General features: G+C 41.4%; 1 protein-coding gene and 1 pseudogene across 13 annotated transcripts; both read left to right on the top strand.

Annotated features, from left to right (window-relative positions):
* The first annotated feature begins 9,648 nt into the window (after positions 1-9,648).
* On the top strand, positions 9,649-10,398 carry LOC111164037 (ferritin heavy chain pseudogene; annotated as a pseudogene).
* Positions 10,399-20,482: 10,084 nt separating this feature from the next.
* TGFBR3 (transforming growth factor beta receptor 3) lies at positions 20,483-228,251 on the top strand. 13 transcript variants are annotated; one of them, XM_089919743.1, is made up of 19 exons: positions 40,485-41,986; positions 42,943-43,140; positions 52,578-52,757; positions 113,862-114,046; positions 152,478-152,615; positions 176,232-176,415; positions 180,826-180,994; positions 183,255-183,402; positions 189,052-189,241; positions 191,186-191,523; positions 191,951-192,103; positions 194,826-194,966; positions 195,141-195,299; positions 199,643-199,942; positions 200,475-200,531; positions 202,818-202,938; positions 211,744-211,785; positions 214,373-214,480; positions 224,833-228,251. In XM_089919743.1, exons 3-19 carry the CDS (start codon positions 52,697-52,699, stop codon positions 224,949-224,951), a joined length of 2,613 nt encoding a protein of 870 aa, XP_089775869.1. In that variant the 5' UTR covers positions 40,485-41,986; positions 42,943-43,140; positions 52,578-52,696; the 3' UTR covers positions 224,952-228,251. The 13 variants fall into 13 exon arrangements, with proteins under 13 accessions (XP_089775919.1, XP_089775857.1, XP_089775883.1 ...); XM_089919731.1 differs by lacking the exons at positions 40,485-41,986; positions 42,943-43,140 and adding an exon at positions 20,484-20,881; XM_089919757.1 differs by lacking the exons at positions 40,485-41,986; positions 42,943-43,140 and adding an exon at positions 20,484-20,881 and having other exon boundaries at positions 211,750-211,785.
* Positions 228,252-288,358: the final 60,107 nt, after the last annotated feature.

Here is a 288,358-nt window from a genome sequence, read left to right on the forward strand (position 1 = left end):
ACATTTAACCATATATTTTCTTAATCCAATAATCAATCACATGTTATTAAAATATCCCTAGATTTCATCATGGATTAAGTTCAAGAACACCTATGAGATAAATATTATACTACAATATATTACTTTTCTTGTTTTAAAAAAATATGAAATTCATCCTGTTAGCTCACTTAAAGTTTGCCGTATAAGTGGTAACTTTCTTTATGATTGAGTTTGTCTACATCTTAGAAAATTATGCTTTTCTCTGTATTTTACAAAGGAAAACCAAAATGTTTGTTACCTAACTAGTTAGTGGCAGAGCTGGTAATATATTTTGATGTTTTATCTGATACCCTTTGATCTTATTAGTCACTTTACTTTAAATTTAGAACCTTGTTAGAGTGATCTGTTCTGAACTGGAGAGTGGGAACTGACATTTATTTAGTATCTACTATGAGCCAGGTACTTGACATATGTAGAGAAGCAGGTATGATCAGACATAATTCATAATTCCTCATAAGGAGGAGACCTCTCTGAATACAAATTGTTAATAGGTAGCAAGGCTGAAGTCTGGACCTTGGCCTTTAGCTTTCTACTGTGCCAAGCTAGGGCTAAATGAAAACCGTACATCTGTTTAAATTTGAATCCAAAATAGGAATAATAATCAACTTTTAAATTAATGTCTAACAACAGATTCTAATGATAACTAACATTTAATAAGTGCTGTGCTAGGTGCTTTAAATGAAATGCAATGTATCATTTAATCTTCACAGCAACAATTATTATCCCACTTTTATGGATGAGGAAAGTGAGGTTTAGAGAAGTTAAGTGACCTTTGGTCACACAGTTAGTAGAGTCAGGATTCAAACTTGAGATTGTTGCGCGCTAGAGGCCAGACTTCAACTGATTTCTTCAGTAAATGTCACCCAAAGGAAATGGAAAGACGGGCCAACTGAGGGAGCACTGCTACTTCTGGGACAACATCACACATGCTGGGACAACCTCTTCCCTAGTAGGAAAATCCCCAGTAGGATGCACAGTGAGGTGGGCTGTCCCCTTCTTTCCAACCCTTAAATTCGTTGATCTGACTCAAGGAGACTTAAAGAAAGGAAACTGCAGCTGGAGACTGGCTGTAGTAGATTGGGTGGGTGAAGTGAGGATCTATAATGAGTATACCTGGAAGGTAACAGAAAGGAGTAGTTCTCTGCGTGAGTCATGAGCATTTCCTAAATGCTCCAGTGAAAGAACAAAAAATGGTTTCCTCACATTTGCACAGCAAAATGGGAGTTGGCAGCAGTGTAAATGCTGGCTGAAAATATGTGTTGGGGACAGTATCTCCTTTTGGTAACTTTTCAGAGCTTCTACTCATTCATTTAAGTCAAACTTTCTGAACACCTTGTGCATAAGTGGCTGTGTGCTAGGTAAAGTGGGGGACACGTCATACTTTGCAAGAGATTGGAAGTGAAAAAAGGCAGATTGGATCTTAAGCCAAATCTAAATGGATTCAACAATCTAAATAAAAAATGAAAGAGGGAGTTTACAATGAAATTAGAATGTTTAGAGAAGAAACTTGATAATTCAAACAGAGATCTAACATAGAATTATCCAGAATAGAATAAATATCTATCTTAATTATATTGACTGAATAGATTGCACAGTCAACTTTTCACATTTGGTTGTATGAATATCATCACTGAAGGATATTACACTTATACCCTATTTAGGTAAATTAGGATGGCACAGGTGAGTTCCTGAAACTCTCATGATAGAACTTAGTAAATATTTTAAGAATATTAGAGGAAAAATTAGATTTTAATAAAGTGATTCTAGTTAACTACCATGTATAATATGGCATACCATGTCCATTCTCCTTCAAAAGGGCTTTGGATATAAACCAAAAAAGTCTTGACGATATTTCATTTCTCGGATGCCAGTTTATTACATATTAATTAATTAGTTAATGTTTGAATTTGATGCCTTCCAGATGAGATTTTGTTGTGGTTGTTAAGGCAAAATACAAACACAGACTTATTAAATCCTGCTCAATTCCCCAGTGAAGATCCCTCATTACAGAACAGTTTTCTACACAACTTCAAGTTAAGAGATTGGCATCAGATGAGATTTTTTTTTTTTGGTAGCAAAGTTTTATTGTAAAATAAGAAATCAATATAAAAATGGATCAGATGAGATTTTTTTATGCAATATTCTGGTGATTTAGGAAGATACTCTAATGTTATCAGTAATAAGGTTTCAAATTTTGGGTGTGTCACTCTTGGGAAGATATCTTCAGATGGCTCATCTCATTCTTTTTTGTGTTTCCATTGCAGAGGATGACTTTGCTTTTTTCTATCTCTTTCCCCATATTTTGTGACTATTCCCTGTTTGGGTTGTGTACCCCCATATGTGAAGTTCAGAGAGTTTATATATATATATATATATATATATATATATATGTATATATAGAGAGAGGATTTCTTTTGGGCTTAAAAAAAAAAGTTGTATTATGGAGCTTATGTAAATATTTTCCTTTTTCTCCTCCCTGATCATAAACTTGCCCTCACTCCTGGATTTGGAACATAACCAAGCTAAAAGATGACATCATGTTTGCAGTGCACACTGAGGTCTCAGCAAGAATCTTCTAATTTGAGAGGCATCAGTATTTTATGCATTCATGTGCTGAAATGCTGAAGAATGAAATCAGGAGTTTAAAAGTTATTTTCAACATCAGGACTAAACAAAGGAGATAGGGCTTTCCTTTTTTGTATTTTTTAATATTCAAAATAACATTTTCTGTTGCAAATGTATTTCTGTTTCACTTAGAAAAATTTAGTCAATAGTCATTTGCTAATGCAAGTAATGCTAATGTCTTCCTTTTACTTTATTTTTTAGTATTATGTAAATTGCTTAGAGAATGTTAACTCTTTTGTTCTTATTTTGAAACAGGCAAAATTTTAGACTATTTTTTATCAATTGTCTGATTTGCTTTTTCATCCGGAGAAATTTTTTCCTTTCTTTTTCATGTAATTGTACATTATTATTTATTACTGCTCTTACTTGCTTTTTCAATATGGGAAGATAGATTTCCCCCCTTTTCATGTAATTACACATACTATACTGCTTAGGATGTAGAACATATGAGGATAACTGTTCTTTTTTTTTTTTTTTTTGCAGATGTTTACCACATGTGGAGCTTAGCATGAAGAATAAGCATGAATCAAGAATGTCCCACCCCAATGCCCTTTTGAAACATTTTTATGTGGTTCCATGAAATAGTGCGTATTTTAATAGTTGCCATGATGGCCATGCTGAGGTCTTTGGTCTCAGACAATCCAACTCTTACTCTCTGCTCTGGGCATCTAACGTTTTTACTTGCTCATTCTACCATCTTCATTCGTCAGGAATCAGGTCTTGATTTTCTTTTGGGAATCACCTCTCCCTAGGCCATGTGGTCCTAGTGGAATGACTACAGTGTCCCACCTACTCTGAAACAAGAAGAATCTTCTCTAAGATTTGTTTCTGTAAGATTTATAGCTTCTAGGAGAGAGAGGAGTTCCTTTTCTCTGGGTTCTCAAGCTGAAAGAACCGTATTTGCCTGAAGCTTATGGTCCTAGCCTCAGGTTTCATGGAAGAAGCTCTCTGCAGAATGATGCCAACACACGGAGAGAACTAGAGCTTTGTCAGCATTTAGCACCATGTGAAGCTAGATCAACCCTTAAAGTCCTCAGTTACTGGAGGCAATACATTCCCTTTTACTTAAGCTAATTTGAGTTGTATTTCTATTATTTTCAGCCAAAAGATCTTTGGATATTGTTTTTCATCTAGAGGTGAGAACGATCAACTTGGTACAAGCAAAAGTAACTTGCCAAAAGATCTGAGTAATAGAAAATACTATCAAAATCTCTTTTGGATAAGTAGTAAGTGTTTGTTGGTTTGGGATTCTAAATTTAGAAAGCTCAAATAACTAACATTTTCTTGTACCCTAGAGACGTGTTGAATAAACTAACTGATCCCAAGGATTATTCAAAGATGTAATTTCAGGGTATGTCAGAGTGTCATTATAGATTCAACTTAATCACCTACATTTTCAACATTAATAGGATTGTTCTACAGGAATTGATGCCAAGAGAAATGATCCCAAGGCTCAGTGCTAATAACGGCTACAACATATTGGCACATTCTATGTGCCAGGAAGTGTGCAAAGCCTGTCATTATTTTACATTTAATTCTCAGAAATCCTAAAAGGTGGGTGTTACTGTTCTCCTTTTACAGATAAGAAATCTTAGTGAAGTTCAGCAATGTTCTCAAGCCCAGGTATGTCTAACTTTAAAGTCCAGGGTTTTAACCACTGTTTTCTCTTTAAGTTTCCAAAGTTCATAAGAATTCGCTCAATTACTGATTTTTTCAACACATTTTGGAGATACACCTGGCTCATGGTAGGTATATCTATATCTATATAGATATAATAGATAATATGTAGTAGATATCTATAAGTTTATATATATATATATATATATATATAATCTACAAGGAGCCAGTTATAAGAATCTTTAATTCACGTGGCTTATTCCAAAACTCTTATGGATAAACCATAATTTGCCATCAACAATTCAATATCTGAATTTTTAATTCTTTCTCTTACAAGAGAAAGAGGCCCAGGCAGCCATTTAAAAAAAAAAAAAGTGAGGCAACCAATCCAGCAGACTGCTAGCAGAACGTAGTGTTGCAGCTTCTTCCAAAATTGCACAAACCTTTGGTGGTTTTGGAAGACTTGGAGGGCCTCTCTGCTGATCTAATGAGATCCAAGGGCGATCTGAGGCATAGCAGGCAGGAAGGAGGGAGTGGAGAGCCTGGCCCTGGCCCTGTCCACAGCCTTCTGTCATAAGCCAAGTCCCGTGTGTGGATGTGTGCTCCTGACCTGCGTCTGGATGTGTGACAACGCCTTGTTTTCATGTTGACTTTTCACAGCTGGGAGCTGCACTGGCACCGAAAGTTTGTTTTAACTTCCCACACAGAGTCCAAAATGTAATTAATTGAGCCCTTATTTGAAGAAAAGATGTGTTTGGTGTATTTAGAGACCCCCAAAAGAGGTAAAAATAATATTTGCAAAACTGAACTAATTCAAATAGAACTATGTTTTCTAATGGAGGAGTGAAAAGAAGTAGGGATTTGGAGAGAGAACACCTAGCTTTGAGTTTCAGTTAACCACTTATTAAATATACGTCTTTGGGCAGATTGTTGTATCTCAGTTTTTCAGCCCATAAAGATGCTGGGAAGATTAAGTTAATGTTGATAGGAAAACTTCCTAGAAATCCCTTGAGTCTCAGGGAACACACACCATTCATTCATTTTGATATGCTTATTTCCATAGAATTTCACGAACAGTTAAAAAAGTCAGTTTAAAATTTAATATCTTTAAACACATTACAATGCAGAATACAATACTGTTTGCAATGTTCAATGCTATTATTTAAACAAATAGCTAAATAAAAACAGATTTAAATCCTTGTCATCTTAATCGTATGAAAGATCAAGCAATTGCAAAAAATGATTAACTTGTTTTGTTCTGATTTTTGGGCGTAGTTTCCCTTAATTACATATTTGTAGATACTGGTTCTTACTGTGCTTTCCTTTCATGCTGGAGAAAAGACTTATTTCTCTTTAGACACCACTTGTATGTGTTCCAGGTAATTAAATATTTAGATTAATGAAGAACTATTAGATATTTTTCTCAGAATTAGAACCAATAAAAATACACCTAATGAAACTATATATGACTATCAGAAAAACAGAAAATAAGTGTTGTGATCATGTGGAGAAATTGGAAACCTTGTGCACTGTTGGTGGAAATGTAAAATGGTGCAGCTGCTGTGGAAAACAGTATAGAGGTTTCTCAAAAAATAAAAAAAATAGGATTACCATATGATCCAACAATTCCACTTCTGGGTATATATCCAAAAGAATTGAAAGCAGGATCTCAAAGAAATAGTTGCACACTCATGTTCATTGCAGTATTATTCACAATAGCCAAAAGGTGGAAACAACTCAAATGTACATGAATGAATGAATGAATAAAAAAATGTAGTACATACAATGGAATATTATTTAGTCTTAAAACAGAAGGAAATCCTGTCACATACTGCACCATGTATGGACCAGAGGACATTATACTAAGTGAAATAAGCTAGTCACAAAAAGACAAATATTGTACGATTCCATTTTTATGAAGAATATAGAGTAGTCAGATTCATAGAAACAGAAAGTAAGATGGTGATTGTCAGAGTCTGGGGGAGAGGGAGAACTGGGGAATTGTTATTCAGTGGGTAGAGAATTTCAGTTTTGCAAGATGAAAAAGGTCTGGAGAGCTGTCACACAATAATGTGAATGTACTTAACACTATTGAACTGTAAACTTAAGCATGGTTAAGATGGTACATTTTATGCTGTTTTTTACCGCGATAAAAAAACTATATACAAATGCAGTTTAATTTGGGGGATGATTCAGAATACCTCTTTATTATCTTTTCAGGCCTGATGATAATTCATCTTCACATGGGGCCTCAGGATAAGCAGCTCAGATATTTGCTTCAGATTACAAGGCACAGAGGTGCAGGCGTCCTCAAACCCAGTGTTTGATTCAAGGGGATGGTGATAGTGCCGCAGGGCAGAGAGTTTCTTATCAGTTTGTAAGGACTAAATCCAAGGCCATTTGTAGGGGTGGGGAACTGAATTTTGGTCCAGAACTCTTTCTCTGAAGCATGTGAGCTGGGGAAAGCATTCCAGAACCTCATGTTAGTAGATATCAGTCATCGATAAAGGAAATATTTGTTGATGAAATACACCAATGAAATGCACTGTTTAAATCAAATAAATCATGTTTGTTATTGCATATCAGAGTTTCCCTAACTGTGTTCCGTAAAACATTAGCTCTGTGGGTATTACATTTAAAAAAAGGGTTTTGGGGTCAAAAAGTTTGGAAGATATAGGGATAAAAAGAGTTAAAAATGTGATTTTTTACTCCATAACTTCTCAAAGGCTTTACTATGTTAACATTAATGTTACCATACCAATATTAACTATTAGATGTTAATATTTAACATTTGATAGGTTGACATTTATGTTAATGTATTCATTAATATCCATGTTAATATATTAACATGTTTTTCCATATCTCATATAACCAAGGAAGCAGTCCTCAGCACACCAGTGTGAGAATGCTGCCCTATATCATAAAAGTCATGATATTCTTGTCACCTGCTTTCCTTTAAGATAGTAGCTTTCTTTCATTTCTCCTGGGTTTGCTGTGAAGCCCATCTCCTTCACCATGAGCACCACTGGGGAAATATCCAGAGAGTAGGGTAGTTTCAGTTTTAGTATTCGTTGTTATGAGATACTGTAAAGCTATATGATGGATGCAGCTTTTTTGTAACTCCAGCTATTTTCCAAACAGAGCATTAATATTGGACAAACTTGCAAGGGTGTCAATAGAAAAGAGTGAGTCAAGACGAATACATATTGCAAGGTGAAAATGGTCAAAGTGTGTAGTTTCTTCAGTGGGATAACTTTTTTGTTTTATAAGAAAAAGCTAGCTACTGCATTAGGAAATTATAGTTGCCTTATTTTGAATTCTCATTCCAGAGATTTTAAATGTTACTGTTACTAAAATGATGATAGCTCAGAAATGGCCCATTTAACAACTAACTGATTAGTTAAAATTAAGCTTGATATGAATGGAGTAATCTCTAGAGGGAGTATATTTTAGAATATTAAAGAAAGAAACAACTACTACAAGTATCTGCCCACAAAATCCAAATCAACTGAGCAAGAAGAGAGTCAAAGCAGTTTCTTGATATTTTGAGAGTCCTTATATGTGTTACTTTTTCAGCTGAAAACTCAGGGGTGCTACAACTACACTCAATTAATATTCTTTGTTTTATTTGTAGTCAAAGCCAGGACACACCATCAGAGGGTGGGCAGGGAAGACTTGTGTGTAGAACTTTGATGGTGAGTCCCTGATACGTCATCTAGGTTAAGTCATTAGCATTAGAAGCATTTGATTTTGAACCTGAAAAGTGGAACCATGAATCTAAGTCATTACAAGAGACAGTGTGATTAGCAGAAAGAAGTATTGGTTGTGTATTTATTTATTTTTTTTTAGTGTATAGTTTTATCTTTACCAGAGCACTTGTTCTGAAATGCTCCTTCTGAAATTACCTTTTGCCCTACTCCTTTTATTTTTTAATTTAGCAGGTATTTATTGAGCACCTACTATCTGCCAAACATTGGGTGGTGCACCGAAGATATTTGTTTTGCTACCATATTTATGAAGTATATTTTTAAAAAATTAATTTGTTTTATTTATTATTTTTACTTTTTGGTTGCATTGGGTCTTTGTTGCTGTGCGTGAGCTTTGTCTAGTTGCAACGAGCAGGAGCTACTCTTCGTTGCGGTGTGCGGGCTTCTCATTGTCGTGGCTTCTCTTGTTGTGGAGCATGGGCTCTAGGAGCGCGGACTTCAGCAGTTGTGGCACTCGGGCTCACTAGTTGTAGCTCACGGGCTCTACAGTGCAGGCTCAGTAGTTGTGACACACGGGCTTAGTTGCTCCGTGGCATGTGGGATCTTCCCGGACCAGGGCTCAAACCCGTGTCCCCTGCATTGGCAGGCGGGATCTTAACCACTGTGCCACCAGGGAAGCCCTAAGAAGCATATTTTTATTTGCACTAAGAAAAATTAAGACAGGTTAGTCCCTATGATGCACAAAAATGAAAACAAATACATTAAGATACCAGTTTAAACATTAACAACCTATATATCAAAATTTTGGTATGATTGCTTTTTGAGAAAGTGGTTTTCAAATTCCTTTTAAGATTTGCTTTGTCTAGGAAATGAACATATATCACAGCGGAGGAAAACTGGGTGGTTAAACATATGAAACCATGTTCAATTTTACCAGAAGTCAGAGCGAAACAAATCACTCTTCAGATTAAAAAAATTGGAAAGTATCAACCATTGGCAAAGATGTGGACAAGTAGCATGGCTCATTCCCTCAGTGGAAATCTAAATTAATATACTCCCTATGTAGTACACATTGATAATACCTATAAAATTTTAATTGTTTATACCCTTCAACCCAGCAATTACACTTCTAGTTATACATTATAGAGAATTTGTCTCATGCGTGAAGTGGGAGACAGGTATAAGAATCTCTTGTTTGTTGAAACATTGTAATAATAAAAAGTAGAAACATTTTCAATGACCATCCTCAAGGAAACTTGAAACTTAAATTTAAAATGGTATAGTGGGGGTGCCCTAGTGGCACAATGGTTGAGAGTCCGCCTCCGATGCAGGGGATGTGGGTTCGTGCCCCGGTCCGGGAAGATCCCACATGCCGCGGAGCGGCTGGGCCCGTGAGCCATGGCCGCTGAGCCTGCGCGTCCAGAGCCTGTCTGCGCTCCGCAACGGGAGAGGCCACAACAGTGAGAGACCCGCGTATCGAAAAAAGAAAAAATAAATAAATAAAATGGTATAGTGTGACAGTCCTCGCGGAGAGTCGCCGCGGTTTCTTGCTTCAACAGTGCTTGGACGGAACCTGGCACTCGTCCCCTGCTCCGGCCGGCCGCTCAGAGCCAGCCCTCGCCACCGCCTCACGGCGCCCTCCGACCGCCCCAAGGTCCCCGCCGCCATTACAGCGCCGAGCAGCCACCGCCACCGTTTCACCTCAGCCGCCCGCCATGACGACCGCGTCCCCCTCGCAGGTGCGCCAGAACTACCACCAGGACTCGGAGGCCGCCATCAACCGCCAGATCAACCTGGAGCTCTACGCCTCTTTCGTCTACCTGTCCATGTCGTACTATTTCGAACGCGATGATGTGGCTTTGAAGAACTTTGCCAAATACTTTCTTCACCAATCTTGTGAGGAGAGGGAACATGCTGAGAAACTGATGAAGCTGCAGAACCAACGGGGTGGCCGAATCTTCCTTCAGGATATCAAGAAACCAGACCGTGATGACTGGGAGAATGGGCTGAATGCAATGGAATGTGCGCTACACTTGGAAAAAAGTGTGAATCAGTCACTCCTGGAACTGCACAAACTGGCCACTGAGAAAAATGACCCCCATTTGTGTGACTTCATTGAGACTCATTATCTGAATGAGCAGGTGAAATCCATTAAAGAATTGGGTGACCATGTAACCAACTTGTGCACGATGGGGCCCCCGAATCTGGCATGGCACAGTATCTTTTTGACAAGCACACCCTGGGAAATAGTGATAATGAGAGCTAAGCCTTAGGCTGGCTTCCCGTAGCCACAGGGGTGACTTCCCTGGTCACCAAGGCAGTGCATGCATATTTGGGTTACCTTACCTTTTCTGTAAGTTGTACCAAAATATCTACAAGCCCTTTCCTTAGTACCATTCCTTCAAATAAAGTAATTTGGTACCCCCCCCAAAAATGGTATAGTGATACTGTGGAATATTATCTATCAGCTAAGAGAAATACCACAAAGATGGATTTAAAAATCATAAAGTTGAATAAAAAGGGCAAGTTGTAGATTATGTTCTAGTTATGTAACATTTTTAAATGGACAAATACATTCATATTATAAAGAATTGATTTATTTCTATATGTATGCATATATATGTATATGAATATACAATACAAACACACATATGTATATGTAATAGTATAACAAAACACACTGGAAGGATACACCTAAATTCATAAAAGTGGTTTCCTCTGAAGACACTGGCAGGGTAGTCGGTTTGGACTGGAGTTGAGGGGAATGGTCAAGGGGACTTGAATTTTATCTGTAATGTTTTACTTCTTGTATAGAAAGACAAAGAATTTGCCAAAATGTTAACAATGTTCAGTTCTGGGTGTTGACACATGGGTGTTTATGAAATTCTTTTTGTTTTTCTATATTTTGAAATTTTCTTATAAACAAGACCTTTCTTTTCCTGGAAATCAATCTTCTACTTTGTGCCTAGGTTTGATAAGTTGTGCACATTTCACACAATAGTAATGAAGGGGTCTTGGAACAAAGCGTGTGTAATTCTCTGCATAGCTGCCTGGCACATTTTCACCAAGCCAGCCTAAAAATATCTGAAAAGTGAAAGTATGATTGGGTAGAGGGCCCCTCAGCTGACCTTCAGGACTTTTGGTTTGTCCGTCAGTTAATCTTGTCACGATCACATAATTATGAGGTTGGTTTGAGCTTGATGAACCAATATATACAAGGAAAATACGCTGTAACCCGAACTGTGCCACGTCAAAGCCCTTGGGACACGAAGATTTTCTGGTGTTTCTACGTGAGGTTTTCCTCAAGGTAACAAGGCCTTTAAAAATAACTTGCCTTTCAGGCATATCACCCTTTCCAAAGAATATGCCTCTTCTGCAAGCCGAGTTGTATATTCCCCAAAATATGCTGATGCTGCATGTCCATCACATAAATACCCAAATGTCACACCATACCCCAGCAGGTTACAGTTGGGCAGTACAATACCTTTAAAAGCAGTGGGGCTGCAGAATTCTATAGAAAAGACCATTATATCCTCCTCTGAAAGAGAATCTCATAAGCTGAAATACCAGTTAATAAAAAATACAGGACAGAGAAAACTAACAAGGCAAGGATACAAGTGCACTCAAGTGATACTCAAAATTCCAGCTGAGTTGAACTTAGAGTTATTTAAGAAAAGTCAAATATCTGAAGAACTAGTTTGGGAGCCTCAGTGTGTCTTTTTTTTTTTTTTTTTTAAGGTACATACCACTTAGCTCTCTGGGAAAAAAAAGTTGAAAGGGGCTTCTAACCAACAGAATGAAATCTGAGACTGAAATCTCAGGTCACATGCAAAGTTAAAACTCAACATTCCCAGTAAAGGTTTCTTCCTTCTAAACTTTGTATTTTGAAAAATTTCAGGCCTTGAGAAAAGTTGAAAGAATACTTAGTGAAATTCTGAAGGTATTTGGCACAATGAAAGACTGGAAAATAATTTACATGAGGAAAAAAATCTATAAAATTTACTAATTCCTATGTTTATTTTTACAAATGTGCACAAACTCTACAAATGTATATGCTTTGCTTATGCATTTAAATTTAGTAAAATTACATTTAAGGAAAAGCAGGAGGAAATTTGGCAAAAAGAGAAGAAACAAGAGTAAGGAACAAAAAGCCATATAGAACGCACAAAACCCTGTGATGCTTCGGATTTTTAAACAGGGCCTGAACAATTGGTTTGCTTGATTTTTAAAACAGAGTTGAAGTTGTTTTAATATTCTATAGAGAAAACTGAAGGGGATCCTAGTGGGACTGTGTAGTGTCAGAGACCAGAGGCAAAGAAGGAAGTACGTTGTCCTTTCTCAAAGGGAAAAGTGAGTGGGAAGGGAGGAGGCTGTTTAAGTTAATGAATGCTTCCTTCCTTTCTCTCTCACTTCGGGAGTAGCCAGAGACAAAAGACCTGCTTCCTTCTCCTTTAGTATCTGTGCCTTTAGCATTTAAAGATGGCCAGCATTTTCCAGCAATGTTAATAGTAGTGTGGATATGATTTTTTCTATCAACATAGTATAAAATAAGAGTGATATGCAAAGGCATTACATTACACATTATTTCTACTCTTAGTGGCTCCTGGCTCTTTCTCTCCTTTCTCTCAAGCTAACTTGAGTCAGCAGCCTTATTTGCTCCAGCCCAGGGACTTGGTTTATCTACTCTTTGTTAACGGGTCTGGCTGAGATCAGGAAGCCCCTTTCTCATGCTAAACCTGTGGCTTCCAGGTCAAGCTTCATTCACGCTGTTTATACCACATAGTTGCTTCCTGCCTGGGCAAATTGGTTCCAGTTCTTCCAGGTCAGATGTATTCTGCTGTCTCCTGAGTCTTGGCTTGCGTTAACACCCAAAGCCCTTGTGTCAGTGTCTTGTTGAGCCTCTAGAGGGGCATCTATCACAATGGTTGTTGCAAAACTTCACTATTCTCTAACTGTGGGTATCTATCTGTGGAATGAAGCCGTCCATAAATTCAATAATTTTTATTGGATACTTGTTAGAGGCAAGGAGCATTGTACTCTGCTGGGAGCTGGGAATACAATGTTGGTTAAGATAGCCATGGTTTCTGCTCTCATGGTTCTTATCGTCTAATGTGAACTTACACAGATGGCCTGCTCCAAGGAGGGGCCAGCTTTTTATTCACTAACATGAACTGTACACAGAAAATACTGAATAAGTACATGTGTGTATGTTAGTGGGTGGGAAGCAAGATTAGAAGTAGGGAGGCTAGAGCTATCACAATTGTACAGGTGAAAAAATTGTATAGGTTAGATAGTATTTTGACTGCAATGGAAATAGTGAGAAGTGATAATTTGAAGGTAGAGCAAACAGGCCTGGGTTTGTTATGGGGTGTGAGAGACATAGAGGCAGCAGTGAAGACCCATTTGTTTTTGACCTGAGTCACTGAATGAATGGTTGAGCTATTTACTGAGATGAGGAGATGGAAGATGTGTTCATGGGCATCAGGAGTTTAGTTTTTGTCATGTAACATTTGATTTTCCTACTGAACACATTGAGTAAAGATGTTGAGATGTCAACTAAATACACGAGTTTGGAATTCATGGGAGAGGTCCAGTCTGGAGATAAAATTTTGAGAATTATCAATGTGTGGATACACTTAAAGAGATGGGTCTGGATAATAACACCTTGAGAGAGAGAGTCTTAATAGAGAAGAGGATCAAATGTACTGCCCTGGGACAGTCCAACATTTAGATCCTGGGAGAAGGAAGAAGAGCCAGCATCGGTAACTTAGAAGGTCCAGCCAGGAGGTAGGAGAGAAACCACTAGTGCTCTGTATCCCTGTAGGCAAAGGAAATGTCTCAAGGAGGAGAGAGTGAGTACCTGGGTCATAAGCTATTGAGTGGTTAAGTAAGATGAAAACTGAGAATTGGCTACTGGTTTGGCCACAAGGTGACCTTGACAAGTGTGGTCTGATTGGATCTGGTCGAGGAGAAAACGATGGGTGAAGAATCATGGGCACCAAATGTAAATATCCCTTTTGGAGTTTTATTACAAAGGGAGTAGAGAACTGGGAGTGAGATGGGTATGCGGGGGTCAAGTAAAATTTTCTAAAATGGGAAACATTACAGTATGTTTGTAAGTTGATGGGAATGATTAGAGAGAGAGAGAGAGAGAGAGAGAGAGAGAGGTCTGAGGATGCAGGCGAAAAAGGAATTACTACGGTATGAAAGTCCTTGAGTAGCTGAAGAAATGGAATCCAGTGCACAGGTGGAGGGAGAAGGGCCAACAAGAGAGAAACCAGAGCAGAGAAGAATAGACACAGATAAATTTGCAGATGTGGTGGTGGGAAGATGAGGATATTTCTTCAGAGGGCTTTGATATTCTTAGTATCAATAAAACAAGAAATAAGAAGCAGGGTCAGCAGTTGAATTCAGGTAAAGGGTCGAAGGTATTGAAGATTTGAGGAAAGAGGAGGAGAAGTAACATAAACCTCTTGGAGAATAAGAGAGTGAGCTGATAAGGAAAATATAGTAGGATTGCTGAGCAGTGCTAAGAACCCATTGAGGCTTGTGGTCATAAATTTAAGTGAGACCAATCGTGGTTGCAGATGGTAAAAAAAGTAGTAGGGACAATGGATTAGAGGTCCTGGTGGGGTCAAATCATTGTTGGAATCAAGATACTGGAGGCAATGAGTTGGAACAATAGAGATTGATGGTCAGAGAGGGATGCTTGAAATTGAGATCTGGGAGGCGGAGCATTTATTTCTGATGAAAACGACCTGGACATGATCATGTTTCTAGGCGACTGAAGTGCGATGGAAGAACAGGTTGCTGGAGGGGAGAAAGCCAAGGAACTGAGAGGCCAGAGCTTTCCAGAGGTGGAATATACAAGGGATCTTATTGGTAATTTGTCATAAGTTCTAGAGGGCAACTGGAAGGGTTTGGAAGGTTGAGAAAGGGAGAAGGATTGAACAGGTTAGGGAACATTCAGAGCCATATGGTGATAAGAATCCAGGTGATGAGCAATGACTAAGAAGGCTTGGATTTCTTATGGAGACTGAAGGAAACAGGATTGAGAGGTCCTCATAGTCTCGTCAGGGAAGATGAATAGGCTGTTCTCATTCTATTATTCTAGCTTCTTTCTTGGGACCAGTCTCTCAGGTGCTCCTTGCATTATAGCCTTTGCCATTGTTCAGAATGTTCTTTCCATCTTCTGCATCTGCTGAATCCTCAGCTCCCTTCTTATCCTGCTCCGATCATCCCAGACCAAGGATCATCTCAGTTCTTCTAGCACTTACAGTCACATTTGATACTTAACATATAATACTATTCTGTTCCTCCTGGAAAAGTGGTACAGATGAAACGGTTTGCAGGGCAGAAATAGAGACACAGATGTAGAGAACAAACGTATGGACACCAACGGGGGAAAGTGGTGGGGGGGTATGGTGGTGTGATGAATTGGGAGATTGGGATTGACATGTATACACTAATATGTATAAAATGGATAACTAATAACAACCTGCTGTATAAAAAAGTAAATAAAATAAAATTCAAAAAAAATAATACTTTTCTGTTCCTTAGTTATCTTTTATCATGTTTCCTGTCATCTCTATATGTATCTTTCACCTCTTAATATGGCTTAGCAAATGTCAATGAATATTGGTTGATTTTTCATGAAAGAGGCTAACATCTTCCAGAAATTATATGGGTAAGCTGGGGACATGGTAAAGGAAATTTTAATTTAAATTTTTGCAGCAAAGTTTTCAAATGTTAACAATGTAAGGACACTTTAAAAGAAAAAAAAATTCTGAAGCATCTCTGGCAATGAATTTCCCACTTCGAAAAACATCAACTTAAGAAAAAAGTCTTTTATTATGGGAAAGTCTATTGGTTTTTTTTTCTTTTTTAATTTATTTATTTATGTTGGCTGCATTGGATCTTCGTTGCTGCACGCGGGCTTTCTCTAGTTTCAGTGAGCAGGGGCTACTCTTTGTTGCAGAGCACGGGCTCTAGGCAGGGGCAGGGTTCAGTAGTTGTGGCTCATTGGCTCTAGAGTGCAGGCTCAGTAGTTGTGGTACACGGGCTTAGTTTCTCCACAGCATGTGGGATCTTCCCGGACCAGGGCTTGAACCCATGTCCCCTGCATTGGCAGGTGGATTCTTAACCACTGCGCCACCAGGGAAGTCCAGTCGATTGGTTTTTAATTATCCCTGTCCTCCTCCCCCCCAAAAGAGGGTAAATGCTGCTTTTTAATATTACCATTAAAACAAAAATACAAAATGAAAACAAATTTCTTATTGAAATTATTACCAAATTCTAAAGACTATGTCTGCGGGACCCAGTTGAGGCACTCTCCTCCTTAGATTACATGGTAAAAAACATTGGGTGAGTAACCTAAAGAAATGTTATAGCAGGTAATTTTAACAATTACATGGAACTATCCATTTGCAAAATATGTTAGGAAATAAATTTTATAGGGCCAAACTTATAACAAGGGCTTGCCCAGAGAAAGTGCTCAATAAAAGGTAATAATAATAACAGTAATAACAGAAGATCAATAACAATAATAATTTTTAAATTTTGGTGTTTTTACAAGTGGAGTTTCAGCATTTCTTATATTTGTTAAATGAAGGTAATAAGATTTGTAACATTCACAGATGCTAATATATGTCCTGGGTCCTCCTGGTCTTTTTTTGGTCCCCCTGTCACAAAACAACGTTTTCCATTTTTTTCTCTTCTCCAGGCCAAAACAAAAGTTCTCTGCGGGGCAGCTATGGAGGTGGGGGCCAGGACGAAGCCTTCCCTCTGGAACCCCTGCTCCTGAGGCAGGGAGAGCAGAGGCTCTGCCACATCCCCTACGGAGCTAAGACCACAGGGATCTCAGGGGAGGTTGCTGTTCCTTTGAAATGGTGTGAGGTTTCCTGCATTGTCAGTAGACCTGCTGAGGGGGAAATTAAAGGGGCATTGTGGAAACTGCTATTGGAGGCTCTGCACAGGCACAGGAAATGACAAGTGTACAGGAACTCGGGCTTACTGTAAGGGAAATTGCTTTGGATTTTTATTTCCAAATTCTCTGAGGAATCCACCAGCCTGAATCAGGTGTCTGTTTTGGGCTCTGCTCTGCAAACGGGTTCACCTGACAGTATCTTTTCCTCATTAATTTGAAATTTTTGGCTGCAAATATTATCAGTGAAAACCATATTCTAATCTTGGATGTAGGTATAGAAAATGTGGCTTTAGATTATGGCCTTAGGTTATGGTGATATATAAAACACCTACAGGTATGAATTAGAATCTTTATGGGCAAATTTTAGAAATAAGGTACTAAATCTGTCTGTAATAATAGGTCAACTGAGCAGAAAATAGGAGCACAGGCTGTAGTTTGTAGACCAGTATCCTGTCACAACAATTTTGGAACATTTGGTTCTTGTTCTGTCACACATTCTTAAGAGTAGTTATGCAACTGCCTCCAAGATGTTGGCTGTTTCAGACAAACTTTGAAGTTAGCCTCCCTTCGCCTCTCTTTCTTGGGTGAAAGGAATCGATTTTTATGTGGTGGTCGAGGGTCATATTTCTCCTCAACAGACTTTATCTTTTGAAACTTTTAAAGAATTGAGCTTTAAAAATATAAGACTCTTGCTCTGAGGGAAAGGGGGCTCATTTTCACCTGTGGAGCACAAAGCGGAGGTTCAGGGCGGACTCTGGAGTCACAGCTAAGTCACATCCTCATTCTAATCTGTAGAATGAGGATGATAGAGCTGTTACAGGGTTTAATGAGTTAGGATTTGTAAAGTGCAAAGCATATGCAGTACTATATGAGGACTTGTTAAAAAAGAAAAACAACCAGATGATTTTCTACTGATAAAGTCTTTTAGAACTTTGAGGTCTTTGCTTCTGTAAGGAACACAAACAGGTTATTATGGATTTGTTCAGCTGTCTGCTAATCAACAGAATCTGGGGACATGCCACTGTCATAAATAAGTGGGTCCACACCTATAGGAAGGGTGGTTCCTTGCGAGAAATACAGCCTCAGTAAATTTGACGCTCTGCTGTCAAACGTTTTTATGCAAGTGAGATAGAGTGCACCTCTATATCTCACCCCCCTGCTTGCAATTCTTTTTGAAAAAATTTGGAACGAATGACCATGATACCACCTTGAACCAAAGAAAGTTTGTATCTTATGGTAACAAATACTGTAACTTGAACAAAGTCCTAATTTGTAAGCGACCAATGAAAGGAGAGGATTCATTCCCCCTAGAAATCAGTTAATATTGCATTATTAAAATGTAGGGGAAACCCCTTTTCTAGAGTTTTGCTGGGGAACCAGAATTTTTAGTTTGTTTTAAACCTTTTCTCTATGCTTCAGGAGTCTGTATTTCTGCAAATAATATCACATTATTAGTGTAAATATTTAGAGAAAACACCTATGTAGACATTGTTGGTTTTGCAAATACTGATATAATTTCTTGTGTTTTTCCGTATCATCTACAGAAAATAATTAAATAGCCCAAAATTTTAAAGATGTTTTGAGAAAAAAAAAATCCCAGCCAACCAAACAAACCCCCCAAACCTTTCATTTTGCCAATAATGTAAAGCTTTTGATGACAGGTGGTATGTCCTGTTGGTTGAAGACTTGGGCTCAGAGCTAGATGGATGTGGGTTTGAATCCTGACTTCCCACTTATTAGCTGTACTACCTTAGCAAGTTGTAAGGCCTTCAGTATATAGGTAGGTTCCTACATAGGCCTCAGTTTGTATACAGCCTTATAGGGCTGTGAGAAGTAAATGTGTTCATATGTATAGAATGTTTAGAACTCTGCCTGGCACAGAGTAAGTGTTCACTGTTGAGTTACACATAACTGGTTACACTATTGAGAATCTGACTACTGTGAACAGTTACTTCATCACTCTTTAAAGACAAGACACTGTTAAGTTATCCAGGACTTGGTTTTTCTCTCTCTTCTATGCCATTTTTTTTTCTTTTTTTTTCTATGCCATTTTATTTAGAAATTAAAAAGCCTTAACGTGATTGATATGTTTGAATGTAGGATTAAATATCCAAACACAACTCATGTGTTCATGTCTGCTCTTGAAACTAAAACTTGACAATTTGAGGCACGAATACTATGTCATTTGAGTCTATGAGAAATCTAAGGCCTTGAATCTAGAGAGACTGTATCACAGCTGAGGCTAACTCTACCTAGACTGTTGCTCCAACAGGGCATTATGCCTATGGGTTTCTCCAAGGCCTCACTCAAGCCTCTCACACAGTAGGTGTTCAATAAATATTGGTAAGGAATGAATTGTTCATTTTAGAGATTTTTGCAGGAATCCAGTTGATCAATAATGATTTGACTTTTGTCAAACTATCTCCAATTGGGTGAGTTCTGTATGTATAGGTACAAGCGAAAAAGGAGGAGAAACACTTCCTCTTCTCTCCAAGTAGGGAAACCCAGTAACTTTCCAAATAATAATACTGCGTAAGTAATAATATCAGAAACCTCCCCATTCTACTTTCCAACGTTTTGAAGGCCTAGGACCATAACATTTTAGGACTGGAAGAGGTCTCCTAGGCCAAGCTCCTGATTTTACGGAGGAGAAAACAGACTTGGAGAGTTTAAGCCGATCGTCCAAGGTTCCACAGCTCGTCGAAGGGCAGAGTCAGGACTGGAAGTCTGGTCTCTGAAACCTGTCAGCCCAGAGTCATTTCACCAGCCTCTTGGTAAAACAGTGCCCTTTGATTTAAGCATATCTTTTAATAGACAAACCCGGTGTAAAAAAGGAGTATCAAAGTGGCATACTGATGACAGCATTCGTCAACTCTTGCAGCGACCAGTTCACCCGCGCATGTATGCAGGGAGTTGCACGCCGCCAACACCTTCGCTTATATCGCGCCCACCTTAGGGTAATGCCAGTAATGCTGACCTGACTCCTTTATTTGTATTCATTTATTTAGCGAGCGGGGGCAATGGCTGGGTAATGTACTCTCAGCTGTTAAAGATGAGGAGGCAAGACCCACCATCGGAGCGCATCTTGAGAGAGCAAACAGCATTGGAGGCGGGAAAACAACCAGGGGCAGAATGAATGTGTGCGTGGGGACTTTTGCTAGCGAGTGGGCAAGAGGGCGTGATCAGATTACTGGAGGTTTTAGAATTTTTAGATCAAGACGGAGGGAACCAAATAACCCAACTAACTCTTCCAGAGAGCCCTGAGAAGTTGGAAGGACCTAGTTTAAGGGAGGGAATCCCTGCAGCTCGCGCCCACGTTCCACCCCCCCGCACCCCCGCCCCAATCCGGCTCTTCCCCGACGACTGGGACCCCCCCACCCGACGCCCCAGCCTGGGCGCACAGCAGCACAGCAGTTCCCGGTACTCCTCTCCTCTCCCTCCCTCCGCGGTCCGAAGGGAAAGGCAAGCTGTGGCAGCGCTCAGGGTTCATCCGTCAGCCTGAGAGGAAAAGGAGGAGGAGAGAGAGAGAGGAGGCGGGCGGCGGGAGGAGGAGTTTCTCCGCGGCCCGGAGCTCCCGGGGGGACCGCGGAGGAGGAGCGCCCTTCCCCCCGCACGCTGATTGCTGTGGCGTCCTGCCCGTCCCCGCCCGCGTGTGTGAGGGGGAGCGAGTGCGCTGGGTCGGCCCGATGGGGGTAATCGAGGGTTTCGGGGACGCCGAGCGGCGCTTTCCTCTTCCCAGTGCGTGAGGGAGGGAAGTCGGCGGCTCTCGTGCCCGGCCACTTTCCCTGCGCGATTCCCTGAGCTCCCTGCAGGAGGAGAAAGTCCCCGGCGGGTCCGGATGGCGTAGTTGCGCCGCGGCGCAGCAGCTGCCGGAGCTCGCCGCCGCCGGGCGCGGGGCGGGGAAACTTCGTTCTGCTTTGCTCCAGCTTGTGGCGGGTGGATCTCCGCTTGACACATCGCATCCAAGGTACGCGCCGGCTCGGCCCCGCGGCACTGCCGCCGGCGCCGGGACGCCCTTGGCCGCACCGCTAGCCCAGCACCCGTTCCGGCCGAGGACTCTGCAGGCTGCGCGGTGCCTGTCGGCGTTGCGCGGTGGTCCGCGCCTGTTTCCCGGCCGGGGGTCGCTCCGGCCGCCCGGACCCCCGGGCTTGTGGGGGCGGTGTTGGTCTGTTAGTGTTTACACTCCTAGGTGCGTGGGCAGCGGCCGCCCCGGGGTGGGCAGCGCTCGGGGCGCTGCACTGTGCTGGCGAAGACATCTACTCCGCGCCTGCCCTCACTCTTCCTTTCCGCGGTTTCTTCTGACCTCCGCGGGGCGCGCTGGCCACTTCCCACTGCGCTCGTGACAGCGTCGGTGGGAGAGATTTGTTGTGGGTTTGCACGCAGTTGCCGTTGTGGAGGCTGCGGCCCCGGGACTCGAGCACCAACGTGAGCTACGCTCCCTGCGGGCCGCGCCCTCGGGGTGCTGTGCTGGAGGCGCCGAGCGCTGCAGCTCGGAGCCCCGCAGAGAATCCTCCTTCCCGCGTTAACTTACTAGCCACCTTAGCCAGCTTACTTGGTTAGAATACGCTGGAAAGTTGGACTGTTGCTAGGAGAATCTTCTTGCAGTCTTGTTCTTATTAGGGCGTTTGCCTCACTTTCCAGAATCATTTAGTGTAGGGAACCGGCTTGTCAAGCTTGAATTACTTTGACAGAGTAGAACTTAATGTGCCTACAAAAAGAGCTGAGAGAAATGGGAATTTCTCTTAGCTGTGAAATGGGAATAATAACAGTATTGGCCTCATAAGGTTACTGTGAGGATTGAATGACTTAAAATATATAAAGTACTAGAGCAGTGCCCGGCGCCAGGCAAGCGCTGCATGGCTATTAGCGGTGCTTGTCCTGAGCCCAGTGGGGACGAGAAGAGCAGGGAGGGTACGGGATGGTAGGAATGACAGACTGAGATAGGGAACCAGGCTTTTTCTGAACTCCGCATCCCTTCCAAGAGGAGTACGCGAGCGGTTTGGGAGGAGAAGAGTCTCTACAAGTAGCAAAGCACATGTCAAGACCTTTTAATTTTTCTGAAATGGTACTTTAGATTGCAAACAGGTACTTCAGTGTGAAATTAGCTATTAATTTCCGGTAATAATAATAGCTCACGTTTATTGGGCTCAAACTCTGTGCCAGACACTCTCCTAATACTTAGGGCACTTAATCGTTACACCAACCCTCTGGAAAAAACACTATTATAGCCCTATTTTACAGGTAAGACACTAGAGGTTAGATCCTTGCCCAAGCTATTACACAGCTGTTAGTTCTGTCTGACTGCAGGGCTAGCTTAGTCACTCAGCAGAGAGCAGCAAGTGCAGTCAGATTTGTGTGCAGTGAGTCCGGGCGTCTTCTCCCATCCTTCAGCTTCCCATTTGAGTTGAACACAAATCTCCTGAAACACAAATCAGGTATCTGTGATTAATTTAGGTGATCTGCCCAGGGGGGCGCCAAATTACAACTCCTCTGAAACTGACCCCAAGTAATTATACATAGAACTCTGATTTGTATTAATTAGTTCGGATCTTTAATCTTCATTTCTTTTATTCTCCGGACATCGTTGGTCAGTGTTACATGGCTTCCTTAGGAAACAGCTTGGGGTTGGCACAGAAGGCAGGGAAATAATTCTTACCCCCTTAAGGGCTATTAAAATGAAATTGATTTCATGCCATTGTGTCAGCTAAAGGATGTTGCTCTGTTTCTTGATGTTCCCTGCTTTTGGCTTTAATTCTGCATTGTTTAGTGTTTCAAGGCTTCAGCATGTTTTCAGCTCTTCAGTTTGTCTTTGTCAACTTTTAATTTTTCCTGTTTTGATGGAATCTGACCATTACATGGCAGCTTTGCTTAACAACTGTTGATCCAGCTCATGTTTTTACACATAAAAATCACCAACTTACTTTTGAACCCCAGCACTTCAAAGGCAACCCCTGGGGAATTCATTGTTATGTTGAATATTAACCAATAGGGGGAGCATAACACACTATGTACTGATGTCCGTTAGGCACCTAAACCAGTTTTTAGAGTATTAAACATACATTTCAGGAATGGACAATGTGTGGCTTTATCTAGCAAAGTAACCAAGTTGCCTTCCGAGTTGACTATGGAGAACTGGGTTTAATTTCAACTGATTACTGTTAAGAATGACTGACGACAGGGCCTACATGTTGGATATATGTCAAGGACTCTCTGGTGTCCAGACAGATATTAAGTACACACACAGTTTATTGCCATTTGTTTTCCTTAAGAGGCATATGTAAAATAATTTTGTGTACTTTGAATGATATTTCAGATTATCTAGGAGAACTGGGAGTCTGGAGAGATCCATTGTGAATCCTTTTGTAATGATGCTCATTTGTCCTTTGTAGAAAACTGGATATAGTGAATTTGTTCTCAGGGAGGTTGGTGTACTCACAGTCCTGTCATTATCATTTTTCATTAACATTTGAGTGCAAGACAATAAGGGATTGTTATGCTGAGTAACAGCATTTCTATTCCAGTGCATTTTTCAGAGGCTTGTATTTTAGTATGGCAGTAGTTCAGAAGTATCATATTTGTTGAGTATAGATACAGTGTGTCTATAGATAAATATATAAACCATATTTAGGAATTAACATGCTTGCAAAAACAGTTAAACTTTTAAAAAAGGTTTTCAATCTTTGTCTGAATTTTGTAGGCCAGCTTCCTTTCTTGTTTCTTGAGTATCAGGTAGTAGGGACTTAACTTTATTTACCAAGTTAGGGGTCAGGTGGATCCTACTTTATTTTTATTTATTTATTTTTTTGCGGTACACGGGCCTCTCACTGCTGTGGCCTCTCCCGTTGCGGAGCACAGGCTCTGGACGCGCAGGCTCAGCGGCCATGGCTCACGGGCCCAGCCGCTCCGTGGCATGTGGGATCTTCCCGGACCGGGGCACGAACCCGTGTACCCTGCATCGGCAGGCGGACTCTCAACCACTGCGCCACCAGGGAAGCCCTATTTTATTTTTTATAATTCGTTCCTATTTACTTATTTATCTATTTATCTATCTATCTATTTATCTATTTATTTATGGCTGTGTTGGGTCTTTGTTGCGGTGCGCGGGCTTCTCACTGCGGTGGCTACTCCTGTTGAGGAGCACGGGCTCTGGAGCGCAGCCTCAGTAGTTGTGGTGCACAGGCTTAGTTGCTCCGCAGCATGTGGGATCCTCCCAGACCAGGGCTCGAACCCATGTCCCCTGCATTGGCAGGAGGATTCCTAACCATTGCGCCACCAGGGAAGCACGTGGATCCTGTTTTAAAATACCTTTCAAATTTAGTTCTTTCTTTCTAAATCTCAGCATTGCAGTTACACTTCAGAGTAGCATTTTGTTTAGAGTCTAATTTAGTCTTCCAGGGTCTCATCTAGTTTACTTATTCAGCAAACATTTATCAGGCCCCAACTCCCTAATAGGCTTAAGGTTCCTGGTGTTGGAGTTTGGCAAATTAACTATCCTCTTTCAGTCCTCTGATAGCAGGAGGCCTTAAGGCTTCCTAGGGCTTAGGAAAGCTTATACACATTGACAAAATTTTTTGCTTAAAGAGAACTATTGTCCCATTCTTTTGAAGACTCAAAGGAATTAATCTTTCTTTTTTACATGCAAACTTGATTGTATCTTGTAAAAGTCAGGTGACTCTTGCTTTTCTGAGGGCCTGCTCTGGGCCTAAGTGCCTAGGGAACTCAAATGTCCTTTGAATACTAAGAAGGTGATCTCTGCTGACTTCTTTAGTACCTAAGTGATGACCAATTTCTTGGGATCGTAAATTTGTGGAAATTCCTGACTTTATATCTTAAGCTTAACAGACAGAACTGTTAAAATTTAGAGGATGACTGCTAACAGTTAACATTGCTGTAATATTTTTCCTGGATGAATTTGCTCTGTGGTCATTTAAAATTACCCCTGTTCTTGATAATCCATTTTGAAAATGTATTTTTTTTCTTCTTTCATTGCTATTGGACAAAAACTAATTATAATCGTCAGGTTCATTAGTTAATGAGGACAGTCTTCATTTTTTTCATTTTTTTTTTTTTTTTTTTACTCAACAGTTATTTTGAAAATGATTTTATCACTGTTTCAGTCTGTCCACTGGAGTGTTTTTCTTATGTTTTTCAACTTCTTTTGAAATTTTGAAACTTAAAAAATGTTAACTACTTTTGGAACTTTGCATGACTCAAGTTAGATAATGTTTTTAAGGGTCTTTAACTTAAAAGCAATCTTATATTGCCTTTAGGAACATGGATAATTTGGAATATAGAAGAGTGAATCTAAGGCATTTGTGGCTTTGGAAGAGAATTACTGCACCAAGATTCATGGCAGTAATTTCTCTGGTTCCACATCTTCAGAGTAACACTTGGAATGATAGCATTGTCTTTTTGTAGCATTTCATAAAACACAAGCTTTTGCTAATTTGTTTGGTTTCTAGTAAAGCAGAAATAAATCAACACAGCTTGGAAGTGCCTTACAAAAAAGGATTTGGGTCCATTTCCTGGGCTCTGTCCACTTCTAGATTTCTTTTATATCTTTTGAAATAGCACATTTGTTTGTTAACTGACATTGGGATTTATTTTCTCTGCAAAGTTTTAAGATTTAGCACAGATTTCTGAGCATTCTTCCTTCTCTTAGGGAGAAATTTTTTTTCTCAACCAAGATGTGTGCAGTATTTAATGTTTGAAGCAACATTCATAAAATTTCTGCGTTGAGGCCCCTCTTATTTGGACCTTATTTTACTTGTTTTATCCTTCAGTTTTCCAGGCCAAACAGCAAGACTTAATAGGCTGACAAGTAGGGGCATAAGGGATGGAGACCATATTTAAAATTGAGATTATCCCTGAAGGTCTGAAACGTGGGCTCCAGAAGCACACCCTTAGGCTATCCTGATATCTCCTGTTTAAGATAATTATAAGAAAAAAAAGATTAAAGTCTGTTGTTAGTGCTGGTAATTCCTTTAATGCTGAAAGCTTCAAGTCTGGGAAGAGGACTCAGAGTGATATAAAAGTTCATTTTTAGGATTTAATGTTAAATTGTTGCCACAGTAATAATTTAGAATCAAGTCTGAAGTGTTAGCTCTGTCTTCACTTTAAGGAAAAGGATGGTAATCCAGAAACATATACTTTCCCTACCTCTAGGACACTGGGCTCTGGGAGAAAAGGGACTTAAGAATTCGGTGCTGTTTGCAGAAGAAGGAAGAATTGGGTGCTGTTTGTTATGTCCTTCCAAGCACATAATTCATTTTTCTGGTACATGCTGAAGGTCAGGTTTTTGTTTGAATTTGCAGATGGACCATTTGTAAAAACACATTCAAGTTGATTTAGTCCCTGAAAAAAAATGATCTTTAGAAAATAGTCTTTACAGATCCTAGTCCTTGAGTTTTCCTGTGATCAGATTGCCCTGGGAGAAGCTCTGGAGTTTACAGGCATGATGACTAACCGCCAGTGATGGGTAAGAACACCAAGTGGACCAGGTGGAGGGTCTAGCAGAACTTTGGAGTTCTTTTTTAAAATTCTTATTATACTATTTTATTAATGGAAACTTGATGAATACTTAATTTCATTTGGTGTGTGAAAAGATTCCCTTTTGGGAGTATAATTCAGTTAGCATTTTTAGTAATTTATGTGTTTTGACATATGAAATTGGTCATTGGATGCAAAAATACACTGGTGGCTGTTTGCAAATTTCATTTCATAATTAACTGCATGATGATTGCTGGAGCAGAACGTTGCTTTTTTTTTTTTAATACTTGGAAGGTTATTTGGGGTGAAATACTTAGATTCCAGTCTCAAAACCCTGTGTTCATGTGGTGCCCTAAGTACTTTTGTGTGATACTCCCTGTGTTGTTTTATCTCTTTTCTGTTTTTTTTTCTTTAAAGCAAAACATACTCAAACACAAAACTCTCCTTCTAAGTGTCCATAAAGAAAAAACGTCTCATTTTGTTATATTCTACTTTGTGCAGTTGGCTGGCACATGAAATTCAACTTCGAGGGAAAGCACCATTGACTCATTACATACATTTTGCATCACTGCAGTGTAAGGTCTTCCCTATGTGTGTGGGAGAAGTTTCTGATCTTCTAAATGGGCATGTTTACTATTGCTGGTCTATCTCTTTTTGTCAGAGCCTTTCTGAGCAGACATTCCTCTTAGTTTTCTTATTTTTGTGTCTTTATAGAGATAGTTACTTGTTGTGTATTCATAATATACCATGTGAATCACGAAAAAATATGTAGCACCTGCCATTTTGTTTTGAGTCCATCATACTTATCCATTACAATACCGTGCAGCCATTGGATGCATCATGTTTTTGACACAGGAGCCAGGGGGAGGATGACCTACTTGATGCATTTCTTTTTTTTTTTTTTTTTTTTTGGTACTTATGCCTTTTTCAGTTCGAGGCATCTTTATTTCATTATTAGAGTGGCTGCTCTCTATGATATTCAAGGTTTTAATTTCATTCAGTGTGGGCAAACAGGGAGGTTTCATGTAGAGGCAGTTTTACTAAATAAAAACAAACAAACAAAAAAACCCAAAAAAAACCCCACTTCCAGAAAGTATCATATATAGATATGTTGTTGGGTAAGGCTTTGGTAATGTTCAAATGGGAGATAACTGAACACACAGCAGGGTCCCACTTAGCTTAACGGGGTAGGGAGGCTAGGAGAGAGAGGGGAGTGTCTAATTTATTAGGAGAAAATTCACTTTTGCATAATAATAAGCATTTAAATGTTTTCTTTGGAATTAATATATATTTCAAGTAGTTATACAGGTAAGAGATTTGCAAAAGAAATTTTGCTAAGGTTGAAGTTCTGTAGTTGGCAACTCTTTTAGCTCTGAAGATCCTGTTCTCTGAAGCCAGGAAAAAACAGCCTGTTTCCAATTATAAATCACAAAAATAGGGAAATTAGGCCAAGAAAAATGATCATTTGGGGGTTGGGTTGCTTTTTTTCAGAGGGTAAAGGAGAAAGGACCATAGATACACATTTAAAAAAAATCTGCTAGTTATTCTGTTGGTTTTCAAATGCTTTTCAGGCATTCTATATTGAAAATTAAGAATAATTTTAGGATTAAAGACTCTTCCTCCTTCAGCTCCTTTTTGTTTTTCAGAGAGCAAACAGAAGAGCAGTTAGGCAGCTTCTGGTGAGACTGAGGGGCTTGGTCTCAGTGTTTTGGGACCCATCTGGTATTACTGGTAAAGCCTTTTCCTGTCTGAATGGTGCCAGGTTATGGTTCCAGCATCATACCAGGTAGTTGATGCTATGGTTTTTTGTTATACTTTATACTGTGCTTTGAACGGAGATGTAGTCCCTGTGGATTAGCATTCCTCTGCTCTGGGAGAAAGACTAGCGATGCTAGTGTGAGAAGAATCAGAGGTGAGAAGCCTAACTGGGAGTTGGATGATGTGTGGGTGAAGATATTGTCCTCAGCACTTGTCGGAAGCAACTAGCCTTTCTTAAATAAAGCCTGCTGCTAGTTTCAGGATTAGTGGTCCCATGAGACGCAGGTGTTAACTAAGAAATCTCCTTTGTACCGCCAGAAGATCACCACCAAAACAGATCCTAGTTCCTGTTTCTCACACCTTACACCTCCAGAGTGCTGAATAAAACTTTCCTGATGGTACAGAATCTTTGATAACAACGTAGTCCGTCGGGGCCAGTGGTGTGCAGCTACTGGCTCTTTTCTTCTCACCTCGGGTTAACAACTCGGCCTGCGGCAGGCAGGCTCCCACGCCCACTGCACCGTGACCCATGATGTGCGGGCGCCAGAAAAGGTGCGAAGTGCAAAATTCCGTGCTTGTATTCAGTCAGCATCTTCATTGTCCTCTCTTTGGTGCCTCTGCTGTTTTTCTCCCCCACGTTTTATTACCTTGGTTTCCGGGAACTACTTGTCCTGGTTTTCCCCATTTCCTGCCCGATCTGTCTTCAGTTTTCCTTCTCAGTGCTCGCTCCGTGCGGGTCGGCGTTCTCCAGCTTGCATCTGCCCTTTCCCTCCTCTCCTCGGTTGTTCAGTGGTTTATGTTTCCATGCTTCAGTGGCCACGCCTATGCCAGTAACTCCCAGTTTTATACGCTATACCCTATCTCCAGCAGCTACCTGGCTATTCTGTAGGTTTTACTGTTAGAACTAAGTCCCAAACCCGACATACAATGTCTCTGTGGTCCCCAGTCTCAACTCCTTTATTTCCCATGTCTGTAAGTGGCACCAGTTATCAAGCTAGGAGCCTCAGGCATAACTCAGTTTCCTTTTGCTTACTTGCCCCAGCTGAATCCCACAAATCCCACGGTGTCTTACCTTTAGCAGATCTCAACTGGCATTTTCTTTTTTTCCCCGAGTTCCAGGAAACTTTATTTATGGACACAGAAATTAGAATTTCATATAATTTTCAACTTATCATGACATATTATTCCTTTGATTTTTCTCCATCATTTTAACATGTAAACACCAATCTTAGCTCTAGAGTAGGAATTGGCAAAATAGGCCTGTAGGTCAAACCCTGCAATTGACATTTTCTTCTCCATTTCCAAATCATCATCTCACCTGGACTATTGCAGACGTATTGCTGTTGGTTTTCCAGGCTTCATCATCTCTATCTCAAATTGTTCATCCATTATGATTGGTACCTTCTAAAATACAGATCTGTGTTTTCCTTTCTTACGTTTTAAAAGTGTCTGCTGTTCCATTATCCTTGGCATGGGATATCTGGTTATTTACAATGTAGCTCAGCCTACTTTTTCAGCCATCATTCCTTCACTTCTTCTGTGAACCTCACTGTGCTCATACCAGACTCCTTATGGTTTCCAGAGCATGCTCTGTGCTCTCATGCCCTGTTTCTTTAGTACTGGTCTCTTCTCTAGCATCCTCTCCTTTCCTTCCTTCCTTGTGGCTCCCTGCTTACTCATCCAGGCTATCTCCATGGTCAGCTTTTCTGGTGAAGCTTCACATGGCTCTTCCCTGGCAGGTGGTTGGTTGCTTCCTCCCTGTATTTCTCTTGCAGCATTTCTCCTGCTGCCTTGTGAGAACTTACTTTCTTCTTCTGCCAGATTGTAGACTTCTAGAGCAGGATTGAGTCTTACTATCTTTGTATCCTAGGTGTGTGGCATGGGCATGACATACATGTTGTCAAATTGAATTCTTCAACTTGGTTCCATTTCTGTTAAAGCTTGGGGGAAAGATCAAGTTTACAGCTGATATAAATTATAACTTTTTGTAGAAAAGACAAAGGAAATAATCAACTCAGAATGATAGAGTTTAGCATTAGATTGGGTCTTAGAAATAATTCTCTTCAGGTCCCTCTAAAGAGGAGGACAACCAGGTACAGAGAGGTTAGGTGGTCTGCCCAAGACTGCACAGCTGGGAGTACTGCTTCCCTCTGCCCCTCTGTAGTATTCTCCACCCAGTAGCCAGAATGGCCCTGATAAAACCTAAGTCAGATGCTGTTATTCCTCTGATTAAAACACTCTCTTGTTCCTGCCTTTCTCAGAGTAAAAACCCCAATCCTTATAATGATCCATAAAGCCCTATACAACCAGCCGGTGACTCCCTTGCCTGTTACCCCTTTGACCTCACTTCTCTGCTTTCTGGCTTGTTTACTCTGCTCCAGCTGCTTGACCTGCTTTACCTTCCTCATACTAGACACACTCTGTCTCAGGGCCTTTGCATGTGCTGTTTTCTTTGCTTGGAATGTTTTCCTCCCAAATATCTACAGAGCTCATTTAATTTTATTTATTTTTTTATACAGCAGGTTCTTATTAGTCATCCATTTTATACACATCATTGTATACATGTCAGTCCCAATCTCCCAATTCATCATACCACCACCACTCCCACCCCCCACCGCTTTCCCCCCTTGGTGTCCATACGTTTGTTCTCTACATCTGTGTCTCAATTTCTGTCCTGAAAACTAGTTCATCTGTACCATTTTTCTAGGTTCCACGTATGTGCATTAATATACAATATTTGTTTTTCTCTTTCTGACTTACTTCACTCTGTATGACAGTCTCTAGGTCTATCCACGTCTCTACATGTGACCCAATTTCATTCCTTTTTATGGCTGAGTAATATTCCATTGTATATATGTGCCACATCTTCTTTATCCATTCGTCTGTCGATGGGCATGTAGGTTGCTTCCGTGTCCTGGCTACTGTAAATAGAGCTGCAGTGAACATCGGGGTGCATGTGTCTTTTTGAATTATGGTTTTCTACAGAGCTCATTTCTTGTAGGTCCTTATTCAACACAAAATAAACAAAAAAACCCCAAAGACTCCCAAATACTTCCTTTCTCTCTTCTCTGCTTTATTTGTTTTCTTAGCATTTATCTCTACCTCACGTATAATTATATATCTTGTTTATAGTTGGTCTCCCCTGACTAGAATGTAAGCTCCACAAGGGCAGGAATTTTTATATGTTTTATTCCCTGTTGAATCCTCACACCTAGAAGAGTCCTGCACTGACTGAGCAGGCACTAGATAAATATTGTTGGATGAATAAATAAATGAGAAGAAGCAAGATTTGTGGATTTCTTATAAATCCAGTTAAATATACATTTATGGCATTAAAAAGGGAAAACCATCAGATATGTCTAGAAGGAGAATCTGATTTTTAAAAAGCCTCATTCTAGACCTGTCAGACTAGAACACTGACATCGTTAATTGTCTGACTTGATCTTTAATTGTCTGACTTGAAGCAGCAACCATGGGTTCTCCTCATCCTTAAAAGTGGTTTGGGAAGACTCCCATTTTACCTCTAAAAGGCTAGGGCTTGCTGTGGTTTCTCTCTGCCTGTGGTTTGCCCTTTAACCCATCGGACTGCAAAGATGAAAAGTAAACACAGCATTAAAGAAAAGAGCTGGGGGAGAGGGTATGGGGCAGAGGAGCAGAATTTCCTTGTGGCCCTGACATCTTCCCTTGGCTCTGGGCCCATCTACAGGGCTGCTCACTGGACCTTCTAGAGTTGCTTTGGGGCTGTGCTCTAAGGAACAGTCTGGAGACTGCCAGGCCAGACTCTTAAGTTTTGCTTTGATGTTCCTATTTCTTTGAAAAGAAATGTTTAGTTTAGACAAAAAGGACATTGGAGAAAGGATTTTTAAAAAATTAAATTACTGTCTTAATTTTGCAGAGAGGTTTTTAACCCTTTTCAAAACAGCAGTTGAAATTACCACTTGTGGACTTCCCTGGCGGTCCAGTGGCTAAGACCTCCGCGCTTCCACTGCAGGGGGCACGGGTTCCATCCCTGGTTGGGGAAGTTCCACATGCCGTGAGGTGCGGCCAAAAAGTAAAAAAAAAAAAAGAAACTACCACTTGCTTCTCTCAGTGGTGCTAGTGGGGATCTGGTCCTTTGAAACCAATGACTTAAATCCAAGGGGTGGTAAATTATACTTCTGAAGAAGCATCCAGTTCTTGCGGTGGGGGCTAGGTTGGGTGTAGAACTCATTTATGTTAGTGTAACAGTGATGGTAGAGGCATTTGCCCCCCTCTCTTTTTGTGCTAACATCAGTATGGTTCCTACAGAGCCCTCCTCATCAGGACAGGAAGCCCAGCCAAGGAAGTCAAAGGCTTAGTAGGATGTTATTGGCCATATTCAAAGCTGCAGCATAATTTAACCCTGGGATTCAAAACCATCAAATTGAAAGTAAATTGTCTTGAATGGAGCTGTTGTCAATGACCTAGTTAAAAATCAAAGCTACCATTTCCTGAACCCTAAGAACATAGGTATTAAGTGCTTTATATGTTATTAACTTACTTAATCCTCATAACAACCCCATTAGGGAAGTAGAATCATTATCTCTACTTTATAGACGAGGCATGGAGGTGTTTATTGAGTTGCCCACAGTTACGCCACTGGAAAGAGGCAGGGCAGAGATTTGAACCCAGGTAGGCTGGGTCCCCACCCTTTCCACTATATTATACTGTAGTCTGTTCCCAGAACACACCAAGCATGCTGTCAGTGCAGGACCTTTGCACGTGCTATCCCCACTGCCTTGCATGCTTTTCCTTCAGATATTCATAGCTCTGCCTCTCATCACTGTGCTCAAATGTCATCTCATCTGAGAGTCCTTCTAAAAAGGGTTCTGGTCACTGATCCCACTTTGGGGGAGTGTGTTCCCTCCACACCACCAAGCAATTCTCAGACACTGGCAGGGTGTCTAAGAATTCAGCTCAGCTCTGACCCTATCTATTGTCCACCCAGAGATAGCATCATCTTCCACAGGTTAAGGACTCAAAGACCACTGTCCACTTCATTCACCAGTCAAAAGCCCAGGTTATTACCTGGGATTTTGACTCACTGGCTGCAGATTGGAGGTTCCCAGGACCTCCTCCTTGGACTTCAGACACCAGTTCCAGTCGCAGGTCCACATTGTTACCTGTACTTCTGACCAGGCTGGCTATAAATCAGAGATTCCCATGACCCCACCTTGAATTTGATTAGTTTGCTAAGAGCAGCTCACAGAACTCAGAGAAACATTTTACTTATTAGATCACCACTTTATTATGAAAGGCTATAAGTCAGGAACAGCCAGATGAAAGAGAGGCATAGGGCAAAGTATGTGAGAAAGGGGAGCAGAGCTTCCATGCCCTCTCCAGGTGCCCCACTCTCCCAGCACCTCCATGTGTTCACCAACCAGAAGCTCTCTGGACCTTGTCCTTTTGGGTTCTTATGGAAGCTTCTTCACGTAGGCACAATTGATCAAATCATTGGCCACTGGTAATCTCCCGAGGATGGATAGGGGTAGGGGATGGGACTGAAATTTCCGATCCTCTAATCACGTGGTTAGCTCTCCTGACAGCCACCCCCCCCCCATCTTTAGGTGGGGTCTAAAACTGACCTCATTAACATAACAAAAGACACCTTTCTCTCTCTTGTCACTTAGGAAATTCCAAAGGTTTTAAGAGCTTTGTGCCAGAAACAGGATGAAGACCAATTACATATTTCTTATAAATCATAATATCACACGTTCCCTGACCACCCTATCTAAAATAACATTTCTCCTCTCATCATTCTTTCTCTTTAACCTGCTTTATTTTTCCTTCACAGGATTTACCACCATTTGACACATCATATATTGCCTGTCTCTCATTAGAAGGTAAACTCCATGAAAACAGTGTCATGTTTAGTTCACTGCTGTGTCCCCAGCTCTCTGAACAGTGCCTGGCACATGGTAGGTGCTAATAAATAATGAATGAATGAAGTAAAAGAAAACTGCTGATTGAGCCTTGCCTCCATGGCTTCAAAACAAAATAAATTATCCCGTATGTCAGATCTAATCAGACTGCCCCTATCAGAAAGTGAATGTCTCTGCAGGGCCTGGTTGGTGTCCATAGTGGAGGAGCTCCTATTTGTAGTGGTTAAGAGCATAGACTGTGGAATCAGACAGACCTGGGCTCAAATCCTGGTGCCAGGATTTATTAGGTGGTGACCTTGGGGGTGGTTTAGCATCTTAAGCCTCACTTTTCTCACTATAAAGTGGAGTTAAGGACATCTGTCTCCTTGGGTTTTTAGAGGTTGAAATGAGAAATTGTGAAAAACAGTGCAGGTGTTCAGTAGATGTTAACTGAGATGTTTTGTGACGTCAGAAGAAGAAAGCAGGGTGTTAGCCTCTAATTGGAAGGCAGGCTAATGTTGTAGAAACACGGGAATGACCACAGAATTACAAAGCGGCCTGTGGGTAAGTCTTGGCTGTGCTACTTACAAGTGGTGTATCAGTGGACCAGTCATCGAGCCTTTCTAATTCTTGGTTTGCTAATCTGCAAAATTAAAGGCTTGGAGTACATGTTATCTTTTTCTAACATTCTGACTCGGCTCTGAGGAGAAGATAACATGGAACAAATCATACACAAGATGTTAAGGAGACAGTGTTTACAGTGGGCTGGGATTGTTCAGAAGTGGCTTTTGGAATGAGGTGAGGGGAATGAATAGATTTCTTGGAGTTGGAGGAGTGGAATAAAAATGGCAGTTTTATTTTATTTTATTTTATTTTTTTACATCTTTATTGGAGTATAACTGCTTTACAATGGTGTGTTAGTTTCTGCTTTATAACAAAGTGAATCAGTTATACATATACATATGTTCCCAAATCTCTTCCCTCTTGCCTCTCGCTCCCTATCCCCCGCCTCCAGGCGGTCACAAAGCACCGAGCTGATCTCCCTGTGCTATGCGGCTGCTTCCCACTAGCTATCTGTTTTACATTTGGTAGTGTATATATGTCCATGCCACTCTCTCACTTTGTCACAGCTTACCCTTTCCCCTCCCCATATCCTCAAGTCCATTCTCTAGTAGGTCTGTGTCTTTATTCCTGTCTTACCCCTAGGTTCTTCATGACATTTTTTTTTCTTAAATTCCATATATATGTGTTAGCATACGGTATTTGTCTTTCTCTTTCTGACTTACTTCACTCTGTATGACAGACTCTAGGTCCATCCACCTCATTACAAATAGCTGAATTTCGTTTCTTTTTATGGCTGAGTAATATTCCATTGTATATATGTGCCACATCTTCTTTATCCATTCATCCGATGATGGACACTTAGGTTGTTTCCATCTCCTGGCTATTGTAAATAGAGCTGCAATAAACATTTTGGTACATGACTCTTTTTGAATTATGGTTTTCTCAGGGTATATGCCCAGTAGTGGGATTGCTGGGTCATATGGTAGTTCTATTTGTAGATTTTTAAGGAACCTCCATACTGTTCTCCATAGTGGCTGTACCAATTCACATTACCACCAGCAGTGCAAGAGTGTTCCCTTTTCTCCACACCCTCTCCAGCATTTATTGTTTCTAGATTTTTTGATGATGGCCATTCTGACTGGTGTGAGATTATATCTCATTGTAGTTTTGATTTGCATTTCTCTAATGATTAATGATGTTGAGCATTCTTTGATGTGTTTGTTGGCAGTCTGTATATCTTCTTTGGAGAAATGTCTATTTAGGCCTTCTGCTCATTTTTGGATTGGGTTGTTTGTTTTTTTGTTATTGAGCTGCATGAGCTGCTTGTAAATTTTGGAGACTAATCCTTTGTCAGTTGCTTCATTTGCAAATATTTTCTCCCATTCTGAGGGCTGTCTTTTTGTCTTGTTTATGGTTTCCTTTGCTGTGCAAAAGCATTGCAGTTTCATTAGGTCCTATTTGTTTATTTTTGTTTTTATTTCCATTTCTCTAGAAGGTGGGTCAAAAAGGATCTTGCTGTGATTTATGTCATAGAGTGTTCTGCCTATGTTTTCCTCTAAGAGTTTGATAGTTTCTGGTCTTACATTTAGGTCTTTAATCCATTTTGTGCTTATTTTTGTGTATGGTGTTAGGGAGTGATCTAATCTCATACTTTTACATGTACCTGTCCAGTTTTCCCAGAACCACTTATTGAAGAGGCTGTCCTTTCTCCATTATACATTCCTGCCTCCTTTATCAAAGATAAGGTGACCATATGTGTGTGGGTTTATCTCTGGGCTTTCTATCCTGTTCCGTTGATCTACCTTTCTGTTTTTGTGCCAGTACCATACTGTCTTGATTACTGTAGCTTTGTAGTATAGTCTGAAGTCAGGGAGCCTGATTTCTCCAGCTCCGTTTTTCATTCTCAAGATTGCTTTGGCTTTTTGGGGTCTTTTGTGTTTCCATACAAATTGTGAAATTTTTTGTTCTAGTTCTGTGAAAAATGCCAGTGGTAGTTTGATAGGGATTGCATTGAATCTGTAGATTGCTTTGGGTAGTATAGTCATTTTCACAATGTTGATTCTTCCAATCCAAGAACATGGTATGTCTCTCCATCTATTTGTATCATCTTTAATTTCTTTCATCAGTGTCTTATAATTTTCTGCATACAGGTCTTTTGTCTCCTTAGGTAGGTTTATTGCTAGATATTTTATTCTTTTTGTTGCAGTGGTAAATGGGAGTGTTTTCTTGATTTCACTTTAAGATTTTTCATCATTAGTGTATAGGAATGCCAGAGATTACTGTGCGTTAATTTTGTATCCTGCTACTTTACCAAATTCATTGATTAGCTCTAGTAGTTTTCTGGTAGCATCTTTAGGATTCTCTATGTATAGTATCATGTCATCTGCAAACAGTGACAGCTTTACTTCTTCTTTTCCGATTTGGATTCCTTTTATTTCCTTTTCTTCTCTGATTGCTGTGGCTAAAACTTCCAAAACTATGTTGAATAAGAGTGGTAAGAGTGGGCAACCTTGTCTTGTTCCTGATCTTAGTGGAAATGCTTTAAGTTTTTCACCATTGAGGATGATGTTGGCTGTGGGTTTGTGATAATGGCCTTTGTTATGTTGAGGAAAGTTCCCTCTGTGCCTACTTTCTGGAGGGTTTTTATCATAAATGGGTGTTGAATTTTGTGGAAAGCTTTCTCTGCATCTATTGAGATGACCAGATGGTTTTTCTTCTTCAGTTTGTTAATATGGTGTATCACATTGATTGATTTGCGTATATTGAAGAATCCTTTCATTCCTGGAATAAACCCCACTTGATCATGGTGTATGGTCCTTTTAATGTGCTGTTGGATTCTGTTTGCTAGTATTTTTTTTTTTTTTGTGACACGCAGGCCTCTCACTGTTGTGGCCTCTCCTGTTGCGGAGCACAGGCTCTGGACGCACAGGCTCAGCGGCCATGGCTCATGGGCCCAGCTGCTCCACAGCATGTGGGATCTTCCCGGACCCGGGCATGAACCCGTGTCCCCTGCATCAGCAGGCGGACTCTCAACCACTGCGCCACCAGGGAAGCCCCTGTTTGCTAGTATTTTGTTGAGGATTTTTGCATCTATGTTCATCACTGATATTGGCCTGTAGTTTTCTTTCTTTGTGACATGTCTAGTTTTGGTATCAGGGTGATGGTGGCCTCATAGAATGAGTTTGGGAGTGTTCCTCTCTCTGCTATATTTTGTAAGAGTTTGAGAAGGATAGGTGTTAGCTCTTTGCTAAATGTTTGATAGAATTCGCCTGTGAAACCGTCTGGTCCTGGGCTTTTATTTGTTGGAAGATTTTTAATCACCGTTTCAATTTCAGTGCTTGTGATTGGTCTGTTTATATTTTCTATTTCTTCCTGGGTCAGTCTCGGAAGGTTGTGCTTTTCTGAGAATTTGTCCATTTCTTCCAGGTTGTCCATTTTATTGGCATATAGTTGCTTGTAGTAATCTCTCATGATCTTTTGTATTTCTGCAGTGTCAGTTGTTACTTCTCCTTTTTCATTTCTAATTCTATTGATTTGAGTCTTCTCCCTTTTTTTCTTGATGAGTCTGGCTGATGGTTTACCAATTTTGTTTATCTTCGTAAAGAACCAGCTTTTAGTTTTATTGAGTTTTGCTATTGTTTCCTTCATTTCTTTTCCATTTATTTTTCATCTGATCTTTATGATTTCTTTCCTTCTGCTAACTCTGGGGTTTTTTTGTTCTTCTTTCTCTAATTGCTTTAGGTGTAAAGTTAGGTTGTTTATTTGAGATTTTCTTCTTTCTTGAGGTAGGATTGTATTGCTGTAACCTCCCTCTTTAGAACTGCTTTTGCTGCATCCCATAGGTTTTGGGTCGTCATGTTTTCATTGTCATTTGTCTCTAGGTATTTTTTGATTTCCTCTTTGATTTCTTCATTGATCTCTTCGTTATTTAGTAGCGTACTGTTTAGCCTCCATGTGTTTGTATTTTTTACAGTTTGTTTTCCTGTAATTGATATCTAGTATCACAGCATTGTGATCAGAAAAGATACTTGATATGATTTCAATTTTCTTAAATTTACGAAGGCTTGATTTGTGACCCAAGATATGATCTGTCTTGGAGAATGTACCATGAGCACTTGAGAAGAAAGTGTATTCTGTTGTTTTCAGATGGAATGTCCTTTAAATATCAAGTCCGTCTTGTTTAATGTATCATTTAAATCTTGTGTTTCCTTATTTATTTTCATTTTGGATGATCTGTCCATTGGTGAAAGTGGGGTTTTAAAGTCCCCTACTATGATTGTGTTACTGTCGATTTCCCCTTTTATGGCTGTTAGTATTTGCCTTATGTATTGAGGTGCTCCTATGTTGGGTGCATAAATATTTACAATTGTTATATCTTCTTCTTGGATCGATCCCTTGATCATTATGTAGTGTCCTTCTTTGTCTCTTCTAATAGTCTTTATTTTAAAGTCTATTTTGTCTGATATGAGAATTGCTACTCCAGCTTTCTTTTGGTTTCCATTTGCATGGAATATCTTTTTGCATCCCCTCACTTTCAGTCTGTATGTGTCTCTAGGTCTGAAGTGGGTCTCTTGTAGACAGCATATATATGGGTCTTAGTTTTTGTATCCATTCAGCCAGTCTGTGTCTTTTGGTGGGAGCATTTAATCCATTTACATTTAAGGTAATTATATGTATGTATGTTCCCATTCCCGTTTTCTTAATTGTTTTGGGTTTGTTATTATAGGTCTTTTCCTTCTATTGTGTTTCTGTCCTAGAGAAGATCCTTTAGCATTTGTTGTAAAGCTGGTTTGGTGGTGCTGAACTCTCTCAGCTTTTGCTTGTCTGTAAAGGTTTTAATTTCTCCATCAAATCTGAATGAGATACTTGCTGGGTAGAGTAATCTTGGTTGTAGGTTTTTCTCCTTCATCACTTTACATATGTCCTGCCAGTCCCTTCTGGATTGCAGAGTTTCTGCTGAAAGATCAGCTGTTAACGTTATGGTTATGGGGATTCCCTTGTGTGTTATTTGTTGTTTTTCCCTTGCTGCTTTTAATATGTTTTCTTTGTATTTAATTTTTGACAGTTTGATTAATATGTGTCTTGGCGTGTTTCTCCTTGGATTTATCCTGTATGGGACTCTCTGTGCTTCCTGGACTTGATTAACTATTTCCTTTCCCGTATTAGGGAAGTTTTCAACTATAATCTCTTCAAATATTTTCTCAGTCCCTTTCTTTTTCTCTTCTTCTTCTGGAACCCCTATAATTCGAATGTTGGTGCGTTTAATGTTGTCCCAGAGGCCTCTGAGACTGTCCTCAGTTCTTTTCATTCTTTTTTCTTTATTCTGCTCTGCAGTAGTTATTTCCACTATTTTATCTTCCAGGTCACTTATCCGTTCTTCTGCCTCAGTTATTCTGCTATTGATCCCTGCTAGAGTGTTTTTAATTTCATTTATTGTGTTTTTCATAGTTGCTTGTTTCATCTTTAGTTCTTCTAGATCCTTGTTAAATGTTTCTTGCATTGTCTCTATTCTATTTCCAAGATTTTGGATCATCTTTACTATCATTATTCTGAATTCTTTTTCAGGTAGACTGCCTATTTCCTCTTCATTTGATAGGTCTGGTGGGTTTTTATCTTGCTCCTTCATCTGCTGTGTGTTTTTCTGTCTTCTTGTTTTGCTTATCTTACTGTGTTTGGGATCTCCTTTTTGCAGCCTGCAGGTTCGTAGTTCCTGTTGTTTTTGGTGTCTGTCCCCAGTGGCTAAAGTTGGTTCAGTGGGTTGTGAAGGCTTCCTGGTGGAGGGGACTAGTGCCTGTGTTCTGATGGATGAGGCTGGATCTTGTCTTTCTGGTGGGTAGGTCCACATCTGGTGGTGTGTTTTGGGGTGTCTGTGGACTTATTATGATTTTAGGCAGCCTCTCTCCTATCGGGTGGGGTTGTGTTCCTGTCTTGCTCATTGTTTGGCATAGGGTGAGTGAAGCTGGGTGTTGGTGTTGAGATGGAGATCTCTGGGAGATTTTCGCTGTTTGATATTATGTGGAGCTGGGAGGTCTCTTGTGGACCAGTGTCCTGAAGTTGGCTCTCCCACCTCAGAGGCACAGCACTGACTCCTGGCTGCAGCACCAAGAGCCTTTCATCCACACGGCTCAGAATAAAAGGGAGAAAAAGTAGAAAGAAAGAAAGAAAGAGGATAAAAGAAAATAAAATTAAGGTAAAATAAAATAAAGTTATTAAAATAAAAAAATAATGATTAAGAAAAAAAATTTTTTTTAGAAGTAAAAAAACAAACGGACGGATAGAACCCTAGGACAAATGGTGAAAGCAAAGCTATACAGACAAAATCTCACACAGAAGCATACACATACACACTCACAAAAAGAGGAAAAGGGGAAAAAATAATAAATCTTGCTCTCAAAGTCCACCTCCTCAATTTGGGATGATTCGTTGTCTATTCAGGTATTCCACAGATGCAGTGTACATCAAGTTGATTGTAGAGATTTAATCCGCTGCTCCTGAGCCTGCTGGGAGAGATTCCCTTTCTCTTCTTTGTTCGCACAGCTCCTGGGACTCAGCTTTGGATTGGCCCCACCTCTGCGTGTAGGTCACTGGAGGGCGTCTGTTCTTAGCTCAGGCAGGACGGGGTTAAAGGAGCCCCTGCTTCGGGGGCTCCAGCTCACTCAGGCCGGGGGGAGGGAGGGGTATGGAGTGCGGGGCAAGCCTGCGGCGGCAGAGGCCAGTGTGACCTTGTACCAGCCTGAGGCGCGCCGTGCGTTCTCCCGGGGAAGTTGTCCTTGGATCCCGGGACCCTGGCAGTGGCGGGCTGCACAGACTCCCTGGAAGGGAGGTGTGGAGAGTGAACTGTGCTCGCACACAGGCTTCTTGGTGGCAGCAGCAGCAGCCTTAGCGTCTCATGCCCGTCTCTGGAGTCCACGCTTTTAGCCGCGGCTTGCGCCCGTCTCTGGAGCTCCTTTAAGCAGCGCGCTTAATCCCCTCTCCTCGTGCACCAGGAAACAAAGAGGGAAGAAAATGTCTCTTGCCTCTTCAGCAGCGCCAGGCTTTTTCCCGGACTCCCTCCTGGCTAGCTGTGGTGCACTAACCCCTTCAGGCTGTGTTCACGCTGCCTGTCCTCTCCCTGTGCTCTCACCGAAGCTCGAGCCTCAGCTCCCAGCCCCGCCCGCCCCGGCGGGTGAGCAGACAAGCCTCTCACTCGGTCTGGTGAGCGCCGGTCGGCACGGATCCTCTGTTTGGGAATCTCCCCGCTTTGCCCTCCGCACCCCTGTTGCTGTGCTCTCCTCCGCGGCCCCGAAGCTTTCCCCCTCCGCCACCCGCAGTCTCCGCCCGCGAAGGGGCTTCCTAGTGTGTGGAAACCTTTCCTCCTTCACAGCTCCCTCCCACTGGTACAGGTACCGTCCCTATTCTTTTGTCTCTGTTTATTTTTTCTTTTGCCCAACCCAGGTACGTGGGGAGTTTCTTGCCTTTTGGGAGGTCTGAGGTCTTCTGCCAGCGTTCAGTAGGTGTTCTGTAGGAGTTGTTCCACGTGTAGATGTATTTCTGATGTATCTGTGGGGAGGAAGGTGATCTCCGCGTCTTACTCTTCTGCCATCTTCCCCTAGATCTTCCCAAAAATGGCAGTTTTGATGAAATGGGCAGATCTGACAAAATTCAGGTTTTGTGGTTGCTTGCATTGCTTGTAATATAATTCATTAAAAATTTTTTTCTTTCTATATGTTGTGTTAAAAATAGCTAATGTAGTATTAGTATTTTATGTACACATACATTGTCAAGTTGAATGTTTTTCTGGGATAATACTTTCTAGTGTTGTTGTCATTCCTGCTAGCCATTACATGATCATGCATTTCAAATTTCCACAAGTGTGTTTGAAGTTTCATCTTATAGGAGAGATTCAGGATTAGTTGTTAGTCCTTATAACGGCAATCATAAGTAAGGTAGAGAATAAAAGATTTTCTTGTTGAATCTCTTCATATTAGAGATGAAGCAATTAAAGCCCCAAATGAAGTGACTTGTCTGAGCTTGTAACACATGTTGATGCCAGAATTCTTGCCTCTCTTGCCCCTTTCAGGCTGCTTACTGTGTAGGTTCTTTCTTATATACAACTCTTACTTGTTTGGCTTATCATTTATTATTGAGAAATGTTCTGATAATTCACCATCTTTTCATACTGTTTCTCATTGTAATGTACAGGGTAGTATTTTATACTTGCGATCCATATGGTACATTCATTGGATGCCTACTATATGCCAGGTGAGACAGGGAGACTGTCATCCTGCTTTCTGGAGTGAACAGATGAGTGCAAAAACCATACCCGGAAGGAAATAATTACATGGAGATTTACCAACAGGGCTGAATTGCACTACGTTCTACTTCGAGAGAATCAGAGGAGGCCTCCTTAAAGAAGTAATGCTTATACAAAGACCTGAGGCCTTGAAGATGTTTGAAATTGACCATATTAGGGGGACCATGGAGGGTCATTGAGTTGCAAAACGTGAACATCTCTTCTGGAAGCAAGGGGTTGGCCCTTTGGTAAAACTGAATTAAGGTGAGCATGGCTGGAGAAGATGCAGAAGATGAGGTGGGATTAAGTTGGCAACACCCAGCAACCATGCAAAGTGTTTTGGTCTTTATCCTGACCACAGTGGGCAACCATCTAAAGGTTTTAATTCTTAATGTTTCACAATGCCTGGGCTGCTGAGCCCTTTCCTTACCAAATAATATCAATTAAGTGATTGAAATGTATCTGTTGAGGGATTAGCCCCACCCAAGAGAAAGAATTTTATATTGGAAGTCAGTGAGAGGAATAAAAAAATGTGCTTAATTGTTCGTTTTTTAAAAAATTTTATTTATTTATTTATATTTGGCTGCGTTGGTCTTCATTGCTGCGAGTGGGCTTTCTCTAGTTGCAGCGAGCGGGGGCTACTCTTCCTTGTGGTGCGTGGACTTCTCATTGCAGTGGCTTCTCTTGTTGCAGAGCACAGGCTCTAGGTGCACAGGCTTCAGTAGTTGCAGCACACGCGGGCTAGGTAGTTGTGGCTTGCGGGCTCTAGAGCGCAGGCTCAGTAGTTTAGTTGTGGCACACGGGCTTAGTTGCTCCGTGGCATGTGGGATCTTCCCGGACCAGGGCTTGAACCCATGTCTCCTGCATTGGCAGGCAGATTTTTAACCACTGCACCACCAGGGAAGTCCCAAAATGTGCTTAATTGTGATTAGCAAAATAGTCTGTTGCTGGAGTGTTTATTCTAAATTCATATATTTGCAGAATCCCTGCAAATATAAATAAAGATGTGAATCAAATATTTTAGTAAATTAGTACATATTGTACAAAATAGTCTATTGGAGGTCTAGAAGGTGCAGCTTCCCCAAAGACTTTTTTTTTGTTTTATTTTATTTTTATTTTTAAATTTTTTTCCCCAAAGCTTTTTTTAATGGCTTGGTGCTTGCTAGGGCCTGAGAATATTCAGCTGTGCTGACTTTGCTGGAATAATTGCAGGCTTGTGATTTAATAAGCCCTTCTGGTGATAGCTGATTCCTTTCTCTAGGCAGCTGGGTTAGTTTGGTGGCAGTGCCAGGCTGAGCTCCGCAGCCCCCAGGCTAAACCCCTGAAGCTAATTTGGGAATCATAAGGTAGAATTGAGGAGGGCCATGCAGCCAGATCCCTGTAACTTAACACCAGAGCTGTTGAGGCAGCAGCTTTACTACCCTTTGGGAACAGCATTGCAATATTAGGACTATCTTTAGGACTAATATCTTATATTAGGTTTGGAATCATTATTTTTTGGTGATGAAGGGAATTTTTGAAATTCTAGATGACAAAGTCTAATCCTAAAATTAATACAAACTTTGATGTAAACTGTTATTTTTTTTTCGCGGTACGCGGGCCTCTCACTGCTGTGGCCTCTCCCGTTGCGGAGCACAGGCTCCAGACGCGCAGGCTCAGCGGCTGTGGCTCATGGGCCCAGCCGCTCCTCGGCATGTGGGATCTTCCCGGACCGGGGCACGAACCCGTGTCCCCTGCATCGGCAGGCAGACTCTCAACCACTGCGTCACCAGGGAAGCCCCTAAACTGTTATTTATATTATCTTGTTACTGGTAGTTTGCTTGGTTTTTTTCCAAAGACTAGATGTATTTTAATCATAATAACTGCAATGACTGTTATTTTTAATAAAAAAATATACTGTGTGGGCCAGGTGTTGTTTTAGGTATCATGCCCATATTCTGTCTCATATATTACCATCAAAATATCATTACTATTTTACAGATGAGGGGGTGATGGAGGCTAAATGACTTGTCCAGTGTAAGACATCTGGGTAAGCCAGGTTTGGAACCCCAAAAATAGTTCCCTATTAATTCTAGCTTAAAATTATAAGCAACAGAAATCTTTGGATGCAGAAATATTAAATGTGAAAGGTAGTTCCTGGAATACTGCACGGGTGGGTAAAAAAATCTGTCCTACTTCCCTGGTGGCACAGTGGTTAAGAATCCACCTGCCAATGCAGGGGACACGGGTTCGAGCCCTGGTACGGGAAGATCCCACAGGCCGCGGAGCAACTAAGCCCGTGGGCCACAACTACTGATCCGGCGCTCTAGAGCCCACAAGCTGCAACTACTGAGCCCGTGTGTTACAGCTACTGAAGCCCACACGCCTAGAGCCCATGCTCTGCAACAAGAGAAGCTACCGCAGTGAGAAGTCCGTGCACTGCAAAGAAGAGTAGCCCCCGCTCGCTGCAACTAGAGAAAGCCTGGGCGCAGCAGTGACGACCTAACTCACCCCAAAATAAATAAATAAATAAATAAATAAATAAATAAATAAATCTGTCCTAGTTTGTGAACTTGAACAAAACCTGGTCTTCACAACCTTGTGAGATGTGTACATGCCCACCCTCCCCTTTTTGCTGTATTTTCCTTGGGCAGTGAGGTCTGCTGTGCTTGGGATAGACAGTGGGCTTTTAAGGACTGACTGAAGGTCAGCCCCAAGAAAACTAAGGATGCTGGGGCCAGAGATGTGTTGGTTATACTCTGTGTAACCAACAGGAGGGAGGGTGGGCCAGGCCCTAGGGGGGCAGGGGAGAGCAGAGCCCAGCTTCTCTGCACATCTTGTACCCTCTGTGCTTCCTGCCTTCCTTTACTGGGTCTTCATGTGGAATTCCTATCCACAAGTATAGGTAGTTCAAGAGTAATCCTTTTTTTTTCCCCTTCCACTGGCAGCCATGGAATATTGGGACTTTCTTAGGCTTCAGGATAATTCTCTTTGGTAGAGACAGCCGGCTAATGATAAGTAATGATAGCTTTTATGCTGTTATGTGTACAATTTCATTTGATTCTTGTAACGGCCCTGTGATGTAGGTAAGGTTAGTTTATTTTCTTACAAATGAAGAAACTGAGGCTCCATTCTGATCCAAACCACCTTTCTTATCTGACGTGCTGTCAGAGTCTTAACTGAACATCCAAGCACTCTGGGCTCTCTTCAGTCTCTTCTCCACATGGTACCCAGGGAAATTGTTATTTATTTTTAATTAAAAATTTTTTCAGTTTTATTGAGATAAATTCACACATAACATTGCATAAAATACAACATGTATTTGTATGTATGTATGTATTGAAAAATGATCACCACAGTAAGTTTAGTTAACATCGATTACCTCACATAGTTAATTTTTTTTTTAACTCATGTTAACATTTTTTTTTTTTTTGGCTGCATCATGCGGCATGTGGGGTCTTAGTTCCCCAACCAGAGATTGAACCTGTGCCCACTGCAGTGGAAGTATGGAGTCCTAACCACTGGACCACCAGGGAATTCCCTACTTGTGTTAACTTTTAAGATTTATTCTCTTAGCGACTTTAAAATATACAATACAGTATTGTTAACTATAGTCGTCATGTTGTACGTTACGCCCCCAGAACTTATTTATCTTATAACTGGAAGTCTGTACCTTTTGACCACCTTCACCTATTACTCCCACCCCTCACCCCCACCTCTGGCAACACCAATCTGTTCTCTGTTTCTAAGAGTTCAGTTTTTTAGATTCTACATATGTGTCCTATAGTATTTGCCTTTCTCTGACTGACTTATTTCTCTTAGCATAATGCCCACAAGGTCCATCTATGTTGTCGCAAATGGCAGGATTTCCTTCTTTTTTATGGCTGAGTAATATTCCATTGTGTACATACCACATTTACTTTATCCATTCATTCATCAGTGGACATTTAGGTTGTTTCCATGTCTTGGCTATGGTAAACAATGCTGCAGTGAACATGGGTTTGCAGATATCTCTTTAGCACAGTGATTTAACTTCCTTTAGATATATACCCAGATGTGGAATTGCTGGATGATATGGTAGTTCTATTTTTAATTTTTTGAGGAACCTCCATACTGTTTTCCATAGTCCCTATACCAGGGAAACTTTAAAAACGTAATCGGATCATTCCACTTTCCTGCTTAAACTCTTTCTTGAACCTGTTCCTCTCTTTTCCCTTTGGCTTTGCAGCCATGCTCCCTTCAGCATCAGTGACCTGTAATGTGTCCTCTACTGTAATGTCATCCTTCACTAGAGCTTTTAAATCTCTACTTATCCTTCAGGTTGTGGATACCTTTTCTTTAGGGCCCTTATCATAGTGTATAATTACATATTTGTGTTTATCCCACCACACTTTAAGCCCATGAGGGTAAAAGAATATGTCTCTCTTCATGGCCATTATATTCCCATTGCCTGGCATGAGTAAGCAATAAATAAAGATTTACTGAAGGGAGAAATGAAGCTCAGGGAATTAAATATCTTGCCTAATGTACTAAATGGTGTTACTTTTACTAGAATATAAGCACCATGAGGGCAGGATTTTTGGCTCCTTTTTTTTTTACTGCTATATCCTTGGTATCTTCAACAGTGCCTGGCTCCTAGTATTAAATATTTATTGAATATTGATTGTACTTAGATGCAATTCCAAAGATTTCTTATCCAAATCCAGGATTTTTCTCCTCTTTGTGCCAAATCTGTCTGAAAATGGGGATTTGGAAGTAGCTAGTTTCGCTGTGTAGTAGAGAAATCTGAGAGTTGCGACTCAGTAAGGTGGCTTTGCTCTCTCTGTGTACAAGTCTTAAAGGGCATCCAAATGTCATCAGACAAACAACAGTATCTGTTCTACATGTTGCACACCCCTATTTACAGGCTGCCAAGCTAGATACTGATGTCCTCCACCCTGCCTCTTTTCTAAATCCCCTGAATAACATGTTGAATATCCATCAGAACAATTCTTCTACCAGCTTTTATTTAACCATTTGCAGACTTAACAGTATACCTTTCTCAAAAAAATTCATTTAAATGATCAGACTAGAAACAACTTAATGATCTGCTAGAAAACCTTTTCATATTGAAGGTACCAGAAAATCAGGTGTTATTTACTATTTGAGTTTAGGGAATGGCCATTTTTTATTCCACTCATTATATCTCTGTCTTTAAGATCTTCACATTTGTTGAATATTTTCCTTGTTGGGGGCTAAACAGTCTTAGTGTTAAGATATGATTGTGCAAAGATTTGTGCTTCATCTTCACAGAACTTGAGTCATACAACATCACCAAGGATTGTTTATTTATTATAGCCGCCACCCACAGTCCTGAAGTCAAGCCACAGTTTGTGATCAGTAATGATTTGTGCAGAGTACATATGTCAACATGGAAGTACCAATGTCTGGTGGCAGCCATGGCAGGCTTCCCCCTCTCTTCGAAAAAAAATTCTGTTTCCAGAGATTGAGTATGGAGGGAGAGAAAATGGTTCCTAGTTTGTGGCAACAGACCTGGAACTGCAAGGTAGGGTGCTGGTCATGGAAAGACCTGGTTTCTAGTCTTGACTCTGCCCTGTTATTTGGGGCAAGTGCTGGGCTTGGAGTTTGGGCTCCTCTTCATCCATGAATCCTGTTGACTTCTTCTAACTTTAAAAGCTGTTCATGTTATCTTTAGCATGCTAATTCTTTTAATTGAGAAATTGATTGGCTGGAAGCTAATTTAAGTTCTGATTTTGAATAATCTCATGTTCATAGCCACTGCGTTAGCCATCTAAGGGGAAGTTAGCAATTTTTCTTGCTGGCTTTTAGCCTATTGCCAGACATCATTTCACCACATTTTTCCACTAAGATAGAGCAAGATTTTCTCTTTAAAAGACATCCTGGTCAACTCAGGGAATACTGTTCCCAACCAATTCCTTTTGAACATTAGTTTAACCCGTGATGGTTTTTGGGACTTGTTTGGGTAGCGGTTTTCAGCTTATCCTGGTCTTTCCCTGTGAATTCTGTTGGATCACTAGAGAATGTGGAGCAGCACACAGTTTAATGGCCTTAGAAATAGATACAGGGGAAATTAGAAGAATTAGTATCACATTCCTTTTTTTAAAAAATCCGTTAAAGTCCCTCTCAGAATTGTATTCTGTTCATTTGCGGATACTGTAAGTTCTGGTACCCTTTGAATGGAATACATTACTTTGAAATGTGGGTGAAATGACTACTACACAGTAGCCCCCAAATTGTTCATTCAAGATTTCAGAGTACCCTATTTCTATTCAAAAGGAAGAGTTTAGTTCTTAAAGTCCAAAGAGATACAGTGAGGTCAGAAAACCAGAGTGGCGAGTCCCTGGTCTTTGCAGACTGAGTGTGATATAACATCAGAGAAGGAGAAGAGTTTGTATTTCCCTAGTTTTATTCAAGATCTGCGACTTTTCCAAAGCCTTTGATCATCCTGCATTCTTCTAATTGGGGAACTGATCCCTAAGTCGTGTGTTAAGGTGCTGATGTATGCAAGTCTTGGCCAAAACTGGAGTTCCACTGAATGGAACGACATGCTTCCTTTTTTGATTCTCCTCCGCCTTAGGATCCTGTCACCACATTGGGAAGATTAGACAAAAATTCTGTGCAGTTTATTTTCTTTTTGAACAAGTTACATTATGGAGGGACTTTTAAGCTGAAAGAAGAAAAGCTCCCTCTTTGTTTGAAGCAGCAGTATGTAAGTTTCAACTTGTCTTGGACTTCCTTGGAGATGTTTTAAGATCCGGTGTAAACTTGCTGTGGTTTGCCTTTGGGCATCAAACTGTTTAGCTTGGCTCTATTGTATCTGTAATTGCTGCATTTTAATAATTACCCAATATTCTTGTCAGCAATTTGCAGTCTATATTTTTAATAGAACCGTTTGCCTTTCTTTTCCACAGGTTCATTCAGACCTGGTTTAAGCCCCAGATTAACGTGCACAGCTCCACAGAGCCTCTGCAGCTGCGGGCAGGGGGTGACACAAGCTCATTAAATATTCCCACAAGCCTCGTGCTGGTTATATAGATTGTGTGCACCATAAAAATCCTCTGGGAAGTCATCTTCTTCTGAAATCTCCTTACAGGGTTTTGCTTTATAAAAGTTGCCCTTAGCATTTGTTGAAATAGCGTATTCTTTTAGAGTTTTTCTTACTGATCCATTCAGGAACTCTAATTTAAAAAACATTTTAATTTAATTAATTAATTTATTTTTGGCTGTGTTGGGTCTTCGTTGCTGTGTGCGGGCTTTCTCTAGTTGCGGTGAGCGGGGGCTACTCTTCGTTGCGGTGCGCGGGCTTCTCATTGTGGTGGCTTCTCTTGGTGCAGAGCATGGGCTCTAGGTGCGCAGGCTCAGTAGTTGTGGCGCACAGGCTTCGTTGCTCCGCGCATGTGGGATCTTCCCGGACCGGGGCTCGAAACCATGTCCCCTGCATTGGCAGGCGGATTCTTAACCACTGCGCCACCAGGGAAGCCCAGGAAATCTAATTCTTTGAAGGGAAAAAAAATAGGGACAAATTCTCTTTGCTGTCATTGACTTTTAGGTTAACAGAGGAGACTTCCATTACATCTGAGGTGATGTGGAATTATGGTGACAGAAATGTTGGACTTAAAGGGAAGATTGAAGTCAATTTTATGGTGTCCAAAATTGTGTCTATAATTTAGTCAGTTTTTGAGATAAGACCATTGTGCCACCAATGGATTGTGCCTCAATTTGACTGGCAATTCTTTTCCCGTAGTGATTCCACTCTTTAGCTTATCTCCTTTTTGTGTCCATTGTAGTGTTTATTTAGCAGCAAACAAAAGACTAAACTGGTTTTCCAGCAGCTAAGAATTATGTCAATAATCACACCCTACTTTTTCCACTTTCTTGGTAAAAATATACCTCAAAGGGAATGGACAAGCATGATAATAATAGCTAACATTTATTCATTGCCTATTATGTGCTAGGCACTGTTGTAAGCAATGTATATATATTAACTCCTTTAATCCTCACAGCAGTCCATAGGATAGTTTCATGCATGAAGAGTATTCTGGTCAACATCACCCATTTGGTAGGTGGCAGAGTGGATCCACACTTAGGCAGACCTTTAACTGCCATCATAATCTATATTTACTCACACTAGGCTTTTAAAGTCACTGTCATACCAAGATTGAACTGCAGTGCCTCCTGCATATGTAATAGTTTAGTTTTAAAGCATATCTAAAAATTATTTTTGAAATTAGGACTTTATTGTTATTTCTGGGTAGGTAATACTTGTAAAACCCAAATGGGAGTTCAGTGAAAAGGTTCCTGCCCCCTCCCACCACTGTCCCCCAATCACCCTGTTTCTCTCCTTCTCAGGGGCCATTAGTGTTACTACTGCAGGGAACCATTTTAAATATCTTTCTCTTAACAATCGATGCAGTGAACTAAGACCATTTGATTAGAAACTCATTTTTCCATTGTTTTTATATTTTTCTACTGTATCTACAAGTGCCCAAACTGGCTTTGTCTTTAAAGGTAGCAAACTGGTTCTGGGGATGCAATTTTCTGGATGAGAGTAACAAGGCTGCAATCTCTAGCTCTTTGAAGTGGGTCCTAGAAACTCTGTGACCTTGCCTTGCCCAGGGCTTAGATCAGGCAGGGTCTTTATACTTTTTTCCAGTTGTTGGATAATTTTTTTCCCTGTTAACAGGAATCATGTCCTCACACAATGCCTGGAACATAGTAGGTGCTCTGTAAACATTTGTTGAATTGCAACTTCTATGGGCTGTGTCAGGCTCAACGAGATAAGGCTGGAAATACTTTGGAGTGTCTAAATGAGGTGATCTTTAGGGCCATAGGAGGATATTCCAGTTCAGCAAACCTTCACAAAACTCACCATTCAAGGCTCTGGATAGGAAAAGTTTAGAAAAGACCTTCTGGATCCTCTGCTCATGCAACCAGATAGTCTCAGATGGGGTTGAGAGACAGGGAGAGACATTTTTGCTTATTAAAATGTTGGTAAACAGTTGAAATAAGAATCTTGTCTTTTAATGGTTCTTTATTTTTTTCAGGCTGACTCTAAATGTGTTTCAATTTGATCCCTGTGATAACTCTGTCACTATAACATTAGATTGAGTTCTTTTTTTTAAAAAAAATTTATTGAAATATAGCTGATTTACAATGTTGTATTAATTTCTGCTGTACAGCAAAGTGATTCAGTTATACACATATATATTCTTTTTCACATTCTTTTCCATCATGGTTTATCACAGGATATTGAATATAGCTCCTTGTGCTATACAGTAGGACCTTGTTGTTTATCCATCCTATATATGATAGTTTGCATCTTAGATTGAGTTCTAATCAGAGTTGTTTGTGTTTTTTTTGCTGGCACTAGGGAGTTCATGTATCAAGTGTCACTGATTATTTTATAACTGATGATGTTATATTATAGGTGTACCTTGATTTTCTTCTATATTCTTGAAAATTTTATATAAAACCAAAGATTTAAAATGTCAAAACAGCATGTATTTGCAGAAGTATTTGCTATAAAATTCTTTATTAGGTAATTACCTCCCCTGCACCCCCAACATTTGCTTGAGTGCTGTCTAGGCACACAAGATAAATTTATCTTATACTTTTTAGAAATTCTTCATTTCACTTTGATGTGTATTTATCAAAAGAAATACCTGCATTAAGTTTTCTTCTTAAAATGTTTATTTTTATAGGCAATTTGAAAATTGGCAAGAAAGATTTTAAGGCCACTTCCAATTTGCAAAGATTATTTATAATCTGAAGAACTGCAGGCTGAGGTGACTGAACGGGACACACTTTTGGAGAAATAAAAATGGCTTCTCGTTGTGTGATTGCCATGTTTGCCCTGATGAGTTCCTGTTTAGCAACTGCAGGTAAGTTGCATAATATAAATTGCATGTTCATTATATTCTTTTGGATATATTTTTCTTCAGTCTCTTCAGTCTAGAAACATTTAGGACATGGGATATTTATATAAAACTTGAGTATTTGTGTTCTTCAAGGAAATAAAATATTTGACTACTCTACAGATACATAGTATATTTGCCCATGTTATATTTTACTAGACAAGTGCTAGACATTCTAATGTCAGTAACACAGATACCTAACTAACCTTCAGTGTTGAGGTGGCTAGAGAACAAATATGCGGTTTAATACCACTTAATTTTGTTACATGCATTGATTACATTTACTTTCTTGTCGTAAATAAGAATTTCAAGAAAGGCTTTTTGTTCTTTATTACAAAATAAATAGATCTTTTACATAGAGGTGACACTCCTAGCATAGGCTACTTAGGAAATATTTAATTTTGCCTATTTCAGGTAATTTTTAAAAAAGTAATTTTTAAAAAAGTACAGAGGGAATTCTCTGGCGTTCAGTGGTTAGGACTCTGTACTTTCATTGCCGAGGGCCCGGGTTGGGGGACTGGGATCCCACAAGCCACGTGGTACGACCAAAAACAAAACAAAACAAAACAAAATTAAAAAATTAAAAATGTACAGAAATACACTGTGCTTCCTAGAGGCCATCAGGATGGGAGCTCAGAGATGAGAAGAAGCAAATGATTTGGTTGGAACATTGTTGCTTAAATAAGAGTGTCAGATCTCCTAGGCAAGGTCTTAGTGTGGCAATCAGGGTTACTTAACAAATTTGGAAACTTAATTTGCTCTATTTTGTTATAATTTGCTTTGTGTCTCTTCTGTAATGGGCTACATAGAACTAATTTGTTGGGCCAGTTCTGGAAACTGGCTGGCCTCAAGAAGAAACACATTGACTTAAAAAATGATTAGCCTCTTGGTTTTAGCTGTTGAATTGCACATACAGATTACATGAGAGTGATAATAATAACCATGTATTGAGTGTGCACTGCAGCCAGGTACTGTGCTAAACAATTATAGCCTCTAACAATGAGCAAGGATATTCTTAGTTCATGAGCTCACTTAGTCACAACTCTGCTCTTCACCTCTGCGTTATACTGAAGGAGCGGGACCACCATTAATGCTCCAGTTGACTCAGACCAGGAGTCATATGCAGGCACAGACTGAGTGGAAGCCAGTTTGCAGAAACTGGTTTATGAGATTGGAAAGCAGAATGTCCTCCTTGTTGCAAATATCTTGAGAGAAAGTTGCTAGTTTTTTTTTGAATGCTGGTGTGTGAATTTGAACTGCCCGTTCTCTCTGTCAGCAGTTTCATTTTGTCTCATGATTGAAAAGTTATTTGCCTTTTAGCCCGTGTATTAAAACTTATCTTAATTAAAATCTCACTGAAAAGTAGTAGAAAGAAAAAAGAGAGAGAAACGGCTTGATGGAAAAATGTGCTGTTTTGATAACAAGATGTATAATTATACCTGGTGGGTTTGAGGCAGAATTTTCTGCTTTCATTGATGAAAAAACATAACTTAAGAAGGTACTTCATGGGAATGTGGTGAGTTTGGTGGTTCTGTATAGCCTTGATGTATTTGATAGTGAATCAGTTTTGCTTGAGACCTTCTTTCCTCTTTCCAGCCACTGGTAAAAATTTTTTTTGAGTTGCGTACACACTGAAAGCTTTGCTGAAGTGCACAGTAAGATTGGAGGCACAGCAGAATTACAGATTTTATAACAAACTGAGACAACTGATCAGTAGTACAGAGGTAGAGATGCTTTTTTGAACAAGCTGATGGGCCAAATGAATGAAGAAGGAGGGAGAAATGTTTTATATATAATACTGACATCCAGTAGCTTTCTGTATAGGCTCAGCATACTTTGCAAAATACTTTTTTGGGGCATTCTGCATGAACTGGATTTCAAGAAGATAGTAGAAGATAATATAATAATGAATATTTATAATAATTAATTAATTACTGTGTATCAGGCCCTGTTCAAAGTGCTTTAAATGTATTATCTTATTCCATCCTCACAACTCCCCTAAGAAATGTAGGTTCTTTGTTTATTCTCAGTTTATAGATGGGGAAACTGAAGCATAGACAGGTTAAGTAACTTCCTCAAGGTCATACAACTACTAAGTGGCAGATTTAACCATAAACCTACTGAGTCTAGGTCTACAGATTGAGCCTTTAATCTCTACACTATGAGGGAGTCTTGATCAGAAAGCTGTTTTAAAAAAATGATAATGGGTTTGCTGTGTGTCATCTGTGCCCTTTTGAAGCGTCAAGTAAATCACTTATTCACTGAGTCTCCGCTGAGTGCAAAGCACAGTACTAGTCACTTAGGGATATAGAAAGAAATGTAAGATTCATCCTTCTTTTGAGTTGCTTATACTTTAGTTCGGCATATAAAATATAACCATATAACCAAATAATCAATGCATGGTGAGGAAAAGCCAGAAGACCTCAGGGGGGTCAGGAGGGTGGATTAGAGCAGCTGGGGAGGGCTTTGTGGAAGCCTAGGTGTTGAGCTCTGTTTTGAAGACCAGGCAGAATCTAGAAAGCGAAAGGCATTGGGGTGAGCAGAGGGGAGAACAGGGCTTAGCACAGAACAGGGCAGTTAGGTGCTTGATGTTGTTTTAAAGAACGGATGACCCAGAGAACTGGTTGGGAATGTAGAGGAGGTCTGTTTGGAAGGAAGGATGGGGGTAGATTGTGGAGGACCTCAAATGTGAGAACAAGGCTGTGGATTTCATTCTGAGGTTTGGATTGTCTCTTCTTCCATCCCCCTGTAGCCAAAAGCATGCACTGTTTAATCTTAGAATTCAAACTGCAGCCTCCCAAAGTTAGACTGAGAATATGGCCTTCTTGGCTACAAAGGCAACAGTGCCTGGCACATAGGCTGACATTCAGCTAGGGCTCGCTCTCTGCCAGCTAATTTATTTTGTTTTTGTAAGAAAACCCTGTGAGGTGGTATTAGTATTACCATCACCATCTGCATTTTACTCACAAGGAAACTGGGACTCGGTAACTAATAAGTGGGCCTCCTGCGGTGGTCCAGCAGTAAAGAATCCGTCTTACAATGCAGTGGGTGCGGGTTTGATCCCTGGTCAGGGAACTAAGATCCCACATGCCGTGGGGCAACTAGGCCTGCATGCCACAACTACTGAGCCCACACGCCCTGGAGCCTGCGCACCGCAACCAGACAAGAGAAAACCCGAACACCACAGCTAGAGAGAAGCCTGCACACTACAACGAAGAGGCTGCGCCCTGCAACGAAAGATCCCGCGTGCCTCAATGAAGATCCCGCGTGACCAACTAAGACCTGACACAGCCAATAATGAGTAAATAAATAAATAATAAATCTTAAAAAAAAATACATTTTATAAAAAAAAATATCTAATAAGTGTCAGAGCAGGGACTTGAACTCAGGCAATTTGGCTCTAGACTCCAGCCCATCCACCGCTCCACTAGAGTGGAGACACTCCGTGGGTAATGAATGAGCCTCTTCCCTTGATTGATTCAATACCAGATGAGTAGCCACCAGTGAGACATCCTGGAACCAGATGAAACCCCTTTGGCCTCAGAAGAGACGTATGTAAGTCATCAGAATGGAAAGACCCTCAAGTAATGGGCCTTCTTTATTCGCGTTCTTCTTTCACTGACGGGGCTGTGGAGCTCTACTGTAGAGTTCTTGGCAGCAGAAGGGGTGAAGGCCTCCTTTAGACATGCGGCCAGGGAGAAGAGCACAGCGCCTAAAATGAGCCTGAGCTGGAACAGTAGTTGCCTGCGTGTGGGCCTTCAGTGAAAGCCTTCCTTCCCTGCTTGTGGCTGAGGGTGAAGGAGGCGGAGGCAGAAGCCACAGCCCAGGGTTAGTGGTTGCTTTGACAAAACTCATACTTTTCCTTCCCTCCCTTGTTCCTTGGTTATTGTACAGCATGTGGGGAGAGAGGGCCATGCTCTTGGTGAACGAGAACTGTGTAAGGACCATAATGCCTTCTGATTAGAAATTACCTTAGCTTTTTGGTGCCTTATCTTAGGTCCTGTCATGTATCTAAGAAAAGTGGGAAGTTATAAAGGTAAATGCTTGCTCCTGTGGGCTTAAGGCTCACTAAGTTTTCACTTTAAAAACTGTTCTGCTACACATCTTTAAAAAGTATTAACGGCTGCCTCTGAGGCTTGCCAGAGTTAGGTAGGGCTGTGTTCCCAGGAGCCTTAATAATGAGAAAAAGAGGCACGTATGGAGAATTCAGGGAAAACAATTTGGTAGGAGGGGATGGACTTGTCTGTGCCCTACTGGTCCCTTGTGTCAGGCCAAAGGGGTGCTGCTGAGGGGAGCTCTGCAGAAATGCTGCTGGCCTCCGTGCTGGCCGGTGTTGATGGCTTGGCTGTCTCCCTCATTCCGTGGTTTCCATTTGGTGCCTAGGTGTATGCTTTTGGATGCTTGCCTATGACCCGCACACGCATTTATTTCTATTGAACAAACTCATTTCTTTTTATCTTTATTCCAGGATGTACCTGGAATTCCAGGTACAGTCCACAGGAAAACAGAGATGTTTTTAGTTGGAGCTATTTTCCTGCTAAGAAAGCTCTGAACTCTTCGGGTCCGTAGGACAGCAAGCAGAGACACTAGCTGGTTAATACGTGGTTTGGAATGGAACAAGCTGGCAGCCTTGAGGGGAGGCTAAACATAATAATATCATTTTCTTTTTATTGTTTCCAAAATGCTTTCATGTCTAGTGTTTCATTTGATTCTCCTAGCAGTCCCTGGGTGATTCTCCTAGCAGTCCCTGGGTGGGCAGGGTTGTTTTCTTCATTTATGGAATGGGAGTAAGGGGCTTTAGAGAAAGTAAGCAATTTAGAAAGCTGGTCTGCCTCTTGATCGAACCGAACCCAGCACACTTCTGCAGATGAACCGCACTGTTGAGTCTTAGTGCGCCCCTCAGCACCTCTTGAAACAATGCAGCCAGGTGCTCTGCTGGGTACTTTGCACGAATCAGTTCATTTAATCCTTACAGAAACCCAGTGAGGTAGGTATTCATCATTATCGCTGTTTTTGTAATTATTACTACTGCCACCACCCCTACCATTATTATTATACTAATTTTACAAATGATGAAACTGAGGCTTAGAGAAGAAAAATGTCATATATAGTGAGAGACAAATTTTTAAAAAAGTTAAAACGGTCCTTTAGGTAATAATAGTCATACGATGAGTAAGTGGCAGCATGGCAGCAGACCCAGAGTTCATGTTCTTTCCGTTGTGCTGCCCAAAGGGAGCTGGCACTCTCTCTCTCTTGGATTTGAGATCAATGGTCTGAGGACCGCAGAGGTGGTTCTGCCATAGTTTCCCTGCTCTGCCAACTGAGGGATCAGAGGCTGTAACTCATAATGGCAGAAAGGGAGGGAGGGTGCCGGTGGGAGCTGCCACCAGGGAATGTAAAGGGTAGAGGAGGAATAGACTTGAAGGCTCAAAGCAAATTCAAAAGGATCTTCTCTTGCTAACCCCTAAGTCTTTGGACACAACTAGTTGATTTGGTCTCTGATTATTATTGTTTATAGGTGGTTATTATAACCGCTTTTGTGTTTAATTCCACTTTTGGATACATAGGCAAAAGATATTGTCAGTTGTGATGCCAGCTATCACCAGGGTGCCAACTTTCTATTTATTTTAAAACAAAGTAATGTTATTAAAAGTCCCAGAGTGAATACCGTGGCCTGCATTTTAGGTAGTGATCTCTTTGGGGGGACCATGCACACCCTAGCACGATGAGGTCCCTGCCTCCCTTTCTTTAGTTTTGCAGAGAAACAACACACACACACAAACACACACACACACACGAGTTGGGGCCGTTAGCTGTAGTCAAGAAAAATATGAGTTCATTTCTCAAAGATTACCTTGCCCTGCATATTCCACCCACAGAAGTGGAATATGATATGATATCAAATAAAAGGCCTTTTCCTTTTTCATTTGCAAGGAGAATAGATAGTTGGGTAAGCAGATGTTCATATAGTATGAGAAAGATATTTACTAAGAGTGTGTGTAAGATTATACATAGATTTGATGTCAGACAGGTCCACAGAACCCAGGTTTCTCTCTCCTTTGCATCCTTATCCTAGACTGTATAATTGCCATCCAGCTTTCTGAATTGTTGATTTATTTGGGTTGTTTTAGGGTACCAATGATGGGGCATTTTTGTAAACACTGATCAACTTTTACATCAGGACAGAGCTATCTGTATGTGACCACATAGCTGTTTAATTGCTCAGGGCTTATACTCTCACACACTGTGGATTTGGGACATTAGACTTTCTTAGCTTGTTTGCTTTGATAACTAAACCTTCCTACTCTGGGACCACCTTGAATCATTGCTAGAGCTCTGAACTCCAAGTGCTGGTTTTGGAAGTGTTGTAGGAACAAGGCGGGTTCCAGGAAGTGTTTCACTGTGGTGCCTTCTCTCAGGACCGGCCCTGCACATGGGGGCCTCAAGGCATGGAACAGTTTGCCTGTCTTGGAAGATTGGCCTGGCCGGCACTGCATCCACGTGAACCGCTGACTTTCATTCTCTTTAAAACATTCTCTGCCAGAGTGGCCTAAAATAGATTTATCCTGAAGTCCCATATAATCATAGTTTTGTTCTCTGAGAGGACATTGTAAATCAGGCAGAATTCTAGAAGGCTTAAAAATGCACTTGCTCTCAGAATGTTCCTTCCAAGGACTAGGCAGCAGGTGCTCTGGGGACTGAGGCCCAGCTATTCTCCTGTCCTATCCTGCCAACTCTTAGAAATCTTAAGGAAAAAAAACAAACAAACAAAAACACTAGAGTAGAATGTGGAAAATCTTACTGCCTTCAGAGGAAAATATTGATTAAAAAAAAAAAAGTTATTCTCTCTGTGGGCAATGAAGGGAACCATATAGTGATAAGTGGTATAGTTATGGCAAAAGGAAAAAGTTCCAATAAGACTGCTCTGAGTTCTTTGTGTTGCTTCCCTTTGTCCTCACGTGCCTGAATAACTTAGTCCTGGTCTGGATGATAGATGAGCCATTAGTAGTAACACCTCCCTTCCTCCCTACCCTCCTGCCTCATCCGGAAAGATGCTCAGGTAGCAAAGGCCTCAGGAGAGAGCAGAGCACCTGCTTCTGGAGTCAGTTGCTTCTCTGTTGCTGCTCTGTTGCTTCCAGTGGTGCCAGAGCTGCTCCTGCGATGAGCTGTTCCAGCGGGACGCATCTGTGTGGCCCACTTTAGCATTTCGTTGCTGCTTGGTAAAACAAAATGCCACATAGCTCCCACCTGCCCCTTTCTTTTTTTAGACGAAGGAACCATTTATCATTTCACCGTTTCTTTCAGCTTTTAAATACTGCTATGTTTAGGTGGGAGGTTGTAGTCTGGTGAATTAGCTTTGGGTGCATACCAGGTCTCAGGTAGTTTGCTAGCTTCTGTGGCACAGAAAGGGGATACTTTGGAGTTAGTGCAAATAATGAGTTTTTTCCACCTTCTAACATGGTTGTTTCCTAAAGTGTTGATTGATTTATTCAGCAAGCATCTACTGAGCACTCTAGACACTCTTCCAGGTGTTGGAGATACAGCAGTGAACAAAACAGACAAAAATTCTTGTGCACCTGAAGCTTACATTCTAGTGAAGAGAGAGAGAGACCAGAAACAAAAAATTATGCATATTTTAGCAGGTTCAGTGGAGAAGAAGCAACAGGGCTAGGAATTACTCCTGGGGAAGTACAATATAAAGTAAGGTGATCAGGGAGGGCCTCACTGGGAAGATGACATTTGAATGAAGATTTGAAGGAGGTGAGCTAAGTGGATATCTGGGGAAATGAGGACACCAGGCAGAAGGAAAAGCACGTGCAAAGGTCCTGAGGTGGGAGCTTGTCTGAAGTGCCCAAGTCCTAGTAAACAGGCCAGGTGGCTGCTGGAGTGAAGAGTCAGAGGGTTACCTGGGGGACAGGTGTAGGGCTGCATATAGCCTTGTAGGCCATTGTTAAATTTTTACTCTGAGTGAGAAGAGCCATTGGAGAGTTTGAGCAGCAGAATGGTGTGATCTGAAGGATATTGTAACAAGATTACTCTGGCTGCAGTGTTGAGAATAGACTGTTGGGTTATGGTGCATTTAGGGATACTGGCTGGTGGCTATTGTAATAATTGAGGCAAGAGATGATGGTGGCCAGAATCAGATTTTAGAGGCAAGACCCTTGGGAATGAAATGCTTATGAAATTAAGAATGATTTTATGGTTTTCTTTCAATTTGCTCCTTTTGAGGAGGAGATTATAAAGACAGATATATCAGTGGAATACTATGCCATAACTTAATAGTAAAGATAATTACTTCTATGTAACAGTAAAAACTGTATCTTAAAACACAGAACAACCTCCCAAACTGTCTAAAGAAAATCTCTTTGCGCTGTGAATGACTGACCTTGAAAAATCACTGTCTTAAAAGCCTGGACCCTCTCTTCCTAATTTACCTACTGTCCTGATTTCCAAGTCTCATCCTTTTCATTCCCCATGTGGTCTGTTTTTCAGGATTATGGATTTTGAGGGTTTTACCACCTTTTGCAAAATTGCTTCTCATAGCAAAATTAGCGTTTCAGAGAAATACAGTTGCATCCAGCTTTACATAGTAAATAAGCATGTTGTGTGTAAACTCATTTTTATAAATTAAATTACATATTAGGTGTGAGCAAGGAGCTGAATACTTACAGTAAACTTTATTTTGTAGAGCAAGTAATTACTTTAAAATATGTTTTATAGTATGGGTATTCATATTGCTTTTGCCTGAGAGTGGTATACCCATTTTGCTTTTGGAGTTGGAAGTTAAAAACAGGCAGACATTAGACCAGTGCTTTCTAAACTTTAATGTGCGTACGAATCACCTGGGGGTCTTGTTAACATGCAGATTCAGTTTTCATGGGGTAACAAACTGCATATATTTTTTTACCATTGAATTATATGTGTTATTTTTTTAAATTAATTACTCAATTCATTTTTTTTTTTTTTTTGTGGTACACGGGCCTCTCACTGTTGTGGCCTCTCCCGTTGCAGAGTGCAGTCTCCAGACGCGCAGGCTCAGTGGCCATGGCTCATGGGCCCAGCCGCTCCGCAGCATGTGGGATCTTCCCAGATGGGGAGACGAACCTGCATCCCCTGCATCGGCAGGCAGACTCCCAACCACTGCGCCACCAGGGAAGCCCTCAATGCATATTTTTTTTTAACAGGCCCATATGATGTTGATGCTGCTGGTCTGAGGACCACATTTGACAGCATAGATCATCTGTTTTCTCTATGCACAAATTGTAACACAGAACCTGCAAACACCTTCTAGAAAAAGTCTTACTGTCATTAAGGGAGCTTGGTTTTAGCATGCCTTTGAAACAGCTACCTTGAAAACCTTTCAGTGAACTCATTTGGGTCAGAAGGATCCATGTGCTGGAAGGGAGATTGGTTTGAAGGAGTGAGGTCCACAGACACCTTTAGCTCTCCAACTGTAGGTGTGGTGCACCTGCAAATACCAGGTGCATCTTTATTGGCTGGGGCCACACCTTGAAATAATGGCTGTAGCTATAAGAAGAAGGAATTTTCCCTCAGTTCTTCCTTTCACGTGCCTCTTTTGCCTTTTCCCATTTCTTGCCTCGTGACTTAGTAGGTAATGGGGACACTGGTGCAGGCAGCTGTGGCTGAGGAGACTCTAGGTAATGCGGGATGGTACCAGCTGACTGGATAACAGGGGGAGTTGAGGTAGGTTAACAAGGGTGTTAAAAAAAAATCCGGAATGTTAAGTGGGGCACACCCCATTTCTGCTGGAGCCGTTCTAGTATTTTTTTTAAATTAATTAATTAATTAATTTATGGCTGTGTTGGGTCTTCGTTTCTGTGTGAGGGCTTTCTCTAGTTGTGGCAAGCGGGGGCCACTCTTCATCGCGGTGCGCGGGCCTCTCACTATTGCGGCCTCTCTTGTTGCGGAGCACAGGCTCCAGACGCGCAGGCTCAGTAATTGTGGCTCACGGGCCCAGTTGCTCTGCGGCATGTGGGATCCTCCCAGACCAGGGCTCGAACCCGTGTCTGCTGCATTGGCAGGCAGATTCTCAACCACTGCGCCACCAGGGAAGCCCCGCCGTTCTAGTTTTTAGCTCTGGCTTCCTCACTGGTTCCTATTTTATTCCTGTAATCAGATTCTAGGCTAGACCTTTAAAAAAATTAACAATTTACAGAAGGGAAAAAACTCCCCAAAGTTGTTATTGATATTTTTTAAGCATCAACATCATATTTATTAAAAATTGGGATAAGACACTGTGAAGATTTAACCTCTGTGCCTGAAAAGTTGTCTTTTAAAATAACTTATTTATTTTGCCCCTGAGTAGTTTGTAAAATTTTCTGATTTGCTTTCTCAGATCTCATCACTGTCATCATAGGAGTGGTAGGGGGTGGGTTTTGGGGTGGGTGGGCAGCGATAAGCAGCTTAAGTTTTGCCCTGGAGCTCTCCACAAGCCCCAGGTGGTGGTCCTTCTGTTTTTGAAACTGGAACAGAAAAGTCCAGAGGAATGCAACAACATTTTTACTTCTTGCCCCCCTGCTAGCTTTTTTCTAGGCCTCCCAAAAATGTGTTTATCTTGCTGGCCATGCATGTAGAGCAGCCTGGAATTCTGTGTGGCATTAGATAGTAAAAAAAACCGAAAGATTTCTCACATGACTGAGGTTATGGGAGTGGGAAATCTTGGATTATGCAGGACTCTTTGATTGAAAGAAGGGAATTTTGGGACAAGATTTATTCTAATATTTAGTTTTTAAAACTATTATTCATCCCCCCCTCTTTTAAAAAATTAAAACCAGTCTTTTGGGGGATGGAGGTATGGAGGTGTGGAGGTGTGGATTAGAAGCAATATAAAACTTTTAAGTATCAAATTAAGAATTTCCACTCATTAGAAGAAAAAAATGTCTTTAGGGTGAAAGAATAATTTGAACTTTAAGAGCCTGATAATGATATAATTTGAGAGCAGGGTCTGGCATATTGTGGAGGACCCTAAGGGCCTGACCCCAGCAGCCCCCCACTTTGTCACCCCAGGATCGTTTCCAGGATGGCTTCACTGTCAACAACCAGGTCTCAGCCTGGCCCTCTTGGGTGCCTGGGGAGTCTGTGTCCTCTGGTTTGCCACGTTTAATGAGCTCTGGAAATACGTTATCAAAGGCTGTCTGGCAATGTTTCATTAATGGTATGGGGTGAATTCAAAAGCACTAATTAATTGTTTTAGATCATTTGCAAAGCCCATGCTGAAAAACCTAATGACTGTAGGAGAAAGTTGGCAGAGAGGCTGTTCAGAGATTAGCCTGGACCTTACCCAGCTCAATTGCCTTTTGGAGTTGGGCCAAGAGGGGAGTTGTTTTTCTTTTTGGAGAAGTGCTTGTGGTCACATTGTTCCCTAAATTCCCAGTTTACTGCTCCAGGCTCGTGGCTGATGGAGCTCATATGGACCTTGCAGAGCTAGGGAGCCCAAAGAGCATCTTCTAGAAGTTTTTTGTTTTGTTTTGTTTTGTGAGTAAAACACAATTACTTAACATTCATTAACTAAATAAATACTTCCCAACGGTCTCTTCTTGGAGGGAGGAAAGGGAGCTCTAGTTTATTATGAAACAGTTTAGGTTCCAAGTGTTAACTGTTCAAAAGGTACTAGGATCAGGCCTTAAGTAGTTTTTTTTTTCTTCCTCTTAAAATAAAACAAATCAGATTCCTCATTTCCTCTGTTTGGCCGGCCCAGGGCAGCAAACTGCTACTGCGTTTGGAAAATGGTGTTCAAAAATCTCAGTTTGAAATCAAGTGCACACAGTATAAGTTCAGAGCATACTGTATGTATGAAGGATTAAAAATAGACTTGCATCATTTTGTTACATTTGACATATGTTATAGAATAATACCTTGAATTAGCTCAATCTGATGAATTATAGAAAAATAATGGAAGTCCTTGCCCCTTAAAGATGAGAGATATTTGAGGCTTGTTGAGCCAAGCGCCAGTTCTGGTGACTCTGAGAGCAGTGTAGGCAGTTGAAAATGAAAGCAGAGAAGAGTATTTCAGACTTATCTCAGAGCCAGTCAAGTGTTCTGTAAGGGAGCTCTCTTCTAAGCAACATATAGCTTTGTTGGAAAACATTTATCCAGAAATCTGACAATTCCTGGGCCTGGGCCTGGCCCTGCCTCCTACTGACAGGCCTCAGTGTCTTTTCCCCGTCCTTCTGGGCTTGAGCTGCTTGTGAGTAAGTAGTTACGTATGAATCCGAGGCCAAATTGTACTTTATTAACATGATTCAGGAGAAAAGAATTCTAATGAAAAATTTCAGAGGACTGTGCTGAGCTATTTCATGATAATGTCAGATCTTCCTGAACTCAAGAAGGCCCAAGAACATCTATTATTTCTGTTTATTCCTCAACTTGGAATCTATTGGAAAAAACTTACATGCAAACCTCAGGAGAGTATGTGCTGGTTGAGGAATTTATTCCTGCGTGCACAGCGGCTCTGTTTACTCTGTGTGAGGCTGGCCATCCTGAGGTTCCAGGAAACCTGCTTCCTCCTCAGCCAGCAAGCATGGAGTAGCAACTTTGACTTTTAACCCTTTCTGCAGATGGTCCCCAGGCAGCTTGATGGAGTTGATCTCAGAGCTGTGAGGAATCGTAAAAGATATTTTTAAAGTTGGGAATGAAGCCTTTGAATGAATAAATGACTGTGATTTTTCTTTGCTGCTTTATTTTTTTCCACCTCATTACACTTTTATTTTAGAAAGTAATTCTGTGCCACAATGTCAAGACTTGCTGGTATATCCCAGTTAAGTTGTAAGATACCATGAGTAATGTTACTACTAATAGTTAAAGTGCTGACTTTAAAGAGTGATTTTTCTTTAAAAAGACAAGATTCAAGTTTACCCTAACCATGGTTATTTGCATTTAAATATATCTGAGTGAGAGAGAGAGAGAGGTTAGGATTGCCGTCGATAGAATGAAAAGAGTGGTACATATATACAATGGAATATTACTCAGCCATAAAAAGGAACGAAATTGGGTCATTTGTAGAGACGTGGATGGATCTAGAGACTGTCATACAGAGTGAAGTAAGTCAGAAGGAGAAAAACAAACATTTCATATTAACGCATATATGTGGAACCTAGAAAAATGGTACAGATGAACCGGTTTGCAGGGCAGAGACACAGATGTAGAGAACAAACGTATGGACACCAAGGGGGGAAAATGGCGGGGGTGGTGGTGGTAGTGGGATGAATTGGGAGATTGGGATTGACATATATACACTAATATGTATAAAATAGGTAACTAATAAGAACCTGCTGTATAAAAAATAAAATTCAAAAAAAAAAGAATGAAAAGAACACAGAATCTGTAGCATGTAATATCTGTTTTGCCATCCATGAACATGGTACACCCCTCAATTTAAGTTTTCTTTAATTTCTTTCAGTACTCCTTGGAGTTTTCAGGAATTTATTTTGAAGACTGTAGTGTGTCCAAATGTGAACAATGTTCATTATGCATGTCTGTTTCATTAGAATTAGGTTTGAGAACCTCTGTTTTAGAGATAATAATTCTATCTTCTTTAAACTACCCTTGATTAACAGTGATAAAAATTAATACTCCCTCTGGCCATCTGGAGAGTGAACTCAGTCACAGATAACTAAGGCCTTCTGCTAAAGAGAGTTATTGGCCTGGTGGCTTTGCTCTAAGTTGTAGGAACTCAGAGCTCAGTGTGTACTATAAGAAATATGTCCTTTAGCTGAGGCTTAAACTGGTGTTGCTGAGCAGGGGAAGCCATCGCATCTCTTCAGTATGGTAAAGTGAGCACTCTTGTTCCTTTGGACAGCCTCAGAACCCAAAGATTGAAAATTGTGCCCTTTTGCCAGGCCCTTGGGTTTTCCCAGCAGAAATTTATTTTGGGACTTGTAACTAAAGGATTTTGTAGAGATTTTACCCTCCAAATGTGAGCAATACCTAAGGATTCCTGTTACACTTTTATGTAGGAAAAGTAATTCTCTACCACAATGTCTAGTCTTAACAGAGATGTATTAAAGTCAGAGAGTCAGGATCTTACGGTAGTTGTGACCATGGGCTTTGGATTCAGACACAGCTTCAGGCCCAGGCTTTGCTATTTGCAGGCTGCATGACCATAGCTTCAGTATCCTCATATATAAAATAGAGATATTGATTATATCCACTGCACTGTGTTCTTGTGAGGAATATAAATGAGATAATGCATGTAAATCAGAGGGTCATGTTTATTTAAACAAAACTATTGAAAATGGTGTTCTTTGAAAAATATGAGCATGTTGAACATATTTATCCAGTCTTTTAAGTTGGAAGTCTATTGCTTAGGCATATTTTTAGTGCGAAAATCAGATCTGATCCTGAAATCCAGTGTTGCAGACAAGACAGACTCTATCAATGCCCAGTTTCTTTATTTTCCATATGTTCTGCTTAAAGCAGTACAGTGGGACTGATGAAGTTGGGAGGAGGTTGTGAATAAAAAGTTTTCTTCTTTTGTTTTCTGTATTGAAGATTTGAATTTGAGTCCCAAATTTACGATTTTCAGAGCTTCTGTTGCCTTATCTATAGATTATTGCTAATTATACTTATTCTGTTGATTTTTATGAGAATTAAATAACATGTAAAGCAGCCAGCAGTTTATGGCACATAGTAGGTCTTCAAAAAGTTATTCCTTATTTAGAGAATCTGCGTGTTTAGAAAAAGAAAGAGAGCTAGAACAAACGTAGCAAGGGCAGAATGAGTTTGCTGTTTAGCTCTGTGCTCCCAGCAGAGAAAAGGCAGGTCAGGGTATTTTTCTGGGAGATGGCTGATTTGCTATTGGCTGAACCAGGGCTCAGGTGGCTTTGAAATGAAAAGAACTAAATCTGGGGCCTGGATAGAAAAGACCTTATTCCTCTTGAGGAAGTAGCTTGGCCTTTAGCTGGAAGTTGGAGGGTAAGCCTGAAACTTCAAGAAAGGTGGTAGTGGCACTGAGGATTATGCCTGGCTGAGGACAGGAGAACTTGGAAACAATGGAGTGAGACCACCTATCGGCAATTTTCCTCATCTGTGGTGGTACCCCTGGGCTCAGTCCCACCCTAACTACCTTATTTAAAATTGTAATCCCTCTCAACCCCTGGTATTCCCATTCTTATAATCTTGTTTTATGTTTTCCCTTGTAGCACTTATCTCCTTAAAACAAGTTTATGATTTATTTTGTTTATTACTTGTCTTCCTCCACAAAACTGTAAGCTCCACAGAAGTCAGGTTGGTTTGCTTTTGCTCTGGTATAGCTCTTCCATCTATATGAAAATTCACAAGTAGAGGAGTTTCTATGTTTTTGTTTGACCCTTCTTGAATGTGACTCTTGTGGTAGAGCATGGGGACAGTTCACTGGTAAATCCCTGGTCTCCAGCACATAGTGGGTGCTTAATATTTATTGAATAAATCGCTAATTGTAACTCTTGTTCATAAAGTACAATAAAGTGAAACAACTTTGCTAAAATAATAAATCTCAAGGCTACTCCATGAAGAGCGGGTGAGGGTCACTGTCTTTTCAGATAAAACAGTGTCTGAGTGACATGTGGGCATCTATTTAAAGACAGATACTCGATCTGTCACTAGATTGTTATGAGTCTTTGACGGCAAGAAGCTGTTCTTTCTTTTTTTCTTATATAAATTTATTTGTTTTATTTATTTATTTTTGGCTGCGTTGGGTCGTCATTGCTGTGCACGGGCTTTCTCTAGTTGCGGTGAGCTGGGGCTACTCTTATTTGCAGTGCACGGGCTTCTCATTGCGGTGGCTTCTCTTGTTGAGGAGCCTGGGCTCTAGGCATCCAGGCTTCAGTAGTTGTGGCTCATGGGCTCTAGAGCGCAGGCTCAGTAGTTGTGGCACATGGGCTTAGTTGCTCCGTGTCATGTGGGATCTTCCCGGACAAGGGCTCGAACCTGTGTCCCCTGCATTGGCAGGAGGATTCTTAACCACTGCGCCACCAGGGAAGCCCCAAGATGCTGTTGTTTCTTGGGAAACATTCTATGAAACTTAGCATAGGGACTTCCCTGGCAGTCCAGTGGTTAAGACTTCGCCTTCCAGTGCAGGGGGTGCGGGTTCAATCCCTGGTCGGGGAGCTAAAATCCCACATGCCTCATGGCCAAAAAACCAAAACATAAAACAGAAGGAATATTGCAACAAATTCAATAAAGACTTAAAAAAAAAACAACAGCATAAGACAGTACTTTACATGTTGGCTAAAGTAGTGGTGCTATATTTCATTCAGGAGCTGAAGGTTAACTCTTTGAACCATTGATTCTCAAAGTGTGAATTGTAGATCTGAGACCTTTTCAGGATGTCTGTGAAGTGAGAACCATTTTTATAATAATTCTAAGATGTCTTTTTCCCTGGGTTAATATTGCAATGATGATATATAAAAGCAATACTGGATAATACTGCTGGTGCCTTATCAGGAATTGAGGCAGTGCTTCACTGCCACACACCAGCTTCATTTAAGAATATTCTTGTTGAAGCAGTAAAACCCCTCAAATACATGTCTTGTTCATATTCTGTATGATGAAATGGGAAGCATGCAGGTAGCACTTTGATACTTCAAAGTACAATGGTTTTCTTGAGGAAAAGCACTTGTGCAGTTGCTTGAATTGTGAGCTGAGCTAGTCTGTTTATCATCAAATACCATTTTGCTTGAAAAAACGAGTGACAGACAAATGATGGTTATCTAGACTTTGCTATTTGGCAGGTATTACTCAGAAATAAACAGAGGGAGCATATTATTTCAAGGAAAACAACTATTTGTTGCTAATGATACAATTTTATTTTTCAAGTAAAAATTAAAATTTTGGAAAATTTATATCCATCACCATGACCATGGCAGTTTCTCAGTAGTTAAATGCTTTTCTGATGAGGTCAATGGAGATATTAACAAATGTGATTTTTTGATATCATATAAGAAATACCTCAACATTTGGCATATTTGTATAACTCAGTGAACCATTATTTTCCAGATGACCAATACCTGATGTTATAAAATCATGTGTGGTTAAAAGATCCCACATCTTGATAGTACAAGATAGAGCAACTGATTTTTTTTAAAACTTCATATTTTGAGATTATTTTATTTTATTTATTATTTTGGCCATGCTGTGCAGCTTGCGGGATCTTAGTTCCCCAACCAGGGATTGAACCCGGGCCCTCGGCAGTGAAAGCACGGAGTCCTAACCCCTGGACTGCCAGGGAATTCCCAAGATAATTTTAAACTTACAGTAAAGTTGCATATATACTACAGAGAGTTCCCATAATCCCTTCACCCAGCTTCACCTTACAACATCTTATATACCCATAGAGCTATTATCAAAACTAAGAAATTAATTTGATATAATATTATTAACTGAAGTATAGAATTTATTTGAATTTCACCAATTTTCCCACTAATGTTCTTTTTCTGTTTCAGGACCCAAGTCAGAATCTCACATTTCATTTAATTGTCAGGTCTTCCTTTTTTTAAAATTTTATTTCATTTTTGGCTGCGTTGGGTCCTCGTTGCTGTGAGTGGGCTTTCTCTAGTTGTGGCGAGCAGGGGCTACTCTTCGTCGTGGTGTGCGGACTTCTCATTACGGTGGCTTCTCTTGTTGCAGAGCACGGGCTCTAGGCACGTGGGCTTCAGTAGTTGAGGCGCGTGGGCTCAGTAGTTGTGCGCAGGCTCTAGGGTGCACAGGCTTCAGTAGTTGTGGCGTACGGGCTCAATTGCTCCACGGCACGTGGGATCCTCCTGGACCAGGGATCGAACCCGTGTGCCCTGCATTGGCAGGTGGATTTCTAACCACTGTGCCACCACGGAAGTCCCTGTCATGTCTTCTTAGTCTCCTCCGATCTGTGACAGTTCTCTGTCTTTCAGTGACCTTGACACTTTTTCAAGAGTACCAGTCAGTTTTGGAAAGTGTCCCTCAATTGGGGTTTATCTGATCATGATTGCGTTGAGGTTATGTTTTCTTGACAAGAATGCCACAGAGGTAATGGTCCCCTCTCAGGGTATCAAATCAGGGTTACATTATGTTAGTGTGTCTTATTACTGGTGATATTAATCTTGATCACTTGGCTAAAGTGGTGACTGTCAGAATTCTCTGCTATAAAGTTACTATATTTATCCCTTTGTAATTACTCAGTATTTTGGGGAGAACAATGGATTTTAATGTAACAAGTTATGAAAAGTTCATTATGTGATTCAGATTACACGTTGCAACTAATCTTTAAGAAATGACTGTTTATTTGTTGAGTTTAGGTGTAATATACAAGATGAGGAGGCCACAAGTATATGAAAACACTAATAAGATTTAGCTCTCCTTTCCAACTACATATCTGTGTGAGGCCAGGATTCTTCATATCCTTCAACCAGAGCGATGTATCACAACAAATTGAATGCAGAAGTAGACCTGAAAACCCAGCTGTCTTCTATTAAGCCAGACATTAAAGAGATTTTCAAAAATATAAAACAATGCCGCTATTCTCACTAAATTATCTTATTTTTTGAATTTTTGAATTTTACTTTATTTTCTTATACAGCAGGTTCTTATTAGTCATCCATTTTATACACATCAGTGTATACATGTCAATCCCAATCTCCCAATTCATCACCCCCAAACCCCCACCCACCGCTGCTTTCCCCCCTTGGTGTCCTTACATTTGTTCCCTACATCTTTCTCTCAATTTCTGCCCTGCAAACCGGTTCATCTGTACCATTTTCTAAGTTCCACATATATGCGTTAATATGCAATATTTGTTTTTCTCTTTTTGACTTACTTCACTCTGTATGATAGTCTCTAGATTCATCCACATCTCTACAAATGACCCAATTTTGTTCCTTTTTATGGCTGAGTAATATTCCATTGTATATATGTACCACATCTTCTTTATCCATTCATCTGTCGATGGGCATTTAGATTGCTTCCATGTCCTGGCTATTGTAAATAGTGCTGCAGTGAACATTGGGGTGCATGTGTCTTTTTGAATTATGGTTTTCTCTGGGTATATGCCCAGTAGTGGGATTGCTGGGTCATATGGTAATTCTATTTTTAGTTTTTTAAGGAGCATCCATACTCTTCTCCATAGTGGCTGTATCAATTTACATTCCCACCAACAATGCAAGAGAGTTGCCTTTTCTTCACACCCTCTCCAGCATTTGTTTGTAGATTTTCTGATGATGTCCATTCTAACTGGTGTGAGGTGACACCTCATTGTAGTTTTGATTTGCATGTCTCTAATAATTAGTGATGTTGAGTGGCTTTTCATGTGCTTCTTGGCCACCTGTATGTCCTCTTTGGAGAAATGTCTATTTAGGTCTTCTGCTCATTTTTGGATTGGGTTGTTTGTTTTTTTAATATTGAGCTGCATGAGCTGTTTATATATTTTGGAGATTAATCCTTTGTTGATTCGTTTGCAAATATTTTTTCCCATTCTGAGGGTTGTCATTTGGTCTTGTTTGTGGTTTCCTTTGCTTTGCAAAAGCTTTTAAGTTTCATTAGGTCCCATTTGTTTATTTTCATTTTTATTTCCATTACTTTAGGAGGTGGATCAAAAAAGATCTTGCTGTGATTTATGTCAAAGGGTGTTCTTCCTATGTTTTCCTCTAAGAGTTTTATAGTGTCTGGTCTTACATTTAGGTCTCTAATCCATTTTGAGTCTATTTTTGTGTATGGTGTTAGGGAGTGTTCTAATTTCAGTCATTTACACGTAGCTGTCCAGATTTCCCAGCACCACTTATTGAAGAGACTGTCTTTTCTCCATTGTATATCCTTGTGTCCTTTGTCATAGATTAGTTGACCATAGGTGCGTGGGTTTATCTCTGGGCTTTCTATCCTGTTCCATTGATCTATATTTCTGTTTTTGTACCAGTACCATATTGTCTTGATTACTGTAGCTTTGTAGTATAGTCTGAAGTCAGGGAGTCTGATTCCTCCAGCTCCATTTTTTTCCCTCAGGACTGCTTTGGTTATTCGGGGTCTTTTGTGTCTCCATACAAATTTTACGATTTTTTGTTCTAGTTCTGTAAAAAATGCCATTGGTAATTTGATAGGGATTGCATTGAATCTGTAGATTGCTTTGGGTAGCATAGTCATTTTCACAGTATTGGTTCTTCCAGTCCAAGAACATGGTATCTCTCTCCATCTGCTGGTATCATCTTTAATTTCTTTCATCAGTGTCTTATAGTTTTCTGCATACAGTTCTTTTGTCTCCCTAGGTAGGTTTATTCCTAGGTATTTTATTCTTTGTGTTGCAGTTGTAACTGGGAGTGTTTCCTTAATTTCTCTTTCAGATTTTTCGTCATTAGTGTATAGGAATGCCAGAGATTTCTGTGCATTAATATTGTATCCTGAAACTTTATCAGATTCATTGATTAGCTCTAGTAGTTTTCTGGTGGCATCTTTAGGATTCTCCATGTATAGTATCATGTCATCTGCAAACAGTGACAGTTTTACTTCTTCTTTTCCAATTTGTATTCCTTTTATTTCTTTTACTTCTCTGATTGCTGTGGCTAGGACGTCCAAAACTATGTTTAATAATAGTGGCAAGAGTGGACATCCTTGTCTTGTTCCTGATCTTGAAGGAAATGCTTTCAGTTTTTCACCATTGAGAATGATGTTTGCTGTGGGTTTGTCGTATATGGCCTTTATTATGTTGAGGTAGGTTCCCTCTATGCCCACTTTCTGGAGAGTTTTTATCATAAATGGGTGTTGAATTTTGTCAAAAGCTTTTTCTGCATCTATTGAGTTGATCATATGGTTTTTATTCTTCAATTTATCAATATGGTGTATCACATTGATTGATTTGCGTATACTGAAGAATCCTTGCATCCCTGGGATAAATCCCACTTGATCATGGTGTATGATCCTTTTAATGTGTTGTTGGATTTTGTTTGCTAGTATTTTGTTGAGGATTTTTGCGTCTATATTCATCAGTGATATTGGTCTGTCATTTTCTTTTTTTGTAGTATCTTTGTCTGGTTTTGGTATCAGGGTGATGGTGGCCTCATAGAATGAGTTTGCGAGCGTTCCCTCCTCCGCAATTTTTTGGAAGAGTTTGAGAAGGATGGGTGTTAGCTCTTCTCTAAATGTTTGATAGAATTCACCTGTGAAGCCATCTGGTCCTGGACTTTTGTTTGCTGGAAGATTTTTAATCACAGTTTCAATTCCATTACTTGTGATTGGTCTGTTCATCTTTTCTATTTCTTCCTGGTTCAGTCTTGGAAGGTTATACCTTTCTAAGAATGTGTCCATTTCTTCCAGGTTGTCCACTTTATTGGCATAGAGTTGCTTGTAGTAGTCTCTTGGGATGCTTTGTATTTCTGTGGTGTCTGTTGTAACTTCTCCTTTTTCATTTCTAATTTTATTGATTTGAGCCCTCTTGCTCTTTTTCTTCATGAGTCTACTAATGGTTTATCAATTTTGTTTATCTTCTCAAAGAACCAGCTTTTAGTTTTATTGATCTTTGCTATTGTTTTCTTTGTTTCTATTTCATTTATTTCTGCTCTGATATTGATGATCTCTTTCCTTCTGCTAACTTTGGGTTTTATTTGTTCTTCTTTCTCTAGTTCCTTTAGTTGTAAGGTTAGATTTTTTGTTTCAGATTTTTCTTGTTTCTTGAGGTAGGATTGTATTGCTATAAACTTCCCTCTTAGAACTGCTTTTTCTGCATCCCATAGGTTTTGGATTGTCGTGTTTTCATTATTTACCTCTAGGTATTTTTTGATTTCCTCTTTGATTTCTTCAGTGATCTGTTGGTTATTTAGTAATGTATTGTTTAGCCTCCATGTGTTTGTGTTTTTTACGTTTTTTTCCCCTGTAATTCATTTCTAATCTCATAGCGTTGTGGTCAGAAAAGATGCTTGATATGATTTCAGTTTTCTTAAATTTACTGAGGCTTGATTTGTGATGCAAGATGTGATCTACCTTGGAGAATGTTCCATGCGCACTTGAGAAGAAAGTGTTATCTGCTGTTTTTGGATGGAATGTCCTATAAATATCAATTAAATCTATCTGGTCTATTGTGTCATTTAAAACTTGTGTTTCCTTATTAATTTGCTGTTTGGATGATCTGTCCATTGGTGTAAGTGAGGTGTTAAAGTCCCCCACTATTGTTGTGTTACTGTCAATTTCCTCTTTTATAACTGATAGCAGTTGCCTTATGTATTGAGGTGCTCCTATGTTGGGTGCATATATATTTAGAATTGTTATATCTTTTTCTTGGATTGATCCCTTGATCATTATGTAGTGTCCTTCCTTGTCTCTTGTAACATTCTTTATTTTAAAGTCTATTTTATCTGATATGAGTATTGTTACTCCAGCTTTCTTTTGATTTCCATTTGCATGGAATATCTTTTTCCATCCCCTCACTTTCAGTCTGTATGTGTCCCTAGGTCTGAAGTGGGTCTCTTGTAGACAGCATATATATGGGTCTTGTTTTTGTATCCATTCAGCAAGCCTGTGTCTTTTGGTTGGAGCATTTAATCCATTCACGTTTAAGGTTATTATTGATATGTATGTTCTTATTACCATTTTCTTAATTGTTTTGGGTTTGTTTTTGTAGGTCCTTTTCTTCTCTTGTGTTTCCCACTTAGAGAAATTCCTTTAGCATTTGTTGTGGAGCTGGTTTGGTGGTGCTGAATTCTCTTAGCTTTTGCTTGTTTGTAAAGCTTTTGATTTCTCCATCAAATCTGAATGAGATCTTTGCTTGGTAGAGTAATCTTGGTTGTGATTTTGCTTGGTAGAGTAATCTTGGTTTTAAGTTCTTCCTTTTCATCACTTTAAGTATATCATGCCACTTCCTCTGGCTTGTAGAGTTTCTGCTGAGAAATCAGCTGTTAACCTTATGGGAGCTCCCTTGTATGTTGTCATTTTTCCCTTGCTGCTTTCAGTAATTTTTCGTTGTCTTTAATTTTTGCCAATTAGACTACTATGTGTCTTGGCGTGTTTCTATTTGGGTTTATCCTGTATGGGGCTCTCTGCACTTCCTGGACTTGGGTGGTTATTTCCTTTCCCCCCGTTAGGGAAGTTTTCAACTATAATCTCTTCAAATATTTTCTCGTGTCCTTTTTCTCTCTCTTATCCTTCTGGGACCTCTATAATGCGAATGTTGTTGTGTTTAATGTTGTCCCAGAGGTCTCTTAGTCTATCTTCATTTCTTTTCATTCTTTTTTCTTTAATCTGTTCTGCAGCAGTGAATTCCACCATTCTGTCTTCCAGGTCACTTATCCATTCTTCTGCCTCAGTTATTCTGCTATTGATTCCTTCTAGTGTATTTTTCATTTCAGTTATTGTGTTGTTCATCTCTGTTGTTTGTTCTTTAATTCTTCTAGATCTTTGTTAAACATTTCTTGCATCTTCTCGATCTTTGCCTCCATTTTTTTTTTTTGAGGTCCTCGATCATCTTCACTATCATTATTCTGAATTCTCTTTGTGGAAGGTTTCCTATCTCCACTTAATTTAGTTGTTTTTCTGGGGTTTTATCTTGCTTCTTCATCTGGTACATAGCCCTCTGCCTTTTCATCTTGTCTGTCTTTCTCTGAATGTGGTTTTTGTTCCACAGGCTGCAGGATTGTAGTTCTTTTTGCTTCTGCTCTAAATCATGTTTTATTTTGGAAAATAGTTGTTTTTTCCTAAATATACTATTTATGTTCACATGCAATGGGTTTATTATTATTGGTTTTAAATGAATTAATAAATATTTTAAAAATTGCTGTTTTAATTTCTGTTTTGGTAAATCTTGATAGATAGAACTCATATCAACAAAGTCTCTGGAGCGCTCAGTAATTGTAAAGCATAAATGAATCCTAAGACCAAAAAGTTTCAAAATTCCTGTTTACTGAATACTAAAGAGGAGCTATCTTGGTGTAGGGGTGGAGAGTCCCTAGTGGATCTTGTCTTCTGGCCCAAATGAAGATTCAAAGGAGACGTGACCCTGAGGGAAGTCACTTACTTAGCATCTCTGTAATCAATCCCCTCACCTGTCAGATGAGGGAGATTGGCCTAGGGATCTCCAAGTTTCTTTCAACTCCCAAACTATGACTCCAAATCACTGTGGCTGTCAAAGAAGCCATGCTGGTAGCATGGACATTATGCAGCAACACAGGTAATTTCTAGATATTTACAAGGTTAAAGATGAAGATCTCATGTGGAGGATGTGACACAGTAATATTTGTGAGAACCTTGTTCTGACTTTTTGGGCCTGTAAAACTATTTTTTTCATCATCACCTTCAGAAAATTATAGTTTTAATTATACTAAATTTTACTATAATGAGGAAAGATTTAAGTTATTGCTGAATATTTTTGTCAGTTTATGTATATCACAAATTAAGAAGTGCATGATTTCCTAGAAGTTTTTTGCTATAATATTCTCTCTTTGTGTATGTGTAAGCTTATTTTGTGTGAATATATATAAGTATTTGCATAAATCATTTTCATTTGTTTAGGGTTCTTAATATACCACTGATATCTATATTGAAGCAGGCTCAAGTTGTATATGCATTTTATACTTACTGATCATCTTCATGAAATTAATTAGTTACTTTGGTACTTTGGTTTTTAAAAAATATGATTAAGACTCTTTGGACATCATTGATATTTACAAATATAGACGTAGAAAAATGCCAGGTGGAATGTATTAATAATCCCAAGCTGGGCTTCCCTGGTGGCACAGTGGTTAGGAATCCATCTGCCAATGCAGAGGACACGGGTTCGAGCCCTGGTCCAGGAGGATCCCACATGCCGAGGAGCAACTGGGCCCGTGCGTCACAACTGCTGAGCCTGTGCTCTGGAGCCTGTGAGCCTCGGCTGCTGAGCCCCCGTGCCACAACTCCTGAAGCGTGCTCACTTAGAGCCTGTGTTCTGCAGCGGGGGAGGCAGCCACAGTGAGAGGCCCGCACACCGCAGCTGGGAGTGGCCTTCTTTTGCTGCAGCTGGAGAGAGACCCCGTTCAGCAACAAGGACCCAATGTAGCCAAAAATAAATAAATTAAAAAAAAAAGAGAATCCCAAGCTTTGAAACTAACATTTTTCCTTTTTTAGTTTAAATGGAAGGAGACTTGATGACATAGTTTTTTAAGATGAGGAAACAAAAGGGAAAGAGAAGCCAATAGTAAATTGTCATATTAAGAATAAGTCTAAATCAGTTTTTAAACAGGATCCTGCATTCCTGTAAAGTGGATTTTGTAATGGAAACTGCCACAACTGAGGGCCAGCTCTGTCATAATCACCAATTTGGGCATCTCTGGTGTTTAACAGAAATATAAATATCCAATGCAGAGCGTGTTTGTTAAACTGTCATAGGAAAATTTTGTAACTGATTTTGAGCCAGATTCTTCTAGTGTTTAAGCTACTACTTGGAAATAAGACTTGGAACCTGAACTAACTTTCTGAGCACTTCTACAGTTTAGTAGTAATAATAATAATAATAATTTACCGTATTATGATAAGGTAAATTTAGTATATATTATATCTAGAACAGAAATTTATGATTATCTTATATCAAAAAGGTTTCACTTATCAAATTTGAAAGGTTTCTTTAAGTAGTTAACTATTTTAGGATATTCATGTCACTCAGTCTGAGAGAAAAATGCTCCCCAGCTCCCAACAAGACAGTTTAGCAGAGCACGGTGCTCCACAGCACAGACTTGAGAACCAGCTGCCTGGGTTCAAATCCCAGGTCTGCCATTAAGCAGCTGTGTAGCCTTGTTTGCTGCAGTGTTCCTCTGTAAAATGGAGCTAATAATAGTATCCATCTCCCTGGGTTGTTTTGAAGATTTAATGAGATAATGTGCTTCAAGTGCTCAAAACACTGGCTGGCATTTATTAAGCACCAGTAAGAAGGCTGTAACTTTTAGTATTTGTGTGCTTTTAAAATTATTGCTCAGTTAATACATGGCATATTTTTGGTTCCTTATTTCTTCATGACATCTGATTTTTTAACTCATTAGTGACATTATCCTCAAGTAATGTTTTAGGAAAAGTTACATCTGGAAAGATTTTACATTCATAGGGCACACTACAGCTCTAGATTTGTGGTATGTTGCTGGTATTTTAAGGATCCTTAGAGATTACCTGGTCCAACTCAGCTTGATACATAAATCACCTTTCTAATATCCTGTTGACTGAGCCCCCAGCCTTTGCTTGAATTTAAAATATCTCTGACTCTCGGGAAATTCTTCCTTGTGTTGTGCAATCCACCTGGCTGTAACCTCCACTCTCAGCACCAAGCTTTGTGCAGTAGAGCTGCATAGAATTTGGCTAACATATAACCCATCTGAATAGTGACCGTGAAACAAGTGGATTCTCGATAATTCAGGGTTGTCTAGAAGTGACCAGATAGTATAATTCAAAGTTGAGGGGCTCAATGGACTTTGCTGCCTGTTGGTAAAAGAAGTAAGGCTCCTATTTGTAGATGGAGTTGCCCTGAGCTAGTTGGGAACACATTTGGCATAGAAATTTGTATCATTAAGCCTGTGGTGGGGCTATAAACCAGAGAGGGGAAAGGCAGTGCCTGGATCTCTGGGCCCCCCTTGTACAAAACACCCCCGTGCATTGTTGTGCATGTCCTTTCCTGGAGGTGGAGCTTCTTTGTGTTTTAAAAACCTGATCTTCCATATTTAAAAATTTTTTGTCTATTTCTTTTACGTAGAATGGAAGCTTCACGAAAGCAGAAGAGAAACTGCTTACTTTGTTCACTGCTGTATCTCTAGCAGCTACAAGAACTTGGAATATAGTAGGTGCTCAATATTCAAATGATGGAAGCAAAGATTGAACACTTAAATGTGAATGTATTTTCAATTTAAATAAATAAATGGCACATTCACTTTTATGTCATGGCCCATTCTTTGGGTCTTGAGCTGAAGGAGAACCTGTCAGAGGATAGGATTGAGAAAAGTATCTGTTATTATTATTTGCAACTTCCAAATATGTTCAGAAAAAAAGTATCTTTTCTGTTTTGATATGTGAGGATTTTCTAGAAAGAAAATAGAGGTTTCTGATATTATCAAAGCCAGAGGTATACCATGCTATGAGAATTGGGTTTTTAAATCAGCCCAGCTGGATAGCAGCTTCAGACTGTAGCCTGGGCAATGTTATATGAACTTAGCTGTACTCTGAGTGCTAATGAAACAAGTTTGCCAGACACATGAATGGTAAAAAGCCATCAAAACATTACAATGTAGAAGAAAAATGTAGTGAAAATTCCAACATATAATGTCTAAATGGTTCCTTTTTTCTGAAGGCTTTAAAGATTTTTCTTAGGTAATTTGCAAAGACTATCTGAGGTTGTATAAAATATATGTAAAATTAAAATGACATTAGTTGAAATCTGAGCCTCTTTTTTTTTTGGTGTATCTCTCTTTAACGTGCTAGTAGCTGAGTTTTCTGTAGCTTGAAGATATATATTTAGGTCAAAACTCATTGGCATATTCCTTGGGATATCTTGATTTGTCATCTTCTCTGGGAAGAAACACCCTTTGATTTTGGAACCAGAAGGCTGGTTCCTGCGTTCTAGCCCAGGTCCCACCCTCCCCCGTATGCTGGTATTGGCTTAGTTATTTGACTAAGTCTATAACTTATGAAGTCAGTAACTTTTGTGACTTTGAGTGAGTTACTTAACATCATTCTACCTCAGATTTTTCATCTGTAAAATGGAGATAATAGAACTGTATCTCAAGGTTGTTGTAAGGAATAAATACATAAACACATATAAAGTGCTTAGAAGAGAGCGTGGGACATTGTAAACAACCCATAGATAGTAATATCATTGTTGTCAAAGGTGGATATTTTGAAGGTAATTCAGTGGAAAATAGATAAAAGAGCTTTGGAGATTTAAAGTCTCTATACAAATTCAAAGGAGTATTGATTATTTGTTTCCATGGTGACCTTAGTATTTGCAAAGTTATTTTGCACTTAGGGCCACACACTGTGCTCTCATTTACATGTTTCTCTGTGGGGTGTGGAGTTAATTCCTAGGGTGCTTCCTTAATCACGAGCCAGGAATGCTCTGAGGAAAAGAAGCTTAAGTACTGACTAGTTAGAAAATGAAATAACTTTGAATTTTCTAAGCTATACCTTTACTTGGAATTTTAACTTTGTAGAATGTCTAAGTAAGGGGATTAAAAAAAAGACTCTATTCCATTTGTTCATAGGCAAAATGGAAAAAAAATAGACAAGTCAAGGAGAAATTTTTTTTGGCCATGTTACACAGCCTGTGGGATCTTAGTTCCCCAGCCAGGGATTGAACCCGCACCCTCGGCAGTGAGTGTGGAGTCCTAACCACTGGACCACCAGGGAAGTCCCGAAGGAGAAAAGTTTTGAAGGGAAAAGTTTTAAAAAATAATTGTCTACATTAATCAAATTCCATAGATCTTGTATCTTATCACTTTGTTTATGCAGAGAATGGAGCAGATTTTGAACATGCTTTTTTTTTCCTTAAAATATATTGGCATCATATTTAACAGGATCTAGGTTTTTAAAAAAATAGAGGTAATTAATTGTGAAGTATTTTGATGTTCAGCAGGCAAAGGAAACACATTACTTTGTGTAAACAGAGGTTAATATCGAGTCTTTGAAGTCTAAATTATTGAACTGTTTGCCTAAGGACAAACTTCTTAACTGTTTAGGCTTCCTCTGGCCTGTAGTAAACTACAGGGGTGGGAATAACACAAAAATATTCTGTGTGTAAAACATTTGGAGTCTGTTTGCAAAGAATGTTTGATCCAAATTTTCAGGTTTCCCTTTGAGTTACACTGACGAATTAGGGAACTTTCATTCCATTTTCCTCTCCTTGTAGCGGTCTAATTGGCTCATGGTTGATAAAGACAGAAGCATGTGTTTCTGGGAAAGGTAAGCCTTCATTTGTTTAAGTTTTAAATGATCTCTTGCCTCTCGAACTGGCACAGGGACCAAAGAATGTTTATTACTTCCATGTCGTTAACATGGGAATGGATCTGAAAGATGTTAAGTGAGGCTTATGTCCATTTCTATTCTATAGCTTCCTTGGGCCCCAGCCAAGGTGACTTGGTTTTGTAAGGGCCAAGAAGGCCTTGCTTAAAGAGTAGACTCTTTTTTATATCTGTTTTTAATCTGAAAATGCCTTGAGGACAGAGCTCTGCTTTGCAGAGTAAAAGACAATTATTGACTGATCTTAGCAAATGGACAGCCACCAGAGAGGTGGGCAGGGGCACACGTGTTTCTAGACAACAGGTTGTGCCTCACACCTGCTCTGCTTGTGTTACTGGTCAAGCAGATCTTGTGGCCTTTGGACAGGGTTGCTTTGGGAAGGTGGAAACACAATAGTGTTGGTTTCCAACTTAGAAAGACCTCTGGGACTCCAGTCCACAAGTTTTTTGACCTGTGTGTGCCAGGTGGGAAGTAGAGTGTGTGTCCTGCTGTGAGGGTCGGGGCGTGGGGGGGAGCGGTGGCCCACCCTCGTGGGGAAGGGAGAAAGCATCTGATTGGCACATGTGATTCAGAAGCATCACTTCGCAACTCCACATTCACTTTTCCAAGATCCTCCCCTTTGCCCTGAGGTCTGCCCTGCCCCCTTTCACAGCTCTGGGGACTGTGGGAGCAGCAGGGAGGAAGTCGCCATTCTTCATGCCCTTTACTCTGCGTGTGCCTCCGCACTGAGATCTGTCAGGTGGGTCTGGGCCTCACCCAAAATCACATTTGTATTTAGCAGCCTGCTTGGCCGTTCCCGCTCAGGGCCCGGACTCCTGTCTGAAATACTGGCTGGCGTGACAGCAGCTCCCGTTGACCCTCTGTTCACAGAGGCATAGGAACAGATAGCCCCAGACTGTAGAACCCAAAGAAAGCTCTGGGTGACCTCTCTTATTTAGCAGCTGCTCCTAGCACCAGTCACTGTGGCAACTGGGCTCTGTTTATGAAAATGAATGAGGACCTCAAGCCTGGGGCATCCACACCATGGACAGAGCTCCCCCTGGAAATACATCGCCTGCCAGATTGCCAGGGCTAAACCAAAACAAAGATGAACCAAACAAAAGTAGCCAGGGAAGTGTTCTGCCCTGGAGAGACATGAGCCATGGCTTAACTGCCTAATTATCCTCCCTTACCAAGCAGAACCATGCCAGAGTGAGCTTATCTCGGTTATGCTAGAGGAAGACTGAGGCTAAGACCCTGGAACTGGTCTGGGCAGTTTTCTGAGCACATCCTCGCATTGCACTGGCCAGGCCTCTAGCTGTGGGTTTAGAAGGAAGCAGTGTTTAGTACCAAGGATCTGACTTTTCGAAAAGCTTATTTTAGATCCTGCCTTCACGTAAACTGTAAAGCTATTTTTGGGTCTGCACCTTTGGAATGGACCCTTGTCTGGAACAACTGAGGTTGGAGTTTGTCATCTTTGAGTCCTGGCTTTCACAGTGTCCAAAGCACCCTTAGTAGTTATAACTCTCCCTGGGAAATGGTGAACCCATGGATGTCTTTGAGAACTCTGAAACTGGAGCTTCTTTTGAGAGGACTGCTATGTTCTGGGTACTTCTAGCCTTCTTAGCTTTTATGATTCCATGGCTGGACCCGTCCAGCATATGTGTCCTTTGGCCTCACTTAGATGTTCACTGGGGTACTTCACTGAAGTACAGATAGATATGGAGCTAGAAGGGCCTGTAGAAATCATCAAACCACACTCCCTTATTTTAAAGATATGTAAGCCAAGGCTAAAGTTCACGTGGCTAGTTTGGCAAAGCCAGAGCCAGTGCGTGGGTCTTCTGATGCCGTGGCAGAGCTCCCTTCCCCACACCGTGCTTCGTCATTGCGAGGGTCTGAGGTGGCTGAGGTGGAGGAGGGAGAGTTGGGGAGCTTGAGAGGGCTGGCACTGATGGTTCGCCAACAGAGCAGAGGTGCTTAGAAACATGATGTATGTTCAAAGAAAGAGGGATTCCTCCACATCCATGTAAGTCAGTTTTAGCTTTAAATTTTGAAACACCCGTTTGCTGCATTGAGGAGGCCTTGAGGTCGGACGTACCTGCTCTTCTTGATCTGATCAGATGTCAAGGAGTTGGGGATAAAGGGGGAGAGGGACCCGCAGAGGGGGTGCTACAGGTTTTGACTGCAGTGAGAAGAACATGGGCTTGAACCAGAACTCCTTCCCAGAAGAATTCAGGTCCGCCTCTGCCCCAGCAGCCCTTTACCCCTAACTTCGGCCGCATGTCCTGGGGTTTGAACAGCTCCTACCCCTCATGAAGGCAACCCATCGAGAGGGACCCTTGCCTGCGGGGAAGGGAGTAAAGCTAAGCCCTTGCTCCTTCAGCAGTCAGGCCCGTGCAGTTACTGAATGGCTGCCGCTGTTTGCAGATGGTAATTCCTTATGGACTCTCCTGTTGATAAATCAAACCAAGTCAGTGGTAGTTTTCCTTTAACTGAGGATTTAAGTTAAAGTATAACCACAAGTATCCTGTTAGTTTTCATTCATGTCAGTGCTGAACATCTGTACACTGGGCTGTGGAGTTGATGTTTCTGAGCTGTCTCGGCTGAGATACCTGTGTGAAATGTGAGTTTGCTCTGGCTGGTCAGTGAAGCTAAAATAGACCGGTTGATTGGTTATTTTTGAGAGTTTTTCATGGGCGTGAATATTGGCACAGGTAAATCCTGTGTTTCACTCTGAGAAATTGTAATCAGGGGAAGAAGGAAACTTTTCCAAGTTTGTTCGGTAACTATCATGACATTCATGTTCCTTGGGGAAAGGATAAGGAAGGGGTTTGTTAGAGGATGTCCTGTGCTGGTGCTGTCAGGCTTTGAAAAGCAGACCTCAGGGTGAACTGAAAAGCCAGTACCCCGGACTGGATGAAGCCATGAACTAAAATGATGTTCTGGACAGTCTGAAGCTGAACAGGTTTCTCTATTATCTATTCACAGTTAGCCGGTGAGGTTAATAACAAGTTAGCTGGGAGTCAATGCCTACACTGGTCATAACTCACCTGTATTCTGGATGGGGGTCAGAGAAACCGAATAGATTTATTCATTCAGTGAGCAGTGAGTAACAGCGGCCTTAGCTGCAGAACCAGCTCTTTTCAGCTTTTTGATGACATGTATTATTATTGTTGTTAACCGGTTGGCTAAAAAGAACCTGGAAGAGTCAAGGCTTTGTTCCTCTTTTTCCAGCCCTCAGATGTGTTCTCCTCGTTTCCTAGTTAGTCAGTAAGCATTTATCAGATGCCTACTGTGTGCCAGGGGCTGTGTTATCACAACGAGTAACTTATTATTAGTTAATGAATGATCTCATGCAGAAAGCACACAAAGAAGCCTTAAGAAGAGGAGGATAATTGGAATCTTGTGTGTCTCTTCCTGCCCATCCTTTGGTGCCTTCACACCAGGGAAAGGAAGCAGAAGTTGACTTAAATTAGTTTACTTTGGTAATAGCAGTTTTAGCAAAGGTTTGGAGAAGGAAATTGAAACTGTTGAGAAACAGGAGGTTTGGGGATTACTGCTGGAGTTTTCTTATTCCTTCTAGCCCAGGAACTCTGTCCCAGTTACCAGTGATAATGGACCTTTTTTTGTGTTTAACTGTCTTGTCAGTAAGTCAGTGACACATGCTGAGAATAGAAACTTAGTACCATTCCATGTTGTGATCGCTAGTCCATACATGCCCCACTGGTTCTGTTGTTGTGATTGTTGCTATGATGCTTCACATCAAATGTCAGCCATTAGCTTGCCACTTTACATCACACCTGCATGGTCCCTATTCCAAGCAGTTTACCTGCCCTAGAAGCCCAGGGCTTTTTCCACGTTGGCACCACAGGAAGTGATTGAGGGGAAGGGACAGGACCCTTCCCTTTGTGAAATGTGGTCCTTGCTTGAGTCAATAAAGGGAACTGTGTTCATCTGTTTTAATAGGGAAGGCTTTTACTGAGGTAAAATTTTTTTCTGTTAAATTCTGCTTTTTAAAGCGTCTAGGGTTGGGTGTAACAAGAACAGAATAACACCTCTGTTCACTGTTTTCTGTTCTTTCAGAATATGTGACTTGCAATGGTTGACTACGTGCTAGGCTCTGAGGGAGGAAATGAAACAAGAGATGTAACCTCTAGTCTCTGCTCTGTAGGTGTTTCCTGACTAGTGAGGGAAGAAAAAACATCAGATGGCGTTGTCAGGAGCTTCTTAAACTTAAGGTGGACAGGAGAAAATTTCATTCAGTTCTTAGGTTATTTTGTCTCCACTTGCCTGGCCATAATGTTATTGTAACTGGAGACGGATCTGCTGGTGGTTGTAGGAATGGCTGGCAGTAGGTATCAGGACTGTGGGCTTGTTTATAGTTCAAGGAAGTGTGATGCTGCCTTTGGCTTTCTTAAAAATGTGACAGCCCTTTTCCCCAAACTCCAAGCATGCCTCTCTTTGCTTTCACTGGCAATTAACTTAGCCCCGCCCATCCAGGAACAGTCACTGGTGAAGAGTAATGGAGTTGCTGTGATTGGCTTAGACTGATCAGCTGGAAACTCAATCACATTGCTGACCACAGGGGTCTCCTACCAAAGTAAATGCGGGTGTACCTTACAATAGAAGAAATGTGAATCCAGTAGGACCCTGACGTAGGGATAAGAGGTCAAGAAGTAATGGAGAGAAGGTCCTGGCCCTTATTTGTGTTCCCTCAGTTCCCTAGACATCCTTCTATGGGGCCCTCTAATGTGGCGCTGCACTGTGGACCTACCTGTCTCCCCACTCTTAGAGTATAGCTTCTTAAGACTAAGGCACTCTGTCTTATTCAGTATTTGTGGGCATACCTGGCACATCATAGGAACTTAACATGGGGTTTAAACAAATTGGTTGAAAAGGGATGCTTTGAATTCCTTTGTGTTTAACTTTTATCAAACTTGAAATAAGTGGACCACTGATATCCTGTTGTTCATTAATTTATTTTATAACAGTTTTATTAAGATATAATTCACATACCATGCAATTCATTCATTTAAAGTGTACATTTCAGTGGTTTTTAGTATGCTGACAGAGTCGTGCAATCACCAACACAATCAATTTTAGAACATTTTCATCACCCCAAAAAGAAACTCCATACTCATTAACAGTCACTCCCCATTCTCACCTTCCATCAGACCTTTTCCTTTTTATGGCCAAATAATCTGTTGTATGTATATACCACATTTTATTAATCCATTGTCAGATGATGGACATTTGTGTTGTTTCTAGTTTTTGGCTATTATGAATAATGCTGCTGTGGACATTCGTGTACAAGTTGTGTGGACATATGTTTTTATTTCTCTTGGGTATATATATACTTAGGAATAGCTGGACCATATGGTAACTTCTATGTTTAAGCTTTTGAGGAACTGCCGAACTGTTTTCCAAAGTGTCGTGCTATTTTACATTCCCAGCAGCAACATTTGAGGGTTCCAGTTTCTCCACATCCTTGCCAACCGTTGTTATTATCTGCTTTTTGATTATAACCATCCCAGTGGGTGTCAAGTGGTATCTCGTTACATGTTCATGGATTAAAAAAAAAATAAACAATTGGATGTGGCAGAAGCTCTCTGTTAGGTAAAAAGATATTGAGTAACTTTTGACCCTTTCCATCTTTCTGGCCTCATCTCTTTCATGTATTTTTCTTTTTTTTTTTTTTAACATCTTTATTGGAGTATAATTGCTTTACAATGGTGTGTTAGTTTCTGCTTTATAACAAAGTGAATCAGTTATACATATACCTATGTTCCCATATCTCTTCCCTCTTGCGTCTCCCTCCCTCCCACCCTCCCTATCCCACCCCTCTAGGTGGTCCATGTATTTTTCTCTTAATTCATATTCCAAGCACACTAAATTATTTTGTAGTCCCCACACTACTGTGTTGTTTCCTACCTCTAGGCCTTTGCTTGTGCTCTTCCTTGTGCCTGGAATATGAATACTAATGCTAATGCTAATACTAGTAATGATACTGGGTAATTCTTACACAGCCAGTAAGTCATAGAGCTAGAAGTCTGGCTCCAAGTCTGTGTTCTTTTTAATTTGATTTTATTTATTTAATTTAATTTTTTTAGAGTTTGTATTCTTAAATATATAAATATATATTTAAAATCAGTGTTATGGAAGTATATTTACATAGATTAAAAGGCACACATTTTAAGGGTACAGTTTGATGAATTTTGATAACGTGTATATCTTTGTAACTACCACTGCTATCAAGATATAAAAGATGTAGATATTGTCCTGTTCCCCATCCCCCACCATCCCAATTCTCTTATGCCCCTTTGTAGTCAGTATCCCCAGTCCCAGGCTCTGACCGATCTGCATTCTGTCACTATGTTTTTGTTTTTGTTTTTGTTTTTGCGGTACGTGGGCCTCTCACTGCTGTGGCCTCTCCCGTTGTGGAGCACAGGCTCTGGACGCGCAGGCCCAGCGGCCATGGCTCACGGGCCCAGCTGCTCCGCGGCATGTGGGATCTTCCCCGACCGGGGCACGAACCCGTGTCCCCTGCATCAGCAGGCGGACTCTCAACCACTGCGCCACCAGGGAAGCCCTGCATTCTGTCACTATGGATTACTTTTGCCTGTTCCAGAATTTCAGGTACTCTTTTGAGTCTGGCTCCTTTTGCTCCGCAGAATGTTTTTGAGAGTTAACAACCAGGTTATTGTGTATATCAGTCGTTTGTTCTTTTTTGATGCTGAGCATATCCATTGAATGGATATACCCCAATTTGTTTATTCATTCACCTGTTGACGGACATTTGTGTTGGTCCCTTTGAATACTATGAAAAAAGTGGTTATGGACATTTGCAAACATGTCTTTTTGGTGCACATATGTTCTCATTTTTCTTGGATATATACCTATGAGTGCAATTGCTTGGTCGCATGGTAACTGTATGCTTAACTTTATAAGAAACTACCACCTAGTTCTCCAAGTAGATGTACTTATATTGATTTTAATACAGATTTGTCCTTTCCTATCCTTTTTGTTTAGGTAACTTCAACTAATTCTTAAGAATTAACTGAGGGACTTCCCTGGCAGTCCAGTGGTTAAGACTTCATGCTTCCATTGCAGGGGGCACAGGTTCGATCCCTGGTCAGGGAACTAAGATACTCCAAGAAAAAAAAAAAAAAAGAGCCCAAGAATTAACAGACATCACCTGCTAGGAAGTCTTTTCTGACCCCTTCATTTCCCCTTCCTTGAGATGGATTTGAAGAGGCTGCTCCTTTGTGCTCCTGTTGCACCTTGGTTATTGAAATTGTTCACTTGTCCATCTTTCTCATTAGACTGTGAGCTCCTTGAAAATGGAGAATGTGTTATTATTTCTGTATCCCCAAGATAGATACTTATCATCTAGCTAGGTGCTCAGTAAATGTTTGTGAATGGGTGACTGAATTAAACATTATTTGGCTTATAAGGGAGTTTACAGCCCTGTATAGGAGTTGAAACAGGCATGCAAAGAACTGCAATGTATAGTAGAAACTGATAAAGTTGAAGAACAAAGTCTATGTGAATTCAAAGAGAGAGATGACTTTTTTTTTTTGAGAGATGACTTTTAATGGGGAGAATTTGGGAAGGTTAATAAGGGAGGTGGAATTTCCGCTAAGCATCAGAAGATAGGTTTAGATGTACGGAGGTATTATTATACATTGGTTCTAAAGTGATTTGACTTGAACTTCTGTTCAGAAGATTGAGAGGCTGGAAAATGAAGGCTGTGTTTGGGAAGGTCACACTAAGATCTTCTATTTTGTAATGCTTTGCTATTCCCAGTCTACCGCAGACACTAGGGGATATTTTCCATTTGGCAATAGAAGAATATGAATGTGTCTGTCTGTCTGTCTATTACCTTTCCAAATTCTGAGTCTTCTAGACTGGAGAAAAAAGCCTTCTTGTATCCTCTTTTCCTCTTACCCTGTGCAGTAATGGTCACACAAGTCCCACCATTGCCAAGGCTCTGCCTGGGAGGTTGTCTTTGGTCCCAGTCACCTGGCTGCACTTTTTAGCATGTACTTGTCCACTTTTCTTTTTTAGCACATGTTCATAGAATATTAGAGCTTTCAAAATAATCAGGTATCAGGCTCTTGTTTAACAGATGAGAATTGATCTTGAGACCCATAGAGTTACCTGGTTAATAATAGTCATGATAAAAGCTGCCATTCGTTGAGCACTTAGTGTGTGTCATATAATCCCTGTGACGGCCCTACAAAGTGTAGATACGTCCCCATTTTACAAATGAGAAAACTCAGGCAAAGTCTCAGATGGTACACAGCAGAGCTAGGAGTCAAAGTCAGATCTTTTCAGTATAGCATCCTCTGAGCCCAGGCAAGACCCTAGGTCTGCAGGGTCACTGACCACAGAGAAGGAGGAAATCGGGCCAAAGTCCTCAAGTAGAGGAGAGGCTGTTGTCACACAGGTGGAGTAGACCAGGGTTCTCTGCTGCTTAGACATTGGGTGGTGGTTTTTTTGAACCACTTATGATGCTGTCACAAAATAGAGACATAAAGAGCAGAAAAGTAATCAACCAGCATTGGCTTTAATCAGAGTTATTTGTATGATAAAGTATGGTATATGTTCTTAGTTTTTAATTATACAAATACAATTGTTTATCTTCATTATACAAGCAATGCTTAAAATACATTTGCGTGGTAAAGGGGTTAAATAATGTGGAAAGACAGAGAGCAAAGTCACAGTTCCCATTCATCTCCCCGACCCCACTATAGCACCATCCCCACCTTAGGTAAGAACTGTTTTAGTTAGAATTATGTGCTTAATCTTTTTTCTATACACATGTAGACATATACATTGTTTTAGGAAGTTAATAAATTGTATCATTCTTTACATATTTTGTTTACAATTTTTATAGAAGCTTAACAACATGCCATTAAGATATTTTTGTCAGTACTAATAGACTATTTTAACTGCAGCAAGTGTATTTCATGGTACAGATGTACCCGCATGGACGTTTACAGCATTTCTAGTATTTCTCTACTGTAAGTACTATGGCAGTTAACACCTATGCATGTAACACTGTAATACCTTTACGGTTAACGCTGTAAAGTTATGGTGTAATACAGTTGGTGTATTTACAATTATACCGATTGTAATTGGTAAGGTGTAATTACAGTTACGGTGTAATACCTTTACAGGGATGTTGGGCACTAACCAATCCTATCTGAGAAGGTTGTAACAGGTTCAAAATGTTCCTATTGGCCTTTATTATTGAATGATCACACCCTTTGAAAAGTATTAATTGAGCATTATCACTGTTTTATAGGTAAAAGGTTAGTAAGTATGTAATATGTGTTAGGTACTTTCTTATGTATTATCTCATTTAAATCTTTTAATAATCCCAAGAAAAATGTGCTACTATTTACCATTTTCTGAAACTAAGACTTGGAAAGATTGTGACTTGTGTAATGTGACATGGCTTCTAAGAAGCTGGTTCAAAATTTGAACCTCATCTTCTGATTACCAATTCAGTGTCTCTTTCCCCATTGTTCTGAATGAAGCTGGTCCATTTCCTTCTACGAGCCTTTAAGAAGAAAAACTGTAGAAGGTAAAACGTCTTTGAAATAATGGAGTTGTAGCATGAGGAGAGAAAGGAAGAGAGGGTTGGGGGTCTCTAGGTTGGGGGTCAGGGTGGTCTGGAAGCCTCTGCTCCTGTCATCAGGCTTGGAAGTGAGATTCATGACTTCAGGAGGTTGTGGTAGTGGCGACAGTGAGAGGCCTTGGTGCCCTGACAGCAGTGTCCTGCTATTGTAAGCTGTGGATTTAATATCATGCTGAGAAAAATAAATCACCACCAGGAAAGGCTGTGTGCTTAGATGCAGCCGGCTCCTGGAGGCCCTCTCCCAACAGAACGGCCCTCAGTGGATGAATTGTCTCAGCTTCCTTTGAGTTTTAATTTCTATATAGATCAAAGGGTTATTTTCAACCCATGGGATGGCTTGGCCCTTTGAGAAGTGGCCCCTTTTACAGGCGCCGTGGAGTGGGGTGATGGTCAGGATTTAAGGGTTGTTTCAAGCTCTTCCTGGACGCTGTTAAGTCCCCTGAGGTACATGTGAGCAGCCTTTTCTCCTAGAGGCGGAATTTGAGCAGTTTGGGTAAGGGGAATCAGTTCTGCTCTCTGGCAAAATGATTTTCATCCATCGATCCTGTTGGCAGTAAAAAAAAATTTGAGAATAAGTCATCACATGTGTTTGAGGAAGAAAGCTTAGAAAATCTGAAAACACAACACAACACAACACAACACAAACCCATAGCAGAGTAAATAACATTCTCATAATGAATGCGTCAGCATTTTTAACGGGCGTGTACTCAAGCATGTGGTGATGCAGTATGTGTATACAAGCGAAAAGCACAAATGTAGTCAATGTTTACATTCAGCCTCCCACCTCCAAAACACACTCACCAGAGCTCCCACTTGTGTATGTGGAATTACATCTCTGAATACTCCCTTGGTCCACTTCTCCCCCTCCTTTCCTCAAACACATATTTTGGTTTCTTCCCTAAAAAGACATGATATATATATGAGGAAACACCTCTCTGAGTAGTGTATAAAGTGTAATGTTTTGAAACACCAAGGTCCACCGGGAATCCTGAACACTGGTTTCCAGCCACAACTGTGCTGGAATGAAAATAGAAAACAATGAGGCATGTGCAGAGTCAGCTTTACTTTGTATCTCAGCTCAGCAGTTTTCCCGCTGTCCTAAACTTTCCAAAAAAAAAAAAAAAACCAAGGAAAAAGAGGAAATGATCCGGTTTTAAAAATCCTACTAGTGAAGAGTGAAAATATCAGATAGCAGCCAGGACTGTGGGGACACTTATAAAAAAAAATCAAAACTGAACCAATGGTGAAAAATCTCACTGTTCTTTGATTGGTTGTGAAGACTCACGTATGTGCGCACACCACATAGTAAACACCTCACTGCACACGTAAGTACACACGCAGTCATGGATTTTCATGGTGGTGTGGTACAAGCTGTATTTGGTTATCATGACGTACTAGTTTTATTTCTGCTGACCGCTTGCTGTGGAATCTTGGAAATGTCACTTTTATTCATTAATCAAATAATTCCATTTAAAAATTATTTTATTTTATTTTTGGCTGCGTTCAGTCTTCGTTGCTGCGCACGGGCTTTCTCTAGTTGCAGAGAGCGGGGATACTCTTCGTTGTGGTGCGCAGGCTTCTCATTTTGGTGGCTTCTCTTGTTGTGCAGCACAGGCTCTAGGTGCATGAGCTTCAGTAGTTGTGGCATGCGGGCTCAGCAGTTGTGGCTCACAGGCTCTAGAGCGCAGGCTCAGTAGTTGTGGTGCACGGGCTTAGTTGCTCCGCGACACGTGGGATCTTCCCGGACCAGGGCTCGAACCCGTGTCCCCTGCATTGGCAGGCGGATTCTCAACCACTGCGCCACCAGGGAAGCCCCAAATAATTCCATTGAACAAATATTTATTGAATGCTGGTTATGTTCAAGGCCCTATCTAGGTGCTGTGGAGGGTTAGGTCAATCAGAAAACATGTTGTGTGACTTGAATATGCTTAGATGCTGGGGGAATCGTGAAGAAACGCTCAGCGTTGCAGCTTGCTGCTATGGTGCATGCCCGTGAAGGAAGAACCAGCCTGCTGCCGGAATTCAGAGGAAAGGGCATGGTTATGTCCAGCTGAAAGAGGCTTCTTAGAGGCAGTGAATACCATTGAGGTGGGCTTTAAAGGCCAGGTGGGCGTTTAGAGATGGGGAGTGAAGATTGATTGCCAGAGCTGGGGAAGCATGAGGCCTTTTGGATGACCAGGCTGCAGAAGAAAGTGGGGCTCTGTTTTGGTATGTGCTGAACATCTAGTTAAACTGTGTCTTAATTTCTCTAGTCCTCAGTTTCCTCCTCTGCAAAAAAGACGGTTGAAATTTCTTTTTGTTTCAGTGTGCCAAAGAAAGAAAGAGAGGATTATGTTTGTGGCCAGGCATGCCAACTGCCACTGGTCTTAGGCCTTAGTGCTTGAAAACAAATAGGATTTTAGCCCTTTATAAAAAGTAGACATCAAAAGGCTTTCTCCCCCACCACCTCTTTCTTTTTTTAAAAATTATTTTCACCCCCTTTTTATTATTTTCTTATTTTAGCATCTTTATCACTAGGTTACTATTTACTATAGGATGGGCTTGTGGAAACTTATTTGGTAAAGAGGGGGAAAAAACCTAAGTGATGTGTCAAGCCTTTTTCATGAATGGCGCAGAAATCCAAATTTACATACTGTAGTTTAAGTTGAAAGGTTTGTTAGTGAAGTATTATTTCAAACATCTGTATATGCATCTGTAAAAGGAGAAAAGCCAAGACAGAAGAAGATGTGAGCATCAAGTACATTCACATTTTTTCCCTATTATCAGTAGCATCCTTCAGAAAGTACCGATTAAAAGTGAAGGCCGTTTCCAGTTCTTGGTTTACTTGCCTCATAGCACACTAAGTCAAGGCTAAGCTGGGGGCCACCTTCCAGAAAGCACAGACTTCCTTTATGGTTGGAAATAATCCATATTTTGTTTGACCTTCAGAATACTCATGGCCTTGCTGGAATATATGGGCCAACATTTGTCCTGGCAAGGCCAGGGCAGTTTAAGTTTGGTGTCTTCAGGGATTGCTTTATAGGCCATTAAAAGCAGTGGGGGGAAGGTGACGATAGTAACTCAGACATTTGCATCCTTTCCGACTAAAAAATCAAGGGGGTGATTTAAAACAGGCAGTATTTGAAAACAAACAAACAAAAAAACTTCTTGCAGTTCCTATTTGTCTAAACCTCTGAGAACTCTCTCAAGGTCAGAGTGTTCTTTTGCAAATGACCTTGTCATGAAGAGGGGATTGCATCTCATTTATTACACTGTGTTAATATCTGAAATCCTCTTCTGACTGTCAAATATGGACCATGGAAAGAGCACAGTTTCCATGCCTTTTGAACAATATGTTCTTCGTGATGCTTTGTTTGTAAAAATATTGTCAGATGGTTAGGATTTGCCTGAGCATAGTAATATTAATTGGAATTAGGCCTCACGGTAGCTTTTTTTGCTTAGGCCAGAGGCAGAGTCCAAAGCCTAAGAGTGAAAAGTTATTGTTCTGTTTATTTTTTCACTTTAATAGATGGCACTTTTTCTTCCCTTCCAATTTTATTGAGATATAATTGACATACGGCACTGTGTAAGTATAAGTTGTACAGCATAATAATTTGACTTACGTATATCATGAAATGATTACCACAATAAGTTTAGTGAACATCCATCGTCTAAGATACAAAATAAAAGAAAAAGAATTTTTCTCCTTGTGTTGAGAACTCTTAGGATATACCCTCTTAACAACTTTCACATATAACATACAACAGTGTTAATTATTGGGTTGGTCAAAAAGTTCATTCAGTTAATGAATATGTTCAATAAAGTTCTTGGTGAAAATGAAAAATATATCTTTTATTTTTACTTAAAACCGATTGAACTTTTTGGCCAACCCAGTATATTAATCGTTATACATTACATCCTAGTTCTTATTTATATTATAACTGGAAGTTTGTACCTTTTATCTTCATCCCATTTCCCCTCCTCCCACCCCTCTTATTATTCTTATTTTAAAGCAAATACATAACTAGAGTTATTGTTGTATACTGGGTTTTTGAGTACTTAGTGAGGTCAGTAATGCCCACTACTTAGGGCCAGTTTGATTGTCAGATGTGGTGTTGCAAAGATGATAAATGATAAGGTAATCAGGGATTAGATGGATTCATATGTGGCAATATGAAGATATTGTCTTTAATAAGAATATCCATTATATGGGCATAATTGAAAATAATCATAATTTAGTTGAAATCCGGTATAAATTTAGGGGAAAAAAGTAAAATAATTACTTTTTTTTCTGCTCATATAAAGGGATATAAAAGAATGCATGTAATTAAATTTCTTAATGCTTCATTTTGCTTTTGATGTGCTCGCACCAGGTGAAGTTATACTTGAATGTTAACGCTCATAGCGTGAGTCTAAAGTTTCAGTTGCAGCCAATAGATGGCAACCACGGTTTCTAGTGATTTTCAAAATACAATCCCATGAAGATGAAGAGACCCCACAACTGAAACAGGCGGTGTGCTCAGTTTAAGGGAACACTTGGGAGCCCAGAAAGAATCCGACACTGTCTCATCACCGCCGGAAGTGATTGCAACACAACCGCTGTGCACCCGCCCATGCCGTTGGCCGTCAGTTGTATGGATGTTTGCTGTTCACTCAATGACAAAAGCAAAATAGCCAAAAAAAAAAAAAAAAAAGGATATAAAAGAATATGTCGTACACTGTTAAGTTCACATATATATGTATTTTCTTTTTGCAGTTGAGAAAGCAGGATTGGTAAGTGAAGCTCAAGGGTTAGGTATGAAAAATAATTGAGAGAAATGAATAGAAAGAAAGAAAAATTGATGTTTGATAATCTTTGTTAAATATGTTCTCAAAGACCAGCCTCAGATTTAAAGTAATATGTACATGTGGACTTTGGCCTCCAGTAGTTTTTTTTTGTTTGCAACGCACGGGCTTTCTCTAGTTGTGGCGAGCGGGGGCTCCTCTTCATTGCAGTGCGTGGGCTTCTCATCATGGTGGCTTCTCTTGTGGCCGAGCACGGGCTCTAGGCACGCGGGCTCAGTAGTTGTGGCTCGCGGGCTCTAGAGCGCAGGCTCAACAGGCTCAGTAGTTGTGGCACACAGGCTTAGTTGCTCTGTGACATGTGGGATCTTCCCGGACCAGGGTTCGAACCTGTGTCCCCTGCATTGGCAGGCAGATTCTTAACCACTGCACCACCAGGGAAGTCCCTCCAGTAGTTTTTTGATAGGAATTCAGCCTTGAGTTGAGCTTTGAGATATGTTCTTTTCTTTTCTTTTTTCTTTTTAATTACCAAGCGACCAACCTTTTGTAGTTTGTTGATCTATTTTCTCCTCTTACTCTCTTTCTATTGCTTTCTGCAGGCGCTGCTGTTTATTCTGGAATGCTGGGCATCCATATGTAGAATTAGGGTTTGCCCACCTCTGTCTTGACCAGTAATGGAGAAAATCTGACCCAATATTTTAATTCACAAGTTGAAGTGGACTCAATGGGGTCCTAATCCAGTTCTTTGGTCTAAGCTCCAATTTCTAAAGCCCCCATTTCTTTATGTAATAAGTACATGAGTTACCACTGTTTACGCTTCTCCACTCCTCTGTCTTTGCTTAGCCTTCTGTCTTCAGGTGTTTAGGAAGGGTCTTATCATAGCCAGCTTCTTTGCTTGTCAATGGATTTTATAACAAATCTATTAAAGTCCAAACTCTTTGTTAAGCAAATCCAATTCATTAATCTATTATATAGATATCTCACTTTATAAGAATTATAGAATTCTTAAAGAATTATAAGCTTATAGAATTCTTTGCTACCCATTATGTTAGTTCATTTTGGCAAGACAGGTAGTATTAGCCCCAGTTTACAGGGAGAACCAAGTGAGGTGGCCCAGGTCAAGAAACTCGTTAGTGGCAGAGCTTGGTGTAGAACCCAAGTCTTCTAAATCCAAGTTTGACCTTCTTCTGTGTTTCTGTGGTCCATGTGGTATGTTATGAGCTTCTTTTCTGATGGGAGAAGGTAGGATGGTAGGAAAAAAAGTGGTTCATTCCTGTTGATTTTTCTTATGTTTATTAGTAATTTCTTTATATTTGTATAGCATTTCCTGATTTAATTTTAAAAACCCAAAACCTTTTTCATTGTTCTCCTAACAACCCTGGGGGTTAGCTAGGACAAGTAATATCCTTATTTTATCTTATTTTTTTTAAGGTTTTTTTTTTTAATGTGGACCATTTTTAAAATCTTTATTGAATTTGTTACAATATTGCTTTTTAAAAATTTTTTTTATGTTTTGGTCTTTTGGCCACGAGGCATGTGGGATCTTAGCTCCCTGACCAGGGATTGAACCCACAACCCCTGCATTGGAAGGCGAAGTCTTAACCACTGGACCGCCAGAGAAGTCCCCTATCCTTATTTTGAAGATGAGAACGCTGAGGCTCAGTGAAGTGAAATGTTATTAGTTGAAGTGGAGCCATAGCCCAGACCGGGTTGGACTAAGACTAAAGTGAATGAGAATTAAATATGAACCTTTCCTTTCTGTAACATACATGGAGCATCTATAGTGTGTCAGTTGCCATGTTAGATGTCGTGGATTTAAAAATACCTGTTTTTAGCAGTTTGGGAGTAACAATATACACACTACTATATATAAAATAGATAACCAACAAGGACCTACTGTATAGCACAGGGAACTAACCTCAATATTTTGTAATAACCTATAAGGGGAAAAGAATCTGAAAAAGAATGAATGAATATACATATAACTGAATAACTTTGCTATACACCTGAAACTAACACAACATTGTAAATCAACTATACTTCAATTTAAAAAAATTGAAAAGAAAAAAAATACCTGTTTTAAAATTTGTCACAGTATGTCAGAGGTTTCTAGAGTTTGTGGGGTGGTGCTGGGGGTTACTTTTGTTTAAGGAAATCATTTCTCTAGTATGGAGGAGGGGGTAAATTTGGAAGACATTATGTTATAGAACTGCAGCCAGATATATGTTTACTTTTGTGAGTGCCCGTTTTATTTGCTGGTTTATTCATTTCTGTGCATTAGGATAGAAAAATAAATATAGTTCTGTTTTGGCTCCCTGAAATAGTTTTTATATTTTCTGGAATTTCCTCACTTATTGTCTTTAATATTCCAAAGTTTTACTATGACTCATTTTGGCCATCCAATAATAGAAGAAGTAGGTGTAGGCCTGTTTGAAGAGGCTCATTAAGTAATTTTGAGGAAATATGTTTTTGAAGTCTGTAAATGTTAATTTTTGCTTGGTGTCGAGATTTGTGTCATGGGTATCAGTTTTGCATGTTCCTATATGTTTTGGATGGGAGAGGATGAAAAGTTATGCTAAAAGAGCTTAGTTTAATTTTTCTCTTTGGCTCAAATATGTGGTTTTACCATAAGCTACTGAAAGTTTCCTGTTCTTGTTTGATAAAAAGGCCACTTCCATTCATTGTTTCCCTGCAACTTCCTATACTTTTCACAGTAAAAAAGGTTGAAATTGAGGATAAATTATGAGTTATCTCTGGGAGCAAAGAAACTCTATTTCATTTCAGGAAAAAACTTAAAAAAGTGAGCCTCCCTGAGTCTGAAACTGCAGTATATGCCTTTCCATACATAATCATGGTTTGCAAGGAGTTCATTCTGATCCGTAACTCAAACTAACATTTCAGAAGGCAAGGAAGAGTCATGTCATGACTTGATTTTAGAAAGCCGCAGGATGGTATCACTGTCCTGTACAGGGGCTTTTTGAGTGGCTTTGTTTTGTGTTTTCTTTGTGAAATGGCACTGGCCAGCACATAGCCTGCCCTGCGCTGTATTTATACCGTGGATCATTTGTACTGACTGGGAATAGGGACCACTGGTGGGAGTGTCTGATCTCCCTGACGGTGTCTGCTAGCATTGAGGGGAGAGTGAAGATGAAAGGAATAGTAGTTACACGTTCCATTGAGAACAGTGAATGTGAAAATGATGCTAAAATTGTAATTAATTGGGGATGTGCAGTTTAAATATCTCTTCATCCTGAAAACTAAAAAGAGGAGGAGATATCATGAGAACTTTACATATATACACGAAACCTAATCGTATATTTGCTTTCACCTCTTCTTGAAAAGATAAAATTTCAAAAATGCTTGAAGCCCTAGAGCACTAGGAGAATAGGGCTTTTAGCACAGTGGTTGTGTGAACTAAATTCCCAACAGTTCACCCTTAGTGTGTAAGCTTCGCTTTCTTTGATGCTTGCCATTCAAATTAGATTAGTGTGGACAGTGTCTCTAATATTGTTGCTAATATTGTCACTCACATTATTATACATGGTCAATTTTACACCAGGTTTGTGTGTCTGGAGCACATGAAGGAAGCCAAAATGTTTGCTGAGTTACAAGGAAGATAGCTGTCAAAAGCCCATATAAGTTACTCTGGAGGTGGGATGGCCCTCATCCAGAGCTTGTCGACTTACAATTGAGTATAAAAGAAGGCATGTCATGGGCTTGAGGCAGAGACAGAGGCTTGCAGCCAGAGTTGAGAAAAATAGAAGTATAGAAAGTATAAGCAGAACTATAAAACAGAAATATGGGACCATTTGATGTAGAGATAAAAACTAAAATACCAAACCAAGTTTAATAAGCTGTAATTAGTATTCATAATGATGACCCTATGTCCTCAAAAAAAAAGAATTAATAAGTGACATTTAGGATGCTCAAAATATATATGATGGCCATGAAGTAATTATGTATGTAGTATGTTTTAGGTAGACTTACTTAGAAATGACAGAAGTCACTTTCTTGAAAAGGAGTGAAGCCTTAGTTGTTTGGAAGATTTGCTTATGTGGGCTATCTCATTGCTAGTCAGTGCTAATTAATGAGGCATTGATTGTGTGGCAGTCAGGTGGTTTTTTGGGCCAGTTGCAGTATGTGGGAAGAAGGGAGGGAGAATGATATAAAATACTGAAAGAAGGAATTAATTATTACTGTAAATAATGGATTAGTGTAATTTCGATATATTTTTCTGTGCAGATCTTGAAACAAAGCTCTTTTTGTTTTAGGAACTGGCATGCAAAGGATTTTATTTTCAAACTGACCATTTGAAAGTACTAGAACTTGTCTCCACGTGAGAAAGGGTGAATTCCTTCTGGCAGAGTGCTTTCCGAAGGTTTACTTGAGAGGAAAAGAGAGGAGCTAGTTGATCCAGAGTGGAAAAACACCGAAGAAAAGTTTTCCCCAAAATAACACACAGATTTCAGGAAAAGAAAAATTGCTTTGATTGAATGTGACAAACTAAAAAAAAAAGTTGAGCTTTGAAACATCATATGACACATCTGTTTTGAAAGGTTGCTTTGTCAGATACAGCTGTGTGTTTTACAGTACTTTATTGTGTGTGAAGTTTTATCATGAGCATGCTCAGTAGATATCTTTCTGAACAGGTATCTCATTTATCCCAGTTTTAAAATTTGGGGGGAGAGTTTATTAAACAACAATACATTAATTTATTTTATATTTATCTTTAGTTTAAATGCAATGTGATTGAATCAAACCCCTCTCTTTTAGCCTTTTATTAAACTGATAGCTCTGTTTAGATTTTATCCTTTAAGAAGTTGCTTGTTGACCCAGGAATATCCAAAACTTTTGATTTATTGCATGGCATGTTTTAAAAAATTGAGATCACAGATTTCCCTGAATACCTTTAGCAAACCAATGCCACTTTGTTTTTTTGCCTTCGTACCTACAGTAATGTAAATTATTGGTTTGAAAAGTAAAAAAAAAATCTTCCAATTCTAGAAAGGAGTTTTTGTGCATACTGGAGATAATTGCCTAGATCCCTGTTTGAAACTCACTATAGAGTGTATTTCCTCTATTTTTAATGAGGCTGTATAAGAAAATTTATGCACCTATGCTTTTTGTAAAATAACTCTTGAAATCACTGACCCTTGCTTTATAATAGGCCTCTTAAATTCAGACTTAGGAAGAATGTTTTCTTATCCAAAGAACTGATTTGTTTCCTTTTTATGAGATCTTGGGAACATCACATTTTCTTTTCTACCTCAACTGCTAGGAAACTCAGAGCTAGGTCTGGTGCTCAAATGAAGTTGTTTCCTAAGTTCTTCAATAAGATTTGGTTTTGTTCATATCCACTTTTTAATTGATTGGCAGCTGAAGTTTTCTGGGCCTGTTTTTTTTTTTTTCTTTTTTAAATTTTTTATTACCAGCCCCTCAATTTCCTTTCTAGAAGTAGTTGAGTATATAAATAATAAAGGAATATATAGCATGACATTTTGGTTGGATCAGTAATTTTCTAGGAATAGAGTCCATTAAAACTGGGGACTCTGGTCAGACCTGTCTTGGTACATTAATTTTGCATCGCTGGGACCAGAAGCCACGGCAGAACTTATCTAAAAATTAGGAGGAATTGGAAGCAAAGGTCTTTTTACCAAAGATTTTATAGAGGCCTCAAACTCTCAGGGTGACAGTGAGGGCATCAAACTACATGGTACCAAAGTTCCTTTAAACTCTAATATTCTATGCTTCCTAATGCAAAAGGAGGTTGAGATAAGTTAAGAAGTATTTTTTTCAGAACATATTCCATAGTTGGAGAGATGATAATAATAATTATAGCTATATGATAATAAAAATGAGTTAATCCTAAGAACAGGTTTTGTTTGTTTGATTGCTCAACAAATCTTTGTGAACACCTGCCTTATGCCAAGCACCATGCCAAGCACCTGGGTGGATAGAGAGTTAGCAAAAGGAACATGGTCCCTGCCTTCATGGGGTTTCCAGCTAAGTAGAAGACACACAAACACATGCCAGAATAAATGAAACAGTATGTTTATAACTAAAAGTTGATATTGGGTGTAAAGGAAAAGTGTAATAGGTATGACAGGCTTATGGAGTCGCTAAATTTAATCAGGTATGAAAATGTGGTTCTGGGCCAGGGCTGGTTAGCTGGGCACAATCCTTCTGTCTTTCGAAGGTCTGTTGTCCCTCGGCCTACACTGAGAAGTCCTATCAATGGTTCTGTTTGATTGGCCCATAACTACTGTGAACCTTGGAAATTTCTGCTCCATCAATACTCCTGAGGCTTTTAGCTTCACTGTGAAAGGAGCAAGAGCACATTAGTTTTTCATAGATTTGTGTACAAACTATCAGCTCTTTCTTTCTTAACAGAAGCACCTGAGCAGGAGCTAGCTTGCTTGAGGAAGGACTATGCTTTCCTATTGTAATTGGATTTGACGTATCACTGATGCTTGGTGATTTGGCATTCCTGTTAAGCATTCCTGCATTCCTTTAACAACCAATTGTTGAGTGCCCTGACTATATATAAAATCCTTAAAGTAAATGTATTTTAGTTCATGGCCCAGTTTGTACATATGGCTGTAATTAGTAATATTTTGCATGGCCAAACCAAAAGTTGGTAGATTTTCCTTTTTTAATCTCTTGCCTCCTATTTATAATCAGGACCAGTGGTTACAACCTTTGATTCAACTCCCGAACAGTTGAGGTTTCCCCCTTCCGTCCTTTCTGACCACTCCCCCACTTACAGCTTCTTGTCTTGCCACTTACCCAGACACTGCACCCCAGCCCTAACCAAGGGCTCACCAGTCCCCGAGAATGCTTGTTGCAGCGTGTTATACCTCTGTGTTTCTGTGCATGTCCTTACCTCTGTTTTCTCCCAGTTTTTTCTTTCTTATCAGACACCAGTTTACTAGAGGTAAAAAAGAAAAAAGAAAAGAAAAGGAAAGAAAATTAGTTTAGCGACTATCTTAGGTACAAGTTGAGGTCTGAGAGACAGATTTGGTGACGTTATCCCTCAGGGTTAGTGAGGAGTGGCTTTCCAGCCCTGCAAGTTTCACTTTACCATAAAATGTTGCATTAGTAGGAATTAAATTATAATTTTTATTGGTGATGTACCTAAACTGAATTTAATATTTTGACTCCAGATCAATTATTTTCCTTTTAATAAAGAAGTATACTTAAAAACACCTATTTTGTGTATCTCAAAAACACAGTAGGAGAAAACAGATTTCATTTTCTTCCATCCTCCAAATCTTCAGATTTGTTCTTGGTCCCTGTGCTGAACCATTTAGGCAATAACATTCCATAAGTTCTAATCTCCTCGTAAATGAATTCTGTAGCTGGTTTTCCCTTCATTCCCAGCTTCCTTTAGACTTGTCAAAAAAACAGGAACAAGTGCACCATCTTATTGATGGAAAGTAAATGATGAGAAAGTTGACCAAGATGGTGCCAGATTACTGTCTTTCTGGATTGTGGGAATTCCCTGGAGGCAGAAACATGGCCTGTTCTCACCTTTGGGAGTTGTACTTCCAGATTGTGCTCAGAGAATAGGAATTTTTACCCTAATACTGAGCATAGTTTTATTTTAATCCTTCCCAGGGCAATTCTTAGAAATAATTTTTGGGGAGTAATGGCTGGGGAGTAGTATGAGAACATCTTATCTTAGATATTTTATTAATCATTCTAAAGGCTCATAAAGAAAACATTTTTTCAATTGGAGAAAATATTTTCATTCATTTATTTCTCCCCCCCCCAGGGGGCTTTATGTCTCTAATAGTAAGTGAAATCTGTAAAGTATTTGCATGTATAGGGTTTCATTTGATCTATGAGTCGAGCCTGTCATAAAGTAAGAGAAAGAGAGATTATGGGAATCTTAAAGACAAGGTCAAACAACTAATAGTTGGCAGACCTGGATTTAGAATGCAGTTCTTGTATTTCCTGGTCCAGTGCTCCTCCTGTACCAGTATGTCTCTAATACAAGGACTCTTCTCTTGCAATGCCCAGTGGTAACTTCTGGGGTGTGCTCCTTCTGCTACCTTTTCTCTTCAGGTTATAAAAAAATATGAAACAACAACCCCACAGGGCTTCCCTGGTGGCGCAATGGTTGAGAGTCCGCCTGCCGATGCAGGGGACACGGGTTCGTGCCCCGGTCTGGGAAGATCCCACATGCCGCGGAGCGGCTGGGCCCGTGAGCCATGGCCGCTGAGCCTGCGCGTCCAGAGCCCGTGCTCCGCAACGGGAGAGGCCACAGCAGTGAGAGGCCCGCTTATTGCAAAAACAAAAACAAAAACAAAAACAAAAAACAACCCCACATCCTCACAGAGTTGCGTAAATCCCCTCTGATACTTTTCCGTTGTATAGTGGTATCTTGCTTAGATGGAAGAGTAGAGTGCCTTTATAGCTTGGCACTTCCCAACACTTGGAGAATTTAGATTCTTAAAGAAGCTCTGTCCACTGTTTCCCTTTGAACATTTAAAGACACAACTTGAACACAGGAAGTTCTTCAACATGGTTGCACCATGATTTCAACACAACAGTATGCAGCTATGCACTGGCTTTTGGCCCAAGAAGTTGGCAGTTGACTTCTTGGAAGAGGGTTGGTTTGTCAAGAGAAAGGTTTGGATTTAGATATTCACTTGGAGAATGAATGAAACTATGATAAGATATGCTTAAGGAATTGTTCTGTTTAAAAAAAAAAATCTGGCTGTTTTTTCCTGAGAAATCCACAGTACAGGTTTTAGAACGTTATATATATACACGCTCTTCTGCCTATCTTTCTCTTATCAAGGATAAGCTTCAGCCGTAAGCCAGGTTTTATTGTTGAAAAACCCAGGTGGGAGCTGTGGTAGAAGGTCCCCCTTTGGATTTTAATGGTGGTGCATTCCACAGCTCCATCCCCAAGGAGCCGTAGCTCCAGTGAGTTGTAATGTAAGATGGTATAAACACGAACATATGTTGTGTACACTGCATGAGCTTGGGGCCTTCCAGGTGCTTTTTCCTGGAACTTTGTTTTCACATCATATCCTGACGCTTGTCACATTCCCTCTCATAAAGCTCAGTTAGAGCCAGGCTGTGCTATTGGCTGAGAAATCACCTTGGGTGTCCTTTCTTACAGATTCTTGCATCCTGTGGAGGTAGAAGGGATTTTCAGCTCAGGGGCAGAGTAGATCCTGCGGTGCCAGTCCCACAGTCTGTGGGAGTTTGTCCCTCTTCGCAGCTGACAGCATTGCGGAAGTCCCTGTGGGACAATAACAGAAACCCTTATTAACCAATGGTGTTGTTGGAATAAAATCCCCCCACTGAAGTGTCTTGGTCCCAGGCTATAATGTTACCCCTTGATTCCCTCTGCATCTTTACCACTTTTATTACAGCTGAACACACGCTCCTCATTAGTACTCTGGGTGATATGGGGAATCAGTGTGCTGGAAATTATGTGGAATAGGTACCAGATGTTTGTGTCAACTTGTTATGCATTGGTGTTTAGAATGCTTAAGGATCCCATTTATTAAATGTGAAAATTACTTACTATACCTTCCCCTAAACAATAACTCTCCCCCTCCCCAACCCCCAATATTTTTCTCTGTGTTGCATGAGGTGTGATATTAATTTCTTTGGGGACAGATTAAATTTAATGTGTGTGCAGCAAATGCATCTGTTCCCAAATGCTTTGTCTGCATTTTGTCAAGTCTGAGGGCTGGCCTGCAGCCAGTGGGGATGTGGGGTTCTGTAACTAAGACTGGAATGCTATGTTGCAGCTAAAGGATATAATGAAAGGGTGAGTCCGTTTACATTTTTTTCTTTAAGTGGAACTGGGAAGTTAGACATTCATGTTATAGCCAGGCCTTAGGAACATTTCCCATGTGTGCAGATAAGCAAGCATCAGTGAGAAAGAGGAAGACAGTTGGTAAAATGAGAAATGAGCTTGTGCTTTCTCATTAAATTTATGAAGTCTTTTAAGTCAACCAAAAGGTTGCAAGTGTGAACCAAGCAGTTTATTTTATTATATTTTATTTTATTAGACATGAATTAATGTCTGTGTTTGGCTAAGGCATTGGCCTGTTCATCAAGTCCTGAGGTGAAGGAGTGGAGAATGCGGGGTAGAAGCAGGCAGTGCCTTGTCATGGGAAGAACTTGGATCTGGAGTCTGAGAGACCCCAGATTCGAATCCCACCCTGTCACTTACTGATGGTATGTGACCTTTGGTAAGTTGCTTAACCTCTCTGAGGCCCAGTTTCCACCACTGTAAAGTGGGAGTTTTAGCACAGTCTTTACAGTGGTGTTATGAGGATTAGAAACAGTATGTACACAGCATGTGGCTCAGAGAAGGTGCACGATAACTGTTTCCATGAAGAATTAAACCCTCGCTTATCACGGGGGTCCCCCCAGATGCTTCACAGTGTTCCTCCAGGTGGCCCAGCTGCTGAACAGAGGGCCCTGCTTGGTGAAGGAGGCCACCTGGTCAGGGCCACCTGGTGAGTTTCTCACCACAGGGTTTACTTGAATTTGTGCTGCCTTCAGGGCGTAAACGTTTTTACTCAATAGAAGTAGCACCTTATAGATGAATAGGGGCTGTGTGTCTGTCCTGGTGGCCAGGGAGGGGTACTGAGCAGGAAAAACAGAGTCTGACTTAAGTTGGATTCTTTTGGGAATTACCCCCAAAGAATTCTGGACAGGCCATGTACTAGATGTCTGGAATAAACAGAAATATCCAGATTGGGAGGCAACAGTGAGGAATATCTCTGGGGGTGTGTTACTGTCAGGAAGCACTTTACTGAAATATTCACCCAGCTCTGTGGGTTGCAGCAATTTACTTATAGTGGGAATAATATCTGTTCTACCCACTTTACAGAATTTCTATAAAATGCTTTTTAATTATAAAGTACAGTGCAAGGTTAACAGGAGTGTTGCTTATGAGTATTGTTGCTTTCAGCCAGCATTTCTTTCTTTTTTTTTTTGGCTGTGTTGGGTCTTCGTTGCTGCGCGTGAGCTTTTGTCTAGTTGCGGCAAGCGGGGGCTACTCTTCATTGCGATGCACGGGCTTCTCACTGCGGTGGCTTCTCTTGTTGCAGAGCACAGGCTCTAGAGCGCAGGCTCAGTAGTTGTGACACACGGGCTTAGTTGCTCCGCGGCATGTGGGATCTTCCCGGACCAGGGCTCACACCCGTGTCCCATGTATTGGCAGGTGGATTCTTAACCACTGCACCACCAGGGAAGTCCCTCAGCCAGCATTTCTTTCTGCCATCATCTGTGCCCTGTTGATTCTTACTGTGGTAAAGTAGCTTTTGCTGTGCCACTCAGCATCATCGCCAGAGCATGTGCTCACTTGCCTCTGGAGTGTGGGGGAGAGATTGCTCAGGGGAGGAAGGGCTGTGGGTTTCTAGCAGTGGCCACAAGAGAAGCTCCCAGCCCTCTGAGGCTGTCAGTGAGAGCCTACACTAGCAGAGCTCACAGGTCACAAAAGTGAGGAGGACATGAGTCAGGTAGGGTTTCGGAGCATGTTTTTCTGGTTTTGGAGCCTTTGTGACTGTGAGGTACTGTACTTGGGCCCCGTGGTGGTCATGTGAGAATCACGGCCGCCTGCCTACTTCAGGCTTGTGTGGTAGAGCCTGGGGAGGGGATCAGCTCTTCCCAGGTGGAAGCTCTTCTAACTGGAGTTGGATCTGGCATTGTGTGGGCAGCCCGTTGTAGACACCACCGTGAGGCCGGTAGGGAAGGATGGGAGACCAGTTTCTGGAGGCAGGCCGTGGCTGCAGGAGAGGGGCAGGAGGGCCTGGGGGCTGACCCAGGGGGTGGCAGGATGAGGCCGGGGGTGTGCTGTGCTATGGGAGAGGGAGGATTGTTATGCCACCTGGAGAGAAGGATATTGCCAGACCGTGTTTGGCATGAGAGGACAAAAACAGGTTTGCATTTCCTGCCTTCTGTGACATTTGAGGGTGGGGAAGCCCTGATGAAGACTTGATTCTTAGCAACCAAAAACGTCACCTCCTTCAGCTCATGATCGATTTTTTTTGCTTTACCATAAGATCGAAGCTTTGGCTACTAGGTGAAGAGTCAAAGGAAGAACTCTAAGATAGAGTCTCCTATTGGTATGAAATCCTTTGCACATGGATCACCTCATTGTTCTTTCCCTTTTCCTCTCTTACTCCCTTCCGTCATTAATATTTGAGTGCATACTGTGCCAGACATTATGCTGGGCTAAGGGATACAGCAAAAGACAGAATGATTGGGTTCCTTTCTTTTGTGGTATTTATAGTCTTTGGGTGTATGCAGACGTTAAACAAATAATTGCACAAATAATTATATAAGTATAACCACATGAAGTGCAGTGAAGAGAAATAGAGAGTATGAAAAATGTATATCTAATGTTGTAAAAGAGGTAAGAGAAGCTTCCTTGAGAGATCTATGTAGGAGTTCATCACACCAAGGCAGAGGAAAGGGATGGGAATGGTAGGGAAAGTGTTGCTGAAAGAAACCTTGTATGTGCAGGTCCTGGTGGGAAGAAGGTTGAAGTAAAATAAAGCCTGTATATTAATGAAGGCAGGTCAAGCTGTAAGTGTCAGAAAACTCAAAACAATATTGGCTTGAATAAGAGAAAAGTTATGTGTGTTTCACATTAAAAAAAAGAAAAACAAAAAACAGTCCAGAGCTAATTCAACAGCTCCATGTTCATCATGACCCAGGCAACTTCTGTCTTATTGCTTTGCCTGACTCAGCATGTTGCTTCCATCTTATGGCCTAAAATGGCTGCTTTAGCTCTGTTCATCACATCTGTATTCCAACCAGCAGGAAGGAGGAAAGGGCAGAAGAACACAACTCCTTCCTTTCTTAAGAAACTTCTTAGAAATTGCATGTATCACCTCTGGTTACATCTTATTAGCCAGGATTTCATCACATGGCCATACCTAGCTGCAAGCATTAGCTAGAACTTCCAGTACAGTGTTGAAAAGGAGTTATGAGAGGGGATGTCCTTGTCTTGTTGATCTTAGTGATCTTGATCTTAGTGAGAAAGCTTTTAGTTTCTCACCATTAAGTACATTAGCTGTGAGATTTTTTGTACACATTCTTTAGAATAGAAGTTCCCATCTGTTTCTAATTTGCTGAGTTCTTTTAATCATGAATGACTGTTAGATTTTGTAAAACGCTTTTTCTGCTTCTATTGATACGATCATGTGATTTTTCTTCTTTAGCCAGTTAGCGAGATAGATTATAATTGATTTTCAAATGTTGCATACCTAGGATAAACCCCAGTTGATTGTGGCGTATAATTCCTTGTATACATTGTTGGATTCGATTTGCTAATATTTTGTTGAGAATTTTTGCACCTATGTTTGCAAGAGATATTGGTCTGTAGTTTTCTTGCAATGTCTAGCTCTGGTATTAGGGTAATGAGTTAGAATGAGTTAGGAAGTATTTGTTCTGCTGTTATCTTCTGAAAGAGATTGTAGAGAATTGGTATAATTTCTTCCTGAAATGTTCAGTAGAATTCACCAGTGAGCCCATCTGGGCCTAAAATTTTTTTTTTTTTTTTGGAGTATAGTTGCTTTACAGTGTTGTGTTAGTTTCTGCTGTACAGCAAAGCGAATCATTTATTCATATACATATATCCACTCTTTTTTAGATTCTTTTCCCATATACGTCATTACAGAATATTGAGTACTCTGTGCTTTATAGTAGGTCCTTATTAGTTATCTATTTTATATATAGTAGTGTGTATATGTCAATCCCAATTTATCCCCCCCTTCTCCGTGGTAACCATAATTTTGTTTTCTACATCTGTGACTTTATTTCTGTTTTGTAAATAAGTTCATTTGTGCCTTTTTTTTTTTTTTAGATTCCATATATAAGTGATATAAGTGATATGATATTTGTCTTTCTCTGTCTGACTTACTTCACTCAGTATGACAATCTCTAGGTCCATCCATGTTGCTGCAAATGGCATTATTTTGTTCTGGGCCCAACATTTTTTAATGAAAACTTTCACTTTACAGAGATACTAGCCCTGGAGGCAGGCCTGAGTCTGAGGCCTTGAGCGACTGGGGCAAGCTTAGAAGGGTTACTTACGTTCATTGAACTCACTTTCCTGTTCTTTACAATGAGGATAATACGACCTCCTTATGGTGGTATTGAAAGGATGTATAGCACCTAGCACTGCCCAGCCTCTAGTGAGCACTTAATGGGAGATATTTATTTACTTACTTACTTATTACTTTACTTGCTTACTTTCTTTACTTACTTACTAGACCAGACTGACATTGTGTGTTGAACTGTTGAAGGCACCATGTCTTATATACCCTTGGAGGATGGGGTAGATAGTTTCTGTTTTTTTCCTTTTCCTTTCCTTCCTTTCCTTCCCTTCCCCTCCCTCCCTTCCTCCCTTCTTTCCATTTTCCTTCTTTCTTTCCTTCTCTCTCTCTCTCTCCCCCTTCCTCCCTTCCTTCCTCCCTCCCTTCCTTCCTTCCTTCCTTTCTGGGTCTTTTTGGCTTCAGGATGTATTAATCATATGTTGAATTTTTTTCTTTTTTAAACTTGGAGGACAAAAAATTCATCAAGGGGGCTTCCCTGGTGGCGCAGTGGTTGAGAGTCCACCTGCCGATGCAGGGGACATGGGTTCATGCCCCGGTCCGGGAAGATCCCACATGCCGCGGAGCGGCTGGGCCCGTGAGCCATGGCCGCTGAGCCTGCGCGTCCGGAGCCTGTGCTCCGCAACGGGAGAGGCCACAACAGTGAGAGGCCCGCATACTGAAAAAAAAAAAAAAAAAATTCATCAAGGCACCTCAACAGCCAACACTACTCTAGTGTGTCTGATGGTCAGGGACACTCTATACCGAGCATATTTAAACATTGACCCCAGTGGGTCTCTGTAAAGTGCAGCTCTTCCGTCACTTGATCAGAGTGAGCCTTGTACATTGCTTTCTCTTTTTTTTCCGACCTTGGACTGACTTGTGTAACACATGGCTGGAGCTGCAGCCCATAAAGTGGGGGTCTGCCCCGTCTTAGACTCTGGTAGGACAGAGAACAGACACTCTTAAGGCAAAGAGTGCCCATTTTCAGTGCTGGGGGCATCCCCTCTCTGATTCCCTCCACCTTTGGGTAAGACCTTATCCTCTGGTTTGTTGCCAGTGAGTTTTGCTCTCGCCCAGTGTGGAGATGAGCAGTGTGGTGACTTAAGACCCTAATGGGTGATGGTGGTATGTAAGGAGGAGGGGAAGTCAAGCAGATTGCAAGCCTTTTGCAGACGTGTTTTAGGTGGAACTATAGTCCAGTCAGAGCTTTGTACATACATACAAAAATGGAACTGAAAAGTATTTTTTTTTTTTTTTTTGCGGTACGCGGGCCTCTCACTGCTGTGGCCTCTCCCGTTGCGGAGCACAGTCTCCAGACGCGCAGGCTCAGCGTCCATGGCTCACAGGCTCAGCCGCTCTGTGGCATGTGGGATCTTCCCAGACCAGGCCACGAACCCGTGTCCCCTGCATCGGCAGGCGGACTCTCAACCAGTGCGCCACCAGGGAAGCCCTGAAAAGTATTTTTATTTGTGCTTAATTTGTGATAATGGGAAATTCATGGCAGGAGGCTGTGAAACCAATTCAGAAGGGTTTCCCAGTGTTGGTAGCAATGGCCGCAGCAAGTCGCCAGGATCAATTCCCTCTGCAGGTCCAGAGCCCAGCGCCCAGTGTAGGAGTAGGAGACTTCTTCTGGAGCTCTGGGCTGTGAGATATCTCACTGTGACTGGTGCGGGCAGGAGGAGGGGGTGGGGGCACCTGCTCATCCTGTTTGCCGTGCTTGGGGAGTTCAGGGAATCCTGCGTCCAGTACTTCCTGACTTTGCTGCCGTGACATCTTCCTTTACCACCTCTGTTTCTCAGAAAGCAGCCGGGCACCGGAGAGCAGTACGGAGGGTGGCAGTGATTATTTGAGAAGGTACATACTTCATTTCAGATAACAGTTGATAACTGTTATCAACCTAGATAATTTCCATGAGTTCTGAAATAGACTTGCACACCAGGTGGGGTATCTGCGTATAGCACAGCAGTGGGGATACAGGATTGTCTGGTTTGAACTGTATTTGCATTTTAGACCGGGGCTAATCCCGGAGAGTACTTTTATTATGTAGAAGTCAGGAAGAACTACTTGGAGTGCATTCAGGTCTTTTATCGGGTTCCATCTGGAAGGTCGGGGTTTAGGATGCTGTATGTTCCAAGTCCCAGTCTCCTCAGCTAATTGAGGACAACACCAAGCTTACAGAGGTATGTGAGGTTTAAGTATCGCGGAGTCCTTTTGATTTCTGGATGTCCTTCCCTATCAGTTCAGCTAATGTATGTCACACCACTGTAGCAATCTGTTTCCCGTTATTAGCTGCATACAGCCAAATCCAAGTCCCCAGAATGGGGCCCTAATCACTGATCAGAGAGGGGGCAGTGTTTTCTTTAAGCTCAATGATTCATTTAATAAATACGTTTTGGGCATTTCCTACATGTGAGGCACTGTGATGGGTGCTGAGGATACAAAGAGAGTAACCCACAGCTGTCAGGGAGGTCCCACTGGACTGGCAAAGACGGACATATACACTGGTGGTTACAGTGTAGAAAATGAAACAGCCGAGACAGGCAGAGGAATTATGGGAGCACAGAGGAAGTGCACCTTCCTCAGCTTGGGATGTTTGTTTTGGGGGTGGAGGTAGAGCGGACGAGGAATTTGGGAAAAGGAAACAAGCTTGAATAAAGACATAGAGTGAGAAACATCATGGTATGTTTCGAGACATTTAAGCCACGTGGGGTTCCTGGAGGCGGAGGGCTTAGGCTGGAGAGCTAGGAAGGGGCTAGATCAAGAAAGGCCTTCGTGTGCCAGGTGAAGGAGCACAGACCAGCAGTTCTCAAGGGACGGGACATAACTGCAGGGCTGGGCAGGGCAGGTCTTTGCATCTGGAATAACCATTCAGTTGAGGACCACCCTGGGTTAGGTGAACCTTGTCTGTATGGAAGGAAGCTCGGAGAGCTTGAGACCAGAGGCTCCTTTCAGGAAGATCTGCAGTTGTCTAGGGATGGAGACAGTGAGTGCTGCAGGAAGTAGAGATGGGGAGGAAAGGATGGATTTCAGATTTAAGTTCTGATTGCTTAGAGGAAGGGAGAATGAGGAAGCAGGAGCCAGGCATGCCCAGGGTTCTACTTTTTCTATCTGAGGCTCTGCTCGTATCCTACCTCTCTTGGGAGGATCTTTCTGACCTCTCTCAAACTTTGCTGTACAGCTCTGGCCCCAGTTGCCTCTGCTCATTGCATCTTGCTTTTGTATGTTCTTAAGATTGTTTTGCTTTCCCTAAGAAGGGGAAGCACTTAGAAAGGTAGAATCTGCATCTTATACCTTTTTGGGTGCAATTTTAGGTGTCTAATATTTATGCATAATATCATTGGGGCTTTCCACAACTTATTCTATTTATCTCTGGTTTTCTTCTAAGAGGGGAAGGAAGAATTGAACACAGATGTCAAATGGGAACTTTCCTCCATCCAGAGGAATACATTCGTGGCTTGTGTGTCTAAAAGGGAATTTAATCAAATACACATCAAAAGTATCCAAAAGGAGTTTAAGAGATTGGGATTTTACAAGAATAGACTAGCTTTTTTGCCATTTAGTTCTGGAAACAACTTACCTGGAAAGGCACCTCTGGTGGGTTGGCAGTGACTTGTATATTCAGAACAATTAATTTAATCATGGCACAATTAATTGCGGATTCTGAGGGGTTCATGTTTGTGATTCCCTCTGCAGGTCCAGAGCCCAGCGCCCAGTGTGAACTGTTGCCTGTCAATGCCTCCCATCCAGTCCAGGCCTTGATGGAGAGCTTCACCGTCTTGTCGGGATGTGCCAGCAGGGGGACGGTGGGGTTGCCCCAGGAGGTGCACGTCCTGAACCTCCGCACTGCCGACCAGGGGCCCGGCCAGCCACAGAGAGAGGTAGGCGCAGGTGCCAGCTTTCTACCCACTGCCCCTAGGAATTTGTAAAGACATTTTTCTGGATGAAGAGTCCTTTTCTTCCTTTCTGGGTTTAACGAGGATGCTCATGTATGAACATAAGTGGGGAGGAGGACACAAAGTACACTCAAGAGAGAGAAGGATTTCATTTAATCCAGAAGGATTGCTCTCTGGACTGGGCAACTCTAAGACTTCGCTCTAGAGAGATTTTTCAGCTTTTCAACTTTCCTGGCCCCCCTCCCTGCCTCATAGTGGAAAGAATGTTCTTAAGAATTTCATTTTTAAAACATGGTTGTGAAAAAACAAAATAAGGTGCCATTTCTCTGTTATTGTAAAATGTCTTCCTCATCTTCTCCTGTGCCCTGTCTTTCATCTTTCTTTGTTTTGTCTTGTGGACCTATTGCTCCTGCAGGATGAGTCAGAGGAAACAGAAACACTCTGGAATAAGGATGGCAGTACCTTGTATGTGCATGAAAGCACTGGGGGTGGGTAGCTCCTTATGTTATCCAGGCAGCTTCTTGAAGACTGTGGTGGTCTTGGTGGTGGTGATGATGACCCAAGCTCATAGTGACTCAGTATTTCCTCTATCCTCAGCCCTGTTTGAAGCACTCATACACTTATTCCATGAAGTTCTATTACTACCCTCAATTTACAGGTGACAGGCACAATGGTAACTCACTTGCCCAAGGTCATTACCATAAGAGAGAAATGGCCTCCTCTTTCTTGTGGCTCATAAATGACCTGGGTTGTGGATAATGGTCCCCCTGCTTCTTTTAAGATAACACACAGTTGTCATTCTTTCTGTTTCTAAGCTTCTGTGTCAGAAATGTTATCACTCAGTTATTAGCTCTTCAGGAAGAGAGAAACCACAATAAACCATGATCACAGTGAAGTGTAGAAAAACTAATATAGAGCAGAATTTATCTTTGACCTTTCTTCTGGTCAGGAAAGTTAATTTCCAAAACTGTTTGTTTATGTGCCTCAACCACTCTTCTTTTTGGGGGTGGGGAGGTGGGTAGGAATAGGAGAGGTGAGGTGTGCAGAAGGAAAAGCAAACTGATTTTAATCTTGTGAAAGTGTGCAGAGTTGGCTCATTTCAAAGACAAATCATCTAAACTTTCCAGCTACATTGGAAATTATCGTTAATACTCTTGGTTGCTTGCCATTGTTGCTGCAACACATATTTCAGGTTGGATTTCTTTATCCCAGTAATGCGTCTTTAATTCTTAACTTATGGGGGAGAATTTGGGTGGGAGGGAAAGGAAGGGAGGAGGAAGTGCAGTTCCTATGAAGCCTTGCTGACTCCAGCAATTCTTTAGCGGCAATAATTACTCATATTATATATGCTCTCTCAGAAGAACCAAGAAAGAAAAGCAAGTCCGAGTGATTACAGAAGCGGCAGAAATTCTGCGTGCTAAATTGTGCGGTACTGTTGTTGATTCTGAAAATAGATTCACATAAGACTACTGAAGCAAAAGAAGAATATCTCAAGGAATGACAGCAGAGCTCTCCCACACTTATATTGACTATGTTAGATCAAAATAGACATGGCTGTACTGAAGATACGGAAAATTAGCTGGCATCAAGGGACGTCGTACGTTCAGTGAAGAAGTAAAGAAAGTGGGCCTACGGGAGATAGCCTCTAAAACTTGTTTAAAAACCTGAACAATTAAGTATCTCTCATGTTCTTCACATGTGACTCTGGAGATACAGGACTGCAGCCATGCCAACAGCTTTTTAAAATCATTTGAACTATATGACCCAGCAGTTCCACACCTAAATGTATACGCAAGAGAAAGGAAAACATAGTCCATATAAAAACTTGTCCACGATTGTTCACAGCAGCATTATTCATAATAGCTAAAAAGTGGGAACAACCTGAATGCCCATCAGCTGATGAATGGATAAATGAAATGTGGTACATATGTCCATACAATGGAATGTTATTCAGCAACAAAAAGGAATGAAATACTGATACATGCTGCAACGTGGATGAACCTTGAAAACGTTACACTGAGTGAAAGAAGTCAGGCACAAAATCTACGTGCTGTCCGGAGTAGACAAATTTATAGAGATAGAAAGTAAACTGGTGGTTGTTTAGGGCTGAAGAGCAAAAGAGAGACATGGGGGCTGACTTTATGAGTACAGAGTTTCTTTTGGGGGGACAGAAATGTTCTAAAATTAAATTATAATGATGGTTCCGCAATTGAATATGAATCTAGTAAATACCATTGATAAATGTCAATACATGTGACTAACCAAAAACCACTGAGTTGTACTTTTAATGGGTGAATTTTATGGCATGTGGATTTTATCTCAGTAAAGCTGTTAAAAAATGAATTCAACCTGTCGGTATATTAATTACCCATAAAATTTACCTTAACTATATCCACTTTTTAAAAAAAAAAAAACTAGGATTGCTTCCTCTTCCGACCTAAACCCATTCAACTCTTTCTGATATTCTCAATGGATAACTTGATTTTTATAGATATGCTATTAGATATGGTCTGTGCTAAAAATCACAGCCAGTCAGTTCTGGAGGTAATAGTGGGAGGACCAGAGGCAGCCTTTGTGCATGTCTCTACGAAATATTAAGGGCAAATATTTTTCAAGATGAAATGATAAATGTTGTTGCTTATAAATTAGAAAAGAATGCCCTACTGGCTCCAAGCCATAATTACTTTGACTCTTATGACCGAAGTCGTTGTTTTTCATGATGTCCTCCTTAAATGTGAGGGAATTACTAAATCAACCCTAGCCCCACTCCCCTCCCCGACCGGCTTGTTTTGGTGCAGGATTAGCATTAAGATCTATTATAAATCATCCCTTCTCTAACATTTTACTAAATTCCTACCTCCCGGGCGCCTTAAGCTTCCTCAGCTGAGGAGAGGCTGCTGCCCTTTCTGTGTGGCGGAGGTGACAGAGCCTACACCTGGAAGTAATAACCTCAGCAGGTTGACAAGATTTGGGGAAACAGTTATACTTAATTAGACAAACAATTTTATAGGCCAGCAGAGAATTTGTATCAGAAACATACTTGTTACAATAATGTATACAAAGCCCCCTGTGGCAAAGCATGGTTTTGCCATTGACTTCCCTGCTGGGTTCTCATCAGGACAGCACAGACCTGTAGTTGTATTTTTCATCTGAGACCACACCTCTCATTTGTAATCATTGGTTTTGGAAACAACAGTCCTGGAAGTGAACCGGAAACTGGAAAAAGACTCTTTGGCGACAGAGGAGGGCAGAAGAGGGTAAACAGCCCTGAGAGACCAACTTTGTCTTTTAGAATAAGTGGGGAGATGTCATCAGCTTCACCCTATGAAAACCAGCTGCCTGTGCCCTTTAACTTCAAGGTAAAATGTCCCGCCCCTCCCTCACTTCCTGCCCCTACTCTGTTCTGACCACCGCTCCATCCCCTGCCCATACCCCTGAGTTCAGTCCCTCTGGGTGTTTCCTGATTCCTGAGAAGGGCTGTAGCACCACCAGAGGCTTGTTTACAGTAACATACGTTCATTAGTTGCTGGAATGGCAACAATTTTGTTTCCGATCCTCTAATTTTTATTGTGACCTGCTTTTTCCGGGCGATGCTTCTTTTCTATTTCCCGTCTATCTAACTGCTCGCTTATTATGAAAAGCCCTTAGTTAGCAGTACGTATGTGTATAACAGATATGGACGTTTGAATTTATGTATTTGTTTTGACATTGAAGAAGCGACTGTTAATGGGCGTGCCAAGCCAGAGACTGGCTGTAGGGGTGGAGTGAGGATCTGGGAGGATCCATGGTCATGGGAAAGGGGCCAGGTTTAATAACTTTATCCTCACCCTTCAGAAAGCTCAGAACCCTCCATTCTTGTATGTATTTACTTATTCTCTGCTTCATTCCAAAAAGGGATTTGGGATGGGCTTACAACAATAGACATACCAAGAATGTAAGCAGAAAAGCGAAATGAGGACAAAAGCGAAGTGCAGTTTGTTAGCCACATGCGTTATGTGGTGGGTGCGACTGAGTTTGAAATTTGGCAGCAATTCGGCAGGCTTCTTGGCAGGCAGGGCCACATGGGATATGCGGTTAATCACACATGTGGCTCCAAGTTACTTTTCCTTGGTGCCTTCTCTGAGGACTGTGGCATACAATTGTTCCTTCCCTGGTTCTGTTTGAGGGCGGGAGAGACCACAGTTGGGAGAAAGAGAAGGAAGAAAACACAGCCTAATGCTAACGGTTCTGCTTGCCTCTTAACAGCTCCCGTAGGCCCCAAATAACAGTAACAGTGACCACAGTGGTGATGAAGTGCCAGCTGCGGGCACCTGTGCCGTCGCCGCCCATCCTCACTGTCGGCTGGAAAGGGAGGGAGGCCTAGGGAGGTTTCACGGCAGACCCTGGGGCATGCAGCCCACCTCTGAGCCCGTGTGTGACTCTACAGTCCAAGGTTTTCCCACACGTCAGTCCACTTCCCTTTCACCTTTAGCTCTGACCTTGCTCCCAGCTATGAAACCTGCCACCCTGTCTCACTTGGCTCAACCTGTTCCACGAGGCAGCAGATCTCTCACCGAAGGTTTGGGTTTCCTGCCTAGGCTTGTGATAGCTCTTTCTGATGCTCAGAGTTCCTTTTCGTTCCCTTCCTTGTGGCTTTGGGGCAGTAGTGAGGATGTTTTTTCGTGTGCCATTGTCTCTTTGTTCCTTTCTGACTTAGAAGATTATCACGTCAAGTGTCAGTAATTATAAAATGCAGGACTAAGCTCAGGAGCCCTTGCACTCTATGTGGCTGTTAATCCTACACTAAATGTCACCTCCCATCTGTTTTTCACAGTTGATCATTTTCCTCCCCCCACCGCCACCCCAAATAAAGCTTTCAACTGCCTCCACAAAAAGTAACTCACCTGTCTTCTGCTAGTAATCCATGACTTGTAACCAAACTTGCTTGAATTGTGTGACAAGGGAGAACAAACACATTAAGGGACTCTTCCTGCTATGCGTGAAACACAGGACCTTTAGTGTGTGGACTTTGCCATCTGATTTGACACCTTTTTTTTTTTTTGCGGTACGCGGGCCTCTCACTGTTGCGGCTTCTCCCGTTGTGGAGCACAGGCTCCGGACGCGCAGGCTCAGCGGCCATGGCTCACGGGCCCAGCCGCTCCGCGGTATGTGGGATCCTCCCGGACCAGGGCACGGACCCGTGTCCCCTGCATCGGCAGGCGGACTCTCAACCACTGCGCCACCAGGGAAGCCCCTGACATCTTTTTTGCTTACTTTGAGGAATCTTGCAGTTCAGGGATTAAACATTTTGGAGAGCGCTACTACCTACCTACTTACCTATCTATCTATCTGTCATCTTCCCCATTTCCACAATGTTAGTAAGTTGACAACTTCTCTCTTTTTGTTCCCCTTCCCCTCAGTTATTAAAAGTATAATGGAACAGTGCAGGGGTAGGGGGAATGGGTGTGTGTCTTACCTTTACCCATCACAACTAAAAGAACTGATAAAAAATTTCAAGACTTGTTTTTTGGAGAGTATACACGTGAGAGCAGGAATACCAAATGAACACTAGCACACTAGTTACCTTCCTTCTCTTATCCGGGACATTTTCCCCTCTGCTGTTATTCATGAATGACTTCCCAGTGCTAGTCCTGTGTATATGCTGGGGAAAAAACCTCAGACAAACTCAAGGCTATTTATATTTCAGAGATCTTGTGTGCAGTTTGTGCTAATAAGCAAGCGTCACAGTAAACTCACACACAGACACTCTATACTGATGAAGTTCAGTTACTAAACAAACACCTTCCATGTGTAAACACTGCCTGGTGTTTGTTTAAATGGAAGTTGTTTTGGAAATCACCCCAGGCTGACAGGTAAGGTTATCTTTGAACTGGCCGTTTTGTCACAGACCTACAGCAGATTTATGAGAAAGTTACACCGACAACGAGGGTCACGTTTCTCTAAAGGCATTCATCTCTCTTTCTCTCTCTTTCCCTTTTTCTTTCTCTCTCCTCTTCCCTCTCCCTCTCCCTTTCTTCTCTCCTCTCTCCCTTCCTCTTTCCCTCTCTCCCCTCCTCCTCCCTTCCCCCATTCGTTTGACTGTTGTTCTGGAAATTATTTCATTAACTTGAAAGGCCACTGAACCTGGCTCTTACATAGGATTGGAGGCCCTAAATGAATAGGACAGTCACATGATTTAAAACGAGTTGCCACTTCACTTGAAGATACTCCGTGCAGGTTAAATGATGACACCCTGCTGTGCAGTATGAAGTTGCCAGGCCTGGACTGGACAGAGTAACAGTCAGGCCGTGGGGTGGGGCTAGCCAGGCCGCTAGACCTCCGGCTGCTGTTTCCACGGAAGGCAATGCAGGCCGGGTAGAACTGGCCACGCCAGTCATTGATGGTTTCTAACACGTTGGGGCAAGATGTTCAATCTGAAGCTACAGCTAACTTTCAAATGAGAACTCTCCAAAAACCCAGTCTTGGAATCTTAGAAAAAAGTGAAAGCAGAAATCAGAGCGATAATAGTAAACATCGAGATATAGCAAGAAATTAGGACACAAGAGGAAGTGAAGAAGTTATAACGTTCCCACCAACACGCTGGTTAGCCACGTGGCTTAACCTTTGCCATGTATCACAGTAACATTGCCCTGGGAAAGCATGCCCCCTGCCCCACAGAAGGACTGAGCCTGGTTGGACTCTGCCATTTTAGCATGAGGTAATGCCAGTTATGTTCTTTGCTGGCTGGGAGCTGACACACTGAAAGAGCCTCTCTCGTTATTGCCTCTTCCCCAGCCTAGAGGAGAGGCTGCCTTGACTCCTTCTAAAATTTGTCCAGCAGCAGCATTTTCCAACCAGTGTGGTGCTTGTCTTTTTGGAGGTTAGGGTTACAACCCTGATCCATACTGTTGTTGCCATGGTAACTTCTCTTGACTTTTAAAAGACTGTATAATTTCCCAAAACTGTCGTTAGAAAATGTTTCTAACATTTTCTAGGAGCACCCTCCACATTTGAAAATGTGACTTTTCGGAAAGTATTTTAAGAAAGCAACAGACCAAAGTAAGGAGCGGGTGTGCAAATCTGAGACCCTGATGTGCCGATTGGGCAAAGGCCCAGTTTGTGTTGCAGAGTACCCAGATATCCAGCTTGTATTTTCTTGTTTCCATTGCTGATTTGCTACCTTGACATTTTATTTGAGAATGTCAATTTACTTGCTAATACCTCTGATTTAAATGCCCAAATTCTGCAGAAGAATTTATTACTTTCAAGAGTCCCACTCCTCACTGCGTTTTCTAAATATTTCTGTGAAAATTAGACACATGTTTAATTATTTTACTTTTCCTTTCTCCCACAGTGAAGACGCCATGTGTGAACTTGGCCCTGCTGATCGCCTCTCTGTACTATCTTGTTTCTCTTTTCCTCGCCTATCCCACACCTTGAAGGAGTGAGTCTGTGTGTCCTGCCTTTCCCTTCTTTCCTCTCTGCAACCTGACTTCTGCTCTCCTGAACTAGTCTCTGGAGATGCCCTTTTGACCCAACTCATAGGATGCTGGGACTGGAGAGGTGCCCTCGAGACAACCTAGTCCTAACCACCTTGTAGAGCCAGGGAGTGAAGTGATGACTTATTCACCGTCAAACAAGAATTGGTGTCAGTGCTGGACTGGACCCCAGGGACCCTGACTCCTATCTCAGAGTTCTTTCTACCGCCTAGTTTTTCTGTTTCTTTCCCAACTGGTCTTTCTTCCTTCTCAGGGGTCTTGACTGAAGTGCAGTCCTTGGCCCTTGTTTTCCCCTGTCTACTCTCCCTGAGGTGGCTTGTTTGTTCTCAGGATTTGGATTGTCACCTCCATGCCAGCAACTCCCAAAACTCTCTCCAGGGTCTCCAAAGCTCCCTGCCTCTCATGTCTTACCTCAAGCTCCCAGGTGCCTGAGCTGTGCTGTGGAGGAGTGGCTATCAGTGTGCTTCTACCTGGTGTCAGATAGAGGGCTGACTTCAGCCCTGTCACTTCCCAAGCGTGTGACTCTGGGGGAGTTACTTAATTCTCTGAGCCCCAGTTGCCTCATCTGTAAAATGGAGATGATAGTAGTTTTTTAGGGGGTTCACTGAGGATTGAGAGAAGTCTCTATGGCCCCCTTAGGGCTGGCATGTGTGCCTGACATACAATAAACAATCAAACACTAGCTCTTATCTCTAAAATTGACTCTAAGAACCTTTCTAAGCCAGTCTTCTCCTTACCTCCATGCTGGTTTACCAGTCCAACTTCCCTGTCCCATCAATGGCACTGCTACCATCTATCTGGGGACTTTTGAACCATTCACTCAAACCCTATATTTGGTCAGTCACCAAGTTTTATTGACATTCCTCTGGAACTTCCCGAATTTCTACGCTTCTCTTCACTTACCTGCAGCTCCTTAACCAGTCTCCTGGGACTGGTGCCTCCAGCGTTAGGCCCTGATTCTTTTGGTTCAGCTGTGGACCACTTCATAAAACTGATTTTCTCTAAATAATACTCCTATAATTGATTCATTTGTCCATTCATTTACAGACTTATTCAATGAATTATTTGTTGAGAACCTACTGTATACTAGGTAGACACTCTGCTGGATTCCTACTCATCTTTATATCTTCAGCACTTACTGGGGGTTGAGGGAGAATAAATTTAATACAGTGTGACAAATAATATGACCATTATTTGTTATAAAATTAACAGAAGTTTGCAGGAGCCCAACAGAGGGAGTGGTAACTCTATCTGCAGGGGAGGGAAGGATCCAGAAGAGAGCATTTGATGAGGGGCTTGACAGTCAAGTAGAAGTTACTGGGCAGAAGAGAAGGGAGGCTTCAACATGCACAGAAGGAAGAGCAAAACCATGTGTGGAGGAAAGTTCTTCCTTGTACATGGTGTGGCTGATGTACAGATCAGGAAGTGGCAAACTATGGCCTTTGGGCCAAATCCTGCCTGTTGCCCGTTTTTGTATGTATGTAATTTTCATACCATAAAGTTCACCTGTTTAAAGCGTACAAGTCAGTGGTTTTCAGTGTCTTTTATAGACTTGTGCAACTACCACCACAATCTAACTTTAGAACATTTTTAGCACTCCCAAACTTGGTACCCATTAGCAGTCATTCCCCATTCCCCATGCTCCCACCCCTGCCCTAGGCAACCATTAATCTACTTTCTTTATAGATCTGAAATTCTGGAGACTTTTTATAAATGGAACCACACAATATGGGTGACTTTTATGACTGGCTTTCTCACTTAACGTAATGCATTCGAGATTCATCCATGCTGTAGCGTGTATTAGTTATGTCATTCCTTTTTATTCCTGAACAGTATTCTGTTGTATGGCTGTACCACATCTTGCTTATCCATTCATCAGTCTGATGCCTGTTTTTGTAAATAAAGGGTTTTTTTGGGGGGGGGTGTAAATAAAGTTTTATTGGCACATAGCCATGCCCATTTGTTTATGTATTGTCTGTGGCCCCTTCCTCATGACAGTAGAAGACTTGAGTAGGGTAACAAGACTAACAAAGCCCAAAATATTTACAGTCTGGCTACTTGCAGATAAAGCTTGCCAACCCCTGGAATAGAGGATGGGGCAGTGATGGGGGCGAGCTGGGGCCTGGGAGTGGAAGATGAGGCTGGAAAGGCTGAACAGGTAAGGATTTGGACTTAATCCTGTGGATCAGTGTTTCCCCAAGTGTGTGTGGGACGTGAACCCCCTGCATCTGAGTCCCTTGGAAATGCTTAAGTGCAGATTCCTGAGCCTCACCCCTGACCTTTCAGCTGAATCTACTGCCCCACAGCTTTTTCTTAATTCCACCTGAACTCCTTTCTTAACTCTCTCAATCCTGGCCATGTTTGAAGCCCACGCGTTAAGTCTTAACTCTTCAGCACACCCTTTCCTGATTCCTTTATCCGCCTCCATTTCCCTCTTTTCTAAATGTTGCTCTGAATTCCTCCCCCCGCCCCTTCCAGTCTGAACTTCCGCAGAGTATGGGATTATATGTTTTTGTATTATTCGCTGCTGAATCACCTGTGTTAATCTTGCGCAGTCAGCTGGTGAGTGGACTTCTTAAGGCCAGGAGCCAAGTTGGACTCTTTCGCATTGTGATATTGGGTTTTTGCATAGTGCTGAGGACGTTAAAGTATCAAAGTCTTCTTAAGCTCCTCCCCTTTTCCACAGCGTACTTTTATTTGATTTCATTATATCAGTGGACTTGGTGTTTTGTCCCCAGTCCCCCTTGACTGCTATAGCTGAGCAGGTGTCCTCCACTTTGTATTATGGCTTTGATTTATTTTTTCTAATTAAATCTCATGCTACTGCAATTTACTGTATATTCTCCAGATCTCTGTGTCAGCCCATTTCTGAGTTTTTGTTACATTTTTCTTTATTTTAAATATTTATTTATTTATTTGGCTGTGTCGGGTCTTAGTTGCCGCACACGGGATCTTTAGTTGCGCCATGTGAACTCTTAGTTGCAGCATGTGGAAACTAGTTCCCTGCCCAGGGATTGAACCCGGGCCCCCTGCATTGGGAGCGTGGAGTCTTAGCCACTGGCCCACCAGGGAAGTCCCACATTTTTCTTTACTCTTATGGATTTTAGTCCTCTGCTAGTACACTAGTTAGTCCTTTCCCTCAGATGGGTAAAAGCTATAAATGGCTTTTGACTCCATGCTACTCCCTTGGGTAGCTCATTTGAGCTGAGCCTGGTTTGAAGTTGGGCCATTGAGAACAATCTGTCCTCATGATGTAGGCGGTGATTCCTGGCCAATTCTTAATGTTGCTGGAATTAATTAAACTGATTTCTCCAATTGAAAGAGGACATTTTACTCTACCCTGTATCATTAAATTCTTAATAACTTGATTTTTTTATTTTGTTTTTTGCTCAGTGAGCACTTAAAATATCCCTGCCTGTATAGTAATTTGTTCCCTGTTTAATGTGGCTTTTTCCTTTGTTTACTCTGGACTCAAGTCTTTGTAGCTTGTTTTCTAAGTCAGCTCTAAAGTTGCTGGTCATTGGATTTGGCAGCCTTTTCAAGCTTTACCCACCAGAACCCTACAGGAAGTTGTGTGTCGGCCAGAAGAGTCTGTTTATTTAAAGCATGGTGTCCAGCAGAAGCAATCCATTTATGAGGGTCTGGTCTTAAAGATACAGGAATCTGAATCTGTTTGGAAGACCTGCTGCTTTGGCTTCCATTGCAGTTGTGTGCTCTGTGCTTTCCTTTCCAGGCTGCCCAGGCACCTCAGCTAGACGGGTGGTTAATTGAAATAGCCCTTTCCTTGAAGCTCCTTGGCCTTGTCTGAAATACTAAAACATCAACACCCAGGTACTAGATAGCCCTTTTAAACTCATAAGAATGAGGTTAATTTTAAAGAAATCAATTGTCTTTCATTAGTTTAGTGCCATTTGCTAGTATTCTGATGGGATTTTGCTCTGAGTGCTCTCCTGAGTTAGAATGCTAAAACTCAGGTGAAATGGCTGTACTTTTGACTTCTGGGAATTGTTCTTTGCCCACAATCGTCAGGCATTATCTGGGTTCTAGTCCAGGACACCCTACAATAGTGCTTTATTTATTTATTTATTTTTAAAGATTTATTTTATTGAAGTATAGTTGACTTACAATGTTGTGATAATTTCTACTGTACAGTAAAATGGTTCAGTTTATACATATACATACATTTTTAAAAAATTAATTAATTTACTTTTGGCTGCGCTGGGTCTTTGTTGCTGTGTGAGGGCTTTCTCTAGTTGCGGTGAGCGGGGGCTACTCTTCGTTGCAGTGTGCGGGCTTCTCATTGCGGTGGCTTCTCTTGTTGAGGAACACAGGCGCTAGGCGTGCAGGCTTCAGTAGCTGTGGCACGTGGTATCAGTAGCTGTGGCTTGTGGGCTCTAGAGCTCAGGCTTAGTAGTTGTGGAGTGCGAGCTTAGTTGCTCCGTGGCATGTGGGATCTTCCCCGGCCAGGGCTCGAACCTGTGTCCCTTGCACTGGCAGGCAGATTCTTAACCACTGCGCCACCAGGGAAGCCCTATACATACATTCTTTTTCATATTCTTTTCCATTATGGTTTATCACTGGATATACAATAGTACTTTATATTTACGGCATTTTCCACCTGAACTACAGAGTCCTTTGACTAGACCTAGAAGTTTTACATCCCTTGGTTTAAGAGGCAAACTGCAGGTAAGATTTGGCTTCTTTTGAAGTTAGAGAGACTAGATTAGGTGTTACTGGGTCTAACAATAAGCCAAGGAGAGCAAGCTATAGGATTCAGGATCACTGTAATAGCCTAATTCTTGCCTAGAGCCCAAATACCACACTGTGCACATTAAAGTTTAATCTTTATTTGTTGATACAAGTGTACACGCATCTGATTCTTTTTGAATTTGCACAGCGAGTTGGTGATGTGGCTGTAGGTTTCATGTGCCTAGCACCTATGCACTGATTTAAAGGGAAGCTGCGTTCATATCTTAAGAGGTGAGCCCCCCACAAGGCCTGACTCCTAGGGATGTTAAGTGCATATGCAGGTGCCTTGGGAGAAAGGAATAAAGAGATATGGCAGCTGCTGAGAGGACTGAGAAATGAGAGGCAGAGGAAAATGAGGTGTCGCACTTCTCAGCTCTAGTCATGCTCCTGTTGTCTTTTCTGGTCTACGGTTGGATGTTTTGTGAGGTGGAAGTTGTATGAGATTCCTACCTCAGAATAGCTCCTAAAGAACCTTGACTTTTCTTGAAGTCTTTGGTAAATTTAAACCTTAATGAAGTTAAAAACAATACTTTACACATTTCTCTCTTACTCCTACACATTTCTCTCTTACTCCTCTCAGCCTCAAGTAGATAGACATGTAGGCAAGGCTTTCCTTGGGAGAGAGTAGTCTCTGAAGATAAAGGAGAAAGCTGAAGTCTAAGGGAGCCCAGGGTCCATCTGGACACGGACATGCAGGCTTTGGTGTGAGACATATGTCTCCTTTGCTTGCCGTGCTGAGTCTCAGATTTGGGGATCTTCCAAAATCCAAGGCGACTGAAGAGCTTAATTTCCAGTGGAGTCATGTGTGGGCATTTTGCCTCCGTCATCTGCCCCAGAGGACTTTTGGGGGCCAATTACCCTGCCTTCTACTCTGAACACCCCCCAAATTGTCATCTGGTGCAGCTGACCAGAGGGTGCGTGTTCCCCAGTGTGAACTCTTTCTGCTGAGCCGAGAGGCCTTTAGAGGCTTTGCTGCTGGCCCTTTATTGCTCTTTGTATGTTGTTAGTACATGTGTTGCTGTTTCTTTTGTTTCCTACTTTCATATGGGTTGAAGATTCCACCTTTTTTTCCCTTATCACCCCTGGTTGTTAAGATAGTGAAAATCTCAGTGAAATGGTAATCTTACCATTGTGCACAAGTATTTCTCTGAAAAGATCTTTTTTGTTCAGTTTTAATGCCGATAATATCTAATTCCCAGTGTTTTAGTTGGAAGCTGTTCAAATTTCCCAATTCATAAAATCTTTCAAAGCCTACTCCAAGTTACTTTTTCTTGATTCAGTTCTCCTCCTTTTTGCATTTAAAAATAAGCCTATTTCCAAGTAGGGAAATGACCTATGTTTATTAGAGACCAGAATGATATGGACCCCTGATTTGCTGTGAGGTTTTTTTTTGATGTTTTTGGAGCAGTGTACAAGGGTAATTTTTAGTCCTCTTTTTGCCATGTGTTCTTATATGCATTTCCTAAACACTTTTCCTGGCTTGGTACTATTACTGTGTATATGTCCTACATGTGTTTCCTATTTTTGATGACTCATACTTACGGTACTCATAAAGATTTATCCTTTATCTTGGCTCTGAGTAACGAGCACACTTGCACATTTCCAGCAGAGATGTGAGTTGGGACTTTTGCATTTAATCCTGTAGGATAGGCCTCTTGAAGGCATAGTGAAGGAAGCATGACATATTCATCTAAAGTTCTACTCACTTCTCCTGCCTGAGGAAACAGTCAACTCAGTTTTTATGAATTTATTAATTTGTGTTTTCCACGTTTTCTTTTCCCTTTGCCCCTTTTAGCCATTTTACTGCTTATGAGCGAGACCACCAGAGGGTGACTAGATGGAACAAATGTGCTACTCCTTTTCCCTGTTGGTAACTATGTTAAAGAGTTTGGTGGTGGAAGAAATGGAAATCATTAAACTGAAATGATATCTGTATTACATGTGGCAGCAAACATCCGGGGGGGGCCTTCTTGGGTTCAGATAAACACTTAGACCCAAGAGATTATCACAGGCCACAAGTGGCTTCAGACTATTAAAGGATATAGGGTAGGGGCTGCAGCTTGGAGCAGGGCATCATGGCCTTCCTCTTTTTTTTTGATGCTTGCGGCTACGTACACATGAGTTTATACAGCCATCTGGAGCGCTCCAACTGATGGCTCAAATGCTAGATCTACGTGGTGTGTGTGTGTGTGTGTGTGTGTGTGTGTGTGTGTGTGTGTGTGTGTGTGTGTGTGTGTGTTCTGATTTAGAGGACTCATACTTCCCAGGACCTAATAGGCAACTATGCTTATAGGAATACTTTCCATGATGTCCATGAAAAACATGCCGGTTTACAAGAGTCTCTGCTCTCAGAGAAGCCTCCAAATATCTCTTCTTATCAGATATTTAGAAATTTTCCAATCCCCATACAATTTACCAATCCCAGGGTTAATTTTTATTATAAGCAAGTGGCCTTTTATTATAGTTGACATATTGTTCTAGATTACCAGGGTTATAGAGATAAGAGAGTTAACAGAAGATCCTCACGTGAAAAAGGGTTAAACTTTGCCAACTCTTTGTCCATTGTGGATTTTATTAGTTTTCTTATTATATGTATTCCTGACTCTGGTAGGCTAAATAATGGCTCCCAAAGATATGCTCACATCCTAATCCCCAAAACCTGTGAATGTTACTATATGAATATTCAGTGGAAAAAGTCTTTATAGATGTGATTAATTGAAGGATTTTGAGGTGAGAAGATTCTCCTGGATTATCTAGGTGGCCTCTGAATGCAATCATATGTCCTTATAAGACAGAGATTTGATGTAGACAGAAGAGGAGAAGGCCACGTGACCATGGAGGCAGAGATTGGAGTGACGGGGCCACAAGCCAAGGAATGCCAACAGCCATGAGAAGTTGGAAGAAGCAAGGAACGGATTCTCACTTAGAGCCTCTGGAGACTCTGACGTCTCTGCTGACACCTTGATTTTGGCTCAGTAACACTGATTTTGGACGTCTGGCCTTCAAAACTATAGGAGAATAATTTCCTGTTGTTTTAAGCTACCAGGCTTTTAGTAATGTGTTACAGCAGCCACAGGAAACGAATACACTCACTCCCCATATCACCTTAGTTTGGGGGATTATCTTGAGTTCCATGCAGCCCTCCTGTCCCCATTTTGTTCACAACTTGTGTTCTCCATCTCTGTAAAGGACTCTACTACCCGGTTGCCAAGGCCAGAATCCTTGGCATCATCCATGACTTCCTACGTTTTCTCAGATGTCACGCCCAATCCTATCTATTCTACCATAGACATATATTCTGAATCTGCCCACCTTTGGCCCCCCCACTCTCCCACCCTTGCTACACCTCCCCGCATCTTTGGTCTGAGCCACCATCACATCTTTACTTGAGGCACCGTGGACCCCTAACCCAGGTCCCCGAAGAGGGCAGGGTCTGGAGGTAGACTGCCTGTGTTGGAAGCCTGGTTCCACTGTTTATGAGCTGAATTTGGGCAAGTTATTTAACTTCTCTATGCCTCATTTTCCCTCTGTGGGGATAAGAATAGTATCTACTTCAGAAGTTGCTCTGACAATTGAATAGTTAAAATGGGACAAGTGCTTAGAACAGTGCTTGGAATAAATGTCAGCTACTGTCCTTATTAGCTAGTAAAAATCTGTTCTCCACGTAGCAGCTCGAATAACCCTTTAAAAACTTAAGTCTAATCACAAAATTCACCAGCTCAGGTGTCCTGCGGTGGCTTCCCACTGCATTTAGAGTGAAGTCCCCAATCCCCAGTGTAACTCTCAGCCCTCTCCCACCACTCACCGTTTTCACAGTACTGCAGTTGTCGGCCCAGATGTCTTTCAGAGGTGCAGAGCATGTTCCTGCCTCTCATCCTTTGCCTGGAGCACTTCCCCCATTTATTCACAGGCCTTGTTCCTTCCCTTCCTCCGGTCCCTGCCCAGCCATTACCTCTATGGAGAGGCCTTCACAGACCACCCCATTTAAAATAACCATATCCCCTTGCTCCCGCTGTCTCCAAACCCTGTTTTACTTTTGAAAAATAACTCATATCACCACCTGATATTTATATTTAGTTGTGTTTATTGTCTGTCCCTTGCATTAGAATATCCATGAGATGTTTTACTTTGTGCACTATCTCCAGTAATTAGAACATACCCAGCACATAGTAAGCATTCAATACATATATGTGAAATAAATACTTGAATGAACAGTGAATATATTGATTGTAGCGGTTTAGCTTTATTCAATTGCCTGAGTTAGAAATTTTTTATTTGGAAATTCCTTATATTAATTATATTTTCTGGAATGTTTGGTTATTGATATTGGTATGTATGGTTCAGTCATAATGTTTTTTGTGTTTTGGGGTGTCACTGCTCGGCTTGTGGGATCTTACTTCCCCAACCAGGAATTGAACCTGGGCCACTGCAGTGAAAGCACTGAGTCCTAACCACTGGACCACGAGGGAACTCCCTAAGGTAATGTTACTTAATCCAGGTTTCAAGGAGTAGAAAATAGATCACTGCATTGTGCATCTTAATAAATGATTGGTTCTTCATTTATCAAGATACTATTTAAACCTGAGCAAATCTGTAGACCCATGTGAGTCAGTTTCTTCATTTGTCAATATGAAGAGGTTGGGAAGATTGAGATCTAATAGTTCTTTCAGTGTTACTGTTGTTTTGAGTCTACATTGAGACTTTAAGGCATATTTTTTTAATACATTAGTCCAGGCTTCCAAATAAAAAACAGCATAACTTGCATTTAGTGAAAAATACCCATTGAAAAGTAGAATTGCAAGTGTTTCTGGAATTGTTAAACTAGAAAATATCCTCAAAGAAACCCTCAGCATACAGTGGGTTAGGAACCACCTAAAAACGAATGATATGTTTTCTTACGTGTTTTGAAAAAAACCTGTATTAAGGAGGATTTCCAGATCCGGGGGCCAATCTGGCCTCCAAATACTTGGGAAAATGCTCTTCAGTTTCACTGCTTAGATATTACTGCCTTGCACAGTAGAAATTTCATGATTTCCCAAACAGCTCACTGTTTCATCAAGACAGAGTACACGCAAAGAATCTTTCTCCCTCTCTCTTTCATTTATTGAAATACAGAAGATTAGAGGAACGAATCATTTCAGTTTGCTCCAGCGAAGGCCCCTCCCCACGTAATTAGAACCAGGCAGCTGCACAGCCATGGGCCGCCGACTCCGAGCACTGTCCCCCAGTGCGAAGCATGGTGGGAGGGAGGAAGGCCGCAACCCGCGGAGCTCGGGCTCCGCAGTGCGGACCCCGGCAAAGAACACCACCTGTGAACAGAGAGGACAGAGACATAGAAACATATTATTGCCCTAAACATACATGACAGAAATGGAACCAAGTAGATTTAATCAACTGCAGCTGGGTGGAGATAAACACAAGTGCTAAGGAATCAGGCGTGTTGGAAGGGGCTGGGACTGGGGAGGCGCATTGGAGTAATTGGATCCGGGTGTGCTACTTGGAGGTGAGAATTTGGAGAGGTTTGAAATAGGGATGTGGTTTGGCTGAGGGCTAGAGGCAACGTTTTCCAAGACTAGGGGAGGAGGCTGGTAAATAAAACAGACGAATTGAGGAGTAGGAACCAAGTTAGGACAGCAAGTACCTTGGCAGCTGTGAAAGCTTGTGTCTGATGGCCTTGCCCGTTGGTGTTTTCGGTGGGAGAATGGGTGCCCAGCTGTACTGATGCAGGTCTTCAAAGCCAGATGAATTGGTTCAATCTTTAACGCTGGAAGGGGCAATTTAGGTAGACCTCTAAAGATAAAACTTCCCAGCCACAGATTGAGAGAAACCTCTAGCTTTACCTCATCCAGTGACTTCAGCTGCCTTGGAAGGAGTTCATGGCTTTAGCACTTCCTGTGTTCCTGTTTCTCTGGAAGGCATACTCCAGGATGGAAAGGCAGGCGATTGAGTTTCTGTTCAGAAATTTGGGGTCTCCTTAGAGCAGATGTGGTGTTGGGGTCAAGCGTGGAATGAATGTGGTATTCTCAGGACCGCTTCTTGTTAGATTCTGGACACAATTCCCCCAAATTGCAATGAAATTTGGAGAGCAAGACTTGAGCCTGCCCGGCTTAGCCTTACCCGAACAGGAATCACTGGTGAAGATGATCGATCGCATTTGTGCTGCTTGTGAGCTGTCATTCGGACCGGGTCTTTGATGAGACCCGAATCCCAAAGGTTGAGGGGAAAGCTGGGGGATGGCAGAAGAGCCGCTGGTTATTTACTGGGAATCTAAGGGTCGTGTGTGCGGCTGTAATCAGTTTGTCATCCAGCTTCAAAATCCAGGGACCTGTAGGCAGGAGGTAACGGTACCACGTTGATCGGAGCCACAAACATTGGTAAACTGCTTCCTCAGAGGATTAAGAAAACTGGCATTCTGGTCAATCTCATCAACACCCTTGCAAGGGAGTCGTTTGCACTAGTTTACAGAGATAGAAATTGAGGCTGAGAGAAGTTAAATATTCTCCCCAAGGTCATCAGCTAGGAAGGAATCGGTAGAGCCCAAGCTTGGATGTGCAGCATATACATCTCCTATAGATGGGTCGATGTGCAGTGAGTGGCTGTGGGCAAGGTGGGCTCTCCCGACGTTTAGACATTTGTTTGATCATTAAATCAGTGTTTATTAAGCACCTGTTACTAGGCAGTCCTGACACCCCTTGAGTATTTGCCAGAGGTAGCAAAGGTAGAGTGGGTAGCAAGTTCTCCCCCTGTCCCTGCTCCCGTTTAGATGATCTCAGCCTCCCTGCTCTTCTTAACTGTGGGCTTAAGTATTGCTGCCAGTGTTGTTTGTTAACTTTAATCATATTGGAGGTCTTTGAGCTGCAATAAAATAGCCATCTGGTAAGAATTACATGTGACTAGCTGGGTTGTTATCTATAGGTTAAGCGCTTAGAAAGAGGGGCAGGTTGGGGTGTCCTGTTACTCCCGATAGCTCTGCTCTATACAAACAACTTTCTTTACCGGATTATCTGTGCCAAAATATTACCAAATAGCTTGGAAACAGGTTGGTGTTTTACCCTTTAGGGGAAAAAAAAAAAAGACCATGGAGTTGAATTTGGAAAGGAATCTTGGAAAATATTTCAGTAAAACAATGTATCATTCACATGCCCAAAAATTCAGCACTGCAGGGCTCCTGCTGGCAGAATAAGGTGAGCTTTGAGATATATTATGGCTTGATCTTGAATTCTTTCATATCTGGAGTAGGCTGAAAGTTGGTTATTTTTGTTTTCTTGGCAATGATCTTTTGTAAGAAATGCCTGTGAGATATGGTTTAGATAGATGCCAACAGGGTTTCTGGTAACTTTCTGTATCTACATCCACCTTCTTTTCCCTTCATTTTATAAAAACATAAATGGAAGGATTTCCCAGCACCATGTCGTGGAGTCACCCCATATGTTGGTTCATCTTTCCTTTGTCTTTCATACATTCATTCATTTATTCATTCTAAAAATGCATGAGCGTTTACCATGTATGGGCATTGTTCTAGGACTGGAGATAACAGTGGGAAAGCAGGCAGAGTTTCAGCGTTTGTAATGCTTACATTGATTTGAACGTGAGGTACCCAGGTATTTAAGTGACACGAAGGTGTGGTGGTTCGGGTGGTTAGGAAAGGCTTCCTTGAGGAGGTACACTTGAACAGAGACATTAATGATGAAGAGGAGTGAACCATGCACAGATCCAAGGGAAGTATAGGGCAGATAAAAGATCTGCTTATGTCAAGGCCCAAAGTTTGGAAGTGACTTGTTGGAGGTGAATGAGAAGGCCGGTGTGGCTGGAATCTAGTGAGCAGGGAGGAAAGCATGGGAGATTGGATTAGTTAGTCAAGGGTCAGATCATATGGTACTTTGCAGAGGGAGAAGTTGTTTCTTGGTGTTCCTTATGTTTCTGTGTTCTTATCCAGTGGTTAAAAAGGCTGGCCCTGAACTCTAAAGGTTCAGGGAGACCTTCTCCAGTATCAGAGAATTAGTTCTGTAAGGAGAGACATGGAAATTTCCACTAGCAGGATAAGTAGAAGCTGGAACACTGGAATGGATATTTGGGTTCTAGTCCCAGTGATGCCATAACCAGCTGTGGAATTTGGGCATGCCATTATGTCTTTGGGCTTCAATTTCCTTTACAATAAATATTTGGAGTAGACTATATCTAAAATCTCCTGTATCACTGAAAGTCAATAATTTTATTATACACAAATTTCATTTTGTGTTTTATCCTCTTCTTTCAGATTTTTTATCAGTGCTGCTTACAGTAACCAAGTCTTGTTGGTTCAGAAAGTGGCAGGAAGAAGTAAAGAGTGGGGGGAAAATGAGAGAACTTCATAACTTCACACCTTGGATTCAGAGCTGGCCACAGTCATTGAATGAGTCAATTATAGTGACTAAGGCTTGATCTCAGCCTAATGATTTATGGTTAACCAAGAGCAACCATTGTCCTCATTAAGAGGGATTATCCCATCAAAATAGTGTTTTTAGAACCTGACAATGTAATAATGTTTGTGTTGACTCCTTTATTTTTAAATCACATTTTGATTTATTGGAAAGATAGAAAATAGGAAAATCTGCCAGTCTTCCTGAAATTCAGAATAAATCATGCAGGTCTCTTATTCAAAAGTATATCTAAAAGAAATTAGCAAAACCAAATAAATTAACTTGTTTTAGGACTATAATCTTGTCAACGCTACCTATTTTAAAAGACCCTGTAAATCTTGATCTACCTTTAGGATTAGCCTTGAGAATTTTATGATTTATTTTGCTTCTGCCAAGCATAAAAGACTATAGGGCATACACTGACCCAGAGTTAAAGTGAAAAAAAAAAAAAAAAAGAAAAGAACGAAATTCTCTAAAAATGCTCACATTGGTCTGAAAAGTTTGATAAATTCATTTTGGAATATTTTCAGTTCTTAAAAGAAGAAAAATCTTCTATTTTAATCTCTTGCATTCACTTTGGCAGGTTCAACTAAACTTTTGTCAATCTCTCCTTTTAATTGAGTACACAAATCATTTAGTGTGACCTGGCATTTGTGAGTTGATGACTCAGTCACATCAACCCATTCTTTTTCATCAGCTACGTCTATTCCTAGGGATCTGCCTTGAAGACTGTTACTGACTCCACCACTTGCTCAAAGAATGGTAGGCTTTGGTTTAGCCCCTTCATTTATGGGGAAACTGAATCCCAAAGTAGGATTCCAAAAGTTCTTAGGCAGAACTTTTTTCCTTAAATGAGTGATATGTCCAGAATCTTACACTAGGAAGAAGATAAGTTTGGGAAGCACCAGTGTTTGTGGTTTATAATGAAAGTTACTTTTCTCTGTTTCTCAGGCAAGGGTAATTAACTTCCCCCCAAGGGCAGACAGTAAATCGTTTTCTGTAAATCAGACAATCTCATCTTCATTCCAAAATTGCTTACCAACCGTTTACTTGCTTTCTCTTGTGAAAAGAATACTGTATGAGAGATTATGACCCAAATTTGTTTCAGGTGTGTACTGGAAATATTGGAAACTTATTGTTAGGTCTGGCCAGGATTTAGGAGGGCATCTCAGGAAGACATTCCTAGGGTGGAGAATGGAGACTTGTTTTCACTTTAGGGGTAGTAAAGTAGAGGGAGCAAATGAGCTGGTTCATTTCTTAGACAGTAGAGAACTAAGGGTGGGATTTAAAGATTTTTCCATAGAATATTATAATCAGGACTGAATTACCAGGCCCATGAGTTATTCCTTGTAAAAATGCTCAAGGCTAGTAACTCATAGTAGTTGCCTGGTTTATTCATTTTCTGTGGTTAAAATATATCCCAAACTCAACAAGTGTTTATTGAGGGCCTATGAGCTGGGGACAAAGCCAGGGAACAAACTCCTCAGGTCTGGGAGACTTGGGGTTGAGGATTAAGATTTAATTTTCTCCCCTTGCAAGATACTCCTTGGTAATTCCTTAATAATGATACCGTATAAGACTTGGAATGGGATCCTATACAAAATGGGATTTAAAAAAATTTCTATTACTGACATATATTCTGTTGGGCAAAAAAGTGAAGTGATTGAAGGGGATTTAATAAATTAATGTACTAATGTGATTATCTAAGTCATACTTGATATGCCAGAAGTTGACGTACCCATTATTTATGAGGAGGCAAGCCATGGTCACATCTCAGTGAATTATATTACATGCTCTTCTTTCAATTGCCTTCACTGATTAGTTAAGCTTGGGTTTCACGGCCCATTGAGATCTGGCCCCAGTCTACCTTTCCAACTTTATTTCTCTATATTCTTTTGTATATTTCCTCAGCTCTATCTGAATTAAATGTTCCCCAGACCTACCCAAGCTGCCTGCCTTCCCTGTCTTGACATTTCTCTCGAGGCTCTCCCTGCCCTCCTTCCTGCCCTCTCCCCTTAGTTCTGCCTGTTCTGCCCTGTTCACTCTCAGGGCCTAGCAACAGCGCCCCCTTTCTACTCCCCTGGACACATTTACATCTGAGCATCTTGCTCAAACCCCAGAACTTGTGCAAGTGGACCTCCTCTTCCCCATAGATTCAGGAAGCAGCACTATACGTGGGATGCATCTAGAGAAGAGGAATGTGATGTGTGTGTACACATCACATTGTTCTAATCAAATTTCTGAATGTTCTATTCAGGGTAATTCGAGTTACAGATTTCTCCCTACCAATAATTTTTTTTTTTATTAGTGGGTTGTGTACTACCAATATAATTGAGGTTCTGAGAATTTCTTCCATAAATTATTGCTAATGGGAATAATGGTATATTTTTCTTACCTAACTTTTGAGGATCCTATAAGGCTACACAGATGTATCACTTTGAGTTCCTTAAAATAAAAATGTTCTGTATATTAAAGCTATCATAAACATAGTTAATAATTAACTTTAATCATGTTAATAAAAATTGAAGGCTTTTATAAATCCATGAAGAAATACTCTGTAGTTTCTGCTTCTGTGTGGTACAGATATAATATACTATATTCTTATTCTTATATAGTTTCTTATTTGCTATTTAAATTATAGCATAGATTGATGGTAGTAGATCAGAGACCCTAGAACAGGTCATCTTCTCCCTTAGTGTTAAATAAGGTTTAGATAATTTTTCCTTAAATTTATAGGAATTAGTCCAGGTAAGGTCAGTATGGAATAAAGTCTGTTTAAAAAATCACCTTCTCTCTTTCTCTCTCTCTCTTTTTTTTTTGAATCCAGGGTTGGGATCAACAGCTGTTCTAGCATGGGCAGGGTAACTTGATATAATGGCATACATTTTTACCCTGGTCTGCTCTTAGAGCAAATTTGAAATGGTTGTTTTGGAAAATGTGCTATGAGTTTATCTCTAGACCTTCGCACCAGAGCAGTTAGTTCAGCCTAGCAAAACCTTGGCACTTGATATGCATCTTTCATAACAGAACTGTGATGCTGTCTGTGACTTGATGCCTTGAAATCAGCGCAACAAAATGGTGCTTGAAGAGCAGTGTTTACTTTGATCATTTTTCAACTTCTGTGCCCCAGCCTTTCACGGAGTACAAATTGCTTTACCAGAGTTACGGGGCTGAAGCCCACGGACTGTTTTTGTAGTCTGGTTGCTGTGGTGATTCTTAGTCTTCCATGAAACTCCATCTCCAGGGAAACAGAAACCTTTGCAGCTGTCTCAACCTTTTTGGTATTGTATCCGGTGGAGGTCTTCACCAAGCTCCGTAGCAAGCCTGAGAGTGGTTGATTTGTGTCAGCGTAAACAAATATGTGGAAACAGGACATCTCATTCAGTACATGCTGTATTTCAAAACAAATAGCTCCCCTATCCTTCTCCCAAATCATATGGGGACTTTGAAGTATCTCCAAGTCCGGCTGAAGCCAGAGTTTAGTGAGCCATCGAGATGTTGTTGGTCACGATAATGATACGAGTAAGAGCTTTGGGAGAATGACTGATGAAGTTTGTAGAGTTGCCAGGTGGGGAAGAAAGTGGTGGCAAAGGAGAAGCTTAATGGGGCTTGTGTGTGCCCAGACAGGAGAAGCTGGTTTAGGAAGAGAGGCGGGCTGAGTCTAAGGATGCCAGCAGTTTGATGTTTAGGGAACAGTGAGAAAAAATGTTTTGACTTTAAACTTCAGTGGGGAACAATAAAGGCAAACCCTTCCTTCCATAGGAACCAAGGGAATGGAGAAAAATTGCCATGGTTTTAGAGGGTAGAAGTAATAATAGTGAACACTTAAAGAGCACTTACTGGGATTTCCCTGGTGGCGGAGTGGTTAAGAATCCTCTTGCCAATGCAGGGGACACGGGTTCGAGCCCTGGTCCAGGAAGATCCCACATCCTGTGGAGCAACTAAGCCCGTGTGCCCCAACTACTGAGCCTGCGTTCTTGAGCCCACAAGCCACAACTACCGAGCCCGCGCGCCTAGAGCCCATGCTCCGCAGCAAGAGAAGCCACCACAGTGAGAAGCCTGTGCACCACAACTAGAGAAAGCCCGCAGCAATAATGACCCAATGCAGCCAAAAATAAATAAATAATAAATTTAAAAACAAAAAGAAAGAGTACTTACTATATGTGCCAGTCACTGTTCTAAGTGTTTTACGCGTATGGCACGTTTAATCCTTTGACATTTGATGGAATAAGCACAAGTATTATCCCCATGTTACAGTGGATGAAACTGATGCCCATAGAGCCTTAACGTGCTCAAGGTCCTAAGGCTGGTAAGTGGAGAGCTGAGAGTCCAACTGACTCTGACCAGTAGGTCAGAGCTCTTAACCAGTAGGTCAAACTGTCTGTAATTTAGGAAGGAAGGCAGAATGACCCAAAGGATTGGATTACAGGAGATACTGGCCAACTTGGAAGAAAATGTAGATCTTGGAAGAAATTAAATTATGCTCTAAAATGTGTTTATTGATTCATTCATTTGTTCATTCATCATTAAATATTATGTAGTGCCTTCTAAGTGCCAGGTATTAGACTAGGCTCTCAGATGGTAAGAAGACAAGTCCCACTCCCTCCCCTCAGATAATGTGCATGTTAACTTAATACAAGGCAGCAGATGCTAGATGCTATAAGAAGGTCATCTGGACGTAGGACAGGAGCATCCACTGGGAAGAGCTTCCTTCTGCCTTCTAGGGCACTGATGGCTCGAAGCCTTCTTAAAGAGTGTGGTATTTTTCTGTGAGGTGAACAAAATTGATCCCAGGTGAAAATATGAAACTGTAATTAAATTCAGTATGTTAGTACATACCTCTACCTCTTTCTAAACAGAATTGAGAGGTCTCATTTGATGAGTTTACATATAGTTCCATATAGTGTGCTCTTGAGGATTTCCAAACCACAGAAGAGCAGGATGTCCAATTTGTAAACAGCACTGGCAGGAGTGGGTTCCAGGGTAACAATGGAGAGCACTTTACAGGAAGGAAAGGGTTTGAGAAGGCCTGGGAGATCCATCTTTATAGGAAGAAGTTCCCATGATGCCTCAGGTGATGACTGTGCAAAGTTCCTGAGATATGTTGAAGGCCTGTCTGAAACTAATGCATGATTTTTAACTATGGGGCAAGCATGTTACTAGTGCTTTACAAGTATTAACTTATTTATTCCTCGTAATAACTCTAAAAAGTAGGTACTATTCTGTTTCTTTAGGTGAAGAAATAGCAGCAGAGAGAGGTCAAGCAATTTGCCTAAGGTCATACAGCTAAGGAATTAATGGAGCTGGAATTGAACACAGGGAGTTTGGTGCAAGTGTCAATGCTCTCAATCATTATGCTTTGCTGATTAGCCATATTTCACTTTATGGGTCTCATTTTAAGCCATAAAGGTAGTCTGTTAGATGCAAAGGCATTCTTAAGTTTAGTTTGAGGCTAATGTCGGACACCCCCTCCCCATGAAACATCTGGTCATCCACTGTTCTAAAAGGGACGATAACCTACTTTGTACATCATGCTTTATTTCTCAGGGCTGACTGGGAACCTTCCATAGTAAGTGGATAATTAATAGAAAAAAGAAACAAAAATCGTAGAGTTTAGCTACTTGTTAACTCTGGTTGAAATGTTTGTTTGCTTAAGAATGTGGAATCTGATGGTGACTTTATCAGGTTTCTCTATTTTAAAAACAGTTATTTTAGAATATTATCCCTCGAAAATGGGTCTGAAAAATTTAACTTTTCATCATCTTTCTTTCAGAGAATAATAACATTTCCTTCACACGTTAGAGTTCACAAAGAATTATATTTGTCATAATGTAAATTATTTAACCTTCTCAACTATCCTATGTGATTGCTCTTAATCTCTTTTAAGGTTAGAGGAGATTTAATTTAATATCTTATGAAGAATAATGGCTTGTTCAAAGCTAGTTCTAATTTTAGAATCTGGGCTTAAAAGCAAGAGACAGCAAGCTCCCACAGACTCAAATATACCAAGACATGGACAGATGTGACCTGAACCTACCAGGAAAGTATTCTGAACTCTTTATGAGATCCTAAAGAACTGTCATCACTTCCCTAATAGGTTTGCTTTATCCTAGTATCATTTTCTTTTGAAATAATTACTGTTGAGAAGTACTCTCAAGTATTTTACTGTATTGCTTACTAAATATATGGACTTTAAAAACCAAATTTAGCAAACTTCTATAGAGAGTAAATGAAATAGGAAGTGGGTGAAGTGATTCTGAAAGTCTTAAGAAAAGTATTCAGTAATGAAGTCATGGAATCCCTAGATTCTAGGATCAGAAGGGGTCTTTGTGGTCATCCAGTTCAGTTTGTTTATTTATTTTATTTATTCCTTGTTTGTGAATTTTGTTTCTAAAATATCTCTGGCAAGTGCTCGTCCAGCCAATCCAAGTCATTCAGAAAATTGAGAAGGATTGGAAGAAACAAGAAAATTGATCACGTTGATAGATTTTGCCTGTTTCTTTCAGAGAAGTTTAGGTCTGATTTGTCCTGCTTGGGAGCCCCGCGCAGCCAAGCTTCTATTGCCTCTCCCGATCCTTGACATCTTCTCTCCCCACACACCCTGGACATATGTCAGTCTTGGTGTTGTATTCTCACCATCTCTTCACGTGTCTGTCTTCCTCTGGACTGTGGTGAGCACACTGGGGAAAGATAGGTTGCATCTTACTCATGTTTCTGTTGCCGGTAATTGGCATGGTGCCTGGCGCATCATAGGACTTAATTTATGTTGTTTGAATAAATGAAAAACATGCACAGGAAACATAGTTACTGTCCTAAGCTAGCTTAGTGTGTGACTCTGAGTTCCTCGTACTGTCACATGAAGCTCTTTCTAGATAAGATTTGAAACTCAAGACTTGGTCAGGTTCATCCTGTATGAAAGTTCAAATCACATTTTTTGGGGTGTGTGGTAAAAAACACATAATATTTACCATTTTAGCCATTTTAAAGCGTACAGTTCAGTGACATTTGTAGATTCGCAAGGTAGTGCAACCATCACCACTGTTTTGTTCCAGGACATTTTCGTCCCTCCAGAAACAAACTCCATACCAAATAGCAGTCAGTCCCAGCCCTGGAAACTACTTTCTGTCTCCGTGGATTTGCCTGCTCTGGACATTTCATATACATGTAATCATACAACATGTGACGTTTTGTGTGGCTTTTTTCACTTCACATAACATTTTCAAGGTTCATCTATGTTGTAGTATGTGTCGGTGCTGTACTCTTTTTATTGTCGAATAATATTCCATTGTATGGATATACCACATTTTGCTTATTTCAGATCATCTTTTTATAGAGAGATTTGTCATTGTGAGTCAGATTTCTTACTTCTGGCCAAATATCATGAATGGCAGAGAATCTTCATTATTATCTACAAGATCCTCGTAATTTTGGAATATTTAAATTTATAATCTAAGCCTGAATGTTTTGTAATGCAACACCCCCACCCCTTCTGCTTTTCCCATTTTGGCTCAATTTACTTCTTATTAATGGTATTTTCAAAGGACGAATCAAAGACAGAATGGTAGACTATAGTAGTTTTGCTGCAATTGAGAAGTAGAAGACTAGTGGCTGTTGACTTAATAGGCATTTGGGTCTTCCCTGAATTATGAAATAGAGCTTAAGCTATCTGATTTTGATATCTTTTAGGACCTTCCAGACTTTGGTCAGGATTAGAACATTTCTTTAGAGATGAATTATGGAAGAGTAGCTTGTACTTTTCTCTATTTGCATGGGAAACTAAGCCTTTGTAGTACTTTCAAACTCTGTTTAAATACAAGAGCTCCAGCTGTGCCTTCCATGTTTAACATACTGAGTAAAATTCAGAGATTATGAGCTTTTTTATAAGTCATTTTACATATGAAAAAAGAGACTGTATAAAAAGTTAAGACAATTAATATTTACGAATATTAAGGCAGAACCTCATATTTCGTAATGTCAAATAGGGAAAGAAGTTTTAATTATTCACTTAGAAATGAACTGATACTGTTCCCCTTTCCGTTGCTCTGCACATTCACTAATTCCCAGCATTATAACTTGATTCACCAGGATTTAAATTTGCTGACTATGTGTATGGTGTTGACAGAATTACAGTATCTTCATTATTGGGAAACGAACAACTGCGTATAAGTTATATGACTTGAAAATCAAATGGTTTGTGTTTGAATTTTATTGATTGATTGATTGATTGCCTGCGTTGGGTCTTTGTTGCTGCGCGCGGGCTTTCTCTAGTTGTGGCGAGCGCGGGCTACTCTTCGTTGTGGTGTGCAAGCTTCTCATTGCGGTGGCTTCTCTTGTTGCAGAGCACAGGCTCTAGGCGCGCGGGCTTCAGTAGTGTGGCACGTGGGCTCAGTAGTTGTGGCTTGTGGCTCTAGAGCACAGACTCAGGAGTTGTGGTGCACAGGCTTAGTTGCTCCACAGCATGTGGGATCTTCCCGGACCAGGGCTCGAACACGTGTCCCCTGCATTGGCAGGCGGATTCTTAACCACTGTACCACCAGGGAAGTCCTGGTTTGTGTTAGAATTTGCACTTGTTTCATTCTGAGGTGAAATCTATTCCTCGTCCCTGCTATGACACTCAATTCTGATTTACTTGTACATAAATGTCAAGAGGTTCATTCTTGATCTAAATAAGGAATGTTGTTCAGACTTCTTACAACTTAGTCTTTTGCTTCTTTCTTTTTTTTTACGTTTTATTTTCCTTTTTCCTTCAGGTTATTAATTAAGTGCTGAAAGGTTTTTAAGGGTATAATGTAACTATAATGAATTTGTCACCAGGTATCCACCTCTTTACTGTAGCTTTGTCCCTTTCCAGTTAGAACAAATATATTGAACTACTTTTAATGCTGCCTGAAGAAAATAGGAAATTTAAACCCTTCAGTACTGGCTCTGGGAAGATATGATCCCATCTTAGACACTTATCACTTACGGCATGCCAAGTTCTGTAGGCATATTTTGGCAACTTTCCCTCTGCTTTCTGTGGTCATAGCTCTTACCCTGAAAACTCATTTCAGGGCTTAGGGAGAACTGATTCTGAGGAGGAAAACAGGCAACAGTACTGAACTCTAATGTAAACGCTGCAAACTGCATTTGCTCTGTTGTGCATTAGGCTGTTCTGACACAGTTCATTGCCTGAATTAAAAGCATTTAAAATTCTGTGCCTCTAAGAGATAATAGAACATTTGATCAAAGAAAATAATGCTTTTTCAGGAAAAATGTTCCCAAAACACAGACAGATAACATGTACTCCCACCTTTGACCTCTGGATTATTTGTTCTCCCTTTCTCCAGATAGGCCATGTAATGTTGAAACTATAGTTCCTCTAAAAACATTTCCACTTAAAATTATAACCTGGCTGGATGAGACCAGAATACTCTTAGGGGACTGGTACTGTGAACTTCAGGAGTTGTTTTGGTTAGAGCTTTCAAAGGAAATCAGACTTCACATTATTCCCAATTCAACGGTAATCAGAATTTAGTTTCCTTAGAGAGTGACTTGGTCTAATCCACATATCAACTGGGAGGCCCTGGAGCTCAAGGAATGATTGGCTCACACCTCTGCTAATTCCGTGGCATGAAGAAATCCAGAGGAGGGTATATTTCTGCAGATTGCCAGAGCCTTAGCATTCTTGTGGCCCTCTCCACTTCCTGGGTTTATAACTCTAGATGTTACATGGCTGAGATACACTTGATTCACTTGGATTTGAAATGCAACCAACACTATCTTGAGTTCCATAGTGCCTTCGTTCATGAGAACAGTAAGCATTATTATAGTTTTTGTAGAGGAGATAGAGGGGAGCTCACATCAAAGCAATTCAGACAACTTTAGCTGCCCTGTAGACATCACTATTCATAAAAATACTTGTTGACCCATCCCTGTGGAGTTTCACTGACCTCTCGGCTTGTGCTGGCCTCCTGTTGTCTTGCTTACAACTCAGTCCCCTTCCTTTCTTCTTTGTCTTTCCCTCTTTTCCAGAAGCAAAATAGTTCCTGCCTCTTACTCCTGTAGAGCAGCTCCCCATCAACCCCTATGCCCTATGGCCAACACCCAAGATTAAGAGTGGAATGGGAAGGTAGGGAGAAAGGAAAAGTCAGACATTCATTCTGTTCTTAGGAATAGAATATGAATATTCTTATGAATGAGAGACGTTCATTCTATTCTTACCATTGCCACTTTCTAGCCATATACCTTTGGATAAATTATTTATCTCTAAGCACCAATTTCTTCATCTTGAAAATGGGAATAACTAGATAATTATGCAAAGCGTCTCTTGGTGAGAGTAGCAAGTCTTAATCCAGTAGATGGACCCAGGGATCTGCTTATTGTCTTTCTTTGGGAGGTGATGGCTGTCACTACTGTTGGCACCACTATTCCTACTAACAACAATTCCAAGTGTAGTGTTTTTGAACATCCCTATCTCGGTAATTACTCCTCTCCAGGTTTCTCTTTTGTTCTAGAAAGCTAACACTGTGTGCCCATTCAGAATTCCTTACCAGCTAAAGGTTAATGTACTAGCCCAGGGGAATCCAAATGCCATCTTTTGATGCTTAGAGCATCAAATTAAATTTAATCACTACATGAACACTGGTGTATTTGCTAACTGTAAGATGGTGCATAGGCAGCAATCTTTATTGAGATCCGTAACTACAGCTGGCAGATGGAAATGATTAATCCAGTACTCAGATCATGTGGGAATTGGGTTCTTGCTATGCCTACCTTTTAAATTAGCTTCTACTTGTCACCCCATGATTTTCTTTATTACACAGTTCTGTTTACCGTAGTACTGACAAGCAGGCCATCCTGACATCCTATTATTATAGACATATACATGTCAAAGGACTGGCTCACTAAACAGGTAGCAAAAACAATTTCAAGCCCATTGCAAAAGTAGACATTGAGAGGAAATAAATTGACATGGTACATATTATATGGAGCTTCTGTTAGTGTTCGAAACAATAATAAAGTGTTTGGAATCGATCTGTTTATTAAGTGTGACAAAGGAATATGAAAAAATAAAAGCAAACTATTTTTTTTCACATTGGTCAATTTGCCAATATTGAGTTCCTTCAATTTGTCTAGAAGTTCAGTTTCTAACACACTTCATTGCCTGAATGAAAATCATTTAAAATTCTGTGCCTGTAAAAGATAGTAGAATATTTGGTCAAAATTTTATCTTTTTTATCTACCCCTGAGAAGGTAAACATGCTCCAAAGTTTTCTTCACGTTTCACATATTTGTATTTGCATAACTGTAAAAGATAATAAATAAAAACATTCTGTTTTCTTTGTTTGCCTAGTGTGATTCCCCTAAATGGCATAGGTGGTGCTCTGCCCTGGCCTATACACACAACAGAGGATGATAATCAGGGCGGTTATTCTCACAAAGCCTGGGCGTGGCCTCCGAATTCTGTCCGACACGCGTTCCAGGCAGCCCCTACCATTTGTTTTGGAAGCACGAGTTGGAATCTGTTTGCTTTTCTTAACTGTGTTTTAAAGTTCAAGTAGAACTGGATAGTGAAGTTAATGTTCTCTTTACTAGATGCATCCCCCCATCACTTTATGGCCAGGGAAGTGCAACCATATGACTGTGTAACCATTACTTGAGTCACATTTCATAAATAACTGTTATTGGTGCTTCCTTTTATTCATCTTTCAGAAAACTTGTTGCCTGCTTACTCGATGTCTAGCCCCATGCTAGGCCCAAGGATGCAGAAATGAGTGTGACTTAGTTTCTGCCCTTGAAGAATGCCCTGAGGATTTCACAATGTAAGGTGGGGAGTCAACGGCAAACATCCGACCAGATCATTGCCGTGCCGTGTGAAGGTAGAAACAGGAGTGTGGTCTGTGGGAGCGGCGCTGGACCCAAGTCTGCCTGCAGGACAGGGAAGATTTCCCTGGAGGCTGCATTTTGAGCTGGACACACATGTCAGTCCTGCGGCTGGTGGGAGGATGCTGCAGGCTACCGTCCTGAAGGGCCGTGGTGTGTTACTGACACACACAGTCCCGTTTTCAGATGGTAGATGCTTAATGCTCCAGGACAATGGGAAAGTGCTTGTCGGTGTTCCCAGACTTGCCATTAGCAGCATCTGTGCCTCAGAACATACCCACACCTGGGGTCTCCCCTTTCTCAGCCTCCCTTCCCCATAGTGACTGAGCAGTGGGCTACTCTGGGAAGGCAGGGCCAGGGTCCCTGGAATCCCCTTGCAACTCTCCCAGGACTCCTTTAGAGGGTCATGACCTGTAGTTTCAGAAATACTCTTCTGTTTATATGAGCTCTTGTCCCTCAACCCCCAACCCAAATTTAGTTCTAAGTATTTTTCCAGGGCATTCAAAATACAGAGCAGAGAGGGCAGACTTATTTCTGCATTATATTTCAGTCTTTCATTTTAGGGCTTTTTCCCCCTATTTTATGGTTTTATTAGATTATTTTCAGAGGTTCCCAGGGAATCCTGAATCCTGTCCTTGTTGAGGGGAGGAGGAATTAGTTTTGGAATTGACCGGCTTTGTTGCTCTCATCATGTTAAGTGTTTCAAGAAAAAACCATTGGGCAGGAACTTGATAACATTTGTCATGGCAGTGAAGTCTTTGACCTTAATGCTGCTGAGAGACCAGGGTGAATGGTCAGCTGACTTCCCGGGTAGCGTAGAGACACTTAGGGGGGCTGAGATTCCTTGAATTTGATGCTAACTGATGTTCTAGAAATTCAGAGAAATGTAAAAATAAAATCATAAGGAAATTTTTTAAAGTTCCGAATCCACCCCTCTAAGAATATTTTAAGGGAATCTTTTTATACCAATTCCCAGATGGCAAAAGACAAGCAGTGGTAAATAAAATGTCAGCTGTAGGGGTTCCTCAGACTGGAATATACTTTCAAACACTGCAAAGCAACTAACTACTCTTCCCCACTCCCAGCAATTGGTTGTGTATTTCAGATGCATCTGGGCCAGATTTGAGTTCCTAAAAGTCCTTTTGCCTACATGTAAGTGAAATTTGGGTTCTGCTGTGGTTACCCTAGTGTCCTGAAGTAGGTTCATGTCTCACTGTTCGGCTGTGTAAATTATGAGTGCTATGGGACCCAGATTTAGGATGTTTTCAGTTACTGCGAACACTGTTGCTAAATGGATGTCTGCTTACCTCTGAAGAGGGCATAGATATGACTATACACACACCAGGGTGGGAGTTTATGGGTCTTGTTTATAGACACAGTGCTGGAGTGCTTCTCTTATCTGTCTTCATGTAAACTGATTATTGGATCATCCATCTCAGAGCAATATTTGGTCTGGTTTTAGAGAACAGGAGTCCCTCTGGTAGTGTTTTGGATGACTTCACCGTTTCATGGGTCCATAGGGGCTCTTACAAGAATCAGAAACGTTGAGCTGGAACTTCACTGACACGTTAGCAAAATTAGACAACTGTTAGACTCTCGTATCAGTTGTTCCACTCGCTTTTCTTTTGCTTGTTTTAACAAACCCCAGGAGTAGGGGATCTAACTAATAAGAAAATTTTGAAGTCACTGTGGTAGAAATATCTTGCATCTCTACCACGAATCCTGGGAAATTCAAAACAATTTTCATATGGCATCTTTCCATCAAGAAAGTAGGGTGGGTTTTTTTTCTTTTCTTTTCTGTAAGAAAGTACGTAATTCATTTAGATAAAGTGATTTACCGAGTTTGCTACAATGTATAGTTTTTGCTTATCAAAGATAATCTTTGGAGAGCTGAGAGTCTTCACCCAAACAAGGGTCCAGAGAAGACTCTCCCTGTTGTTTTCTGGTGATAATGTGGACAGGGACATGCTTCCTAAATGGGAGATAGGAAGGTTGTCTTTCCACCCAGAGGCTTTATGCACCTGAGAGTTGGCCTTGACTTTCGTTACAACTGTGTTCAGATTCCCCAGAAGAGTACTCAAAAAAGATTTACTTTGGATTTCTTTGTAAAATAGGAGAACTACATTAATTGCATCTAGTAGTTTATTGAAGTGTACAGATAGCCTCAGAAAACCTAATATAAATAGATGTCATGGAACAGATTAGATCAATTAGCTTTTCTTTATTTGGGGGAGGGGTCAGCAGTGCATGAGGAACAGTGTCTACATCTGGGATGTGACAGATCACATTTACTTGTATTTTCTCATGACATTAGGAAGACTGAACATTCAGCACTGTTTGAGACAAACGTGATTAAAGCTGGAATTCTTGGACAGGACTTTATGGACCACTATATGGTCAAAGTATGGTTTCAAGAAGTCACTGGAACCCCAGAAACTGCATGTGAAAATTTTTTAGTTCTGAGTTGTCATCTATTATGTTCTTTCCCTGAGGGGATGATATCTTAAGACTAGAGGTGTAATCTCTAGTTTAATTACAGGGAGTAGTTTTGTTTCTGATTCTGTCATTAGAATTTTCCTACTCTTCTATAATGGATTCTTTAACCTGGGTTAATGGTTACTTAACCTGGGGTTTATGGGCCCTGCAATGGATGTGTTTCCCTGACGTGGTCAGAAAGTTTTATGTGCATATGGGGTTTTTTTGGTGTGTTTGGGGTGTGGCGTTCATAACTTGCCTTAAGTTCTCAAGTGCTCTATGACTCCCAAAGGTTAAGAAAGAAGCCATCAGCTATGTGGGTTCAGTTTTGTCCATGGACTAAGTGATGACCCTTATTTTTATGTGTAAATTTGACATAGGGTTGAGAGTCAACTCTTTAAACTATTGTTTGGGTTTCCAAGTTGGAAATTACTGAATACTATTTGTATCACTTCTCCATGGGCTATTTCTTTGCTACAGTCTGTCTCACCTCTGGTCTTCAGACCATGATCACTGGACAGTTTACCCAGGGGAAAAAAACTTTAGCAGAATGCTCTTACCTTTGTAACTATAGTCTATCCTGATCTGTAATTGGTTCTAAAGAGGATTTTCTTTATTTTTTACTTCTTTTTTTTTCTTCTTCTTCTCTTCTTCCCTCCCCCCCCCCACCCCTTCTTCTGTTTTTCAGCCTGAGAGAAATTAGGCACCTTAGCCAGGAATTCTTTAAGAGCTGTTACGGGTATGTTCTCTCCACATTTCTGAGAGCTTTTCTACCTTCGTTCTTTTGTTGGTTGTTTTTGGTTGTCCTCTAGTTTCCCTTCAGTAAGATTTATTCAAGTGGAGGAAGGTTGCTGAGGGATTAGGTGAGCAGGTGCTTGGAGGACTCTCTGTTCCTGCCAAATGATCTTTTAAAAAAAGTATTGAGTATTTTTCTTTTAATTTCCCAATCGTCGTGTCAATTCTTCTTTGCCAAATGGTTTTTGGGGCTTTGCCTGGGCCCCGTGTGCCAGAGTCGGGGATTCATCTTGGCCAGACACTGCCACATATTGAAGAGGGAACCGATTCCAGGAAAGCTCAGAGAGCCATGGCTCCTAGAAATCTTTCCTTGATGGTATGAGCCAGGCCTCAACACTTTTGACCATCTGGAAAATTTTGGACTTGAGCACCAATATGTGTCTCATACATATTTTTCTTTTCATTTCCTAAGGTTTTTTTTAAAAATTTTTGTTCATTTGAGATATATATTTATTACTATTTTATCTGTGAGCTCCAAGAAGAATCATATGCCTGAGGGCTGCAAAGAAAATCATCCAAAAAAGAGTTGATGTGCCCTCTGTGGGTATACATTGCTCTTCTTGTGCTCAATAAACAGTTTTGGAAATGAATAAATCTGGAAACTTTTCACATACTATAAGTGACAGAGTGTTTCTTTGCAATTTTCAAGTACTCTTGGACAAGTAATGATTTCATCTCTCCTTTCTTCACTCTCCATAGTGTGTGCTTTCTGTAGTGTGCCTCTCTCTGTCTAGTTAATGCTGCAGTATGAATCTCTGCCCCTGCTCTGTTTCTACAGCCTCTCCTGTTTATAGTGGCGATCAGTCTGATTACTTCTAGATGTGGACAGCATCTCCAAAATGCTGTGAGGTAGATTCTGTCCAATAAAAGAACATGTTAATTTGCTGTAGCTGACATCAAATTGACATCATTGTTCATTAGTACTCTGCTTTTAGTGCTATGCTTATGCCAGTATTAAAATGACTCCTAGCTCACGACAGTTGGAGTCTCGCTCATGTGTTTTTTCACTTTTTGGTAAATTAGCTAACTAAATTCCTTTGAGCCTATTAATCAGATTTAAGAAAAGCTTCTTAGGTAACATAAATTTATGAGTTTGTTGTGATAAATCCATCATTAAAAAATTATCTACTCTATATCAAGCAGAGCATTAAACGTAAGACGTATCTTTGCCTACTGAGTATTTGCAGTGTATTTTGAAAATTAAGACACATACACTCAGTAGCAAACGAATGAGATGCTATTATATACCACAGTGCTAATTATCCATAGAATAAAGTACTTTTGTGGCCTTGAAAGGTAGAGACAAACATCCAGTTGGCATTTACTGAGTGCCTATCGTGCGCTAAGGCATGGATATAGAAAGGTTAGTGCCTTATTATCAGTGACGAGAGTACACTGTAGTAAGTGACACTGGTGTCATAACCAGTCTCTACAATGAAAGGCAGAGATACATTGAGATCAGAGTGAGTCAGCAGCCACTGGGAGGATATCAAGTAAAGTATTCCAGCTTTGAGTGCTCTACCCCTGATGATTGTATAGATTCAGATCATAGATCTAGACCATTTAATCCTCATAAGGATTATGGCTGAGAGATGTACGATTATTCCCAGCGTATCACTCAGTCTGTGTCTTTTTAGCTAAAGTCCTTTTTTGTTCTTTCCCTCTCTTATCACTCTATGGTGCTCTTTGGTGAGTTCAGTTTGTTTAAATACGTGATTCTTGGGTCTTGCCTCACCCCTCTGTACAGAAAGCCAGTGTGAGACATACTTATATGAAAGCATCTGTTCAGTATTTCTTTATTCATCCTATTGCTTTTCTGTGTTTGTGTTGACTGATCTTGGGTGATGTGCTCTGGGAGGGTGTTGCTGAACCCACTGTTTCCAGATATCCTCGCAGGTGCTTTTGGATGATGCTAATGATGACAGTGTAACCTACAGTAGTCCTTGATCTGCTATCAAAACTGGCCACAGTCTTCCTATGCAGACTCCTGGTTTTCTTCCCTGTTTTTTTCTCTTTTTGGATTGGGACTGTGTACAATCAGTTTTTATTCTGTGTGTTCTCTATGCTTCATTTCTTTGGAAAATCCCTTCGAGCTAATAGCTGGGATGATGAAAGCACTGGCAGCTCCCCTTGGCAGCCCCTTTCCCTTAGCTTTCGGCACTTTTCTTTGGCAGAACTCACTTAACCTTATAGAGGGAGGTTGGAGTTTACCTGGAAGAGAACAAAGTCATTTCTTTGGTGATCCAGAGGGATGACATGCCCCCAGGTGATTGATTCTGTACTCCAATTTTGAACTTGGTCATTTGACTTGAAGGATAAGGTAGTCCTGAGGGAAGGTAACCTTTATTTTGCCTTTGCCAACTTTGAAAAAAAAGAAGTGTTCTGTTTATTTGTATTCTGCCATTACTAGGAGCTGATTCATGTTTTGGTTGAGATTAATGTGGGTTGAACCACACGATATAGCTATGTTTTGTAGTTAAAAAATGATCAAATATTGGCAGTATCATCTAGTTCAACCTAATATATCGAATCCACAGAATCTGAACTAGCTTATAGCTTGTTTCTGTTAATGGTGAGCTGTGAAAAAGAATTCCAGATTCTGTGCTAAGTGATTTTAATGGAAAGCCAGTGCTAAGACTTCTCCTTGTTTCTTCCTAGGTCACTCTGCACCTGAATCCCATCTCCTCAGTCTACATTCACCACAAGCCTGTCGTGTTCCTGCTCAACTCCCCACAGCCCCTGGTTTGGCATCTGAAGACAGAGAGACTTGCAATTGGCATCTCCAGACTTTTCTTGGTAAGTGTTTGAAACCCTCCCAAAGTGATCCTTAGCATAAGGATATAATGACCCTAAAATTTTGCAAGGCTTTTTAAAAGGCTTATTTCATTGAAATAATACCAGAGTCCACAGTGTATTAAATTTGGATTTTGCTGTTAGTGATATTTGGATGGCATCGATAAGCATTCACAGAAAACAGATACCATTCACATGCCCTCTTCTGTGGATGGAGAGTCCGGTCTCTCTTGCACGATAGAGCAGGATCTGCAGTCCTTCTTTGTGTGGACTGAGCTTTGGTCTCAGCTCTGAGACCGCCTCCCCACGCTCCCCATAGTACCAGGAGCAATGTAAATATCGTAAGTAGCCATTAGGTGTGTGGTCTCTGACCGCAAAATAAATATGCACAAACCCATTTTATTTGTGTATAACACAGGCCTAATTTCTGATATGAGGATCTGTTTGTTGAGAAAGTAACACAGTGAGCTCCAAAATGAAAACATTTGTATTTTATAAAAAAGCTGGAACCCAGCTCTTGTGGAAGGATCCAAATATTACCTACTATTTGTAAATCATGTCCTTTTGAGTTTGCCAGAACATTCAAGTTTGCTAGCTGTGGAGAAATTGATGGGTTGTTTGGATAGAATATTTGGGGTATGATATCATGTCTGATGATGAGCAACACTGCACTTCACAGTGATAACTCACATTGTCTATTGCTAGAGCTATGTGCTGATGTCCTAAACTACAGAGCCTTGGACTCTTAAACCTCTCTTGCCTACAAGCAATCAAAACAAGAAGAGGCCTCAGTTAATAGTCTTCGTCTTGCACAATGAATACATTTTGCCTAATTAATGATTCTTAATTCAGTTCTGTAGTTTCTTGTCACTTGTATTTGAAGAGTACTTTTAACTCAAAGGTCCCCATTGAATAAGGTAAGAATCCATAGTCAATACAGTTAAAAAGTAGATAAATAAATGAGTAAAAAGGAGAGAAGGGAAAGCTCCTCTTTATAGAAGAATACCAATCAATTGATATAGAAGGAATGATGGAGTTAGAAAATCATCAATTGGTAACCATCACAGTAAAAGTTGATTAGGCAAGAGTCATCAACAGATATTAGATCTAGTGGTGGTGGAGGGAGTTTGAGGAACAGTGTATTTACATGGTCTTAAATTAGTTATTATTCTAGCCAAAAATGCATATAATCTGAGTCTAATCATAAGGAAGCACTGGAGAAAACTAAATTGGGTGACATTCAATAAAATAACTTGGCCCATACTCTACAAAAATGTTACACATGAAAGACAAAGGAAGACTGGGAAGCCATTCCAGATTGAAGGAGGCTAAAAAGACACATGTGATCCCTGGGTAGGGAGTGGCACCCTTGCTATAAAGGACATTAGAGGGACAATAGGAGAAATTGGAATTGAGCCTATAGATTAAAGTATTGTATCAATGTTATATTTCATAGATTTAATAATTGTACTTTTCTTATATAAGAGAATATCCTTCTTAGGAAACATAATACACTTAAGCATTAAGGGTTAAAGGGCCAAATAATTCAGAAAAAAAATTAATGTGTAGATAGAATCATAAAGCAAATATGGCAAGGTGTTGAAAACTGGGGAATCTAGTTAAAGAGTGTACATGAGTCTTTGTACTATATTTGCAACTTTGTAAATGTGAATTATTTTCAAAATAAAACTTTTTTAAACTCAAAAGTACATTTACAAGATAAGAGTTACTAATAAATTATAGCCTTTTCTGAGAATTGAAACTCTCATTACTTCTAAATTTAAAAGTCCAAAAGTCAGAATTAGTTGTTACTACTATTATCAGCACATTTATTTAGCACTTAGTACATTCCAGGTATTGCATAAGTGCTCTAATACTTTATCTTATTTAATTCTCATAATGACCCTGTGATGATTTACTCCATTTTACAGATGCATTCACAGATGAGGAACTAAGATTTAGAGAGGTTAAGTAGTGACCCAAATCACTTGGCTAATTACTGGCAGAGTTGAGACTCAAACCCATATAGGACTTAACTCTACAAGCTCTTATGCTAAACTGGCTCCCTTCATACTTATAAGCATTGTCAATCTCCTGTAATTAAAGGCATTTGTGATAGCAAGACTAAGGGCCGTGATTATAAAGTCATATGCTCATTTAGCCCTTATCGTGCAGAGCTGCACCGTCCAATACTGTAGGTACTAGCTGTGTGTAGCTATTTAAATTTAAATTAACTAAAATCAGAGGACTTCCCTGGTGGTCCAGTGGGTAAGACTCCACACTCCCAATACAGGGGGCCCGGGTTACATTCCTGGTCGGGGTACTAGATCCCACATGCATGCCACAACTAACAGTCCCCATGCCGCAACTAAAGATCCTGCATGCTGCCACTAAACATGCTGCAATGAAGATCCCGTGTGCCACAACTAAGACCCAGCACAGTCTAAGTAAATAAATATTCAAAAAAAATTTTAATTAACTAAAATCAGAAATACAATTCCTTAAGCACACTAGCCATTTCAGGAGCTCGATAGCTATGAGAGGCTAGTGGCTACCATATTGGGCAGGTTATAGAGAGGTTATGAGCAAAGGCTTTGCTTACCCTGGTTTGAATCCAGGCAGAACCTGGGAAAAGTATTTAGTTTCTCTAAGCCTGACTTTCCTCAGTTGTAATATGGGAATGATAATAGTCCCTACATCATGAGGTTGTTTTCTTGATTAAGTGAGATTACATGTAAAACGTTTAGTATGGGACCTGGCACTGATAATTTCATAAACATTACCTACCATTTTTGTTGCTATTTATTATTAGTCATAGTAAAGAACACTTGGGAAGGACGTTGAATTTACATTTCTAATTATGAAATGTCTAGCTTGGCCGGCCCCAGATTGAAAGGAGTTCCCATTTCTCTGGGCTGTAGGTCCAGATGAAAAGTGTGGACCACATATATCATAGTTGTACTGATCACTTTCTAGATTCTTTCTTCAAACTGCCTCTCTGTGACTTTTAAGGGAAAGTATCTTACTCCTAGTTATTATTTATTTGCTTTAATTTTGTTTAATATCTGTAAGAACTGCTTCTTGGCCATCAGCTTAAGATGCACTAACAATGAACCACAGGAGACGGTTTTAGTAAACAATTGAACATCAACCCTATTTGGAGTTTATCCCATGTAAGGAGATTGTAGATCAAGTGATAAATCTCAAATTACCAACACAAGGGAGGCAGCACTGGGAGAAGTCGAGGATTTAAATTGTGGGACACATGAACTCTGCCTTGCTGTCCAGCAGGCCTTCTTTAGGGAACATGGTTTTCTCTATCTGCACATTTCCTCATGGCCTGGAAGAGGTAGTGGAGCATCTGTTGTTCATTCAGGTTCTCAGATAGTTAGACGACGAGTGATACAAGTTCTCTCACAAGCTGGGCAGCTCTCCCTAACAGAGACTGTGCTGAAAGAAAGGAGGCAAGGCAAGCTCTTCCCTTGCTCTCTGTAACCTGAAATGAATGACTTGACAACCATTGCAGCAGAGGGATCTAGATAGAAAATCAGTGGTGTGTTTCATTTATCCATTTATTGTAGTTAAGAGTTGAAGGTTAGGGATAAGATAACTAAATTATTTTACATAAAGTGTTTCATCCAAACACTTCGGAAGGCCCATGGAATCTTTGGAAACTGAGGCTTAGCCATTTCTATCAGTGTCTTTTCCAAAGTTACCTGGAGAGCTTAAGGGAGCTGAGGAGAGAGGGTGGGTCCCTTGACTCTCAGTCGAAGATGTGTATGTCCTTGCTTCCTCCTTTATATATTGCTGAAGGATTTGCATTACTGTCATAAAGCTGTCTTTACTTTCTGTGTAGAGTTACAATACTTTAACAGTTATTTAAAAAATTAAAAAAAAATTTTTGGCTGTGCCACGCAACTTGTGGGATCTTAGTTCCCCAACCAGGGATTGAACCCGCACCCTCAGCAGTGAAAGCATGGAGCCTTAACCACTGGACCACCAGGCAATTCCCAACAGTTATGATAATTATTTTTAAGTAGGGTTGTGAGAAAGGTTCAAGTAATGGCATCTACTCATCTATCATGGTGAACCTTTTAAGTTGTCATGTCTGCATTATTATAAGTGCCCAATTTAAAAAAGGAAACCTTTCATAATTAGTTAGCAGGACCTTGTGTTACTCAAAATGTCTCAGCCACCCACGAGGGTGACTGAAAACATATTTTAATACCGTCTAAAAAAGTGTCTGTTTTCCACTGTCAAATCTTTTTAGTCCTTCTCTTGATTCCACAGTGCAGGCAAGAGGGAGTGTGTCAGGTAGGGAGAAAGTGGGACTGAGTTCCCTCTGCAAGTGCAGTTCCTTTATCTGGTTGTTCTGGTTACCCAGGAAATGGGAATGGATGAGAGTGGTTATCTCAGGCTGAGTGTGAAGTAGTAGATCTTTGAGTATGTCACACACATACACATACACAGGCACGTGCGCACGCAGTGGAGTTCTCATAGCCTCATAGGTTTTCTTTTGCAGGGTGGAGGGATAGCCCAGAGAAGATTGGGTAGGTTAGAGTTATGCTTCAGAGCAATCAGAAGTAAAAATAATCCTACTCTCTCAGTCTGTCATGTTGAAACTACAAGTAAAACTCTCTTAGAAGGATCATCTAAGCCTATTTTTATTTATGCAATTATTTCTGCATCAAAGAAGAAGTATGGTAGCTCAACTGTGTAATAGATGTCTGAACTTTTAACTTGAGGTTGCTAAAAAAAGATTGGGAAGAGCCACAGTACCAGATTGTCTTTAAAAACATGCTACAATTTGAATAGACGTTTCTCCAAAGAAATAACACAAATGGCCAATAAACACATGAAAAGATGCTCAAAATCGTTAGTCATTAGGAAAATGCAAATTTAAAACCACAATGAGAATCCACTTCACACCCACTAGATGGCTATAATAAAAAAGGCAGATGAGAACAAGTGGTGTTGGGGATATAGGGGAATTGGAACTCTCGTACATTGCTGGTGGGAAGGTAAAATGGGGCTTTGGAAAACATATGTCCATAGAAAAACTCGTCCACAAATGTTCATAACAGCATTATTCATAATAATAAAAAAGTGCAAACAACCTAAATGTCCATCAACTGATGAATGGATAAAAAAGTGGTATATCCATACAATAGAATATTATTTGGCCGTTAAAAGGAATGAAGTACTGATACATACCGAACATGGACGGACCTTGGAAACATAAATAAAAGAAGCCAGGTGCAAAAGGCCACATAGTGTATGATTCCATTTGTATGAAATTTCCAAAACAGGCAAATCCATAGAGATGGAAAGTAGATCAGTAGTTGGCAAAGGATAGTGGGAGGGGAAGATGGGGAATGACTATGAACGGTATGAAGTTTCTTTGGGTGGGGGCGGGGGGGTGATAAAAATTTTGTGAAATTAGGTAGTGGTGATTCTTGCCACAATTGTGAATACACTAAAAACACTGAATTGTACAGTTTAAAAGGAGGAATATTATGATGTCTCAATAAAGTGAATTATAAGGATGAATTCTAATATATAATCATGTTTATGTAGTTTATGTAATAGAATTATAATAAGGTTGAATTATATCCCAATAAAGCTGTTAGAAAAAAAACTTGAGGCAGCATTCTTTTCAAAAGTGATGTTGTAAAATCAGTGAACCAAACTTTAAAATCATTTTACTTTATTCCATGATTTTTATTGAAAAAATCTTGCTTTATTTGTATTACAAACCTAAGCACTCTCTCCTGAAAGGTCTACAGACTTAGAACCCTGGGACAAGCAGAAATTCTCTAGATGATGCCTGGCTTCTAATAACATGAAATGTCTAATCCAGGGGCCTCTGCAGCCCTTTGACATCGGGCTTGTTGCTTTGCATGCTCGTGAGGGGAAAAATGTATTCAAGAAATAAGCGGCAACTTCTTCCAACCTCATTCACTGTTGGGATTACAGTACTATGATTTATTTTTCCCAGCCATTTATCAGTAAAATCAGGAAAGAAATGCATGTAAATGTGTGTGTGTTTGAATGAAGGTGGGGAGTTGAAGGGGATATTGGTCTTCGAGGTAGAGTTTCCAATATTTGGGGCATATTTATACTAAAAAGTTATTCATTGTTTATCTGAAATTCAGATTTAACTGGGTGTCCTGATTTTATCTGGCAGTTCCACCTAGAGGTAACTCAGATTTTTGTTTCTAGTTAACACTCTCGCCTGGGTGTCAGGAGGCCCAATTATTAGTCTTTGGTTCTGCCACTAACCAGTTATATACATCAATCACCAGACAAAATCAGTTAACTACTCAAGCCTCAGTTTCCTCATCTCTAAAGTGAGGAGGTGGTACTAGTCAATCTCTGAAGTTCCTCCCAGCTTTCAAACTCTCATTCTTTGATAGTACAACTGCTACATATTACATCCCAGTTTAACTGGAAACAGAAAATGGTAATCTGAACATTGCCTCTTCAGCAAATCCAAGTAAATATTAGAGCAGGGCAATTGAAATAAATGAGACAAACCAAACTCTATGCTCTTGGCTTTGGATTAAAAAGAAATAAAAATTTAACCCTAATGAAAAATGTAAATTAATACCAGGAACATGCTTAATATTTAAAACCTTGTTTTGTGTTTTTGAGTGGGGTGGGTGGGTGAAGAAGCTGAGGTTGCCAAAATCGGTTTATTCCTTTCACTTAAACTTGGGGTGGGGGGAAGGTCCAAATATGCTGGGGCTCTGCCACCAAACCACAGGCAGTTCTCTGGTCTGCATTGCAGTTTGGATGACTAACAAGGCTCAGTGAAAAACAAGTGCTATTTGTTTTCCTGTGCCCAGTATTTAACTGGAAATCAGAAGGCGAAATTTCCAATCAGTTGTTAAATAGCCCCAGATGTGTGCTTAGCGCTGCTCTAGGAAGGGACATGCACAGCCTGTACCACAGCGCATGTCCAGAAATTCCTTTTCTGAATCCAAATGATGTGTAACTGGACACTGAGCGTCCAAAAATGCCCTCTGAATAACTCAGACATTCAAGTTTGCTTGTGGAGGAGGGAACTTTTGAAAAATTTCTGTATTCTCTACTGTGTTGCATTTAAAAACCTGGAAATGATTTTTTTTTTTTTTCTTTTTGAACTTCCTCCTTACTCTTGTTTGGCAGTTCTCCCCATGTTTAGAAAAACATGACATTAGCATACCTGGTATGACGGTTTCTGTATCTACTTGTTCATTCATCCAACACCTAGTTTTCAGTGTCTGCTGGGAACTGTCCTAAGTGTGGAGGCTCCAGAGAGAAATGGGGTGGATTGCCCTGCCCTCAAGGAGCTTCCCGTGGTGTGGGAGGGATGGTTAGGAGACTGGGAAGTACCACCAGTGGATCCTGAAAACTGGAGCAAACAAGAATCTTCTTATTCCAAGTGCAATTAAGGCAGCTCCTTCTGTGAGGCTGACCGGGGAGCAGCATGTGGTTGAGGGCTCGGGGTTGCAGACCCAAGCACGGCCTTTTGCTCAACCAGAAGTGTCACCCCTATATATAGGAGTCTGAATATACCATTTTGGATTTTCCAGTGAGGTCTTTCCCCAAACAAATTCTCTCTTAAAGGCAGATTAAATAACTAAATGTTTCAAGATTGGTTCTTCCCTTTTCTTTTTTAAAAATATCTCTTGTGGAATGACTCACTGTGTCCTGTGGGATATTCCAAGTGGTTGTGTACCAGGCATTTTTGTCCCAGAGGCTGCTTATCTCTTGGTTTTGTGGCTTGTCCATAAGAGTCTTAATTATAAGGGGCTTGATCCTCTCATGAACTAGGGTCGGTCAACTACCATATTTCCTAGGAGTGAGTTTCTGGCCCTTTTGTGGTGAGAGAGCTCTTCCTAAATGTCACTGAGGTAATTAGAGCATTGGAAAGAGTCCAGTTTGGGCTGGTAATCCTGGTCCAGAAAGTTTTTGAAAGACTTCCTAGGATTTATCCTAACTCGCTATATTAAAGCTGATGAATGTTGTCAGTGAGTGGCCTTAGGAGGTTTGCCTGGGTGTATTCTTCCTGATCAAGACATCCTGTCCTGAAGGGTTCACGCAAGCATGGACTTTTCCTGCCTCTGCTGGACTTGCTTTGTCATGGCTCTGTGGCGGAAGGTTGATGTTTTTTTGTGTAGAGTCCCATGCTGCCCTTTAAGGCTTTACTGTTAAAGGCTGATCTGGTAATCTGATGAATCTGCCCTTCCCAAGCGTTGGGCAATTGTATCAAATGTAACGTCTCTAGTGCCCTTGGTTAATGTGGTGGGCAGCCTCCAGAGAGCTGTTTGGTAGAAAAAGCAAATGTTTTGTTAAGGGAGATGGCAGAATATTTTTTTCATGTCATGGGATGGGGGAAATCTGTCTCCTGGGAAATTCTAGTGAGGCTGACTTGAAAGCTCATTGGCGTTGCCTTGGTCTTCTCATAAATTGCAGACAGTGAGGCCCTTGGTAAGCGCTCCCCACAGGTAGCTGACATTCCTTGTCTCTGAAAAGGACTGCAGGATGGCCTGACTCCTTCCTAGGGAGAGTCGTTGAGTTTATTTGAGGCAACCCAGTTCTGGCATTTCAGGCCTCCATCATCCAGCTCTCTGGCTTGGAAGCAGATTTCTTCAGGGGAGGAAGAAGCCCCTTTAGTCTTCCTATTTCTTTGTCCAGAGTAGAATTTATGTCTCAGGATCTGCCTTTGCCCTTGATCCTTATACCCTGTCCCCAGATGGCCTAGGGTCTGTGTTGCAAACTTTTTTTTTTTTTTTTTTTTTGCGGTACGCGGGCCTCTCACTGTTGTGGCCTCTCCCGTTGCGGAGCACAGGCTCCAGACGCGCAGGCTAAGCGGCCATGGCTCACGGGCCCAGCCGCTCTGCGGCATGTGGGATCTTCTCGGACCAGGGCATGAACCCGTGTCCCCTGCATCGGCAGGCAGACTCTCAACCACTGCGCCACCAGGGAAGCCCTGTTGCAACCTTTTAATGCCCCTGGACCAAGGAGTCATCACTGGTTTGCTTCCTTCTGCCTTGTCCTTTTTGGGTGGTGAATGACATAGCTGCGTTACTAGGAAGCAGTTTGTACCTGGAAGTCAGGGGCTTATCCATCTGCCATCTCTGGCAAAAGCCCACAGTGGCTACTGCCCATTTGATCTCTAATTTTCATAACAAACCTATGAAGTAAGTACTCTTATTATCCTCATTTTAAGATGAGGAAACTGACACAGTGAGAGGTTGAGTTAACTTGTGCACGGTCACACAGTGAGTGGTGGCTATAACCTGTGTAAAGTGCTTAGAATAGTGCCTGGCACAAACTAAGTGCTCAATAAAAATTAGCAAAAATAATAATAATAAATCTTTTTTTTTTTAATGATGGGGATTAGTAGTTTGGGCTAGACTCCCCCTACTTTCTCCCTTTACATCACATATCCCAGATTTTGACACTGGGATTGAATGAAGTTATACTTTGAATGGGAGTAATAGGTGAGGCAGGGATATTAGATATTTTAAAAATAAATTTATTTATTATTTATTTTTGGCTACGTTGGGTCTTCGTTGCTGCTTGCAGGCTTTCTCTAGTTGCGTCAAGTGGGGGCTACTCTCCGTTGTGGTGCACGGGCTTCTCATTGCAGTGGCTTCTCTTCTTGTGGAGCACAGGCTCTAGGCATGCAGGCTTCAGCAGTTGCAGCATGCGGGCTCAGTAGTTGTGGCTCACGGGCTCTAGGGCGTAGGCTCAGTACTTGTGGCACACAGGCTTAGTTGCTCTGGGTCATGTGGGATCTTCCCAGGCCAGGGATCTAGCCCGTGTCCCCTGCATTGGCAGGTCGATTCTTAACCACTGTGCCACCAGGGAAGTCCAGGATATTAGATTTTAATTACCCACTGTCATCTGGTCCAGGGCTCTCCTTTGCAGAGGAAGATACCTAAGATAAATGATTTTCCCCAAGACCTAGATGTGGGAGGTGGTCCTGACCACATCTGACTGTACATAACAACAGTATTCCTAGACACTGTAGTAGTGCTACAGTTGCTCTACCAATAGCTGGAAGTGAGCTATAGTGGCTGCTACCTTAAAAGTAGCAAAGCATTCTAAAAGTGATTAAACCCCCCAAGTGTTTTGAGCCCCTCTTTCCCTGTTTCTTTTCCTCCTTTGCTTGGAGCCCTTGCCACTATCCCTCAGTCACAGATAGTGCAAGGAAGGTAGTTGGGTGACCCTTCTGAGGGATGTCATTCAGGTAAGGATTTAAAAACTGCTTCTTGGCTGCTTTCCCAGTAATATTGTGTCCCTGGGCTCCTCTGGTTGTCCTGTCTCTGGATCAGCTCTACCAGGATGCCCTGCTTTAATATCTGCATCTGTTCTTAGCCCTCTGGGGATCATTTCTTCATCGCTGTTAAACGTGTTCAGTTCAGCCTTCTGGCTTTGGCATAGGAGATCACTGTAGTCGTCTTCAGAGACTGTGGAATGTAGACTGAAAAATGGGGGTGGGCACAAATACACGGCCTGCCTTTGGTTGAAAGCTACGCTTAGGAAGTTCAAGAGGGCTCCAAACAGTCGTTTTGGGTTGGAGGCCCCACCTTCATCTTGCCCCACAAGGAAATGTCCTTTAGAACCCTTTTCCCCCAAAGTGTTCTTAGATCTGTGGTTTCTGGGCTAGAATATGCAGCTCCATTTCTCTTGGGGCCTATATCAGCCATTCACAGAAGCTGTCAGTCAGGGGTTATCCAGAAAAAGGGGACCAGCTGTGGGTATATAGGGGGAGAGGTTTATTGCAGGAAATCAGCTTATGACACTGTTGGGACAGGCAAGGTAAGTCAGAAACCTGTAGGGCCAGTAGTCAGGAAGGGCAGCCAGAACTCTCTGGCAGGAGCCAAAGCTGCTGTCTACAGGTGGGATTTCTTCTTCCTCAGGGAAGCCTCAGCTCTGCTCGTAAGGCCTTTCAACGGATGGATCAGGCCCATACAGATTATCTAAAATAATCTCCCTTACCTAGAGCCACCTGATTGTGGAGTTTAATTATATCTACAAAATACTTTCACAGCAACAACTAGATTAGTGTTTGATTGGATAATTGGAGACTATAGCCAAGCCAAATTGACATATAAAACTGAACGTCACAGAAGCACTTATATTTAAAATTTTTACAGCCTCAGGTTCTCGTCATGCTGTATCTACTATAGTCTCTATTCGATCATTTTCGGATTCTTTGGCAGTTTTTCTTGCTGTTGTTGTTTAGCAGATCTCTCTTCCTCCAGCCAAGCAATTTTTTGCTTCCATAAGTCACTACGATTTTCTGTCTGCACCTTCCATTCCCTTTCTCCTCCACTTTCACCAGCATAGCTCCTCCAGCTTCTGGGGAAGGTGGCGGGGAGAGAGAGAAGGAAACAACCTGACGGGGAGACTGTGCAAGAGGCAGAGAAGGCACAACCCCCTGCTCTGCCTTACTGCTTTCCCCTGTCACTCTTGTAAAAGCCTGGGTTTGTATTGCATAGCTTTTGGAGTCCTGCAGATGCAGTTTGAATGTGCACCTTGCTAAAATTGTGTAATCTGGGGCTTTACCTAACCTCTCAGGAGAAACTCTGACAACAGTTTCTTCAGTTGTCAGATGTGAGGATTCAGAATCTATGAAACATGCACTAAATGATCAGTAAGCGCCTCTGGGACTTTCTCTCCCAGAGTTCTATTAATCCAGGGTCCAGGGGGCTCCTGTCTACCCTACTCTACTGATTTCTTGAGCTTAGTAGCAACTACTTCATGGAGGTGGAGTAGAAAGAGCTCTGGAGTGAGAAACGAGGTGTTTGGTTCTGTTGTCAATCCTGCTTTTTACCAACTCTGTGCCTCAGGCAGATTCTTTAGCTTCTTTGAGCCTCAATTTCCTTGTCTGCAAAACTGAACTTAGATTTTCAGTCTTGATGAAGAGGAACTCTGTAAAGAGAATTCTAGGTACCTATTTGGAGCCAACTGTTTGTAAAATCCAGTTTGTGCCCTTGAACCTGGGTCGGCAGATTGGATGTAACTTAAAAGAAAAATAGAAGAAAGAATCCTTCTTGGTGAGGGATTTCCCAGAAGCACACTTGGAGGGCCACAGTAGATTGAGGATCATGGCAAGTACTGGTAAGGATGCCAACATTTTATTGTTGTTTCCTGAAAAACACCCTTTAGATGATAAATACACTTTAAGTTTTGGGTCAACTCCTTCTAACATCATGCTGCATTGGAAGATGGGAAAGAAGAAATTTAAGAGTCTCAAGAGATGATTTTGTAAGGTCGTTGAGGATCCCTGTGTGGCCTGGGGCTCTACTTTGGAAAACTCTATATTATAAAGCAGCTTATGCTTCATTAATTTGGTAACCTGTGGGGACTGAGTTCATCTTTCAGATGCAGTGAGTTATTTTGCTTGTCTTTGTGTATATATGTATTCACATATACTATCGTTCTTGTAACATTTCCATGGGAGATTAGAGTATTGCTTTTGTACTGGCTCACGTTCAAGTTTGTGCGTGTTTCTATTTGGAGGGTAGCATCTCAGAGCTTTCCTCTTGGACGTGTGTAAACATGTAGGGCCTTAAGAACAGAAGGCACTTTCAATCCTTTATTCCTTATATTTCAACAGGAATAAAAATTAAAAGCAGAGGATGATCATCATGAATGTTTTGAGAAAAATTGTTGAATATATTTTAATTCATTTTATTGGACAGAGTGATATGGTTGTGGATACAAAATTAAAACATCAAAGAATTTTTTTTTTCCTCCAAGAATTTTTAAATGGATTTGTGTTTCTTGAGTGCACTACTGGCAGAGACCACAATCACATGGCTCATGAATATGTAGCTTTGCAAATTATGACTGTAGGTTCATGGGCATGGAAGTTATTATTTCTTTAAAACAAACTTTGAAAAAAAATTGAGTCATGATATATGGTTAGTAGAAAAACATGTTTCAGATCACATTTCATATCACGAGACTTTGGAGGAACTAGGCAAGCACAGTCCTCCCAGGAATTGGGGTAGGGAGAACGTGTGATTTTCCTCTTTCAGAATGTAGGGTCCCATCCTCATTTGGGAGGTAAATATTTCAAGACTGTTCCAGCACTTTATGTAAGTTTGTTTTTGCTGGACTTGGTGCACAAAATACATCAAAGCATAATCTCCTCAATGCCTTTCTGTGTGGGCACTGTTACGAGTTCTCAGGCCAATCTGCATAGATCCTACTTATACATAAACCTAAGCTCTAAAGAAATGCCTATTCTACTTTACCGTAAGTCTTTTTTTCCCCCTAGAGTTGAACTAGCAGATTCTTGGCATGGCAGGTGTTTCTGAAATGCCCATGTGTTTTTCTTTGTTTTATTTGTTTTCCTTGTTTTGCTCTTCCTGTTCTCCTAGGCAGGCATCTCCAGAAAGAGATGTGTCAGTGCAAGAGTCAAGAAAAAGGAATAGGAATAGTACAGGTTGGGGGTAGGGCAGGACAGAAGAGGGAGAGGAGCTGATCCTGACTGTGCAAGTGTTGAACTTTCAGCAATGCCAAAGTCATGTAAATGTGCGAAGTTGCGTGTGCGAGTTAAAGCAGCCTCACGGAGCTGTAACCTGAATAGCAGGCGCTCACCCAAGCGATAACTCAGGCTCTCAATGGACCACAGCCCAGCTTTTGGGCGTGCACGCGTGCATGCGTGTGTGTGTGTGTGTGTGTGTGTGTGTGTGTGTGAGAGAGAGTGAGAGAGAGAGAGGGCGGGGGGGAGAGAGAGAGAGAGAGCTTGATTCCTGGAACAGATTTTCCTCTGAGATTTCAGCAAGCATTTCTTTATCATTGGGGAGCTATGGCTCCTCATTTCACAGGGCCCATTTCTATCTTTTTAGATATAGAAGAAGATGACTCCAAAAATGACTTGGCTTTACTCTCACCCTCTTAGCTTTTTTTTTAACCAGTGCAGGGGAGAAAATTCTTGCTTGTTCTCCAAGTAATCCTCTTCACGCTTTACAAAGACTGGAATTTACATAATATTTTTATCTATGGCAGAGCAGTGATCCTCAAGTATGCCTGGGAATCAAGGGATAGTGGGCGGAGGATTATAATGCAGTTGCCTGACCCTACATTCCCACCCCACCCTGGAACCTGCATTTTAACATACTTTTGTCTGTGATACACTGATCTGAGGATCACACTTCAGGAAGCAGTGAGATTTCTTCTTAACACTGGTTTTACTACGCCTTCAAAATCTGGTGTGTATTTTACAGTTATGACACAGGTCAATTTAACTAGCAACATTTGAAGCTCTCAATGGCCAGTGGCTACTTTACTGGGGCAGCCATAGAGCCAGGAGAGCCTGCCCTGAGCCCCTGGCAGGCACATGAGTGACCATGGCACTCATTCCCCTTTCTCCACTGCTCCTGAGTATGGCCTCAGAATTCTTCCCAGCACAGAACTTTAGGTAGCCACTGCCAATTAATGGGACCTCAGGATTCATTCATTCATTTAACACTTATTGAGTGTCTTTTCTATACCCAACACTGCGCTTGGGATATGCCCATAAACAAAGCAGGCTAAAATCCCAGCCTCTGAAGGAGCTTACATTCTAGTGGGAGGAGATGGGCTATAAGCATAATGTATAAGTAAATTACACGGTAGTTTAGAAGCTGGCTATATTGTACTCTAATCTAGAAATAAGAACATGTAAAGCAGGTGTGAGGGAGTCAGAGTGCTAGAGTGGGGGCTGCCGGGTGGTTGGATTGTAATTTTAAATAGGCTCCATCGAGAAGGTAACATGTGAGTGCACATGAAGGAGATGAGGGGAAACTTCAGAGGAAACTCAGTTGCCACCCGTGCAATTACGTGCGGCCTGCATTTTCATCTGGGAGCGTGGACGAGGCGGGAGGAGGTGGGTAGGACTAGGTGAGGCCTTACAATCTGACATTATCCTCAGCAAAGATTCTCTCTCCCTCCTCACTAAAGACCACACCAGCTTGGGGGAGGCCGCAGAGTGACTGTGAGGCAACCGCCAGGCCTCTGAGTCAGCTGATGTGCTGAGATAAGTGCTAAGACGAAGAGCCTCAGTTCCAGGAAAATGGTGTCTGCACCCATTAGCCGGCATTTGGTTCCCTTCCCTGAGGCTTGGGAGATCAATCTTGAGGCTTCAGTGGGTCTGCTTAGGACTTTAAGAGTTAAAGCTTAAACGCAGGTGTGGAAACAAAAGGGCTGGTTGCCTCTTTTGCTTGTTTCTTGCTCTTTTGGACAAGGTTGTTGAATCTGATCCAGAAAAAATAATAAACTTGGCTCTTGTTGCCTAGCCGTAAGTTCTTGTAATAAAACTCCCAGCACTGGCAGAGAGAGTAATGTTCTGCTTTTTTAAAAAGTCTGGTAGCATAACCAGAATGTAAAATACAAATGCTGTGCGTGGTTTCAGTAGGGAAGAGCAGTCGGGAGAAAGGGTGGCTAAGTGCATTTTGAAGCCTGGGGCTTGTTGGACAGTCAGGTGCTTCACGTTTGCCCCTTCAATGGACGCTTGCTAAGTAAGATTCAGAATTCTCAGGGCTCAGGGCTCTGTTTGTTCCCACAGGAAGATGCTTGTCATGTCAGGGAATGTCAGAGGACTGGGTTTTAATTAGCAAACAGGAGGAAAGTTTAGTGGATTCTGCGGGGAGACATGGAACTACTAAATGATTTGATAATTGGTTTTTAGGTGGAGCTGTTAGGTGAAAAATCAAATACTAGCTTTAAAGCCTGGCCGAAAGATCATTTCTGGGCAGTGAGGGAAGTAAGTGTTGTGAAAATGAAGAAATTATGACATAGCCTTTCCTGTAAGTAACACCATTGAACTTTCATTGAACAAGCAATTACTGAGTCCCTGCTTTGTGCCCAGCACCTTGCCAGGCCAGGAGATTCAGAACGAACTAGGCACTCTCTTGGCCTTCAAGTGCTTGTCAAGTGGGGTGGCAGGTTTGCTGGTAGATAGTAGCAGTTCATGCGAGAGAAGGGCTGGGCTAGTGGTGTGCACAAGGCACGGAGGGTAGCTCCATCCTGAGGAAAGAAAGGGAGTTGGGAGGTTTTACAGAGAAAGTGAAAACCTGTGGAGGACAGGAGCAGTTACCAGGTGAGCAAGCCGGGTGGGGAACAGGATGTAAAAAGACCCAGGAGATGTGAAGCAGCATGATGTGTTCTGCCATTGTGAGTGGTTCCATATGGCAAGTACTTGGGGGAGTGGTGGGAAGTGTGGCAGGCAGAGGCCCTCTCTGGTCCCGTGCCAGTTCAGGTGCTTAGATGCTATCCTGCCTCATCATGTGTTTACTTTGTAGAAAGATCGCCTTGGTCACAGTATGGGTGAGGGATGGAGAGAGACAGGATTGGCAGCTTGGACAGCAGGAGGTTACTGTAATGGTTGAGATACTAGGTTGGTTGAGACATAAGGGCCGGAAGTGTGGTGGTAGCAGCACAAGGACCTACAAATAAGGTGGAAGATGGGGGAGGGAATGAATTGCCTTGGAAAGTTTCTGCCACTTTATCCAAATATAAAACCCTTGCTCTTCAGGGAGATCAGCTCAGTGCTTTGTGACCACCTAGAGGGGTGGGATAGGGAGGGTGGGGGGGAGACGCAAGAGGGAGGGGATATGGGGATATATGTATACATATAGCTGATTCACTTTGTTATACAGCAGAAGCTAACACACCATTGTAAAGCAATTATACTCCAATAAAGATGCTTTATAAAAAAAACAAAAAAACCCTTGTTCTTTAACACTTTTTTAAAGCAATTCCATATTCAGTCATGTAGTTATTATCCTTGCAATAGTGATTGTAACCACTTCTCCTATTAGAAAAATACTATTTTTCCTTCTATTTCTTGTTTTTTGTTATTCTCTTTATATCTCTGCTCTTCCACAAACTTTAACCCAAGCCGGACTCCAGTAAGAACAGACACCACACCAGGAAGATAAGGCAGGGACTGGAGTGCTGACTGGTATAGGAGTGGTGATACTGACGTGTCATGTCTTTATTTCCAGAGGGCTCTTAACAGGTTCTAGCATGACGTCCTTACAGACGAGATGAGGATAATTCCGTTGGGTTACTTTGTAGTTGGCGAACAACCAGGGCAAGTGCTGTTTAATGGGCTTGGGTCAGCGTGGGAGCGTGCCTGTAAGTCACAGACCTCAGCCTTGTCTGGTTCAGCTTCTCAGGGATTTAGATGAATGTGTAGATGGCGCACACACGAAATTTAGAGATTTTTGACAGCTAACAGAATGAGGATTTTTATGTGGTCTCTACAGAGTTGAAATACGGGTCTAAAGAGTTTGATTTATATTACAGAAGTGCTGGTGTAAGGGAAGGATGTAAGGGAAGGTGTAAGGGAAAGATGTAAGGGAAGGTGTAAGGGAAGATGTAAGGGAAGGATGTAAGGGAAGGTGTAAGGGAAGGATGTAAGGGAAGGTGTAAGGGAAGGTGTAAGGGAAGGATGTAAGGGAAGATGTAAGGGAAGGTGTAAGGGAAGGATGTAAGGGAAGGTGTAAGGGAAGGATGTAAGGGAAGGATGTAAGGGAAAGTGTAAGGGAAAGTGTAAGGGAAGGATGTAAGGGAAGGTGTAAGGGAAGGTTGTAAGGGAAGGTGTAAGGGAAGGTTGTAAGGGAAGGTGTAAGGGAAGGATGTAAGGGAAGGATGTAAGGGAAAGTGTAAGGGAAAGTGTAAGGGAAGGATGTAAGGGAAGGTGTAAGGGAAGGTTGTAAGGGAAGGTGTAAGGGAAGGATGTAAGGGAAGGATGTAAGGGAAGGTGTAAGGGAAGGATGTAAGGGAAGGATGTAAGGGAAGGTGTAAGGGAAGGATGTAAGGGAAGGTGTAAGGGAAGGTGTAAGGGAAGGATGTAAGGGAAGGTGTAAGGGAAGGTATAAGGGAAGGATGTAAGGGAAGGATGTAAGGGAAGGTGTAAGGGAAGGATGTAAGGGAAGGTGTAAGGGAAGGTGTAAGGGAAGGAGTCTCAAGCTGATAAAATAAAGACCTGGGGCTTTAGGTATCGTCGTGCCCACCTCAACCTCCACCTCCCTGGTGTGAGCTGCTGTTCTTTCTTCCCTGGATTATTCCAGAAGTCTACTACTGGTCTCCTGCTCCTTGTCTCCCTTCAGTCTAGCCTGGCCCTTTAGCCAGAGTGATCCTGTTAAAACATCTGTTAGATGTTTTCATGAACTCTCAGTGGTGGCCCATCTCACCCAGACTGAACACCACAGTCCTTAGCAACAGTCTGTAAGGTCCTTTGGGACCTACTGGTCTCCTCTGTGATCTCTGACCTCTCCTCCTACTCATCTACCCCTCACCCCTGTGCTCCAGCCACACCAGCCTCCTTGCTGTCCCTTCCCCACACCAGACCTGTACCCTCACCGCTGCCTCCACCCGAGAACTCTTTCCCTGAGGTCCACGTGCCCGGCTCTTTCATCTCCTTCAGGTCTTCACCTGCTCAGTGACTTTCTCAGTTAGACTTGTCCCATCACAACACTTTATAGTGCCCCCTCCTCTTCTCTCAATTTATATCATTCCTTCACACTTATTAACATATATTTTCATCATTTATATTTTGTTCCTCTGACTTCCTTACTAGACTGTAGGCTTCACAAAACAGGAAACTTTGTCTGTTGCCCTCTCCAGTATATCCCCAGCACCTAGAAAGGTGCCTGACACTCAATAAATATTTGTTGGATGTATGGTTAAAGCATAAATTAATGGTTATGAGATAATAGTAGGGTTCAGCTGATATAAAAGCTGATGTGATCTTGGGCCTCATGCAGTGTTCACATAGATATAGAAAGATATTTATTGTAAAGAATTGGCTCACATGATTATGGAGGCTAGCAAGTTCAAATTCTGCAGAGCCAGTGTCCCAGTTTGAGTCCGAAGGGCAGCAGGCTGCTGTAGAACCAGGAAGAGCTGATGCCCAGTTCAAAGGCCGTCAGCAGGAGAATTCTCTCTTACTCAGGGGAAGGGTCTGCCTTTAGTTCTATTTAGGCCTTCGACTGATTGGGTGAGGCCCATACCCATTAGGAAGGGCAATCTGTTTTAGTTAGTCTACTGATCTAAATGTTAATCTCATCCAAAAACACCCTCACAGAAATACTCACAATAATGTTTGACCAAGTATCTGGTACCCTGTAGCCCAGTCACATTGACACCTAAAACTAACCTTCACAGTACTCTCATCAGACCACACCCAAAACCCTAGGTTTTGTTCTGGGCACCACATACCAGAGACTATGCTGATGAAGCTCTGACAACATTGGTGTCTGGGGAGGAGTTGGGGGGAGTTGGGACTGTTGCCCTGAAGAAGTGAAGTCGTGCCTGGGGTTGAGTGATGACTTCAAACATTTGAAGGCATACCTCATGGAAGAAAGAGGAAGGAATTCTTTGGTCTGGAAGGCCTACCTCAGACAAGTGGATGGAGGGCAAATCTTACAGGTAGAAAGTAGGAAGAGAACTCTTCTGCCTTGGGAGCTACCCAGGTCTTCTTTCTGGAAGGGTTCAGGCAGTGGCCAGCTGTAAGCGGGAGTCCGAAGTGTCCTGTGCTGGTCTGCCCTGGGTGCTGCTTCTCTGACCTTGGGTAGGCCTTTAGCTTCTCGGATGTTTCCTCCTCTCCACCGTGGAAATCAGACTAGCCTACCTCACAGGTCATCCTGAGGATCAGGTGGAAATAACAACACCTTGTAAAACTCGTTGGGGGTTGGGGTCAGAGTGAGAGAACTGGTGGTCAGAAGGGGCACCGACTAACCCCTTGTCGCGGCAGAAAATTTCCACTGACCCGCAGTCAGGGACGCTTCCCTGCCCCTGGCAGCTTTGCTTTCTTCTCACTGGAATGTGCCTGAGGAGTGGCAGTTGACTCCTTTTCCAAATTCCTCAGCCCTGAGTGTATGATCTGTGCTGCTGCTGGCCCTGGGGGAGACGGACGTGCGAAGTGCATGGCGCATGGAGGGAGCTTCCCCTTTCGAGGAGTCAGCTACACGGTGGCGTCCCTTTTAATTACTTCAGGATACGTTCCCGAGTTGCTCCCCATTTCTACTCTTATTTACACTGTTCACATTCTTGCCTCTGGAATGCACCAGGGTGATCTATCCCACCTTCCACTCTGAAGAAATGTACTCTCTGCATAACGTATTTATAGCCCAAGTGTTTTATTTTATGGCTGTAACATGAATGAGAAAAAAAGAGCAGAACATCCAGGGATGCTTGCCTAAACATTCAGAACTGTGCTGGCAGTGGGACAAAGGCCTTTGGACTGTTGTGGGTTTCTTCGGTGACAGGCTTAATAAAAACGACTTTTTAGCACAAGTGCTTTTCAGTGAAAAGAAGATTTTACTACAGTGCTTAAGTCAGAAAATCAGATAAACATTGTTTGAAGTTCACTGTTGAGGAGTAGCTAAGCTTCAGAGGATTTATGCATAGGTTGGCATGGTTATCGTTGGCAGGTAGTTGGTTCAGGAGCTTTTTCTTATGCAGGTGATGTCAAAACAAGGTCAGGGCTTCCCTGGTGGCTCAGTGGTTGAGAGTCCGCCTGCCGATGCAGGGGACACAGGTTCGTGCCCCGGTCCAGGAAGATCCCACATGCCGCGGAGCGGCTGCGCCCATGAGCCATGGCCGCTGAGCCTGTGCGTCCGGAGCCTGTGCTCTGCAACGGGAGAGGCCACAACAGTGAGAGGCCTGCATACCGCAAAAAAAAAAAAAAAAAAAAAAGAAACACAAGGTCAAAACTAAATGGTCCCCACTGGTTTTGCTTATAACTGGCATTGGGACATGTAGCAAGTGTCATTACTACACTTGGTAGCACTTCATGGTGCCTGATACATAGTAAGTGTACAGTAAATGGTGACTGTTGTCAGTGGTCATAGTTTACGCTCAGCTTATTAATGATTAGTTCCGGGTTTCCCAAGCCAATACAAACCAGAAAGGTTCTATTATTCTTTATTAAGTACTAAACAGCCCAATTTCTAGGATAGAAAGAGCTGTCAATTTGGGGATCCAGTTTGGGGATCCAGTAGATGTTCGAGTGGCAGTAACGTTCGGTCAGTCCAAAGTGTAAACCAGGATTTCTCAGTCATGGCGCTATTGACATTTCAGATAATTATTTGTTATGGGGGCTGTCCTGTGCACTGTAGGATGTTTAGCAGCATCCCTGGCCTCTATTCACTAGATGCCAGTAGCTCCTCCCTCCCAGTTGTGACAATCAAAAATGTTTCCAGGCATTGCCAAATGTTCCCTGGGGGGCAGAATCACCCCTGGTTAAGAACCACTGGTGTAGAGGAAACTGTGAGATGCATGTTGGGCTTTTCAAACTGTGGATCACGCAGTACCCATTAAGGCTAGGCTTCTCAACTGTAGCTGAACATTGGAATCACCCAGGGAGCTTTTTTTTTTTGCGGTACGCGGGCCTCTCACTGCTGTGGCCTCTCCCGTTGCAGAGCACAGGCTCCGGACGCACAGGCTCAGCGGCCATGGCTCACAGGCCCAGCCGCTCTGCGGCATGTGGGATCTTCCCGGACCGGGGCACGAACCCGCGTCCCCTGCATCGGCAGGCGGACTCTCAACCACTGCGCCACCAGGGAAGCCCCCCAGGGAGCTTTACAAAATCCTGATGCCTGGCTCCCACCCCCAAGTTCTAATCCGGGCTATGGCCTGGGCCTCAGGATTTTTAGAAACTCTTCAGATGCTTCTAGGTTTCAGCCAAGAGGGCGACTACAGCATGAGTAGGTGATGGAATCAATTTGGTGAAGTGCTTCTTTGCTAGCATTTAAAAAGTATATGTATATATAGTTGGAGAGAAATATTAATGCCTAGCATAATAGGGTAAGTACTGTTTTGTATGTGTGTGGAGGCTGAAAACATTGCTGGCAAGGGTAGAGCCCTAAGCAAAACCCCTGCCCTCAACCTGCTGTTAGTCTGGCTGTAACCACTTCAGAAACTGCTTGCTTTTTGTTAATGATAGTTAATGTGAAAACATTTTTTATTGAGGTATAATTGACATATAGCATGATATTAGTTTCAGGTGTTCAACATAGTCTTCAATATTTGTATATATTTTAAAATGATCACCACAATAAGTCTAGTTAACATCTGTCACCATATGTACAGAATTTTTTTTCTTGTGGTGAGAACTTTTAAGATCTATTGTCTTTAGCAACTTTCAAATATGCGATACCGTGTTACTAACTATAGTCACTAAGCTGTACATTACATCCCCATGACTTATTTAGTTTATAAGTTGAAGTTTGTACCTTTTGACCCCTTCGCCCATTTCACTCACCCCCTACCTCCCACCTCTGGCAACCACCAATCTCTTCGCAGTTATCTGTGAATTTGGTTTTTTGTTTTGATTTTAGACTCCACGTATAAATGAGATCATATGGCATTTGGCTTTGTCTGACTTACTTCACTTAGCATAATGCTCTTGAGGTCCATCCATGTTGTTGCAAATGGCAAGATTTTATTCTTTTTTATGGCTGAAAATATTCCATTGTGTATATATACCACATCTTTATTCATTCATCCATGGGCACTTAGGTTGTTTCCATATCTTGGCTGTTGTAAATAATGCTGCAGGGTGCATATATCTTTTCAAGCTAGTGTTTTCATTTTCTTCGGATAAATACTCAGAAGTGGAATTGCTGGATCGTATGGTAGTTCTGTTGTTAATGTGAAATTTAATACAAAACATTTAGAGTTCTGTGGCTTGGGAATTTTTGAGCCTTTTTGCTCACATTTTGAGGTTCCAATGACACTGATAAAATCAGTTATAAATGCTAGCCAATAAAGATGACATGCATATTTTCACCAGCAGCTAAATTTAATTATAGTACAGCAACAAGATGATAATTTTCCCTCTTTGTGTGTGTTAATTATATATACCATGATATGCTAGGTCAGCAATGGTCTAAATACATCCAGCAAAAAATGTGGGACTTGCATAAATCATCCCAAAAGTTTTATGAGGATCAGTCTAACAGCCTCTTGACTTCATTATCTATGGGAATTTGGGGGTCTTACAAAATAAACTGTAATACACATTCATCTCACTACGAGGAAGTAGTATATAAAGTGGTAGAAGACAGGCCAGCTCTGGCCATTTTTTATCTCAGCGCTCAGGAAACATTAAACCAAAGGGACTCTTGTTGTGTTCCTGTGGTGGTGACGCTGATGGCAGAGGCTGCAACTGTGGAAGACTCAGGTGTCAAGTTCAGGTGCTAGCAGGCCTTTGGGATCACTTGCACTGATCCAGAAGCCCATTACAAGCCTATGAAAATGCTCACCAAGGCTTCCTATTTAACTTGAAACTCATTACTTGAAAGGTTGGCCTTCAATTTAGGTATCTGGAAAATAGTGATAAGTCTCATGATTCCTCACAATGCACTCTCTCATCACAAAGTTCTTTAAAAATTCAAAAGGACATCCTGCCGTTTGTAGTTTTGTCTTTACCTGGAAGAAGGTAGGCTTGTGATTGTTTCTTGAATCAGCTGCTGAAAAAAGATGATGTGCCTCTATAACAAAGGGAAGAGGTTGGATTGACAAATATCCATTAATGGTCTCATTAGTTCTTTCACTAATTATGATTCAGCTCTGGGTGACTGCACCACATTAAATATGCAATGCTATTTCTTCTAGGTGTCTGAGGGTTCTGTGGTCCATTTTTCATCAGGAAACTTCTCCTTGTCAGCAGAAACAGAGGAAAGAAGCTTCCCGCATGGAAATGAGCATCTGTTAAATTGGGCCCGAAAGGAATATGGAGCAGTTACTTCATTCACTGAACTCAAGATAGCAAGAAACATTTATATTAAAGTGGGGGAAGGTAAATTTTATGTGGCGTCAATTACCGACTGATTTATGACAGTCAGTTTTTTTTCTTTTCTGAGACCAGGTGGTTAGGGCAGGGAATTATAGAATTACAGATTGTTGGAGCTGGCAGGGACCTGAGGGATCACTGGGGCCTACTCACCACCACATCCCCTCCTTCCCTTTTTCCTTCTGAGGAAACAGACCCGGTAATGGGGGAGAAGTGGGGAGTAGCCTGGTTGAGAGAGGAGAAGGTTGTTGTGCAGAAATTTAGAAGACACCCATGCACAGAAGTCAGAAGAAGTGAGTGGAGGCCGAGAAGCTGAGGTGTGGGAAAGGAGGGAATACCTGATGGAATGCACGAAGAGTTAGCAGGATGGGTCAACGGTTAGAGCTTCCTCCCACTTATAATTCTGTAGACATTTGAAGCCAATGTCAGCTTTATGGCCTCGAGACATCAGTTAAGTTTTGGACAATAGCAGAGGAAAAGTGTTTGAAAATATTTTTTAATACTAATGCCTGTTACAAGGACAAATTATTGGAGAAAGGAACTGTTTAGCCTTGATAAGAAATTGCCCATTTTAATTTCCTTGCCTTTGCAGAGGGATATAAATATCTGGTGACTCAACTTTGAAAGCATATTATTTCTTAAATAACTTTTTTATCATTATTTTTAGTTGAGGAGCTCCCGAATAAGTTACTGGAAATAACAACTCTTGTGAGTGGGTCCTTGTTACAGTCAGGTGATTGTGTGAAAATGGCATTTCAGGTCCTTAGGGTCCATCTGCTTTCTTTTGAAGCCTACAGCAATTGTCACCTCTTCCACAGGCAGCGTGGCAGCACAAGTGAATTATCGAATGCTAGTTCCCAGCCCTCTTTTGGATCTGGGATGTTTAATATAGATGCAGGAAGAGGTGGACACTGAAGTTGAGTGTGTGCTCTGTGCAGAGGCCATATCAGGTGCCTTCACATGCACCCCACTTAACCCTGCCAGTAATCCTAGGAGAAAACCGTTATTTCCACCATTTTGCAGAGGGGTTGGTAGAGGGTTAACCTAACTTGCTCATATCCACATTACTAGCAAGTGACAAAACTAGAACTCAAACTCAGGTTTCCTGACCTTTGAGTCTAATGCTTATTTCCTGATGCTGCATTTTAAGTCTTAGCCAAATAAGTGTAACCTAAACATGAAAGTAGGTTACCTGGATGGGCAGACTTGTTTAGTTGAGTAGAGGGAGGAAGAGTTTTAGATGAGAACTGGGTTCAAAAAGTTGAAGTTTGTTACTAAACTGTCATGGTATTCAGGCAGCTAAGCATAGAGGTCAAGTCCTATTGGGACAAAACAAAAAGTCTCTTTTAATAAATGTTCTAAGCCCTGACCAACAGTCTCTATTTCTGAAGCAGAATTCTGGTGCATATTGATTGAATATTGATTACCCCCCTGGAATTTGTTAGAATAACAATATGTGTTATGGTAACATGTAGAATGTTGGGCTCCTTTCTCTTTCTGGTGCATGAGCTTCTGTGTACAGGAGTGAGGGGTTCCATGACTTCCCCAAGGCTGCACACTGGATCAGGGAAGAACTTTAAGGACCTGGTGTCCCACCCAGTAAAAACTGTTTAACTCCTTGGCGACACCTTTGGAGCCCCTGAAACTTGACTCCAGCCACCAGTTGGGTATAAGTCACTGGCCCATACCATGGAGAGGAGCAGCTGGGAGAGTGAGGGTCCTTGGTTAGGTTGGTGGACCACAGGCGATGTTGTCTATCACCATGGATTGGACTCTGCTGAACAAACCTCATCCACTGGTTTCCCAGAACCTGACCTGTCTCTACCCAACTGAGTCGGGAATCCTAGGCCATGAGCCTCCTCTTGTTCTTTCCCCAGTGGTTCTCAAAGTGTGGTCCCCACCCCAGCAGCATCCTTATCACCTGGGAACTTATAGAAATGCTGGTTCTTGGGCCCACCCCAGACCAAGTGAATTGAAAACCCTGGGGTCCAGCCATCTGTGTTTTAGCAAGCATTCTAGGTGATTCTGTTGCTTGCTAACGTTTGAGAACTACTGCTCTAACCTATATGCTTAGAGTGGAAGAACTGAGGGCTTTCGGTTCTTATCCTAGCTGGTCTCATTACCTGTGAGGCTTCAAGCAACACTCTGATTTACCTACCACCGGAGCCTCAGTTTCTATAGCGGCAGCATGAGGTGTTTACATTACCTCCCAGGTTCTTAGAGTATATTATTCTAGCTCTCAAAGTGGTTTGTCAATCCTTTCCTAAAATACAAATAAGCATGTGACCTCCCCCCTCCCCCAAACTTGCCAGGTTTCTACCCGGGGATTCCCCTTTGTGGTTTCCTTTCTGCTTGGCAGTTGGTGTAAGTTTTGATGCCAGGCATGCGGAAGGTCATTTGGGGGGAAAAAAAGAAACCACACACATGCATGCACGCACAACAAAAAGTGATCAGCTTATTCACCTTAGTGACAATGGCAACTGGGACTTAAGCCCTTAACAACATCAACTTTTAAACAATTAAACCTTTCCTGGTGGCTGTGGAGGGTCACAATGTGGGTGAGTGTTTTGTTATTTGTCTCAAATCTCACACCATTGTTGATTCAGGAAACCTATGCCATGTGCCTACTCTGTTATGTGCCAGGTGCACCCCAGGCACACCTATGAACTGGGTATACGGGCTAGAGTCCCAGGAGGGTCCTAGTCTCTTGAGCTCCAGACTGACCTGTCTCTGGCCCATACATCCACCCTCTGACTCTTGATTAAGTTTCAGCCTTGCCACCCCAATATCATCTTCTGTCCTGTGACCTGGGGGAGGCATCCGCAGGGCTGCAGCTGCAGGGTGTGCGTTCCTCATCTGCTCATCTGGCAACACCCTCAGCAGATGTGGAGCGGAGGCTGCTCCAGCGGCCTGAGTCGGCAGAGCCCTGGCCTCTTCTCTCTGAGGGGGTCTTTAGGGAAGAATACAGAATGCAGAGCCAACACTTTCTTGAAGCGAGCCTCCGAGCAGGGGCCTCGTGAACTCCTCTGGTCCCCTCTGTTCTAGGGGTGGCACTGGGGGTGCCATGGTGCACGGAGCCAGGATGCCACAATGTATGTTGTGAGCTTCAGTAGAGGGGAGGTTGCACAGTTGGGCAGGTAGGGGAGGGCACTGTCAACCCAATCTTGGGAACTCCCGGGCTGATTCCTCACTCCTAAGTGAGACTTGCATATGAATCTGAACCCTGGCATGCTGTCCATTAAATGAAAAAGGCAGAAGTCTGTTTCATTAGAGTGCCAGGGCTCTGATTAATTACCCCTTCTGAATAAAGCTTGCTACACCTAGAACTTCCTTGACATTGGTCCCAGCTGTCACACTGCCAGCAGTTTCAAGTCCTGTTTAAACATTTAAACCACTAAATGGAAATCCCGTCAGCCATGGTGCTGTGTAAGCAGCATGTACCGTTGGGGGAGTATCTTCAGACTGTTAGTAATTGCATCACTTTCCCCGGTGGAGGTGATGAACAGCCCTCAGCACAATCAGATAATGTTAATGAAAGCTCCTTATAAACTGTAAAGTGCCATGTAAACATTCGCTGTCTGTGTCAAGATTATGGGAAAGAGTAGAGGTCTGCTCTCACTGTTTCCCTCAAACTGTTACCTTCAGCTTTTAGAGTATAAATTGCTTTGAGGGATAAATATGAAGAAATGATTAATTCTACACCATGCGCCAGAGAATTAGTTAGGTTGCTGGTTCTTCTATTAATTGAAGTAGCAGATATCCAAAGAGGAGCATATTTGGGGATAGGATAGGTAATTGGATTCAGTGTTGAGTATGCTGACTAAAATATCTATTGGATTTTTAGGTGGAAGGTGCTTGGTAGGCAGATGACAATGCAGGTCTGCAGCTCAGGAGTCATGATCTAGGTATAAATTGAAGCCGTGGGAGTGATTGAGATCATCTAGGAAGAAAACGAAATAAAAAGAGAGTTGAGGAAGGAACTGAGATTCTTAGTCTTGGTTTATATCAGGATTAACTATGGAGCTTTTCAAAAAGAAAGCTTCCTAGGTCCCACCTAGATCTTCTGAATCAGACTCTCTGGGGTGGGGTCCAAACAGGTGGATTCTGATATGCACCAAAGATTGAGGACCACTGGTGTTTAAAGGATGAGCAGACGAGGAACTAGTGAGAGGCTGAAAGATAGGTCAGAGGAAATGGGTGAGGACAAAGCAGAATCAAAGAGAACAGGAAAGGAGAGAATTTAGACCAAAAGAGGCCACTAAAGTTGGTCAGTAGGAGGCCACTGGTGACCATAGAGGAAGCATTTCAGGACACAAGCTTGTGATTTCCTGTGTCTTGCACTTGCCCAGTGTCATTGTTATCTTCTCTCCTTAGAGTCTGGTTACCATGTAGTTCAATGTGTTTTTTTACTTTCAGATCAAGTGTTCCCTCCCACGTGCAACATAGGGAAGAATTTTCTCTCCCTCAATTACCTTGCCGGGTACCTTCAGCCCAAAGCTGCAGAAGGGTGTGTGATATCCAGCCAGCCCCGAGATAAGGAAGTACACATCATTGAGTTAATCACCCCCAACTCTAACCCCTACAGGTGAGCGTGAGTGTGTGTGTGTTGTGTGTGTTTTCTGAACTAAGAGATGAAAACAAAGATCTGATATGACTTGATATGATCCTGACTTGAGACAGGGAGAGGCTTAGCCCTCCCTCGGGTGAGGGGGAGGAAGCCACTGATGCTTTGGGTGAGATTCACAGAAGCTTTGAAGAAGGGAGTAAAGGTACCAGTGTCATATTTTATTTTCTGCATCTGTCTCTAGATCCCATATATCCCAGATGAGTTCTGAAGCCTAATTTGAACTTCTTGGTATAGTCGTCCATTGGTGTCTGTGGGAGGTTGGTTTCAGATCTCCCTCAGATACCAAAACCCATAGATGCTCAAGTCCTTTATATAAAATGGCATAGTATTTGCATATAACCTACGCACATTCTCCTGTATACTTTAAATCGTCTCTAGATTACTTATCATACCTAATACAATATGTAAATAGTTGTAAATACAATGTAAATAGTTGACTGCACCTGGCAAGTTCAAGTTTTACTTTCTGGAACTTCCTGGAATTTTTTTTTTTCCCAATATTTTCCATCCGTGGTTGGTTGAATCTTCAGATGTGGAACCTGCAGATACAGAGGGTGGACTGTACTAGTTATAGAACAGTCACTCTTACTCCATTATTATCTCCTTTGACTGAGGTTATCCCTGTTAAGAAAATTACAAAATGTGCCTTGTTAACATAATTATTATTTTAACAATATTATGTGTTTTTTTTAATATTATGTTTTTTAACAGATTTCTGTTTATAGTGTCCTCAGAGCACTTTTGCACTCATAACTGTTTAAATCTGTGTGTGAATGTGTGTGTGTGTGTGTGTCAGAGGAGTGGCCCTTCATGGTGACACACCAAAGAGCCATTAGATACCACTTACCTCTCTCTCTCTCACCCCCAGCGTCCTGCCCCAGGACTGGAAATTTATCAAGAATGATTGTGGAATTTAAGAAAGAAAGAAAAGGGAGAAAGTAGGCCTTTCTCCCACTTTCACCTGCATTTCATGGGGACTAGTGAGTTAAAATGTAAATTTATATTATAGAAGGATTTCACAGTTAAAATTCTAATGAAACTTTAATTTCAAAAGTGATTAAACTACCAATCGGTTTTGGTAGGATTGGAAATGGAATTCTGTTCCATGTAAAGAATTTGTGGAAAATTAAAAGGGAATGGGAATAGAAGCGATCTGGCATATGTGCTTAGATATTAAGCCTAAGGCTTCATTTGAGTACTGTATATCATTCATTTTACGGTTTACAAGTGTGTAAAACCAAGATGGAAATAAAGACTTTCCCCTAAATCCAGAATGACAGAGATGTTATTGTTTGGTAAAAATTCTCTTTTATACTGGATTCTTAGAAGTTTGGATTGTATTCATTAATTTTCCAGTAATCACTTGGTTGACCATCTGTTTTTTTATTTTAATAACTGTATATCCAGAAGTTTGGGAAAGTAAATGCAGATATGATTTTGTGACAAATGTTAATGGCTTAAGCACACCTTATATAAGTCAAGAAATTCTCTAGCCTTCTGCCTCTTATTTTATTCTGAAGCTTCCTCACTGCTTTACTGCCTCCCTCTTCCATCCACCCTGTCATCCCACTCACCAAACTGCCGCCCACTACTGCTCTGAAGGATTTTGAGCATATAGCAGATTAGAATGTTACACATCAAAGGTGCTGGAGGCTGAAAAAGCAGCAGTTCTGCTTCAGAAGTAAACTCTCCGGGTTTGTTCACGTCCATTTCAAACAGTGGCTGCCGCATCATACAGGGAGATCACAGAGAGATCAGCTCTGTGCTTTGCGTCCACCTGGAGGGGTGGGATAGGGAGGGTGGGAGGGAGACACGAGAGGGAGGCGATATGGGGATCTATGTATACGTATAGCTGATTCACTTTGTTATACAGCAGAAACTAACACACCACTGTAAAGCAATTATACTCCAATGAAGATGTTAAAAACAAAACCAAAAAAAGTGGCTGCATTAAGTATCCACCTTTTTTTTCTTTTTTCAACAAAGAGAAAAAGTTTAGTGGCTAATTGTCCACAGGCATATTTTTCTATTGTTATGTAAAACCATTTTGTTATGTGTGCACTAACAATCTGTTTTGCACATGTCATTTGCCTGGGATCAACTCCAGCTTTTTAATCAACTGGCCAGACGCTGGAAACATGAAGACTTGGAAGAGGGGGAGATAGTTGCAACTTTCTGGCATTAGGGTCCTAACTCTGCCTTTGTTTTCCATTCACAGTGCTTTCCAGGTGGATATCATAATTGACATAAGACCTTCTCGAAAGGATCCTGAGGTGGTCAAAGATCTCATCCTGATCTTGAAGTGCAAAAAGTCTGTCAACTGGGTGATCAAATCTTTTGATATTAAGGGAAACCTGAAAGTTATCGTAAGTTAGTTAAGCGTTTCTTTGTTTTGATGAATGGTGGTAATTTAAGCTGTGTTTGTATGTGTTATTTTTGTGAAGTTTCTCTCTGTTATTTTTCACTTTATAAAAGAGGCTGCTCCTTGGCTTCTCCTGACAAGGGCGGGCGGGGTGGTGGTTAAAAACATGGTCTTTGGGGTCAGTACAGACCCAGATTTAAGTTCAGACTCTGCCATTTACAAACTCTGACCTTGGGCAAGCTCCTTAACCTCTCTGGACCCCACTTGCCTCATTTGTGAAATTCCTGGAGTGTATTAGTGTGCTTCCCAGACTTAGTAAGTATAAAATAATGAACACAAGCCTTTCATGGCTGAGAGCCCTGTAGGGGCCTCAGTGTCATGGTCCTAAATTTCAGCTCTCACTTTGGGGCTGGGTATTGAAGGAAGCTGTGGGAAATCAGCTGACTCCAGCCCATTTTTCTTTTTGAGATAAATACTTGGTATTGGCATGTCTTTTTTGCTTGCTTCTAAGGGTGAAACACTGATAAAAGCATTATAGCCATGGAGAGGTTAGTGAGATGGTGCTGGAAAAGCATCCCCCAGCCTGTTCCCTAAGCATTATATTTCATGAAGGAAATATACTTAAGAAGTTTAGCTGGGTGGCATGACAGGCGAACAGTAGCTAGTTTCCTGAAAAGATGAATGTTGAAATTTGGTAAAATAAATCTTTTTCAAGTCTTTAGGGAGATAACTATTTGACAGAATATTGGAGCAAATTATATTGAAAGTTAAAGAAGAATTGCCCCTCCTCATTTTTAAGAAGATAATCACCTCTTTAGCATCTCTTTTGTGGGCTCAAATTTTTGTGCATTGTCTTTTATAAAAACCGTGGCCAATTCCTCTTTCAGTACCTGCATTGAATCAACTGGAGTGGGTTTTACGTTTTCACTATTTGGGGAGAGGGATATCTTTGGCGTTGGTATTATTCATTCATGGCACCTTCCGTGTGATAATGCAGTGACAGAGCCAACGGTCCCCTGGGCAGCGTCATGTACAAGCATTTGACAGGGGCAGCAGGCAAAGCCATGAGCACACACATCGTAATTTTAAAGTAATCATTTCTGGTTCCTGTGGGGTTGTTTTTTTTTTTTTTTTTTTTTTTAACTTTGAGAGGATCCCAATGAGCCATCATGTGTAATGGTGATACATTAATTTGGTATTGAGCACAGAGCCCAGCAGTGATTTTCTGAAGTCAGAGCTGTTTTGATTGTCTTCCCTGGCATGGCCTGAGGGGTGTTGGTGACCAGGGGTGTCTGCGGCCTTTGCTGCCTGGCACACCAACCAAATGTTTTTAATTTCAGAATAACAAAAACAGGAAAGGGAATCATGCTTTGAAAGGCAAAAACATACGGTACGTTTTAATTCCCTGCTGGAGTTCTTGTGTAAATGTTCTTTTGGCCCTGACCCTTCAATGGCTCTTTCTCTCCCTGAGTATGTGTGCCTGGTCCATGGCAGTCCTGGAGTTCACTTTGAACATCCCCACTTCTCATATGAATCAGAAAGGCTAGAAATGAGATTGCTCATCCCAGTGCAAGATCTGTTTATATTGCTCTCCTTGGCCGTACTCCTGTTCCAGGCCAATTTTGGACAATGCATGACAACATTGCTAAACAATTAGGTAATGTTTCATGATGTTCTTTTTTATTCTCCCAACCAGTTTCATGCTTTGTGATTTCTTAACTGCTGTCTCAGATGTGAATTCTGACTGTGCTGGGAGGAATAGTTACCTGCTAATAAAAGGCTGCTAATAAAAGGGTGGAGTGGAAAGAATCCTGGCTTTGGGGCCAGAAAGGGCTGGATTCAAATCCCATTTCCAATTGCCATTACTCCCAGTTGATACTGGGCAATCTCATTAAATTCTGGGTCTGTTTCCTTTCCTGTGAAATGGGTACGATGATAATACTCACCTTGAGAGCTCTTGTGAGGTTTAGCAGAGTCCATTCATTCATTCAACAAATATTTGTTAAGTGTGTCCTGGGTGTTTCATGTAAAGCACTCAGCATACTGCCTGCACATGGTGAGTTCTCAGCTATTTGTACTACTTAACTTCTGTGAGCCTCAGGTTCCCCTTCTCTAGAAAAGAATAGTAATGCCTCGTCCTTATATTTTGGAGGAGAATTAAATAACACATGTAAAGCTCTTAGCACAGTGCCTGCCATAAAAAGGGGGATTCATCTTCCTTCTATTAACAACTCTTTAAAAGTTTGTCTGTAGGAGCAATTAACAAAGTGAAGACAAGGACAAATGTCCACTAAAAGAATTGTATGGAACTTGATGGGGTAAATTTAAAGAAGAGCACGCAGACGTAGAGAATGGATGTGTGGACACCGGGCGGCGGGTGGGGTGGGGTGAATTGGGAGATTGGGATTGACGTATGCGCGCTGCCACGTGTAAAACAGATGCTAGTGGGAACCTGCTGTACAGCACAGGGAGCTCAGCTCTGTGCTCTGTGATGACTTAGATGGGTGGGATGGGGGGTGGGGTGGGAGGGAGATCCAAGAGGGAGGGGATATATGTATACATGTAGCTGATTCACTTCGTTGTACAGCAGAAACTAACACAACATTGTAAAGCAACTATACCCCAATTAAAAAACCAAACCAAACCAAAACATAGGTGCGCGCGTGTGTGTATATGTGTGTCAGGAATGGGACCTGGGTAGAATGCACCCTCCAAAAGACAGGATGGGCCAAAGAGACACAAAGGGTTGTGTGCTGGAGCCAGATGGGACTACTACAAGTGTCCACATTACGTCGCCGTGCCCAGCTCTGGCTTTTAATTCAGGGCCCTTATGGACCATGCATAATCACATTTTGGAAGAACCTCCAACACATAAAAGAATAGATGGAGATAACTTTTTAGAAATTTCCTGTTGTATTATTTCATATGGCCTCAGGGCTTCAAGTTTGGAAATAGTGAGTTTATTCTTAGAAAAGACATTTTTTAATCCCAGTGGGAATATGCACAACGCTCTACCTAACCCGTCCCCCAGATGCCCCCTCCCAACATCAGCAGTTTTGATGCAGGTGTGTTGGGTGGTGGGAGAGAGGGGAAGCCACTCAGACTCTACTTAGCTCATCGTCCTTTGTGAAGATACGAGTGGGAAATGGCGGCGGTATTTGAGACCTCCTTGAACACTCCCATAGGAAGTAGCTATACTGAGGCCTTGGAAAAGCCTGGGGACTCCCAGAAATACAGGATGAGGAACTCACTCATTGCCCGGAACCAACTTGCCTGCCATTGTCCCAAAGCTTGCTGCTTTACAAACGCGTAGGTAGATTTCTAGCCTTGTAAGTCACGAGGCGTAATGAGTATGAGTTGCGCTGACAGCTCCTAGAGTTAATGTGGAAAGGTGTAAACAAGTCATTCCATATTGTTACAAAAAGGATAGGTGGCAGTTATGATGATAGTATTCTGGAAATACAGTATTTTCTCAGCTGTCCAACAACATGAAAGACTAGTGCAGATGAGGCCAAGCGGTATTGTTTAGGCCAATGTTGCAACTCCAGCCAGTCAAAACAACAGGCTACCCTGAAAGGCTGGAAGAAGCTGTGCTGGAGAAAATGCTATTGACTCAGTGAATAAGAAGTTCTAAGAACAAATTGGATCCTTCTTTACTTCATTTTAGTTTCCTTCTTTCCTTCCTTCCTCCCTCTCTCCCTCTCTCCCTTCGTTTCTTCTTTCACTTTCCCTAAGGAATTTTCTCTGAAGGAGTTTTCTCTGAATCCCAGTAAGAATAGAATAATCCAAACCTGTGAAACTGAGGGTTTTTTTGCAAATGGCTACAGAACTTGGTTAAAGCTCTCTGTGGTCCCTTGCATGCATCACTGTGACTGGCCAGTCTGGCAGTTTTTCCTCAGATAAGCACTTTGGGTAGTAGAAGAATATACTGGGTGAGATCCTTTAAGCTTTGAATTGAAAATGTGTGTCCTCAGCCAATATCTCACAACGAGAGAGACCAAGAGAACTTAGAGGCTGTGAATCTTCTATGGTTTTACAGTGGGAAAGGATTAATATTTAGTCATGTTAGGGGCAAACAGAATGGGAAACAAATGGGGAATTTAGGAAAAATGCTGCATGTATGCAGAAGAAAATAATTGGGCATGGAAATTAAAGTGATTTTTATATGGCATGAGATGGCATAATCTGCTTGCTGGAAGGGCCTTCCAGCCCTGTTGGAGCAGTTGTTGAAAATGTGGTGACTTCCCTTTGGGGTGCCCCCTGCAGCATTCAGCTCCCTCACCGTCTGAGAAGATCACTGCTGTAGGATCAGAAGGTGATATGAAATTTACCTTCCATGTCCTTGTTACTCAGAGTCCTTTTATATCCTTTCCTGGAAAGATTTCTGTCATTCAGTTTTAAGTTTGTAACTGATTACCAAGTGAAAGTTAATTTTAACAGTTACTTGTACTGCCGGATAAAAATATTGGTACTATACACAATGGAATATTACTCAGCCATAAAAAGAAATGAAATTGAGTTATTTGTAGTGAGATGGATGGACCTAGAGTCTGTCATACAGAGTGAAGTAAGTCAGAAAGAGAAAAACAAATACCATATGCTAACACGTATATATGGAAGCTAAAAAAGGTTATGAAGAACCTAGGGACAGGACAGGAATAAAGACACAGATGTAGAGAGTTGACTTGAGGACACGGGGTGGGGGGAAGGGTAAGCTGGGATGAAGTGAGAGAGTGGCATGGACATATATACACTACCAAATGTAAGATAGCTAGCTAGTGAGAAGCAGCCGCATAGCACAGGGAGATCAGCTCGGTGTTTTGTGACCACCTAGAGGGGTGGGATAGGGAGGGTGGGAGGGAGACGCAAGAGGATGGAGATATGGGGATACATGTATAAGTATAGCTGATTCACTTTGTTATAAAGCAGAAACTAACACAACATTGTGAAGCAATTATATTCCAATAAAGTTGTTTAAAATATATATGTGTGTGTATATATATATATATATATATATATAGGGACTTAGAGGGATGGTAACTTATTTAAACCATAAAATCTAAGCATATTCTGTTAATAGAATTGGCAGATGTATACAGTTACAGGCTTCCTAAATTGATCATAAATTATAAATGAAGTATGAACATTGACTGTTTGACCGTGTGGAATTCAGTAGTTTACAAAGGTGGGATAGTCTCCACAGTGAAGTAACTAAGTTGTGTCTTCTTTCATTTAACTCTAGGGTATAGGATTTGGGGAAAATATAACATGTACACCTGTATACTTTATATATAATTTTAAATAAAAATAAGGAAAAGTTTGGTACCGTATTTGGTGTGTGTGTTAATAAAATTTAAACATTAACTCTGTAGTGACATACTAGGTATGCTTATGATAATTAGTTTATCAACCAATGACAAAAATGATTATGCCATTTGTATCAACATAAGCAACCCAAATGGTATAACCAGTCAGCATGAGTTTCTTAATCTGCTGTTAACAGATTTTCACATCAGTATTCTCAGCCCAAGGAAAGTAGGGATCAAAAGAGTAAATAGTTCTTTCATACACAATAGAGAACCTATTTGTTTCAGATAGTAAGGCACTGTTTAATTTCATACACTCATGAGTGAAATTTTACTATTGTCTTCAGGCTCCTAACAGTATTGGCTTTGGGAAAGAAAGTGAAAGATCCATGATAATGACCAAATCAATAAGAGATGACATTCCTTCAACCCAAGAGAGTCTGGTCAAGTGGGCTTTGGACAATGGCTGTAGTCCAGTAACATCATACACAGTGGCTCCTGTGGCTAATAGATTTCATCTTCGGCTTGAAAACAATGGTAAGTATGATTTTTTTCTTTTTTTGTATAAAAAATATCCCCCAAATGAGTTTTCCAATGAGGAACTCTCATTTCAGCTTATATGGTGCTGTTTTTCTGTTGCAAATTTTAATGATTCATTCACTACTTTACGCTATAAAGCTTAAAGTTATATAGAATTGTGCTAGATTATTTTGGGGAAATTATCTTTAATATAGATTTTTTTGTAACAGAGTTGATTGCGTGTTGGAAAACTTAGTTATAGATCACTTTTGCTGTGCTTATATTAAGGATAAATTATCCTGGGTTCTTTTCTCAGAGGTGCCTAATAATCACTTTTGGCTGATACACAGAGGGGTTGGGCCTGCAGGAGAGAAGTCTTAGTTCAGGCTGGATCTTATAGGAAAATAGTCAGAAGTACTCGTGCTTTCTCATACTCATCCAGAGGGAATGCAGGAGTTATTATCCCACTTTGATGGAGGAGAAAGCAGAGGCTTAACAAGTTCTTAAGGTTCTCCAGAATCTGATCGGTAGTAAGACTTGAAACCCAGGTTTTCTGATCACCAGACCTCTTGCTTACCACACAGTACCACTACTGAGTGCAGTGCCGGTAGAATGAAGGTTAGGAGTACAGGTTCAAGTCCCAGCCCTGCCATTTGTTCACTGTTTGGAAGTTGCTTAACCTCTGAACCTCAGATTCCTTCTCAGTCATATGAGGGAAACAACAGGCCCACCTCGAAGGGTGGTTGTGAAGGGTTTTTTTTAAATCAAAGTACAAATTAAAAACCTCCAAACCTCTGACTTCTTTTGGACCCATACAACTGTGCCATCCTTTTCAAAAAAATAGTATCTAAGGAGAGCCAACATCCACTGTCATCCTTATTCCCAACTCCCACTGAGATGGATACGTCAGTTGGCTTTGGATAGTAGATGTAGAGAATACTGGGAAAAATTTTTTTTCTTTAAATTGTTGAAAATATGACAGAATAATGAGTATGGATTGTATGGAAATATGTCTCTCCCTTTGAAGGAATAACTGCCTAAGCAACTTTTTCTTTCTTCCTTTGGGACTAGGTTCTAAAAGGCCAGGGTACCCAGATACGTGTTAGAATTTAGCACTCAAAAAGGAGGTAGCAGGGCTTCCCTGGCGGCGCAGTGGTTGGGAGTCCGCCTGCCGATGCAGGGGATGCGGGTTCGTGCCTCGGTCCAGGAGGATCCCATGTGCCGCGGAGCGGCTGGGCCCGTGAGCCATGGCCGCTGAGCCTGCACATTCGGAGCCTGTGCTCCACAACGGGAGAGGCCACAGCGGTGAGAGCCCCGCGTACCGCAAAAAAAAGAAAAAAAAGGAGGTAGCAAAATCATTTCAAAATACCAATACTGTTTCAAGAAATCTTTAGAGAAACTGTTCTAGAGAATCTCTAGATTCAAGGAAAGTATTTCATTGGCATTTGAATGGAATAATATTGTCCCACATAACTTATTCAAATAGTAGATTTGTATAGCTTGAAGGGCCTTAGAAATCATCTAATCCAGTGGTTCTTAATCTTGGCTCCACATTGGAATCACATGGGGAGCTTTAAAACATAATGATTTAAAGAGAGTTCAGTTTTTAATTGGCCTGGGATGCAGCCTGAGCTTAGGGATTTTCTTTTTTAAGCTCCCACAGCGATTTTAATGTGCAGCCAAAGTTGAGAACCACTGATCTAATCCAACCTCTTAATTTTAAAAATTGGGAAACTGAGGCACAGAGAGGTAGGCCACTTACCCAAAGCCATTCAACCAGTTAGAAAGAACATCAGCACTAGAATTCAGGCTTCCAGGCTCCTCATCTCTTTTATACATTGCTTGTTAAGAGTAATTTTACACATGCCCATTCTTTGCTAATTTCTCCTGTTCTTGCCTCTAATGATATGATTGTGGCCTTGCAGCAAACACTGATGATGTTTTGCCTTCTTCTCTTACCAGCAGAGGAGATGAGAGATGAGGAAGTCCATACCATCCCTCCTGAGCTACGGATCCTGCTGGACCCTGGCAACCTGCCTGCCCTGGACAACCCCCGCATCCGGGGAAGGGGAGGCCAAAATGGAGGTTTCCCCTTTCCCTTCCCCGATATCTCCAGGAGAGGCTGGAAGGAAGGGGGAGAAGATGGGATCCCTCGGCCAAAGGACCCTGTCATCCCCAGCATACAACTGTTTCCTGGTCCCAGAGAGGCCGAGGAGGTGCAGGGGAGCATGGATGTTGCCCTGTCAGTCAAATGTGACAATGAAAAGATGACTGTGGCTATAGAAAAAGATTCGTTTCAGGTGGGTGCAGTTTCTTAAAGGAGAGAAGGGAAGGCTACCTCCCTCCCCATCTTGCCTCAGCCTGTGTTAGTTATTTCCAGCTCTTTCACTCTTGAACTCCAGAGATTTGATACTGTTTTCTCAGTTGGATGGGCTCACTTCCCCTTGGCTGTGATTCTCACCCGGTTCCTGTTGTTCTCAGTGAGGGGGGTTCCAGATCCTTGTGTGTCAATATTTTGCTATTGAATTTCCAAGGCCAACAAACACAATTCTGGGGCTGTTGAGAGATGGTAGGCTGAGAGGAGGTAAGGGGGGAGGGGAAGTGCAGGCCTCTAGCAACTTGGAAGGCCTGGACTTGCAACTTGGAAGACCAGGCAAAATGTGTTAACTGCACGCTGTAGAATGGCCTGTGGGCCCCCCTTTATGTCTTCGGTCGTTGTTGTTTCAGGCCAGAGGCTACTCTGGGATGGAGCTCACCCTGTTGGATCCCACATGCAAGGCCAAGATGAATGGCACCCACTTCATTTTGGAGTCTCCCCTGAATGGCTGTGGGACTCGGCACCGGCGATCAGTCCCTTATGGTGTGGTTTACTACAACTCCGTGAGTGTTCTCCAGTACAAAGCTTTCCCTTTGCCAGAGCCTTGCTGGGTGTTACCTTAAAATTAGTCTTAAGACTTCTAGGAAAGTGAGGAGGGTCTGAACAAAGCCAAGTGTCAGTTCTCAACAAAATGGGATGTAGTATGACCCTGAACTCTTTTATTTGTTTTGTTGGTGAGTCTGTGGGAGTTGGGAGGCCCTGTTTTCTCGGCTGGAGCATTTGTGGTGATCTTTCCCACCCTTCCTTCCATCTCCTCTTGGCAGAGTTTCACTGGCAAGGTGATTATGACTTTTTTCTGGCTAAGCTGCAGGCTCGGATGGCCTGGTCCACAGAAGGATAAAATCCAAGCCCTTGGGCTATGAGTGAGCACCTCCATACAACTGAGCTAACCAGAGCTGTGGTCTCTCTGGCCTAATCTGAGTCTTGTCTAGAAGTAGGAGAACTTCTCCCTCCCTCATGAACAAAAGAACCAAAAGAGAGAAGTCTGAAAAGGTCATTCAAGAAAGTGCTAAATCTCTCTCCATCTCTAAGAAAGACCCTAAATTGAAGAAAATCTTCCATTTTTGAAGTTACCCCGAGAGAGATTCCACAGATTCCCCCAATGATAATCCATTGCAATAGCTACCCTTCACTTTCCAGACATGATTCTTGTCAGAATCTTGTCAGAACAGATTCATCTAAATCTGTTCTTATAGAGATGGACACTTAACAGTGAATGTTGAAAGAATTTGAACATGAAATTTCAAAAGGACTTTAAAGTGATAATTTTGCAATTTGAGTTGTACTTTGGATGGTAGAAATAGCTTTGACATGGTGTGTGTGTCTGTACTCAGCGCCTACCCCAGCTTTGGCTTGGCATGGGGAGACCCCGACTCCTCTGTTTATTCCACTGCCAGTCAACAGATAGGCTCAACCTAGCCAGAGAAGAGACTGGCTCTCTGGTCAGTGTGGCTCATGTGGAGACTGACTGTCCTGTGAGCCAAGGTTATTGTTCCTCAGACAATCTTAGAATGTTTGAGCTGGAAAGAGCCCTAAGCTGATCTCATTCAACGTCCTCATTTCACAGGTGAGGAAATGGAACTCCAGGGAGTTAAGAGACTTGCTTGGATTTGAGAGACTAGTTAACAGTAGAGCCAGGACCGAATCCAGCTTCCGGACCTCTCGTGCACTAATCTTCCCCCAACTCTAGGTAGTGGCAGTTACTCTCCCTTTGTTACTGAAATCATTTATTAACCTTTGACTTCTATGATGAACCCTCTTCTGCCAATTCCAACACTAATTTTCTTGCAGTTATCCAGTTTTTCCAGATGTAATGAATGTCATATATTACTGGTATACTTGATTTTGGAATTTTAAACTGTTATCTAAATTAATGCCAATAAGAGGCCATGGTAATCAGTCTGTCAAGTAAAAAAAAAGTGCCATCTGCCTCAGGAGAGAAAGGTATATTCATTCTTTCTTTCTTTTTTTTTAAATTATGATAGGGTAAGTCATAACCTAACTTACTTCAGTTGTATTAGTACTTTCTTTTGAGGGCCTGGTAAAGAATAGAGAGGCAGTTTTCCTTCATTTTCTTCCCATTCACCTCTTCAGTGGCTACTTTAACTATTTCTTCCAGTTATAATTGTTTGTAGTAATTTTCAGACTTAATATGTATTTTTGTTTTGCAACATATTAAAAATCTAAGGATGTGGAGTGAAAAATCAAACAAAAAGTATAACTGTCCTATATATGCAAAGAAATTAGGAGTTAATTTATGGAGTCCTGGTCCTTGGGTAAATTTTTTCATCTTATCTGGAGCTAACCTAGGAATAATCATTTCAACCAGTGTTAAGAGAGGTTGTCATGGCATAAAACATGATGTTCTTTCCTGCATCTATACACCATACAAAAGATATATTGGGGGACTTCCCTGTGGCACAGTGGTTAAGAATCCGCCTGCCAATGCAGGGGACACGGGTTCGAGCCCTGGTCGGGGAAGAGACCACACGCCGCGGAACAACTAAGCCCGTGCGCCACAACTACTGAGCCTGCGCTGTAGAGCCCGTGAGCCACAACTACTGAGCCTACGCGCCACAACTACTGAAGCCCGCGTGCCTATAGAGCCCTTGCTCGCCACAACTAGAGAAAGCCCACATGCAGCAATGAAGACCCAACGCAGCCAAAAATAAATAAATAAATTTATTTTTAAAAAAAGATATATTGGGGAGATGGAGGAGTGCAGGAGTAAAAGTAAGGAGAGAATGGCTCAATAGTAAACATCAGGTCCTTTGCTTCTAACTCAAACCAAACTTGATCAAACCTTGACAGATACAAATTACAGGACTCCTTGGATTAACCAAATCAGTATTTCTTAGAGTTTTCAATATAAAGGTTCCTAAGGAGACGCCCTTCCCACCCCCCACAGTATAGGGGGGCCTATTGACAACCCCATCCAATCCCATTTCAGTGTCTGGTGTTTTCCCACTGTTTGAAATAATTTATATTTTTTCACAGGGGAAAATACGTATTTTACTGTAAATCTTAATTTGAACATGCATTGGGCTTCTTCGTTTTTTCATCTCTTTGAGGATGAAGTCCTAAAAATACTTGAAGTTGGTTGTTTTTTTTTTTAAGTCAGATTTTCAGTTTGCCTCTGAATTATTACATGGGTGTTTGTGTGAGGTAGAACCAAAGGCATGTGATTTGGTGTTTTTATAACATTGTGCTTTCATTGCCTTTTAGATTGTAATACAGGTTCCACCCCCTGGGGATAGTAGCGGCTGGCCAGATGGTTATGAAGATTTGGAGTCAGGTGATAATGGATTTCCGGGAGATACAGATGAAGGAGATACTTCCTTCTTCAGCCGACCTGAAATTGTGGTGGTATGTGTTTATTTGTAGTAGGTAGTTTGTAGAGACCGGTGTCTTTTTGGTCAGCTTTAGTCAGGGACTATTGGAAAATAAAATCAGATGTTAAAGGCTAAAGCTCATAAAGCTACAAGCTTCATTTGACTGTGATTTATCTCCATCTGTGTTGTTGTGGTTTTTTTTTTCCAGTTTAATTGTAGCCTGCGGCAGGTGGGGAATCCCAGTAGCTTCCAGGACCCACCCAACAGAAATGTCACCTTCAACATGGAGCTGTACAACACTGACCTCTTTCTGGTGCCCTCCCAAGGCGTCTTCTCTGTGGCAGAGAACGGACATGTTTTTGTTGAGGTGAGACCCAAATGTTAGCCTTGGGCTGTTAGGTTAGCACAGATTCGTAGTAGCTTCTGCGCATGAGTGAAAGCAGCTAGGGCAGACGTCTTCCTGCTCTTCCTCACCACTTTGACCAGCTCTGCGTGAGGGCGTGGCTTAGAAAACGCTCCCACGTCGATTTCTGACCAAAGCAGGAAATTTCAGGATTCACTACGTTCATTCTAAACGGAGAGAGTAATTTGTAGATGAAAAGATAAATGTTTTAAAAAATCAGCACTGTGAATTCTAATAAAGCCCTGTCCTTACTTTGTCCTTAGCATTTTTGCTAAGGACAGTTGTTCAGTAGCTGCAGTATCAGAATTAACCAAAGAATATTTCAAACCACCTCAGAGACTATCTTTTAAACTGTGGATACTTTTGAGTGAAATACTGTGTGTTACTGTATCTCATGAAAATTGCTTTTTCTAGATCATCTCCTAAATGTATCTATAAATTCATTAAAACTATTTCCTATATATAACAGTAATAACCACACATAACATAAACCTTTGGAATGACTCCAGCATATTAGGTAGTGATGGTAATAACGAAATAACAACAGCTAACATTTATTGCAGATTTATTTTGTGCCAAGCTCAGTTATAAGTATTGTAGTATTTTACTCTTCAGAGCAATTCTGTGAGACAGGACTATTAATATTCCCATTTCGTAGATGAGGCAATTGAGGCACAAACTTGTCTAAGGTCACACAGTTAGTACCTACTAGAGTTCAGAGTCAGAGTTCATGCTCAGACCATCTGGCTCCAGAGCCCACACTGTTATCCACTGGATGCTATCGTTTATCCTCAAAGTACCACTTGAAAGGGGGAGAAAATGTAACCTCTTAGCAGTGCAAATATCCAAGTTCACAGATTGGACTCCAGAGAAGATCAATATCCTCATGGCCCCAGAATGTCTGCTGGTCTTACATGGAAGTCATCCTCTGTTGAGCTGATTTGGGTGTTGAGCAGCAAGCTGGTGTTCTCCTTCACTGTGGGAGGAGGGAGAAGCTTAAGGGGCCAAAATGGGATACTTCCATATATTAAAAGTGACTTCAGTGCACATATTTCTAGTTAAGAAAGACAAATAACTCACATTTGTACTGATGCTGGGACGGAGCCCACTGGCTCTAGACATTTTCCTGGATCGTCTCCTCCTTTTTGATTCCCTGTTCTGAGAGATCTTGTCTTTCTTTGGGTATACCTTCTTTCTCTGCTGGGGAAAATATACTGCTTTCTACATGCTGTCCCTAATCAGAGCTCTCCCCTAATCCAAGACGCGTTGTTTTCTTCTTGCTTTTCCGGCTGCACAATCCACGTGTGTGGTTGGTCAGTGGTTCGCTGTTACGCTATGGGTTTTAGGGGTGCTGCTTCATTGCAGTTTGTTCTTTTCCAGATGTGTGCCTGGTTTTGCCAGGCTATGGCGTTGCTGCCTTAAATCTTCCTCGTGTATCCTACCCTGGGTGTTTTGGGTTTTCTCCCCCACCCTGCCACCCCCAGTGTTGGCTTACTTGAAATTCATTTTCTTTTTCATTCTTATTTTCCCATTTATATATCATCTGTATTGTTCATAATTAAATTTAATCAAAGACATGGTCAAGTGATGGAAAAAAGTGAACCAAATCCTTTTGCGATACCATTTTAAATATCATTATACATCATAATAATACATTGAAGAGAATCAGGGGAGGGGGAAAATGGTATAAACTGCTTTATTTTAAAGTTGTTTCAAACCACCTGAAATATGAGAGAGAATCTGTAAATATTTTGCTAAATAGGATAGCAGCCATGCCTAGTTCTTGTTTCCCAGTTTGGACTCCACTGCTAATAATAAAATTTTTATTTGGGGAAAGTAAATAAAACTTACCCAATCATTGGCTTGGTCTAAAGAACTATTTCCATGTTTCTTCTCGTGGTCATCCTTATCACATCCCCTCCCAGAATCTTCTATTTCCTCTAGATCCTAGTCTCTTCCTTTAATCCAAGACATTATCAGCTTTGCCACCTGGTCTTTGGTCATCCTTGGGTGATAGTTGGTCACATAGGTGGCAGCTTTTCTTTTAGTTCATTTGTCTTGGGAAATTAAAAGAATATATTTCTATATATAACCCCCCAAATTTAAATCTAGACTGATACTATTAATAACAGCTGACATTTCTTAACTAGAAGGGAACTGTGTTGTGTGCATGTAATTTTGACTTTACGGATTGTCACAGTCACTGTATCTAGTCAGTGTTAGTGCCCTCGTTCTGTGGGGGAGAAACCAAGGTTTAGTGCTCACAGCACGTGAGCAGCAGAGTCCTGCCACTACTCATTTCCGGTCCATTTCAGAGGAAAAGACTTGTTGACAATTTTTTTCCTCTCATCGAAACAACTTTTTGGAATACCTTAGATATTCTGCCATTGCATACTTTCTTTGAGATTAGAGAAGAGGTTTACATTTCTTCTGTCACACATTTTTGCATTGTGGGTTCTGAGTTCATGTTAAAGGCCACTTTTTAAAATAGAGTATATGTAATTTGCCATTTTCCCAAGATTAAATATCTCATTTTTGGAAATACTGTAAAAATAATGAAGTGTGAATATTTTCAGACTAACAAATACTACTTCCTGGAAAGACTTCTTACCGAGCACCCTCCCTGGCCATGTCATGGGTGGCTTGAATTGACCCTGTAGCTGTAGTGAAATAGTGAAGAGAAAATAGATGGTCTCAGAAGACCTGGGCTCAAGTCTTGGTTTCACCCAGTGTTTGTTAGATATGATTTTGAACAAGTCAGCTATCCTGTGTGTTCAGTTTTTCCTCCATTTATAAAATGAAGTTGAAAATATTTATCTCATAAGACTATTTCTCAGGGATTAAGCTTTAAGGCACAACAAAATGTCATTATCACAGTCATCTTCATTGTTTAGCATCTTGCAGTTAACCACATAGGGATCTTTCAAAATAGTGCCGTGGCCTAAAAGCCCCATGCAATGTCAGGGATTTCCCCTGGGTATTTCAGAATGGAAAGTGTGTTTATATCTTCATGCCTTTGAAAGGATTCTGGGGCTATTGGCCTATGGTTGAGGACCAACTTTATTTCTAAAGTGTTTAAGTTTATTTTGATCCTGAGTTTAGTCAAGGAATGAGGCAATAGAGGGGAGAGGCAGTTCACACAGTGATGCATGTGTCACCAAATGGAGGACCCAGTCTGGTTTGAGGATTTTAGCTGAGTTCAGATTAGTTGAGATTTGAATTGGTAGTTGAGATGAGAATTGAATTCTGTTTACTCTTGGCCAAATACTACTTCCTGTTTCTAAAGAAAAGAACCTTAACAAGGTTTGGACATAGCCCATACAAATGTTTTGTAAGAGGGAAGTGTAAATGAGTCGGAAACGTTTCCAGATTAGATTTCCCTTAAAACACCCTTGGGCTTAAAGAGTGAAGGGAGAGTACTTGGCAAGGTCTGGTTTGGACCTCTGAGAAGCTGGGACACTTCGCCAGGCCCATGATCGCCACCAGATTGCACCCTCCCCGACATCCAGCCCCAGAGGCCAGCTCTGCCTGCTCACCATGAACCAGGACTTCAGGTCAATCTATAGCTTTACTGCGATGTTTTAGGCTCAGTCTGACTTGCTGCAGTTTAGAAGTTTGGTCTTCCGTGCCTAGTTTAAATAGATTCTACCTCTGTCCTCTAATTTTTGAGTAATTTTTTGTGTGTGTGTGTGGCACACGGGCCTCTCACTGTTGTGGCCTCTCCCATTGCGGAGCACAGGCTCCGGACACACAGGCTCCGTGGCCATGGCTCACGGGCCCAGCCGCTCCGCGGCATGTGGGATCTTCCCGGACCGGGGCACGAACCCGCGTCCCCTGCATCAGCAGGTGGACTCTCAACCACTGCACCACCAGGGAATCCCCTGAGTAATTTTTTAAAAGAGCTTGCCTTACAGGTGATACACTATTAATGACATTAGGGGCTTTGCCTACTGGTGTTTTGTTTATTTGGGGAAATCCACTTAGGTGCATGATGTACTTTTGTTTTTATTTCCCAGAGGACTTATGGGAGGTTGAAGAGACTTATATATCTTGTATTATAGACTCTTCCAGGCTGGGACTTGAACTAAATAATTCACTGTATCATCTATACCAAGTTTAAAGGAAAACATATGTTTCTTCAATTAGTGTGTGTTACTTTTGTAATTAGAAGGAAGACTATATGGATATGTTAGGAAAGTAAAGCGATGTCTCTCATCAGAAGGGCCGCTTTGATATGTTACCCTTGTGCCTAGAGTGAAAGTGACATGCTAACTTGTTTCTGAATTGACCTTTCTGTTCTGTTGTAGGTGTCCGTCACCAAGGCTGACCAAGAGCTGGGATTTGCCATCCAGACTTGCTTTATCTCTCCATATTCGAACCCTGATAGGATGTCTGATTATACTATCATTGAGAACATTTGTCCTAAAGATGAATCTGTGAAATTCTACAATCCCAAGAGAGTGCACTTTCCTATCCCGCAAGCCGAGATAGATAAGAAACGATTCAGCTTTGTTTTTAAGCCCATCTTCAACACCTCCCTGCTCTTTCTACAGTGTGAGCTCACATTGTGTACCAAAAAGGAAAAGGACCCCCAGAAGTTACCTAAGGTTAGTGAGCCTTCATCCATTTGTACTGTTATTTTGACATTTTTAGGTGAGGCAGTGATCTACCAGAGAAGTTTAATCACAAGTTACAGCAGGTTGAGGTTTTGGGTTAGGGAACTGCCCAGTTGAAGCCATAAAGTTCATGTTAGCAGGGAACTGAGTTTTATGGAGTCTTAGAGAATAAATCCTGACAGTATGATTTTTTTTTTTCCATGCGTGCTACTCAGTAGTATCTTACAAATGATAAATCAAGACTGTTTTCCACTGAAGGAGAGGTCTGGCTTTATCTTTGCTATTCAGATAGTATCCAGTGCCAAGAGTACAGAGAGCCGAAGGACAAGTTCAGTGTGAGGATTAATTTTTCCAGGTCCCGCTGAGATTTGTATTGCAGTTGTTTTTTGACCTTCTCTGTGTGAGTTATAAGGTTGACTTGTCTCATGAGGACTTCTAAGGGAAACTAACAAATATTTTAATTTTTCTTGGTTTCTCATCGGTTCGTCATGTTCGCCTCATGTCACTCCCCACATTGAACCAGTACATTCTATTGCCACAACAGAAATCAGAACCCTTTGACCTTGCAGGCGTGGCCAAGGTAGGGGGGATCAGCAAGGGTAATTACCTCATCATTTTGGCCTTGTGCACAAAGGGTATCTTCTGCTTAGTTTTGTTTCTGTGATCTGCCATAATTATGTATAATTTCATATGTGCATTTATTTTTTAGATATCTCACACAGTGTAAGCTGACTTCTATTCCTTTTATAATCACATATCAATTAATGTCTAAAAGTCTAATAATCGAGTCATATCATTAATAATGTATCGTATGGATGGAATTTTCTCACCTGATACATAGGTTGTAAGAGATGGGTGTAGAGGGAGAAGGAAAAATTATTATTATTGGATGGATTACCATTGATATGAATCCTTTGCACTGTTATATTCCCCTGGGCATCCATTTCTCCATAAGACCATAGGAAATTTTATAATACATTTGAAAATATAGCAAATCTGATTTCATAGTCCTCAGGGAGTACATATATATACAAGGTGATTTAGGCTGTGTTCTTTAGGTTGCCTTTGGAAACATTGGTGCCTTAGCTGTGTGGACCTTCACTTTCCAGTGGCCATCAAGGTTGGGGTGTAGTGGACCATGGTAGAAAACCATGCAGAGCTTCGTGCATGGCTGGGACCCAGAGGATAACTTTTAGGAATTAGGAATCTAGGAGGGGAGGCCTGGCAGTTACCAGGGGTCTATACTGATGGCTGTGTGGCTGTTACCTTTCAGTGAGCCTGGCCTGTGGCAGCCCAGCTTCATAGTGTGTTAATCTGTGAAAATTAGTCCTAATATTTCCTTCCAGAACATTCAAAGGAGAGTTCTAAGTCACAGGGGATGACATGAGATGTGACCCTAAGCCTAAAGTCGCTATTAAATCCAAGGCAAGATAGAATGGAAAGAGCATGGAGGACCGAGAAGGAAGGCCTGCTGCTTACCAACAGGACATTAGCAAGTCCCTGACCTCTCAGAACCTGCGTGTCCTCATCTGTACCATTGAAGTAATAGTACCGGCTTCCCTCCTGGGTAGAGGAGCAAATGAGACGGTAGATATGATGACAGAGGACCATTTATAGAGCTGTTACCACTGTCCCTCTGTTTGCTGCCTGTGGTTAATATTTCCACATTCCTGTGAGTGCTTTCTATGACAATAAACAGAGTCAAAGAATCTTCTAGGAAGAGTTTTCAAAGATCGGTGAGTCCAACCCTGCCCATTGCTGATGAAATTGAGGCCAGAGAGTTCAGTGTCTTGCCCAGGGTCTTGCAGTGAGTTTGTTGTAGAATCATAGACTCTTGCTTAACCAAAGAACTAGTAGGAAAGTAAGAAGGCTTTTCCTAAAATGCAAATCTTTTCAGTAATGATTCCTCTCCACAGAAAATCCATTGTTTCCCTTTACAGGAGGGCTATTGTAAAGGCTTTTCTTGTTTGTTTGTTTGGGGGGGTGGGGAGAGGGGGGGAGTTGTCTTCTTATAACATGTATCTGACTTTCATGTTGCCTAGAGCAGCAATGACAGTAAAGCTACAAGCCTTTGCTCTTTTGTGATTGGAAGAACTGGAAGCTAATTAACCTTTCTGGGTACCTTGCTGTATATAGACTTCTAAAATAATTGATATGTTTCTTCTTCCAACAAAAGGGAATGAATGTCATTGACATTAGGGTTTTACCCACTGATGGGCATAGATAAGGAACCAAAGTTATTTTAAAGAAAAAGGTAATGGAAACAGATACACTAGGCTTGGGCATGCCGGTTCTAAGTTTGGAGCCTTACAATAGCTAGAAACAGCTGATCTCATGGCCTCCACACCTGGGCACAACTCCCCAGGACTTCATTTTGGAACATTAAAAGCAGATGACCCTGGAAAGCTTCATTTTGCATGAGCCTATACCAGAGTTAAAAAATCAAACGTACTCGACAACATGATTATCTTTTTGGACAACAAATGTAAAATCTGTCACCCTCATAATGCAATACATGAAGTTTCCCACAATCACAAATCACAAACATGAACCATTTATGTGAAGCCAGCTTGGTGAAGGGCCAACATTCGTCATGTAGTTTTTTTATTTTTCAGACTAAATAACACTAAAAGCTCCAGTTGTTTTGTGGGAAGCCGTCCAGCCATGTTTGCATCTTCAAGTGCAGCTGAGAATACACTGGGCCTGCTCTCACATCTCCCAGATTATTTGTGGATCTTTGAAACTCTCCCAATGTCCTGTTTTTCTGGGGTAAACAGCTGTGAGCTGTCTGATAAGGGGCCACAGGTCAGCTGTGCAGGCCCTTTTGAGTGACCTCCCGACTCTGCTTTGCTCTGCCTCTCTGCAGTGTGTGCTTCCTGATGAAGCCTGCACCTCGCTGGATGCCTCGATGATCTGGGCCATGATGCAGAATAAGAAGACGTTCACCAAGCCCCTCGCTGTGATCCACCATGAAGTACAACTTAAAGGTGCGTTTCAAGGAGGCTCAGTCAGAGAAGCCTGAGGGCTGCTCATAAAGAAGCTTCAATACTGTAAATCAAAGTCCACTTGTATTCAAAAGATAAATTAATAGCCAATTAGTAACTTTAGAATAGAATTCTTTGCCCAAGGAGTATTTTATTTAGTTGGTTCTCCTGCTGGCATGCGGTTAGTGATACATTTGCAAATGATTTCCTTATTTATTTATTTATTTTCCCCTTTTTGGCCATGCTGCACGGCATATGGGATCTTAGTTACCCAACCAGGGATCGAACCCGTGCCCCCTGCAGTGGAAGTGTGGTCTTAACCACTGTACTGCCAGGGAAGTCCCAATGATTTCCTCTTTAAATATTAGATCGAAGTCTAGGTTGTCTCCATCACATCACGATGTTACTCTCCCTTGCATGCAAATATGCTTCCTTGAGGAAGCATAGGAGAGGGTTAGAGTTCCTGCTGGAATTGCATGTAGTCCATAGCCCATTTTTCCATGACCTACTGGTAAAGGTTGTACTGGCTGCAAGCTATTAGAGTACTTTTTCAGGACCGCAGATGCCTTTGGGGAGGGCACTGTCTATGTGAACACCATCCATCTTAGGTGTCACAGCCGAAAGAAGGCTGAGAGCTGTTCAAGTGCATTTTTATAATTTAGTTTTTAGAATCTTATGCACAGCTCTTGGCTTTCCCTGCTAGCTGGCTGTGGCACTTTGGAGCTCTCCCCTTAGGTCCTGGGGTTTCATTTTCTTTATCTGGAAAAAGAGGGGTTTCGACCAGATGACCCCCAGAGGCCTTTTCAGCTGTACTGTTTGAAGAAGCAAAACCATTTTTCCTTCATTTCCCAGCCCTCCTAAAGTTGGTGTGAAATGTACACGTGAGATGTTTATTGGTTCCTCATCAATGTTTTTGTTGTTGTTGTCTGTTTTACGTTATTAGGTTATTAGTTGGTTTTCAATAGTTTGAAACAGCTATAACAGCCTCAGTCTTTCTAAGTGGATTGCCGAAATAGTTCCTTGTTTTTTGGGTCCAAGGGAAAGAAATAAGAATAAATTAACTGTGTTGCAAAGTATATGTGACAATTGGGCGACAGCTGGCTCTGTTTTGTGCTATGAAAGTGGTTTAACAACAGCAAGAGCTACCTCTACTCCATCTGTTACTCTTACCTATTTTGAGAGAGGTCATTCTGCTGGTAATTGAAGGCAGCAGCTTGCTTTTTCCTGTGCCAGACAATAATTAGGCATCAGTACTGCAGCCGTATAACTTCCAGTAATTCATTCATCCATTCTTTTAATTCTGGTGGTATTTTTCTAAGTAATTCCTCTTTTATTTAAACTTTGTAATTATCCTGAAAGGTCAGTGTTTTCTTTACATAAAAGTTCAAGAGTAAAGTTTTACCAAATATCAAAGCAATTTCATGAGATTTGCTAATTGAGAGTAGATTTTAGTGGAGAAGCATGCAGTGAAGAAAGTTTATTGCTTCGGTTTGTTAAACAAATTGAGAAGGTTAGACTGTAGGCTGGCTTCCCAGAGCAGAGGCTGTATGCAAATGCTCTTTCTAACTTTACACTGAATGGGGTAGGTTTTCTGGCAGTTTTTAGCTTTATGAGTGACTCCTCTCACCTTTTATGTTTATTTTCCTTTGACTCTAGAAGCATTTCTCCTCAATGCAGGCCACTGGGGTCTGTGCTTTCCTTCTACCTCTCAGTGATTTGGAATAATCATTTATAAGGGGAGTGTGGCCATTTGCCTGATAACATTGGTCTCTTTGAAAAATAACAGGATCATGAACGTTCTTCCTGCCAGACAGTCTAATGTGTTACTGTAGTAAGATAACATACTATAGTATCTCTGGAAGTGGGCAGATGTCTTGTTGGGAATAACTTTGGGGGTAAAAATTTCCCAACCAATGGGATGGTTTATTGTCTTTTTACTATATGGGTGCTCTTTGGAGACTGGGCCAAAGTTCTAGCTCTCCCTGGACATTTGGTCCATCTTATTTCTCAACACTTGGGTTTTCTGGGGCAGCAGATAGAGGTTTTCAACTTCACAGCCAGCCACAGGGCTGCTCTGTGACTACCACTGCCAGTAGCATGGACACATTTCAGGTGGTGTTTCTTCCTTCTGTGGACAGGGAGAATAGGCCATCTAGACTAAATAAATAATTCTGGGTCCCTCCTCTGGGCCACTGTTTTTAATGGAACTTTCCTGAACCTTGCAGCACATCTTTGCTACCTTTGATATCTCAGTCCCTTGGGAACCAACATTGGATTAGAATTCTTTTGCTTCTTAAATTTTCAATAATAGATGATGATGGTAGTGGCAATGATGGAGCTGGAGATGATGGTAATGATGATCTAACATTTATTGAGCATTTACCTTAGTACAAGGCTCTGTGCTAAATGCTTTATGTGGATAATAGTATATGATCCACATAGCCCCCCCGTGAGGCAAGTATAGTATAGAGCAAGGATGGCCAAGGCATATAAATAAATGGTGGGTCTGGGATTCAAATCAAGGAACTTTGATTCCAGAGCCTGTGCTCTTAAACCCTATGCCTTGTCCTAGAGGGAGGTTGATTCTAGTTTTTAATAAAAACTGCAAGCAACATAGGCATCTGTCTCTTCATACCCCTCTTCCTGGCCCCTTCCCCTGTTCATGGCGCATCACACTGGTATGCAAGTTAGCACCCAAGTACTCTAATAATTATGAAATGAAAAGAAGCTGAAGAATTTACACTATTGATACTATGTATAAAATGGATAACTAATGAGAACCTACTGTATAGCACAGAGAACTCTACTCAGTGCTCTGTGGTGACCTAAATGAGAAGGAAATCCAAAAAAGAGGGGATATATGTATACGTATAGCTGATTCACTTTGCTGTACAGTATAAACTAGCACAATATTGTAAAGCAACTATACTTCAATAAAAATTGAAAAAAAAAGAAATGGGTTTAAAGGAAGAGGAGAAATGCAATAATTTGAGAAAATTTCTGTTTTCCAGCAATATATTTTATTACTTATTTTAAGTTTTCATTTTAATTTTTATTGATTTTTAATTATAAAATTAATACCTATTCATTCTAACAGTTGATGCAATATTAAATGTATAATAAAATAGGTAATAACTAGTCCTTAACCCACACCTGGTTAATGAAAGTTAACAATTTTTGTATCCTGTGTATATCTTTCCATCCCTTTCTCTATGCTCATATGACCGTATACAAATAAATAGAATCTTTTCATTTTCAAAGAAAAAAAAAAAAAGAATTTAAGGAAAAAAGTCTGTTTCCCCCAAAGGGTTAAGATGTTGGGAAACATGTAAACTGTTTAAGAGAGTATTAAAGTTTAGGACAAGTTCTGTGACTTTGAGTTGTAACTCACAAAAAAGCCCAGGAAACATGAATAGTTTATGCAGATTATGGTTTATGGCAAAACGATTAAAATCGTTGAGATGGTGCCATCCTGCCACATTTTCTGAAGTATTTTGAAGTATAGGCGCGTTAGTGCTGTTTGCTTTGGATTCTGTGACCACTTTTTACAGCATCTGAGAGCACGTGGGCTTACATAATAAAAGCGATCACACCACGTCAGTGATGATTTTATTTTTTAATGGTGAAAGGGAAAAGTAATCATCTGAGATTTAGGGCATATATATAAAAAAAAATTGAGGACACAAAAGAACATCCCCAAATTTGCCATGATTTGTATACAATATATAATTCTTAGCAAGTTAAGTGTTTAAATTACTGAATTTTCTCCATATTTCTACCACATAACTTTTTTTTTTTTTAAACATCTTTGTTGGAGTATAATTGCTTTACAATGGTGTGTTAGTTTCTGCTTTATAACAAAGTGAATCAGTCATACATATACATATGTCCCCATATCTCTTCCCTCTTGCGTCTCCCTCCCTCCCTATCCCACCCTTCTAGGTGGTCACAAAGCACCGAGCTGACCTCCTTGTGCTGTGTGGCTGCTACCCACTAGCTATGTATTTTACACATAACTTTTTAAAGATTAAAATGTGCTCAGGACAGTACCTGGCATATCATGGGCACTCAGTAAATGTTAATTTCCTTTCCTTCCTCTTAACATCTCAGCCAAACTGGGGTTTTTGCGGGGGATTAGAGGGGAGTGGAAGGGAAAGTTGTGAACGTCAGTTGGAAATTAATCCAAGAGAGGCGTTACTTTTTGGAACACATTTGATTTTTCCAGAACAAAAATAGTCTAAAGCACCAGCCAGGTTTTGTCCTCAGGCTGAGGTAGAGATGAGGGGAAGCTGAGTAGAAAGATGGTATGAATGTTTAATTAACAGACCAGGACATTCAGTCTCTATCCAGTAAGGAAGAGATATCATAGGGTTTTTTTTTCATTCAATGTGCTTCACATTTTGAAAACTTTTTACTTTAGAAAAGTTCAAATATAAACAGAAACAGAGGTAATAGTAGAATGAACTCCCATAAACCCTTCAATTGGTTTCAACAATTACCAATTCATAGCCAATTTTGTTTTATCACTTCCTGTCCCTGGATTGTTTTGAAGAAAACCCAGACATTTCATTTTATTCACAAATATTCCAGTATGCACCTTTAAAAGTTGAGACCCATCAAAGATCTCAAGTAGAGGACCGATGGTCAGATCATTTAGGAAGGCTACTCTGAAAGCAGCATGGAAGTTGAGTTGCTAGGGTACGTATGCAATAATAAGATATATATGATATTTATGGTTATTTATAATGGAAATGTTTATCGAGGATCTACTACATGCTTGGCGTATAGTAAACAAATTTTCCTATCTTTGAATGAAGGCTTTACAATCTAATGCACTACTGATGTTTGGGGCTGGATAACTCTTTGCTGTGGGCGTTATCCTGTGAATTGTAGGATGTTGAGGAGCATGCCTGGCCTCTACCTACTAGATGTCCTTAGCAAACCCTTCCACCAGCAGTTGTGACAACCCAAAATGTGTCTAGACATTTCCAAATGTCCCCTGAGGAGCCAAGTAGGCAAAAATCACCCCCAGTTGAGAACCACTGATCTAGTAGAAGGATGCAGATAAGTGAATAGGCAATTGTAGTGCCTATTGATATTGAAAGAACCCAGAGAAGAGATTAATTAATTTGTTAAGAGTGCAATAAAGTTAGTAAAAAGTATATCTTCAGTGGCCTGCACAAGCTTCTTTGTCTCCCCATCCTTCCTTCTGTGCCAAATACTAATAGATGTGGGTGCCTGTTAGACACCTCATTTCCCTGTGGGCCTGCCTGGTCCTGCCATGTTTAGGAGAACTGAATTGAAAGCCTGAGGCCAGAAGCTGTGGTCAGTTACTCATGCATAAGCCCAGAAAGATCCCTTTTATGAAAACCATGCCTAACAGTCTGAGGAGGGAAATTTTGGTTCTGGAGCAGACCAAAGTTTGCTCAGAGTATATGAAAAGATTTAATTCAGAATGTTGATTATAGTTTGTTCTGTGTGTAAAGAAATCTTTACTGTTAAAATTCTCTTTACAGTAATAGCTAGGATTCCTTTCTTGCAATCGTACCCTGAAACCAAAAGTAAATATTGTTCTGTCCACTCTTTTCCTTTCAGCATGCCAAATCGATCATAGGGTTCCGGTGGAGATCAAACTATTTTAGTTATACTCAGGGGTTATTGGGAATTTTGGAACCCAAATGTTAGAGGATAAAATCCTTTAACCTTGTATCTGCAGCTTGTGCTTATTATTGTTTATGCACAGAAAGCATGGAGGAACTTCGCCTCTGGGGAAATGAGCAACAACTGTTTCTGCTTAGCTCTATGAGGAGGCCCCTATTCGGGGTGGGGTAAGAGGATTAGGTCATAATGTAAATCCATTAAGAATTTTAAAACAATGTCATCTATCACACAGGCCTTATTATAAAACCTACATTCTCACATCTGATGTCTCCTTAGGGGAGAATGATTATTTGAAGCCTCTTGGGGATTTTGAGTGACAGAGTTTAACTATGGGTGGTTGATTGAATGGAACTCTTCCCAGAAGTGTGTATATTTCTCGCATGATGAACGCTATAGAGACCTTTAAATGCCTTTGGACTTAGTTCAGCGTATCAAACCATTACTTCTTGAAGAATTTTGTGGTTAGATACCCCTACTTCATAGGACTCTTGAGAGTTTAAAATGAGAAAATGTAAGTGAAGGTTTTTTGTCAATTGTAGAACACTATACAAATGTACAAATGTAAGGCATCACTGTTGTTACTTTATTGCTGCCAATAAGGCTGGTGGAGCCAAACTCCCAGGAGACAGTCTCTTATGTGCCTTGTGTAGTTGGTGTGTGTTCTGCACACTGAGATAGATTTTCTTAAAAACACACAGTTATTTTAATTTTCTTAGTAATTCTATTTAAGTATAACTTTCGCATATATCCTGATCTCAGGGCCACTACGCTGCACAACTCCAGGGGGCATCGTTCAGTTGTAGTGGCTTTGATTCATCCCATAGCATTCCTTCCCTTAGAGCTGGACCATGATACCCCATGCTGCAAGAACGTGATCAACCAGCTAAGATGGTTAATCCCGAGAATTTACAATCCTATCTAGCTTTTTTATTTTTATAAACATCAACTCAAATGCTGCTTGTTTTGGTCAATTTTTCACGTTGAGTTTTTTGCTTCCCTATGGATTCCAACACAAGGTGTGTGTTCCTTTATTGAATGAAAATGGAGATGAAGAGAGGTCCTAAACACATCACTTTTAAACTCTCAAGAACAGGGGCAGAGTCTGTGTGAGGACTTAACACATTTTTTCTATAAAGGGCCAAATGGTGAATATTTTCAGGTTGTGGCTTATGGAGTCCCTGCCTCGACTACTTAACTGCTGTTGCAGCGTGAAAGCAGCGGTGGACAATATATAAAGGAATGAGTCTTGTTATGTTCAAATAAAACTTTATTTATGGAAGAGATTTGACTTTCATATAATTTTCACATCATAAAACCTTATTTTCATTTTTTTTAATGACTTAAAAATATAAAATTCATCTTTAGTTCACTTAAACAAAACTAGAGTGGTTGGCCGTTATATGCTACCCCCTGGTCTATGATATTCTCACTGTTGAGAATAGCATGTCACTATGCACAAGTACTTTCTTAATCAGTGCTTCCCCAGCTGAGGACAGAGCAACACTCACCAGTCATTTAGCTTACGGGGCAGAATCTGGAATCCTTGGTCGGCCCCTACCCTGATGCTTTCCAGCTCTGACCTTGGGCTGGTCACATGATAACAGTCTCAGGCTGCTCCTTGGTAAAATAGTGATAAGAATTCTTTTTCTGCCTCCTTTACGGGGTTGGTTGAAACCTCAGATGAGATTAGGCTTTCTAGCACTTTCTGAACACAAAGACATTGTATAGAAATGTCAAAGCATATAAGCATTTTCTTATAGTCTTACTCCAAATTTCCTCTATTGCCTTTATTTTCAAAAAGTGCATCAACATTCTAACCATCCTCCACCAAGCATTTCTGCTAAGGCCGTTCTATGCCAGGCTGAGCCCTGAGGATATACAGATGAATAAGATCTAGACTCTGGGGGTAAAAAAAAACTAAGAGAATTCCGATGTGATGTGGCACATTTATAACAGAAGAGGGAGGGAGTGAGCAGAGGCGGGAGAGACTTGTCCTGCTGGGGTGGGCATGGACTATGAGAGAATCAGAGAAGGCCTCCCTGTGAAAATGCCAGCAAAGCAGGTCTGGGAGAGGGGGAGTACTTGAGGGGATGGCTTGCAACTTGTGATGACATGGAGCCACATGGAGAATTGGGGGAACTTCACTACGAGGAGCCCAGCACGGGTAAGGAGCTCATGAGGAAAGGAGGCTGGAGAGAGGTGGATAGAGGGAGGCAGACCTCTCTGTGCTGTGCTAGAGAGTTTGGATTTTTTTTCCCCATAAACGAAGGGAAGTCATTGAGTGTTTTAATCAGGGCAATAGCATAATCAGCTCTGAGCTCTGGAAAAGTCACTCTGGGGGCACATATGGGGGGAGAAACATTTGGGGTGGGAGCAGTAGTGGTGACAAGGAGACCAGTTAGAAAAGCTCTGTAATAATGCAGATGCGTGATGAGGAGCTGAACGATAGGATGATCGATAGTATTAGGACGGAAGGATGAAGATGCCTTTACAACACTTGTGTACATTAAGAGACTTTTTTGAAAGTCGAATAATATTGAATACACTGGGCTTCCCTGGTGGCACAGTGGTTGAGAGTCCGCCTGCCGATGCAAGGGACACGGGTTCGTGCCCCGGTCCGGAAAGATCCCACATGCCGCGGAGCGGCTGGGCCCGTGAGCCATGGCTGCTGAGCCTGCGCGTCCGGAGCCTGTGCTCCGCAACGGGAGAGGCCACAGCAGTGAGAGACCCGCGTACGGCCAAAAAAAACAACAAAAAAACCAAATATTGAATACACTGGAGAAACACAGGATTTAAAGATATTGGATCCTTTTTTAAATAAACAGAAAGGTATACACACACACACACACACACACACACACACACACACGAATTATCAGACTCAGATTCCTTAAAGGTGTTTGCCTTCAATTTTTCTTCAAATTGGAGAAACTGTACAATTGATCATTAACAAAGTACAGTGTTTAAAATTCCTGAGTAATCCATGTTATAGTCTTGATATCTAAAGAGGATAATTGACAGAGCTTTTACAAAGGAAGTATTTATTAACAAATAGAAAAGTGTCAGCCTCTGCTGAGATTTCGATGACCTTTCGCTTAGAACTTGGTTTCTCTGTAGAACGCATTGTGATTTATGTTTTTGTTTCAGAAACAGGTCCAAGCATTAAGAAACCGATTCCAGTTTCTCCACGTAAGTCTTTATGCAACTGTTTCGAAATAAAGCCTCCTGGGCTTTTATAAGAATGAGTTGGTTATGGAACATTTGCCAAACTTTGAGTTTTGATAAGAAGACTTCTGCTCTCATTCTCCCTCACCCCATTTTTCTCGAACTTACTTTTTTCCCTTCCGCTGTCATTCCTTCATTCTCCTTTCTTTTTTCCTCTCTACCTTTGCCATTTTAAAATATGAATTTGTTAACCCATTGGTGTGTATCACCTTAATGCGAATGTAGTAACTTTCTTAGTTTTAGAGAAGCTCATCGTCTGCGTACTTATATCGATTGTGATCTGAAAGCATTAACATACAGCTATGGGAGGGGTTTGCTTTATGTATCATCAACAGTATCTACCTGCTCAGAGAAGTAGTGATAAAGGAACTAGCTGCTATACCATTAAGACAATCACTAGTCCAAGGGGTGTTGAGAAGGCTTGTAAGACAAAAAGGGAGAGAGACCAACTGCTGCAAAATGATGCGTTGGAAATTATCTGGGCCAATTTCATTGCTTTATACAGAAGAAAACTCTAACCCAGAAGTATTTAAGTGACTTCCCCATGGTTATAATTGTCACTGAGGCAGGACAAGAGCCTGGGCTTTCTGGGTGTGCACCCAGAGCTCTTCTAGATAATGTTGCCTTGTGAGGAGAGTCTATACTTTTTTCCTCTTTAAGACTTTCCAGGTTAGTCTCCATGGCTGACCCCATCACATACATGTAAAAATCAGTCTGGAGAGTTCCTTTATGCTAAGTACTTTATAAACCATTCTATTAAGTGTATTATTTTAACAATATCATGGAATAGTATCATGAACCCAGAAAGAGATGCATATGGACACATTCTCTGGTACTCACCTAGTCTGATTCTCATAAATGACACCTTCATCTTTAGAATTTTAGAATATTTTCATTAAAAACTTTTACTCATGCCCCACTTTTGCATCTGTAGGCATGAAAAGACAAGTCATTTTTTTTTTGCGGTACGTGGGCCTCTCACTGTTGTGGCCTCTCCCGTTGAGGAGCACAGGCTCCGGACGCGCAGGCTCAGTGGCCATGGCTCACAGGCCTAGCCGCTCCGCGGCATGTGGGATCTTCCCGTACCGGGGCACGAACCCGTGTCCCCTGCATCGGCAGGCGGACTCTCAACCACTGCGCCACCAGGGAAGCCCAAGCCAAGTCATCTTTTAATATCTGTCCTACAGACTAAATTAGGTTGATGGCGACTTGGTTCGTCTTAACCTCCATAGCGTTCTTCCCACTTCTTACTCCTAGGGGATCCCCAGCCCCTTTGCAAACTCCTTTTGTTTACCCCCTGCCTTCAGCAGGTGAGGTAGTGCTGTCCCATTTTTTAGAAGTTAAATGAACACCATAGGGCACATGGCTAGAAGAGTAGGGACCAGGACTTGAGAATTTGGCTCCTTCAGAATCTTCTCTACCACATTATACTTTTCCTGAGCCCTTTCAAGTGCTGGGGCTGCTCAAGGGTCACCTTTGTCTACACCTGTATCTTCTACCCTGAAGTTATTGAATTTACATAGAGATCAGCTGGAGTCACTTCTGACTGGAGAGGAGCATAGAAACAGTATTGAAATAATGGGGAGACCCTGTACCTTCAATTTATAGTAAAAAAAAAAAAGAGAGACTAGATATTTTATTCCACCAAAAACCTCTCTCCCTTGGAAACTGATTTTTACTTTTTATAAGTGATTCAAAGAAGGTAGTTCTCTTAAATGAAAGGAAGTGTTCTATTTCTGTGGCCTAGAGTTAATTTCAAATATAAAAATCTTTGCCAAATTGAGGAACAATTGGTTCTATTTATATGTTTTGCTGACCATAAAATTGACATCACTCCCCACTGAGGAGTATTTCCGTTCACCTTATAGAAAGATCATGGTTGGAAAAGTGTTAAAAAGTAAGTTGTGTTAAATGACACAATAGGTAATTGTTGAGATGGAGGGTTTAATGTGAGGAGGTCAGTGAAATTTTATAATCCATAGGAATAGTTTATCCTTATTGTATGTTTTCTCCTTCTCACCACCTTTCTTCCTGTTATCTTTCATACTTTTAAATGTTCAAGAAGGTATGTTTGTAAAGTGTTTGGAGTGTGTTTTCTATGTAGTGTCTTGTTGTTTTTTGTGTAGTGTCTCAGTGTTCAGCGAATAAGAAGCCATGAGTCAGATTTTCATAGAAGTTCACCTTATTTTCCCAAGCATCTTAACCTTTGACTTTTCAAGCCACTTACCATTCAAATAGTAGGTCCTCAGATTGAGACAATGAACCATAGACCTAAGGTTTTACAGAGTTGACAAATCTGATTTTTTTTAGTAAGTTTGTTGCTCAAAATAAATTGCAAACTGAGGGTATCTTGGAAATCTGAAAATTTCATTTTTCTCTTGAGAAAATATTTGCAAGTTCACATACAGTGTATTTTGTTGGAATCTGCTTTTTATCCTCAGATTTTATTAGCTGGTGCTCAGCCTTTCTGACAATACTTGTGAAACAATATAAAATTGCAGCATGTGATGCAGAGTCACTCAACGTATACATTGGTTTCTCTTCATTATAGCGATATTCCATGGTCTGGACACCCTAACCGTGATGGGCATTGCGTTCGCAGCATTTGTGATTGGAGCACTGCTGACAGGGGCCTTATGGTACATCTATTCTCACACAGGTTAGTGTGACTGTTGCATATCAGTTGGTGCACATTCCATGTGCCTGGCACACTATAGACACTCAGTGTTTCATTGCGTGGATGAATGGATGAAATAATGAATGAAAGAGAGAGAAAGTTCATTCCCACCATTTTCACATTTACGTATTGGAATGAATTGGGTTTTGCAAAAATATAATTTGCTTTAAGCAAATCTCTAAATTCCTTTTAGAAAAGGAATGTTTAAACTATATATGTTAATTACATTTGAGATGTTGCTGAAGTCTAGCTGCTAATAAAGCTATTTTGTGGTTAGCGTTTAATTAAAGAAAGATAATGCAGACAAACTGGAAACATAAAACATTCCCCCAAAGCTAAAAATCAGAATAAACATATAAATAGGCAGGAAGTAAAAAAGGAAGCCAAGGTGCTGAGCACTGTCCACCAGAGGCCCTAATCAATGGCATAAACCAGAATTTCTCAACCTTTTTTAAATCCATACCATGTCTTTTTTGATAAACATAGAATTCTCATGTCTTGCTTGAAAATTATTTAAATTTTCAAAATATATTTTCATGAATTGTAAACAGATAAGAATGGTTGAAACAAAGCAGTTTGTTTTCAAGTTATGCTCTTCCACCCCTAAAATCTCTCATGTGCCTTTCTTCCTGCCCCTTACACCCAGTCCCAAGGTTGAAACATTCTGGCCTGAACAGAGAACCTGCTCTGACTCCAAGACAGAATGCAGGCCAGGCTCGGAGAGTCTGTCGGGCAAGGGAAGGAACAAGTGGACTGCCCTTCTATTGCTTCTTTCTTAGGTTCCTTGCAAATATGGAAAGGAAAGACATGCATTTTGAGGCGTGTCTAGGAAGCTAGTTGGTATTGTCTGTTCTTGGATGCTTGTTTACGCTGTGAAGCTAGGTAAGCTGCTGGATTGATCATTCAGGTGAGACAGGCACAGACTTTCTGTTTAGAATTTCATTAATTCTCCATTGAACCAACACATGCCACGATCTTTGGCCTTACCTTGGGCCATCCAACTAGCCAGGCTGAAACGATGACTGCTTTATAGGGAAGAGAAGCACGGAAGGGCGTTTTGAGAAGTCACATCTTAATCTTCATCAGAATCTTCCCTTCAAATACTGCATTCTCTGACTGACTTACTTTAAATTATGGCAGAAGGAGAAGAATGAACCCTATGTGCCTAGCATGGGAAAGTCACACAGTCCAAAACAAAAGTTTAGGAGTTTAACAGTAGGCTTTGAGTCCACAGATTCCTCGTCGGCATCCTTTGAGTGAAGCCAGTTACCCTTAGACAGCACAGGTTTGAACTGTGAGGGTTCACTTGTACGCAGATATTTTTCAATAATAAATACTACAGCACTACACGGTCTGCGGTTGGTTGAATCCACGGATGCAGAGGAACTGCAGATGCGGAGGGCTGACTATAAGTTACATGCAGATTAACCTCCGCGTTGTTCAAGGGTCAAGTGTATATTTCACGTGAGAGAAAGGAAATAAGTCTCTTAAGTTTAAGGCTCTGAGGATATATGAACATCTGTGAATCAGTTTAGGAATGTTCTTCTTCACGAACAGCGTATACAAGCACTGGAAGGCACAGCGTTTAGCAGAGGAGCATCTTAGAGTTAATAATTTTGTCACAGGAGTACTGACACATTCACATCTCAGACTCACAGTTCTTTGCAACTTTCCCCAGTCCTGCATGGCTGTAAGGTTTAGGGCTGTTGGGCAGCTTATGCTGTATATATTAGGAATGAACTTGAAAGTACGCCTAGAAGACTCTGTAGCCCTGAGAATTTCTACGGGGTAGTCACCCACAGACGCTTACCAGGTTCCTGCTGAGCCATGACTGGCCTTGGTCATAGATTTGTAAGTAGATTAAAAAACAAAAACCACAAAGGCCTTCCTGTGATGATTTCCAGCAAAATAAATTATGCTGATTTGGAAGCTGAAAGGTTTATAGACACTGTCATTTGGGCTCTAAACCTGTTAGCATCACATATGGTACAGCTTCAAATGACTTTTTAAAAATTAATTAATTAATTAATTTCGGCTGTGCCAGGTCTTCGTTGCAGCATGCGGGATCTTTTTAGTTGCGGCATGTGGACTCCCAGCTGTGGCACGCATGCGGGATCCAGCTCCCTGACCAGGGATCGAACCCGGATCCCCTGCATTGGGAGCGTGGAGTCTTACCCACTGGACCACCAGGGGAGTCCCCAGATGACTTTTTATTAAAAGCTATAGCCTATGGTTCATTTTAAAGATTGCTCATAAGGAATACCAGTGTCATGCAAGGAAGAAAAAGGCTCACTTTAGGACTAAATGGTAGTTTCCTATCCAGAAGCCCCTCAGTTTCTTACCTGGGTCAGCTAGCAGCAAGTTTAGATAAAAAGAGAAGGTCATAATGCAGTGGCCAATGGGAAGAGGTGTCTATACAAACACTGACTCAGTCCATTCAGTTTCCACAATAATCTAAGCTGTGGAACTCAGACCTTATATGGTATATTTGGGGGTTCAGGCAGCATCTGCCTCTATGGCTAAAATGATCCTTAATTTAGACAACTTCCTGTTGTGCTGTCCATTCCATCTGCAGCTCAGGGTGCAGAACCAAGTCACAGGTTTCAATTGTGGAGATCTACGTACACACCTGGAATGTGTGTTAGTCCATAAAAGCTGGGTCCCTGCTTTATCATATGACAACTTTGGGCACAATAAGGGATACTTCCTTAGGGCTATATTCACTCTGTTTGGAAAACTCCATTTCTAATATTTACATTCTCCACTAAGATGGTGCAGAGAGGAGGGGCAGTCAGGGTGGAAATGGTGCTGGAATGGAGCCATAGAATCTTCATACTCCTGGGAGCCTAGCTAGGTCATGGTCCCTAACCTGACTCATGAAGATCCCAAAAGTCATGTGTAATATTATATCTATTAATTTTTTGAGGAGAGGAGCAAAAGCATTTATTTTTAATTTTTAGTAAAACTTTTAAGCTTTATCACAACATGCACATAGTTTAAAGGCTGAAATAGTTCTGTAAATAGTTCTTGTTATGAAAAACATGAGTCCCCTACTGCCCCACTCCCTTTTCTGTCTCCTCAGAGCACCATTTTTGACTCTTAGCTGATTCTCTTGGACATCAATCCATATCTCTAAATAACATGAATATGTTGCCACTTCTTGACAAAAATTTTAGGTCTTTTCTGTCGACCTCTTACTATGGAAAATGAAAATTTAGTTCTCTTTCAGCCCTGTGTGCCAATTATATATTCATGCCTTTTTTGTCCCCCTTGTCCCCACCATCCTCCAAATAGAATTATACTGACATTTTGGTTAGGTCAGAATTAATGTTTGCGTTATTATGACAGCCTAAATACTAACCACACTTTAGCCATGTAGTATAATAGTGTTGCTTCTCCTGCATGACTTCTAATTTTCCCTAGAATTAATAATTGTCTCTCTCTCCACCCCCACATTACCTTGGTTTTGTATATAATTATCACTAATTCATCAGTTGACTCTGCCAGTTGTCTCAGTCTCCTCTTACACTTACACATTCAGATATCAGATATTCTACTGATTCATTTTCCTCAGTACTTTTGAGTTGTGGATGTCCTGTGTCATGGATCTTGTCTTCCCCCTTCTTGGTTTAAAGGGAACATAAGAGGTAAATGTTTTTTGCACCATGCATGTCTGCAGATATCCTCATTTTATACAAACACTTGGTAGATAGTTTGGCAAGGTATAGAATTTTAGGTTACAACTTTCTTCAGAATTTTGAAAGCACTCCTCATTGAGTTTTACCTCTGAAGATTGCTTTGGGGAAATGCAAAGCCATTCAGATTCCTGAGCTGTTTTTTCTCTCTGGAAGAAATTTTACAATAATCGTGCTTGATTTAGGTATATTTTCATTCATTATGCTGGGCATTAATTGAGCCCTTTCAGTCTAGAAACTATGTCCTTCATTGTTGAGATTTTTTAGAATTATTTATTTTTTCTTGCCCCTGTTTTTTTTGTTCTCTCATTCTAGAAATAATTTTATTTGAAAGTTGAACTTCTTGAATCATGCTCTAATTTTCCTTTACTGTTTTCCATCTTTTTCCTTTCTTTATTTTCTAGGAGATTTCTTCATCTTTATCTTTCGGTTTCTTATTGCATTTTTAATACTGCCTTCACATTTGTTAATTCCAAGAAGTATTTCCTATGAATTAAAAAAATATATCCTACTCTTATCTTATGGGTGCAATGTCTTATCTCTCTGAGAATATTAATATAGAGTTATTTAAGAATAGGGAAGTTCTGAGCTTGTGGATAGAACATATTGATTTTGAACTTCCCTTAGGGTGATCTGGCTAAGCCTTTTACTGAGGAACTCCTGGTATCTCATCTTTGGATCTTTCCTCTTGAGCTTATCAGGTTTTCAATGAAACAGGTTTTCCTGTTTCCTTCCTGGAGGTTGTAGTTCTGGCTGTCAGCATTCTGGGTGTCACAACATTCAACATGTAGACATTAATTTAATTCTCCTCTGTAATTGTGGTTCTCTACCCTCAATTGTGCTGGTGTTGGTCATTCCCGGAACCCTAGTTTCATCCTCTTTAGAGAGTAAACTTGTTGTCTTCCTCCCAGATGAGGAAGGGCAGGGTCCCAGCACCATGGAGTAAAGAAGGGGATTTAGAGAAATGTTATTGCTTCTCAAACAGAAGTTTAGCCACCCCAACTTCTTACAGCCCCATGTTCACCCTCTTGTCTAGGGGTACCTGATGCCACCATTTCCTGCGTTTTTGAGGAGTTCTGTGTTACTACTTGGCTGTTTCTCAGCTTTTCCTACTGGTGGCTTAGGTTCCACCTAAGTCTTGACTTGAATCTGCTAAGTCAGTTACTACTCACCCATTTCCTCATTAGCTTCCAATATTTTATTGCTATTGTCTCCACTCCTGTTTTCTTTCTTCTTCTTGTAGGTTTTCTTTCTTCTTATAGGTTTATGCCTTTTAAAAATCTGTAAATTGTCATTTTGGTAAGGTTTTTCCTCTAAGCTTATGACTTGCAGTTTTGTACCAATTAATATCTTGATTCTTGATATTTGAATTTCATAAGCTCCCTCCTGTGAGAAGAGTAAACTAGACTACCTTTAGTTTAGGGAAGTTTTCAATCCCTTTTCATCAGTTTCAAAAATTACCACTCCCCATTCTCCAAAAAAAAAAGACCTACCTTTTGCGGGCAAAACTGTAGGAGGGGGTGGTTTAGATGTTGCTATAATTTATCTTTACTTTAACTTGCCTTTGTGGTCCCTGAACCGGATGCACTCAAAGTTTGATGATAATAAGAGGAAGAAGAGAAAGAAGAGGGGAAAAGTGGGAGGGAGGCCACCTTCTATGTGTATCTGTACCACCTTAAGTGTGGGCTATTGTCAGAAATTGGACTTGAAGCACTAGTTTGTTCAACTGCTAATCTTGTTACCTGAGCCAAGAATATGAACCATGTTTCTCTTTAGTAAACACAGAGATGATCTGTACTTCACAGGGTTATGAAGGTGAGAGTATTTAAACAAATGCAAGTGAAAAGTTTTCTGAACTCCAAAGTCCTCCAAAAAATGTAAGGTTACTCATATGTGCAGGCAGAAAAAAATCTAAGTGTGGAAGGAACGCTGTGTTTCACAGAACAAAGTAAAATGCTGAGGTGTTGAATTAGGTGTGCCTGTCCCAATCCCTCGGGCTTCTGTTCAACGATCCTGAGTTGAACACACTGTATGTTCTTAAAGCAGAAGTCAAGCACAAACCCAGGTCCACCTGAGTCAGGTAATTAGGATGCTCCTTTTAATTAGGAGCATCTCTAGAGGCTTCAAATGCTTTCAGACATCTGAAGTTTCTCCAAGCTCCCCAGTTTAGTCCAGGTGAAGAAAGAAACAGCAAGAAGATCAGCTAAAGTGGGACTAAGTAGGAGACAAGAGACTAACTCCCAGGGATCAGAAAGATGCAGGTGGGACAGATGGGAACCCTGGTATGCCTGGAGAGAGGGCAGGATCCACTCTTTTCACCCAAGTGCTCAGGTTAAGTTAAAGTAAGATGCCTACAGAAAACCAAAGTGCAGGTGCGAACAGGTTGGCCATATTGCGGGAATATAGAAAGAAAGTGGGAGGCAGAACATTTTGAAAGATTTTACTTCCTGCCTTGGAACCTTTCTCCATAACTTATAACAACATCTAATTCACCCCTCCTGCAGAGTTTTGCCTACAACAGGAAAGTCCTTTAGCTTGAAAAGTGAGGAGGGACAATTTTTGAAAATGATGAATAGTGACTGAAAGCTTCTCTAAACTAAAGGTGGTCTAGTTCACTCTCCTTATTGGAGTGAGCTTGTGAAATAATTATAATTAGGATATCAAGAGACAATAATTGGTACAAAATTGGAACCAACACATAGGCCCTGAGGAAAATATCTTTGTTTTCTCTGCAGCATCAAGTAATATTAGGTCTAAGTCACCCCCAGGCATATGGTTTTCAATCTAATGCTTAAATATCTCTCAAGAAAGAAATTCCATAAATTCCCGCTATAACTAACCAATCCTCATAATCAGGAAGTTCCCTGCTATGTGACCTAAATCTCTGTCACTGCCATTTAAACCCATTTCCTCATGTACTGCTCTCCAGGGAGCAGTACACCTGTCTGCTCCTCTTTGTAATAATCCTCTGTGGGCAATATTTGCAAACTGTCTGCTTTGGGCTAAATAATTGAGATTCCTCTCACCTTTCTTTAAAATTCTTCTGTTGTTGTTTCCCCGTAGAGCTTCTCCATGTTATTCACATCTTTAGATTAAGTTTCTTCCCCAGGACCTGCCATGGTGAAAGATTTAAGAGATAAGAATCCAGTTGTAAAGTAGACTGCCAAAGAGGTGGCAGGAAATCGGATCTGGACAGCTCCATGCCAAGCTAAAGAAAGGAAATAGGTTATCCCTTAAAATATGTGGGTTTTTGTTTTTTTTTTGCGGTACGCGGGCCTCTCACTGTTGTGGTCTCTCCCGTTGCGGAGCACAGGCTCCGGACACGCAGGCCCAGCGGCCATGGCTCGCGGGCCCAGCCGCTCTGTGGCATGTGGGATCTTCCCGGACCGGGGCACGAACCCGCGTCCCCTGCATCGGCAGGCGGACTTTCAACCACTGTGCCACCAGGGAAGCCCTATGTGGGTTTTTTTTTTTTTTTTTTTTTTTTTTTCTTAAAAGCATCTCTGGCAATATCTAAGCTCAGCCACAGGCTAATATGTGAGCCGGGTGGAATGGAAGGCAGCCATGCCCACCATTATACCACCAACTCACACTGAGCCGGGTGGAATGAATCCTTGTCCTAACACACCTTCCTCCTGAGTATCCTGTGTGCCAGATGCCTCTTTCCCCTACTCACTCTCCTTCTCAAATATCTCTTCCTCGGTGGTTTCAGATTTTAGGAGCAAAGCATGAAGACTGAACACATTTCTTCTGATGGCCAAGTTTGATATTTATGAGCAGGGAGCCTTCCTTGAACTTGCATTCTCTAAGTGCGCCTGCTCTGCATAGCCCTGCAGTCCTCCCTGACCATCCATCTTCTCCAGAAGTAGGCCAGTTGTATTTGTCACCCAAGGGATATTTTAGAGAAACTCAGTGCTCCAAGAAATCAGAGGTCACTGTGATAGAGAGCAGAAAACCAAAGAACCCATCTTAGAAAACCTAAGGGACTCTGCTGGCTTTTTAAGCAGGAACATCTGCGCATTCAACTTCCTTTCTCATGGTGAATTTTTCTGTAGTGCCACTTTGCATCTGACAATGAGAAAACTTTTCTTGATTTCTCCAAAGGTAAAAGTTTTTCCAAAGGTAAAAGTTTTTAACAACTTGGTTATACTGAGAAATCTCACATCTCACATGTGAAAATAGACACAGAGCTAGAAGGGGTAGTCTAAAGAAGCCGTTTTCAACATTTCCAAAAGGTACTCCTTGGCACACTGTTTTCTCAAAGCCAGCAGATTATTAGGTTAAGTTGACTTGTCCACCCTGGTGAAATGTATCCTGTAGTCTTGAGTATAGGGGACTTCTTTGTTTTGTTTTGCTTGGGGTTTCATTTTGGACGGTGTTTTGTATTAGCAGCGCAAGAGTTTCCAAAACTCTGGAAGTTGAAAGACCCTTTTAATGGGCAATGATTAAAATAAACTGACATGACAACAAATTATATTTGGCAAATAAACATCGGAAAGCAAATATTCAGACTTCCTGGGCAGGGAGTAGTACTGGCAACTTTTCCTGAATGTGAATAATCAAGCACATGTCACGTTTGGGATGAGACAAACCTGTGCACTGTCGATAGAACAGCCAAAGCCATCTTGCTTTAGCTGCTATCAGGCTGAACGAACGAAACCCAGGTGAGCCAAAACAGGGAGGTGGGGTATTGACTTACTTCCTGCTTTTCTGACGGATCCTTTATTGAAATGGGGAAAAGATATTTTTAAAATGTGCCTCACATACAGCCACTTTAGTCCTGCTAATTGATAACCTGAGAATCCAGCTGGGTATGTTTCAACATGTGGGTTGTAAGGGGGCTGAATTTTTAAAGTATATCACTAGTTGTTCTAGTCTCTGGAGGATTTGGGGTATTTTGGGGGTGGGAGGGGGTAGACATAATTCAGAATAGCTAACAGATTTAATTTCCTTTTATAAATAAAGTTCCCACTCTGGGGAAAGTGGATTTCTGGCAGAAAGTCACTGTCATTGAGGCAAACTTCCCCACCTTTAACTAAATGCACACATGAAGGGTAGAGGGTAATGCTGGAAAGGGTCCAAAATATAGATTGCCAAAAAAAAGAAGAGTGAAAACTACATTGTTTCTCTGCCTCTGAGGAATATTGACCTGCTCTCCCCTCTCCATCCCACCAATCCCAGAAGAATAGATAATCAGAGGAAATACAGCAAGGGCCAAATATGCAACAAGCATATGCAAGGCCCTGAGGTTGAGGCCAGAATGTGTGTTGTAGCCGTGTGGTTCATAAATGGGTGACAGGGAAAGCTGTAACCAGACCCAGAGGCATGAGCTGCTTCTACATTTTGTAGAACTGCTGTTTTGGCAGAGGCTTTTGAGGGGCCCCAAAAGGGGAATGGAAGTAACGGACTAAGTTCCTGTGCTTGGAGGGCAGAGCCTTTGCTGGTGTGTTTTGTTTTAAGGAAGAGGCCAGAGGGTTGCTTATCAACTGCAGAGTGCTGTGTATTTCTGCCTGACAGGAAAGAGGAGGCTCATTCATAAACAGACCTGGCCCTCTGGGGCTTCCCACATTGGAGTGGGGAGATCGCTGACCAGAAGTGTACGAAGTTGATGCTTTGACTTTTCGAAGAAAATGCAGTGTTTGTCATCAGAGAGCCTTGGTCACTTTTCCCTACCTGGAGCCATTGTTTGAGGGCTGCCCTGAGGCCAGTTTTGTTGAAGAAAAGACAGCTCTAGAGCCTTTTGCAGTGCTAAATGCAGACCATCTGTGTGACCCAAGGTTCCCCCGCCTCCCCACAGCCCTGCGCACTTGGCGTGAGGTATGGGCTTTGCTGAAATGCAGTGGGGTGTGTGATGAAAAGTGGGGTGCTTGATGTGCTCAGCTGCACCCTGCAGTAAACCTCCCAATGGAGGGGCTGTTGCCTGGCAACCACAGTCCCCTTGTGCAACAGCTAAGCCCCTTCTTCAAAAGGTGTTTCTGGGAGCAGGCTCCTCCTATACCTCCATTTCTCAGGCGGGTCATGTGCTCCGTGCACGGTGCTCTCTCCGCTGTAGCTAGGGCGAAACCTAGCCGTCACTACCCCTGTTTCGACCAGGGGTATTCAGAAAAAGGCCTCCAAATTGCCAAGATTCTCTTATTACGGTTAAAGGCCTCACTCTCCGAACCCTACGATACTTTTATGAGAGGAGGTGTTTCCTGAATACAGGTGCTAGTCAGTTGGATCACACAGTACAGATGATGGTGGTCTTCAAAGGTTGCAGGCACTGAAATCCTGGGCATTCGTCCTCAACTATCGGGGTCTTTGCCCCTATTAACTGTCAGTCTGCTTGAAATCAGTTCTCTTTTCCCCATGCAAGAGGCTTTAAAAGCAAAATAAAATACCCACAAGCAGAACAGCCTTATGGTACAAGGCCTTTTGGTCTAGTTGCTTCTGCCCGTGGATGAGAAGAACATCAGAGAAAATGGGCTTTTCATTGTTATACAGCAGAAACTAGGACACCATTGTAAAGCAATTATACTCCAAAAAAGATGTTAAAAAAATAACTAAATAAGATAAAACAAAAACTGAGAAAAAGGTCTTTTCAGAAGTGCACATGTGTAACATGCATCTCTCCTCACCCCTTTTCTTCATTAACTGCAGGAGAGACTGCAGGAAGGCAGCAGGTCCCCACCTCCCCACCAGCCTCGGAAAACAGCAGCGCTGCGCACAGCATCGGTAGCACGCAGAGCACGCCCTGCTCCAGCAGCAGCACAGCCTAGCCTGCCCCACCCACCGCCAAGGGCAGGACTGGGGGCCCACCCCTGGGCCCAGATTCCAGACTCGGGAGGCTAGATTGTGGGTCCCTGGTAAAGAGAGTGAATTTCAATATAGCGATCACCTGTTGTGTTCACCCCCCACCCAGGGCTAATATAAATGTGACCCCTGGGCTTCTGTAACACACTAGATTCATGTGAGAAAGCTAAGGTGGTGGCCTTCTCCACCAGCCCCTCACAGGCTTGGGGGTTTTCAATGTGAAACACATGCCAGTTTTTAAAATGCTGCTTTGTCCAGGTAAGAACATCCGTAATTTGGAGCCCTGCGTTTTACCCAGACGCAAAGGGTTGGTAAAAGCATAATAGCCAGATAGTAGAACCAGTGAGTAGATGTGGCCAAAGATTCTTTTATAACTGAACCAAGATGTAAAACAACAGAAATGCTTCGAGACTTTCTCAGTGTGTTCCTCCATTTCTAATTTGCACCTTCTGGATGCACACTTCTCACCTTGCTGCCACACTTGTGGGGACTGCTGTGTCGGCTTGATGGGTGCTGCCCTCACGGACTGCATCCTGACACACCTCAAGGCAACATTCCTTTCTTGTGCCCTGGGCCAAAACCAGTGCTGATTTCCTTATCAGCTTCCTCCTTCTCCCCACATTCACACACCAACTGCAAAAATGTCTTAATGTAAATTTTGCATTTCTTTATAGGCATATAGAAATTGAAAATGGCCAAAATCTGAGACTGAAGATTTGTGCCCATTTATGACAATGTGTTCTATTACATCAATGTGTAAATGGGGGCAAAATTCGGTTGTAAAGTTGAGGAGGAATTTGCACAGTGATATATGTACCAGTACAAGTATATAATACGTCATTTGGCACATTCGTTTTTTTCAGTTTAAGAAGAGAAAATTCATTCCCATTTTTAAAATGTCCTACACCTTCAGAGTTGGAACTTATTCTTAAATATATTTGAGAGAATTAGTGTTTCCATGCAAAACATGTCAACCTTTTCACTAGACCCTTTTGTAAACGCCAAGCTCTTGTAAGATGCAAATGTATGGCAGACTGTTGGTTATCTGAACAGTGTCACCAGTTCTGCCAAGAAACTGATGAGATACGGAAAAAGACACTCATTTGGATTGCTTTAGTTCTCTTGCCTTCAGTATACCCCCAAAACTCAAAAAGAATTTGAGGTGAATTTTATTAAAATGGAATAATATGATACCACTTTGCAGCTAAAATAAGCTCAACTGATACCTCTATGTTAAAAAAAGATGCCGGAGGAAAATGTCCATGCCAAATCATTTACTCCTGAAGGTAACTTCATTGCAAATAAATATTATTCTCTTTCCAGAATTCTCCCAAACAACTCAGAAGTCTACAAATAGAACAGGCTAGATTCTACCCCCAAACTATTCATAAGCAAATCTAACTGCTCTTAAAATAAGGAAGTTGTGCCTGGTTCTCTGTGAATGGAATCTTAAGTAGGAAATGTTGATGTCACCGGAGACCTGAGGGCAGTGTCTACAAGGCAAATAGGTAGAGATTGACAATCGTTAACCCATCATGGAGTCATGCTCTGATTGATTTGATAGTTACAGACATTCAATCAGGATGATTTTAATCAAAACAGATTGTGGGCTAAGATTTCCAGGCTATCTATATTGATAATTTTGCAGATTTTCACAGACAAATGAAGATAGGAGGTTAGAAAAACTTCTGCCTTCAGTTAACTTTTTTTAACATAAAGGTATGAGTGGAGGACCTGGATTATGCTACCTGTGTTTGAAAATAATGCGCTTTGCCTGACCTTCAGCAGAATGTATTGTTTTAGCATATTCTATGTATAAAAAAGTTTAAAGATGTCTTCAAAGAAGACTAGAGTCTTTAAGTCACTTATAGCTATATTTTACTACAAAAATCTGTGTATAAAGATATATTTAAGTGTTTTAGATAAATTTAAGTTACTCCATATGAAATGTTTAATTTCAGTTACTGTGAATTCTTTTGATCAGTTCTTTGCTTTTTAAAAATCCCTATCCATCCTGTTAAAAAGATGATTAACTATTAAGAGGTATTAAAAGGTCCAATTCTTAGATGGACAGGGTTAAAACCTTTTGTAATATATTTAAATGTATATTTTTGAGAGAGATGCTACATTGCCGATGATTTTATAAATAATTTAAAATTAATTTACAAATTTATGGGTGCAAACCAAAAGATTTTAAAAGAAAGAGGAGAAGAAATCAACTTTTATTTGTTTGGGTCTTACTATCCAGGAGTATTATTCAGATCAAGAAATTCATGTTGATGAAACCCAATCCTGTGTTAATTGCAGAGTGAACATCATTAAGTATTTCTGAAATGTTTCTAAAAAGTGAACATTTTTTAAAAATTGTGTTTTCTCCCTAGCTTCCTGTTACAGCATTTCCAGTTGCTTCATATTTCACAGTTTTAATACAAAGTATAAGCTCTACTTTATAATACATCCTACAAGTTTCTTTAAAACTGTTTTTATATTCCAGTTAAATTCCTCTATCTGCAAAGTCTTCAGTTACTTCTGCAGGTTACACCCTTCCTTTGCAGAGGCCATTTTGTTTTATTTATTTGATGCTAAAGCTGTTGTTGAAATGCCCTAAACTCGAAGGCAGATTGTGTAATACCCTATAGCTTTTCACCGTGTGGTGTGTACCAGCCCGTTGCTCTGTATTTGGAAAGTCAGATTCCTTCTGAGTAAGCTGTTTCTATAGCATTTTCTAAACAAAACAAAAGGTCTTTTCCTTGTCTGTAATGAGATTGTAAACCCGTTTCCTGTGTGTGTTCTGTTGTGGGCGTGCTTGTGAGTGTGTGAGGGGGTGTGCACCTGCGTGCCGGTTTTTTTGTACTGTAACTACCTCATGATTTGAGTGATGGTTGTACTGCTGATTGTGTTAACAGAGCACATTTTGTTGGGTGACTCGTGCGTGTGATTTTTTTTTCCTGTTTGTTTTCGCTGGGGGTTGTTCATGAAACTGACAGATGTTTTTCTGCAAAGGACTATTATCAGTTTCCAAATACAATACTTCTCTCTTCTGGTTTCTCCTGAATGAGCCTGATTTTGTTGCTGTTTTTCATCATCTATGAGGGTAAAAAGAGTACCCTGAAAATCCCTGTGGCCAGTTTGAGCACCCCTGTTGTACTCTTTTCTCTGTTCAGTATGTCGTCAATCTTATGACCATGCTTAGATGTATAGTTTTGATAACCACAGTTTTAAGTCCTTTATCTGTGCATAATAAAAAGATATATATCAATTATTAATACGTGTCTTGTTTGGTCATCATTAAATTCTCCCCTCAGGCTGATATAACCCTTGTTCATTGTGCCTTTCTCCTAAATTTATCTTCCGCTACTACTGTGCTCATGAGGAGGAGGGAGGGGAAGGGCGAAGGCTCACAGAGCAGAGGTGGGGGGGTAGACAGACCGGAGTGGGCATGCAGGAGCTGCTACTCTTCTCAGAAAAACATGGCAGGAGACCTGGAAGTGGGGGTCAGCCCTGGAATCCGCTCAGGGGCTTTCTGTCAATCTCCTAGAGGCACGGAGTGAGAAATAATACGTATTTTGGACCTACTATTTCCAATCCCTCCAAACACCTCAGTGCTGGTTCTAGCATTCTCTATCAATACGCCATCACCATCTACCAGCTGCTAAAGCCAGAAACCTGGGAATCTCTCTGGACTCCTTTTTGGTTCTCACACCCCCAAATGAATAAATCCAAGTTTATTCTATCTTTCGAGTATCTCTTTCTCCAAACCATGCACTTATTTCTTCTCCTCCTGCTGTTACCCGGAATCCAAGGCCTGTTATCTCTTAAACTGAATCACTGCACAAGCCCACTTCCCAGCCTGCTCCCCTCCAACTCTCTCTCCACCGCGCAGCCAAAGGAGTCCTGAACAGCCTCAAGTCATGTCACCTTCCAGCTTAAAGCCTTTAAGTAATTCCTCTATTTGCCTTCAGAATAAAGTTCAGCCTCCTAAGCATGGTTCAAAGAGAATAATCTGCTTACTTTCCCAGCTACTTCTCTCACCTCTCTGGAACTAAAGTTCTATGTGGCATATCTCCCACCAGACACATTTATATTATGAAAAGAATAGCTTTTACTATCAGAGATGAAATTATAACATTGAATATGTGTTTACAAACTGCTCTCTCATATCCTTGCCTCTCCTCCCCTTTTGAGAATTAGTGATCTAGATGGTTAGAAACAGACCCAAAAATGTAACAAGGCCAGTGGCCCATGCTCACACCTCACACAGGCAGGTGTCCACACAGCAAGAGCAGTGTGAGAGGCTTAAGCAGCATCTCACTCCAGCGAAGGTGGAGTCCTCGTTACAGATAAGAGTCCAGCCAATGTCCAGTACCCAGATTGTGCCCTGGAGCCAGCTCCTCGCTCAGAGGAAAAACGGAGAAATTGGCAGGTCAACCAATTTTTCTGCTGTTAAACTCTCTTTGTATCTACTGGAGCAGAAACCTAGCTGATCCATAAATGAGCTTCAGAGTGTCTATTAACTACCTGAAATTGCATGTAAATTTTTGCATTAATGTGTCTGGACTTTTTTTCTAGTTTTGAGTTTCTTTGTTGAAAGTGTCCATAGCGCTTTTGTAGTTACACTGAATAAAAAATATTTGTTTTTGCAAACAGTTAATGTATATGTATAAAATGAATGCAAACAATAGACATGTAACAATGAAAAAGCCTCCACAGTCCTCAAATTTAGAGATAATAATACTGAGTTAGTGAATGTGTTCCCAGACATTTCCTTAATGTTCATATCAACATGTAAATGTCACTACAATAAATAAGATCACATTATAACATTTGTGACTTGCTTCTTTCTCGTGGCATGTCTTCCTATCAAGCTTCACGAGTGCTGATCATCACTTTTGCACTAGACTCTCCATAAATTGCCAAAGTAAAAGGTGGCCATTAAAGGAGGTGAAATGAAACAAAGTTATTTGCTAATGCTCTTCCCACCCCCTCTACTCACTTCCCTGACTGCCTTTTTTCTAAGGCAAACATATTGATACATGTTCACAAATAGAGGAAATTCTTTTGGTTTACACTGTATACATACTCCGAAACGTGCCTTTTTCACTTAACATGGACCTGCCTTTAGTTAGTACATATAGAACAAATTCATGCTTTTTAGTGGCTATATAGTATTTCATGTAATGAATTCAGCCAATTTACTACTGATGAACATTTAGAAGGGTTTTGCCAAGATACTCTACTGCAGTTAACATCCTTGTAACATCCTTGAATGTCCTAGTACTTTAAAGGAAAAAAAGTGACAGAATCACAAAGAGAAACTGACAAATTCATCATCACCTTAGAAGACTAATATATCATTCTCAGAAGCGAATAAATAAAAAAAATTTGGATATGGAAGATTTGAACAATGAAGTTAAGCTTGATCTACTGGGCATACACATAGAATCTGTGACCCCAAATATGAGAATTTTGTACATATAGAATATTTATAAAAATTGACCATTAATAGACCATAGTGGAATTCTCAACAAATATCATAGAACTTAATCATACTGATCAAGTTCTTTATCCATAATGCAAGTAATTTAGAGATCAATAAGAAAATAATTTTTAAACACTCAATATATTTGGAAATTTTAAAACACGTATTCCTGGTTCAAAGGAGTACTTATAATAGAAATCAGAAAATATATAGACTTGAAGAATTAAAATACTAAATTCGTACATGCAGCTAAAGTAGTAATTTATGAGAAATTTATAGCTGTAAAATGCTTATATTGGGAAGCAATGAAAGGTTGAAAGAGTATTCAATATAGCAAATTAGGAAAAATGCCAAAAACTAATTAGTATTTTAAAAGACTACCAGAAATAGACAAAAATTAAGTAAAAATAAATGCATGCATTAGGAATGAAAAAGGACAAATCAACAGATACTACAGAGATTTTAATAAATAAGGGATCACCATAAATAATTTTCTTCTAATAAATTTGAAAACTTAGACAACATGGATAATATATCAGTTAGGGTCCTATTGGATGAACAGAAGTCACACTGGGTATTTCAGCAGAGAGAAATCAATATCAGGAGTTGGTTAAGCAGGTGTTGGATGGCTGAAAAGGTGAAGAGAGGACACTGAGGTAACACAGAGTTAATAAATGTAGGAAGAATTGCATCCCTGGGACTGGTGATTGTCAGCAGGTGTAATTGGGGGTGGTTTGCAGAGTCCCAGCACCAGCATCATCAGGCAGGTAGAGAAGGGAAGATTGGGATCTGGGAGACAAAAGCTCAGTAAATGGCACAGATGATTTCCTGGAAAAATACAATTTTCCAAAACCAATTCAAGAGGCAACAGAAATTGAAAATACATCTTCAATCATTAAGAAAATCAGGGATTAAAATCTACTTACAACGAAACAGAACATTAAAAAAAAAAAAAAAGCTGCTAAGCTAACTTCTACCAAGTAGTCAAAGAATTGATAATGGATAGTGCCAGAATCACAGTGGCTCTTTTATTTTGGGGGGGGCGGCAGGTCAAAAGGAATGAGTTTTTTAATATTAATATCTATTACCACATTACTTTTTCTAAAGGTTGTAACAAATCACAATGCCACAGGCCTCCCCATCAGAACGGGGCATGTCGACACAGAGCTTGGGCTCCCAGACTGTCTAGGTTTGAATCTTGGCTCTGCGATTTGCTAGCTGAACTATTTCCTTAATTTAAAAAAATTTACTTCTTAGCATTGTCATGAACATTAAATGAGATAATCCACATAAAGTGTTTAGCATATACTAATCACTTAATAAATATCATCTACTATTATTGTTACCAGCATTACGTTTTAAATTTTGCCAGGCTGAAGGATGAAAAATTGTATCTCCTTAGTTGACTTCATATTATCCTCATAACCAGTGAGTTTTAAGTTGTTATAAATTATTGGCTTTTTCCATGTTCTTCTGTACATTTCTATTTCCTTTGCCTGCTTTTCTACTGAGTTGTATTTTTCTTAATACTTTCCATATTAGTGGCATTATATGTCACATGTCATGTATGACAAATATTTTTTTTCTAATCCACCATGGTTTTTTCTTTCATTCTGTTTATAACAGATATTGCCAAGATAAAATGTTTAATTTTTATGTAGTTGAATATGTCTACCTTTCCTTCTTGGGTTCTGGGTTTCCCGTCTTGCTTAGTGTCTCTCTAACTCTAGGCATATACTAATAGTTTTATTAATTTGTTTTTCAAATTTAGATCTTTATTCCATATTTTTGTGATGGCATGAGGCTAGGGGTCTATTTTTGTTTTCTTCCAGATGATTATTCACTTCTACCAGAACCATTTATTTAAAAGTTCATCTATTTCTCACTGAATTAAGATTTTGAAAAAGAATGGTCACTGTGATTTGGCCTTAGCAGATACTAGAATTTAGCACAAAATCTTAAAATAAAAATAGTATGATATTAGCACAGGAATAGTTAAATAGATTTCTCAAACAGTTAGAGCGTTCACAAAGAGATCTAATTCATTGGGACCTTAACATATGATAACTAGTCACAGTTTTCACTTGATTCTTAAAGGATTCCATGACCCCAAAATGGTTATAAATCCAAGACCAAAAATAAGAGCTATAGGTTGTCCCATTTTCATTGTAAAAAAACAGATCTGATTTTTTTCCCCCATCCTTTAAAATATTTAGAGGAAAAGTTGTCTGAAAAAGAAAAAGTCGATTAATGTTAGGTCTACCCTAAACTTTCTGTGGGCATGATGTCGCCGCCCCGCTGGGTCTGGAACAGAAAATCAAGCCAAAGAGGATTGTGTTGGTCCTTAAGATCACATGGAACTTGTTTTGTTAGGTTTTGGACTTGCTTGGGTCCTGTCATGCCTTCCTTTTTTCTTATTTTTCCTCTTTGGAATGAGAATTGTGGGGGAGGAAAAAAAATGTTCCCTCTACCCTTCTAAGTTCTTAGCTGAGACCTCTAATAAAAGATGTATTAACAAAAGAAAAATAAACAGAAGTTTATTAACATGTATGCCTTATATATACATGGGAGACACCCAGGGAAAAATGAGTAGTGCAAGCAGGCGGCCTTAGAATTCAGAATTAGATACCGTCTTAGGGAAAGAAGAGGGGGAAGTAGGCCTTTTAGGGGAGCAAAATAATTAAATAATTTTTAGGAAAGATAAATAGATGAACAGATGAGTTTGTGACAATGGTTAAGATTGATGTTCTATTCTCCTCTACTGTGATGAGTCAATCAATCTCCCCTGGTTGATAAAACTCCTGGGGAGAAGATTTATGACAATTGAGGTCCTTTTGGAGGATCTGTCTTCAGGCAGATAAGGGGGGGTGCAGAGTAAGCTTTTCCCCGTATTTGCCGTTTTTCAAGTTCCTACAGCTCAAAATAGTCAATATACCAAAGCTGCATATTTTGGGGTAGTATGACTCCTAAACTCCTACAGTCATATCTTGGGGTGGCATGTTCTGCTGCCCTTCAAAATGTCTACCCTATGCCTGTCCCACTATTGTATTTTGGAAGCACACAACTTGTTTGGCTTTACAGGTTCACAGCTGGAGAGGAAGCTGCCTGAGGATGAATTGTACCTACCTCGATTCTCACTGTTATCAGGTGGTATTTAGATGAGACTTTGGACGTTAAAGGCAATGCTGGAATGAGGTTGAGACTTTGGGGGCTGTTGGAATGGGTAGAATGTATTTGGCATGTGAGAAGGACATGATGGGGTGCGGGGGTGCTGAGTGAAATGCCAGGGACTGAGCGGTTGTGCCTTCCCACAATTCATAAGTTGAAGCCCTAATCCCCAGTGTGATGCTATTTGGAAAAGGGGCCTTTGAAGATAATTAGGTCACGAGGGTGGAGCCCTCACGTTGGAATTAGTGCCTATATAAGAGAGACAGGCGAGAGCTTGCTTCCTCTCTCTGTCATGTGAGGATACAATGTGAAGACAGCCATCTACCAACCAGGAAGCAGGCTGTCACCAGACACCAGATCTGCCAGTGCCTTGATCTTGGGCTTCCAGCTTCCAGAACTGTGAGAAATAAATGTCTGTTTTTTAAGCCATTTATTCTATGGTAGTTGTTGTAGCAGCCTGAGCTAAGATAGAAATCGATGATTTGCATGATGATTTACTATTCCTCCTCCTCTTTGTCCTTCCACATAAATGTTTATAGAAAAATTAATATTAGCTAATCAAACGTCATTTATAAAGTGTTGGTTTCTTCCAGCCACTGTGAATGTTACAATAATTCTGTAAAGTGAAGAAATATTACCAAATGCCAATTTCAAGGAAAATGCACACATCTTTTTTTGTGTCAAAGCAAGCCAAACCTATAGCATTGCTCTTCCCTAACACAGTATGTTTGAAAATGGGCAAGTGGCTGCTTTAAGCTTTATAGATGTCATCGATAATCTACGGTTTGAGTTTTTGCCTATTTTCTGCCTTCGTGTCTAAATTTCAATCTCAGCTCTTTTGGAGGAACTGAACACTGCACTTTATGTAGATTTTATTTCACCCTTAAAGGTCATATGACATCACCTCCCCTTCTGCAGAAGATCACAGCTTGAATTGATTTTTAATGACCTTCTCCATTTATTGCCTCTGAGATTTCGTTAAAAAAGAAACAAAAAACTTTCAAAAGTAGAACTACATGACTGAAGTTAACTCTACCTTGACTTCAAGAGAGATAAGGGTCGTGAGCACGCACGTGTGTACACAGACACACACACACACGCTTGTATCTCAAACATTTTCCTCATTTTTAAAAAAATTAACATGTTCTCAATATTTTTTTCTGCTCAGAAGCCCCAGAACTGATCATTCTTTTACAGACCGTAGCACACCATCTGTACAAGAAGGATGGGCAAGGAGAACAAGAATTTCTCAGCTTTAAAAACCAACTGGGTTCCTTCCACTTGACCAACCCAAGATCCAGAGCTGAAAGTCTTCATAAGTAACTTGGGTGGAGCAGTTTTTGCCGATCTGTTGCTCGTCCTGGTTCATAAACTGCGTATGACATAGTTCCTGCAAAGAACACAGTGCACTTGACGAGAGTGTTGAAATAATACTGAACTTTAAAAGGGGAAAAACACATGGATTCTGTTTGGTGGAGGGGAAGGGTAGGAAGAGAGAAAACTGCATTGTTGGTGTTAAAACCCACCCCAGATAATAACAATCAACCCCCAAAACTGGAAACCAGAGCTTCAAGTATATTCTTCAGAAACACAAACTTCTGGGGTCACTAGTCTTTCAAGATAAGTACACAATCTGCAGGGGAGTCTCTCCATTGAGGAATCTAGTTATTAAATCTTTTTCTTAAATGGAATGGAGAGGTGAAAACAAAAATCTTCTTAGCCTATCAATTAGGTTTCAAAGTAGAAGCATCTGTTGGAGTGTCTAACCTGGACTCCAGGGAAATCCACCATTCTTCACTGTTTCATTACAGTTAACAGTTTACAATTACATTCCAAGAGAAGTTAATTCAGTTATTGTGCCAGCAAAGGAAAAATCGACAAATCTTAAGCCCAACCAGAGAGTCCCCATTTTGACTGGCTGATTTTCCCCTTTTAGTATATTTCTCAGAATGCCAATGCGTGTGATAGGAACTCTTCAGTTACTGCAAGGAAACAGTCACAGGAAGAGTAGGAAGCAGTTAAAAGAAGCATGTAATGGAAACGGAGGATTTGGTTTCAAGTCATTTAATGCCCTTGAGTCTGAGCTGAGCTGCAATGGAGAAAAACCAGAAGCAACTGTTAGGAGAGTGACCCATCCCCCTGCCCTGTGCCCCTTGCCCCCTGTCCTGTGCCCCTGGCCTGCTCCATTCCCTCCTATCCATCTGCATGGCCTTCTCACCATCTCCTCTGATCCTAACATCCTTCATAGTTCTGCTGTTACTCAACCTTCTCCATGGAACCTTATGAGCTGCCCCATCTGTGAGTTATTTTATCACTTTCCGAGCTCTAGTAGCATCACCATGCTACCCGTGCTCAAGGCACAAAACTCTTATTTTCTCCCACCCCTCACAGCCTATCTATCAGCAGCAAGTCTTGTTGACTTTACTTCCAAACCATATTCTGCTTCTCCCCAACTGCACCACCTCATCCTGGTCTAAGTCATCCTGTCCTGGAACATAAACTAACACATCTCTTAGACTTCTGCATCCTTCTTGTCTCACTGCAGTTTGTTCCCCACTTGACTGCTGGAGTACTCCCTTCAAAATATGCCCCTGTTTAAAGCTCTACGACTTCCCATCACACTTAAATTCCAAATTTTTCCTATCACACTTAGAAAAAGTTCCAAATTCCTTTATTTTTTTTCTTAGCTCAATCAGTACGTTTTCTTACTTACTCATTTTTGTCTTTAACTTTTTATTTTTACATTTTTGAATAAAAATACAATTTATATGATTTGAAAATGTAAGTGATATTCTATTCTCCCCATAGGTAACCAAACTTTTACAAGTTTGTCCTGTTTCTTAAAGGAAATGCAAGCAAGTAGGAATTGCTTCTTATTTTCTTCTTTATTACACAATGGTAGCACACTACACATGCTCTGATTTTTGCTTTTCTCACCTAATATATTTTGTTTCCATATCAGAACATCAGGGAGTTCCTCATTCTTTTTTTTTTTTTTTAAATAGCCATATTGGGTTCTACAATGGGAATATACCATGATCTATTTAACCTGCCCCTTTCAGTGCACACTTGGTTTGTTTCTATCTCTTGCTGTTACAAACAAGCTGCACTGAGTAGCTTCATATGCAGGTTTTTTGGTTTGTGTGCAGGCAAATCTCAAGGATAAAGTTCCAGAAGTAGGATTACCAGGCCAAAGAGTAAATGCATTTATATTTCTAATAAATATTACCAAATTGTATTCTATTGAAGTTGCACCATTTTACACTTCTATCAACAATACCTATTTTCTTACAGCTGCACAAGTTGCGCGCATTATCCAACTTTGGTATTTTTGCCAATCTGGTGGATAAAAAATGGTATCTCAATGTAATTTTAATTTGCATTTTTCTTATGATGAATGAAATTGTGAACTTTTTTATATGTATATAGATCAGTTATTTTTCTTTCTGTGAACTGTCTGTTCTGTTTTTTACCTGTTTTTCTATTGGGTTGTTGTCCTTTACCTTCTCAATTTCTAAGAATTCTTTATACATTAGGGAGATTAGATCTTTATCTGTGATCATCTTGGTATTTAAAGCCCTAGGGATCTGACCTCACATCTGACCTCAGCTAATATAAATCTCCTTCCCACCTGTTACGCTCCAGCCGCGATGTTCTGTGATCTCTTTCTTGCCTGAAGGCCTTTAAATTTGCTGTCCCTCTGCCTGGAATGCTGTTCCCCAGATCATTGCACAGTTGTCTCCTCCTTATTACTCAGAGCTCTGCTGAAGTATTGATGGGAAAGTCTTTCCTGGACCACAGTCTACTGTAGACACCCAATTCTGCTCTATCACATCATTCAGGCTTAATTCTTTGCGAAGCTCTTATTTCTCACCAGTATTTTTTGTTTGTTTTAGTTTGTTTATCGTCAGTCTCTCCGCATCCAGAATGGAAGCTCCAAGAGAAACAGGTCTGTCTTGCCCATCACACTATCCCCAGAGCTTAAAATAGGACCTGGCACGTAGTAGGCACGTCAGACAGATTGTGTGATGAATGAATCCTTTCATCCTCTCTCCAGGCATCTTCACATGCCTTTACAATGTGCATCGCCTGACATATTCCCTAGAAAGAAGATTGAAGATAACATGTTTTTTTCTTGTTTGTTTGTTTTGATACCAATATGTGCCAAACACTGGGCTAGGTTTTATTATACATGTCATTTCATCCTTCTGGTCACCCTGAGCTAGTTAGCATTATGTTCACTTTTATCAATAAAGCTGAGACTCTAATAAGCCTCCAAAGAAGTTGCCCAAGAACATGTGGTTTATATACATGCACGTCCACGTGAGGTGAGCTGGTTTCAAAGTCCGTTCTCTTCTAATTACACCATACCTAGGACATTATCTTACTCCTTAAATTTCGGCATGGCATATACTTTTTACTGGCATGCCATACTTTCTCAATAAATCACAGAATCATAATATGTCAGAGCCTGATAGAGTCTTAATGGTCACCTAGACTTAACTAAGTGGTACAGTAAATCAGCAGTAGGTCCAGGATGCAAATCTGTAACCCCGAATCACTAACCTCCTCCCTACTCCCTGTTATAATGGTTATGCCAAGCTCATTCCCACCACAAGGACTTTGCACTTGCTATTCCTTCTGTCTGGAATTATTTCCTTCTAGATTTTCACATGGCTAACTCTTTTGTCATCATTCAGGCCTCAGGGCACATGAGCTCCTTAGAGAAGACTTTTCTGACCACACAAACCAAATTAGGCGCCTCTCTCTCCCCAATCACTCTCTATCATGTTTTTCTGCTTTTGTGTTCTTCTGAGTACTTCTCCCAATCTGGAACTCTTAGTTATTTGTTTTCTTGTTTGTTGTATGCCTTTCACACTAGAATGTGAGATCCATGAGAAAGGGGCCTTATCCAATTTGTTCATGGCTGTATGTCCAGTGTCCAGAATAACAGAACTATAATAAATACTGTGAAATTTAAAAGTTAACAAGATGGCTCTAGAAGCAGCATGGAAAAAGCATAGGCCTAGGAAGCTATTCTGGCTCAGTGATTACCCAGCTGCTACATCACAGCTAATCACTGGGCTTTGGATTTCTCATCTTTCAAGTAAGGAAATAGATACACTCTGTGGCCACTTACAGTATGATAATTCTATGAAGCTGTAAATTATTCGTATGATTCAAGAGTGATTCTCAAAGAGATGAAGTTTACCCCTCTCAGTACAAACTCTTTTCCTATTTTTTTTCCATTTGGGATGGGCATAAATCCTAAAGGTTATCATACTTTTCAGTTTTTAAACAAATAAACAGAACATCATTTACCTTCTTATTTAACTAAAATTCTCATTCCTAAAAGCATGTATTGTACCATATTGCAAGGAAAATATTGGGAATGTCAATTTCTATTGACTGATTTTTCTTCTCATTATGGTTCACGTTTTCCTGCTTCTTCAGATGTCTAATAATCTTTGATTGGCTGTTGTAAATTATGAATGCTATGTTGCTGAATTCTGGATTTTGTTGTCTTCTTTAATAGAGGGTTGAGTTTTGTTCTAGCAGGCAGTTAATCTACTTGTGGATCAACTTGGTCTCTTCAACAGTTGTTTTTAAGCCTTGTTAGGGTGGGTCTAAAGTAGCCTTTACTCAAGTTTAGACTAACCCTTCTCCTAAGGTGTGGCCTTCCTGGGTCTCTATTGACTGCCTGGAGTGTTCAGTGAGATCGCCCCATCTGGCTGGTCAGAACTTTAGTGTCTCCCAGTCCTGTTTGCGTTTCAGTAGTTGCTTAGTTCACAGCACCCCAGTGGTTGTTCTTTCCCTGATAGCTCTTTGCCTAGCCTTGCGGAGTCCTACCCCAGACAAAAACAGCTTAGCATTCAACCATAGATTCATGGGGACCCCTAAGCAGATGTCTAAAGTTCCTTCTCTGCAGAGTCCCTCCTCTCCAGTGCTTTTCCCCACGAATTCCATTCACTTAAGTAGCCCTGACCTCTGATTACTGTCTTCTCAGCTCAGCAAGGGGACTGTACTCTGTTTGAATGCCCCCTCCTTGTACCCCACTGGGCAAGGGGCCTCCAGGCAGAAAGGTAGGGCAATTGAGGGATTTACCTCATTTGTTTTCCTCTCTTGAGGATCACAGTCCTGTCTAGTGTCTGAGAACAATTATTTTATACATTTCTGCCAGTTGAAGAGTTGTTTACAATGGGAGGCTAGTCTGGTATCACAACAGCTAGAAATGGAAGTTGCCTCCTTCAGCGCATTCAAGGTGGGTAAGATCTATTTGCCACCACACAAAATGACCCCAGTGTGCTATATATTTTTATATTTTTTATTGGGAATGAATATGATGGTTTATAAAGTTCAAAGAAACTCCGAAGATATAAACAAACTGATGTAATAACTAGATATACACCTGGTGTAAATCACTAAGTCATGGAGTATCAGGATTAAATAAAATAATGACCAATGGGACAAGCCCAGTGACTGGAACATAGGTAGGTATTTGATAAATATAGTCTTCTTTCTTTTTTCTACAGGAGATGCTTGAAGTCAAGTCCTATTTTAAAATCATTTGGTGAACTAGTTATTTAAAGTATTCCTGTGGCGAATCCTTTTCCAAAGCAAAGGATCCTTTTGTGAAATGCATAAACTCCTCCTAATCTTTTTGTAAATACAGATTTTTGTATATTTGGTTGGCTTAACATGTTCTGTGAAGAATTTGCTTTCTAAGGCTAAGCGTGGGTGTGGACGTGGATGTGTGTTTGGGAAATGGGTAAGAAAGAAGGGGTTTTGCTGTGCTGTGTCACAAACCCTGCTGGTTTGGGTAGAAGCCATGAGGTTTTAGAACTGTATTTTGAATGAGATGATTAGACAATAACAAATACGGGTGGGAAATCCCTAGACTGCACAAAAGAGGCAGCTGATGTACCAGTTTCTGTTGCTACCTGCTGCTCCTTGGGTTTTCACAGAACATTTTCCAAGAACCTGGAAAGAAGCTTGCCAGGTCAAGTCTCATCCATGGCTGTTCACTCATCCATGCATTTGTTCATGCAGCTAATATGTATTGAGCTCTCACTGTGTGTCAGGTGCTAGTCTATGTGCTGACAACACATCGGTGAACAGCAGACCTGCTTTCAGAGAACTTATGTTTTAGCGAGGAGGCTATCAAATAAACAGATGTTGTACAGAGAAGATAGAGCAAGGTAAGAGTGTTATGGAATAGGCTAGACTGGTAAGAAATGCCTTTTTGATATTGGGAGGTGACACCTAAAAGGAGCATACTTGAGCAGAGACCAAAGGAAAGAAGGGGGAGAGTGAGCCTATTAAACATCTCTGAGGAAACAAGGAATGCTAAAGGCCCGAGGTGGGAGCAACATCACTGGGGTGTAGAGAACAGGTAAGGAGGCCATAATGTCTAGAGTGAAATAAAGAAAGGGTGAGATTTAAGGAGAGGGAGGTAAGAGATGAGGATAGAGGTTGGAGAGCACCAGATCAGGTAGTCTTGTAGGCCATGGCAAGGGCTTTGGGTTTTATTCTGGATGAGACAGGAAAGTGAACTGCAGAAGGAGATGACCTTACATTTTTAAAGGATCACTCTGGCTGTAGAGAAGAAACAGGTGAGAAGACCAGTGAAGTTGCTCTTGCAGTAGTACTGATGAGAGCTGCCAGTGGTTTAGGCCAGGATGGTAGCAGCAAAGTTGGCAAGAAGGGGTCAGACTCTGCATACACCTCAAAGGGAAATCTGACAATAAGTGCAATGGACTGGATGTGGGATATGAGAGAACATGCAAAATCAAGGATGACACCCGAGCAATTGGAAGAATGGCAGTGCCATTTCTTGGTAGGAATGGATGGAATGGGGGGTGGTGAGAGTTGGAAGAGAAGGTCAAGAATTCTGTTTGAACTATCAAGTTCATTTCTACATATCCAAGTGGAGATGCTGAGAAGGCAAATAAACAACCAGGCATGGAGTTCTAGGGAGCATTTTGAGCTGGAGATACAAATTTAGAATCATCAGCAGAAAGATGGTATGTAAAGCCATAGAATGGGATGAGACTCCCTAGTAAGTTGAGTTATTCCAGTATTTAGGGTCAGGATAAGGAGGATGAAGCAAGTAGCCCGAGATGGAGCAGTTACTCCAAAGAGACTAACAGTTGTGTTATTGAGTGTCCCCGATCCCCAGGCTCTTCCTCTGTAAATCAGAGATAACTCTCAGCTGTGATGGTTAAATGAGCTAAAGTACTGGGCTGGCTGTGTGCAGCCCGCTGAGGGAGAGAAGAGGGCTTTTTTCTTTTCCCAGCGGCTTCTCCCCCTGTGTTCTCTCTCCTGAACATCACGGATCCAGATGGAATCATTTCTCAAGCTGCTCTGAGATGGTGAGTATTAGTCTGTGGCCCTGGGAGCTGGTTGTTTTGCCAGCTCAGAGGGACACCCAAAGCCTGATTCACAGGGCTGTCAACAGAATTGTCCTAAAGGTATGAGAGGCTGTTATCTGTGTGGGATGGCAGAAGAAGTGTGAGGTAGGGTAGAAATAGGTTAAGGAGGACCACTAGGGAGAATGTAGGGGTGCAGGAATGTGCCTCCGGATCTAGGCACCCATCCCCCAGCCGCTGGGCCTGTCAGCAACAGTGCTCTCAGCTGACTTCCTCCGAGAGAGTTTCCCTCGGGGAAGAGTTGCCAGCCCAAGGTCGTGCTCCTTCACTGGGAGCAGCCTGGTCTCAAAGATTGGATGAGGTGGCGTATAAGGTCCTGGCCCCTGGTCTCCAGACAGAACAACTCTCGAGGGCCAGCTGGGTATGGCTCCCTAGAGGAACAGCTGAAAGCTCTGTTACAACTACATGGCAGTTCAACTTCTCCCCCTGCTCAATCCAGCCTCCCTCACTCCTCACAGAAGTTTGGCCTGAGAGAGCTCCTTAATTAACCTCCTGCCTGCAAATCTCAGAGTCTTGTCATCTGTTTCTCAGTGTACCTGAGCTATAACAGTTGGAACAGAAAGTAGTCTTAGGAAGCAGGCTCTAAATTGGGATATTGAACTTACTCATTCATTGGCACATTGGCTATGAAGACCCCATCACTGGTGGTAGGTGAGGTACTCATAGCCTCTGGCATAAGCTAACAGGCAATTGTTAAAACCAATAACAAGGGTCAAGGTAATAAATCCCAGCTGGGGGAGTGCTGGGCCTGCTAAGAGAAGAAAGGCGCTTCAGGACCTGGCCAGTATGTACTGGTAGAAAGTGGGAGAGTGTGGATGGGACTGGGTCCTGAGCCTCCTATAGGTCAAGGTGGGGCAGGGAGCAGGGGGCTGGGTAGGACATAAGGCTGGATAAGAGAAAGTGTATTAGTTATCTATTGTTGCATGATAAGACTCCCACAAGCTTAGTGGCTTAAAACAATACACATGAATTTTTCTCAGTTTCTATAGGTCAGGAGTTCTAGCACAGGTGAGCTGGGTTCTCTGCAAGGCTGCAATCAATGTGTCAGCCGGGGCTGAGATTTTATCTAAAAGCTCGACTGGAGAACGATCCACTTCCAAGCTCACACGGTTGTTGGCAGGATTCAGGTCCTTTCTGACGGTCTGACTGAGGGCCTCAGTTTCTTCCTGGCTGTCTGCCTCAGCTCTTTGCTCCGGCCCCTCCTTGGGACAGCTCATGACATGACAGCTTGCTTATTCAAAGCCAGCAAGGGAGAGAGCCTCCTAGCAAGACAGATGTCACAATCTTGTGTAAAGTAATCACACATATCTCAGCACATGTCCGGATCACACTCCAGGGGAGGGATTACACAAGTGTGTGAACACTAGAAAGCAGGATTGTGGGGTTCACTGTGAGTCTCTTGCCACAGAGAGTTTACTGATATGGGAGAATTCTCCTGTGATACAGGACGAACACCCCGGCATGGACCCTGGGAAATAGTGCTAAGATGCTGCTCAGAAAAAGCAACGTCCCACATTAAGTGACGTAGAAATGTCACACTGCTGTGGCACATGGTGGAAGAAAGGACGCGGACGCTCAGAGCAGTGGGCATGCAGGAGGGGCTACTTCATATGACACTGGAAAACCCAACAGCTCTGTTCATCAGGAAGGCCCAGAGGACACTGTGTTTACCAAACTGGTAAGTAATGCACAAAGGACAGGGATGCCGAGTGTCTGCTACAGAGCCTGACTTGACTAGTGGCAGAAGTGGTGAGGAGTGATGGATTCTGGACAAGATTTGTTGACAGGTCGAATGAGGAGTGTGAAAAAAGGAAAGGAGTAAGGGATGACTCTAAGGTTTGGGACCGAGCAAAGTACATTTACTGAGCTAAAGAAAACTGTAAGGATAATTGCTCTGTGGATGTCAAAAAACCAAATTTAACTGAGTAAACTTTAAGGATCTTATTGGCCTTTTTCAGTGATTCATGAACCAAGAAGCATCCAATCCAGCAGACAGAATAACTCTGAGGAGCTGTATGAAATGAAAGACTATTACAGGCAAAAGGGAGCAGATTGGTCATTGTAGGGTTACTTTCCTTTAGGGGATGGCAGGGTAGCAGGCAGGTTACCTAACTAGTGCTGATCAGATGATTCCTGATTGACTGGTTTAAAATTCTACTCCTGCGAGAGCTGAAATTGTAATTAAGTCTCAGTTTGGTGATGTGGGGCTTAGCATAAGTAACCCCAGTTTGAGTCTGTTGTCTTGTTTTTTAACATGGGGAAATCAAGAGTTCTGTTAAGAGTGAGATGTCTGTTAGACCTTCAGATAGAGATGTGAGTAAGCCGTTAGATATATGAGTCTGGAGTTCAGGAGAGGTCTAAAGAGATATAAATTTGGGAGTTATTAGCTTATGGATGTACAGACCATCCATGGGATTGGATGACATCACCTAGGGAGGAAGTATAGATAAAGAAGGGGTCAGAGAAATTAAGGCCCAGAGCATTCCAACATTTGGAGACTAAGAAGATGAGAAAGCCAGGGTTTTTTTTTTTTTTTTTTAAATAAATAACAGAAATTTATTTCTTATACTTCTGGAGGCTGGGAAGGTCAAGCCAGGATTCATCACAGGACTAACGAGGGAGGGAGGGAGAGAGAGAGGGAGAGAGGGAGAGAGAGAGGGAGAGAGGGGAGAGAGAGAGGGAGAGAGGGGAGAGAGAGAGGGAGAGAGGGGAGAGAGAGGGAGAGAAGGGAGAGAGAGGGAGAGAAGGGAGAGAGAGGGAGAGAAGGGAGAGAGAGAGGGAGAGAGGGGAGAGAGAGAGGGAGAGAGGGGAGAGAGAGGGAGAGAGGGGAGAGAGAGAGAGGGAGAGGGAGAGAGGGAGAGAGGGGAGAGAGATCTGCAAAAAATGAGGGGAGGGACCAGGATGTAAGAAGGAATGCTAGGTGGGAGTATCATCTGATGTCATGAGCTTCAGCGCTGAAGCTTTTAGAGGAGAGTGAGAGCCTATCCTCTGTGGAACAGGCTGTGGCGGGACTGACAGCCCAGGAGAGGCTGAGTGCTCAGGGTGCCCCCAGGGTTCAGACATTGCGAGTCATGAAGGGAGAGATCAGAGAAGAGGTTGGGGATGTAGGGATTTTATTGATGATGGAGAGATTCCTCCTTTCTGCTCCTGCCCCTCCCCAGGCCACAAAAGAGCTTCCAGTAATTTCCAGATCATTGCTCTCCTACCCCTGCCCCCATCTTCCCAAGAGAATGCCTCAGTCAGACTTTGGTGGAGGCAGTTGTGCTCAGAAGTTCTGAAGACACGAGAGACTAGACCAGGAGGCCGAAGGAAGGAAAGGATTTTTTTTTTTTTTTTGCGGTACGCGGGCCTCTCACTGTTGTGGCCTCTCCCGTTGCAGAGCACAGGCTCCAGACGTGCAGGCTCAGCGGCCATGGCTCACAGGCCCTGCCAGTCCGCGGCATGTGGGATCTTCCCGGACCGGGGCACGAACCCACGTCCCCTGCATCGGCAGGCGGACTCTCAACCACTGCACCACCAGGGAAGCCCAGGAAAGGATTTTGAAAGGGGTTAAGTCCTAATAAATAGCTGGGGTGGGAGAGAACATGGGAATGTGTTCCAGGTGGGATTAGGAAAGAAGGGAAATGAGGAAGGTGGTAAAGAAATGTCTAGATTGATCTATATTCTTGTGGAGCTGGACAGAATTGGGGTAGAAAAAGGAGAGTATGAGAAGTCCTGCAGGGGTTATGAATTGGACTCCCTTGAAGGTCAAGATATGAGAAACAAATGAAAGTCCTTTTCAGTAATTTCTTCATTGAACTCTACTTCCTTGAATGCAGCAGTGCTTTGGGGCTGAGCTTATGGGTACTGGCTAGGGTAGGGTTTAAGATAAATAAAGATACTTGGACCCCACCTCAAGCCAAGGTTCTGGTCCTTGGAAGAGGCAAAAACCAGGTAGGCAATTCTTATAGAATACTCTCATGAAAAACTTACCCAAGCCTATTCATTTATTCATCAATCCATACATCATCCAATCAGTCAATCAACCAACCAACCAACCAACCAACCAATCCCTGTAATGTCAGCTCCCGGGGGCAGGGACTCTATCTCATTTTCTCTTATATCTCCAACACCTGGAGGAGTGCTTATTCATCCTGCAAATGTACGTTGCCTCCTGGCTTATGCCAGCCTCTGTGCCAAGTACTGATTTATGCTGGTGTACAAGGTAGGCGTATTCCTGTGTTGCCCTTATGATATAACTCTCTATTGGAATCACAAATGAATAAATACATTTATAATTATAAGATGTGGTTTTGTTAAATGCTATAAAGGAAATGCACATGTTGGTGGGATAAAGAGTAAGGAGGGTCTTGAATTAGACTGGTTAAAGTAGGCCTCTCAGCTCAAGCCTGAAGAAGGAGACGTGGCGCCCATGGTGGTGAGAGAAGGAATATTTATTTTCTAAGCAGAGAGAGACAGCAGCAAATGTGAAGGACATAAGGACTGAAAGGACAGACATACCTCTTTTCATTGCATTGTGCTTTATTGTGCTTTGCAGATACTGCATTTTTCACAAATTGAAGGGTTTGTGACAACCTTGCATCAAGCAAGTCTATTGGAGTCATTTTTCCAATAGTGTTTGCTCACTTTGCGTCTCTGTGTCACATTTTGGTAATTCTAGCAATATTTCATACTTTTTCATTATTATAATATTTGTTTTGGTGATCTGTGATCAGTGACCTTTGGTGTTCCTATTGTAATTGTTTTTAAGTGCAACAAATCATGTCCTTTTAAGATGGCGAACTTAATTGATAAAAGTTGTGTGTGTTCTAAGTGCTCCACCGACTGGCCTTTTCCCCCATTTTTCTGCCCCCTTGGGCCTCCCTATTCCTCGAGATACAACAATGTTGAAATTAGGCTAATAAATAACCCTACAATGGCCTCTAAGTATTTAAGTGAAAGGAAGAGTTGCACATCATTCACTTTAAATCTAAAGCTAGAAATAATTAAGTTCAGTGAGGAAGGCACGTGGAAAGCTGAGACAGGCTGAAAGCTAGAGCTCTTGCGTCAAACAGTCAGCCAAGTTGTGAATACAAAGAAAAGGTTCTTGAAGGACATTAAAAGTGCTACTTCAGTGAACACAGGAATGATAATTAGGTGAAACAGCCTTTTTACTGATAATGGGGAAAAGTTTTAGTGGTCTGGATAGAAGATCAAACCAGTCACAACATTTCCTTAAACCAAAGCCTAATCCAGAGCAAGGCCCCAACTCTCTTCAATTCCATGAAGGCTAAGAAAGTTAAGGAATCTGCAGAAGAAAAGTTTGAAACCAGCAGAGGTTGGTTCATGAGGTTTAAGAAAAGAAGCCATCTCCATAACATAAAAGTGCAAGTAGAAGCTGCAGCCAGTTATCCAGAAGATTTAGCTAAGATAGTTAATGAATGTGGCTACATTAAACAACAGATTTTCTTTTCTTGCCTTTCTTTTTTTTTTTTTCTTGGCCATGCTGAGCAGCTTGTGGGATCTTAGTTCCCTGACCAAGGATTGAACCTGGACCCTTGGGAGTGAGAGCATGGAGTCATAACCACTGGACTGCCAGAGAATTCCGAGATTTTCAATATAAATGAAACAGCCTTCTATTAGAAGAAGATGCAATCCAGGACTTTCATAGCTAAAGAAGAGAAGTCAATGCCTGGCTTCAAATCTTCAAAGGTCAGCCTGAACCTCTTGTTAGGGGCTAATGTAGCTGGTGAATTGAAATTGAAGCCCATGCTCTTTTAGCATTCTGAAAATCCTAGGGTCTTTAAGAATTAGGCTAAATCTACTCTGCCTATGCTCTGTAAATGGAACAACAAAGCCTGAATGAAAGCACATCTGTTGACAACATGGTTTACTGAATATTCAAGTCCCACTGTTGAGACCTATTGCTCAGAAAAAAAAAAGATTCCTTTCAAAATATTACTGCTCTTTGGGCTTCTCTGGTGGCACAGTGGTTGAGAGTCCGCCTGCCGATGCAGGGGACGCGGGTTCGTGTCCCGGTCCGGGAAGATCCCACATGCCGCGGAGCGGCTGGGCCCATGAGCCATGGCCGCTGAGCCTGCGCATCCGGAGCCTGTGCTCCGCAAAGGGAGAGGCCGCAACAGTGAGAGGCCCGCGTACTGCAAAAAAAAAAAAAAATATATATATATATATATATATATATATATATATATTACTGCTCTTTGACAACACACCTGGTCACCCAAGAGCTCCGACGGAGATGTACAATGAGATTAATGTTGTTTTCATGGCTGCTAACACAACGTCCATTCTGCAGCCCATGAATCAAGAAGTAATTTCGACTTTCAAGTCGTATTCTTTAAGAAATACATTTCGTAAAGCTATAGCTGCCATAGATGGTGATTCCTGTGATGGAGTTGGGCCAAGGAAATTGAAAACCTTCTGGAAAGGATTCACCATTTTAGACGCCATTAAGAACACTTATAATTCATGGAAAGAGGTCAAAATATCAACATTCATAGGAGTTTGAAAGAAGTTGATTCCAGCCCTCATGGATGACTTGGAGGGGTTCAAGACTTCAGTGGAGGAAGTAACTGCAGATGTGGTGAAAACATCAAGAGAACCAGAATTAGAAGTGGACCCTGAAGATGGGACTGAATTGCTGTAATCTCATGGCAAGACTTTAACAGATGAGGAGTTGATTCTTATGGAGGAGCAAAGACAGTGGTTTCTTGAGATGGAACCTACTCCTGGTGAAGATGCTGTGAAGATTGTTGAAATAACAAAAGATTTAGAATATTACATAAAATGAATGGAGAAAGCAGCGGCAGGGTTTGAGAGGCTTGACTCCAATTTTGAAAAAAGTTCTGTGGGTAAAATGCTGTCAAACAGGATTGCATGCTACAGAGAAATCGTTCATGAAAGGAAGAGTCAATCTGTGTGGCAAACTTCGTTGTTGTCTTATTGGAAGAAATTGCCTCAGACACCCCATCCTTCAGCAAACACTGCCTTGGTCAGTCAGCTGCCATCAACATCGAGGCAAGACCCTCCACCAGCAAAAAGATTATGACTCACTGAAGGGTCAGATGACAGCATTTTTAGCAATAAAGTATTTTTTCATTAAAATGTATACATTATTTTTTTAGACATAATGCTATTGCACACTTAATAGACTACAGTATAGTGTAAACATAACTTTTATATGCACTGGGGAACCAAAAAATTCCAGTGACTCGCAGTATTGTGATATTTGCTTTATTGCAGTGGTCTGGAACTGAACCCACAACATCTCCAAGGTAAGCCTGTATATTTATACTTTTTAATGAGAATGTTGTGACCGGTCAGTTGACTGAGGTCTCAGTTCCACATCTTCCAGCTGACTCTCTCTAGTTTTCCAATAGTTAAAATTTGTGAATGACATTATTTCTTTCAATCCTTTCCAATCTGAGGGACACAACGTGGTCCCTCATTGTTTTGATTGCATTTCTTTGACAATATTGGGGGTGAACAGCTTTTCAGGTGTTTATTGGGTGTTTGTTTTCCTTTTCTGAACTGCCAGTTCATATCCCCTGCCAATTTTTCTATTTGGGATTTGTCATATTTTTATTGATCTGTTAAAAGTATTTTAAATCCATTTCCACTTCAAAAATAAATATTTTTACATTACTTCTGCCAAGAGAGGAAGAGTAACCAAATGTCACATTTCAACACTAAGATGTGAGCAGTCTGGAAAGGCTACAGGCCTGCAAATTGACTTTTTGTTTCCTTGGTCCTTAAACTCCAACGATAGGGAGGGAGGTGACCGGCGGGCGCAGTCAGGAAAGTGCCGCTCCGATTCAGCAGCCGCCAGCCTCGGTTGCCAACCCCTTCCCTGGTTCCCACACTCTGGGCCTCCCCACTCCTACCGCCCCTTCACGCCGGGTGGTCTCCCGCTCAGGTTTGAGGCGATTATCCGGGATCAATATTTGAAATAGTTGTATTTTTTTCTAACTGGAGTTAAGTTTATAAGCTTTTTAAATTTAACCACCAAACACCAGAAATAGAAACCTGGAAGGGAGCCAGTATAGCTCTTGGTAGCCAAGGAGCTCGCCCTTCTCCCTGTTTTTCTTTGTTTTTCCCCAGAGTTACTGACATTCCCTTTCAAAAGCTGATTCCGCTACTTCTCAAATTCTTCATCTGAGTCGTTCATCTGATTCCCAGAGATCCAGCCTTCCCAGTCCAGCCCCTACCCCTGCCCAGCCCTGACACCTGAGATGTAACTGGGGCCCAAACCACGTGACCTGGGCTCCAGCGCCGGTCGTTCCTTGGGGGGAGCTTTAGCTGCCAGCTCTGCAAATGGGAAAGGAGGCCCTGGTGGGTGGCGGATGGGGCACAAGAGCATCTGAAGACTCTGAAGGCTGGTCCCTGCAAAGAGGCGAGGGGAGGGTTTTGTTCATACTAATCCCTAAGGGCTGGAGTAAGTCCATGCATTTATTCCACTCATTGTCATCATCATCATTATTATTTATTATTATGATTATATCAATCATCAAATATATATTCAGCTGTACTGTGTACCAGGCACTCCTGTAGGTGCTGGTGAACAAGGCTAAATGGATATTGGTGAAATTTACAGCTCAGGGGGAAAGACAGACATGGAATAAATAATTCCACATCACAAATTCAATAAATACAAGTGTGAACATTCTGCTTAGTCAAGTGGGAACAATTTCATGGCCAAGCTTACAAGCTCCTTTCTGAATCCTTTGAAAGGATTCAGGGGAACAGTAAGGAGGCTGCCCCTGGGACTTTTGATGGCAGTCCCTTTATTCTGCCTCCCATGTTTAGGGCTGAGCTGTCCTGAGAAAACAGATGACCCTGACATGAATAAGGAGACCTAAGGGGAGGGCACGGGCAGAAGCTGGGAGACACTGAAGCTGCTTTCCCTCCCTACTTGGGAAACTAGTCTCCAGGTTCAGCCTCATGACTCTTATGACCACCCTCAGCACTTTTGGACTGGTCCGAGACATGGCGGGATGGTCCCGGCTGACCTTCAAAGTTATCTGAGTCAGCTCTCACTGACCTGCACATTCAGGCCTCCTCCCCTCATCTCTCTGCTCTTGCACTTTCATGCTCAGAACTCATGTTCCAGATGGACTCAGCTGGCAAGCGTTTGAGACGTGTCTCAGCATCTTGTGATGTGTTCCTGGACCTCTGGGCCCCTGTGTGGGTTGAGTCACTGGCTCTGACTTGATTCCTGCTGCATGTGGTTCCCTTCTTCCTGGGTCCATAAACCAAAGCTCATCATCTGAAAGCAGACCCCCAGGTCCCTGTGACAAGGCCTGGAGGGGACAGCTCTGCCATGAGGCACAGCCAGTTGGCTCTGCCCTCCAAGGATTCTTTTTTTCGTTTTGTCCTCTACACTGATTCTTTCTCAGATTTCATTTCTCAAGGGATGGGATTAAAAGCAGCATCCACTGGGTCTCTCTCCCTCCCAGCTCCCTTCTTCACTTCACTTTTGTTATAACTTTTTTACACCTGGGCTATGAGACTGAACGCAGCTGGGAAAGCTGCCAAAGCAGGAATATTGCTGTTCCATCCAAAAGGGCTAATTTCCTTTTCAGCAACTTGGAGGAGGAGGTGAGTTGGTGAAATCGGGAAATGCAAGGAGAGGGAGCTTTTGTTTTGTGGTTAAGAGACTGCTAGGATTCAAATCCTGGCACTGTCACTTCCTAGCTGAATGGCTTTGGGCAAGTCTTCTGTGCTCAGTTTCCTCATCTATAAAATATAAATAAGCACCCAACTCATAAGACTATTGTGAAGATAAAAGGAGTTAAAGCATGTACAGATCTTTAAAAAATCCCTAAAATATATGTTAGTAGTAGTGCTCTTATTGAAATTGTAGGCGATTATGGAGGTTCCTTTTTATAGATTTTTTACAACTTCAGGCTGGTAATAATGATTTTTAGGTATGGCTTCCCCCTTTCTGCCTTTTCTAGATTAGTACTCCAAAATAGCTAATCTGGCATGTTTTCTTCCATTTTCTGTCAACTGAGATCAATAGCACTTGGTTGGACTATTTGCTCCAGTATCTCTGGGCTCTGCTTCACCAAGGTTTGGGTGAGGGCTGGATAGGGGAAATCCATTCATGAGTGAACAATTCTTTTCTCCCCAAGCATGAGGGCTCCCCTTCTCCATGGCTGACCCCCAGGGAGAGCCTATTTGAATCATCCATCCATCAATCCATTTAATCCAAATGACTCACTTATTCCACACACACTGTTGGGTATCTACTATCTATTAGGTAGTGTGAGAGATACTAGGTCTAAGAAGTTGAAAAATAATCAGTTTCTGTGCTCAAGGAGCTCAAAGTCACAGGCAATTATAATCCTGGTGTATTTAGTGCTATTATAAAGGTAAGTGTGAGGTGGCTTTATGCTGGGTATGGGGGTTTGATGGCGTTCTGTGCTGGGTTCTGGGACACTAGGAGGATTTGGCCAAGTGAAATGAAGGGGAGGACATTCTGGCCAAGAAAGCAGCTGGTGCAAATGCCTAGAGAGAAAAGAGAGCAGGCTCTGAGCTGGGTGTGGATTCACTGGGAGGGGTGTGCCAGGATTGCTTGGGGGCTTCTCTCTAGCTTTTCCACTGATGATCGATCGGAATCTGTTGTATTTACCCTATGCTTTCTTATTTCTTAATATTCCATCTCAAATGGTGCTCAAAAAATGGCGTGAATTTTAATAATTGTCGCTTGACCTATGTGAAGCTGGGAGATTCGTTATGTGTTATGTATATGTTTTCACGCTTCTGGTTAAACACAACGGATTGAACATATGTGTTTATCTCAGATACCTTGTAAAAATATCATTGAAATGAGAGTAGAGGACACAAAAATAGGTATAAGCTCACGAAGCCAAAGAGAGGAGACAACAGCAGGTGAGAAATGTCAATAAATGTCTGGAATATGAAAATCAGATGAAAGAGAGCTACAAGGGGTCTTAGACTGAGCTCCTTGTGAAACAGACCCTGAGATGGAGATCTGATGCCAGAGGTTTATTGGACAGAGCTCTTGGGAACCACACCTGAGGGGGAGTGAAAGATGCAGGGCTGGGCAGAGAGAGAAGTGGAACTGGGATGCAGTCACGGCAGTCTTAACTGACCTCACAGGAAGCTCTTCAGAGTGGTCCCAAATTGAAGCAAGGGACTCAGGCCTTTGTACCCCTCCACGGGCTAGTCATTGGATGTGGCTGCCCCTCGAAGGGAGATAATCTTGGGTGAGGCAGGTTCCTTCATCCAGGGCCAATTCCTGGGAAGAAACTCAGCTGTAAGCCTTCATCAGAAAATACTTCCAGCCGCTGGGAAATGAGAGTCTCCATCAAAAAGGGAGCAACTGGGTGGCGTACCCTAACACTCTCTACAAAGAGATTCAAAGGAGAAGCAAGCCCATTCATGCCACAGAGCCCCGGAAAGGCTGAGGGACTAATGATGAAGGAGCCTCTGAAGGCGAGGGGGCGGTGTGAGGCTGAAAACAGAGACAGCGTCTGAAAGGGTATATGACGAGGCCCCCTCCTCTCCCCAACCCTGGCAGAGACTGAAGATTTACTGTTGGGGGAGGCTTTAACCAGAGAGGTTCCAGACCCCGAGACACTAGATATGGCAAGGTTGTGCAGGGGAGGTACCTGAAAATGTAAGAGTTGGAGACAGTCTTTGGAAAACAGGGAATTCCACATTCTGAATGTGAGACCTCCAGCTGCTTCCCCCACTTAGCTCACAGAACTTGAGCAGTCAGGCTTATAGAGACTAGGGGAGAGTCTAGAGAGGAAATTCATCTCTAGAGAGATTGGCCAGCCCAGGAGAAAAGACCTACCATATTGAGATTTGGGGCTTCTTGAATAAAAAAGCCAGCCTAATGAAGATTACCAGGCACTAAACCTCACCCATGGTCACATAGCTTTTTTTTTTTTTACTGATGTTCTTAAATTTTTTTTAAAAAATTGGATCATATATTCACCTGTCTCTTTAACTTGCTGTCACAAGCCGGTAGATGGGGATCTAATGCTATTCTTTTAAATATTTTTTTTTGTGGGAGGGGGCTAGGTCATAGATACACATATAGGAAATCTTCAAACAGTGGTACAGTCAGTAAAATATTCTCACTCCCATACCGTCTCCTGGTCCTTTTGCCCAAAGATAAACATCATTTTCTCCTCTATCCTTCCAGATATAGTGTGTATATGTATGTGCGTGTGTGTGTGTGTGTGTGTGTGTGTGTGTGTGTGTGTGTATGTACAGTCCCAGGAGGGATGTCCCCCAGCAGGAAATGAAGCTGGTAAATTGTCTCATTCATTTGGATCTACGGTCACATAGCTTTTAATCTGTTTTTTAATGCTTCAATTTCAAATATGGTCAGAGAGTCAATGATCATACTCATATATTTAGGGAAAAACTCAACATGAAAGACAGTTGCAAAACAGAGAGATGGCAAAAGAAACTCAGAGGAAACAGACAATGCAGGAGGCAAAAGAAAAGTAAAAACAAAACAACAAAAACCCTTCAATGTCCTCAAAGTGATACACATGATGTTGCATTCTTGAAATAAGAACTGAATGCTATACAAAGGAACAACTACAGCATAAGAAAATTATTTCTCATTCATGAGTCCAATCAGTGGTAAAAAGATGGCAGAATGAGGTGAGACTCCAACTCCACAAAGTTATTCAAGCCTCAGCTGACAAAGTCTGTGCCATCTTTACCACGGAGCTCCTACTGTCACCCTGGGGGAGAGGAAGAGGCACTCTTAGGGGATTTTATGGATCAGGTCTGCAAGTGGAGAGCATCACTTCTGCTCACATTCCATCAGCTAAAAGGGACACAGCCTAGCTTTGTGCTCAGGGAGAAGGATCTTTTTGGGTGAACACACTGTAGTGTCTGCCACAAGAAGTGTTGGAAGTCAAGTCAGGGGATTCTCATAGCAGGCCTGGAAGTTAACTAGTCCAGATTAAAGCAGGCAATGGAAAGCTCCCAGAGGGAGTGTCTCTAGGAAAAGCTGGAACTGAAAGAGCACGAGACATTCAACTGAAAATGAAAGTTGAATTCAGGGGTTTTTACAATGTTCTTGTGAGTGTAGAAGAAATTATGGTAGTGAAAAATGAACAGATGCTAAAAGGGAGGAAATTATCCCCTACAGAAAAAACAAACAGTGAAGGAAAGAAAGGTAATCACTAAGTAGTGATTTAACCAAAAATTGTAACATATCTGTTTTGGAAGAGTGATGTAGGGTGAGGGATAATGAGAAGCAATAGTGCTGAATTCTCATCTTCTGTATACAGAGTCAATAGATAATACATAAAACTATTGACCTGAAAAGTAGCTGTATAACCCTATTGGTTAAAAATACAGACATAAACACCAGACAAAGTAGAAGAAAACACTTAAGGGGAAGATAAAGGAGACAGGGAGGAGTTAGTTGGGCTTCTGTGGTTGTTGTTTATAAACCTTATAATATTCTTTGACTTTTGAAACCTTGTATATATATTACCTCAAAAATAATAACGATATGTGTAAATCAACTACGCTTCAATTAAAAAAATAATAATGACATAAAAAGTCCATGCATAGGACAAGCTTCAGGCATGACTGGATCCAGGAACTCATCCAAATTTATCAGGGCTTGATTTCTCAGCTTTGCTCTCTGTTTTGACTTCATTTTTAGTTAGGCCCTTTTCATGGGGCATAGGACCTCCTTGCCTATGTTTTACTTCCCTCCTCCCTCTTCCTTCCTTCCTTCCTTCCTTCTTTCTTTCTCTCTTATTAAAAAAAATTTAATTGTGGTTACAAAGCACATATTTCCATCTTAACCATTTTTAAGTGTACACCTTAGTAGTGTTGGGTATATTCGCATTGTTGTGCTACAGATCTCCAGAAATTTTACATCTTGAAAAATGGAAAGTTTATATCCATTACACACAGCTCTTCCTTTCCCCCTCCCCCCAGCTCCTGGCAGCCACGCTTCTACTTTCTGCTATTTTCTTATAGCTATTAGTGGCAGCAGAAAGAAACCTCACTTTCCTGACAATTCTGACAAAAGTCCCAGGATTGTTCCACTGGAGTGACCAGGGATTGGCCAGCAACCCCCAAACAAATGGCCTGAGAGTCAGGGGTGAGTGGCTGCCCAAGAAGTGCTGACAGCAGAAGGGGCCCGGATTCCAGGCAAAGAAAACCAGCGGACTCCACAGAGGGAACAGTGGGAGGACCAGGCTGTGAGACAGCAGGCCCCACTCTGCTTAGACCCCGGCTGATTTAGAGCTTACTGTTATCTCCATGATCTTTCCAGCAAGCAAGTTTATCTCAACTCGCCACCGAACTCTTTTAAACCTCTTTAATACAAACTTTTTTTTAAGTGTTATTATTCGGGTAAGAGGAAAATTGTGATTATTATTACCTTTAACCTTCTTTGGAAATGTTCATTAGTTATTTGTTTCTTTTCTTATGAATTGTCTGTTCATGCTCTTTGCCCATCCACAGTATTAATAAACACATTTATCGGACTTCCCAATTCTAATAAATGTGCAAAAATATGTTTTAAAAAATATCTCATAGAAACTTGTACAAGACTTTAGAGATTACCTGGTAGTGTGACTCTCAATTTACAAAAAAGGAAACTAAAGGATTGAGAAGTGAAGTGTGAAGCCAGCTCTAGAACCCTGTTGGTAACGGCTGAAGGAAGAGAAAACCCAGTTTGATCCTCCACCTGTTAGATTACGCAGTCCCTTCAATTACTCCTAAATTTGGTTCCCCCCAATGTCACATTTCCTGCCCAATCAATTTTCAGGGATGACAGAGAGCCACCTTTATTTTCCCACAGTTTGCAGCATTTTTAAAGGACGGAATAAATAGCTGAGAAGATTTTTAAGCTAACTTGGGGCTTCTTGTGACTTCATGCATGAGGGCATCCCTTCCCATTTCACCTCGCAAATCTCCACTCCTGCTAGCGCTGTATTGGACTGTGTTTTGCCATTTAAATAATACAAGTTACAGGGGGAAAAAAAGAAGATTAGTCTTGTAACCCTATCAAAGAATGAGAATGAAATGCTGATTTTTTGCAGGGGGAGGGAATAAAAAGGGTAGAACAACCATCGCAGTGTTGTCCCCAGTGCCTTTTTGCTTTGCAGTACTGGATTCTCATGAAGCTCTTGACCACAGAAAAGATGGAAAATATGCTGGCTGGAATGAAACATTCGGTGTTCCACACTTAGCGTTAGTGATACGGTTGCTGTGTGGGCCACAGCAGATGTAATTTGTAGAAGAGTAACTGGAGGGTTTAGTGTTTCAAAATGGAAACTGAACTCTAAGGAACATGAGGCATTGGGCAGGATTTTCTCTCACTGAGGAAATCTCTTTGTCCAGAGTAAACTTTAAGCAATTGTGTTTTGTTGACTCTAAGTTTCAAGACTAATCAAGTATCTACTGCAGTTTGGAAGGCTAACTGTTGAACTCTATTTTTATCTGTTAACTTCGTGTTTCCTTTTTCCTTGACAGTGTGCACCACTCAAGTGATAATAGGTTAGACAGTTGCCTCAGTTAGGCTGCTGGTGGGAGAATAGATGAATTTTCTTCAGTAGATAATAGAGAGATTTAGAATTATTGAGAGATGGGACTAGAGCTTCAGATGGACAAATCTTCAATGATAAAAGCAGGAGGGCAGAGTTAGAGTTAATGATAATAATAGGTAGAGCACTTAGTATGTATCAGACATTGTAGGAAACCTTCACAGGTATTATCTCATTTAATGTTCATAACAATCCATGAGGTGGGTACTGTTATTTTTATTCACAGATGAATAGGCTGAGGTTCAGAGTAGTAAAGTTACTTGCCCAAAGTCACACAGCTAGACTTCTTGGGGCCAGAGCAAGCCATCTGACTCTAGGACCCTGGGCTCTTAGTCTCTCTCTTTAAAAGCTCCATGATTGCCCTGGAGGTTATATCCCCTGCTCCTGAAATAGTGCTTGGCAAATAGTAGGTGCCCGCAAAATATTAACCAGCTGAATGTATGAGTACTCCATGCTGCCTTGGCCTGGGTGAGGATCAGTGTGCTCTGCAAGCCAGGGAGACCTGAATGCTGCATTTAGATGGCCTTTCAAACTTCTTAGAACTTTCTTTTCAAACTGAGACCTTCTTGGATAATTGTCACAGTAACAAACCCTCTTTGCTTTAACAGAATGAAAATACATATTTAAAAGTGGTAATTATTATGATTATCACAGAGTTATCTTTTAAAGTGGGAAAAAAAAAAGTAATTACTGAATGTCCAATGGCAGGGAGTTGGTTAAATAAATCGTGGAATGCAATGGTGGAATATTTAACAGCTGTTAAAAATCAAGTTGTAGACTACCGCATGGCATAAAACACATTCGTGATACATCGTTCAGGGGAAAAAAACAGGTTACAAAATACTATGAAGAGCATTAGCTCAATAATGTACACATATTTATGCATAGAAAAAAGTCTGAAGGAAAATATAATAAAGTGTAAATTGTAGTTATTTCTGTGTGGCGAGAGTATGGTGGTTTTAATTTTCTTCTTTGTGAAGTTTAAAATTTTTTTCAAATTTTCTACAATAACTATAAATTTTATATTCAGAAAAAAAGCAGTAACATGATTTTTTAAAAAACAGCTATTATCACATTTTGATTCTTGTTTTAAAGTTAAGACACGAAGTTATAATTTAATGAAAGACATCATAGTGTAGCTGGTAAGAACATGGTCAGTGGAGCCAGACTGCCAGCATTCAATACCAGCTGTACCATTTATAAGCTGTGTGACCTTGGTGAAATTACTTATCTGTGATTCAGTTTCTATATGTGTAAAATGGAGAAGATATTACTTCCTACTTCAAAGGGTTGTTATGAGGATTGAATGCATTACTATAGCTAAAGCATTTGGAACAGTCTGTATGAGTTTATTATTAGTTTATCATTAGAAATTCTCCCAGATTCTCTTATCCCATCTTTAAAAATGCACAGGCAGAGGCACACCTAGGTCAGGCATTTTAAAGCCTACTTATTTGGGACTCTGGTACAAATGTGTGACTAGGATATGCCAAAAGGACGCCAGGAAGACGCCCAGCTGGGCCTCCCAGGGCTCAGTATCACCATGAAAATAAGCAGATTTTGCAAAAACACAGATTTATTATGTCCTCACTTATTAGCGAGATTAACCAAAATATAGTTAAAACTGGGAAAAATATTCAAATACAGGGGAGAGATAATTCTTCCTATCTCAACCCTCAAATCACCTTCTACCATGACCCTTGACCTCCCTATGTCCCCCAAATATAAGCCACCTTGTGAACCTTCAAATTCGTGTCTTCTTCTCTCTCACTCCTCATCGTTCACCCTCCTCACACCCCATCCCTTGGCAAGCACCCCACTCCCACTCCCAGACCTGGCTTTAACAACTGACCCCCACGCAGAAGAGGCTGAATTCCACACCAGCCTGCAACAGCCCTGACCTCTCGGATTTCTGAGGTCCTGGGAAAGGGAGCCTGAACCTGACCCAGTCAGGGAAGTGGGAATGGCAGTGAGATGCCCCCCACAGGACCTGCTCCCAGGCTGGCCTTATCCTGGTTTGGGGGCTGGGATTTCCTGCCCGGAAGCACCAGGCCTGGACACAATGGGAGTTATCAGTCACCATCGGGGGATCAGAACCATGGTAGGAGCCCTCCACTTAGCTGTGGGTTTTCCAGGCCTTTCCTGTGTGAATCTTTACTTCCGCGGAAGCTCTTGTTTTGATCTTTTCCAAGATGGAAGCCCTTCCCCCAGCTTCCTACCCTCTGTCACTTTGGGTCAGCTGCCTTTCACTTCTCATCATTTGGGTCTAAGTCAACTTAAGATGGTAATGACCAGAGTCTAGGTAAGGAAACTGTTTCCACTCTTTCTAGATCTCTTTTATTTTTTAAATTATAGGTGAACTTGATGTATTAACTTAATTGTCTTCCATGATAATAATATCATCAACAGAGAAAATTAATAAATTATACCTGTATTGAGGTTTACATTCTTAATCTAAGGCTTATTTGGCTTATTTAACAGTACCCAATAGAGGTTTTTTTATATTAAAAAACAAGGTTTTTTTTTTTAAACCCAATAGTTTACTTACTAGAAAATATTTAAAAGGAAACATAATTTATCATGTTGCAAGTCTTAATAATACAAACAACAGATTCACTTAAAAAATTTATGTTACAGAATAATAGCTATCACTTACTGCATACTTACAATATGCATCAAGTGGTTTACTCATGTTAGCTCGTTCAGTCCTCAAGACCACCTATTTTATGAGTGACAAAACTGATCCTGAGAGAGGCCGAATAACTCACTGAGATCACTCAGGGTGTAAACTGAGTTTTGAACTCAGCCTGCGTGACCACAACTTTGGTGCTTTTAACCCTACGCTCTACTGCTGCCTCCCAAAGTAGCTGAGACCGCTCACATCTACCGACAATCGCAAATACTATTGCACTATTGGACATGACTTTAGGTCTGAAAGCTTGTCTCCCCTGATTCATACTAACCCCAGCCACAGCTTCTCAAAACTCACCTCGCCCACAGGACTTTAGCATCTCTAAGCTCAGAAAAGAAGAAAAGATGATGGTGTTTGTTCCCATAGACCCACCTGTGATTCAAAAGATAAACTAAGCTAAACCACAAAGAAAGTGTCAACAAGTTAAACAAAGGTATGATTTTTCTGTATATCTGTGTATGTGATAACGTATATGATATAATAGCAGATACTTTCCAAACAATTCTTGGGATGTTCTATCTTTCTAGACTTTCTATCTTTATCTGCCTATAAGGTCATTGCCAATTCCTACTTCCCAAGTTGGATGTGGGAAAAGAGAAAGCAAAGCAAAGGAAAAGAAAGGAAGGAAGGAGAAGGAGGAAGAAAAGTGCATCTGCTCAGAAATGGAGGTGTGGGATTAAAACCAATCAAGGACAACCTGCTGTCCCCTCCCGTCAGCCCCAGGATTCCTGAGCAGGCATCCCTTTGTCCTCTCCTGCAGGAGGGTGAGCTGCTTCGGGGAGTGTGTCCCACACAAGGGAGGAGGGGCAGCCAGGTCTGGGGGACCGCAAGCGGGAGACCTGCTCTGACTCAGAGGGGATGGGCCAGACTTGCACCTCCCTGTTTATACTTGGATTCCATTGGGACCCATTGTACAATGACTCAGATCAGCTGTCATTGCCCTGCGAAGCCTGAGGGATGGATGTCAGTGCCTTCTCTGGGTTAACACCCCAGAAGTCAATTTAATGTAGTTAATTGATTTTTGTGACATTCAGCCAGCTGCCTGAGGGGTGGATCTCTGAGATCATGATGACACATATGCCTGTGGCTCCTCGGGTCTCTGCAGTTGCTGTGGTTTCCACGGGACTTTGGGTCACATGCAGGGCCACTGGTGCACTTAGAGGAGCACCATCCTGGAATGTGGTCCATGTGAGAACCTGGGAGGGAGGAAAGTGGGCACTTTCCAGGGAAGGATGGTGCTTTGCCATCAGAGGAGCCATCCTGCTGCACCCCTTAGGCTAGGTGACCTCATGCAAGTGGGTGCCTTCATGGCCTCCATAGAAAAAAGCAACTGTGGGTCCTTTTGGGGTGCTGTGAAAGCCATGTGCCTTGGGGGAGCTTGGAGGTTTTCTAGGGGAATCCAAATTTATTGACCAAGGGCCCTGAGATTTCCTAGAGAGAGTTCTGAGTTTTGGTCGGGGATCCTTCTTCCCAAGTTGACATTCATGGCCTTTGTACAAGTTCATGGTGACTCTTTGTATATTGGGAAAGCACTGCTATCCAGCAAATCCTTGGCGGTCTTGTGACCTGGACAAGGAAAAAGTCCAGTGCTGGACTCCAGTGCTGCGTCATCCACGTGAATGGCTTCAATCCAACCACGATGAGGAAATTCGGCCTTCTCTGTGGGGACTGCTCCATCAGCCCGATGCAGAAACTTTGGATGCCCAATGATATGGACTCATGCAGGTCTAAGGTCCGAGGTGGAGGGTGGGGAGTGAGAGCTGAGGAAGGACTGTTCCCACAGTTACCAGGGGCGCCACTGCCCCTGCTTTCCCCCTTTGCCCTTACCACCCCTGTCTCCTAGCACCCCCTCGAAGGCAGCCCAACACCACCTTCCCCTGCCTGGGGTGAGGGTAGGGACATCCTCCCTGGGTCAGCTGGCTCAGCCCAGCCTACCATTTCCAAGTGCAACACATACTTTATTCAACACCAGGCCAAGGTCTTGTGGCTGAGAGAACAGAGCCCTCGGCCTCCTCCCATGGCCTTCGGGCTGAAATGCCCACTCACACCAGACAGTGAATGAAGGTTGCTCTTCCCAACAATTAGCTCTTGAGCTCTTTGGTTCCTTGTTCCCAGTTCTCAATTCAGTAAAGTTCCAAACGTGATTAAAAATAAAACAGGAGATAATGGTTTGGAAGACAAAGGAGATTTGTTCCCCCTTCTCCAGATGAAGGATGATTGTAAGGACAGAGCCTCGTCTCTGAGGATTTTTTGGTTTAGGTAATATGTACTTTGGGAAGTCACAATCTTTTCAAGGGGCTTTTTCACTGCATTGAAGAAAGTGCCTTAGCTTTATTTGGGAAATAGAGGCATTGAAAAATAGAGGTAAAGTCATTTCACATCTTCGAATAGGGTATAAAGACTGGACTTGAAATTCTTTTAAGTTCATAATTCTTTTCTACTATGTTCCTCAAGGAGCCTTCAGTTGTAAAAATGTGTGTCCCGGACTGTCAATATTAAGTTGGTGGCAACATGTAACAGAAGTTTTAAGGATGTGCTTGGACCCAGCAGCTCCACCTCCAGGAGGCTCTTCTATGAAATTAGAGCTGTGCAAAGAAATAGTCGTGATGTTCATCACAGGGTTGCTTATAATATCAAAAAAATTAGAAATAGGCTGAATATTGAGCAAATAGGGAATACATGATTGTAATGTATTCATTATGTGCCATTGAAAATGATGTTGTGGAAGAACATTGTCAAAGAAACAACGTATTGTTAAATGAATAGGCAGGCTTCAAGACAGTATGTATAGTATGACCCCAGCTTTAATTTAAAAAATATGTATATATCTCAGAAAACTGAGTGATGTTATTTCTGGGTAGTTAAAATGTTTTTCCTTTATGTTTTCTAAATTCTCTGCATTGAATATGCATTTGTTTTTAGTAAAAATATACACATAATGAATATTACAAAAACAGTACTCAAGAAAGTAACTAAGGGGAATTCCCTGGTGGTCCAGTGGTTAGGACTTGGTGCTTTCATTACTGAGAGCCTGGGTTAAATCCCTAGTTAGGGAACTAAGATCCCACAAGATGCGCCGTGTGGCCAAAAAAAAAAAAAGAAAAGAAAAAGAAAGTAACTAAGATTCTAAGTACTGGGAAACAAAGACTGTGGCCACTTATTGATCTTATTCAACAGTCTTAGCTAGGACCTGGATAAGTCATTTAATTCATCTCTGAGGCTTGAAGATTTCTCACCTGCCCATCAGCCAGCTTTGGGGAGAGGCACAATCTCCTGTTGGGACCTACGTCTCAGAGCTTAATCATTTTATAAACACCTAACTCTAGATAATACTTACAGGTTCCATACATTACCTTCCATGACTCTCACAACAGGAAGTAGTAATAATAGTAAGAACACCTGAAATTGATTCACTGATTTCTATTAACCAGGCTCTATGGTAAGTAAACAGTTTACATATATTAACCCATTTTTATTTCTCCTTTACTGACTTCCCTCTTTCTCCACATCCTAGTGGATCTGTCGGCGAATTCTGTCAGTTCCTCCTTCACAGCATATACAGAGGCTAATCATTCCTCACCACCTTCTCCACTGCCACTCTGAGCCACATTACTCTCTTGAGCCTGGGCCACTGCCACAGCTTCCCAGCTGGCCTTCTTGCCACTGCCCGCCTGCAGCCTGTTAAAATGTAAGTCAGATAATTTTACTAATCTGCTCAAAACCTTATTATAGTTCCCCTTCCTGCTCAGAAGAAAAGGCTTAGAACAATCTATAAGATTCTACATGCCTCTACATGCCCCACTCTTCCTTTGTCCTCCCCTAAAACACCTTACCCTCTGACCTCTCATGTTTTATCCTACATCTCTATCACTCAACTTTGCTAAACTGGCTTTCTTTCTTTTTAAAGTTTATATAGTTTAAAATGAAAATTGTGTACATTTAAGGTATAAAACATGGTGATTTGATATTTGTATACCTAGTGAAATAATTACTACATGCAAGCAATTAACGTATCATCTCACAGCTGCCATTTTTTGTGGGTATGATGAGTGCGCCTGAAATCTACTCTCTCAGCTTATTTACAGTGACCAATACAATATTATTAAGTATAGACCTTATGCCTGTACATTAGAGCCTTAGACTTATTCATCCTACATGATTGCAACTTTGTGCCATTTGACCAGCATCTCCCAATTCCCACCCCACCTCCCACTCCCTCAATCCCTGGTAGCCACATTTTCAGTCTCTGCTTCTATAAATTCCTCATTTTTTTTTTTTTTAGATTCCACATATAAGTGAGATCATACAGCATTTGTCTTTATCTGTCTGACTTATGTCACTTAGCATTATGTCCTCCAGGTTCATCCATGTTGCTGCAAATGGCAGCATTTCCTCCTTTCTCAGAGTTAAATTTCATTTATATAATATATAAAAAAATACATATATGACATCTTGTTTATCCATTCATTTGTCGATGGATGCTTGGGTTGTTGCCAAATCTTGCCTTTGTGAATAGTGCTGCAATGAACATGGGAGTGCAGATACCTCTTCAAGATCCTGGTTTCATTTCCTTCGGTTATATACCCAAAAGTGGGATTGCTGGATTACATGGTAGTTCTATTTTTAATTTTTTAAATAAACCTGCAAACTGTTTTCCATAATGGTCATACAAATTTACATCCTTACCAATACTGTATAAGGGTTCCTTTTTCTCCACATCCTCACCAACAACACTTGTTATTTGTTGTCTGTTTGATAACAGCCATTCTAACAGATGTGAGGTGATACCTCACAGTGGTTTTGATTTTCATTTGCCTGATGAATAGTGCTATTGAGCACTTTTTCATATACCTGTTGTCCACTTGTACGTCTTCTTTGGAAAAATATCTATTCGGGTCTTTGACCATTTTAAAACTGGGTTATTTGTTTTCTCTTTTTTAAAATAAATTTATTTATTTTTGGCTGTGTTGGGTCTTCGTTGCTGCGTGTGGACTTTCTCTAGTTGTGGTGAGCGGGGGCTACTCTTCGTTGTGGTGTGCAGGGTTCTCATTGTGATGGCTTCTCTTTGTTGCAGAGCACAGGCTCTATGTGTGCAGGCTTCAGTAGTTGTGGCACGCGGGCTCAGTAGTTGCGGCTCATGGGCTTAGTTGCTCCGCGGTATGTGGGATCTTCTCGGACCAGGGATCGAACCCATGTCCCCTGCATTGTCAGGCAGATTCTCAACCACTGCACCACCAGGGAAGCCCTATTTGTTTTCTTACTATGAGTTTTCTGAGTCCCTTATATGTTTTGGATATTAACCTCTTATCAGATGTATGGTTTGCAAATATTTTCTCCCATTCTCTAGGTTGTCTCTTCACACTGTTGATTGTTTCCTTTGCTGTGTAGAAGCTTTTTATTTGGATACAATCCAACTAAAAAGTAGTTTGGAAGTACTTCTTCCTCTTCAATGTTTTGGAAAAGTTTGAGAAGGATTGGTATTAATTCTTGTTCAACAGTTTGGCAGAAATCACCAGTGAAGCCATCAGGTCCTGGGCTTTCCTTTGCTGGGAGGTTTTTATTACTGATTCAATCTTTTTACTCATTATGGGCTTGTTCAGATTTCCTATTTCTTCATTATTCAGTTTCTTCTTAACCTCACTGGTAGGTTGCATGTTTCTAGGAACATATCCATTTCTTTTAATTTGTCTAATTTGTTGGTGTATAAACGTTCATAGTAGTCTCTTATGATCCTTTGTTTTTCTGTGGTGTTGGTTATAATGTCTCTTTTTTCATTTATAATTTTATTCATTTGAGCCTTCTTTTTTTTCTTAGTATAACTAAAGGTTTATTTATTTTATTTTTTTTTAAACCAACACTTATTTTCATTGATCTTTTCTATTGTTTTTTCCTATTTCATTTATTTCTGGTCTGATCTTTATTATTTCCTTCCATATGCTAACTTTAGGTTTAGTTTGCTCTTCTTTTTCTAGTTCCTTGAGGTGTGGAGTTACACTGTTTGAGATCTTTTTTCCCCCTTAATGTAGGCATTTATTGCTATAAGCTTCCCACTTAGAACTGTGCTACATCCCATAAGTTTTGGTATGTTGTGTTTCCATTTTCATTTGTCTCAAGATATTTTTTAAATATCTCTTTTGGTTTCTTCTTTGACCACTGGTTGTTCAGAGATGTATTGTTTAATTTGCACATGGTTATGACTTTTCCATTTCCTCTTATTATTGATTTCTAATTTCATTCCACTGTGCTCAGAAAAGATACTTGGTATGATTTCAATCTTCTTAAACTGGCTGAGACTTGTTTTGTGGCCTAACATATGATTTATCCTGGAGAACGTTTCATATGTGCTTAAAAAGAATGTGTTTGATGAAACATGCTGTTATGTCTATTAAGCTCATTTGGTCTAAGTATAGTTCAAGTCCAACTTGTTGATTTTCTGTCTGGATGATCTATCCATTGTTGAACATAGGGTATTAAAGTCCCCTACTATTACTGTGCTGCTATCTATTTCTCCCTTCAGTTCTGTTAATATTTGCTTTATATATTTAGGTATTCTGATGTTGGGTGCATATATATATTTATAAGTGTATCCTCTTGATAAATTGACCCCTTTATCATTATATAGTGACTTTGCCTCATGATAGTTTCTGACTTAAAGTCTATTTGTCTGATGTAAGTATAGCCACGCTTGCTCTCTTTCAGTTACCTTTGCATGGAATATCTTTTATCAGCTCTACACTTTCAGTCTATGTATGTCCTTAAAGGTAAAGTGAATCTTTTGTAGGCAGCATATTATTGAATCTTGTTGTTTTTTTTAATCCATCCAGCCATTCTATCTCTTTTGACTGGAGAATTTAATCCATTTACATTTAAAGTAATTATTGACAGGTAAGTATTTACTATTGTCATTTTGTTCATTATTTTCTGGCTGTTTTAAAGTTTTCCTGTGTTCTTTTCTTTCTCTCTTGCTGTCTTCCTTTGTGATTTGATGAAGTTTTGTAGTGATATGCTTCGATTCCTTTCTCCCTCATTTTCTAAGCCTGAGCATTTCTTTAAGAGAAGTTTTAAAATTAGTAGTTTAATCTCTTTACTTGTTATAGGTCTATCCAGATTTTGTAGTTATTCTTTTTCTTTTTAATAAATTTATTTATTTTTGACTGCGTTGGGTCTTCGTTGTTACGTGCAGGCCTTTCTCTAGTTGCGGAGAGCGGGGGCTACTCTTCGTTGTGGTGCACAGGCTTCTCAGTGCAGTGGCTTGTCTTGTTGTGGAACACGGCCTCTAGGCACACAGGCTTCAGTAGTTGTGCATGCGGGCTCAGTAGTTGTGGCTTGCGGGCTCTAGAGCACAGGCTCAGTAGTTGTGGCTCACAGGCTTAGTAGCTCTGCAGCATGTGGCATCTTCCTGGACCGGGGCTCAAACCCATGTCCTCTGCATTGGCAGGTGGATTCTTAACCACTGTGCCACCAGGGAAGTCTGAGATTTTGTACTTATTCTTGAGTCAGTTTCTATAGTCTTCATCTTTCTAGGAATTTGTCCATTTCATCTAAGTTGTCTAATTTGTTGACATACAGTTGTTCATAGCATTCCCTTATAATCCTTTTGTTTTTCTAAGATCAGTAGTGATGTCATCTCTTTCATTACTGATTGTAGCTGCAATTGCATTTCAATGCAAAGGTAAGATATAACTATGGAAACTGGAGACATTTTTATTCAAGAAAACAAGTGTCTTTGTAAGATTTCAAAAGGAATAATGTAAACTATAGAACCAATAAGATCATCTATCTTAATGAAGGTTTGTTCCAGCAGTGCTGGAACACAATTCTTAAGAATTGTCTTACAGACCTGGATAATTAGAGGGAACATCTCTGTATTGGGATTGCTACCATTGGAGCCCCATGGCGTTACTAAAAAGCCATGTCTCAACCCATAGAGCAGCTGAGAGTTATCTGATAATGTATGGGAATATTTTATGGCAGAAATAATTTGAAAAGGAGATTAAAATTGCCATAAAATTAACCACCCTTATTCATTTACATGATAAAATCATGAAGGACAGAATTCACTAACACTTTATTGCTTTTTTGAATTGTTTTCAGAAAAGCAGTTTAGAAGAAGAAAGGGAAAATCATGACTTCCCAATTCACACAAACCATGTAGCACAAGAAAATCTGCTAATCATTGAATGTTTAGCTGTAGAATTAATAAGCCATTATTTGGGAATGAGCTAGACTATTTAGGAGAATGATAATATAGGTCTAGGGATTTTTACTGATTGGAGGTTATTCCGGTACATTCAAATTATAACCAGTTGCGGCATTTCCTATTTTTCATATAATTATACAAATGAAAATTGTCTATTTTTTTAAAATATGGTAAAATCAGGCCCTAAATCAGACACCACTCTGAGCTCTGCCATAATACTAAAAATCAAATGTTTGTCTCAGAACAGCAGGAATTTTGGTTGTTTCATTTCATAGTTGTGTCCCAAGCATAGTGCTTTGGACCATGACGGCACCCAATGAATAGTTGTAAAATAAGTAAATGATTAATAGTAGCTGCCTGTCATTACGGTTCCAGTTTAAATAATAATAATGGAAACCTCCTTTTTGTTGAAGAGGTATCATAGTTCAAAAGCAAAATAACCTCTCCCAGCAACTTCCCAAATGCAGCTATGCAAATCCCCTGAAGGATTAGTCCCCTGAGTGATGAAGCACCCCAATTTAAGGTTCCAAAAACTCAGCCTGTCGGAAATATCAGAGCCTTAAAACATTCACGTTTAAAAACACTGTTGTTGTAAGGATTTTCTTTGATTTAAATGTTGTTTCTTTTGGAAAGGGTTTGTTATTTTTCTAAGCAAGTTAGGTCATTTAACTGGGCAAACCGGGAAAAGGGAAGATTAAAGAAGACATTTTAAAAACAGAAACTATGGTCACTTTTTTGCCTTGACTGAATTTCTGTTGCCTTACATTTAGTTTTACCAATAAATGCTTTTTATTAAAAATAGGTTGAAAATATAATTTGATACCAAGAATTTTAATAAGATATTTAATGATACCTTCCTCCCGAGGTCATTATGCGGAGTAAATGCTCTAATGAATTAGAGTACCTCAAGTACACAAGACAATCGTTCAATGTAGGACTTGTTACGGGCAGAGCCTGTCCTTATTTAACATTTTGATATTTTGTTCATTGTAGATTTTCTAAAAGTTATTTTGCTCCTTTAGAACATTGCATTAAGATATTATTTATCTTGATTACTAAGTGTTTTGGCTCTCTCTAAATTTTGTGCCTGACCCAAGTACTTCACCTGCCCCACCGTAATCTTGGCCCCAGAGGATGCCTCTGTGATCACAGCTGACTTAATCACATTTTACACTGTGTACTATGCCTGATCCCCTTATACAGAAAACTGTTCCACTCTTGACCTGTGGAGAAGCAGTGTCATTAGAGTCAGTCAGTCTTGATTGGACTGGGTTGGTCACCTAACCCAAAGACATCCAATCTATGGGCAGTCCAGTTGTATGGTTAGGCTTGAAATGGTGAGACAAGGCCAATCCAGATTCTTTTTTGATGGAAAAGATCTAATTATATTAAAATATGGAAATTGAACAAAGGTATTTAGAAGTGAAATGAAATTATTTCTGGGATTTGCTTTAAAACATTCTAATAAGAGAAAGTCAGAAGTTTAGCAAAATGTTGATAATTGCAAGCTAGATGATGGGTTTTGGGGGTTTCATTATCTATCCTCTCTCTATTCTTGTCTATTTAAATTATAGCTATTATAAAACTAAGCTAATGAATAGTGAAGACAAAAGCCAAATATCTATATCAAGAGTTGTCATTAGGTAGGGTCGTAGGAGGCCATGATAAGCCATAGGCATTCCAAAGTTATGAGGGATTTGAAAGTATGGGTAAGAAGAGGAAGCTGGTCAGCTTAGGGAGGAGAACGGAGTGGTCATTCAGAAAGAGACAGATGCCCTGCCGGAGGAAAGTGGCCCCTGCTCCTTGTAGATTTCCAGTTCCTGGTTCCTTTTCCCATGGGGCCCAGCTATACTATAGCTGCTGTCCTTGAATGCCTATGCCATTACTGATCCCCTTTTGCTTTGTGTATATCTTTAAAAGCTGATTCCCCTTTTTTTGAACTGGCTTGAGTCAAGCCTCTGTTCCTCCACATCAAAATAGGCATCCTCAAAACAAATGATTATTTGTACCTGTTACAGTCAGAATCTGCCCAAGTGGAGTGGCCCTGCCAATCTTGGTGTCAAATGGTGTTCCGCATCTCATGAAGGAGGGTTAGGAGAGACCCTTGTAGGAACCAGAATATCAGGTGATCAAAGCCAATCCGTCTTCCCTCCAGGTACAAATGTACCAGGAGAGAATTAAAAGCATATTCTTAGGAGGTCTAGACAGTGAACAGAGAGAACTAATAGGTAATTTGCCATGGCAGTTTCCTGGGGACCATGTTGATATAAGAAGTAAATAGGGGGCTTCCCTGGTGGCACAGTGGTTGAGAGTCCGCCTGCCGATGCAGGGGACACAGGTTCGTGCCCCAGTCTGGGAAGATCCCACATGCCATGGAGCGGCTAGGCCCTTGAGCCATGGCCGCTGAGCCTGTGTGTCCGGAGCCTGTGCTCCACAACGGGAGAGGCCACAACAGTGAGAGGCCCATGTACCGCAAAAAAAAAAAAAAAAAGAAGTAAATACGGTCACTGGACAGTCAGGCTGACCTACAGGCTGTGCGCTAGACCAGTGTTCTTGCCTGAGGTGTTTTACATTCTGAGTGCTACCAACGCAAGGTAATCTCCCATTTGGATAAAGATGAAAGGCTTAGAGAACACCCCCCTCTCTTTGCCCTTCAATTTACCACAAACAATAAAGGGTTTCTAGTCATCTAGTTTTCTAGGAGGTAATCCAGGAAAGAAGCCAGAAAAAAGAATTCCAAAGGGGAATGTCAAGAAACTAGTTATCGGAGGAAGTTAGAGCAGAGGTGAAATGCAGAACTTGGTGTTCATTGTAGGACAGTCCTCAGAGGTGTGGGTGAATGCATCAAGGGCACCAAAGGCAGAGAGGCCAACTCTGCAGCCTTGGTGTAGGGGGATCTTGCTAGAGCTAGAAGATGTAAATCTAACTCAGGGAAATCTGAATTGGGAAAGAAAATATATTTGTTCTTCAGAACTGAGAGGAGGGGGAATGGCCCACTTGGCTCCTCTCAGGAAAGTGAGGGGCTGCCATGTACTTCCTGGGTGAAGCAAGGTAACATACTCACAAAAAAAGGAAGAGATATGACAAAAGTGAATACAAGTACCTGTAAGTTTAAAGAAGAAAATAATAATCAGTCATGCTCCACCATGCAGAAAGAATCATCCTAAACAATATAATTTATTTTCTTAGTTTTTATGCATTTACTGGGTGGAAATAATAATATATGCTGATTTTGAGTGTCATTTAATACAGGAATATTCACAAATCATATAATCTAAGAAGAGGCATTTAATAATATATAATGTCTATCAATGGATGATTTATTGTCTTTCTTCATTAAAAAAAATTCCAATGAGTTAAATCATTTAACATGAGGCTTAAAAATGATTAAATGATTAAAATCATTTCTCAAGTTCTTTAGCAATGAAAAAGTTCATTATGTCATTCTATGCAATGCTGCTTTTGTGAAGAGGGAGAGAAAAGACCTTTTGTTTAGTAATTTTCTTGGCACAGGGTCTTCGTTATATAATAAGCTGAGCCATTGTTAGAAAAATCTGGACAAGAACAGCACCAGTTATTGTTATAAGTGATCATCAAATAAGGCAAGAGATTCCATATGAACTGTAGGTTAAAGGATATGGCTCAAGAAAAATGCTTCTTGGTACTAAGAGAGGAGTGGGAGCTGCAGAGGAATAGCTAAGTTAACACTTCAGGGCTGTGTCACTTGGGATGCTTTTTTGTCTCTAAGTGACAGAAAAATCTGGCTCATTTGGATTAAATAATAAATGCACCTAGTATTACACTGCAGGCCCAGGTTTTGTTAATTCACCTAATCAATAATGTCAGCAAGGACCTAGGCTCTTCTCCTCTTCCAACTTTGCCATCCTACATATATTGGCATGGTCCTCAGGCCAGCTCCTCTCAAGGCTGTGTGATGACAGCAGCAGTTCCCAGACATGGCAGGTCCAGAAATGGCAATGACCAGGGAAGATGAGCCTGTATTCTATGAGATGTCTCTTTTTAAGAGTGGGAGAACTTTCCTAGAAGTCTCCACCTGTGGACTTCCGTTATATCTTATTGGCCAGGATTATGTTGTATGTCCATACCTAAACTAATTACAGGCTGGAGGTGGCCCAACCACAGTCCACACCCTGTGTTTGGGAGAGGCTAGCTTTCTTTGAAGCTCATGGCTATATAAGGAGATGGATATGAACAAAACTGGGGTAGTGTTGGAAAGGAGGAAGGAAGGAAGATGTTGGGTAGCAACCAACAATATCTCTCCTAAAGGCTAAGTAGTCTCTGTGCTATACAATGTGCCAGACAACACATACAATCTACTGAATTCCCGAGTATGGTTCCAAACTGTGTAAGGGAAGCCCTGCTCCTTTGTGCATGTGTTGTTAATTTTGATTATTTCATCAGTCAGTGTATGTCTTCCAATAACGTCCAAGAAAAGACCCTGGGGGCTTCCCTGGTGGCGCAGTGGTTGAGAGTCAGCCTGCCGATGCAGGGAGCGCGGGTTCGTGCCCTGGTCCGGGAGGATCCCGCGTGCCGCGGAGCGGCTGGGCCCGTGGGCCGTGGCCGCTGGGCCTGCGCGTCCGGAGCCTGTGCTCCGCGGCAGGAGAGGCGGCGGCAGTGAGAGGCCCGCGTACCGCAAAAAAAAAAAAAAGAAAAGACCCTGGGCTGATCTATTTTCTGAGACCTTGACTATCTGAGCACGTCTTTCTGTTGCCTATATTAATCAATAACAAAATGGTTAGATACAAAATTCATACATCACAATCCTTTTCCATCAAAACTTTGTACATCCAGTTGCACTGTTTTCTGACAGCTAGCATTGCAAAGAAGTCAGAGATTAGACTAGTTTCTGCTTCTTTGTAAGTAAATTATTATTATTTTTTTAACCTGAGTACCTGAAAGATTCTTTTATCTCTTAATTCAAAAATGTGCTCAGGATCCATCTAGATATAGGTCATTTTCTTTAGTTTTACCTAGAATATCATGAGTCTTGTCAGTCTGCATACTCAAATATTTCTCATAACAAGAAAGCAATTTTCAATTATGTCTTTGATTTATCTCAGTTTCTCTTGCTCTTGTTCTTATCGTGCTTATTAGGTTGAATCATGTTTTCTATCCTCCATGTCTACCATCTTCTCACCCACCATTTTTATTTCCTCATTTTCCTCTATATTATAGAAGAATATCTCAAGTGTGATCTCCAGAATACTAACTTACTTTTCCATAGGGCTAGTGCTGCTTTTTACTCATTCCAATGTATACTTCCATGCTATAGTATTGAACATGAAACAATATATTTTTGGTGTTGTTAATATTCTTATTTACGCGTCCTATCTCTCATTGCCGTTCACCTCACTCATGTCTTTGTATCCCACCCTTTTGTCTCTTTGTGACTATCTGCCCCTCTTTCCTGGAAGCCACGTCTTCTTGCATCTTTCTGAGGATATTACAGAGTTTCCTAAAAATGTTTTCTGGTTCCCCTGCAGGAGGCCATTTTCATCTGGTCTTCTTCTGTGTAATGGTTTTTCATGTTTCCAATGACAGTTTTTCTTTTTCTGATTACTCATTTTTGAATGAAAAGAGAAAGAACTAGTTTCAGATTCACCCACAGACACGGTGCGTAGGCTTTAGTTGATTCTATTTATTGGACACTGGGGTAATGATGGAATCTTCTCAGCTCTGTGAGTTGATGAGAACTGGGTGTCTGCCCAATTCTGATAATTTAGCTAGCATTCCCATTGTATGGTTCTGTTGAGCTAGGTTTCTACCTCCGTGTCTGGTCTTTGATACCTTCCTCACTGTGTGTTGCTACTGGGACACTTCTTTACACATCAGATACAGCATTTTATTTCTCATGATTGTTTCTTTAAGAATATAATGAATCTAACACTCCCCATAGTGTACATTTCCTAGAATTAGTCTCTAAATGAATGTTGAGAGATGGAGATGGCAAAAAATGTTTATATCAACTAGAAATGTCACACCCACATGGTAAAAGGATAGCTGCCAGGTTTCTTGTGGTGTAGACCCCAGGTCTCTAATTGGGAAATGGAGCAGCCAGGAGGAACAAAACCTCATCCTGCCTTCTTTTAAACGATCAGAGATCCTCTGTTTCTTGGCGGGAAAGCCAGACTGACAGCCAATTGTTTTCCCTGCTCATTTAAAAATTTTAAGTGTAAATTCCTTCTATGGTAACTGATTTTCTGTTGGTCTTAGCCTTTGGTGGTAAATGGGGTTTTTATCTTTCTGTGGCTTCATAGGTACTTTAGAAGAAAATGAGGCAAGTTTCTACCAGGGCAGTCAGTCTAGAGCTGTTTAATATCAGAAGTAAAAACCAATAGTTTTAGTTGACCCAAACTACATGTGAGCCAATAATGTACTTGGCTGCTAAAAAAAAAAGGCTATGTTAATATACAGATCAACACGGGCAGTACTCTCATTACACTCTGCCTTGTTTGAGTTGCATCTGGGAGCTTTGGGCTCACTTATGGCCCCTATTGTTGATAAAATCTCCAAAGGTTCCTTTGCCACTGAGTCCGATCGCATATTGCTCACTGCATGACAGACAATAAATCAAGAGAGGAGTTGCTGGGGCAAGGAATAGGGACTTTATTCAGAAAGCCAGCAGACTGAGAAGGTGGTGGACTCGTGCCCCAAAGAACCATCTTGCCCGAGTTAGAATTCAGGCTTCTTTTATACTAAAAGTCAAACATTTCCTGGTTCTGGTCATCCATAGGTGGGCCTGGTCATCCATAGGTGGGCCTGGTCAGGATGTTTCCTGTGAGCTAAACAAAGGTATTTTAGCTTAATGCTCATTACCTGGGAGGCAGGGTTCCCAGAGATGGGCCATTATGTATAATTTAAGCTTATAGGTAGCATCCCTTTAGTGAAAAACTTCTAGTAGAATACAAAATGTTCTTCCCTATTACACTTTGATGAATAAGAGCAAGTTCAAAAGTAAATAAATAGGGCTTCCCTGGTGGCACAGTGGTTGAGAGTCCGCCTGCCAATGCAGGGGACACGGGTTCGTGACCCGGTCTGGGAGGATCCCACATGCCGCAGAGCAGCTGGGCCCGTGAGCCATGGCCGCTGAGCCTGCGCATCCGGAGCCTGTGCTCCGCAACAGGAGAGGCCACAATGGTAGAGGCCAGTGTACCGCAAAAAAAAAAAAAAAAAAGTAAGTAAATAGGATGCTAAAAGTCTGTGTATCATGTTGAGGGAGTGGAGGTATTTAACTTTGAAAAAGAGGTGATGTGGATAGGGAATGGGGGAGACCTGATAACTGCAGTAAAATATTTCAATGGTGGTCGTGTGGAAAAGGGATTCTACTTATTCTGGTTTGCTCCAAAATGCAGGACAAGGGTCAGTTGGAAGAAGTTACAAAAAAGTGGATTTGGCTCAACATAAGGTTGATTGGTGGTGGAGCGGACACCTCACAAGGAAGGCTGTGAAACACCTGGCTGTTTCTAGAAGATCCTGGCTGATTACCCAATGGAGGAAGCTGTGGAAGCAATTCTGATATTGGGTGGGAAGTTGGGTGAACCTGTGATCCATATTTTAATGATCTTGGTTTTGAAGTTTTGCCCTTGAGGTTTCTGCCTTTTCAGCTGGATGAGTGACTCTGCTTCTCCTGAAGCACTGAAAGCACTGAACTGTGAGAACTCAGCTGCTCTGAATACTGGGCTCCATCCAGACAAACGAGGACCCAGGGGAGGCAAGTTCCACTTTCTCCTGTGCTCTACAGTTCCCAGCACACACAGTAGCAAAGGCTACTTCAGAAGCAGCCTGGGACCAAGCTTCTGTCAGCAAAAGTGGGGAGTGGAAGCAAACAGGTGGTTTCTCTGTCATCTCGTGCAGTCCTCACCACGGCCCAGGGAAGTCGCTTCCCGGACAAAGGACCCAAGACAACTTGCCAAGAGCAAGAAGATATTCATTCACGGAGCCAGTGGAGGCTTCAGAGTTTTGATATAAGAGGAGATCAGGGGCAACAACTGGGTTGGAATGAGCACCTGGAGACTTATCATGAAGCTGCATTTGCCTCTTCTGCATTTTCTAATGATGCGTTTAGTGACATTTTAAAGAGTTGATATATGTGGTGCTATTTTTATTTTGTCTCTGGGGTGGCTTGTGGGGGCAGATGGAGATGAGGATAGAGTCCCTCCGTCCCACCCTCACTCACTCCTTGGCATCATGTGGGGCGAGTCAAGATTTAAATACTGGTCTGACTCCAAAGCTCAGGCTGACCTCATGGTGAGCACAAAAACCTCTTTAAATGTTACTAGGGATTTGTTTTGTTTTTGTACTTCATTTAAACTAATATAACTAAATAAGGCAGGAGAAAGCAGACTGCATGATTTGGCCTGTTTTCCTGAAGACTCCCCAAATACAGAAAGCTGGCTGGAGGCTGGCCCGTCTTCACTCCTGCACCGCTCTGGCTCCAGCCCCATGCTGGCCCCCGCCTCTGACCTGCAGGTGCTGCCCCTGCTTGCAATGCCCGCAGGAGGATCCCCACCTGCTGCTTCCCAGGCGGGACGCTGCAGTCAGTCTGGGTCAAGGCTGGAATCCTTTTTTTCCTTTCCTCTTACAAACAAAAATTCCTCCCCTGTTTGTCCTATTGGGCTTGCTGTCCCAGATGTGTCAGGAGTTGGTTCTCGTAAAGCAGCCCAACCAAGGGGCTCTTCCACTGCATTACATAATGGCAGGGTTCACGTCACTTTTCCATTGGTTTTGGACTGTGCTGCCTAGTCCTTTGGGGGTGTTCTGAAGTTCAAGCTCTTTCAGAGCCAGGAGAGAAAAGCCCAACAGCAAAACAAGTGGAAAGAAAGAGAATACTGGCCATGTGGTCTTGGGTCTTCTCCGATATGCCTGCCCATATCTGTATTTTGTTTCTGGAAGGTTGTGAATGGTCTTCTTAATGCTAGGTCTAGTGTTTTTTGCCCTCATTATCAATCCTCCTCTCCTGTTGTTGGACATTTAAGACTGCTGAGAACTTCTTTTCTGCTCAAGGATGTGCCTCCCTTGATTTCTGTAAGGCTGTACTTTGGGAGTTCTCCTGTTTCTCTAATCATCCATCTTCTTTCTTTAGCTAAATATTCTGATTCTCTATCCCCTTTGCCCTGCCATTTACCTTCAACCTGACATTCCCTAAGAGCCCTTGTAGGCCAACCTTCGATAACAAATAGTTACAAAAATTATAATGGCCCAATCACAAAAGAAGTCTATTTCTCACTCGTTTTTTAGTCCACAGTGGCTTTTCCTATTGGCAGGTGGGTTTCCTCCACCCAGGGACCCAGGATCCTTCCATTCTATGACCCTACCATCCCCCTCAATATTACCTGCATCCCGCTAGCCTAAGGAGAAAAAGAGAATGGAGAACGCACATCTGCTTTAAGACTTTGGCCTGGAAGTGACCTCTGCTCATTCTCTGTAGGAGAGAACTAGTCATATGGCCACTTCCAGATGCAAGGGGAGTTGGAAAATACAGTTCATGGCTGGGAAGCCCCTTCCCCAGCAACAGCTCTATGCTATGGTAGGGGAAATGGATTTTGGAAGACAATTGCCGTCTCTGCCATGGCCCTTGAGTTTTCTCACAAGACTCTCACCCTTGGTGAACTCATCCATTTTCATAGTTTCCATCTTTATCCCAGCATTAGTGACTTCTAAATCTCTGTTTCCACCATCAACCTCACATATATATCTAGTCTTGTATCTCCAGCCTTCTCCTAAACATCAGCCTCCCTCCCCTAAACTTAACATCTTTCCCCATCCAGAGCCGGCTCTCGTTCTGGTCGTCCCCAGTTCTGTCAGTGGATCACCATTCTTCTGGCATCATCTATAATTCTTCCCTTTCCCCCAGGCCCCATAGCCAGTGCCTCTCTGAGGCCTCACTGATTTGTCCCTTTTCCTAACTCCAGTCTCTCCCTTTTCCTAACTCCAGTCTCTCCCTCTTTTCTGATCTATTTAGAATGCTTTTGACAGGCTAATCTTTCTAAAACACTTTTATTATATCACTGCCAAGAAATTCTCCTTAAGAACCTATGATTCCTTGTTGCCACTTTAGAAATGTGTAAGAGTTTTAAATAGTAACAGCCTATAAATAAGACAGCTTGTTAGGCAAAATAGTTATTTTTTAATCTGAAGGGCAAGTCAAGTTCAGTGTGATGAGATATAACAAGCAACAGATGAGGAAGCAAGAAATCATAATTCTAGCTCACCCTCCATCTCTACCCAAATCTCAGAGCCTCAGTTGTTTGTTTTTTAAAATTAAGAAGGTAGCATCTTTCCTGTCTGAAATCTGTGGGCTAGGATAGATGATCTCTTTTGGTTCCTTCCAGCACTAGGATTGAAGATGTTAAAAATGCAAACTCCCTGACTAAGTTTTAACCAAAATTTGACCCCACTTCCTGTCTAACCCACACACTGTCCTGGATGCTTCCTCTACTCCATCAGGTTGTTTTCTCTCATTGCCCCACGTACGCTGAGTGTAGCTGGACCCAGTGTCTGCGCCATGTTGCTCCCCTCATCCAGAATCCCCTTCCCTTCCCCTCTGCCCATCTAAGTCCCACCCATTCTCCCGGCACCGTCAGGAGCCAACTGGGCCACCTTGGAGGAGTTGAGGCATTTAGAAGGACATTGCCACCCACCTGGTTCGGCCACTTAGGAGCTCGGTGGCCTCAGTAACATCTGTAACTTTTGCTTTGTACAATGCCTTCACTACATACTTTAGTCCTATAATTGCTCACGAGTTAGTTTTGTTCCCCAGTGGAAATCTAGAAAAAATGACACAGATGAACCTATTTCCAGGGCAGGAATAGAGACGCAGACATGGAGAATGGACATGTGGACACGGGGCGGGGAAGGGGAGGGTGGGACAAGCTGAGAGAGTAGCATTGACATATACACACTACCATGTGTAAAATAGGTAGCTAGTGGGAAGCTGCTGTATGTCACAGGGAGCTCAGCTCGGTGCTCTGTGATGACCTAGAGGGGTGGGATGGGGGTGGGGTGGGAGGGAGATCCAAGAGGGAGGGGATATAGGTATACGTATAGCTGATTCACTTCGTTGTACAGCAGAAACTAACACACCATTGTAAAGCAATTATACTCCAATTAAAAAAAAAAACTGGCTGGTTGGATTAATTGCTGATTAATGGATTGATTCAATCAGCAAGATTTGCATAAAGTTGAACCATATGAAGTTGTTGATATTTGACTGCTCTTGACCTACAAAACACAGCAATTTTTGTAAACCGAATCAAGTACTCTAAAAATATTTGTTATTCTTTCCACTCAGCTTAGTCAAATCCTCCAAGGCAGAGAAACCAACATCTGAGAGTAAGAGTTGAAACCGCTGTGGATGTAATTGGCAAGTTTTCTTTCAGTGGCCATTGTCCGTGCTGTGATTTAGGGGAAAGAGCTACACCCAGGCGGTCGGCGCATTCTAAACAGTGGCTGCCCACCTCAGAAGGCTGGTCCTGGGGGCACAGAGCAGCAGGTGGCTCCAGACTGTGTGAGAGGATTAGAGTTTATGCTGTAGTTATGTCTCAGGTGGGCCCACGGTTTCATCTGCACCAGGTTGAAGGCTTTGTGGTATTTGGAAGCACAGATCTTAGACCCAGGTTTTGGTAACTGGGCATTCCTACCTTAACTTTCCACAAGGGAACCAGAGTCACTTGAGTTAAGACCTTAGGAATCCAGGTCCTTCCATTGTCTCCTTTCTGTCCCTAGAATTCACTCCTTATCAGAACTATAATAACATGGGCACTGTGCAACGCGTGAGGGGTTCTGGGGGACAGAGAACATGAGTTTTGGAACCAAGCAGATCTGGTTTAAAATCCTATCTCTGCCACTTACTAGATAAATAAACTTGGACAAATTACTTGATTTCTTTTCTTTTTTTTTTTTTTTTTTTGGCCACACCGTGTGGCTTGTGGGATCTCAGTTCCCTGACCAGGGATTGAACCCAGGCCACGGCAGTGAAGGCCCAGAATCCTAACCACTGGGCTGCCAGGGAACTCCCTATTGATTTCTTGAATCCTCAATTTTGTCATCTGAAGGGGGGATAAAAATGGAATAAAAACAACAACTGAGGTTTTCATGAAGATTAAATGAGCTAATACATGCAAAATGGCTAGATATTATCTAATGCATAGTAAGCCTTCCATAAACAATAGCTATTATTATTCTAAAATGAGAGAGTGAGCAGACTAGGCCTTAATATTTGTATATGAGTGTTTCAGATGAGGGATGCTTTACTTGATGATCCTGGTGACATCACTCCAGGCCAGGTTGCTGGAGAGGGCTCACACCCCAGGTGGTCGTGCATGTCAGAGGTGAGCCCTACTTGTGAGGGTTTGAGGCTGGCTGACAATGCTAGGCTTCTGTTAAATACTCAGCCCCCTCCTTACTCAGCCAGGTCCTTCATTTTCAGGCTGGGTCTGGGATGCCATCACCAGACAGGGTTAGGCTCCGTGAAAAGTCAACCTGGCTGTCCCTATGATCTGCTTCATTGACCATGGACCACAAGGCTGGGACATCTTAGTTGCTACTGACCAGCGCCATCAAGCCAGAAGAACCCCAACTTGGCCCCTTTTGTGTACATTGTGGGACAGCTACTCAGGGCTCCAGAGGGAGTCTGATGTCTCACTTTCCCTCTGTTTCCTTCGTCTTCATTTCTGCATTGTGGGAGGACAGAGGTCAGAGTTGAGGAGGGGATGCATGGCCAGGAGGGCAGGAAGGAAGCTTGGCACAGCCAGTCCTTATTTATCTCCAAAGGAAGGAGCTCTGTAGGCCGCATTGCCCTCTTCCCTCCTGGCCCCCATCCGTAAGGGAGGATGCCTTTCCGAGCAGCTTTACCTGATGAGCCCCTGGGCTGCTGTGTATATGAGCCAATCTAGGCAGCCCCCAGTGGCCCCATATATGTAGTCACTAACAACAGCGTGCTGAGGAGAAGCAGGGGGACCCTGTACCAAGCCCATCTGCTTTGTTTCTTTAGATCCAAGACAGGCAACCCACCATCTGGCAACAAGATGGTGTTTGGAAGAGACTGTGGGTTCCCTGGGTGGGGTTGGTGGGGGGTGCCTTGTGATGTGCTGTGACCATGGGGCAGGGGACCACTCCAGCTTACTTGCAAAGCCCCAGGGTGTCAGAGCACAGTGACTTCTGAGGCTCTGGAATCCCACAACTGGTGCTGCCACTTCTTACCATATACCTTCCCCAAACATGACAGGAATGCAAAACCTCCTGCCCTAATCCGTTTAAATTCACACCCTGGGAGGAAGTTGCTATAGCACCAGATTTTAGGGTCTTGCCTTTTTATCTTCTTTTAAGTTCTTAAAAACTTTGTTGGCAAAGATCTTAAGGCCAGAGAGTTGAAAGCCAGGGTCCAAGTCTGCAGGTAACAATGGAGGCTGAAAATGACGAGTGTTAGAAATGGAGCAAACAATGTCATAAGGTATATTAAGGATAAGAAAATGTTAAATATGACTTTGTGATGCATGGAATAATCATATTGGATGATGACACCGCCCATCCTTATACTCCCTTTCTAGGAAATAATAACTACTAATGTTTTGGAGCACTTACTAGGTATCAGAGTCTGTTCTAAGTACATTTCATGCATTAGATCATTTATTCCCCACAACAGCCTAATGAAAGAATTACTATCATCATTCCCATTTGATAGAGGAGAAAGCTGAAGGTCAGGGAGATTAAGTAACTTGCTCAGTGTCACAGAGCTAGTAAATGGCAGATTTGAACCCAGGCAGTCTGGCACCTCAGTGCCCTGTCTCCTTTACCAGCTACACTGCCTCTCTAAACATAAGGCCTTCAAGGCCATGGTCAAGTCTTCCAAAATCCAGCTTTCTATTTCTCTTCTCCACCACTCAAGCAAGAGTAGCAGGGTCTGCATATGAAATACACTTACGAATGAGCCAGTAAATTAATGAAAGACTTACCAGCAGAGGCAAACTTTTTCTGTTAAGAACCCCTTTGATGTTTGATCTAAAATACTTGCCCTTCTTACTACAATAACCCAAGGTCAGTGACTCATTCAAGACTTCAGCTCTCTCCTTTCCTCTCATCAACATACTTCTCACACTTCCCACCTTGAATTCTTTCTGAGCTCCTGCACGAAAATACAAAAATGGGATTTCAACTTAGTTTTTTTTATATGGTTTTGCTTATCACATGGGTCAAATCAAGTTCTGGAACCACAGTTACCTTGGGAAAGGCTACTCACCAACCCCAGAGTCAGTAGGGAGAACCCAGGTTGTGGGTTACACATGACAGTTTTTCAGTGAAAATGTTTTAGGTCTTTACTGTCTCACAGATGAAGTGTAGGAGCTGTGGCTCTTCTTCCCATTGCTGAGCTAGGGAAACTGAGGAACACAGGTGTGGCTGTCCAGGCTCCTGTGGGCAGAGCTTGGGGGCTGTCCTGAATGCTGGTTCAGGATGCTGACTGCAGGCCGTTGTCTCCCTGCTCTAGGTGTCCTCAGGACTCCCTGGACATCTTGGCCTTCCCCCTAAGTCCCTCAGGCCACCCCTTGCCCTGGCAGAGGGACACTGCCAATTCTGCTCTTGCAGAGGAAGGGAGGCAACAATATATTTGTTCTTGTGCTCTTCATTCATTCTGATTTTTTGGCCGTCTGGCAGGGCCAGAAAGTGAGGCAAGTCCGAGATGGTGCTGGCATTTCTTGAGCCTCTGGGGTTCCCTTGTGGGCTTAGAAGTGGAGCAATCCAGAAAGTCTAAAGCTTGTCTACCGTGTGCCTGCAACTGGGGCCTAGTCCAGATGACATGGGCCTCTTCAGGTCCCTCAGATGCTTAGGGTGGGTCCAAGTAACACTGAAAAGGATCCAGCAAGTTCCCAGTCTGGTCCCCACTCATAATCCCCAGAGCCGAGTGACTAAGAGTGTCAGAAGAGTGTCAGTACTAACTCAGCCCTGACGCCTCCCGAGGAAAGGGTGTTTCACATGAAGGGCTGTGTTACCTGTGAGCTGGAAATAAGTTCTAGACCTTTCCACCCAAGCTTTCACTTTCACCCTGGGGTTTGCAATAGGAACTGGCATTCTGCTACTATTTGCAACAAGAATATAGTGACATTGCCACATGTGTGAAGACTCCTTCGTGGGGAGTCATGGTGTCCTTGACCACCCTCTCCTCTCAGCCAATTTTTTATTTATTAACCAAAGAAGAGAGAAGAAGGGTGGGTGGTGTACATGGGATTAGGGGTAAAGGGGGATATCTACATAGCCCAGAGGCCTACCTGTGGGAGGCTGTGGACACGGTTCTCAGTCACACACTGCAGGTGGGTGCACTCGGCTGATCCTAAGTCCAGGGATCTTTCCTGATCTCAGTACCTTGTGCTCTGATACAGTTGAGCTCTGGATCTTTAAGCTGAACAGCAAATTCTGTTCCAGCCCACAGGTGACACTGCCTTCCCTCGGGGGGTGATTTAGCACCAAGGTATCTTCTGAAGCCCTGAGTCAAAAGTCTGCCCCAAGCCTCATCCATGGATATCTTGGAAGATGTGCTTTTAGATTCAGCTGAGACCTGGCTGAGTATAACTGAGAACAAGAGTGTAGACCGTCTGTTCAGAGCACACACTGATGTTCACAGACATTCCCCGCAGGAACTTCTCAAGAGGAGAGAGAGTGCTGAGTGCCGACAGGATCCCAGCCTTCCCATGATCTCCAAAGCTATCGTTATTTATACATTTATATATAAATGTATAGATGATTTACATATAAATTCTGGACGTTCTGAGGCGGATACTGCAGAGCACAAGTTTTGGAAACAAGCACACAGCTTTTAAGTAGCTTCTCATCTTTCATATATATGTGCCTACTTTTTACTCACAATATTTGTTTATTGCTGTATTTTTATTAATAGCTCATGAGTTCATGTAAATGTCCATCTACAGAGAAATGATAAGGTGAACTATGGTGCATCCGTACAATGAGACGATCTGTAGCCATTAAAATCAGAATAATGACATGGGGAAGTGCTTATGACATTTTTCTAAGTAAGAAAAGCAGACTAAAATTCTATGGGAATTCCCTGGGGGTCTAGTGGTTAGGATTTGGCACTTTCACAGCTAGGGCCCGAGTTCAATCCTTGGTTGGGAAACTGAGATCCTGCAAGCTGCGCTGTGCGGCCAAAAAAAAAAAAAAGAGTTTAAAAACAAAAAAGCAGACTAAAAATTCTATATGAACTGAATTTTGAACCCCTCCCCAGACAAACCCAATAAAAAGCAATGTTTTATATAGATGTATGTGTGTTTATATTGAAAAAGGCTTCAGTCATATATACCAATATTTAGGCAATTATCTTATGTTTTCCTACATTGGTTATGTATTAATTTTATAATTTTTAAAATGTTATTGTGTTTTTAAAAGGACACTTACAAATTGTATATTTTGAAACCTCCTGGGGTGAGACCCTGGACCTTCCACCAGCACCTGCAAACTGTGTACTGAAATTAAGTGCTGATGACATAGTTTGGGCCCAGGGACCACAGGCCAAGGATCACCAGGGTCACGGCCGCAACCTTCCCTTCATAGCCCTGAGCTGATTAGCCCTCAATCAGCCGACAAAGTAAAACAATACCCTTTGTTATCAGGGCAGCATAACTCACATTCTTAACCGCTCCTCGGGTTATCCAGGCCTCTGCTTTGCTGCTCCTCTAGCCTGGAGCCGGTCCACATTCAGGGACCAGCAGGCAGCACCTGTGGGGGAGTTCCAACACCTGCTGGTGGCCAAGGTCTGCTGACCCACATTAATACCCTTAGAGGCAAAGGGTCCTGTTTACCCTCACCTTAACAAATGAACCCCAAGGGTGAGCTGGAAGGGTGAAAGGAGTCACAAGATGGCAGCACTCAGCCCGAAAGATATTGAAAAGGCTGGTGGTGATGGGGTGGAGGGTACTGTGTGGGATTCCTGCCAGCCACGCTCACGGGGTCCCAGACATCTCTCACGTCAGCCAAAAGCCCCACTGATCATTGCCCAGATGCTGAACATAATAAAAGCCCCTTTCTATGCCCTCCCAAAGAGACAAAGCATGAGGCCTAATCCCCTTTGGATGTCTTCGTTTCTGAGGGGATTTTACCCTTAGGGTGATGTAGAGCATTTGGCTTTTGAGAGTCTAGAGGGCACATGGGCAGTGCAGGTGCTAAGCAAAGGTAGCAAAAGCAACAAAAGATACCACTTATTCATTCATTCATTCATATGTTCACCTAATGCATATTGAGGGTGTACCGTGAGCTCTGGGGCTATAGCAGGGAACACAACAGATAAGGACCCTGCTTTCATGGAGCCGACATTCCAGGGTGATGGGAGAGAGATGATATGTAGGCAAATAATAAATTATACTAAACGTTATACTGAAGCTATAACATCATGATGTAATAGAGAATACCTGAGGGCAGGGGTGCTGGTTCCTGCATATTGCCACCAATGTCCATCAGGGGCCACAAGAGGACAGAGGGAAATGATTCTCAGTAAAGTAGGAGATGCCCCTCTGCCAAGGGTGTTAAAATTCAAATTAGGCCACCGTGTGTGTGTGTGTGTGTGTGTGTGTGTGTGTGTGTGATCTTATACTTGGGCTCTCCACTGTAGCCTGAATTGTTTCTCCTCCTGAGATTTGTCTCACTGACTGGTAAGGAGGACCCATGTGGTGATTTCATGTGAGTCTTTTTTTTTTTTTGCGGTACACGGGCCTCTCACTGCTGCGGCTTCTCCCGTTGTGGAGCACAGGCTCCGGACACGCAGGCTCAGCGGCCATGGTTCATGGGCCCAGCTGCTCCGCGGCATGTGGGATCTTCCCGGACCGGGGCACGAACCCGTGTCACCCGCATCGGCAGGCGGACTCTCAACCACTGCGCCACCAGGGAAGCCCATGTGAGTCTTTCAGAGACCAGAAGGAGTTCAAAAGAGCACCAGTGTCCTATGTAGATGGAGAAGACAGTAGGGATCTGGCTTGCTATCTCCTATGCACCCACCACCCCAGCCTGATGAACTCCTGTTTGAGCTTTCTGGAGGGAGGACCTGCAGACTAAAGCTAGAGAAACTTCTGTCACCAAGGACTCTGAGATGCAGAGAGCCATAAGCAGTTCTGATTGTGTATGGTTACGTGGGTTTGTGTCCAGTATACTAAATGCTCAATCATGCTAACTATTATTACCACTATTTTAATGATAAAATCTGAGACCCCATTAGGAAGAGGGACATTTCATTTTCAAACATGGCTTGGTGCTGAGGCTCCAGGGCATCTGGAAGGCCTGGAGCTCTGGACGGGTTGGGGGAGATCCAAGGCCTGTGCCCTCTGTGCAGACATCAGCTTTCTCACAAGAGAGCCATACTAAGGAGCCAGGAGAGCAGCGGGGTTGGGACGGTGACCTTACCAGAAGCTGGGAAGAGGGAGAGAGAAAGACATAGAAGGAAAAAGAAAGAAGGGCCAAACTATAGTTCCTTTTCTTTTCAGTTCTTTCTATTCATCAGTAAGCTGAAGGTAGAGTGTGTTGGTAGAACATGTGCATAGAAAGATGTGAAATAAAAATTGCATTCGTTTTGTGCAGTGTCTCCACTGTTCTGGTAAGAATGAAATACATAGACACATACAAACTATGAAATAAAGCTGTATAATTTCCGTGATTCTACATATGAATTAATTGCTCTTATATTTGCACTTAAAACAGGTATTACACAATATAGAGAGGAATGGTAAAAGTCATGATAGTAATTTAAAATGTTAATTTTTCTTTACTTAGAACAACATTATATAAAATATAAAATATATAAAACCGGGACTTCCCTGGTGGCACAGTGGCTGAAAGTCCACCTGCCGATGCAGGGAACACGGGTTTGTGCCCCAGTCCGGGAAGATCCCACATGCCGTGGAGCAGCTGAGCCTGTGAGCCATGGCCGCTGGACCTGCGCATCCGGAGCCTGTGCTCCGCAACGGGAGAGGCCCGAACAGTGAGAGGCCCGCGTACCGCAAAAAAAAAAAAAAAAAAAAAAAAAAAAAAAAAATATATATATATATATATATATATATATATATAAACCATGGCAAATAGAGACAATGGATGAAATGAAAAACTTTATATTTTAGTACCTTTAAGATACTTTTTTTTCCTGCTTTTTTAACAAGGGACGCCATATTTTTATTTTGCATGGGGCCCCACCAATTATGTAACTGGCCCTGGCAGGAACTTTACGTACACGTTACAGGTTTAAAATTTTTTTCCATATCATCGTCACTGGACCCCAGGGGAGCCTTAAGACTCCTCACCTCCCCCTCCTGAGAAAGAGATGCCTGGACCATGGATCAAGCAAAGATGCAGCGAGGCCGTGTTGTCAGAGGGAGCCTGAATGGGACGTACAGCCTCACCCTTTGTTTCTTTGACGTATCTTTCCTTTTCTCAAGAATGCTCAAGTCCTGAGGGCTCTGGGGAAGGTGCTGGCCACGCTCAGATTCTCACTAAGGCCGCAGACCTGCCTATAGCCTGTAAACACTAGCTCACCAGGAGATGATTTGGAGGTTTGTGGCCAAAGATCCAATCGGGAACGTAACCGCCGCCCCACCGCACGCCCCGGCCCGTATGTAAATGTATATGTGTATATGTACCTCCTTCAAGACTTATCTTCATTGTAGGGACTTGGTCAGAGTTGGGATTCTTGGTTGGGAGCCCCAAACTATCATCTCAGTGTTAACAACCATGGGATCAGCTCCTAGAATCCATCCCTATGCCTTTTCCTCCTGCCTGTCGGTGCTCCGGGGCTGTGGGCAAAGAGCGATGGGACTGATGAACTGGCGAGAGGTC

This window comes from Delphinapterus leucas, chromosome 1 (assembly GCF_059928025.1).
Source record: "Delphinapterus leucas isolate spDelLeu-1000000601 "Yukka" chromosome 1, BTC_Dleu_Yukka2, whole genome shotgun sequence".
In the NCBI taxonomy this organism is placed as follows: Eukaryota; Metazoa; Chordata; class Mammalia; order Artiodactyla; family Monodontidae; genus Delphinapterus; species Delphinapterus leucas.

Coding starts and splice junctions, on each gene's coding strand:
- TGFBR3 (XM_089919731.1), top strand. CDS start 52,697: ATGGCTTCTCGTTGTGTGATTGCCATGTTTGCCCTGATGAGTTCCTGT. Junction 192,104..194,825: donor GTGTGGTTTACTACAACTCC/GTGAGTGTTCTC, acceptor ATTGCCTTTTAG/ATTGTAATACAGGTTCCACC. Junction 195,300..199,642: donor ACGGACATGTTTTTGTTGAG/GTGAGACCCAAA, acceptor GTTCTGTTGTAG/GTGTCCGTCACCAAGGCTGA.